The 230,731-nt window shown below is 34.4% G+C and overlaps 36 protein-coding genes, 2 long non-coding RNA genes, 1 other non-coding gene and 1 pseudogene across 44 annotated transcripts; 20 read left to right on the top strand and 20 right to left on the bottom strand.

Annotated features, from left to right (window-relative positions):
- Nucleotides 1–6,317: 6,317 nt before the first annotated feature.
- LOC111197696 (phenylalanine ammonia-lyase 2) lies at nt 6,318–9,270 on the top strand. Its single transcript, XM_022688181.2, has 2 exons — nt 6,318–7,025; nt 7,371–9,270. Exons 1-2 carry the CDS (start codon nt 6,604–6,606, stop codon nt 9,118–9,120), a joined length of 2,172 nt encoding a protein of 723 aa, XP_022543902.2. The 5' UTR covers nt 6,318–6,603; the 3' UTR covers nt 9,121–9,270.
- Nucleotides 9,136–11,667, bottom strand: LOC106380039 (auxin-induced protein 15A). Its single transcript, XM_048741101.1, has one exon. It carries the CDS (start codon nt 10,019–10,021, stop codon nt 9,629–9,631), a length of 393 nt encoding a protein of 130 aa, XP_048597058.1. The 5' UTR covers nt 10,022–11,667; the 3' UTR covers nt 9,136–9,628.
- Nucleotides 11,668–18,061: 6,394 nt separating this feature from the next.
- Nucleotides 18,062–20,078, top strand: LOC111214957. The gene is made up of 2 exons (XM_048741100.1): nt 18,062–18,077; nt 19,570–20,078. The coding sequence occupies exon 2, from the start codon at nt 19,593–19,595 to the stop codon at nt 19,842–19,844; it is 252 nt and encodes an 83-aa protein (XP_048597057.1). The 5' UTR covers nt 18,062–18,077; nt 19,570–19,592; the 3' UTR covers nt 19,845–20,078.
- A 2,010-nt stretch (nt 20,079–22,088) lies between these two features.
- Nucleotides 22,089–22,988, top strand: BNAA09G33520D (small polypeptide DEVIL 20). Its single transcript, XM_013819867.3, has one exon. It carries the CDS (start codon nt 22,561–22,563, stop codon nt 22,732–22,734), a length of 174 nt encoding a protein of 57 aa, XP_013675321.1. The 5' UTR covers nt 22,089–22,560; the 3' UTR covers nt 22,735–22,988.
- A 5,747-nt stretch (nt 22,989–28,735) lies between these two features.
- LOC125578436 lies at nt 28,736–29,737 on the bottom strand. The gene is made up of 2 exons (XR_007316539.1): nt 29,334–29,737; nt 28,736–29,236 (listed from the first exon to the last, which is right to left on the bottom strand). It is a non-coding gene; the product is annotated as an uncharacterized LOC125578436 (long non-coding RNA).
- A 1,580-nt stretch (nt 29,738–31,317) lies between these two features.
- LOC125578186 lies at nt 31,318–32,995 on the bottom strand (annotated as a pseudogene).
- A 2,033-nt stretch (nt 32,996–35,028) lies between these two features.
- On the bottom strand, nt 35,029–41,644 carry LOC111198850 (cell division control protein 48 homolog D). Its single transcript, XM_022688180.2, has 13 exons — nt 41,341–41,644; nt 41,052–41,217; nt 40,665–40,893; nt 39,644–40,410; nt 39,347–39,568; nt 39,186–39,257; nt 38,164–38,805; nt 36,680–38,071; nt 36,396–36,558; nt 36,218–36,288; nt 36,114–36,141; nt 35,838–35,996; nt 35,029–35,747 (listed from the first exon to the last, which is right to left on the bottom strand). The coding sequence occupies exons 1-8, from the start codon at nt 41,367–41,369 to the stop codon at nt 37,763–37,765; spliced, it is 2,436 nt and encodes an 811-aa protein (XP_022543901.2). The 5' UTR covers nt 41,370–41,644; the 3' UTR covers nt 35,029–35,747; nt 35,838–35,996; nt 36,114–36,141; nt 36,218–36,288; nt 36,396–36,558; nt 36,680–37,762.
- A 3,838-nt stretch (nt 41,645–45,482) lies between these two features.
- LOC106380349 (transcription factor MYB27) lies at nt 45,483–48,638 on the top strand. Its single transcript, XM_013820113.3, has 4 exons — nt 45,483–47,108; nt 47,194–47,323; nt 47,399–47,499; nt 47,577–48,638. Exons 1-4 carry the CDS (start codon nt 46,985–46,987, stop codon nt 47,957–47,959), a joined length of 738 nt encoding a protein of 245 aa, XP_013675567.1. The 5' UTR covers nt 45,483–46,984; the 3' UTR covers nt 47,960–48,638.
- A 214-nt stretch (nt 48,639–48,852) lies between these two features.
- On the bottom strand, nt 48,853–52,363 carry LOC106382584 (probable pectate lyase 12). The gene is made up of 7 exons (XM_013822617.3): nt 52,059–52,363; nt 51,619–51,873; nt 50,559–50,767; nt 50,015–50,265; nt 49,719–49,910; nt 49,366–49,574; nt 48,853–49,102 (listed from the first exon to the last, which is right to left on the bottom strand). The coding sequence occupies exons 1-7, from the start codon at nt 52,193–52,195 to the stop codon at nt 48,925–48,927; spliced, it is 1,431 nt and encodes a 476-aa protein (XP_013678071.1). The 5' UTR covers nt 52,196–52,363; the 3' UTR covers nt 48,853–48,924.
- Nucleotides 52,364–56,894: 4,531 nt separating this feature from the next.
- On the bottom strand, nt 56,895–57,467 carry LOC106378922. Its single transcript, XM_013818972.1, has one exon. The coding sequence runs from the start codon at nt 57,465–57,467 to the stop codon at nt 56,895–56,897; it is 573 nt and encodes a 190-aa protein (XP_013674426.1).
- A 3,535-nt stretch (nt 57,468–61,002) lies between these two features.
- On the bottom strand, nt 61,003–62,365 carry LOC106378924. The gene is made up of 2 exons (XM_013818973.2): nt 61,472–62,365; nt 61,003–61,371 (listed from the first exon to the last, which is right to left on the bottom strand). Exons 1-2 carry the CDS (start codon nt 62,363–62,365, stop codon nt 61,003–61,005), a joined length of 1,263 nt encoding a protein of 420 aa, XP_013674427.2.
- A 6,366-nt stretch (nt 62,366–68,731) lies between these two features.
- On the bottom strand, nt 68,732–73,463 carry LOC106382585 (protein fluG). The gene is made up of 17 exons (XM_013822618.3): nt 73,082–73,463; nt 72,538–72,851; nt 72,336–72,451; nt 72,156–72,261; nt 71,897–72,053; nt 71,716–71,811; nt 71,580–71,628; nt 71,215–71,486; nt 70,962–71,134; nt 70,751–70,871; nt 70,613–70,665; nt 70,400–70,529; nt 70,154–70,299; nt 69,879–70,067; nt 69,434–69,666; nt 69,139–69,281; nt 68,732–69,045 (listed from the first exon to the last, which is right to left on the bottom strand). Exons 1-17 carry the CDS (start codon nt 73,247–73,249, stop codon nt 68,983–68,985), a joined length of 2,529 nt encoding a protein of 842 aa, XP_013678072.1. The 5' UTR covers nt 73,250–73,463; the 3' UTR covers nt 68,732–68,982.
- A 439-nt stretch (nt 73,464–73,902) lies between these two features.
- LOC106382586 (pentatricopeptide repeat-containing protein At3g53170) lies at nt 73,903–76,089 on the top strand. The gene is made up of 4 exons (XM_013822619.3): nt 73,903–74,130; nt 74,245–74,512; nt 74,589–75,684; nt 75,764–76,089. The coding sequence occupies exons 1-4, from the start codon at nt 74,048–74,050 to the stop codon at nt 75,784–75,786; spliced, it is 1,470 nt and encodes a 489-aa protein (XP_013678073.1). The 5' UTR covers nt 73,903–74,047; the 3' UTR covers nt 75,787–76,089.
- An 857-nt stretch (nt 76,090–76,946) lies between these two features.
- On the top strand, nt 76,947–87,828 carry LOC106380042 (UDP-glycosyltransferase 73C7-like). Its single transcript, XM_048741099.1, has 3 exons — nt 76,947–79,024; nt 79,123–79,236; nt 79,526–87,828. Exon 3 carries the CDS (start codon nt 83,166–83,168, stop codon nt 84,639–84,641), a length of 1,476 nt encoding a protein of 491 aa, XP_048597056.1. The 5' UTR covers nt 76,947–79,024; nt 79,123–79,236; nt 79,526–83,165; the 3' UTR covers nt 84,642–87,828.
- Nucleotides 87,829–98,231: 10,403 nt separating this feature from the next.
- LOC106364903 (UDP-glycosyltransferase 73D1-like) lies at nt 98,232–100,083 on the top strand. Its single transcript, XM_013804388.3, has one exon. It carries the CDS (start codon nt 98,416–98,418, stop codon nt 100,003–100,005), a length of 1,590 nt encoding a protein of 529 aa, XP_013659842.1. The 5' UTR covers nt 98,232–98,415; the 3' UTR covers nt 100,006–100,083.
- Nucleotides 100,084–102,914: 2,831 nt separating this feature from the next.
- On the top strand, nt 102,915–105,454 carry LOC106367913 (UDP-glycosyltransferase 73D1-like). Its single transcript, XM_013807782.3, has one exon. It carries the CDS (start codon nt 103,721–103,723, stop codon nt 105,227–105,229), a length of 1,509 nt encoding a protein of 502 aa, XP_013663236.1. The 5' UTR covers nt 102,915–103,720; the 3' UTR covers nt 105,230–105,454.
- Nucleotides 105,455–106,469: 1,015 nt separating this feature from the next.
- On the bottom strand, nt 106,470–108,786 carry LOC106367914 (SRSF protein kinase 1-like). Its single transcript, XM_013807783.3, has 4 exons — nt 108,362–108,786; nt 107,339–108,175; nt 107,215–107,262; nt 106,470–107,134 (listed from the first exon to the last, which is right to left on the bottom strand). The coding sequence occupies exons 1-4, from the start codon at nt 108,554–108,556 to the stop codon at nt 106,715–106,717; spliced, it is 1,500 nt and encodes a 499-aa protein (XP_013663237.1). The 5' UTR covers nt 108,557–108,786; the 3' UTR covers nt 106,470–106,714.
- Nucleotides 108,787–108,928: 142 nt separating this feature from the next.
- LOC106367917 (60S ribosomal protein L24-2) lies at nt 108,929–110,247 on the top strand. Its single transcript, XM_013807784.3, has 5 exons — nt 108,929–109,033; nt 109,282–109,357; nt 109,443–109,544; nt 109,667–109,815; nt 109,903–110,247. Exons 1-5 carry the CDS (start codon nt 109,023–109,025, stop codon nt 110,051–110,053), a joined length of 489 nt encoding a protein of 162 aa, XP_013663238.1. The 5' UTR covers nt 108,929–109,022; the 3' UTR covers nt 110,054–110,247.
- Nucleotides 110,035–114,743, bottom strand: LOC106363488 (putative F-box/kelch-repeat protein At3g22730). Its single transcript, XM_048741098.1, has one exon. It carries the CDS (start codon nt 112,833–112,835, stop codon nt 111,741–111,743), a length of 1,095 nt encoding a protein of 364 aa, XP_048597055.1. The 5' UTR covers nt 112,836–114,743; the 3' UTR covers nt 110,035–111,740.
- Nucleotides 114,744–115,077: 334 nt separating this feature from the next.
- LOC106367919 (probable carbohydrate esterase At4g34215) lies at nt 115,078–117,068 on the top strand. The gene is made up of 2 exons (XM_013807787.3): nt 115,078–115,876; nt 116,738–117,068. The coding sequence occupies exons 1-2, from the start codon at nt 115,280–115,282 to the stop codon at nt 116,987–116,989; spliced, it is 849 nt and encodes a 282-aa protein (XP_013663241.1). The 5' UTR covers nt 115,078–115,279; the 3' UTR covers nt 116,990–117,068.
- LOC106367918 (F-box protein PP2-A15) lies at nt 116,613–118,680 on the bottom strand. Of its 3 annotated transcripts, none has more exons than XM_022691100.2 (4): nt 118,155–118,680; nt 117,956–118,074; nt 117,311–117,803; nt 116,613–117,081 (listed from the first exon to the last, which is right to left on the bottom strand). In XM_022691100.2, exons 1-3 carry the CDS (start codon nt 118,467–118,469, stop codon nt 117,332–117,334), a joined length of 906 nt encoding a protein of 301 aa, XP_022546821.1. In that variant the 5' UTR covers nt 118,470–118,680; the 3' UTR covers nt 116,613–117,081; nt 117,311–117,331. The 3 variants fall into 3 exon arrangements, with proteins under 3 accessions (XP_022546821.1, XP_013663240.1, XP_013663239.1); XM_013807786.3 differs by having other exon boundaries at nt 116,613–117,000; XM_013807785.3 differs by lacking the exon at nt 116,613–117,081 and having other exon boundaries at nt 117,111–117,803; nt 118,155–118,679.
- Nucleotides 118,681–128,481: 9,801 nt separating this feature from the next.
- On the bottom strand, nt 128,482–132,178 carry LOC106367920 (pyruvate kinase 1, cytosolic). Its single transcript, XM_013807788.3, has 16 exons — nt 131,945–132,178; nt 131,761–131,857; nt 131,586–131,683; nt 131,344–131,499; nt 131,180–131,257; nt 130,950–131,081; nt 130,769–130,849; nt 130,607–130,678; nt 130,437–130,526; nt 130,205–130,349; nt 130,015–130,103; nt 129,840–129,935; nt 129,660–129,727; nt 129,484–129,583; nt 129,130–129,189; nt 128,482–128,863 (listed from the first exon to the last, which is right to left on the bottom strand). Exons 1-16 carry the CDS (start codon nt 132,011–132,013, stop codon nt 128,711–128,713), a joined length of 1,584 nt encoding a protein of 527 aa, XP_013663242.1. The 5' UTR covers nt 132,014–132,178; the 3' UTR covers nt 128,482–128,710.
- Nucleotides 132,179–133,495: 1,317 nt separating this feature from the next.
- LOC106367921 (peroxiredoxin-2E, chloroplastic) lies at nt 133,496–134,587 on the bottom strand. Its single transcript, XM_013807789.3, has one exon. It carries the CDS (start codon nt 134,312–134,314, stop codon nt 133,622–133,624), a length of 693 nt encoding a protein of 230 aa, XP_013663243.2. The 5' UTR covers nt 134,315–134,587; the 3' UTR covers nt 133,496–133,621.
- A 5,092-nt stretch (nt 134,588–139,679) lies between these two features.
- On the top strand, nt 139,680–140,225 carry LOC106363489 (F-box/kelch-repeat protein At5g39560-like). The gene has a single exon (XM_013803219.2). The coding sequence runs from the start codon at nt 139,680–139,682 to the stop codon at nt 140,223–140,225; it is 546 nt and encodes a 181-aa protein (XP_013658673.2).
- A 10,885-nt stretch (nt 140,226–151,110) lies between these two features.
- LOC106364904 (CBS domain-containing protein CBSCBSPB3-like) lies at nt 151,111–154,025 on the top strand. Of its 3 annotated transcripts, none has more exons than XM_013804389.3 (2): nt 151,111–152,058; nt 152,320–154,025. In XM_013804389.3, the coding sequence occupies exon 2, from the start codon at nt 152,333–152,335 to the stop codon at nt 153,950–153,952; it is 1,620 nt and encodes a 539-aa protein (XP_013659843.2). In that variant the 5' UTR covers nt 151,111–152,058; nt 152,320–152,332; the 3' UTR covers nt 153,953–154,025. The 3 variants fall into 3 exon arrangements, with proteins under 3 accessions (XP_013659843.2, XP_013659844.2, XP_022546820.2); XM_013804390.3 differs by having other exon boundaries at nt 151,113–152,058; nt 152,314–154,025; XM_022691099.2 differs by lacking the exon at nt 151,111–152,058 and adding an exon at nt 152,084–152,239 and having other exon boundaries at nt 152,314–154,025.
- Nucleotides 154,026–154,297: 272 nt separating this feature from the next.
- On the top strand, nt 154,298–154,380 carry TRNAL-UAA. Its single transcript has one exon. It is a non-coding gene; the product is annotated as a tRNA-Leu (tRNA).
- Nucleotides 154,381–155,018: 638 nt separating this feature from the next.
- LOC106363490 (enolase 1-like) lies at nt 155,019–156,234 on the bottom strand. The gene is made up of 6 exons (XM_048740525.1): nt 156,184–156,234; nt 156,021–156,098; nt 155,723–155,917; nt 155,391–155,516; nt 155,228–155,284; nt 155,019–155,138 (listed from the first exon to the last, which is right to left on the bottom strand). The coding sequence occupies exons 1-6, from the start codon at nt 156,232–156,234 to the stop codon at nt 155,019–155,021; spliced, it is 627 nt and encodes a 208-aa protein (XP_048596482.1).
- A 1,171-nt stretch (nt 156,235–157,405) lies between these two features.
- LOC106367922 (fructose-bisphosphate aldolase 8, cytosolic) lies at nt 157,406–159,367 on the top strand. Its single transcript, XM_048741096.1, has 3 exons — nt 157,406–157,603; nt 157,943–158,170; nt 158,345–159,367. The coding sequence occupies exons 1-3, from the start codon at nt 157,576–157,578 to the stop codon at nt 159,163–159,165; spliced, it is 1,077 nt and encodes a 358-aa protein (XP_048597053.1). The 5' UTR covers nt 157,406–157,575; the 3' UTR covers nt 159,166–159,367.
- Nucleotides 159,368–159,693: 326 nt separating this feature from the next.
- LOC125578435 lies at nt 159,694–161,497 on the top strand. Its single transcript, XR_007316538.1, has 2 exons — nt 159,694–160,494; nt 161,275–161,497. It is a non-coding gene; the product is annotated as an uncharacterized LOC125578435 (long non-coding RNA).
- Nucleotides 161,498–161,707: 210 nt separating this feature from the next.
- LOC106367924 lies at nt 161,708–163,336 on the bottom strand. Of its 2 annotated transcripts, none has more exons than XM_013807792.3 (4): nt 162,832–163,336; nt 162,395–162,505; nt 162,158–162,238; nt 161,708–162,057 (listed from the first exon to the last, which is right to left on the bottom strand). In XM_013807792.3, exons 1-4 carry the CDS (start codon nt 163,054–163,056, stop codon nt 161,977–161,979), a joined length of 498 nt encoding a protein of 165 aa, XP_013663246.2. In that variant the 5' UTR covers nt 163,057–163,336; the 3' UTR covers nt 161,708–161,976. The 2 variants fall into 2 exon arrangements, with proteins under 2 accessions (XP_013663246.2, XP_013663247.2); XM_013807793.3 differs by having other exon boundaries at nt 161,708–162,048.
- A 3,688-nt stretch (nt 163,337–167,024) lies between these two features.
- LOC125578185 lies at nt 167,025–168,062 on the bottom strand. The gene is made up of 2 exons (XM_048740524.1): nt 167,741–168,062; nt 167,025–167,602 (listed from the first exon to the last, which is right to left on the bottom strand). The coding sequence occupies exons 1-2, from the start codon at nt 168,060–168,062 to the stop codon at nt 167,025–167,027; spliced, it is 900 nt and encodes a 299-aa protein (XP_048596481.1).
- Nucleotides 168,063–169,101: 1,039 nt separating this feature from the next.
- LOC125578184 lies at nt 169,102–169,410 on the bottom strand. Its single transcript, XM_048740523.1, has one exon. The coding sequence runs from the start codon at nt 169,408–169,410 to the stop codon at nt 169,102–169,104; it is 309 nt and encodes a 102-aa protein (XP_048596480.1).
- Nucleotides 169,411–189,225: 19,815 nt separating this feature from the next.
- Nucleotides 189,226–192,050, top strand: LOC106367927 (growth-regulating factor 4). The gene is made up of 4 exons (XM_013807795.3): nt 189,226–189,867; nt 189,960–190,154; nt 190,443–190,740; nt 191,371–192,050. The coding sequence occupies exons 1-4, from the start codon at nt 189,651–189,653 to the stop codon at nt 191,792–191,794; spliced, it is 1,134 nt and encodes a 377-aa protein (XP_013663249.2). The 5' UTR covers nt 189,226–189,650; the 3' UTR covers nt 191,795–192,050.
- Nucleotides 192,051–192,081: 31 nt separating this feature from the next.
- LOC106367928 lies at nt 192,082–192,985 on the bottom strand. Its single transcript, XM_013807796.3, has 4 exons — nt 192,754–192,985; nt 192,575–192,685; nt 192,412–192,492; nt 192,082–192,325 (listed from the first exon to the last, which is right to left on the bottom strand). The coding sequence occupies exons 1-4, from the start codon at nt 192,979–192,981 to the stop codon at nt 192,251–192,253; spliced, it is 495 nt and encodes a 164-aa protein (XP_013663250.1). The 5' UTR covers nt 192,982–192,985; the 3' UTR covers nt 192,082–192,250.
- A 178-nt stretch (nt 192,986–193,163) lies between these two features.
- On the bottom strand, nt 193,164–197,527 carry LOC106367926 (serine/threonine-protein kinase KIPK1-like). Its single transcript, XM_013807794.3, has 3 exons — nt 197,309–197,527; nt 194,749–196,671; nt 193,164–194,171 (listed from the first exon to the last, which is right to left on the bottom strand). Exons 2-3 carry the CDS (start codon nt 196,563–196,565, stop codon nt 193,325–193,327), a joined length of 2,664 nt encoding a protein of 887 aa, XP_013663248.2. The 5' UTR covers nt 196,566–196,671; nt 197,309–197,527; the 3' UTR covers nt 193,164–193,324.
- Nucleotides 197,528–198,035: 508 nt separating this feature from the next.
- LOC125578183 lies at nt 198,036–201,044 on the top strand. Its single transcript, XM_048740522.1, has 3 exons — nt 198,036–198,219; nt 198,305–198,741; nt 200,778–201,044. The coding sequence occupies exons 1-3, from the start codon at nt 198,036–198,038 to the stop codon at nt 201,042–201,044; spliced, it is 888 nt and encodes a 295-aa protein (XP_048596479.1).
- Nucleotides 201,045–206,629: 5,585 nt separating this feature from the next.
- Nucleotides 206,630–209,573, top strand: LOC106367930 (monodehydroascorbate reductase 1, peroxisomal). The gene is made up of 10 exons (XM_013807799.3): nt 206,630–206,887; nt 207,219–207,290; nt 207,375–207,426; nt 207,533–207,613; nt 207,779–207,897; nt 207,990–208,209; nt 208,296–208,414; nt 208,628–208,753; nt 208,823–208,963; nt 209,066–209,573. The coding sequence occupies exons 1-10, from the start codon at nt 206,837–206,839 to the stop codon at nt 209,387–209,389; spliced, it is 1,305 nt and encodes a 434-aa protein (XP_013663253.2). The 5' UTR covers nt 206,630–206,836; the 3' UTR covers nt 209,390–209,573.
- A 167-nt stretch (nt 209,574–209,740) lies between these two features.
- Nucleotides 209,741–211,192, top strand: LOC106367931 (mediator of RNA polymerase II transcription subunit 28-like). Its single transcript, XM_013807800.3, has 3 exons — nt 209,741–210,160; nt 210,677–210,792; nt 210,872–211,192. Exons 1-3 carry the CDS (start codon nt 209,941–209,943, stop codon nt 211,004–211,006), a joined length of 471 nt encoding a protein of 156 aa, XP_013663254.2. The 5' UTR covers nt 209,741–209,940; the 3' UTR covers nt 211,007–211,192.
- Nucleotides 211,047–215,044, bottom strand: LOC106367929 (vacuolar-sorting receptor 1). The gene is made up of 12 exons (XM_022691096.2): nt 214,606–215,044; nt 213,079–213,771; nt 212,907–212,995; nt 212,769–212,838; nt 212,606–212,689; nt 212,433–212,509; nt 212,246–212,327; nt 212,033–212,115; nt 211,866–211,932; nt 211,656–211,784; nt 211,456–211,568; nt 211,047–211,377 (listed from the first exon to the last, which is right to left on the bottom strand). The coding sequence occupies exons 1-12, from the start codon at nt 214,901–214,903 to the stop codon at nt 211,285–211,287; spliced, it is 1,878 nt and encodes a 625-aa protein (XP_022546817.2). The 5' UTR covers nt 214,904–215,044; the 3' UTR covers nt 211,047–211,284.
- Nucleotides 215,045–221,616: 6,572 nt separating this feature from the next.
- LOC106367932 (purple acid phosphatase 22) lies at nt 221,617–225,041 on the top strand. Its single transcript, XM_013807802.3, has 6 exons — nt 221,617–221,845; nt 222,360–222,651; nt 223,420–223,814; nt 224,172–224,345; nt 224,422–224,510; nt 224,599–225,041. The coding sequence occupies exons 1-6, from the start codon at nt 221,660–221,662 to the stop codon at nt 224,804–224,806; spliced, it is 1,344 nt and encodes a 447-aa protein (XP_013663256.2). The 5' UTR covers nt 221,617–221,659; the 3' UTR covers nt 224,807–225,041.
- The last annotated feature ends 5,690 nt before the right edge of the window (nt 225,042–230,731 follow it).

The following is a 230,731-nucleotide window of genomic DNA, read 5'->3' as shown; positions in this document are numbered from 1 at the left end:
CTTTTTACAATAGTATGTTATTTGTGTCTTGCATCACCTCCTTTTTTTCTTGTTTTAGTTGCTGCAATGTACTACTTCTAAACAAGGCTAATCATTCTGAAACTTGACCGAATATGGCGTTATATATTGTTGTAAGGGTGCTCGACGGCTTTTTTTTAAAAAAATTATAGACGATTCTACCGCCAATAATTTTACCCGCCTTCTGGAATTCACGCTTGACTGCATCACCTGAGCTGTCCTATCAGATCCACGCGTACTCTTTGCGCCTCGCCTCCTCTTCTTTCAGTCGAGTTACTTCGTACCTCTTCTTTTAGATTCCTAAAAGGCTCTGTGAACTGTAATTGTGAAAAGGTTGGAAGATCTGGCCAAAGAAGGTGATATCCCTGTAGATTAGCTATTCTTTAGTAAAAATGAGCTAAAAATATGCTACACATCTTTTGTAAGCCTTTTTCTTTTAAATTCGCATAATTTCGTATGATCTGGTGTTCAGGTTTCTGTATTTATAAAAGGATAAAGTTTGAAACTCTTTACATTGTTTTTAACTAGTTTTCTATTTGTAAGTGTTGTCCTTCGCGATTGAATTGGTGGGACATAATCTCTGATAACAAGTTTGTCCAAGGAGATAAGATGTCTCTATACGTTATGGTATTTCTCTACAACACTACAGTATCTCTTATGTCATGTTGAATTTCTGTGTTAAACTATTTTCTTTTTGTGAATAGCTTACTTGCTCTGTTTTGTATCAAAGGGATGTGACAAATTAGTATAAAAAAGTTGCAGAGGATTTACTATATTAGAGACAATACTTAGTGAATTTATTCTGCTATCTTATTTTCTTATGAATTAATTGAATTAAACTGTTTTGGATAGGTTTTAGCAAAAAGGAAAGCGAAACCGTAATGAACCGGAGAAGAAACTGAAAGTTTGTTTCCTTTTAACTTAAATCAATTTTTGTTTCTTCAGTGCTCATGTTTATGTGCATGTCAGGGACGAAACTTTCTGTGTTCAAGACGAGTTTGTGGAGGTACTTTAGTTTTTTTTTTTCCTCCATTTTTGTCACTTTAAATTTCGTTCAAATGTTTTCAGGCTTTGAACTTGTTGAGTCTTTGGTTTTTTACTTTCAGGGTGATTTGACTTCCTTTGCTGATATGAAAAGGGTGTGGCTATCCAGAAAGTTTTCTTATGTTTATGAAGCACTTCCTAGCTCCAACTTAGTGTTTTTTCATTCAGTCATTACTTTCCCATGCCATTGGTAAGTTTAGGTCTAACACAGAGATTTTTGGAACCCTTATAACTAGTTACCCTTTGCCGTTTGTATTCACATGGTGCTTGTTATTTAGCTAAGCCTTATGTCTACAGGCACATGGTTTGTGTTGATGGAGACTTGCCTTCATGAGATCCAACCTTTCAAACCCAAGTTCTGGATTTGTAACTCAATTCGTAAAGTGTTTACAATCTGGTGATTGCTTACATGACAAGGTCGATCCTTTTTAACTAGTTTTCTTTCTTCAAGCCTAGAAAGTGAAAGCTTCTGTGATGTGATTCATTGAGGGATCTTATAGTTGATGCAAACGACAAAGGTGTGGAGATAGCTACTGCTGGTGGTGAAACTAATGCTTGACAGAAAGGTGTTTATATTTGGAGCTGTGGATTTTGATGAAGCGTGTACAACCAAGAAAATTCATCTATCGATAGAGCTACGGAACGCACTTGTGCGGTGTACCTATACAAAGTATGTCATTTTGTCCCTTAAGTTACAAATCGTGATTTAATATAACCTTGTAAGTGATATGATTCTCATCTTGATTTGGACATATTAACCTCTGACACCAAGATTGAGCTGACTTAGCCAATGCAATCACCGGTCAAATGTTTTTTATGTATGCCCGCTAATGAAATAGATATGGCAATTACATTTAGGTTTTGAGTCGATTTTTCATCCTTTTCTAGTAATACTGGAAGTCAGGTTGTGTTTAACAACTACACACATCTCAAAAAAAATCAAAGAGAGCAAGATGTTGATGAGGAGAATATCCATCAAACGATAAAGGCATTCATTATAAAAAAAAAAGTTTTTTTCGGATGAATAAATTTAATATTCATTCAAAAAGTTGATTTGGAGAATATGATAGTTTTTTGTGAAATTTAGTATCTAACAATGGGGAATTAAGGATGTAAATTAGGGATGAGGTTTTTTTTACTATTTGGACATATATTATGTCATATATTCTCTTGAGTATTTGTTATATTTGCTGTATTTTCTAAGAGCTGAGTAACAGAATATAGCCATTGTCTTGTTGGAAGCTAAAACCAAAGAACTAACCATGGATTATAGATGTTGCTGACACAAAATAATTAGATTAGCAATTGATGTTGTACTTTAAGATAAAGGATATACAATAGCATTGTTCTTTTCTAGTAGATTAGATGCACCAGAATTGCTGATATTTTTAAAGTAATAGTTTTTGTTATATTTAGTTGAACACGTCATACGTATGTATGTGGTGTGTATTTTGTCAATATTATAAAAACAATTAAACTAAAAGAGGAGTTTATGTGGCTGATTTGGACAAAAGTGACTATGATGATTGTATATCTTCAGATAATATGGGACCCGGTTAAGGGGGTTGGTGAGATGAGTGGTGTTTGCTGGATCTTTGCCACTGTGGTTGTTGCCTTGGTGGTCCTTTTACCGAGGGCCCACACATTGAATCCCCAATATTTATTTTATTTCTTGTTGTTTTTATTTAATTTAATCCTAATAGTAAAAAAATTAGAACTTTAAATAAAATTAAATATAAAATACGAGAAGTAATATATTAGGATTAAAAATATTTTAGCAATAGTTGACAAAAAAAAATATTTTAGCAATAAAAATATAAAATATGAAAATGATATTCATGAATAATCATATAAATAATTATATTTTAACTGGTTCAAATTTGATATTAAATTTAGTTTATATATCTAAGTTATATTAAATCATATCATATCATTTAGAACTCTATATTAATGATTTGTCGAAAAAAAAAATATTAACGAAGATGTTCGCTGGTGATCTTGTTTTTTTGCTTAGTCAAATATGGCGAGCCTAAGAGCATGAACATCCCAAGTTTTTTAGAGAGGTTTTTGATAAAATACGGGTCTCACTGATGTGTGGGTCTCACAAAAATTTTAAAAACTAATTCCCAAAATCACCAAATAAGGATCGGTAATTGGAGAGTTTTTGCACTGTTTGCGAATCCTACCGACATGTGGCAACCTGCGATTAGTTTTTTTTTTTTTTTTTAGAAAACAAAAAAAAAATTCTTAAGGACCCTTTGCCGATAATCTTGGTCTAATAGATTTCACTCGTGGTGCAGAGTGAAGAAAATAATAGGGTTGAAGAGTAATTATATACTCCTAGTAAATAATCTTTTACGCAGCCTTTCACTATTTTAATGATGCTACAGGTATAGAGTTTGATTTGTCAACTTTGACTCCCATTTCGCAACAAGAAACCGCGTTTTCGTTAAGAGTCCTGTTTTATGAAGAGTCAATACATAATTTTAAATGTGGAAACTGATGGTTGATAATATATAACGTAATGAAGTTTGTTGTTGAGTAACTCGTCTTTGCGAGCCCATCTCTTTGTAAGCCTATCATCATGTTAAGTATTTGTTAAGCTCAAGAAAATCCAGATGCTTAATGTCTGAAATTAAGATTAAGAGACGACTTAGATACTAAAGACGCTACAGAAGAGAAAGATGTCACCGTGAAGGGGCTAGTCTCACTAATTTTGTTGGAAGAAACAATGATGCTCGTATCTTTTTTATTTTATACTCCCTCTGTTCTTTAAATATATATTTTTTAAAAACAAAATTTGTTTTAAAAAGATATATTTTTTATATTTTTAATAAATTAATTAATAAAAAATTATATTTTTACAATTGTGTTAAATAAAATCTCATTGGTTAAAATTTATTGAGAATAGTTAATTAAGAAAAATAATATATTGGAAACTACAATTTTAAATTATTTCTTAATAAATGTGAAAAAACTGGATTTTTTACGAACGGAGAGAGTATTAATCAGAATCTCCCTTTTCAGTTCTGTTTAATGCATTCTGTTCATTTCTTGCTATTCTTATCAAAAAAGTTAAATCGAAAGAAAATGTGTTCCTCGAATAGAATACTACACCAGATCATGCGTCCACATTCCTGTTGAGAGGAATTTAAAACGTTAGATGGTATATTCAACTTACATGGTGATGTTGTAAAAATGATGTGTTGATTGTTCTAAAAATTTAGCTCAATGCATGGTGTTTTCCAGTTTATTTTCTTTTTCCTTAACTATTTTCTTATTAGTTACATGTTCAGTGAAATATCTCGGGAAAAATATATGTAAATAAGTGCCAAAGTTATGATTGTAGTTTCCTATTGGAGTCATCGCCTACTACAATAATGAGAAAGAGCATGTACACATGCAACTGTGCAAGCGTTTGAATGAACCCATCTTACGAACCCATTACTTCTTTGAACCACATTACATAGCTTAGTATAAAGATCCTTTAAATTTCCGTGTTCAGTTGACTTGCATTAGCTATATTTATGTATTTAAAAAAAAATATTTATGTTTATATCTCTATAAAATGTTAGTTATTTGTTTATCGGCTACATGTTAGCAGCAATTAAACTTTTGTTGGTCATTTATTTAGGTGGAACTAATTTTGCCATCTATATCACTAAACTAGCTCAGAAAAAAGTTTCAAGAAAAAAAAAACTAGCTTAGAAAAGCACTTGTCTTTTTTACTCATAGCACTTCACAAATAATCGTAGCGGATATTATTTTTCAATGAAATCGACGTTCCTGTATAAATCTAGTGATATCATTAACTTAGCCCAAGCTTCTTAAATATTTTGTTTGAGCTCAAATGTTCGGTCTTGTTATACATTGTAACTGAAATATATTACTGGCTAGTAAGGTTTCTTATGCCAAAACAAATTCCAAGTAGAAGATATCGTAGTATCTAATTCTAATCTAACCCAGACATAAAAATATAATAATAGTATTAAAAATATATGAATAAAATAATTCATGCTGGTTTGGTTTCGAATTCGACGATTAAGTGGGTATAAGAATATTTTTTAATCTCAGAAATATTGCAACTCATGTTGATTTTGATTTAGCTTTTTTTTTTGCTAAATGATTTTGATTTAGTTCGATTAGGTTTTCGATTAACACCCCTGAGCTCGTTGGTCATCTAGCAATATAATAAAGCAGCACCATATAAAAATAACTGCAAGATGTATTTAACTTTTAGATGATATTTATAAAATGAAAGAGTATTGATATAGGATTATGACTCGTGGACGACATATCTATACTATTAAAGCAGGATCATATTGTCATAATTACCTTAGTCTGTTCTTTCCTTTACTAACATTGCATGTTTCATTAAGGACAATCAAGTAATATTAATAACACATCTATATTGGATTATTATTTTCGGATCCAGCCCACATCAAATCTCTCTTGGGCCATTTGGGCCTATTAAAAAATCGGATTCAATTCTCACTTTTTTTTTTCTTTTGGGCCATTGAGTCCAAGTTCAAATAATTTGTTCTCAACTATTCTTAATTATTTTTTTTCTTTTCTTAATATAATTTAAGCATTCATAAAAATAATTGAATTTTTTTATTAAAAAGTATATTTTTTTATTAAAAGTATATAATTTTTTTAATTAAAATATTAACCACATAATAAAATTAATTTATCAGAGTTATACCAACTTAATTCATTAAAAAAATAAAGTTTAATTTTTTAAACATAAATACTCATTTAAAATGAAATACGATAAATAAAGATAAAAATTTTAAATCTTTTATAAAATAAAGCACAAATATACAAAAATTAACCCGTGCTTTGAAAGCGCGGGTCAAAATCTAGTACATATTTTAAATTGAACTCCTATTTTAATATATATACAAATATAACATAATATTACATATTTATTCTCTTGATTATATATTAAAATTGATATTGAAATGCTGTGTTATATAACTTACATTTGGTGGGCACTTGGAAAATGTCTACTACGTTGTTACACATTTTTTTGGTAAAAAGTTAAATACGTTCTTACACATATTTTTGATAAAAAGTTAAATACGTTCTTACACATTATACCTACTCCCATATTCATTCCCAAACCATAATCACTCGTAAAGTCTCACCAACCGCAAAACGCTATTTCCCCTTCAGCCACCAGCCACGACTACCTTTTTCCAAAAGAGATCCATTTGCGGCTTAGACCAATCTCACGTTTTACATTCTCAACCGTTGGATCCTTACAAGTCATCCAACGATCATCATATCGTTAAACTCTCACCCACCCCTCATTGACAAAACTCGTTCACTTCTCTTTGTTGTGCTTACCTAACATTAAACACTACTTCATTGTCTCCTTATTTAAACCAATCTTCTCCCTTCTCTTCTTCCTCAGGAACTCAACAAACTCCAAAGCATTTCACCTACAATTCAAGAAGCTCTCTCTCTATCTCGCTTCCTTCACCTATAATTCAAAAGATCTGATCCCTATATATTAAACAGAAAGGTCAAATACCTATGGATCAGATTAACAGTTCAGTTCACCAGAACGGCAAGATCGAAGCCATGTTGTGCGGCGGAGTAGAGAAGACGAAGGTGGCTGTGGCGGCGGATCCGTTGAACTGGGGTGCAGCAGCGGAGCAGATGAAAGGGAGTCACTTGGATGAGGTGAAGAGGATGGTTGAGGAGTATCGTAGACCGGTGGTGAATCTCGGAGGAGAGACGCTAACAATCGGACAAGTCGCGGCGATCTCCACCGTAGGCGGAGGTGTTAAGGTTGAGCTAGCGGAGGCTTCGAGAGCCGGCGTGAAAGCTAGCAGTGATTGGGTTATGGAGAGTATGGGCAAAGGTACTGACAGTTACGGTGTCACCACCGGGTTTGGGGCGACCTCTCACCGGAGAACCAAAAACGGCACCGCATTGCAAACCGAACTCATCAGGTAATTAATCAAAATATTGTTAAATCATGCATATTAATTACTAATTAATTAGAACACGCATGCAAGGAATGTGATCAAACACTAATTAATTTTCTCTTTTTCGTTTTATAAAATTGGTGTTGGAATCAGAAAATTAATAATTTAGTGGATTCAGTGGATAAATGGCAGAGATTATTTGGTTCGGTATAATTGTCACTGAATATAGTCACGAGGAATAGGTTTCTCTTTGCATGGCAAACACGTTGCTCGGTTAATCGAATCGGGTCGGGTCGGGTCGGGTTTAGGTCTAACTATAGTTTATTTTATTAATTTTTAATAAAATGTTATTTGTTTGCTACGTTTCAGATTTTTGAACGCCGGAATATTCGGTAACACGAAGGAGACATGCCACACGCTACCGGAATCCGCCACGAGAGCCGCCATGCTCGTCCGAGTCAACACTCTCCTCCAAGGATACTCCGGGATCCGATTCGAAATCCTCGAAGCGATCACCAGCTTCCTCAACCACAACATCTCTCCGTCTCTCCCCCTCCGCGGAACCATAACCGCCTCCGGCGATCTCGTCCCCCTCTCCTACATCGCCGGCCTCCTCACCGGCCGTCCGAACTCCAAAGCCACAGGTCCCAACGGCGAATCCCTAACCGCCGAAGAGGCCTTCAAACAAGCCGGAATCGCTTCCGGATTCTTCGATCTACAGCCTAAAGAAGGCTTAGCGCTCGTTAACGGCACGGCGGTTGGATCCGGCATGGCGTCGATGGTTCTATTCGAAGCGAACGTTCAATCGGTGTTAGCGGAGGTCTTATCAGCGATCTTCGCGGAGGTTATGAGCGGGAAGCCTGAGTTCACCGATCATCTGACTCACAGGCTGAAACACCACCCCGGACAAATCGAAGCGGCGGCGATCATGGAGCACATCCTCGACGGAAGCTCGTACATGAAGCTAGCGCAAAAGCTTCACGAGATGGATCCGTTACAAAAACCGAAGCAAGACCGTTACGCTCTCCGTACCTCTCCTCAGTGGCTCGGCCCTCAGATCGAAGTGATCCGTCACGCCACGAAGTCGATCGAGCGTGAGATCAACTCCGTTAACGATAATCCGTTGATCGATGTTTCTAGAAACAAAGCGATTCACGGTGGTAACTTCCAGGGGACTCCGATCGGAGTCTCCATGGATAACACGCGTTTAGCGATCGCTTCGATAGGGAAGCTCATGTTCGCTCAATTCTCGGAGCTTGTTAACGATTTCTATAACAATGGCCTTCCTTCGAATCTAACGGCTTCGAACAATCCAAGCTTGGATTACGGATTCAAAGGAGCGGAGATCGCTATGGCTTCGTATTGCTCTGAGCTTCAGTACTTGGCGAATCCAGTTACAAGCCATGTTCAATCAGCTGAGCAACATAACCAAGATGTTAACTCTTTGGGACTCATCTCGTCTCGCAAAACGTCAGAAGCTGTTGACATTCTCAAGCTGATGTCGACGACGTTCCTTGTGGCTATATGCCAAGCTGTTGATTTGAGACATCTTGAGGAGAATCTGAGACAGACGGTGAAGAACACAGTTTCTCAAGTGGCGAAGAAAGTGTTAACCACTGGAGTCAACGGTGAGCTGCATCCGTCGCGGTTCTGCGAGAAGGACTTGCTTAAGGTTGTTGATCGCGAGCAAGTGTTCACGTACGTGGATGATCCTTGTCTCGCCACGTACCCGTTGATGCAGAAACTGAGACAAGTTATTGTTGATCACGCTTTGTCTAACGGTGAGACTGAGAAGAACGCAGTGACTTCGATCTTTCAAAAGATCGGAGCTTTCGAGGAAGAGCTCAAGATGGTGCTTCCTAAAGAAGTGGATGCGGCTAGAGAGGCTTACGGTAACGGAACGGCGGCGATTCCGAACAGGATTAAGGAATGTCGGTCTTATCCGTTGTATAAGTTCGTGAGGGAAGAGCTTGGAACGAAGTTGTTGACCGGAGAAAAGGTTGTGTCTCCGGGAGAGGAGTTTGATAAGGTGTTCACTGCAATGTGTGAAGGTAAGATCATTGATCCATTGATGGAGTGCCTCAAGGAATGGAACGGAGCTCCGATTCCTATATGCTAAGACAGCATTCCTCTGTTTTGCTCTGTTTTTGTTTTGTTGCTTTTACTTTTTTATTATGTTTGAATTGAGTGTTTTATCAGTGAGTAATTGTAATGTGAATGGTGTCACTTTGTATGATATATATGAAAATCACGTGTAACTATTTGTGGATTCGACAGAGTTGACAAAAGAGTTTGATCAGTACTTCTTATTTGTTGTCTAGCTTCAAAATGTACTTGGTCCTGGTCGTTTATATGATACAGAACAGAGGCAACCATGTCTGAAACGTTTTGCTTTATGTCTCGTCTTGAAATGGTGCGAGAGAAAAAAAAAACAATCTTTGTCAAAATTTAAATGTTGCAACATTTGTAGATGTTTTCTTTTTCAGTGACTCTTGCTTATGCTTAACAATATTATTAATCATACTTAGTGAGGAAGTGTACACCATTATCTAAATCAACATTAGTTCTCTCTGGAAACATAGATCCACAGATGAAAAACCAAAAACCAAATGAAAATATCTTCACTCTTACATGTACATGCCAATGCATTTCCGTTGATGCTGAGGAGCGCCACTGCAACGGACGACATCGAGGAAAGTGTTTTCATCGCATGGAATCCATAATCTTGATGAGTCAGAACTGAAATCATAAGCATCTTGAGCTTGATCAAGCAATGCCTTGAAGATTGGATGTTTAAGCAAACTCATCTTTATCACAAACCTCTTGTGATCATCACCCACATACACTACCAAATGTCCTCTTGGAACATCTTTAGGTATAGCTTCATTTTCCTTCTTGAACCCCCAAGCAACCTTCTCGCAACAACTCTCACAGAAAGATGAAGTACAAGGTATGACTATGGATTTGCTCTTCATGGTTTTCAGTTTGTTTTCACATGCTTTTATGAACTTGTTCTTCATTTTTTTTTAAGAATATAGAAGGAGATAGATCAAATGAGAAGGATGAGTAGGGAAAGAGATTGTGAGGTGATGAGAAGTACAATGCTGAAGAACATGTGTATATATAGATGATCGATTGTAGAGCTTAGATAGTAAAGAATCCATGGTCCATAGAGATATTAAATGTGATGTTTTTGTTATGAGATGGGCAAGTTTTTTATTTGATAAAATACATCACGAGGGGTTTAGATTATGATAATAGTTTGCCATTTTGTTTTCACTCGTGCGGTTCCGTTATATTTGCTCATCAAACTGAAAAATCGTTCAAACGTGCACTGCATTATTACAGTTGCGATTATGATATGTTATTTTTTCACATTGGGATCAGAGTTGTAACTGATTTCATGCATGGAGGCTTAGACCCCACAAAAGGAAGAATAGTGTGAAGATAAGAGGTATGAAGAAGAGGGATGGGTTTAAAATTTTCTTGGACGAAGTGTGATCCTAAATTTATGATTCAAGGATTGTCTTCATTAGAAAGATAGTATACAAGATCTGATCTACGCTCTAGTTTAAGTGACTTTGTTACAATACAATATATTTATATATGTTACTATGTTAGTATGAAAATTGTGTAGTTTGGGTTAAGTCATTTGTACAAATGCAATATCTAATTCATATTTGAATATAACCTCAAAGGGTGATGAGCATCTGAAAATTGATTATGATCAACATTGTTGAATTGTACTTATGATAATATTAATAAGCTATCTGTGTATGTATGTCTGGTCTTTAATATCTAGGGATTCGGGTGAAACGGTTATTTTGAGTGGAGTGCAAGTGTACATTCATAAAGAAGTGTCAATATTTGCAGGGTCCAATATGATTGGGACACAGAACAGAGCCAGAACAGAGTACTTATTCATTATGATTCAGATTCATCCCCCCGAAAATAGCTGAGTAAGAGAAGAACAATCATTCCTTCTTACACATAACTTTTGCAGATGCGCTTATGGTATGTTATTTTTAGGTGTACAAGTACATAATCTGAAGTTAAACTCGTTTGACGTTGGAATAAAAGTTAGTTTTACTTTCAGACTTATCCTCTCAAGTCTATTTACGAAACTATATATTGTTTGTTTATACTTCAGTTTTCAATGTTTTATTATTGATTCTAATTTCAAAACAGTTTGGATCGTTAGTCTTTTTTTTTTTTTTTTGTAACTGAGGATCGTTAGTCTTTGAGCCGTAAAACTAAACATATCACCACCATGCTCCTTAGAACAGAGTAACATCTTTTGTATATTAACTCCTCTGCGTGTTTTCTCATGCATTTTAAGTTTCAGTCATGAAAAAGATAAAAAAAAAGAGAGTATTTGGATCAGACCGAAGTGATATATCACTAGACCCGGGACGGGCTAAGCTGGTTTGAGATAAGAATGAGGGCCATTCTAAACTATAGCCTGGCTTCTTCTGCATGAAATTTATTGTGGGAACGTGAGGTTTTTCTGATATTATATGTCATGTCTTTTGAGGTTCATACTTCTCACAAACAACTCATTTGATGACCTCCACATTTAATTTAATGCACCAAATTCTAGCAAAAAAAAGAACTCATTTGATGACCAAGAATGATTTACCAGGGTTCAAGAATTAGGTTTTCTTTGATATAACGTCAAACATAACAAAGACACTTTATTATCAAGTTACATAGAGATGACTCTTTTTCTTCTTGTATTTGAAAAAAATCATAGTGCTGATAATAACTATATGAATAGTTGTTTTGTTATCATTATGTTGAATATGATTCTATTATACATGGTAAGAACACAACTGCGTGTGTATCTAACTACTAAGGCAGATAGTACTTATGGCATACTCTATTGCTCATTCAATATCCTTCGATTGACTAGCCACACTTTGCAACTGAATATAAGAGAAACTCTTAACCCTATTGTTCATTTTGTTTGAAGAGCATACATATTTTGACTTTTATTATTTTGGGGGAAATATAGAAAAGAAACGGCCACGGATGAGCTAGGGAGCCATACCTTGTTACACCCACAATTATTTGATTTGACTTTCCCATGTGAGTTTAGACAGTTACTAGCTGTCATTCTTTTACCCCCTGCCCCTCTATGATTACATTAATATTGAGCACACAATTTTTTTTTTGGTAATCTTGAGTGCACAATATATTTTTTGGTAATCTTGAGAAATAAAAAAGTACACAAATTTGAGTACACAAATGTTCAAGCTCATTTCTGTATTGATCGTTTTTTAAAAAACTTTCTGTATAGATCGTGAAACATTTAGATTTGAATATTATAAGGATAACCCGACACTTGGTCGTAGATAACAATGGAACTAAGAAGGGAGTAAGGGATTCGCTGATAACTGGCTTATTTGCATTGTCTTGATCCTTTATTCTTGCACATTTTCATTATTTAGGATAGCATTTAAGCATGTTTATGTTGCATTCCATTACATATGTCCATATCAGTTGATGAAAATGTTAAATGGTGACTTTGGAGCATTTGGAGATGGTTTGAAAGCAAGATTGGTGATTTTCGAGATTGATACGAGATGACCAAGTGACCCAGCGGCCTAATGACTTCACCGCGACCTAGTGACCTCATCGATAAGCTGCTGGAAGCATGCAGCAGTCAAGTTACACGCTGTGATATTCAGATGACAAAATCTAAGTGTGGGAGCGGCCTTGTGCATCGGTGTCATGACACCGCTGAAAAAGCACATGCCCCTATCCAATATCGGGATGCTGCAGCAGCCAGATGATGATGCCATGAAACCGCTGTGAGCGTCCCAGCGGCTTAGTGGAGCGGTTTCAACATGCCACTGCGAGTCCAAAATGTCAACAATTCGGGATTTGACCAGATGTTTACCCATTTGTGTTTATACATTTGTGTTTATCCATTTGTATTTGGGTAAACTCAGATTTGTTGGGTTGACCGGTTTGATTTTAGATTGCTATAAATACTTTTTATACCTACTAGGGTATTTTCCGGGCTGCGCCCGGGTTAATTTTCTATAACATTTTTATAATACTCAGATCTCATGAATCGAAAGACAATTATATGTCTATCAAATACAAAACTTGTTTAATGGTAACTTGGAAACAATTTAGTTTACGCCTTTGTATTTATTTGTCATCTAAAACATAGAGTGGTGAAAGATCTAACTAACTTCATAGCCAAAAATGAGTTTAAGATTTAGATACATGAACCTTTCACTAATTATCTACACATAATTTTCTTGGCATCACTTGTGAAGAAATAAATTGTAAAAAAAAAATATAAGAAAATATGTCTACGATAATTCTCAAATTCTATATACCTTTTGAATTTCAAACATAAGTTATATCATGTGCTCCTCCTTCAAACAGCAAACACCACCGGGTTAAAACAAAGCCCTAAACATCTTCTTTTTAGATTTATTTACGTGAAGCAGTGTTACAATTATATTTTTTGGTAACACCAAAGTATTGTCAAGTATATATGTATGAATACAGCTTCAATAAGTTAAATCAGGTCATATCTCATATTTCCTGTATATTTTTAAAAATTATTATTTTTGTATATATATTTTACGATAGAGATTGCAATAATATGATTAGGATACATGTTAAAAGGTTAAAGTTATCCCTATATGTTACTAAACATAGAAATATAGACATGTTATATTAAATTTTTAAAATTGTCAAAAGTTTTGATATGATAAGCAAAAATTAAGTTGAATATAATATATCAAATAGAGTAGTTTGTTTCTTAATCCATCTTGAGACATTTTCTGCCGTCTTAAAAAATATTGTTTTGTATTTCTGTGGACCTTTCTTTTAAAAAAAATGTTTAAATCTTTTTGTTTTAAAGTTTTTGAATAATATTTAACCAATGCAATTTTTGTTTTGATTTGGAAGATACATACACTGATATAGTTTGGTAAATTTACTATATTTTTTGGAAGTATTGCAGATACAAAGGTCACCAAAAACTTATCGCTAATCTTAATTGTTATGGAAATTAGTGTGCGACAATATAAACATAACCCAACCCTTTCGATCATCTGATCTTCTTACGGTAGTTTAAAAAAACAATTGGGAATTGATTGAAAAACATAGATACTATACAAAGTGGAGTCAGAGTGAAGCGACACCAAGATCAGCGATAGCGAGGAGATCTTTTTCCTCCGTTCAGATCTTTTGAAGACAACTTCCAAACTTGTCATTGAAGGATCTCCAAAACAATGATGTCTTCTACTTTATCTTCTTTCTTTCTTTCTCTCGTCGCCAACCTTATTCTCCTTTTTCTCTAGGACTATATGTTTCTTTGTCTCTTATTCGTTCTTTATCTCATATTTCTTCATCATTGTTTTCTGATAAAGGGTTATGAACAGAGAAGACACGAAAAGGTTTACCTCTCGTCTCCTTTAGCATCTCTTGAGAAGGGACTCTTAAAGATATTGGAAATTTTGTCATTTTGAGATGCTTAAGCTATGATTTCCTTGGTTTTATTCTTTAGCCTTGTCGTTTGATTTTTATGAGAAAGAAGCAGAGTTATAGAGAAACTGAATAAATCAAGCATCTTTCTTGTGGAAATAAAACTTTGAGTTTTCCTTGTTTCTTCTTGCTTTCCTCCATCGCTCCAACCGATAGCAAAGTCTTTCATAACTCCCTCGATGTGGTTTCTATTACCGCTAGAGACACCCATCAAAAACAGAGCTGAACGATGTTCCGCCCCTAACATATGACACTCCCAGACGGAATATCACGTAGAAAACATACATTTTCATTACTAACTCAACAATTAGGTGCTTTCTCCTTAATAAGAGAAGACTGCTTGTTTTTACCAAAAAAAGAAGAAGAGAAGGCTGCTTGTAGTGTTCATAACCAATATTACTTATTAAGACGTCAGAGAAGTGTACAATTTTAAGGGGAAAATATTATAATCATCAAGTGTACACTTTTACAACGATGACGAAGTGTTTGTATTTATTGCTATAAATCCGAAGGTTCACAAAAACCTAAAATACTAACACTTCTTTATAACGTGTGGGCTTACTTCAAAATTTCAAAAATTCACCGGTCCATTCTAGTCTCGTCTTTGTTCCCATCTTAATCCTTGTCTCATCTCACTGTCAATTTTTCCCAAAATCTGATCTCCTTCTCAGGTCCCTGTGTATCATCAAAAAAAGATGACAAACCAAAATCAGATTGTCTTCTCAAGTCTCTGTGTATCATCAAAGAAAGATTAAGACGAACCTATTCATCCGAGGTCACGTTTCAGAAAGTAACTCAAAGGCGAAAATTCTAATCAATGAAGTTTACAGAAAACAAAGCAAGATTAAGAAAGTAAACAATTTACACATTTACAGAACAGAGTTAGGAAAAATCAAATGGATTTTCGTCTCCATTATGGCAGATGCAAATAATTTGCTTGTTTTGAGCTATGAACAGATGCCTCTGCATCATCGTTTTCCACAGACAGGTAAAAAGACAGCAAAAAATCTTTGAAAACTTACTTCAGTCAGTGCCGGTCCTGAGATATTCATGGTCCAATACGAAATACAAAACTGAAGCCCCTAGATAATATATAAACATATGTCGATAAAAAACTCAAGTTTATAATAAGAAAATTACAATATCCTCAAAACTAAAAAAACTTATCAGATCTTAAATATAGATCTTCTTGCATTTTTTTCTGCAAAATCATCCATCAAACTTTCGTAATCAAGGTTCTTGATCATATCTTTTTCAATCGACAACATAGCCAAACCATTTAATCTTTCTTGTGAGATAACAAATTGTCAAATTGATATATTTATAAGTAATAACATTGAAAAAATAGACCCTAAAATTTTGACAAAAATAGTAGGCCCCATAAGTTTGTATCGAATGTTTTGGTTCAAGCGCGGACCTGACTTTAGTAGATGCAGCCCATCGGTTTCCTGAGCTGAAGTAATGGATTTATCTGTTACTGAATATACCTACCTTGACCAAAATAGTAATCGAAATAAGAGATTTCTTAAATGTTTGCGAGTACACGTTTCAAGAGTATTTTGCTTGGATCAAAATTTTGATATTCAATGATTTATATAGGAGGATAAACAAAGGGAGTTGAAACGAAAGCATGAAAAGAGTAGTAAAGAACCTGATTGATTGATGGAGAGTGGGTTGTGCTAACAGGAAATTGTTGTGATCCCAAGCGATGATGATGATGATGATGATGATGATGATGATGATGATGATGATGATGAAAAAGAAGAGTCGCCACGATAATGGCTTTCATTGGAGATTTGATATTAATGAGATGGGTTTCGTATTGGCCACTGGATATTACTAATGGCCCAGACGCCTTGCCCGGTTTTTGTATTGGTCGACTTAAAATTGTTATGACATGGCAAAATAGCTAGTAATCTCTGATTAGCTGAATATATTAACTTACGTGGACACGCTTAGAGGGCTTACTATCATGCTTTTAGTATTGTTAGATTCTTAGGATCTATCTTGTTTTCTCTAGACACGAACATATTTTGGTGAAAGATTCAATCTTTAGCCTCTTTTCATCTTTGTCTTGTGTTTATTGGATTATCTTGATCACTAATCATGATTAACCTTCAATCACTATTGGTTTTGGGTTTATCATGTCTATTAGCGAGTAGTTAGTTACCTTTTGAATCCATGGGTTAGGTAGATTTAGGATGATTAGTGAAGAGTTAAGGTGATTAATGGTTAGATCTTTGTTTCTATGCAAGTGTTTTTAATTTTTGATTTGACTTGATCACTTTTATCTTGATAATAAACTATTTTATACCCATAACGTGTATGTTAAAATCTTTGACTGAACTTGATATTGCTCTAGCCTAAATAACTAAAGGGATTTGATGTTAGAACTGCTAAATGGTTAGTAGACTTAAATATAATGCATGTCTGAATGATTTGAACCAATGAAAATTGATGTTTGACTCATGATTGCATAGAATCTTTACTTTGGGAAAGGATTGATTTTTATTTGTGTTTTAGGCCTATAGAAACTTGTGATTGCTTAAAGTTAACACATTGACTTGAAAACTAATTGCCTTGAATCAATTGCCTTAAGCCCACAAGTTTTACCTAATCATTTGATTGAAAGTTTTAGATATTGCTCTTGTTTATTTGGTTCTTGAATTGATAACTACTTAGATTGAGCATTTACTTGCATTATCTTTGCTTCGCTATCTTTTAGGATTAGATTGACACTTTTATACTACTTTCACATAGGATTAGCAATAGTCCTTATCACTCGCGAATAGTCCTTATCACTCGCGAACGAACAAAGAACTCCGGTGGCTTCCATATTTCTATGATAAAAGATTACTAAACGAGCATGGTTTAGATTTTATTTTATTTTTGATTGACATTTATCTGAACCATAGTCCAACTAATCTTTTAAGAGAGAGTATAGACGAGTAATCTGTCTTCGGGTTTTAAATGAAGTCTAAAGTATGATTACATGTCGTCTGATCCAAGCAAATGACAATTTAGATTTTAACATGATTTAGACCGACGGATTAAAGTCTTGTTCCAAATTCGTTTCTTACTATTAGTCTATTAGACTACAACCGCATGGTTTAGATTTCATTTGGGAAAGTGAATTTATTGAGGTAATGATGAATTCCAAAACCTTTTTTGTTTACTGAAAAAATAGAATTCCAAAAGGACCAAAACCTTTGAAGAAATGAAATGGTATTCCAGACGCTTACCTTGCACGACTCCGCCCTTGAGCCTTAGGAGATACAGTCTTCGCAAGTTCTGTATCCGAGAACGCGAGCAAAACACGAATTTGTATATATTTATCTACTAGTCCAAAATATATGAAAACTCACATTTTCATCGTTGATAACTTGATATTAGAATTCGATCCGGAACAAACTTCCCTGCATTCAAACAGAAAGTCTATCGTGCTTATTATGAGCTTCATACAGGCCCAATAAGACCCAGTTATGATGGTTGCTTTGTTTGATTGATTTAGCTCTACCACCAGAACCGCCTGACCCACCGGACCCTCCACCAGAGCCACTGGATGTTCCCCTCTTGAAGACTACGGCCTCTTTACAGGACATGACTTATCCTCCCTCGCCGCCAATCTCTATAGATCTGTGCGGTGCTTTCCCGAGCAGATCTCGAACGCCGCTTCTCCACCTGCCAACGACCTCTATCGCAGCTAAGTGCCTCTTCCCTGAAAGTGGAGGCCAAATGAAATGCAGGCAAGACTCCACCGGTGAAGAATCGGCCGAGCAACACCGATCCACCGACGTTCCACTCTCCAATCTTCACGGTGGTAAATATATGGGCTTTATTAAATTGTGTTCGGTACTGGACGTTGGCTCCTTTTCAAACCCATCAATTTTCATAAGTATGTTTATCTGTGATAATCAAACCACTAAGGGTATTCACTCGATGTTATATCGAGAGGCTTCATCAACTTCCTCCTCAGCCTGGGAGAGATCACTTTCATCCTCCTTCCCATTAGAGGAGAGATCACTTATGTCTTTCTTCCTTCTCAGGAAAAGACAATTTTCACATTCCTCATGTCAAAGGGAGAGATCTGTTTCATCTCATTCCTTTTCTTGGAGAGGAGTTCTCTCAGAATTATTTCTGATGAAAAATTCCAACTTCCTCACCAGTTTGTTCTCTTGCGTAGAGGTTTGTACGGGACCAGAAGAGACAATCGAATTCGCTTTGTCGTATTTCGTAGGTGGGGGTTGGTGTCTAACGTCACATTTCAAAGTGACTAAGTTTCAACCATCCGGCTATGCTGTGAACCTTCAATCGATGGAGTCGAGACTCGTCTCAGATTTACAGGCATTTGAAGATCTATCTAGTTTAATTTCTGTTGCTTTTATGTTTTATTGTAATGATCAAAGAGGATGGCTAATTCCCTCTTGTAACCCAGAAATTTAGTTAATGAAGTTTAATGTTTGACAAAAAAAAAAAGCTCTACCAAATCATTGTTGTGAGGAAATTAATTGCGATTGATCATTTAGCCATTAGCACGATGGGACTGCGATGCTAATTGCTATGTAGTGGGTCTAGATAATTCCGAAGAAGAGACAGTTGTCTCAAATTTATTGCATGCTCTTGGGAGAAAAAAAGTACAATTATTGAATGAATATCATCTTTAATTATTTGGATTTTTTTTTTTTTACTTTCGATAAGTTGTTACCATCCCATTAACTTTGAATTTACAGAAACAAAATATTAATTTAAAATATCAGGCGACTGTAAATGGTGGAAGTTTCCTATTTGGGCAACTAACCAATTCTTCTTGTTGATTCTTATGCCTTCTCCACCACTTTAACGGTGGAACTTTCCTATTTGGACTAGTGGTGATTATTATTATATCATCGTCACAAGCCACAACAATAACAAACAATCACATCACTTAAAGGCTCATCAAATCAATATTTTGTTTTGTCTTTTCCTAGTGGAACACACAGAAAACACTTGTAAGAAATTCCCATACTCCTAAACTTTACTTCTAATTTCTATAAAAGGACGTACGACATATTGCAAGAAACAAAACAAAAACAAAAAGAAATGAAAATTCAGACAAGGCCTGTCCTGGTGGTGGTGGTGGTGGTAATAATGGTGTTTATGAGCTCTTTTAATGTTGAGGGAGGCGGGAGAGGGATACACAGCCAAAATCAGAGACTTCAACATGTTCAAAAGGGTACAACCGTCATTCCATCAGCAAGAGGAGTAGACAACCATCATAACATTCCAAGACAAAACTATGATAACTGGGGTGGCAAAGGAGGAGACGGTGGTGGCGACGATGGAACCGGTTAGAAACACACAAGACAAGACATGACTGAGACAAGGAAGCGCCTAAGATATGTATGTCAGTATGTTTGTATATATATGTAAAGAGTCTGGTGTAGTTTCTGGCAATTATTGTGTGCTTTATGTGATGTCTCCTAAGTATATATGTGTTACTTTATAAGAGTGTTTATATATGTTATATGATGTATGAATGGCATTAAAACTCACATGAAATGAAACTATAAACAGGTTGTAGAAAAATCATGAACAACAGTACCATGACTTAGTGACCCAACGATGTGCTTCTAGATCAACTGATTCGGATTCTGACCGATATATATATATATATATAGTAACAAGATTCATTCAGTAACTTTCTTCACGGACCAAAATTAATTAAACCGAACACTCACCCTTTCGACTGATACAATATGCTCAACATAACAGCTGAGTAACTTTTCAAGACACGTCCTTCAAACATGATAAACTTTCTCACAATATTCAAATGATATTTTACAATTCGACACACTATCGAATATCATAACTTTAAATGTGTGTTTTTGTAAGAAAAACTAAACATTCCCTTTTCAGCCAATAATGGTAACCGGTTAATGACTTGGGCATCGTTTATACTTTATAGTATGCGGCCTAGACTGTTTGTTATTTTCCCTCTAGTCCATTGTTCACAACTCATGGGCCACAAAGAGAAGAAGTTTTCAGGAGAAACTCAACAGCCCCAAAGAACATTTGCAATATTAACTTCGAGCCTACGACACAGTTTGGTAAAGTCTTGAAGCCTATTTATGGGGAATAGACATAAAACTGCTAATTATTTGTAACCATGGAAGTAGTTAGTAGTAGGAAGTTTGGAAGTAGAGAGTTTGTAGGATCCAGTAGGCATGCACTTATGGGAGCATTCATTCATCATAAAACTGGTTAGTTGAGTCAGGCGGAAAAAGAAGATACAGAACTTTTGTAAGAATAGAACCCTCACAACAACACTTCTTTGGAAATTCAGCTAAACAGTCCAATTATAAGGCAGCTGACCAAGCGGTTTCATACCATTCTTATCTAAATGGTGGTAGATATATTCCATTTGATCCTTCTTTGACTATTGATGGTCCTGTCAAGTAATCTATTTGGACTTTCAAACTAGGAGCATATGTTTCAGCGTTTCAGCCATGACAAGTTTTCTAGAGGGTATTAAAGCATACACAAAAGCCTAATATTATGACTCATGACAAATCCAAAAGTCCATGTAATTAAGTTCTTATGAAGATATATTCATGTATCAATGTGTGTGAAGAGATGAAGAGAACTAACCTTGAGAGTTGCATCTCTTTCATCCTATTTGTATTCTTAATCAAAGCATTGCTAAAAATGGTGCATCTTCAATTTTTTTTTCCTTTTCTTCTATTTTCCTGCACTTAATGAAACTCAATGAGCTACATCATTTTCTATTTAAATAAGTTCTTTTGAGCATGAATTCTAAATGGGCTATCTTAATACTGCCTTTGACTGCTTACAATGACAACACAAAGAAAAGGTGAAACAAGAATTCTAAGTGTTGTTACTTCAATAGGGTCATGTGCGAAGGAAGAGTACAATCAATTTTGATACGTAAACTTCAAAGGAAAAGTGTGGTTTATGTCGTACGAGCCTATTGAGTATTGAGCTGCCGCGCTGACCGGAATTACCTATGTGGGGACCGGTCTACGCAGACCGACCATTCACATTTCAGATGTTCACCAAAGCTCTACCAATAAGTATGCACATTTAAATCAAATGTTTGACTAAGACTAAAGAAAATATTTAATAGAGAACATCGGGTCCTAGTCCACTCTGGATGTGGTTATATGATTACATCTCTTCAAATTGCACACATGCAAGTTCGTCCTATGAGGCGAATTGAATATGCTATCTTTCCAGCTCAAATGTTTAAATAGTTCCCTCTCTAAAGATATATAGTCATAAATGTTACCGTTCAGTTCACATTCATTATATAGATACTCAAAAATAATACTTTTAGTAATTGTGAATTTCATACGATGTTTTTAGTCGAAAACAGTTTTTGATAGGTAAAAATCGAAATTGTAAAATCATTCTTCTTCGTAAAATTAAAAGTGAAATTATGGTAACATTTCGTCAGCCAATATCTACCAACATTTGTTCGCTATTTCTTGAAATTTACTGGTCAATTCTCCATGTGTATACTCTTGATTAAACTTAATAACAAACTTTGCTGAGATACGTAAACCCTTAAACGTATTCTCAGTAATCTATTATCTTTTAGGATTCATAGTATGATATAATATATCAGTAATTACACATACTCCGGATAAAAGTAAAAACACTATTGTTTTTTTCTACCTCTTCACTCAATCTAGGGATTCCTTTTTAATACCTAAAACACTCACCGGTAGAGCCCAAACAACAGAACACGTACGACATTATTACTATTTTCTAAAATGCATAACATCACATATTAATGCTACGTATTTCTAGAAAACAAAACATGTTACTATCCATCATTTATCGTACCAAAGCCAATGACCCCTCGCTCTTATTCATTGGCTTCGTTCCCTCCATATATTGACTTACCGCTCCCTCTCTCTCCCTCACTTCACATCTCTACTACAAATTTTCAGAAGCAGAAACCCCAAAAAAAAACTCCATTTTTCGATAAAGGATACAACATCGCTTCCTAGCTAGTATAGTGTTGGCCAAGTGAAAAAAAAAAGCAATGAAAGAAGAAAACTGCACGAGCAGAGCATGCGAGCGGTGCAAGACGTTTGGAGAGAAGTGTAGCCACAAAGTGAAGAAACAGAGAGGCAAGTTTTACATCCTTGCCCGTTGTATCGCCATGCTAGTCTGCGGGCGTGAGCGTGACCACGACCGAGACCGTGTTTCGAATTAGACTTTTACCTTATGCTCTTTTTCTCTTATTGTCTTTCTTTAACTTTCTCTTCTTTTGGGGATTGCCCTTTTCACTTCTCCCTCTAGTATCAAACATTTGGACTAGGGTTGCTATTTAAGTTATATATACACATGAATATATGAAATTGATGTAATGCATTCGTAGAAATGCTTTATTGATTTGTAATTTATGTATTTCGTTTGGATTTTTGAATGGTAACTTCTAAATAAGTTTGTAGTTGTTCAAATAATTAATTATTTACTCTCTCTTGTTTTTTCCTAACGCTTTGGACCTGAAAGATCTTCACTTTACTTGGAATTGTGTATGCGAAACTTTAATTATACTCAGACCATGCGTTGAGCCTCCGAATTAATGCTCATTGTCATGATCATAAATTATATCTTATGAGATAATAGAAGAGCCAAATGCATGTGTTTTTAGCATAATTACAAACTTTATAAAAATACACTTATTTGTGCTAGTTGTATTTCTGAATAGGTCATTATAATACATATCTTCCGCACTGAATTTTATTTTGAAAACATCATAGATATTGAGGTCATAGATCAAATCTCATCCACTATGCTTTTATATAACATCTAATAATACCCAACAAAAAAACACAACGTAACTGTCTATCAACATTAGTGTTCACCTATATTTCAGATTATCAATGCACAATAGAATCGTATTCTGAGTGAAGTTCAGTGACGTTGAATATGCAATGGGAAATTATATAACACAATGTAATAATGCCAGAAAGATAAAATGGGTGAATTATGATAAAGTCTACAGCCTTAGAGTCCATGTGACTCGAGTCAAATTCACACAAATAATACAAATGAAAACTATGCTCCATTTTCTTTTCTATTTTGTCGGTTTGGGGAAGCTGAGATGTTTTAACATGCAGTACCTAGGTTAATCATCAAAGCTAATAGATTAAAAGTATGATTGTGAAAAGGATAACAGTAACATTTAGACACTCTGACTTTAGTGTTTTTCATCCGTTCATAAATTTATTAATGCTTATAGTAAAGGAAAAGCGAAGGAATATATAAGATACGAACCATCTAGGAATCAAGTGAAAGTAATAATATGAAATAAGTTGTGTCAAGTCCTTTGATGAATGGTTCATCGTAAAAACATATCTTATAATAGATGTAAAGGTGTAAAGCGAAAGATATCAGTATTTTCACTCCCAAGTCCCCAAAAAATATATCGTACTGCAGATAAAATACGTATGAATTTTTCCAAAGTACAATCACAAATTTTGACCAATGTACTGTTATACTGTTTCTTTTTGCTAAAAACAATATAGTCATTGTGACCACCACTTAAAAAGAAAATACGACCCAATAGTAGTAAACAATAGTAACAGTGGTTATTATATAAGATGTGAAAAGAATCCGAAGCCAAAAAAGCAAATAATTTAAAACGAATCCAACATCACGTGCATGCTTTTGCTCCAAGTCTTGAACATCTCCGACACGCCGCAAGGCGCAAGCGATGATAAAATACATTAATTCTTTCGCAACGTTTTGAATTATTGGTGTATCTAGTGATGAAAACTCATCTGATATACTCTAGAAAATTAACAAAAGATATGATTGTTCGCTTTTTCGCGTTATACATACTGAATCTTAATATCCATGTCCGGCTTGAATATTTGCATCGTGAGTATATGTAGTACATATGTTAAAAACCAAATGTAGGTGGAAATTTGTGAGCCGACAATGGGAATCCTTGATTGAAAGGTGTGCATATACACTCGTGCGGTCCCTCCTTGTTACTATTTTTCATAGTTTTTCCACTGTTGTATTTATATCTACAGAATCAGAACATTGTTTTATCAAGCTGTTTTCTAAGTGAAATTTTCAGTTTTCCCCAATTATTTATGATATTTGCGATAATTGAGAGCGACTTTGCTACTCTTTTCTTTTGTTACTTTTTACTAGAGCCGGTGTCCGCGCTCCGCGCGGATTACATATTTAATTAAAGTATGTTAATATTTGTGTTAATGGATTTCTACGTGTTTTCCTGGGATTAAAACAATGGTGTAGAGGTGCCGCATGTTTGTATAGAAAACGATCATCATCTAAGAATCTTCATCACAAAAATGTTTTTTTTTTGCCAAAGTATTTAATTATTCCTATATGTGTCTTCTAGGGGTGAATGACGAATCTGTTGATACAGTTGGGAGCATGATTTTTTTATTAAGAACTAATTGTGGTTTTTTATATTTTACTAATAATGTTTATATTTGTTTTATTAGATAAGTTTTGTAACTATAAAATGAACAAAAATATCTTTATTTAGTACTTATATAAAATTATATAGAGATAGATTATTAATTTATGATTCTGATGGGACTATATATTAATTTGGAACAAATATTAAGCAACTCAATTAGATTCTTGCAAACCAGGAGAAAAGAAGTGGTCGGTCATATCGTCTGTATTTTTACCTTTTCCCAAGTTTTTAAAACGTTTCGTAGCAATAAACAAAAATCAAAACGTAGCATTGTATTTATATATTTGGAATCTTATCAGATAAGATGTAACTTTTCTTTTTTTTTGTGCACTTCAAATTTAATAAGATGTAAATAGTCAAAAATATAAATATATATATATATATATATAAAACATAATTTGTATTTTATATTTGTTTTATTAAAGATTTGGATTAAAGTATTAAATTAATATATCAATACTAATAATGTTTTTGATTCAAAAATGCACTTGTAAATTCAAAATACCTCCCATAAGCGGAAGATCTTTGGCGGTTGGTTTGACCATGGTATTGAGGAACAATCAATCCTTAAACAAAGGAAAGAATATTTAAATGTTAGGCAAAGTGAAATGGTTTGATAATAAAACATAGTGAAAAAGGTCTCAATGGATAAAATCGAACCATGAGATTAATTACAAACTAAAATCTTATAAAGCCAAAAAAAAACTAAATATTTTATATGACCGATAGACGTGAACTACAATTGTAGTAGCTTAGCAGGCAGGAACTATTATATTAAATCAAATTTTTTTGGCGGAGACCAATAGCTAAAGACGGAAGATTGTCGGTCTATGTTTAATCTTAACCAACTAAAATCGTATACGTTTGTTCGCACAGATTATCAATATGAATCTATTATTAAAACAATTGAAAATAAACAGTGGAAGGTGAGCCAAACCCCACGTCCCCAACCGCATACGGACTTAACTATCCAACTCTTAAACATATCACTTATGCCAAAAAATTGACAAAATTGTGACTTTCAAATATTGACTTACACAAAATCTTGAACGGTTGGCGGTGGTGGTTTTTTCAGAGTGAGAGGGGATGAATATAATAGTCTTCAGATTAGAGTTCTTGATCCTAATGGTAGAATATATGTTATTTAATTTTCAATGAATACAGTATGCATTTTTGACATGAAATATAACGATTTCCTAAATTAAATTGTTCACCAGCTATAAGAATATTAAGTATGGGGCAAGTTAAAGTTGTAAAAATCGATTTTGATTTAGGATGGCAAAGATGTGGTAGCTAGAAGACTAATAATCAACAATCAATGCATGCATTGTTTTATTATGATGTAACTGGAGTTGAACCAGGTTAAACCGTGACTCTTCGCATATTTTAATGGTTGATTTTTTTTTTTTAAAGTTCAGTCCGGAATAACATGGCATAATGGTTGGTTCTGATTATTTTGTTCATGTGGCAAGGCTTAGGAAGCTAGGATTTAGCTCCTTTTATATAGTAGGATGATGGAAACTTGATTTGTACAAAGTCAGCATCATTGACGAAAGAGATGGGAAAACATAACGTTAGTCTCATGATTATTGCCCCGATAATACATTAGGATGTTTTCTATAACTCTGCTATTTAAAATTATATTTCTATTTATTGTCTTCCACTAACTTTGAATCAGTATCCGGTTGAGAGTTTTGTTGTTTTGCTACTTTTTATGTTTAACGTTGCTACAAAATTAGGAAGAAATTGTAAAGATACATACGTTAGAGTTTTGAGTTTTGCAATATATATCACATTACTACAAGTTAGCGAGAAAGGGAAAGATATCTACCGTTAAAGTGCATATTCAAAGTACTTTTAAAGAACCCCTAGTTACATTTCCTCACCCTCACCACACTGTATATCATCTCAGAACACACAAATTATATTATATTTTAAGTACGTATATAATACGAAGAACAGAACGACAGTATCATCTTTGAAATTATAAGTTGGAGATATGAAATGGGTTAAAAGAATTTGTTTTAATTTCGAGGCAGGAAATGCGTCGTGAAAAGAGAAAAACATGTCAAACACAACAAATATTTATAAAAACTATCAACATATAAAAGTACATAAATAGATTTAGTTCCCTCATCTATATGTCATATGTGGCATATGCAATATCTTGGATTTATGTGTCTTTGCTCTTTAGTTAGAGCATCCACAACGGAGTCTCTTGCTAATTTTTTTAGCTCCAAAACTTAGGTAAAAAATAATAAACAATTCGATGGGTCCCGCAATATATTAAAGATTGACCTCTTCAAATCCTTTTCTTAAGATCAATTATCTTGAAGTATTGTAATTGTTCACGAGCTCCGCTGTTAGGTGACGGTTTACCATTGGTCATCTTTTTTTTTCCAGATAAAAAAAAATAATAATAAAAAAATAAAAATAAAAAGTTCTAAGGATTTTTTACCTAGCATCACAGTTGAGAATGGTCTTAGTCTTTCTATATACTCTACAATAAAAGTAAAGATACAAAGTTATTTAAATTTTAAATTCTTATTTACATTTACACCAAAAAAGAAAACTTAAATCCAAGATTATTACGGATTTAAAAAGGCGATTGGACATAATAGAAAAGATGAGAAAAAGGATGAGAATTGATAAGTTTTGGGACCCGTTAGGGTTGGAAAAGAAGAGGAAACACGTGCATTTCTCTGACACACGTTGAAACCCAAACACTTTCCTCCGTTCCTCTTTCCAGTATTTATCTTATACGACCTTTTTTCCATAACCTCAATATATTATAATATCTTCACCACTTATAAATTAAATAACAATAACCTCAATATATAATTTTTAGTGTAATGAATATATATATCGTATTTGAAATGTTTTAGGTCTATCAGTTTTGTTATGTAAGAAATTAAAAGATTATAGTATCTGTTATTCATCACATCAAGATTAATTAAGGTTTCAAACTTTTTTGTTTCCAAGACGAATGAATCAGTACCATACACAATAGAAAAGAAAAATAAAAATAAAAGGTTGATGCTCTCGAGTAGTCGTGTGAGTTTCTAAACTAGACCCCCACGTGGCGTTGTCTCTTTGTAGCAGTCTTTATAGACTTCTAACGTGCGTGTGTAGATTCTCCAAGAAGGCGGGCCAACCCCATGACCGCCCTCTTTCGTCTTTACACCATTATCTAGCTATAAATTCTATGAATGAGCACAACAAATAAAGGTTTTGATTTCTTTTGTTGGTTAATCTTCTATACCAACCTAATATACTTGCTGCCATGTTTCCAAATCAAAACTGATAATACTAATGTGTAACACCAATCTTCGATAACACTCCATTTTTTCTTTTATAATTTACACTAAAATAAAATAATTCTATTATAATATACTTTGTTCTTTTATATTTTATTCTATAATAAAGTAACACTATTATAGAATAATACCATTAGAGCAAAAGTTATACTATAATAACGTTATTCTATTTTAATGTAAATTATAGAGGAAAAAATAGAATGTCATTGGAAATGCTCTAATACTAGCTAACTTGATTCGTACGAGTGTACCGCTACTTAAGAGATATACGAATTAGGATGTGGGACTACTATACGTTCATTATCGGCAACATAATTTAAATTTTATTACAGACCCAAGCTCGATTCTAATGTTGATAAATCTTTACTATACATTCATTATCGGCAACAACATTAACATCTACAATGATGTAGTCTCAATGAATATTTCAGAAAAATAGAAAATGTTAATATCTAATTACATAATTATTACAATTGTTATTATTATTAATAATTATAATTTCATTAATATCAACCATAAAAAGAGATCTGAATAGTACAAGAAATCCGATTCAACGGCGAAACAATGAAAAAACACGAAAACAAAGAGATTGTGACAAAACATGTGAAACAAATCTAAGAAGGAAATAGAGTCACATGGAGAAGTTCCACGATCTCAAAACGCAGGTTCCAAAGTTAGACCGACTCTCAAACTTTAATTCTTCAGAACACAACCATCTCGTCGTATCTCAGGTCATGGAGTCATGCACATCTCCATATTAACTCTGAATCGAAGAGGAAGAACAAAATCGGGGAATCGTCATCCTCAAGAGAGATCTCTCATCATGGAAACATCCATAACTGTCGGTACGAGCCCTTAATTCAGCCCCTAATTCTGATGACTGACTTGCAGAGTCTTCGGAAGCCTCACCACATTCCTCGAGCATCAAGCGCTATCTGTCAACTCCAATGAGACACCAGATTATGGAACCTTTCTATAGGTCCACTGTACCAGATACTTAAACGGACGATGGAGAATAGAGAGACACACTACCGTAAAACCACACGAACTTCGACGAATCCGTCATATATGCACAAAAATCAATGAAGCAAGAGACAAGGAAAACCTCGTCACGTCCGACAAGACATCAGTCCTCACAGATCAAGACTCGTTAAAGAAGAATCGAGATAAAAAAATCGTTATACGTAGTTAGCTTCTCAAAAGCTTATTTTAAAAGAAAAATTGGTATTCTGTATGATTTTTTTTAAAATCATTGTAGATTTCATCAAAAAGGAACTATTGATGATGAATAATTGTTTTTAAAGTGTATACTAACAAACTTTTAAAAAGATATTAACTAGAGCCTCATTATAAACCATTTTGAAAAGAGTAATTCTTGGGTTCACCCCCTAAGGTGAACCTCTAGGTTCACCAACCAATAGGATTTCATTATTTCAAATTTGATATCTTCTAAAAAAGGAAACAAAATATTGTCAAGTTATATTATGTTTTTAAAGTAAAAAGGTAAAAAAAATAATAGTTACAAAAAAAAGTTTTTTTTTTTAAAATATTGTTAACGTCGTCAGCAAAATACTAAACCCTAAATCCTAATCCCTAAACCCTAAATCCGAAACCCTAAATCCTAATCCCTAAACGCTAAAACATTCAAGGGTTTATGATTTTTGTGTTCAATGTTTTTGATTTAGAGTTTATGATTTATCCAAGGGTTTAGGATTTACCCAAGGGTTTAGGATTTATCCAAGGGTTTAGAGTTTCGGATTTAGGGTTTAGGGATTAGAATTTATAGTTTAGAGATTAGGATTTAGGGTTTAGTATTTTGCTGACGACGTTAACAATATTTTTTAAAAAAAAACTTTTTTTTGTAACTATTATTTTTTTTACTTTTTTATTTTAAAAACATAATATAACTTGACAATATTTTGTTTCCTTTTTTAGAAGATATCAAATTTGAAATAAAGAAAATTCTATTGGTTGGTGAACCTCTCCTTAGGGAGTGAACCCAAGAATTACTCTTTTGAAAAAATTCGCCAAAAAAATATCTAGTTGCAAACTTCTAGTTCCACAACTAACTGAAGTTCAACATCTGTTCTATATAATACAAAATTCAAAAGATTCATCATGAACACTTTAAATTCATAATTGAAATAATGAAAAGATTCCAAGACTCGTTCAATCATGGGAAGATTTGAGATGGGTTTGAGAGATGAGCGCAAATTTGTGTTATGTCGTTTGGTAAATGGACCAGGCTATGAGCCTAGAGATGACAACAAATTATCGTTGTCTGCCAAAAGGACCAGGCAGGTCCAATTATTTTTTTTCCGGTTGACAAAAGAAAGATGGACCAGCCTGACAGAGCCAGGGGAGATGGTAAAAGCCTGCTCGTTTTTCACATATTAAATTTACCCACCACAAAACAAAAGAACAAAACATTTTACTTCTACTCACTTTTCATCATGTACATAACCGATACAGGCCTCAAAATCAGTCTATAAAGACCCAACTAAAATTTACAATGTTGATTCATTATCGATACAGAATCGAAATCAAGTCCACAAAGGCCCAACTTGTTATGAGCGTGAAGTTAGAAATTACATGGTCAACCAATGGAACTATGATTTTAGAAGGCTATTAGGTTACTACCAAGGTCTCTTTCAAACTTTAGAATCCCATTTATCTGTAATTTATTTCATCATAAATCCATATGATATAATAGATTCGCACTAATTATTACTAGGGGCGGTGCCCCGCGTTAGAAATATTTGAGTTATTATAATTGAAAATGTTGATGGAGGTGGAATGGAGAAAAAGAAGAGCGAAGAAGACGTATAAGAAGAAGAAGACTGAAGAGAATTTTAAATTCTTATTAATGCGCATGTGTAATCTGAAATTCTTTTAACTGGAATGGAATTGAAGAATGCGAAAACCAAGTAGACATATATCTAAATACTGCATGTTTAGTTGTGCTATTGTGTATCATGTAAATAACATGCTTTCCATTTTGAACGACAATTGTAAATATTACGTCAACCCTTTTTAAACTATTAAAATTTAGAAATTGTTATCCTCCGATGATGTACATTGCAGAAATGGTTTTCAAAAGAAAAACTGGAAAAAATAGAAAATATGGTAAAGTCTGAAATAGAAAATGCATAGTAATATAAAAATTGTTAAAGAGACGGAGCAGGGCTGGGTTGACGGTTTGGTTGCTTTCAAACTCTCACAGATATTTCTGCAGACAGAATGGCACCGGAAAGGTGGCTTTGTCGGAATCAGGAGACAACGAAATCAACTGAGAAATAGTTATAGCTGCCATGGTGAAGACAAAGAAAACCTGTTTCGAAACAAAACATATTATATTTTTTTTAGAAGGAGTTAAGACATGAAGCGTTATAATTTGCTGAATTTATTTTTGGTGTGTTACCCAGAAAGCGTTGCTTTACCGTTAATGTTGAACCAGCGCAGAAACTATTGGTGTATGAAGCAAAGAGGATGGAACGAGTGTTTAACAGTGATCCATGGAAGCAGATCTTCTGATGGTTTTCAAGGATCCACCAAGTTCCATGGGAACCAATGGTATAAGAGAATGCAAGAGTCTGTAATCAACGGTCTATAACTCAGTTCTGGCTGCACGCACAAAACCACCACTGCTGCTGCCTACACACATATATGTATTTGCATCACAACTCGTTAGTCTAAATCTCAAAACCAACAAACTCTCTAGGATTTGTTTCAAACAAACCTGGTAAAGATGTTTCAAGACCATCGTGTCTTAATAGCGGATCTATGACGTTTGTTAACTTGGTTCTATCAGTGAGATAAAGCATTGCCTGACAAGAATAAAACAAAAAAAAACACAAATTCAAGATTCCAAGACTTAAGAGAGTTCAAAGGAAAGAACAGTATGAGTTTGTTTTATATATAAGTACCCAAGTGATGATGGTTTCACATTCACCAGGACCTAGCTTCTCAACAGTTTTTTTCCCAAAAGCAAACACTTCGCTCTTTTCTGTCAATTGGCCTATATTCATTTATATAAAACATAAACATAAAGTTATGGTAATGAGGAAGATATGCATATGCATTATCATAAGAACATCATAAAGTTAATATTTTACCGTCGAGAAGATATTGGTGCAACGTAACCAACTTTTCCAGAGAGTTTAAGGTTCTTCTTCTTTGGTCCATTCACAACAGCAAGACCAAAGTCTGAAATCCACATTTTTCATAAAGATGCAGAGCTTTAAGATCAATAACAAAAGGAAAATGATACTCTAAAAAGAAGGATTTGTTTACCTTAGCGTTGAAATTACAATCCAATAATATGTTGGAAGATTTCAAGTCTCTGTGAATGATCTGGATGACAACCTTCATGTAAATATTCTAGTCCCCTAGTTGGAAATACACACACACAATAGTTGTTTAGTAATCAAGAACTGTTGTGTAAACACACAAGAAAGCATAGCCTAGCCTGCTCTCACCTCGCTATATCAAGAGCAATCTTCATACTCATAGGCCATGTGATTGTGGTCGCTGAACCCCGAGAAGATCCTGAGCCTATGAGTACATATGAACATAAAGTCTAAACTCTTTAGCTACTGAGAATATGTTAATATGTTTTTCCTACCGTGCAAGTAAGATTTCAGAGAGACATTTGGCATCAGCTCATAGACGATGAACCTTGTGGTTGGTATCATTCGTGCTATAATAAGGAGATTATATTTGGGTGCTGAATCTTGCTCAATATCTCAACCTCACACTGCAATTTCTCCAAGCGTTAAAAACAAACTTTAAGCATAGCAAAATTAACTACTACTACGGCAAAGTTTTCAAGAAAAGAAAGATTGTAGTATTGCACCTTAAACTCTTTTGCTGCTTCATCATTGCCACAGTCTAGCTTCTTAACGGCAGCTTGAACGTTCTTCTCTAGATCTCACATGAAGGTTCATCCAACTCTCAGTCATCTCCTATTTATAGATCTCACGCGAAGGAAACGGAGAGGGCGAAAGCTTTACTGAGTTAAATGTGAATAACAATTATTGCTTGAACAACAGGGAGGCGAAGAGATGAGAGGAGAAACATTAGATTTGCAGATTAAGAAAAAACGGTGACGGCAAGTTTGATCGAAGGATAACAATGAAGGTCTAATTGAATACGCAGAGTTTCACTTCTATTTGAAAACCAAGAGTTTCATTTCTTTACTGATCTATCGAACCAGAGAATCAGACTAAACTCCGATTCATTAGACCAAACGAAAACCGAACGTAATGCGGGACCCACAGACTTTAAAATATGCATACGTGGACACTCTCAAAAGAGAGGAAAGTGTCTTATTATATATAAGACTAGATCTTTTATCCGCGCCCTGCGCGGATTGTTTGTTATAATCAAACTTATATTTAATCATTTATTTATGTTTATTTTAAATAATTTATAGAGAAAAAGACCAAAATAGCACTAAATCAAGTTTTTGTTCCCAAACTAACACTCAAGGCCAAAAGTCACAAAAATAGCATTCAAGAGGTGGGATTTAGGGTTTAGAATTTAAGGTTTAGGGTTTAGAGTTTAGGTTTTAGGGTTTAGAGTTAAAAAGTGAGGTTTTGGTGATAAGATTTCAAATTTTGAAAAATAAAAAAAATTTAAATTTTTCAAAAGATAAAATGCTATTTTGGTCATTTTAGTTTTTGAGTGCTATTTTTGTGATATAAACTTAGAAAGGTGCTATTTTGGAGATTTGCCCTAATTTATAATATTATTTATGGAGTGAGTTTTTTCATCTTCTAAACTTTCACTTTAAAATGTAGAGCGGCTAAAATATTTATTATTCTTAATGAATAATTAGATTTGTTAATATATAAGTAACCATAAAATTTTTAAAATATTAATTTGATAATTATCATTGTCCAAAACTAAATTATACTGTGTTACAAAGTCTTTATTAACTTTAATAAATAATTAAATTTGTTAATATATACTTAACCATAAATTAGAAATGAATTTTATTGATTTGATAATTATCATTATATATAGTTTGTATTGTGTTATCATTAAAATATATTTTACATCATATAATTTTTAATATTTTTTCAAAAGAGATAAATCTCTATACAGATTGTATATAATTTTATACATGGATGTTTTCAAGTTTTTACGTGATAAAAGATATTTTTTTGTGATATTAAAAAACTGGATATTTAATTCTTACTAAATATTTCAAATGCATTTCAATTTATTTTACGTGATAAAAATACTTATGTTATGATGAAAATTTTTTAGATATAAAAAATTTGTTGTTTAATTTATTATTAAATATTTAGAACGTATGAACAATAACTTATTCTAATGGGATTTGAATTGATAATGTATTTGTTTCTAAGACTTTGGGAACGTGTTTAATGAATAGACGTGTTCAATTTCAAAACGTGAATAAATGTATCAATCCGAGAAGTGTACAAACTTAATTCAAACGTCCACTATATCCACTATTTAATACAACTTCTATTACCTTCTCTCAAACTTCTAAAAATTACCAAACGCTTTCCAAATCCGACTTCATCTTCTTTTATAGAATGATGATTCGTAGTGATAAGATTGATCCTGAGAAGCTGAGTTTTACAAAGATATAAAAATACAACTGGTTCTAATCGTTTTGCTTCGTTCTATTAAAATTTGACTGAATTGGTTTAGTAATGTTTTAAACACTCCACTATGTAACAATAACAAAGAAGCATTTGGCAGGAAAATAGATTTCTGGTTTCAAAATCGAAGAATCATCAAGCCATCTGACACTACAATATGCTTATAGTCTTTTGAGAGAAAGGATTCCATTTCTTAAAACCAATCAACCGGAAAAACAAAGAAGAAACAAAACTCTAAGCTTATATTGTATGAATCTACCAATTGATGTCTCTAAACTCTAACTCATTGGTCTCCAATATTTCAAGCAGAAGAGGCGACCCATGCTGAGCAGTCCCTTGATTTTCCCAAGAGTGATTATGTCTATCGACATCTCAACCACCGCAAAGAAAAGTGTAGCCATGTGCATCGAGGAAGTGAAAGAGAGTCACAATCACACCTAATCAAGGTCAAAACGCAGCTGTATTTTGGTATTGACAATGAGCCTAGAGGTAAAAGAAAAGGTTTATAGCAGAAGATGTAATAATGTGGATGAGTCTTTGTTGTGGAAGACCAATACTTGTGTGAATCGAACATAAGAAAGCCAAAGAGAGCACTGAAGAGACTCGCACACAAGCCTTTGACGCGAAGGAACTTTGTTTCTTGATTCTAAACACAGGAGCCGGATTCATATGTGTACCTGCTTGATTTGGAATGGACAGAAGCCTTTGTCACTGAACAGAACAACTCAAACGTTAATTCAAGACTTAGACCACGTGACCCTCTCAGCTGTATGCGCGATTGTCTTTTGTATCAGCTAATTAACACCAGACTCTGTTTGTTAATCAAATGACAGTTATGACTAAACCGGTGTAGGGAGATGGCTACAGAGTTCGGTTTTGACATGCACAGGTAAAATTGTACCTTCACTGCCTTGATGTTCCGCAGTTATTGTACCTCTGATGAGATCATCATCTTCAAGCTGTTTCTTCAGATTTTCAAGGTCGTGGTCCTCCGCCCCTCCAAATCCTATACATATTGGCTTCACATACTTGTTGGTAACTGGAAGCTTCCGAGTAAGCCCTTCAGGAAATGTATCGATACACCACAAAATCGAATTAGAGTATTGTTGGAAGAAGACTTAAAACTTCGATACATTATCACATATTAAAGGTCCAGAGAGTCCCATATCTAAAATACCTGAACTTGAGGTATCTTTTGTGATAGCCTTGTCATTTTTATCGTCAACCACACTTATAAAATGTCATAAAATACACAACTAATTATAAATCATGTAATATTACTTGATGAAAATTCGATAAGTAAGGTTGTATTGTGATAACTGCTTCCCATAACGAACATGAGTTCTTATCTTCTGTACAAAACACAAAGTCATTCACCAAAACTTAATCTGGAATTTTACCAAACTATGACATTAGTCTGGCATCCACTTGCAAGAGATAGAGAGTTGTTTCAGGTTACCTTCATGAATTCTCCATGGAGATCCGTAAGAAGCTTTTGTATCTATCTACATCACAAGATTATAGATTAATCCAAAGACACAGAGAATATTTGCAAAGTGTATTCCTGTTTCCTTTTATATACTACGTTCTGTGCTTCATGAAATAGAAAGCCAAGTAACAACCTGAAAAAGAAGACATATGCAAGCGAGTTATTTTTGATCACAGTAATGAACATTAGGCAAAGATTAAAAAAGTAAAAGAAATTGACTGGAGGCTGAACAGAGGACGAATTTGGAATCTTACTTTAGTTGCTGTTGAATCTCCGGGGCTGAAACTCTAATGCTGAGCTTCGTGTTTGTGTTTGTATCGTAATCTGTGTGTATTGGCCCATAATTATGTATACTAAGAGCGTACGATTTCAAAGTCAATCCCTCCGGTTTGAACTCGAAACAAAATCTCCCAGAGTCGATCTCATCCTCCCAGCCAAGTAAATCAAAAACATCACTGCGAAACAAAAGTCCCATGTTGTATCTTGTCGCCCTTCAAGCCGGGGTTGAAGAACTCCGGCACCGGACGATACAGCCTCAACGCAGCCGATAAAGCCTCTTTAAGAAGATGAAGCGAGCCCAAAGAAGTGAGAGCTTACGATTGTGAAATCCATTTTCGGGTTTCAATTCCGAACAATAACCTCCTCTCCCCAAGTCGATCTCATCCTCTCCGCATATTAAATTGAAAACATCACCAACAGGCAACAGCATGGTTGAAGAAAACATTGAAGGCTTTATGAGAGCACATTGAAGTACCAGCACTCTCATCGGGGACGTTATGCGGGATGAGTTGGGGAGAGAAAGAGAATCAACAAAGAGATCGGGATGAGTTTGGGGGAGGAAGAGAATCGACAAAGAGATCGAGAACGGTGATTAGGGTTAGTGATTTTGATATTTCAGAGAGGACAGCGATATAACCCGAACCGTATCAAGAGATGGGTAATGGGCTGCGACCAATATGGTATGAAGAGAGGCTCGGGAGAGATGGGTCATACGGGCCACGTAGGTGACAAATTTTTTTAAAATTGCAAGCCCACAAAGATGACATGGCACTTTGGTTGGTCCTGAATATTTGTGCACATGTGGATAGCCTTATGAAGCTCAAATTTAGCTTCTTTTATATAGTGGGATTCATTAGACCAAACGAAAACCGAACGTAATGCGGGACCCACAGACTTTAAAATATGCATACGTGGACACTCTCAAAAGAGAGGAAAGTGTCTCATTATATGTAAGATTTATATAAAGAAACACTAAATAAAAACCCAACAAAAACCAGTGAAAGGTTTATCAAGAGAACAATGTACAGACACAAGAGACGGTCTGTGATCATATATATTTAACTATAGAGATCATCGTCCTCGGCTGCTGCTCCTCCCGTAGTAGCAAACGGGTCAGCTCCACCAGCCGTGGTGGCAGCGGCTCCTGCCCCTGTCACTTGAGGAAACCTGAACTCACTTCCAAACCCACGAGACTGTTGGAGAGTCTGAGCAAATGCCTGATACTTGCGAATGTCTGCATCACTCACTGATCTCCTCGCGTACTTCATTGATTCCTCAAAATGACCAGCTTTAATATCTGCAATCTCCTCCTCATCCTCTTCCATTGCTTCTGGTGCCTCTGCTCTCTTCCTCTCCTTCTCAATATCCTAAAAAGGAAACAAACACAAAAACAAAAATCATAAGTGCCGTGCAAGAAAAGAAAACTAAAAGAGTAAATGTCATTACCAGAACTACATACCTTCTCGATGTTCTCTCTGATCGCGTACTTGCAAGAACGCTGACAAATCTCTGTGATGTCCGCGCCACTAAACCCTTGAGTGTATTTAGCAAGAGCCCTCAAGTCAACATCTTTAGCCACCGGAGATTTCCTCAAGCAAGACTTAAAGATCTGGTAACGAGACTCCTCATCAGGGAGAGGAATGTAGATGAGCTGGTCGAGACGACCAGGTCGAAGAAGCGCAGGGTCGATGATATCTGGTCTGTTCGTTGCTCCGATGATAAAGACAGTCTTCTTGGCAGACATACCATCCATCTCCGTAAGAAGCTGGTTCAACACTCTGTCTGCTGCACCACCAGCGTCTCCAACGCTGCTACCTCTCTGAGTGGCGATGGAGTCGAGCTCATCAAAGAACAGGACACAAGGAGCGGACTGGCGTGCTTTGTCGAATATCTCTCTGACGTTGGCTTCACTCTCTCCAAACCACATTGTGAGAAGCTCTGGACCTTTGATGCTGATGAAGTTGGCTTGGCACTCGTTGGCGATAGCCTTGGCCAAAAGGGTCTTCCCACAACCGGGAGGACCGTAGAATAGGACTCCTTTAGATGGTGACATACCAAACTTCTCGAACTTCTCAGGATGCTCCACTGGATATTGAACAGTCTAAAAACATAACAAAGATATGAACAGATAAGTCTATACTCAAGTGAAAAACTGAATAAGGATACTGAATTGTTGAAAGTAAGCATGGACACATTTATCCAAACCAAACCGTACCGAGAAATTTGGAACCAAACCAAATTTCTTAAATATCAGAACGGATCCTAGGATACCCGAATTTTAAAACTACAGTTTATATAACCGAGATATATAAATTCTGTTTAGTTTTAAAATAACCAAATATACTATATATAAACCGTATTACCAATAAACTGAATTATCCTAATATTTGTATCCTAACCGAACCGAAATCGAACCAAATTTGCATAAGTAACCAAACGAATCATATTTTGTCCAAGGCTAGTCGAAGCTGTAAGTTTTACCTCTTGTAGTTCCCTCTTGACATTCTCAAGACCACCAATGTCCTCCCAAGAAACATTAGGCACCTCGACGACCTAGAAGAAGGAGAAAATAACAGTTTAATAAAAACGATAAATACCAAAATAGATTGAGAAATCGTGTAAGATTGAAACATAGAACTCACCGTCTCACGTAGAGCAGAAGGATTGCTGTTACCAAGGGCTGTCAGGTAATGCTCATTAGTCACAGCCATAGAATTGAGAATTTCAGCATCTATCTCTTCGTCTTCTATGTCAATCACATCCATCTTCTCTCTGATGCACTGGAGAGCAGCTTCAGTGCATAACGCTGCAAGATCCGCACCAACGTACCCGTGTGTGTCTTTGGATGCTCTTTCCAAATCAACCTGAGTAAGAGCAAATCATGTCAGTTATTACAAACAGACTAGGTAAACAAAAGTGTGTGTAGAACTGAACATTACGTCTTCAGCAAGCTTCATGTTCTTGGTATGAATCCTGAGAACCTCAAGACGACCAATCTCATCAGGAACACCAATATCAATCTCCCTGTCAAAACGTCCAAACCTTCTCAAAGCCGAGTCAATGCTGTTAGGCCTGTTGGTCGCTCCCATAACAATGACATGAGCTCTAGCTTTAAGACCATCCATAAGCGTCAAGAGCTGAGAAACAATCCGTCTCTCAACCTCTCCGTTTGTCTTGTCTCTCTTCGGAGCAATAGAATCAATCTCATCAATGAAAATAATCGAAGGCGCATTCTTCTCAGCTTCCTTAAACGCTTTCCTAAGGTTGCTCTCACTCTCACCGGCCATCTTGGACATGATCTCAGGACCATTGATACACAAGAAAAACGCACCGGTCTCGTTAGCAACAGCACGAGCAAGTAGTGTCTTCCCAGTGCCAGGAGGGCCATAGAGCAAGATTCCCTTGGGAGGTTTAACACCAATGGACTTAAAGAGCTGTGGATGCCTCAAAGGAAGCTCAACAAGCTCTCTAATCTGAGCCATTTGTTTCCTGACACCACCAACATCATCGTAACCAACTTCATCCAACCTCTCCTCATCCTCTCTCTTTATCGGTTCACCTTCACAGAATATCTCTGTATTCGGAGCCACAACACAGTACTCAGCAGGATCGGTCTCAATAACCTTGAACTCAATGCTTCTCATCCCTCCTCTAACCAAGAAAAGATCACCCTTCTTCACCGGACGGTATGCCTCCAAGAAATAAGCTGGCAAGATGCAAAAACCAATATGTTAACATATAACCAGTGATCTAAAGATCGTTTCGGACCTAAACAAAACGATTTAAAAAAAAAAAACTTTCTAAGCATTCAAAAAATCGGTCTAGTCGCCCGCCTAATCAATAATTCTCTATAAAGAGAATAATTACAGCCTATCGATTTCTTGAACATTGCATAGAATACTAAGGAACATATAAGCAGAGACAACATAGATTGACATCACAGGACGAGGAAACACTCACGTTTAAGGTATGCATCAAATATATTGCCAGTAACTCCTTCAATAGTATCATCAATGGGCAAAACGTGAACACGATTCCCATACTTGACATCAGGGAACTGGTGAAGAGATATAACATCTCCAAGCCTAACCCTAAGGTTAGACCTGACAACTTTGTTCATCCTAATCTTTGGCTCCTCACATGTATCATCAGGTAGGGCAATACACACAGTATCCTTCCTCTTCTTTCCCTGCATAAAGACGTTGTCCAAAAAGGAGAGGAAACCAAGATTTCAACACATACAACTAAATAATCATTCATGAGAGACCCTACAATGATCACCATTCTAGAAACTTAACACGGATCAAAAGGACGGTTTTTGATAAACCCTAAAAATAAAAATCATACCTTGATTAACACGGTATCTCCACGGAAGAGCTGTAGCTTCTCCATGGTCTCAGGGTGTAGATACACGATGGAGTTGTCATCGTTGATGGCCTCATCCACCACCAAACGATTTGCCGCCTTCTTCCGCTCCAGAATCGCGGTGCTAAAATCTTTCTTCGTCCCCTTCCTGAAAGATTCAAAAAAGGAAAAAAGACATAAGACATCGAAACTAGATCAAACTAAAAAAAGCTGAACCATTCACGAAACGAAATATAGAGGTCTAGCTACATTGAAATCGTCGAGTACTTACGAATCAGATGAACCAGCTTGATTCCTCATGGTTAGTTTGTGAGTAGAAACAGAGTTGCGCAAAGAGAGAAGAAAATATCTTTGAAAGAGAAGTTTGTTTTTGAGAATATGGACAGACACGTGTGTGTTTATATAGATGAAGATAAATATGTTCCTTGTAAGCAAAGTTATTTATTTTAAAGATTTCCTTTTCTTTTCTTTCTTTGGTATTTTTTTACCTTTTTTATAGCAATCACATTGGCAAATTTCTCAAAAGAAATTCTAGACAACTTGATATTGTTGGATAATTTCAAGACTTGTGTAACGTTAATATATTAATAAATGTTTAATTTGTTATGAGATAAACACACAAAAAAAATAGATATATGGCAGAAAAAAAAAAAATTTCTATTTAGATTAGATTTGTGTTTTCATATCTTAATTTTCAAAATATAAGTATTACAGAGAGTTGTTCCATAAAATTTAAGATAAACATTAAGAATTTTGCTTTTGAGAAGTTTCTAAAACAATAAAAAGAAAATTGTTTTCATAAACCAGAAAAATATGGACCGTTAGATCTTCAACGTGGCCACCAAATATTGAAAAGTCAAAATACTCAAAACCCATGTTCTTCTCTCTCTCTTCTTTTATTCCACATCTTCCTCTAGTTTAAATAGGGAGAATGTGTAGAATATACCCAATTAAGATCCAAATTAGCTGAATGCACATAATTATGGATAACAAAAAAAATAACTTTTTGATACTGTGCAGACGAAAATACCTCATGCTTTATCGAAAACAAATAACTCTAGATTTATCAGCTAAATATTTACATAGCAGGTAACAATCTACACACCAACTAACATATTAGTTAATAATTTTAGTATCATCTAACAATCTATGTATCAAACAAATGTATCAACTAACAAATCATATATCAGTTAATGAAACTATTAACAATTAATTAGTTATTTATCAAATAGCCACAAATCTATTTGTAACAGCTAACACTTCATGTAGGGCTGGGCAAATAAACCGAACCCGGAAATCCGAACCGAATCCGATCCGATAAAAATGAATCCGAACCGATCCGAACCCGACATAAATACCGAATGGATCCTGTTTTTTGGTATTTTGGGTTATGAGTATTATCCGAACCGAATCCGGACCTAAATGGATATCCGATAGAACCCGAAACATTTAAAATCACAAAAAAAACTTCTACCAAATATGATCTTAATTCTTAATATGTATCCAAATAACTTTAAGATATTATTGAATTTCTAAAATAATTATCTGTTACATGAAGGTTGATGCTGGAATGTGGCGGTTGATGCATGAAGTTTTTAGATTTTGGTTTTGTTTTTATTGAATAATGTTTCTCATTTCATGAGAACTTATTTTTGTTTTATGATTTCATTTATCTGTTTTTTTTTCTATCACTAACTATGTTTATCTTTCGCTTGATTTTGAATGATCACCGTTTGATGTTTTTTCTTATTTTTGAATCGATTTTACTTATGTTTTGGCTATTAAAATATGTACAAATCATGTATTTTAAATCCGAAGAACCGATTTCATTTATGTTTTAGTTACAAAATAGGTACAAATCAAGTATTTTTAAACCGAAGAACCGATTGGGACCCGAACCCGAAAGTACAATGGGTTATACCGGTTTTTTGAAGATTTACTAACCCCGACCCGAACCCGATAGAACCCGAACCGGTCCCGAACCGAACTTTTATATAACCCGAATGGGGTTGATTTTGATAAACCCGAAAAACCGAAACCCGAATGGATAAAACCGAAACCCGATTGGGACCCCGAATGCCCATGCCTAACTTCATGTATCGATTAAGAATCCATTAAAATCTAAATAATAGCATGTAAGTAATAAAATACCTACTAACATATATATTATCTAAAAGTTGATTGTGAATCGAAATTGAAAACATTGGAATTGGGGTGAGATAATAAGATTAGTATTATGGATGTCAAAAGAAAGAATAAAAAAAAATAAAGATTTGTATTGAATTAGAAAATGATTTGAAGAATCTATACGAGAGATAAAGAGATTATAACACATAAAAAAGAAAAGGGAAAGAGATAGAGATAAGAGTATTATAGTCATAAAAAATATTAAAAAAGAAACAAGGGTATATGGCAAATTATATGGGCTTTTGGGTGCATTCTTACCAATTTCTCGTTTAAATATCTATCGAAAACTCACTACGAAAAACTCGTTAGGCGTTCTTTATAATTGGAAGCTAGGGTATGTCTAATGCCAATTGAAAAAATTAGGGATTATACAGAAACTAATAAAATAAAGCATTTATATTTTGTGGTTTTATATAATACATTTCTAATGAAATAAAATAAATATGACTTGGTTCTGTGATTCACACTTCTTTCAAATGCTTTACAACTGTTTACCAAAAAAAAATGCTTTACAACTTGAGTTCGAGGAGAAAAGAAGGCGTTTTCTGCCTGTTTTTAAACTAGGGTCCGAATGGTAACCGCGGAATTAGTAAAATAAGCGGTGCGGAATTAAAGTGCGGGACGGTTCAACTGCGGTTCGTGTGTTTTGCGGAATAAGTGCGGTTTTGATAAAACTAATGGTGCGGAATTGTGTTTGATTGGTGAAAACATGATTTACGGAATTGAACAATTAAATAAATTTAAATAATATTAAATATATCCATCAATAAATCAATACAATTTTAAAGTTAAAACTTTCTATTTAGTATTATTGGTGTAATTTTTTTTATTATTTTAATTTTTTAAATACAATAAAATCATATGAATTACAAATTTAAAATTATATGAATAATATAAAAATTAAGTAAAATACAATAAAAGCATTATCATTATTTATGCAATTTTAAATCACCAACCATATGTGTTTGTCATAAATATAGTAATATTATAAATGTGAATAATGTTTTTGGTTTCATCTCAAGTGCGTGTATACTTTTGTTTAGAATAATTAACTAACATACATCGTTACTAACCAATTTTACTAATCATGCTAGGTTACTACAATAATTTAAAAATGATATAAACTGCAATTCATACCTGTAAAAATGTGTACGTTCCTTTCTGATGAGTAAAAAAATAGAAAGTTTTTCTTAGAAAAAGTTTAGCGATAAAGACAAAGAAAAAAGAAAAATAGTGGTATGGGCTGAGTTAATTCACGTAGTTCTAGCAATATACTGGTAAAATATATTAATTAAAATAAAAAGGTAGTTATTATGCACTGTGTGAAAGCGTTTTTCAACGGACCGCATGTTTTTACCCGAAAGGCGGAATTGAAGTGCAGTTCTCTATTTCATGTGTATTTTGGTTGTCTCGAATTACGTGTGCGGATTTCACTTTTTTTGAAAAATAGAAAAACGCCTCTCTGTCAAAAAACGCGAATGGTGAATGCAAAATAGTTTTTATAAAAACGCACTGAAATCCGCAAATTGAATGTCACCGATCACTACCTAAGTTTAATGTAAAGCATTTATGTCATTAACCAATCATCTTCTTCGTTCTTTATATTTTTTAGGTTTCCCGCGATTTTGACTCTGACAGCTTTTTATTTTTACCAAATTATACAATTTTTCTTCTTTTTTGTTATTTTCATAAAAACTTTATGAATTACATTATTCGGTTTTAGGATGAAACAAGTAAGATTTTTTTAGGAATCCCAATTCGTCACGTTTAGTACCCTAACATTTTTGGTGGCCATCCGGCCCTCGCTGCGTTTTAGAACGTATCTCTAAGACCATATTCAACAAGACAGCAAAATACCAAATTTAGTGTAATTACATTTCTAACAAGATATTAAAATTGACACTATCTTACCAAATTTGGTGTAATGTGAATAGTGTTACAATAAATTTGGTGTAACACTATTCATCACACCAAATCTATAAAATACATATTTTATTATGTTTCATTTAATTATATAGTTTATTTACTATCAAATTTGTAATTAAACGTAAGTATATTGTATTATTTGTATTTTAAATTTATTTTCACACAATTTAAAAATTAAATTTTTTTTTCAAAATAAATTATTAAATGAATATTATCACTTATCACTTACAAATAATAAAAATATAAATAATAATCTAAATGTGATAAAATAATTATTTCTCAATTATAAATAATAAAAATATAAAAAAAATTGAAAATGAAAGCATCAAATATATAATATTACTTTGGTGTAAAGTTTGGTGTCATTGTTGGAAATGATAAAATTATTTTGACACCAAAACACTAAATTTGGTGTAATTTCAACACCAAATTTGATGTCATTATTGAAGATGCTCTAAACTTTAAACGTATGACAATATTTTTTTTACTAAATGTTATTAGATTTTGGTTTGTATTAGACATGATTTATTTTTTTTACTTCATATATTCGAAAGGACAATCTATTGTTACAACATCATCCAAACCAATTCAAGAAAGAAAAGGCGTAGACAAATAACACATGGTAAATCGAATTTACCAGTGAATAAAACAAAAGGGTGATCTGCAGCTAGTCATCCGGTTTGGTGGTAATATGATTCATAGGTCATTGAACGGCCACCACCGTTCGAATTGCATGCATGAAAAAAAAAACAAAAGGGTGATCAAAAGTAAACATTCGATCATTGGACGTCTCCCACGTCAAGAAAGATACTTGGGCCGGTCTAGAATAGACCATAAGATAGCCCTGGAAAAATTAAGCTCATAAGACAGCCCAGAGCAAAATATTCAAGCTACAGTATTCAAAAAGATGCATTTGTTTCTGCTTTTACTTGCCCTTTAAGGCATTTGACCAATGCTAATTACTGGAATTTTCATATTCTAAGTTTCCTAACACATATGTTACAGTTACACTTGTGCTTTCTTTTTACTGCTTTCTGAGTACTTAAAAGTTTTTGATCTTCCAGAGAAGAAAGTTTTGATTCAACGGAGTTTTCTTTCATGACAAGGCTTCATATCTTATCTTATGGCTCTGTTTCTTCCTCAGAATGATTTTCTTAAACGGGGAAGAATCATTATTTTTGGCCTGCAGTTCACAGCTTTTCACTGCTCTTTAAATTTTCTTCAGATAGTTAGATGCCTTAAGTTTAAACCCTCTCTCTCTCTCTCTCTCTGACAACAAAATGAGTTACGGATTTAGTTAATCAAACATTCAAACTTAAGAATGCTTTGTTGGCTTACACTTTCGACATTGGTGGAGAGAAGATACAGAAAGATCTTGTTTTATCTTTTTATCTCAACCACAATTAAATACTTCATCTTCTTTTCAAAAACCCTTAAGAAATTGAATTTCAAATTGGATACTTGAATAAATAATTGAATTTCTAAGATGATGTAAGCCATAACCCCTGAAAAGAAAAGATAAATATAATTAATAACTTGGTGACTATATAAAAAAATAAGAGATACTTGGAACCTACTCCAAAACTATAATCTATATGACTTGATAAAGATGACCAAGAATGAAAGACAAGACCTAACTGATGCATGATGTTATTATCCACTAATTTATTTGTGTTCGTCATCTTTGTGAACATTTCCCAAATTGGGTAAACTCATGACTTTACTATTTAAGCAAAGACAAAAGCTCTCAAACTAAAAGCACAAATTTAGAAATAATTTAGTTAACTAACACAAAAACAAAAATGGATTACAAGAAGGAAGAAAATCTCCGTAGAGGTCCATGGCTCGAAGAAGAAGATGAACGGCTAGTGAAGTTCGTTACCCTTTTGGGAGAACGTCGTTGGGATTCTTTAGCGAGAGTTTCCGGTACACTTCTTGTGACACTTCCCAAAAATAGAAAGTTGCCATATATCTAAGCATATGTTTATTTGTTTCTTTTGTTCATACTTAGGTTTGAAGAGGAGTGGTAAGAGTTGCAGGCTAAGGTGGATGAACTATCTGAATCCGAGTCTGAAGCGTGGACCGATGAGCCTAGAAGAAGAAACTATCATCTTTCAGCTCCATGCTTTCTGGGGTAACAAGTAAGAGACAAAAAGCTTGAATCTCTTACTTCAATGATTGTACTTTCAGTTTGAACTTAACATGTATATCGATAGGTGGTCAAAGATTGCAAGGAGATTACCCGGTAGGACTGATAACGAGGTTAAGAACTATTACAGAACTCATTTTAGAAAGAAATTGGAAGGTCAAAACTATGGTAGGTATCTCTTTCGTAGTTGTGATATGTTAATTTCAGGTCATCGTTAAATTAAAAGATGATGTATTTTGCTGCAGATAAGATCATTGACTGGAGCAGAAATACAGGAGAAGACTTGTTGCGCAAGTATAAGGAAACTGAGATCACGTGGACAAGGACAACGACTCAAGAACATGGATTTGATAAAACTGTGAAGGAGTCTAAGCAGATGAACATGGAGAGTGATAAAGAAACTTGTGGTGGTATTTTCGAAAGAGAGAGCTTTGGTGTTATGAAATCACCATACGAAAACCGGATATCGGATTGGATATCAGAAATTTCTACAGACCAAAGTGACGCAAATGTTCTAGAAGAACGTACCAGCAGTAGCAGTGAAAACAATATTAATATCAACGTTGGTTCTTGGTGGTTTCAAGAGACTAGGGACATTGAAGAGTTTTCATGCTCTCTATGGTCATAGTTAATATTACAGCTTGTTTCTTGATCATATGATGAAAACGTCTTCTAAAAGTTGATGTTGATAAATAAAATCTCTTTCTTGACTTATCATATGATCGAGTTTTTTTGTTTCTCTTGCTGTTTTCGCAAAATAACAAACTTATAAAGGTTAATGCATACCCATAATAACAAAATAAATAAATGTTGCACAGTTGTGTATGTCAGGTCTTGTCATGTTATATGCAACAGCAAACACACGAGTTCATGCTACGAATAAAACACTATTTAGTTTTTTCCATCAACATAATTGGTTGATGGGCTATATCTTTAATATGAATTAAATTTGTTGTTTGGTGTACTTTTGAGCCAAATGATTTGTCAAAATGTTGATATTTAATTTATATAGGGAAAGTATGTAATCTCTAATATAGAAAATTAAAATATCCTAAAGTAATATACTTTTTTTGGTAGCCCTGAAGTAATATACTTATACAGTATGAAGAGTAGATGCATGTATGGAATGCCCTCTTGTATAAAATTATGAAAATACAAAAAGGAAGAAGATAATATATAATCTATGTTAGTTATTTAATTAAAGAGGATAGGAATACCAGAGCATCATGGTTACATATCTACACAATATGACATACACAGGCACGTGGTGTTTATGGAAAATTATAAAATTATTTATACTTTTGATTATTTTAGACAACATTCGTTGAAATAAAATTAATACTACATAATATTGTAGTATTAGGTATGGAAGGATTTGGTTCAAAACCTCTTTATATTTCAAAAATAATAATTTATCTCGCTTGGTCATATTTACGTTAGAAAATGTAAAATATTTCCCTTTGCTAAAATGATAAACTGAATTCACCATAGTTTTTCGTTTTCAAGAAAAGACATAGGCCATTGAAGAAACTACACAAAAGTGAGTTTGGAAACATTCTTTTTCTTGTTCCTTGATTAAATTGGTAATTCATGTTACAACAACATGAACGAATATGATATCAAATTGAACATGAAAGCTATAACAATAATCGAGAAAGATAACCGGTTGGTTGAACCGGTGCCAGACATTTCATCGGTGTAGTCATTATAAGAATCTAGACCGCCACTACCTTCGGATCCAGTAGTAGTCCACATCCCCAAATTGTTATTCCTGTTACAAATCAAAACCTCCTCAATCAGCTCCATTTGACTTTTTAAGGCTAATAAGCGATGATTATGAAATAGTGGGGGAAAAGAAATTAGACAAAAGAAACAAAGAAGAAGATAAAGTTAAAGGCAAAAGTAGTAGAAAACAAAATAATTCAAAAAGAGTACATAGACATAAATATAAGAAGATTCAAATAATAATATCTTTGTCTAAAAGAAAGGCTAAGAGTGACTGAATAGTATGAGTCGTAACGTAAGAATCCAAACCTGCCACCAACGCCGAGAACGCCGCAATGAAATGTGATTTGGTCGATGAACGAGGCAGATTTAGGGTCCACGCTATACGCCTTCTCGTACCTCATCTCAGCACCTTCTCCAGATGCCACGAAGAACGCTCCATTAACCAAGATGTCTCCCTCCGATCTCCAGTTCCACCCTTTCCAATCGCCATCAGGCGTTTCTACTCTTTTAGTCACCTACACAATACATAATATGCATTAACGTATAACAATATTATATTATACATTAAAGTATAAAAATCTTTTGACGTAATGGTATACTCTTATCAAATGACCTAAAATGGACTAACCAGCATTGATGAATCACGTGTTTTTTGTTACCTCTTTGGCAAAGGGGTTGGTTGGGGCGGTATAACGGTTACCCTGACTATTAATGGTCGGGTTACCGCTACCGCCAATCGCATACATTTCCCATTGAGTAAAATCGTTGTTAACCACATGGATATAACCACGTCGACATCGTGGCATCCTTTGTACCAATTTCTCTCCAAAGTGATTAAACGCAATGGTTACCTGAAAAATCACACAAACGTTCCAAAATGTTATAATAAAGTAAATTAATTAGTCACTGGAAACGGAATTTCGGACTAGTTCGTTAGTTTGTGTGTGTGTGTCACCTGCATGCCACTGTCTGGCTCGTAGTGATCGCTGTGACCAAGAAGCATGACTTCATTGTGGTGTGAGAAGAAGTTGTTCGATATTGTAATCCCTGTGGATCCCATCACAGCATCTATCAACCCATCTTTACATCTCGATAGAGAACAATGGTCAATCCATATGTCCTTTGATCCGAAGATGGAGATACCATCACCGTCCGATTCCGTTCTTAATCCGTAGTGCGTTGGACTTGACCGTATGTTAGTATTCCCTAGCAAAAGCGTAGGCAGAATGCTTTTATGAATCAACCAATGAATGCTAATACATTTCATTTCAATGGGGACGAATTTAATGTTTACTATTTATAACAATGCCTTTATCAATAATCAGTATATGAATAGTTTCTTTGTTTGCGTGTGAAAACACCAATGAATGAGAAGGAAAACATGTACACCAAAAGGGACCTACTAAAAATATTCTGGTCAGGGCAATAATTATCTTTGGGAAGAAAGGTTAAAAGGTTAAAATAACAATTATTGGCCGTAAAAAAAGAGTATAAATTACCGGATGGGTGACAATGGTGGATATGAATGTTGTGAATGATGATATTGGAGACATATTGAAGGGTGATGCAACCACCACCAACAATATGAACATTAGCTCCTCTTCCATCAAGAGTCTTGTAACTGTTGAATATTAGCTCATGCTTTAATTTTATCATCATGTTGCTTGGGAACACTATCCACAGTGGCTCTACTTGTATCACTCCATATCTGCCACCAAAAAGGAAAAGGTTTTAATTACAAATGCTTTAAAAGTAGAGACCAATAGATACGTATTTTCACATTGTAAACCCGATTCCTTTGACATTTGGTAAAGATTCCCCAAATAATTCAAAAACTTTGGAGGTCCCAATACATTTGTTTTATTGTGGTTGTTTATTGTCTAGATTTATCATATTATTATTATCTTGGTTGAAGTGTTAGACCAGATTGATTAGTAGCTTAAGTAGTACTAGTATTTTAGCACTGTTCTTGCATGCGAGGCTCCACCTACTTTGGCTATCTAACATGTGAACCGGGTGGGACATTCAAAGAACAACGCTAAAACTGTAATGTATGTAGTAATGCTAATTTATAAACATCGTCAACATTGCATTTCTATCTTTCAAAACAAATAATCAATTGGTTTAGCCAAAAAAAAAATAATAATAAAGAGACAATTAATCAAACGTTTTAGGAGTTTTACCACAAAATGGAGGGCTTATTTGTAAATTTTCTTGTCTAGAAATGTACACAAGTGGTGTTGAAAAAGTCATGTACGTGATAGATTGGTGTGGGGGCATGTGAATAAGAGATGACAAAAGAGAGAGAGAGTAAGAAAAGTTATTGCGAGTAGCTAAATAAATGGAGCTTAGCCAGAATCTTATTTCACATTGGATTTTAAAAGTGTATATGTAGGGTTTAGACACTAATGACATGTTTATCAAGTAAAGTATATAGTGTTGTTAAGAGTATTAAAGATGATATCTTTGTCTTGAACCACTAAAAAACAACACATTGTTTGTCTGATTATACAAGACTTTCTTAAATGAAATCCGGTTTAGTTGGTTAACAAAAAGTACCTGAGAGTGCCCGGTTTAGGGTCGACGACATCATCGTCGGAGGAATCAGTGACGAAGTAAAACCGGCCGCCTTTGCCTCCCAAGGCATACTGTCCGAAACCGATTCCACAATCGGCTAGCCTTTGTCGGTTATTAGGCCAGTTTGTGTCACATTTCCAACAGTCATCGATTGGGTTACCCGTGAAGCACTGATTTGAACCGGCCTGGTCCGTCGTATCCATAGCTTGACGTCTCCATATAGAGGCATTAACCCTCCTGTGAAATTATTAAACCGGATAATTACAGTCGGTACGGCAGAAAGGAGATTAAGAAGAAAAAACCAGAGACTGAGCAACCCAAGATTCAGAAGAATACACTAGAATAGCTTGTCAAGTTACATTAAAGAAACTAAAAATCTCTGACAAAATGTAGATCCAGAAGAGGAAATGTAATATGCGTACCAATGAACATCATGAGCGACTAGCTCTGGGTCGGGATGTGGTATGAGAAGGAGAGTTTTGTTGAGCATGGCGAAACCCATGTGTGGAACAAACAGAGAAAGTGAGAAAAGTACAATGCAGCTTCTTTGAAGCATCATTGTAAGAACAGATAGTATGGATTTGGAGATTTAAGGTTTTTTTTTGCTTGTTTAAAGGTCAGAGAAGAAGATAGATGAGTGAGACGACATAGCTTGTTCTTCTTCTCTGTTTACTGACCAGTGTTTTTAGTGAGTGGCTTTTTAGAGTGTGGTTTTGCTTTTGTAATAATGGCTTTCTTGGCTTTTGTATTTTTATTTTTTTTTCTTGGTTCTTTTGGAAGAGGAGAGAGAGTGTATGTTGTTTTCCACTGACTGTCTCGAGGACTGAGAATCCGCTTGTCTCGAGGAAACGGTCTTTTAAAATTTTCTTGAAAAGCTATTTTGTTTTCATAAAATGTAAATCTAGTTTATCTAAATTGAAACACGATATGAGTAATATCCATAAGGTTCAGCAGATTTAACAAACAGTAGGCAGGCTTTAATATTTGAGTCTCTTTATCAGGTTTTCACCTTTTATTATAAAAAATGATGTGACATAACGATAATATTTTCTCACGAGCTATATAAAATGAATGCTAGTTTTAAGGAAGAAGAAGTCTTGGTTGTTGTCTTGTTGACCAGAAAAATATGTTCTCCGTTTAACTGGTGTCATCACATCAAGCTTGCTAGAGATATATTACTCGTTGCATGAGATTAAAACAAACACACATATAAGTGTAGATTTGATTCGGTTAAATAAACTTTACATATCTTATAGTTAGAAATTTCACTACAAGAAAACAGGTCGTTTCCGACTACGGTATTAGTCGGTATTCAGTCGGTAAATGGTCATTTCCGACTGATTGACGACTGATAAGAGTCGTCGTAATATACCTCATCGCTAAATATTTTAGTCGTAAAACAGTCGGTATTTAGCGACTGTTTGACGACTATTATGATCAGTCGTAACTTCAGTCGGTAATTAGTAGGGCATTTGGCGACTGATTTACGACTTATTTAGTGACTATTCTACGACGGCTTAGTGACTGAATTTAACGACTGCGTTTAGCGACTGAATTTAACGACTGAGTTTAACGACTGCATTTAGCGACTGATTACACGACTGACTTAGTGACTAACTATCTCTGTAGGAAAACAGTCGGTATATTACTGCTACCGAATCACGACTGATTAGCGACTGAAATGCTTAAAATTTACGACTGATTTCGCGACTGATATGCGACTAATTACCATATTTTTTTGGCTGTTATATATATGATTTTGGTGTATTGTTTTTCTTGTCCATGATTTGTTATTTAAATCTGCTATTAGTACTACTAAAAACGATTTTGAAATCATAAAAGTTTTAAATACATGTACCATACACAAACAAAAGAACTCCATAACTTAGGAGTATTCAAGTTTCAAACAGAAAGAACTCCAAAGAGTTTACAAGTTTCACACATCCAAAAGGTAGTTTTTCACATAGGAGAAGGGAAAGACCTAAACATGATGGGGATCAGATGAAGCTGTTTCTTTGGAGATGAAGTCCAAGAATCTCTGGTCTGTGGTGGCGATGTACTTCCGAACCATTAACAACTCATCGATCGTAGCTTGCTGAGTAGCTATAACTCTGGAACGCTCTTCCTCAACCATTGCCGCAGCAGCAGCAGCTTGGGCACGATCTTCCTCAGCCTTTGCAAGAAGAGCAGCTTGTTCTTTGATTTGGCGTTGAGCTTCTTCAAGTTGCTGTTGCATTTGGATGAAAGAGGACAAGCTTCTTGGGTCATATGCCACTTCATTAAGTTGGTTCTTCAAGCTTCCAAGGCCATAAATTTGCCCCCTGTCATTGGTGAAAGTGGCCTATAACAAGCAATAACAAGCAAGACTATATCAATAACAAGTGAGAGACTATTATGAAAGCAAAAAAGAAAATGTTGAGTAAGAAACCCAACCTGAATAAACAGCTCATTCTCCTCTTCTATTGATAGTGGTGGATGCTGCCCAGTCTCAGTGTGATCATCAGTCTCAAGGGTGGCCAACTTAGCTTCTTTTTGCTTCTTGAAAGCCTCAATATTACATTTAGATCTTATTTGCATTCAACATTCCATGCTAATACGAAGTCACGATTTATATTGCTCGTTAGTCGTTACTGAAAACATATTTTCAATGCTTTCGACGTGTTTACCTCAATCTCTACATGTTATAAGTGCATATTTTACTTGATTTTTAATGATCAACAGGCGATCAAAAGGTAGACAACCCATAAAATACTTTTAGAATATGTATTTTGACGTGAAGATTTATAGAATTCAATATCTTTTTCTGTTGGCTATTCATCTACACTAAATCCAAGTGCGTCACATATGTATTACAATTCACGCTCTATAACTTCAAATACGAAGTTTTTTTTCTCCTAAAATGAATTTCAAAATTTCAAATTTGAAATTTTGAGTAGTGAAACTCTATATTTGAAGTTTCACTATTCAAAACTTCAAATTTGAAGTTTCATATTTTTGTTTGCATTTTGATCTCTACGATTACACATCACATTTATAATTCTTAAATATTTTCTTATTTATCGTATTAATGCTTAAAAAATTTATATCTCCTAAAAATTTCATTTTTAAATAAATTTAAGTTTTACACAAAAAAATTAAATAAAATTTTAAAGTAAGATTTAAAATATTTTAAAACTAGATTTAGACAACAACAATACAAAAGAAACCTAACAACAAAAAACTTTTTTAAAAGTTACATGAAGACATAACTATTACAAAAAATTAAATATTACAGCAACACTAATAGTCAGATAAAATTGATCTTGAATCTCCAAAATCTCTAAAATATTGTCCAAACAAATTTTGTGTAACCGAAGATAGTTGTTGTTGTTGTTGTTGTTGTTGTTGTTGTTGTTGTTGTTTTGATGTCTTTTTCGTACAATTCTTTCTTATTAAGATCGAATGTATTCACTGAGTATTAATATCATCTTTAGAAGTTAAATAATTTAGCAATATTTATTTCTCTTTTTTACTTTTTTTTGTTTAGATCTAATGTATTTACAAGTTTAAGATCACCTAATTTTAACAATTTTTACTTTGTAATTTACAAATTAAAAATAAAGAGATTCATTTTTAACTTCGAAATGTACTAGTTGATCATATATGCGTTACGGAAATAACGTTATGGAATAATACGATATTTTGTTTGGAGTTTAATATTAATTATGTTATTTGATTTAAAATTTATATTTTAATATAAAATTTTATTAATTAATAATGTTGTAATATTTTTATGTATGTGCTTAGTTATTTACAAAACTTTTATGAATTTAAATTAATGATGACAAATATAAGGACCATAATATAAGATACAAATAGGTTTGAAGTTAAGTTTGAAGTTTTTCTTTTGGAGAAGAACACCTTGAAACTTCAAATATAAAGTTATTGAAACTTCATAATAGAGTGTCTTTTGGGAGATGTTTAGAGCATCCGCAACAGCAATTCTTAAGGGGAGTCCTTAGGAAAAAAATAATTAAATAATCAGTGGATCCCACCAAAAACTAAGTATTCAATTCTTAAAATCTCTAAATAAAGACTCTTTCTTAGTGAATCCTTGCACTATTTGTGGGTTTCCACGACATGTGGCAGTCCGCGATTTGTTGATATTTCTTTTTTTTTATGTGAAAAATAAAAAATAATAATAATTAAAAAATCAAAAACACTTTTTCTAAGTACTCTAATGGGGTATCGCCATTGGAGATGCTCTTAGACTCTAATTTGCAAGAATTCAAAAGCTCTTCTTTCAAAACTAATTGAAAACAATGAAGCTACTCTTATCTTTTATTTACTACATTAGGCATCAAAATATTTCCATGTTTATATAAAAAATTAGGAAATTGCCCCTATAACCATAAAAAAAAATATACTATCTAACCAAAAACACTTTCTCTTTCCTCATTTCTCTTCCTATCTCTTTCTAGCCTTTTAATAAAAATCTAATTACACTTTTTTTGGTTATTTGGCAAATAAGCCTTTTTCCATGTTTTCCAAAAAAAAAACATGTTTTCATGTGATATTTCTAAATAATTTATAATACCAATGCTTTTAGCAGATCAATAAAAGTTAGTTTAGCGATCGCATATGACATAGGTAGAGACGATGGAAATTTTACTACGTTTACCAATCGGAGCCAAGATATGTGATCTAAGAACATATTTATCTATGTAAAAAAAAGAGTTTCTTAAGCAAAAAGTACAGGGTGTCCCACAAAATAACAAAAACTGTATGTCCAAGTTGCTAAATAAAAGACGTTTTCGGTGGATTTTTTAACTGTTCGCGGACTCCACTGATACGTGGCGGTCCACGATTTTTTTTTTTTTTAATCAGATAAAAACGAAAAAAAATAAGAAACTCATTAAGAATTTGTGCGATAATGATGCTCTAACATCTCAAGTAGGCAACATGCAACTTCTACGAACCGCAACTTTTCTTCCATATGAAGACACATATACACGCACGTACACAAACAATTACCATGAGTGTGTTGTTAATTTCTCATCAAAGCTCGTGTCAAACTAGGATTGTTTTTTTATTGACAAAAGACAAACAAGGATTGTTTTTTTTTTTTGTCATAAAAGTTCAAATCATTGTTTGCCAGTCAAGCGACATGGTAGAAACACGAAAGCAAAAACTATAAAAATAAACCACCAGTAGGTGGGCAAAAAGAAACCTCCATGGGAGGAAATGAAAAAGACGAAACAAGAGATAAAATTTCGGCTTCAAGAGCTGGCTTCCAGCTGAATCTGCGAAGATAACCAGACAGGACCATTGCGAGCAACATAGAACTGGTGTCTGTGATCACGAGTAACACTTCCAGCAATTAAGTTGGCTATGATAGTGCAGTTAGCTTGTACCAAGTGAAGTTTTGCTTCCGAGACAGCATGAATAGCAAATAGGGCCCGTTGACAAACATGAGGATTACCAAGGAAAGACATAGGAAAGTCCAGAGCTGTTTGTGCTTGATCAGAGGAGATTTCAAAAATCACTCTCTTTAGTTTAAAGTCTCGTATAGCTTCTGCTGCCCAAGAGATAGCTGTCAGGTCAGCCTGTACGCGAGAATCAATGCATGAGAAAACCTGTCTGCTGTGATATAAGACGACACCTTTCGAGTCTCGTACAATCCAAGAAGCTCCAGAAGAACACGAGCTAATATCCCAAGAGGCACCCACATTACATTTCAGAAACAGAGGAGGAGGTTTTTGCCAGCTGGGAGAAGAATCCTCTGATGACACCGTTTTCTCTGAAAAAGGGAGGAGGGCATGTAGATTCAACCAAACCGCTGCTTCCTCCATTGCCTTGCTCAATACTAGAGAGGGGTCTGGTACATATTTTCATAGCAAAAGGCGTTTCTAGCTTTCCAAATATGCCAAAGAATCCAAGGGAAAGCAAGACGTACTGATGCTCCGAGGTTTTTCTTTTTGCTGCAGGCCAAAAGATGGTGGAGGTTCGGGAAGACTGAATTTTGAGACCAGCCCCCTTGAGGTATTGGGAAATTAGAACGTTCCCACACTTGTTTCGCAGTCTGACAGTGAAACAAAACATGACAAATATTTTCCGAGCTCAGACCACACAACGAGCATGTCGCGTCAAGGGGGATACCCCGAGTAATCAGCTGCGCCTTCACCGCTAAAGCACCGGAGTTCATCCTCCATAAGAAGTGTTTGAGCTTTGGAGGAGCTTTAGTTTTCCAGAGGTTGCTCCATAGTTGCTTTTCCAAAGGAGGCAGAGGATTAACCGGAGGGTCGTTTAGCTCCTGTAAAATTTCGAGGAGTTTATAACCACTTTTGGAATCGTATCTCCCATTCTTAGAGAAGCCCCACAATAAACGGTCCTGACTAGCCAACTGGAACTTCGTGTTAAGGACGAGGTTCCTGTCTTCTTCTGCAATCACTTGGCTGACTAAAGCTCTATTCCATGTTCCAGTTTGAGTATCAATAAGGTCAGCTACAGACAGCGTGAGATCCACAATTCCATCTTGACTGTATCTAGGTGGACGAGGGACAGGAGCTAGTAACCAGTTATCGAGCCAAAGCTTAGTACTCTGCCCATTCCCGATCTCTTTCACCAAACCTTGCTTAAGTAAGTCACGACCATGCATAATGCTGCGCCAGGCGAATGAAGGTCGTGATCTTATACCACACTCCAAGATAGAAGAACGGGGAAAATACCGATGATGCAGCAGGCGAGATAAGAGAGAGTTTGGGGATTGCATGATACGCCAAGCTTGCTTAGCAAGCAATGATTGGTTAAACTTCTCAATATCGCGGAATCCTAACCCGCCAACTTCTTTGTCTGTACACAACTTTTTCCAAGCGACCCATGAAATCTTTTTCTTATTGTTCCCACTGCTCCACCAGAACTCCACCATGGCACTAGTTAGTTTTTCGCAGACATCTTTTGGAAGTTTAAAGATTGACATGACATAGACTGGGAGGGCTAAAGCAACTGATTTCAACAGGATTTCTTTCCCACCTTGAGACAATGATTTCGCAAACCAACCTCGCAAGCGTCCTTGTAACTTCTCTCGAATAAAACTCAAAAGTTTGATTTTCGATCCACTGCAACATTCAGGAAGACCCAAGTATGTCCCTTCACCACCTTCTTTATCAATACCCAAGATTTCCTTGATAACTCCTTTTGAGGCCTCGGGAACTCTAGAACCAAAGATCACAGATGACTTGAGATAGTTAACCATCTGACCTGATGCATCACCATAGAGCTTCAAACAGGATAGAATTTCTAAAGCTTCTTCTGGATTAGCTTTACACAGCAGAAGACTATCATCGGCGAATAAAAGATGATGAATGGAAGGGCAGGAGCTAGTCAGTTTGATGCCGTGGAGCCTTCCTGCTTCCTCAGATGTATTAAGGGAACTCACTAAGGCCTCAGCGCAGAGAATGAAGAGGAAAGGCGACAAAGGATCCCCTTGGCGAATGCCTCTTTCCGGTTTGATGAAACCATGTGAATTGCCATTTAACAGAACTGAGAAGGAGACAGAGCTGACGCAAGCCATTATCCAGCGGATCCATGTGTGAGCAAAACCCATTTTTTTGAGCAAAACTTCCAAGAAGTTCCATTCAACCCGGTCATAGGCTTTCGACATATCAGTTTTAATCGCCATCCAACCCTCTGCAACCTTATCGACAGTCCGTAGACCATGCACCATCTCATGTGCAATGATAATATTGTCTGAGATGAGACGGCCAGAGACAAAGGCTCCCTGAGTTTCTGATATAATCTCTGGTAGGATCTTTTTTAAGCGGTTGCACAGTATCTTCGAGATGATCTTATACTGTACCGAACATAAGCTAATCGGCCTCATGTCTTGCATTCTCGAGGGATTTGGGACTTTTGGCAGGAGACTAAGCTGTGTGTGGTTCCATCCATCTGGAATGACCGCTGATCTAAAGAAACTCTGAATCTCAGCTGTTAAATCTGGGCCCACAATATGCCAGAATTGCTGGTAGAAGATACCAGTTAAACCGTCTTCCCCTGGAGCACTACTCCCCTTCACACTGAAAGCAGCATTCTTTATTTCATCGGCTGAGATGGGGGATGTAAGATGGTCATTCATAGTGTCTGACACTCTGCTGCGGAAGCCTAGAAATAATGAATCCAAATCGGATGGATTGGAGCTCATGAATAACTCACGGAAATACTCTACTGCGATATTGCCTTTAGCTCCTTCAGAAAAATGTTCTTGTCCCAGCTCATCCAAGAGCATCAGCACTCTGTTCTGTAGACGTCGACCTTTCACACAGTTATGGAAGTATTTCGTATTGCGATCGCCACCTCGCAGCCATTCCTCGCGACATTTTTGTCTCCAGAACAACTCTTCCTCTCGAAGAGCTTCCTCTAGCTTGAGTTTCAAGTCTTTCATACGATCATAAGAGGGATATCGCTTGGACACTTCCAATTCCAGAGAAGCTTTAAGCCGTGAAATCTTGTCTCTCGCATTGAGGTCCGAGTGTTTCTTCCATTCTAGAATCTTGCGACGACAACGGTGAATGCGATCCATTGTGCAACTCTGATCACCCACTTCGCCTTCCCAGCTTAACCTCACCAGGTCTTCAAAACCTTCCCTAGAGAGCATTCGTTTATCAAAGAAGAAACGTCGCTTGCTTTGATTTTCATTTTGCAAGGCAAAACGAATCAGGATGGGTCTGTGGTCTGAAGCCCACAGCTCTAGGTATTCCAAGTTAGAACGAGGGAAGAGAGAGAACCACTCATCATTACCAAAACTCCTGTCTAAGCGACACTGAACCCAGTCATTTTCTCTCCAACCAGCCCATGATAGGCTGATTCCAGTGTGTCTGAGTTCACGCAGCTTGCAATTCTGAACCAGATTGCAGAAATCCCAAAAACTAGCTTCACTGCGAATTGCTCCACCACTTTTCTCATCATTAGAGAGAAGTTCGTTAAAATCACCAGCTAGTACCCAAGCCTCATCTCTGACCAAACCTATAGAGGTTAGACGGTCCCAGACTTGGCGACGATTTGCGACCACCGGGTCGCCATACACACATGACAAAAAGAAAGCAGAGGAGCCACACGTGACCTTCAAATCTATAATCCTCTTGTCACTAGATAACAACTCCACCTTATAGCTATCCTTCCACATCACAGCTAACCCTCCACTTAAGCCCTCTGGATCCACCGTGAGAACATGATCATAACCTAAACTTTTCCTCAAACCAATAACGTAATCTGACTGTTGCTTTGTTTCCATTAAAAAAATAAAATCCGGGAAGAACTTGCGACGAAGAGCCCGGAGTTGGCGAACTGTGTCGATGCTTCCTGCACCTCGACAGTTCCAAGACAGAATACTCATTGGGGAGGCAGCGGCTTCAATACGGAAGCCACCGTAGATTCTGAAAGTTTTTTGTTTTTGTTTTCTGTAGCTGGCAAGGGAGACGCCGCCTTTCGTTTGGAGCTCGATATAGGTCCAGACTCGCTTGGAATAGAGAGTGGGGCAGGCAGTTTCAGATCTTTGCCTGTGGCTCTTCGTTTCCATGCCTGAGGACGTCTCCTCTGCGACTTGTGAGCTCCTGTACTTCCAATGACTCGCCCTTCCGAAGAAGGGCCAAGCTGAAAACCCGATGGAGCAATGGGGGCAGAACAAGCAGGGAACAAGGAACCCGAGGACTCCGTACCTTCACCACTATTGTCATCATTGTGAGACCGGGGAGCTGCAATCTGAAGGGAGTTGTCGATGTTGAGATTCCAGGAGTGCCGTGTAGGAGAAGACAGGCCCTTTTCCTTTGTCCAGCTCTTTAGTAATGCGCGTTAAGTGTACTGATGAAGCTGCAGTGTTCTCAGCTATCCCTTGCTTGACTCTTTCAATCCTAGCCAGTCGCTCAGTAGGATCGGCGTGTGATATATAGAGCATTGCCATTTTACGATCTTCCCCTGAAAGCTCTGGGAACATGAGTGGAAAGCCTGGAGGACCACTCAACGGCTCGGTCAGCACCGGACCTCTATGTTCCACTCTTGGCACCTCAACAACCGACTGCACTCTGTTAAGGCCCTTTTTAAGGAAAGGACACTTAGCTTTCTCATGCGTCAAGCGTAGGCAATGGAAACATCGCTTGTGAATTCTCTCGTAGTCAAACTCAATTGTTACAGTCCCTCCTTTAATCGTGAGTTTACGCGAAGCTTTTGCAGGATTATTGGTATCGAATAACACCAAAGCCCTTATGTAATCCTTAGTATGAGATACCTTAGGATCATAGGCTACTTCAACAACTTTGCCAACTTCGGAGGCCAGCTTGTGCATGGTCTCAACCGTAAAAAAGTTGACTGGGATGTGACGCATTCTGATCCAAATCAACATAGACTGTAGGAAGCTTGCTGGTGGATTTGCTGTCCAACGCTCCAGAACCATAGTCCAATGGTTGTAAGACCATGGCCTATCTTTCAACACTGTCACAAGATCCTCTTCCCGCTGAAACACAAACTGGAATCTGTCCCGAGACAGGGCGATACCACGCACTCTCCCATAAACCCTCCAAGCTGTTGGTATGTATTCTATCATCCTCTCCATAGACTGACAATCTGGGTTTAAGAGCCTCCCCAACAAGCTTGTTTCGTTTTCATCAAAAACTCTAAACCTCGGGCTATCCGGTAGAGTCAGAGGTTCTTCCTCCTCCAACGACATCGATTGAATAGCTTTCTGGAGTAAGTCAGCCATATCTTCACGACAATGAGAGTTTCCGGCGCCGGTAGAGAGAAGGAGTAGCAAATTCTTAGGTAAGAGATCGAGCGTGATTGAAGTAAATTTGCCTTTAATAACTCAAAATTCGCTCATAACTTTTTGAGAAATCATGGAAAAAGGAAAGACTTGGGGATGAGAGAATCAAAGAGGGAAAGAAGACCGATCAAATAAGGAAAAACAATATAGGATGGGAGAGAATTAGGTGATAGAATAATGGAGAATTGAGACTTTCCAAAAAACGACCACCTTTGAGTGTGCCGGAATAAAATTCCACTCACGGAGAGGGAAAGAAATTTTTTTAAAAAAGGAAACCGAACTTCACATAGAAGCTCACCGGAAATCGCCTTAAACGAGAGAAAAAAGAGTCTCGGTTGAAAATAATATTTGACAAACAAGGATTGTTATGTGAGCGTGATTGAAAGATTATTAATGTTAGATTACTAATATACGACTAAGTGTGGCGCTTAGTTACGTGATATTAGGCGCCATCTTTGGAGGAGAAAAAAAACAGTATGTAGATATAAATTAAAGATATAGACTTGCTTGTATTAAGATCACTGTAACCAATCATAATGTCTAGTAAGGTCATTGCTTGTATTATTTTCTACGGACGATGAATTCATTAAAACGCCTACATTACGTAAAGTAATCTTCTTTATCAACTTTTGCAATAGTCTGTATCTTTTATCATCAATATGTAATTATCCATAAGACCATAACCCATAGTTTAGAATCTCCAATTACTATCAAAGTGAAAAACAGTTAGATTAGGATATTTATCTCTAGATATTTATGGCTTTGGAAACTATACATACCTCTACACTTCTTCACCTAACTAAATAGGTAAAAAAGTGTATTAAAACAATTTAAAGAAATAAGAAATTGTGTTCATGACCTTCCAGTCGAATATACACATTTAAAACAATTATTTGCTTCATATTATCGATTTCAGGAATCTATATATATAAAAAAATGTTCGCCTCTCTTCCGTGAAGCCACGTCATCAATTTGTGCGTTCTGGGAGTGATACGTGTCCCATTTTATATTTAGGGCCAAAATAAATGAATACAGTTAAGGGTAATTGAACCCAACACCTCTAGCACTGGTAATTTCTCTTAGAACCACTAGGCTAAAGTCACTTTTTATAAATATGTGACCGCGAAAATACTTATTATCGTGTCAGCTGGAAGCCCATGCTTCTTCTGCTTGTGGCCAGGGCCGACACTGAACTGACGTCAAGATGAAGATTGTGAAGTTAAAACTTTGCTCCAAACAGTTTTGTAATGTTTCCAACCTTTATAACTTGATGCATATAATATATATCAAAATACATTTGTTGTACACGCTTTTATTAGTTTTGCTTTTAAAAGAAAGTATTTACAGATATAAATGTTTTGTGCCAGTGAAGTAATGGTTGAAAAATCTTTATACATATGTCATTTTAAAATAACACCCAACTTCTATATATAGTCAATACATATGTCCATGTTATATTCTAGACTAAATATTTTCTCTTTTAAAAATATAGAAAACAATTTTTTTAGTTTACAAGCAAATGTTGTAGAGCAAGTATGCATTATACAAAATAATATATATTTAAAATCCATACACAAAAACATAAAAGTTGTTATAGGCCTCTTTCTGACACATGCACACTCCACTATGAATAAGAATTAAAAAAAACAGTATTGTCATCAAACTTTATCACAAATCCACATTTGTACATCTATAATTATGAGTTGGACAATTAGTTAATCTACTAATAATAGCAATCCCAATTAATTCCAAAGGTTGTGAGTCCACTTATGTTGAAAGGTTGTGTCTTTTGAAAAGGAAGTGTAAAAGGGTTGTGTCTTTTCTAAAAGTTCTATGTTGGAAAGTTGTGTTTTTTTCAATTAATTTCTAAGGTTGTGAACTACTTATGTTGAAAGGTTGTGTCTTTTGAAAAGTAGTGTAAATGGTTGTGTCTTTTCTAAAAGTTCTATGTTGTAAGGTTGTGTCTTTTCCAATTAATTTCTAAGGTTGTGAACTTTAATTATGTTGAAAGGTTGTGTCTTTTGAAAAATATGTGTAGAGGGTTGTGTCTTTTCTTAAAGTTATATGCTGTAAGATTGTGACTATTCACTAGTATCTTTTAAAAAGTGAGAAGTTGTGAGTATTAGAAAAATGCGACTATTCATATTGAAGGGTTGTGACTATTCAAATAGGCTTTAAAAAATCTATAAATAGTCTCTCCCATGCATTTTTCAAATCAAATTTTCACTAATCTACTAATAATAAAATGGTGAAAAAAATAATGTCAAAGTTGTAACTTTTCATCTAAACAAGGTGTCTTTTCATTTCAAAGTGGGATTGCTTTAAAAAATATTGGTTTTATTTAAGTAATGTGTTAGTTTATATAATAAGTGTTGGTATTTTATAAGAACTCTCCCAAAAATAAAAAAAAAATATTATAAATGAGACGGGTCATATTAACGTAAATCAACATATATTTATTACAATATTCAATTTTCTGAATATTCATTTTCAATAAATAAAGCAGGTAGATAAATATACAAAATAACAATTACCAACATATAAATTATAATTGTTTAAAATTATAAACTAATAATTTTAATATTATGTCTTAAATAGGAAAAAAAATTATATATCATGCAAAAAAAAAATTTGCATTTTGTTCAAAAAGTGGTTGAAGATAACTATCATGTGAAAAATGTATGAAAAAACTTAAAAAGGATGAAGACACAATTGTATGCAATATGTGTTTTGATAAAAAATTAAAGGGAACATTAAGGTTTATAAAATATATATATATATATATATTTGAATACTTTGAAATCATATTTTAATCATCAAAATTAAATTTAATTATTTATATGATTTAATTTTTTTATCATGCATATAAAATTATAAATTATAAATTATTCTTTATAAAATGAGTTCCCGTGCGATATCGCACGGGCTCTTTGCCTAGTTTGATACAATACCAAAGCAAGAATAATCGAAAAACAACTATACCACCGCATACTAATAAGTAAGACATAACAGATAACCAAATTCTTGAATCTTAAAACAAATTTCAACTCGAGCATTTAGTGAATATCAAATTAACTAATATCCCACCCGTAGGGCGGGCCGACCCTAGTCATTAATACAAACATGATCTAAGCAAATCTAAAGCTAACTATTTATAAGATAATCTTCTTCTTTTTTTGCTAAATTACGTATTACTTGCTAAAAGTAGATATGTTAAGAGTGACCGCAAAAATACCTTGTTAACAACTAGCTCCCTTGTGGCTCGATTTCCTTGCTATATTCATCTTGTCTTACTAGGCCTTTTCTTCAAATCAACTATAAGACATTAAAAATTATATAACTAAGTAAAATAAAATCTGACGACATAAAAGCTTATATATTAGTTCTGATACGGAAGATACACTATCTTTGACCGCAGCGCTGTGTTAGGTTGGCCATCTCTCGCTTCTAGGCTCTCGGTCTGGGAGGGGAAATAGTCAAAAGCTCTTACCTCACATTATTAATTATTCGAATCTTTGTATTATACAGTGGGTCCACTCAGAACTGCATTTTGTCAATAAAGTTAATGATTTTAAGGTATTTACAGTTTTTTTTGAAGAAAGTGGTTTTAGCTTTAATTTTCATCTAAAACCTTAAATATTACCAATAATGTTTTATCTTGGTTTTTAAAGCTACAACCAAAAAATTAAAGCTACAGCAAAAACACACAAAAATGGTTGTAAAAATCTTATTTTCTAAAGCCTCATTTTTTTAGTCGTAGGAAATTTTAAATCTACATCACTTAAAGCTAAATCAAAAATCCTACAGACAAAATGCTAAAGTAAATTTTCTACAGTTACAACCCAACCAATCACCCCCAAAGTAATGAAATTGTATTTACTATTTTACTTTATATGCTCTTCTCAAAAAGCATTATAACATCATTATCTACGTTTTTTTAGAGTTAGGTTCTGAGAGGAATATAAAAAACAATTTCTTAACTTTTTAATTAAAAATTAAAAAACAATTTCTTATATTACTCTCAGAATCCCACTCCAAGAAACCGTAGATAATGATGCTCTAATGAACCTATGTTATTTTCCCATAGAATTTTACGTTCTTTTTTCTTCTTTCTGTTAACTCGTTTTCTCATCGTATATTCGTATTTACTTTTAACTCGATTGCATAATACAAATTAACAAAAAGAAAATATGGTGGATCTATAATTCTCTTGGATCTTAGAGCATTGTGTTTGAACTATAGAAGATTATCTTTTCGTTGTGTCAAATTGATGCATGGAAGAATGAGAAATAATTATTGATGAATAGAGAAAATCAGAAAATAGAAAGGGAAAATAACAATTATAAGAGTGCATTAATTAACTTATTTTCTTGGTCGTTCAAGTTAAACTCACCACGTTGACTATGTTATTAGCGTTAATTATATAGTTATATTAGCTCGTCCCAAGTGACATGTACATCTTTAACAGCTATACAAACTTTAGTACCTTTCTATGTCGTGGTGGACTAAAATATCTACATTTTACTACGTATGTGCTTAGCATCACACGTTGGTTTTGGAGAACTTGAGTATGTCTAATATATACTTATAATCTTCATCTCATGATACACCTTTTTGGTGAGACTAAACAACATTTCATATATATTGTTTTATATGTCATCTTCCAGGAAATAACGAGCTACGTAGAGCCATGCAATTAAAGAGAAAATTTACAATGGTTTAGTTCATGTTTTGCATGTTTGTTTACGAATTTTTTTTGTGGATGTTTAGATTAAATTTCTGGAACATGCTATGTTTACATTAATTTATCAGCAAACCTCATTCTTCACTCATCATACACTCGCCTCGTCATTGTTTGAAGACGGTGAGTTGGGTTCGTTCTGTTTCTCGTAACGCCAAACAAACTCAATATGCAATTTCATTCTTCATTCATCATACACTCTCGTCTCTTCATTATTTGAAGACAGTGAGTTGGGTTCATTCTGCTTCTCGATCGTAACGCCAAACAAACTCAATATGCAATTTCATACTTCAGCCTGTCGTGTATTTCTTGTGTAACGTAAGGAATGCCAGATCCTTGGTGATTAAACCTTCAGTGGCTTGTTAGAGCTAGACTTGCAGGCTTGGATCATCGCTCCATCGATCAGAATCTGAATGACCGCATCACATCTAACTGATCCTGAATCACATTTCTCGACTTGGTATATTTAAACCTATAAATAACTTGGTAGCTTCACAATCTGCCTATTACTTATGCTTCACTGTGATTCAGTTCACGTATTATTTAATAAGCTTTCATCGTTAAACTCAAATTGTTAGCTAAAACGATGGCACTTATAAGAAGATCCAGATTAATAAAAGAAGGTTCATTAACGAAATACAGTTTAACATTTCTTAGTACCAAATCTACAAATTGTCAACAACAAACTCATCTGTGTATATATTATATAGATCAGGACTGATATAGATTACTAATTTCAATAGGGCAACATGTATATTTTGGATCCAATATATAAACTACATTCGATTTGCTTAAATATATTACATTTTGTAAATAAAAATCCAGTACGCTACCATAGCGTACATGCGACAACAAGAATCATTTCCAAAAACCTTGCATTGGCTTTTTGTGAACAGTTTGATTTTACACTGACTTATTTTCTTTACGATATTTGATGCTCTTTTAAAAAATTAAGTTATTTTGTATTCAATGTTTTTGCTGATCACTTTGCAAAGAGAAGCATGGAAAGCTCCGAAACTATTTTGTCCGTGTGAATAGATCATGAAGTTTGGAAGAAAAACATTTGGACTTATTACTATGTTCTCGTCCCCAGTCAGATACAACTCACATGAGGATAGATTTAGTTCGTCCACTTGTTTGAGCATTAACAAGTGAAACATACATATCTCACTTTTACATATTTATAAATTTCTAGACCTTTTACTGATATTTTTGAGGAGCTATACAAATTAAAATATTATATGATTTTATATAAGTAAATAGAGAAAAATGAGTAAAGGGTTGATAAGCAAACTCAACAGATACGGTTTGTACTGAGAAACTAGAGAAGATTTTAAAGAAAGAAAATATAAGATACGAAAAAACTATTAAACATAAACAGAGGAGCAGAACGTGAGACTTTTGAAAGCTTGGGACGAAAAAGTAAGAAAAGAGTTTAAGCACGCGTCTCGAAATATGAAATTTAGTTTTTTTTTTTCCTAACCCACATACATCTTTATGTCACGTTTGCATCTGCTCCTATCGAGAAAGATATATATTCAATATTGTAACCTCAGTTTGTAAAATTTGTAAATCCGACCCATAAAATATTATAGAATTAAGGAAACTTCCATACATTTTCAATCCGTGAAAAAGTGCTAACTGGTAACAACGATAGAAATACAGTTCCATGGGTCCATTATTGTCCTAGAAAGACAGTTCCATTGGCCCACTAATGTCCAATGATTATTCTTGACTGATCTGAAAATATAAACTCAACAAGGAATAAAAGCCACATGATCGAGTAATCACCATCTTAAATCTCAAGAGAGAAGGATTAGTATCGGTGAATGAGTTGCTTGCATGCATCAGGGTTCTTCGAATAATACTCGACCTCAGACTGTTAAAAATAGGAGACAAAAACATAGATTAATGCTTACGTACTTCGTTACCATAGCAAATCTATTGAAAAGTTGGAACTAAAACGACATACCTTACGAACTCCTGTTATGGCAACTAAAAGCTTTTGTCCGAGCAACTCGTGGAGGACTTGGTCTTTCTCCAGAGCTTCAACAGCTTCTGAGAGCGATTCAGGAAGTCTCTTCAGTGTCGCAGCCACATCAGCCGGATTTGTATCTGATGTTTCATCAAACAAAAATGGTGACATGTAAGATGCACTTCATAACATATATATATATATTGCGCAAAAATACTATCAGAAACGATTTCTTAAGACTAAAATAACCCTCAAAAAAATATGAGAATGAATGACAGAAAGTTCTTATTACCTATTGGCTCAGGAAGTTGAAGGTGACGCCGGAGACCATCAATTCCAGCAGCCATTATAATGGCCAAACTAAGGTGAGGATTTGCAGCGCCATCACAAGTTTTGATCTCAAAATTAGTAACTAAACCATCAGGAGCTCCGGGTGGAGAGGCTGTTCGTATAGCCGCCTCTCTGTTCTCCTTGCCCCAACATTGGAATGCTCCACTCCATGTGTTAGGTTGGATTCGGTCATAGCTGAAGATTATTACAAAGTGAAACTTAATATGAAACAACTGACTGAAGAAACTCGATGGTTCTGAAATGATATCACGGTGCACCAGTAAAAAAAACACATTTATTTGGGTTAATTAAATCTTTTAACTGGGCATTTGCTTTAATCCAGTTTCTTTTTCTTGAGTTTGTTCACAACAAAACAAAACCATTCGAGAAAATACGTTTTTGCTTACCTGTTTGGGAGTGGAGCTATAACTGCTAAGATTGAAGGAAGGTGAAACAAAACCCCAGCCATGAACTCTTCTCCGGTGGAAGACATTCCATGAGCAGATGATTTATCAGATGCTGGGAAGACATTTTCACCGTTTTTCGATAGACTTAAATGCACATGTGATCCAGAACCAATGTCACACAAATCATACCTGGAGAAAGCACACACACAAATGCATTCTTTTAAAAAAAATCAGTGGTTAAAGTTTATAGTTCAGTGGGGAAGAGACTGACATACTTTGGAACAAAGGTTGCTAGCAACCCATGTTTCCTTGCGACCGATCTTATAACTTCACGTGTGTATACCAAGTTGTCGGCTGCATGGGATGCGACGGTGTAACCTAGAGATACTTCAAACTGACCTTTCCCAGATTCCGCATGAAACTATGACAACAGATATACATGTCAAGAACAGATGATATATAGTTATTAGTTGCAATCTATGGCTGATCAGCATTCAATTTTAAAAAAAAATGTTTTTAACCTGTTCAACAGTGATGTTCAAGGATTCGAGCGCTGGTACAATTTCATGGAAAAGTGGAGAAGCAGCATCGTATGAGGATGTGGAACAGTAAGGACCAAAGTCAAAAGGAACATACTCTTCTTTCCCTTCCCTTTAAAAAGTGTTTGGCAAGGTTCATGAAAATGATTGGATTAAACAAAGAAACCAAGATTCAAGAAACTTATAGTCACATACCTCACAATATTCTTGAGTAGATAAAACTCATTCTCAAAACCAGCATTCATTACCTAAAAGGCCAAAGAAACTTGGTGTTCAAGCTACATAAAATAACCACAGAGGGGGTAGAGTGGGGGTATAAAAGGAGATTTTTACCAAGTCAAATTCATCTTTAAGAACTTTTGCGACTCTTCTTAAGGTCTCTCTTGGACAATACTCCCATGCTTCACCAGGCTTTAGGAGCATGTCAGCTAAAACCATGCTCTCTTGCTTTGTCCTGACGGTAATAAACATGATATGATCAAATGTAATAAAGAAGGAAGGAAAAAGATGTTAAATGCAACGAGAATGAACACGAGCAAGGTACCATGGTATTGTCCGCTTGGTTGATAGATCTGGAACCAATCTAATCTCACCCACACCAGTCAATTTAGACTCTTCTGCTGGTCCATCAGTAAATGAAGACATTCCCATTGATGCATGAGTCAGACCAATACCACTCTTCTTCACACTTTTGTTAAAACGATTCGCTTGAACGGCCTGTACAACAAACATAACTATAGTCAAGGTCATGTAGTTATAAAGAAAAAAAAAGTCGAGATGAATTAAGAAACACTCACACGGCATCTTTGTTGTCCAGATGTATCCACCCAAATAATGCGCACAAAAGAACTACTATCTTCTTCAACATCAGGCTCCTTCATCTGTGGTGCAAGCGAGATTCTTCTTTGGGGACTAGAGGAGTTAACATCTAGATTAAGCTTATAAAATGCAATTGAATTCCGTGAGAAAATGTCTTTAGCTGCATCAATAGCTTCCATGAGTGAGAGATCACCACTGGCGCATGCATCACGCAGAACTAAGTAGATGACCTCTCGTGCTTTCTTTGCACCTGTAAAAGCAAAAAACTTAGTTCAAGAATGAACCGAGGAGATTTCTAGTTTCAAAACTTATAAAAAAAAGAGGTAGCAACTCGAACTTTTACCTAAATAGTAGGTCTCAGGAGATGCATATCCATCAGTACTGAACATCACCTGCAGTATCTCTTATAGTTTAGCTTTTCATGTCACACATGAATAACAAAAAATAATGTTTATTTTGTTTTCTTGGGTGTATTTAACCTTCTTTGTTGGGGCCAAGTCAAGAAGCTCCTTAACTGAAGACACCATACCGTGGACACTAAGCTTTGGAACCGCTAACCCAAAATCAAGATAAACCTAAAGAAACAAAAAGATCCATCAAAGAGTAAGCAAAAGTTATCGCATAGTTTCACAGATAAGTGAAGTGTTCATGAAGCAAAACCTGAGAATAAACTGAAGACAAATATGATGCCTCCTTTGAGAATGGATAAGACGCATGAAGAAGAACTATACGACACTTTGCAAATCTTTTGTCCTCAAGGAGGGTTCTAAGGTGAAGAGGATTTGCCAACCGCAAGTCTAAATCCCTGTCGCCAAAACTGGTTCATGCAGAACAAAGATTCAGTTTTGTATAATGCAAAGTCAAACTTTATTAACATCAACACACAAAAACATTAAAGATCCTCAAGAAGTCTACATACCCTGTGTGAATCTGCAAAGGCAAGCCGTGACGTTCAGCTATCTCCAAACTAAGTGTAACAATGTAATCAATCAAGCTTTTGTTTCCAATTCGGACAGGCTTTCCAGCTGCACAAAGAAGATAATAAGTATTGACGATCTTTAAAGACATACTACAAGACCATAATACATATCAACCTTACCTTGCAAGACTTCAACAAGGCCATTCTCAGCAGCTTCTTTGCTCACATGAGTATTAATATCCAAACCGCTACGGTAAGCTGCAACAGTTTTCAAAGCAACAATCTCTGGAACAAGCGTGACCCATCCAAACGTCAAGGTAAAACCAACATCACAAGTGTATTAATATTTTATAAACCATGAAAAGACCAGCTAAAAGGATATGAAGTTAATCTTTCAACAAAGGCTTTAGTGAACGAATCAAGAGTCCAAGAAGAACTGATCTCCTCGTCGAGGATTTGCTCTGCAAGAGTTTCGACTCGCAACACTCGACCAACAAATGGAACATAGTCTCTGTGCCACTCGATGTCATGCTTCTTGTCAAGCTTCAATCCATCATCGATGAGCAGAGCAGAGATTCCAGCTTCTTTGAAACACTTGGAAGTGAAAGAATGCAAACCAGAGGCTTGGCGATGTTTCTCAATCGCTTCCAAAGACACTTCAGTGCCATAGAGTTGAGCAATCTCCCGCAGATTCCTCTGTAACCAAAACATTTATACACATGAGTAAGTCAGCTTATTTTTATGAATCCAAGTAACGTAGTAAGCAATTCATTAAAATGATGGACTAACAAGAAAGCCCATTAACAAAGTCATTAAGAAACTAATCACACACAAAACGATTCCGTTTAGAGAGCTAAATCAAGACTAAGAGCTAGAGGGAGTGTGATCGATCGATAAACAAACATGACATGAGACACTTGGTATACCTTGAAGGAGAGAGAGTGTGGAGCGAAGGATAAGGCGTCTCCGGTGGCCTCGGAGAAAGTTCCGATGAAGGGGAAGGAAGATTCGAGAGAGACAATGTTGTGAGCGTGAGCATCAACTAGCTCTACTTGATCTATTGCTTCCTTCAACTCCTTAAATTCCATCTCCATCTCTCTATTAGTAAAATTAAACTCAAACTCAAGAAGAAGAAGACTGTTGGAACAAGTTTGTTTCGTCTTGGTTTTATACTTGAGAACGTTACAGTCACAGAAGTAGTAGTGATTTTCTCCTCTTTTTTCGTCTTGGTTTTATACTTGAGAACGTCACAGAAGTAGTAGTGATTTTCTCCTCTTTTTAAGTCTTCGTTTTGTGATCTGACTTTTGGCCGGTGGACATTGATGTCTCTCTGACTTTTTTTCATTCACGTCGGAGTTTGGTGGAGATGAGCTATTCAGCTTGTCCACGCAAACCATCACCGTCCACGTGTCATTCTTAGGTGACAAGGATAACCTTTTTTTTCTTGCATGTCCCAATTCTCTTGTCCTTGTTCACCTTGTGATTTGTGTCATTGTCAAAGCACTGCCACTCGTATCCTACTAGTTGGTGATTCGGATAAACTTTCTAAATTTCTAAAACCGGTCTAGTCATATTCCTAAATTCCGGTTCGCATCACAGTGTCACCAAAGTGTGTCTCTAAGCTTTGGTTAACAAATAGAACCGAAAATCCATTTGGTTAGTTTGTCTTTTCACAAACCGATCAAACCGTTGATAGTAAACCGGAATCCCAAGTAAGACAAAACCACATCAAAATGATAGTTTCCGGTCCTATTACAAAACCAAGATTTTAAAACCGAAGGTTTCAACTCGAAATCAAACCGAAGATACAAAAAGATGAAGCAGAGCAACTCTGTCTTCTAGAGTTTCGTCTACGCAGGAACATTGGAGTCTTCTCGTCTCCCAATCTTTTGATGGCATTGATACAACAACCTGTTCAAGGTTCTTCTTCTCTTTCCGCCAATGAAATTATACAAACGATTCACTGCTTTTCTCGGTAACATTCTCATACCTCTTCTTGCTGTTTATGATTTTACGTTTCATTGGGTATTTCACACTTGCACTAGCTTTATTTTCAGCAACTTATATCATCATCCTCTGTTTTTTTTAGGCGTGTAGCCTCTGTTTCAGCGATGCCCACAACGTGCTCGACGAAAAGCCCCAAAGAACGTAAAGATAAAAAGACATCTGGCTTAATATCAACAAGACACCAAGTAGATCCCAAGAGAGAATTATCTCGGATTCTTAGAACAGACGCTGCTGTTAAGAGCATCGAGAGGAAAGCCAACTCCGAAAAGTACAACACTTTATGGCCAAAAGCTGTTCTCGAAGCACTTGATGATGCCATCAAAGAGAATCGATGGCAGTCTGCTCTCAAGGTACATCTCTGTGGTTACAATTGGCTGTTGAGATTCCATGAGATTCATTTTCTTGTTTCTCTGTTTTTTTTTATAGATATTCAGTCTTCTCAGAAAGCAGCATTGGTACGAACCAAGATGCAAAACCTACACAAAGCTCTTAAAACTCCTTGGAAACTGTAAACAGCCAGAGCAAGCCAGCTTACTCTTCGAACTAATGCTGTCCGAAGGACTAAAACCCACCATCGACGTCTACACGTCTCTTATCTCCGTCTACGGCAAATGCTCTCTTCTAGAAAAGGCCTTTGCAACTCTCGAATACATGAAATCAGTTAGCGACTGCACCCCGGACGTCTTCACTTTCACCGTTTTCATCAGCTGCTGCTGCAAGCTCGCTCGGTTCGATCTAGTCAACCGCGTCCTCCTCGAGATGTCGTACCTTGGAGTCAGGTGCAGCACGGTGACTTACAACACTATCCTCGACGGGTATGGTAAAGCAGGCTTGTTTGAGGAGATGGAGAACGTTTTGGCTGATATGATCGAGGATGAGGATTCACTTCCAGATGTTTTCACGTTTAATTCAATCATTGGTTCTTATGGAAACGGTGGAAACATTAGGAAGATGGAGAGCTGGTATAACCGGTTCCAGCTTATGGGAGTGGAGCCAGACATCACCACGTTCAACGTACTGATCCTGTCCTTTGGTAAAGCTGGGATGTATAAGAAGATGAGCTCGGTGATGGATTACATGGAGAAAAGATTCTTCTCGCCGACGGTTGTCACTTACAACATTGTGATCGAGACGTTTGGGAAAGCGGGGAGGATCGAGAAGATGGAGGAGGTGTTCAGGAAGATGAAGTATCGAGGAGTGAAGCCTAACTCCATCACTTACTGTTCGCTTGTTGACGCGTATAGCAAAGCTGGTCTTGTGGGTAAGATAGATTCGGTTTTGAGGCAGGTTGTGAATTCGGATGTGGTGCTGGATACGGTGTTCTTCAATTGTATAATCAATGCGTATGGTGAGGCTGGTGATCTGGCTACGATGAAGGAGTTGTATATACAGATGGAAGAGAGAAAATGTAAGCCTGATAAGATTACTTTTGCGACTATGGTGAAGACTTATGCTGCTCATGGGATATTTGATGCGGTTCGTGAACTTGAGAAACAGATGATTTCCACTTGCGAGAGTTCAGGTATCCTTTAAAAAAAAAAGCTGTGTAGTTACTGTGGTCATAGTTGTTTTCTAAGCTCTGTTTCTTCAATTTGATGCAGGCAAGAAGAGGCTCATGGGGTGATGTGGTGATTTGGAAGCTGTTCACAGTAAGAGGATCACTCACAAGCCTGTAACTTAAGTTCTGGAATCGGCATGGTTATCAAGATTACTAGACCATCATGGCCATTACTTAATCGAATATCAGCATTGTTGATAGTTCTTGGTCTTTGTTAGTAAATAAGGGACAACCTTTGTTCTGTTGTGTAAAGGGTCTGATTGAGTCACTAGTTAGATTGTGTGTTACGTCTTATTAATATTTTTAAAATGTGTGTTTGAATGTACTATCTGCTTAACCTCAAAGTTGGAATCAAGGTCTGTTCATATCCATAGGCCCAGGATTAGACAGTTAATAATACCTTTACATTGTAAAACATCCTTTTCAAAAGGGATTGGATTTTTAATACAATAAAACCAACTTTTAATACTAAACATTAGGACACCATGCATCAGGTTTATATTGGATCTGTTTTATTATGTAAACTCGTATCAATCATACATTTTGAAAAGGGTTCACGCTTCTGAGTGTATGTATATAATGAAACATGAACTGGCATGTCGAGACTATTTAAATAAATTTTACTCACATCTTTAAATTAACAAAGAGAAAAAAGATATATATTTGGTTATGAAAACATTATTAATAATCTTTCTTACTGAGAGAAACCGAGAAGCACCGGCATAAGAGAATCTTTTCGAATATCTCCAACCTCACTCTATTTTCTATTTTTAAATAGAGTTTAGAGTAAAAATATTTCAATAATATTTAAATTTCTATTCTATAATATAGCAAAGATTAGGGTCTATACCATCTCTAATGGTTCACCATATTTTTCATTCTAAAATAGAATAATTACATAATAGAATTGTGATATATTTTAATGGTATTCTATTTTATAGTGAAAAATAGAGTGATGGAACAAAAGAAAAACAACTTATTATATATATATAGAGTAAACCCATTTTTACTGTATTATAAAGTAAAAATAGAGTGTCATAGAAGCATTTTTACTTTAAACTCTATTTTAAAGTATAAAATAGAATGAAATTGGAGATGTCAATACTATATATATAGTCTTTTTTTTTGTCATCACTTTATTTTTCATTCGAAATAGAATACCACTGAAGCAACAACCAACTATATTATACTAGGGTCGGCCCGCCCTACGGACGAAAAGTTATAATAAAAAGTGATTTTATAATACGGACGAAAAGTTATAATAAAAGTGATTTTATAATAATTTATGAAGTAATTTAAAATTATGATAGATTAAAAAATATTATAAACGAAAAAATAATGAAAGACTTATGAGATCATTATAATTTTTTTTTTGTTTTGAATTATAATGACAATAAATTTCACTATTTTCTGATAAATAATATTATATTTTTAATATTTATTTTAATTCAAATGTTTTGTTTTATAATATTCTTAATTAAACTAACTTATTTAAGGTTTTTTTTTGCGAATATGATTCAAAATTTGAAGTCATTCCTAAAGTAATTCATGCTTTTTTTTGTGATGTAATTGTATATTCCCTTTATATGTATGTTTTGTAAAATTTTGTTAAGAGAAGTATATAATAATGTTTATGGGTTTTGAGAATTTTAGAGTGTCGAAGGATTATTTATGTTAAGATTAGTTATATTTGAGTTAAAATGTTTTAATGAGGGGGTTCATTGAATGATTTAATGTGATAGTCAATGAGGATACATGAATCCAACCGACTTCCATAACGGTTCCAAAATTCAACCAAGGGTAGAAGAAGTGGAATCGAACAGCCAAATACGATGCCTTCCAACTGACCTTGATCGGAATTCAGCGTGGCCGGTGCAGCAAATCTTCATTGGCTATAGGTTTTAACCAGAGTTGTTAAAACGCAGCAGATTTGTCTTTCGTTTGTCGACATTATTTTTGGAGAAGAAGCCGTCTCATGTGGGACCTTCTCATGTGTTACCTTACCGCCCAAAAACCCAATTATGTTAAGTCCAAAACACTGGTCTGAAATATTTATTAACAAAAAGAGAAAAATCCATTAATAATTGTGATTAAATGAAACAGTGAGTATCATCCAACCCGGACACGTGTCGACCTGTCAGGAACTAACTTTATGAAGTGGTAAAGCAGGAGTGATGCGAACATATTTATATATATATATATATATATATAATTACTATATTTTAAAAAAAAAATAGAGTAAATATTGGAAATAGTCTTATCTCTAGACTCAGAGCCTCTCTGCAAATCCAGAAAACATTATATATATATATATGATTTTTAGTGATTTTTTTGGTTATAATAGATGATTAAGATGCATTCAGTAAATTGTTTTCTTTTTGGTTATATCATCTATGTAGCAGATTTTTACCAAAACAATATCTATGCAGCAGATGAACTTATATGTACGTAGCTTTTACACTTTTCTGACACCTTTATCATGGCTAGAATTTACAGGAAAAAAAAAGATGATGAAACTAATGCACTCGTAAGACTAAACTAATGAGATGCTTTGAGTTATCTTAAATCTTAACTATGCTTTCGTCGGCGCTTTAGAATTGTCAAAACACAATTTTGTGATCTAAACACTGACACGTGCCTACTAGCTGCATTGTTTCTAAAGAGTGACCTTATTTTTTTTTGTAAACTGAAGAGTGACCTTATTTTCAATAGTAAATATCTTTTCTTTTGTTTTTCTGGTATTTTGTAAAAAGTAACTGTGGCTGCAATATCCTAGGCTCCTAGCTGAGTAAAGTTAGAGCAAAGCTAGTTTATTAAAAAAGGCAACTATAAAATTAGTTTTGCCAAATAAATTGAACACAACCGAAGAAATCTCTCATGTTGAATCTAAACTATACTAAAAGCCAGATATAAAGCCCTCTGAGGGGGTCCACGTCGGATTGAAAAATTCACCAGTAATAATACAGCATTCAACCACGTCAGCTCAGTCCCTCCTGCGCATCACTCACATATGTTTTTGGGCTTCGTTAAGTTGGGTTGGTCTTCAAGATGTATCCATGCCCTTTCTTATTATACGTTGATGAAGTGTTGCGTTTCAATTAGGGTTAACTGTTCTTCTTCTTCCCTTCTCCAGAACTGATATTTCTTAGGTGTTCTCGATCGCTCTTTCATCTTCTTCGTTAGATGCCAAAACGAAACCAGTAACCGGAAATAATATTAAAACCCTCCGTTAATCTCTTGCACACTATCTCTATTTAATGCAATTTCTGTTTCTGTAAGGCGGTGGAGGTTCATCTATAAAAAGGTATGATTTTTCTATTTTGAGAATCATCCTCTCATTCTTCTAAGCTAACCAGTAAACTAAATCTGTGAGATATGGCTAATTCCTTCTCCGATTTGCAGACGGGACACTCTTCCTCTTCTGTTGAAGACGGATTGCTTCGTTTCTGGGAGTCCAGGATTTTCCACCGTGGTAGAGAACTTATGGGAGTGGATATGCTCTTACTAAATTCTCAGGTCTTATTTAACTCCCCCTTTTGTCCATTATCATATTATTTAACCGGTTTAGTTCTTTAGTTTTATATTTTTTTTGCTACTGATTTTGATGGAAAGAGAAGGAAGTTGAAAGGTGGGTCTGTGAATGAAACTTGAAATCTTCATTAATTACTCCAACCCCAACAGACCATGGCACACCTGTGATAATGACAATTGAGACTTAGATGTTTTCTTAAACATTTTTCACCGTTGTAATACTGGTCATGATTTTCTTCTTTTGAGAGATTTATGTTTTTTTATGTGTGCGTAGGTTACCTGGAAGAAGCGGAAGCTCTACAGCAAAGATTTTAGGGAAAGATATGGAGACAAGGCGAAAAGGGCTTTTGAGTGGAGAAGGAACACCTGAGTCCGTGAGTGGCAGGCAGGACAGAGTCTACAGTGTTCTTAAAAGAGGAAGAAGATGATAGTCTTTTGATTTTTGGATGGTTTTTCATGAGAAAATCGATGACATATGTTTCACTTGAGGTTGAATTGCGGAAAAGCTTTCCAAAGAAGAGATTCTTAGTGTAACGTATAACAAACTCAAAAAAGCATTATTCAAAGATTCGACATCAATCTTGACAACTTGGACATCAGTAGCCAGTCACAATGCTTGCTTGGAGCCCTTAGCTATTGCAGGTCTGATTCCTTACATCAAAAGTTCTGATTTTTTTTCTTACTCCCTGTCTAATGATCAAGAAGTTTTTAATACAATTTGATTTTATATATCAATGAATTATACTTACAACATCTTTCTCATAGGTGTTTTGATGATTTAAGCATTTAGTTGGTTACTTTTTGGTTTACACTTGGTCAATATCATCTTCCTCTGTGTTCATAAGCTTAATCTATGACCTTTGTGATTTATTTTTTTCAATTGTTCATATTATAAAGGTAAATTGAATTTGGAGTTTGCCGTTTGAATGGTAAGGGTCTGCATTAAGCTTGGTTTTTAGGACCAATCAGACACTGTCACACCTCTGTGCAAGGTCTTCATCAAGATATCAGCAAGAGATGAATCACAAAGAAGGACACGAAATCTGAAGTTTGGCAGTATAATCTACAATGCTGCAAAGATTATTTTTGATATCATTATCTTTCTTCTCTTAACATGTTAGCCGTATAATTGTGTGCGTAAAGTAATGCATGATGACAAGTCAAAACTTTTACTTGGCATAATGAGTTTTTTTTCGTTGTCGCTTTATACTTTTTTGTAAAGTTATGACGTCAGTTCCACCAGGCAACAAAACATGTTAATAGGAAGGAGATGTTCAGTAGACTTCAAGCATCACCAATGAAATCGACGTGCCATTAACCAGTACTACAAAGCTCTTTGTATTATGCTCTAGAGATTAAATGTTTTTTGGTCAACGGAACGGCTTATAAATTAACCGTATTACAAAGCTCTTTGTCTTATGCTCCCGATAAAAAAACAAACGGCTTATAAGATTAGGAAAACCACCAATCAGTCTCCGCACACATAAAATTAGGCATAAGTTTATTTATCTAGAATTGAAGAACCAAACCATACGGACTAAAAATATTGAAACCAAAACCGAATCAAATGTGTTTGTTGCAGACACATCAACACATCAAGGAAAGGTCCAAATACAAAAATTACAATTATTTTTGAAATTTTTCAATCACTATTTAACTTTGAATCCAATCAAAATTTTTATCTTTTTTTTGTTAACAATTAATAATGTAGTTAAAGTACATAATTTAATCTCAAATACATAAATTTTACAAAATAAATAGAAAATTCATAAAGCAAGAATGTTAAAATAACCACCAAACTTATGTTCAGATCATAAAAAATGGTAAAAACCCACAACCAATGGTTACTCCATAATCAAATTAAAGATTCACAAAGATTAGTTTAATAACAAGACATAAAAAAAAAAAAAAAATTCTGAAAATGCATAAGATAACTTGAGCTTAGCCAAAAGTTTAGTCAATTGGTGGTTTGTAGTTTCTTACAGGCTTCCTCCTGCTCCAAGTTTCCTTTAAACACTCCCAATATATCTGAATGTCTTTTTCGTTGTTAAATAAGTTTGAAATTCCAACAAAAATTTAGCAAACAAATCATACATTTAGTAAATAATTCATAATATAATTCTAAAATAAATAATTTCAGTAATAAATAGAGTAATTGATAAGAATGAAAAGAAATCAAATAAAAATGTAAGTACACTCCTACATAAAAATAAAAAGGTTTATGTTTTTAATATTAATAGCGTATATAAGAAAAAAAAACATACAATTATGTTTTACAAATTATATATCAACTATTCGAAACTAAAATGTTAAACTAAAAACAATATATTAAAACTTCTGTCCGACTATCCTAAAAACCATTATAAAAAAAGAGAACTCTCTCATTCTAAAGCTGGCAAGTCAATAATTAGACTTCTCAGTGCGCGACCATCCCTATCCCACAAACACAAAACTCATCGTTTCATTTAATTTAAAATTCTAATTGTTGCCGGTTTTACTATGTGTTTGGGTCTTAGGATGAAGAGACCACCCGACCGGCCCGATAGAGTCGACCCCAATCTTCTCTTTACGCCGTAGGGTTCATCTCCTATTTTTGCTCGATTGCGACATCTGATCTTCATCACCGAAACACTTCCAGTTAATTAAATCAACCAGATGTAGTCTTGAATGCGAGGCGGTGTAAGTATATAAGGTTAGCCTTCCTCCTCTGAAAACCATCTTTTGAATCAATCACGCAGTAAGTTTACTTTCTGACAAATGACTAACTCATTCATCTTCCTTTCTGTTTGAAGACTCGGTGCTGCTCCTCCACTGATTGAGATGCCGAAGTTGATGACAAAGAGTGGACCTTCGATTGAGGTTTGTAGAATTTCTCAAATAATTGCAAAAAATCACTTTCAGGAATCGATCATACTATTCTGTCTCCTTCATGGTATCTTCGCATGTTCATCATAAGTTTCTTCTATGAACTTCTCATATTTCTTAAGGTCGGTTGTGGATTATTTAAGAAGATTTTATTTTCTTGGTTTCAAATTTTCTTGGCACATACAAAAAATAACAAGTGTCAAGTTCAATGCATGAGTTTAAAGAACAACTTTTAATAACAAATAAAAAGATTATCATCAAGAAAACAAAACTAAGAAGAACTTTCCATCATCTTCCAACTTATCTATATATTCATAAGTCAGTCTTGCTAATTTGCCAAACTAATAAAACAAATCTATTACAAAAATGTGAGTAGATAAAACTAATAAAATTATATACAACACTGAAATAACATAAATCAGATAATCTCCATCCTTTTATACCATATTCTATATTCTTAATAGTTTATAAACATGTTTATTCTATAAAATTTGATATTCACACAAAAATCAATAGTTAAATGTCTACAAGCAATTTTCCGCGCGTAGCGCGGACAAACGATCTAGTAAAGTTAACGATGGTTGATTGTGATAAGTGATAACACTAATTAATTTTCTTCAATAGTATAGTTTAGCAGACTTTATTTGACCCGCGACTTTTGTAATTAAACTAAGTATTGTCTTCTTGGTCCCATTTCATGATATGCTTATTCAAGAGAAGGACGAGCCATGTTATGATTCGATTTAAATAACGATACGTCTATATACTTTCCAGATGGATATGATATTTTATAAAACACTGTCACATATATACGACTGTTTGTTGATTTTTTTTCTTACAGCAGGAAGCAAAATTCAATTCGAAGTTTTATTGGAAAAGTAAATTCTAATATTTTAACGTCGGCTCTCAAGACCGGTCAAAACAAATGGTGTATATAAACTCTATCCACGTAGCTATACATTTACATATATCATTTGTTAAACAAATTACCTTATATTCAATCCCAAAACGTAAGTTTTCTTATCTTTCAAATTGTAAGATCTACCACAATGTCTTCTCATGATCTTGTTCACTTCGTTGTAATACCCTTTATGGCTCAAGGCCATATGATCCCACTGGTCGACATCTCTAAGCTCTTGTCCCAGCGTCAAGGTGTGACTGTCACCATCATCACAACTACTCAAAACGTAGCCAGGATTAAGTCCTCACTCTCTTCTTCCTCTATCTTTTCGACTATCAACATCGTTGAAATTAAATTTCCCTTTCAACTAGCTGGTCTACCTGAAGGGTGCGAGAGTGTAGACATGCTAGACTCAGCAGGCGATTTGGTTAAGTTCTTTCACGCGGCAAACACGCTCGAGGAACAAGTCGAAAAGGCTATGGAGAAGCTGGTTCAGCCACGACCGAGCTGCATCATTGGAGATATGAGCCTTCCTTTCACGTCAAGCCTTGCCAAGAAACTCAAGATTCCCAAACTTCTCTTCCATGGATTTTCTTGTTTCAGCCTTGCATGCATACACGTGGTTCGAGAAAGTGGGATATTGAAAGCTGTAGAATCTGAGGACGAGTATTTTGATTTGCATGGGTTGCCTGATAGACTTGAGTTCACTAAACCTCAGATCTCAGTCCTTCAGCCTGTTGAAGGAATTATGAAAGAGGGTACTGACAAGATTATTGAAAGTGATATTGACTCTTATGGTGTTATTGTGAACAGCTTCGAAGAGTTAGAAGTTGATTATGTAAGAGAATATAAGAAAGCAAGAGGAGGAAAAGTATGGTGTGTAGGACCTGTTGCCTTGTGCAATAACTTAGAGTTTGACAAAGTTAAGAGAGGAGACAAGGCTTCCATTGGTCAAGACCAATGCCTTCATTGGCTTGACTCGCAAGAAAAGGGTTCAGTGCTCTACGTTTGCCTTGGTAGTCTATGCAATCTCCCCTTGGCTCAGCTCAAGGAGCTAGGTCTAGGCCTTGAGGAATCTAATAAGCCTTTCATTTGGGTTATAAGAGAATGGAGAAAATATGGAGGGCTAGGGGAATGGATGGAAGATAGTGGATTTGAAGAGAGGATCAAAGATAGAGGACTTGTGATCAATGGTTGGGCACCACAAGTGTTCATCCTGTCACATGCATCAATTGGAGGATTCTTGACTCATTGTGGATGGAACTCGACCCTAGAAGGAATTAGTGCAGGAGTTCCACTACTGACATGGCCTTTGTTTGCTGAACAATTCTACAATGAGATGTTAGTTGTGAAGATACTAAAAGCAGGATTAAAGATAGGAGTAGAGATATCCATGCAATATGGGAAAGAAGAAGAGATTGGAGTGACGGTGAGTAGAGAAAGTGTGAGAAAGGCTGTGGATGAGCTGATGGGTGATAGTGAAGAAGCACAAGAAAGAAGAAGAAGAGTCAAAGAACTTAGTGGCTTGGCAAATAAGGCTTTATTGGAAGAAGGAGGATCTTCACATTCTAATATCACAATGCTCATTCAAGACATCAAAGAGAAATCACAATCTCAAATATAACTAATGGAGAGTTCAGTTATTGTTGTTAAGAATGTTGTTTCTAAATATATTTTTAAAGCTTCACGTTAAAAAAAAAAATAAGTTTTTGTCAAAAAAAGTTAATTAGGCTTAGCCTTTTGTAAAAATTATTTCAAAAAATCCAAAAAAAAAAAATCAAATTTTCATACTCTAATATTATTATGCCCCATTATTGTTGAAGAAGTCCAATTTTCTTGTTCTTTCTAACCCAAAATCAGTTGGAATAGATATAGCTGCAGGTTCAATCTACTAATAATAGCAATCCCAATTAATTCCAAAGGTTGTGTGCTTTTATAGGAAATTTGGAATCTCAATTTTTGTTAAAGGTTGTGTTTGTTCATTAAGGTGTTTTTTGATTAAAGGTTGTATCTCTTCAATAGTTTCTAATCTCAATTTTTTTTTCACATTTATTGGAATGTTTTCATTTTTTTTTATTTAAATGTATACAACTTTACTAGTAATCTTAAATAATTCCAACATATATGTCTTTTCATTATAATTTACTTATGACTGTTTATTAATAACCATTAATGGTAGGTACTTTTTCGTTTATAACTGTTTTCACTTTTTAAAATTGTATCTTTCTAATTTATGTCTTTTCAATTATATTTAAGGGTGTCTTTTCTAAAAGTTCTATTTTGTAATGTTGTGTCTTTTCCAATTAATTCCTAAGGTTGTGAACTTTAGTTATGTTGAAAGGTTGTGTCTTTTGAAAAATATGTGTAGAGAGTTGTGTCTTTTCTAAAAGTTCTATGCTGTAAGGTTGTGTCCTTCTAAAAATTGTCTAAAAGTTGTGACTATTTATAAGTATCTTTTAAAAAGTGAGAAGTTGTGAGTATTAGAAAAATGCGACTATTCAGATTGAAGGATTGTGACTATTCAAATAGGTTTTAAAAAATCTATAAATAGTCTCTTCCATGCATTTTTCAAATTAAATTTTCACTAATCTACTTGTTTTTCAAAAATAGTATTATATGTATTGTGTGTTTAACGTCTGCTATGGATTGTGTGTTTCATAACAGTAAATTATTTTTTCCGTTTAATACTACTTTTGACTTGGAAATTTTTTATATTTTCCACTTATTTATTTTCAACCTAAATGTTTTTAAAAAATTGTTTAAAAAATCATTAGAACGATTTAAATGAATTATTTGCAATCATTTAAATAAATTATTATTATAATAGTTTGGATGAATATTTGTAACTGTTTAAATGAACCAATGCAATTTTTGATTGTTAACCATTGCAATCTTTGGTGGTTAACCATTGCAATTTTTGGTCTCTATATATATAATAGTTGTGAACAATGAAAAAGATGCAACAAAATATTGAAAAAAAAAAGAAAGAGATCGATTTTTTTTAAATAAACACTATTTCAAGGCCAGAAGATAACAATCCCATAGGGAGAGACAAACAATGTCACAATAATGAAACAAAACCCAAAAAAGAAAGAAATAGACTCGGTGTTTGTGGGAATAAGAAAAAGTAACTGTTTCCTTTCAATAAAAAAAGGAATCTCCAACAGAGATTGCATATACAATTGTATTGAAAGGATGTGATATGATAACTCTTAAATTCATATTTGCAACCGAGTCTGCGTGAAATTGTGAATTCAACAACTGGTTAAAGAGAGAAAGCATTGATTTTGAAAAACGTGTTCGATGCAATAATGATACGAGGAGAAAAGGAGTGAATTGTATGATGGAATTGATCAAACACCAATCACAGTTATTGAAGTAAATTAAAATTAGTGAAAATTAAGGGGCAAGGGAGCCACGGTAAACGCCAGCAGTATCCCCAAAGTCAGAGCAAATGAGAGGTGCTCCCTGTTCTTCTTTGGATCGTCGTGAAAGAGAGAAACAGTTACAAGATTACACACGAGTTTTACTACTTACAAATGAAATTTTGTTTGTATCTTTAGAAAATGCATGTGTTTCAAAGATATTAGAAGCACATGAAAAATGGCAAGATGCAATGAAAAAGCATCACTTTAGTGATACACCGTATTAATCGAAAACTAGATTCTGACCCACCCTTAAAACAATGAGTATATTTTTTGTTTTACATTTTTTTTTAAATTTAATTTTTAAATTTATGACTTTTAGTTATATTTGTGCTTTTCTTTGTATATTTATAACATGTGTACTTTTGGAAAGCATTTGGTACAACATATATTTTATAAAATATATGATATATCTATTTTTCTAAAAATGAGTTTTCGTGCGATATCGCATGAGTTCTTTACCTAGTTACATCAAGAAAAATAAGCGAAAATGGTTGTTAGATCTCTATATTTCTGTGAATTTGAGATTAAACTGCCGTTAACAGAATGACACGACATAAATCATTCATATCTGCCTGAAGAATTCAATTAATAGCACATTGAAATCAAGCTAATTTGTATCAACCACTAAAATAACACATCTTTGGTATATAAATAACTTACACTAACAATTGTGAGATATTTGGATCGATGCCCAATTAATCTCTTAAGGAAGACAATATTGATGACTAATTCGCTTCTGAGTTCTTTAGGGAGATTTGAAACATGGTCCATCTTGGTCTCACCAAATGATATCAATTTTGTTTATATCAGCAATCGAACCTAGCTCCAACGGTTTTATGATGTGCTTCTAATTAATCCTTACCTTTCTAATTAATCCTACCTATGTTTTGGTTTTTCTTCGTTTAATATTAGTATATTTACAAATAACGAAAAATCAAATTTGACATGGTAAACTGAGTAGTAATCCCTTATGTTTCAAACGCATTTTTTTATATTTAAAAGTGCGACAGCTGTAGTTTTCGGAAATATTGCATAGAAGTTTCTTAAAATATCTGAAACTTCGTATTCATGTCTTTGATTTAATTTCAGTTTTGCATGTATCATATGGTTTAATCAGTTTTATTACTAGTTTAGTTTCGTCTATATATATATATATTTGTTTATATAATTAGTATATATTTTTAAGGTTATTTATATATTTGAATGTGTATGCAACTTTTTCAAATACAATAATTTTCATTTTTTTGCTGTAAATTAATTATTTCAAATCATCACATATATATATTGCTTTTTATTATATATTTGACATATTGATTTTGTGTTTGATTATAAAACCAAATACTTTATGCACGAAAAGAAAACATATTTAAAAATTAATTTGTAATTAATTTATTATGAACATGACCCGTAATTCAAAAAAAAAACAATTTTTATGTTTATTCATTTTAGATAATGAATTACTATATATATAAAATTTTAAGATAAGTTAATTTTTATACATGTATTATATAATTTACTGATGTTAAACTGTTTTACCAACATATTATATTTTAGCATAAAATGTTTTATATTTATTAAAATAAAATATATTAAATAATCAATTTAAAATAATTTTATCATATTTAGTTCAATATAATGGTTTTCTTTTAAAATGGTAGATTTTATTATAAATAGATAAAATAGGATATGTTTTTTTTTTCATTTTATGTACAATCTTGACAGATAAGATCTTGTTATAATCTTTTTCAAAAGATTTGTTAGAATTTTTAAATATAGATATTTATATTTAATAAAAAAGATATCAAAAGGTATTATGATTTAAGTAATTATAAATATTATATTATATTATTATTAAGGAAATACATTTAATAAAGTTTCTAAATGATAATCTAACTAAAAATATCACACGTGAAAGAAGTCATGACTTCTATTTTAATAGATAAAACTAGATTTTGACCCGCGCTTTGAAAGCGCGGGACTATATTTCTTTGAAAATTTTATTATCCCATCAGTTCATTAATATGTTTAGCTATGGGTGTTCAATTTTTGGTTTAGCTCTAGTTTTTTTTGGGTGCAAATTCAGTTGTGATTTCGGTTAGTCTATTCAAGAGATGTAGAAACTGTTTAGTTATTTATGAAATTGAGTTTGGTTTTGGTTATTATGGTTTTTGGTTCGGATAACAATATTAGAAACTTGATAAAATTTGAGTTTAATTCGGTTTTCAGTTCCCATTTTTGGATAATTTAGAATAATTCAGGTAAAAATCACATTTGGAATTTTGTTGGATATAATAACGGATAAATCTAAATTTTTGAATAATGTTTATTGGGTAATTCAGTTCTATCGAGGAATTACGACAATTAAAGATCTACGATAAAAAGTAATAGGATAATTCATTTTTGGGTTGTTCGGTTATAAATAGCAGTTTCAGAATATTTGATAATTTAAAACTGTCAATAATTAATATATTAAGGTATATAAATTGTATTTAAGATATTCAGGTACCTATTCGATTCTCGTTAAAATTCTAAATAAATAGCATATGTTTTAGTAATGATTAATGTTAATAATATTAATATTTGGTTATGATTTAAATAAAAAACATATGTTTTCAATAATGCAGTGGTATAGATCTGTAAATATTTTTTTAAAATAGAAAGGTAACTCAAAAAAAGATCTTATGTTTTCATAGTATAGATTCTTTGTATTGATCATATCCCAAAAGTTAAAATAAGAGTATAGATTCTTTGTATAATGGAGGATTAGGTATAAATAAATAATTATATTTTTAGAGTTAACTAATCTAGACTTATGGTTTAGATTTAAGTAGAGACATTTTGGAGCGGGATGGAGTTTAGGATTTTAACATATATATATATATATATATTTAAAATTCAAAATAGAAATTTGAAAATAATTTAAAAGAAATTTTCAAATTTCAGAATAAGTTTTTTCTATTTATTTTAAATAGTATAAGGTTGTAGTCCAATTTAGACACAAGTTGGATCAAATTTTGTGATTCTATCTTAATAATATTGATTTTGACACCCATTCCCGAATATGGAATATATTTTTTCAAATTTAATTAAATATTAAAATGTGTAAACTTTTGTATATTTAACTTTTTCAGTGTGTGTACATTCTTATTGACATCAATCTTCTCCTTCATCTCGATTGAGACCCTTGATTGATTCGCCTCTTCTCCTAGCCCGAGAATCAGCAGCCACCATGACACCTTAGAAGAAAAAAAGCGAGTGTGATTGTTCCTTCCGCAGGCTTCACCATCTGTACAGCTTCTAACTAAACTCATCAAACTGAAACCCAAACAAAAACTAAAATCAACAACCCACACTGCTTAGCGAATGAACACAAAAGATCTCATCAAATAAATAAAACTCACATATGGTTTTCAGGGAAGATCAGTGGAGGACTGAACAGAAAAATCATCAAACATATTGTTGCCAATCGTAGGAATGGAAGTCTCAAAACCATCTGTATCAAGCGTCATCTATATAATATTCCACAACCCACAGTTGAACGTGATAAAAAATCAAACTAAATAGATGTCGTTCAGTATTATTAGGGATTTAGGGTATATTCCCTTGCTTTTAAAGTATTACGAAAATAAAAATAATTACGTAGATGTTTACTGCTTGAATAAACAGAATTACAAAAATACTGATTTTAATTAAAAGCATATATTAAATATTTCTCAGTGGCAGGGAATAGTAATTACGTACCAATTTAAAGGGTTCCTCAAAAAAGGTCCTTTGGTTTTAATAGTATTGATATTTTTTTTTTAATTTGATCACATAAGAATAAGATATGTATAACGTTGGTATAACTGGTTAACCGGCAATATAGTCACACCAAAACCAAAAGATAAAAGGTAATTTGAATCAAACTTGTGGTCGATATTTTCACATAAAATGTTTAGACCAAACCGGTGCTATAATTTTATAATAAAATGTTTAGACCAAACCGAAGTTAGAATTTTATAATGTTAGGTTTGACTTATGTTTATTCAGTGGTTAAGTACATTTAATAAGTTACACATTACAATTCTATTTATTCGAATATAATTGATGCTGGTTATCCAAAGCAGAATTTTAGGTGTACTAGATTTTTTAACCGCGCTACGCGCGGATAAGATATTATATGTATTTCACAATTCTAAAAAATAATGTATAATATTGTATTATATTATTTAAAGAATATAAAATAAGACTACATAACATAAATATATTTTTTATTTTTTCTTTGTGAAAATCATTATGTTGTTTGATTGTTGTACTTAATTCACATATTTGCATAGATATTTGTGATAGATGAATAACTATATTTTTATTATCAGTAAATAATATATATTTATTATATAATATAAGAAAAATGAAATTATTTACTTTTTAACAAACTTGTCTCATGTTGGGGACTCGGTTATAGACATATCATATTCGAATGAAACATTTTTACACTTATCAATCTTCTTAACAATTAAGAAACAAATCTGAATATCAAAACAATATCTCATACAATCTCTTTGTGGAATAACTGCTCTGAAGAAATTGAATTTATGCATAAAAAAAGACTGGAAATGGATGTGCATATGTGTTATCTAAGTCAGCTTTAAAAAAAACTATTTATAGTTCATATATCATTTATGTCCATCCTATTTTTTTGTCCATCATTTCTTAAACATCTTGAAATAAGTAATGCTAATTAATAATAAACTTTTTGCTCACAAAATAAAAATCAAATTTGTTTAATTATCGCTTAATTTGTCTAACTGATATATGTATTTCTCAATTCTAAAAAAATAATGTATAATATTGTATTACATTATTTAAAGAATATAAAATATGACTACATAACATAAATATACTTTTTAAATTTTCTTTATGAAAATCATTATGTTGTTTGATTGTTGTACTTGATTCACATATTTGCATAGATATTTGTGATAGAAGAATAACTATATTTTTATTATCAGTAAATAATATATATTGATTATATAATATAAGAAAAATAAAATTATTTACTTTTTAAACAAACTTGTTTCATGTTGGGGACTCGGTTATAGACATATCATATTCGAATGAGACATTTTTACAGTTATCAATCTTCTTAACATTGAAAAAACAAATCTACATATCAAAACAATATCTCATATGATCTACTTGTGGAATAACTACTCTGAAGAAATTGAATTTATGCATCAAAAAGGACTGGAAATGGATATGCAGATATGTTATCTAAGTCTGCTTCACAAAGTACTATTCATAGTTCATATATCATTAATGTCCATCCTATTTTTTTGTCCACCATTTCTTAAACATCTTGAAATAACTGATGCTAATTAATAATAAACTTTTGCTGGAAAAAAAATCAAATTTGTCTTATTATCACTTAAATATTTTATTAATATGGTCTAAGAAGCTTTTAAGTGATATCATAGTTTAATTTATTAGTTTTTTTGTTACTTTTTAGAGGTTTTTGTATTTAAGATTTTTTTTCATATTAAACTTCTATTTCTTTCACAGAATTGATATATATATATATATATATATATCATAAAAATTACCATCAAATCAGTTTTACTTATTTATTATTTTGTTTGAACGAAAATACACTTTTTAAATAATTTAATTTAAAATAAAATTATATATTAATTTGCTGTATTTTAACAATTTCATTGATTTAATTAATTTGCTTTGGTGGATAACTTAAAAAGTTTTCATATGAATCTGGGAAAGCAAGCTTATGTTGTTATATTATATTTATTTTGTGTATATAGAATCTATATATAATGTTAGTTTAATAAAGAAAGAACATTATTTTTTTTGTAACTTCAAAAAGATACATTATTATAATTTTAAATGAATCAAAATTGAATAAAATGGTAATTAAATATTTGTAAATCTAATTGTTTAGTTGGATTCTCATGAAAAAAAAAATCGATTGGTTAAACAAATGTTTAAAAAAAATTTGTGGTATTTTTTTGTCTATAAATTATAAAATTTATTGAATTAATATATTTAATTATTGCATCCTTAAATAATATTTTATTAAGACATTAGAAAAATATGTTTTGAGTTGTTTTGTCAAATTGTACAAAAATCTATGCTTTTTCATATTTGTAACTTCAAAAAGATACATTATGACAATTTGAAATTAATCAAAATTGAATAAAATGGTAATTAAATATTTGTAAATCTAATTATTTTTTTTTATCTTGTTTAGTTGGATTCTCATGAAAAAAATCGATAGGTTAAACAAATGTTTCAAAATTTGTTGTGTTATTGTTTTGTCTATAAATTACAAAATTTATTGAATTAATATATTTAATTATTACACCCTTAAATAATATTTTATTAAGACATTAGAGAAGTATATTTTAATTGTTTCCTATGCTTTTTCATATTTGTCACGAAAATTTATATGTTAAACTTACTTTTACAAAATTCTTAACTTTGTCACGAAAACAAAAATCTATGCTTTTTCATATTTGTCAACGTTCTCACACTTTCTAAGAATATATTAGCTTAGTCACTTACTTATTTTTTTTTTACAAAACAAAGTATCGGAGTCTTGAAAGTTGAATTTATATTATTGTAAATGTACATAAGAGTTTGTGATTATATACTTAGTGGTTCTTGTATATGTGTCCAAGAATGTTTCAATGGCTTAGTGGTAACTGTCCTATATATATATCATACTAACCCGGGTTCGATTCTCACCTTCGCATTGTTTTTTTTATTTTTTACGAAAAGTAAATGAGATGACATGGCAATTTCGGGTTCTCTGATTGGTTGATTTTTCTATCCTATGTGGACACCCTCTCCATGGCTTATATCCCCCTTTTAGTATAGTATAGATTGTTGTCATATAGTCTCGATTAGTTAGGCATAATAATGATAAGATTATAAATTAAATGTAACATAATTTTCTAGAAATATGTCTATTAAGTCCATTTAAAAAACACATATCTATACTATTAAAAGAGAAAAAATCCTAAAAAATCTACCTATAAAATGTTACTGCACCCTTTCATTAATTAATAATATTTTTGGTCTAACATAATATTTCCCTAATTATCTCTAACTATACTGTAGTATTAAAGCTCTAACTATATGGTAGTATTTAAGCTATTATCGATTCATATGCATTTAATAGTATAACACATTAAATAATTACATTTTCTAAGTATATTGATGACCGTAGTAATCACTTATGTTTCCATGAAATTCATATACATTTAATAGTATAGATATCACATCAAATAAAACTGATCATATACATTTAATAGTATTACACATAAAATAAATACCATTTTTGTATATGATAGCAAAAACTTTTATTACCAGCCAAGCTCTATAACTTCTGGTTTTTATACTTCGACCTACATCATTAGTAAAAAAACAATAAACAACCTAGAACATAGTCTTTGAGTTACAAAAAAAAACATAGTCTTCAAATCTTAAAATTAAAAATTCAACCAACGAACACCATAGCGTCTTCTCAAAACTATTTGAATAATTTTATACCAAACTAGGACTTTGGCTACAAATAAATAAATAAATATTATTGTAAAATTAACTTCGAATCTAAATTAAAGAAAATAGATAAATTTTATAATAGATTAACACTAATAAAAATAAAATAATATTTAAGTATAACTATAAATTAGATTTTGTAAAATATTTCATGTGATACACTTCTTCTCTAAAATATTTTATCACTTAACATTATGGTTGTTATGCATTAATGTAGGTCTATATTGGGTTTGGATCTGTTCTTTTGGATCCGATTTGGTTAGAGTCTATAATTCAAATATCTATAAAATATATGTAATTTTGGTACAAAATAGGTTCGGATCAGATCGGTTATTTTGGACCAGAAAAGATTCAAAGTACTTGAAATCCTTAAAAAGCTAAAACACGAAAATCTAAACAAATACCTGAAAATATTCAAATACCCAAAAACCAAAATTATCTGAAGAACCATATATATCCAAAGTTTTATTCGAATACCCGAAATATAATTTTGAAATTTCACCGAAACCCGAAACTATGACCGAAAATCCAAATCTAAAACTTAAAAATTTCTATAATACTCAAAACAATTTGAAATATCCAAAGATACATAAGATACACAAAATATTCAAGTACTTTGGGTACCCGACTCGAACAGAGACCTGCAGATCCAAAAAAAAAGCCAATATGTAGTTTACTCGATTTCGGACCCGAACATGTACTTTCGTGTTGGTTTCGTTTCAGTTTTTCGGATCCGAGAAAAATGTCTATGCCTAAGAGACAGGTCATAAGAGTGTACATACAAAATCTCACATAAAGTACTTCATAAATTATATATTTTTTAACAAATTTCCTTATTCGATATGATACGACTTTATAACATAATAATATAAAAATCATAGAAGATTAATTAATATCAAACTTTGTTTATAACCAAACAAAACCTGTATTTTCGAAGTGCGGATCAAAATCTAGTGTTTCAATTAAGGTTGTGACTTTTGTTTTAATATATAAGATACAGACATGTATATTTCTCATGCCCAAACCAACATGTAAACATTTATAGCAATACGCTAAAATATTTGCTTAGAGACGGAGCCACGTGAAGCATTAACTATTGGCCATAAGATTAACCACCGACGCACAATTATTATAGAGAAGGTTAACCAAAAGGCAAAATGTACATCAATATTCCGTAAGGTTGTACTAGTCTACGTTGGTTTGTTCACAACCGACGCATTGAACGTTTCAAAGTGTCCTTTTTTCCTTTAAACCAAAAACAAAATGTCCTTTTCAAAGGAAACTCAGTAGAAAAAAACCTACAAATAAATACGAACAATTTTTGCCGTGATGTTTGGGGTTTATTTCTTAAAAAAAAGTTAGCTTAAATTTACGATTTGGTTGTCACTTGCCAGCAACTATATAAATTTCTTGGTATAGGCGCTGGCAAAACAAGGGTAGTTCCTTAACAAGTTTTTTTTGGGTTTAAATTCTGTAGCTAGTTCGTCGAGGTACCTTCACTTAAAGCATTTTATAGTTTTTAATGACAAAATAATTGACGGAATACATTAGAGAATGGTATTTTGCTTAGTCAAAAACAATATATATAATAGAATGTAGCATTATTGATTTTTACTACTAGGCCGTCTAGTCTGAGGATCTTACTGATTTAAACGCAGCGGCTATGATTGTGGTTACGGGAGTTTGTGGATGCGGGTGATTACAGTTTTTAGCGATCTTAAGGGTATGACTAGTTTCCCCGCTACCACCCGCAAACATAACTTTTGCGGTTGGTAGCGGTTGTTGGTGTTTTGCAATAATCACTCAAACCGCTCTAAACCGTTTCAAACCGCACTAAACCTCATAAATTCAAAAGGTTGTTTCAGGTAGTGTTTGCGGTTGCGGTTGCGGGCGGTTGCGGGATGATACATTTTTTTTCATTTTTTTTAAATAATATAAATAAAAAATAAAAATATTCAATAATTTTTAAATTGGAATTATAAAAATACTAAAATATATCTATTATATTTTAATTAATATTATAAAATTTTAAAATAAAATATTTTCTATAATTTTTAAAAATTTAAAACTATAAATTTCTAATTATTATATTATGATTTTTGATATTTTATAATTATATAAAATAAAAATATTGTTAATTTGTTATTTAACTGCTGTTACATTTGATAGTTAACCAGTCATAAGTATTCCACAAATGCACTAACTTTTAACCGCAACCAGTCATACAAATCTCTTATAACCGCTAGAAACCGCAACCACCCGCATCCGCAAACTCCTACAACCGCATCCGCAAACTCCTGCAACCGCAACCGCTGCGTTTGAACCAGTCAGGCCCTAAAAGATTTGTACGACTGGTTCTGTAGTTAGAAATTGATGGGTTTTTTAAGATACTTATGACTGGTTCAATAATAAATTAACCATATTTATATTTTATATAATTATAAAAATATAAAAAATTATGATATTATAATAAATATAAAAATTATATTTAGAAAGTTATAGTTTTAAATTTTTAAGAATTATAGAAAATATTTTTACTTTAAAATTTTATAATATTAATTAAAATATAATAGATATATTTTAGTATTTTTATAATTCTAATTTTAAATTTTTATTGAATATTTTTATTTTTGTATTTATATTGTTTTAAAAAAGAAATTTTTTTTTATCCTCCTGCAACCGCCCGCAACCGCAAATGCTAGTTGAAACCAACTTTTGAGGTTTAGAACGGTTTAAAGTAGTTTAGAGCGGTTTGAATGATTGTTGCAAAACGCCAATAACCGCTACCAACCGCAAAAATTCGTTTGCGGATGGTAGTGGGGAAACCACTAATGCCCTAAATCTCCCGTTTGAATTTTATTAGGTTGATTTGAACTTTTGGGTTTTCGATAATTACACTCATAAATTCTATTCAGGTTTTACTAAATTTTTAGATCAGATTCGGTTTGGTTCTTTTCAAGTTCATTTCATATCAATTTATTACCAATATCTTAAATCATTCACAAAAACTAAAAACAATTGACCAAAATATGCAAAATACACAAATTATTCAAAATTTTGATTAAAAATTAGTTAAACTACCTAAATTAACTAAAAAAAAAATCAATATAAAAATTAAAATAAATTACAAAAATATTTAAAATACTCTAAAATATCTAAATTACATTAACGTATATAATAAAATTAACATATTTAACTAATTTAAGATATTTTTAAATCTTAATTTGGATTTTTATTTGAGTACCTCTTTAATTTTGTTCGGATATTATTTTATAAGGGTTTGGATCAAACTTTGATTCGGATTAAGATTTGAATTTCGGTATAGGATAGAAACGTCGATGCCTTTTTATTACATGCCCTTATAATTTCTCGATAAAAAGTTCCACAAGAATGATTGAATGAAACTAGTATAAAAGGTGATGATTCTGATCATTATATAATGAATGGATTTCCCAACATGTACATTATGTTATAGGATTCACAATACTTTGACTGTCTTCCTGCCTTTTACAATGTATATTTTTTGCGATCATATGCTACTTGTCATTCATAATATCGTTACTTGTTAGTCATCCCAACAAAACATTTGTTTTATTTTATTTGTACCTAATAGGCAAAAGAACTTCTTAGACATATAGGCAAACTCAGCATTTTCCATGCAGTTTCTAAGACATATAGATAGTCTTATTACTTCTTTTTTGAATCAATGGTTTGAAATCCATGAGCATCAATTATGCGAAAATAACAATCATATAACCTAAGGTATTAGTCTAAACTTTAGTTTTGTTTTCCATAAAGTCGACGTGAACTCTCATTCATATGTTGTGTTGAATTCTATTAATTGCTAAAGTAAATTAGTTTCATCATCGTTAGCAAACTCTCATAATCTTGAACTACAGCAAAAAGAAAATCAAATTAAACGATGTGATGAACAAAGCAGTTATTATCAATTTTTAGGCAGGGACAAAACCATAAAAGGTTAACTGACCCCAACGGTCCTCACAGTGACCTTTACGTTTATGTACAACCTCTTTGATACGCTCATTGACTTCATATTTTGGCCAGATGCTTGACCTTGTCGTATTTTTTACACTGATATCATAATCAAAAATTATTTTTAAAAAATGTTTCTACGAAGTTACCTCTTCGTAAATGTTAGTGAAATTTTCAATTCTTTTATATAAATGAGATTTCAACTTCCTCATACATTTCTTGATAAAAATGAGGTAGCTCACTATTGTCATGGTATAGTGACAAGCTCACTTTCGTCATCGATCAAAATTTTAAACAACGATGCTGCGTGGTTGGTTCTCTAAACAATAGTTTTTTTATAATGACTTGTTCAAAGTCAATATATACAGCTTTTGAAGACTTACCCAATACTAAATAAACTCCATTATAAAGATTCATTCACACATGTATATAATACACATATTAGCAGATTGTGTGTGTATCCTCTATATGTTATCCTTTATCTTCAAACATTTGATACACCCAAAAATGGAAACTAAAATGGTTTCAAAATCCAGAAGACTTCACTTTATATTGATCCCTCTCATGGCTCAAGGGCATCTAATCCCCATGGTTGATATCTCCAAAATTCTTGCGGAACAAGGCAACATCATCACCATAGTTTCAACCCCTCAAAATGCTTCAAGATTTGCGAAGACAGTTGAGCGCGCAAAGTCAGAGTCAGGTTTCCAAATCAACGTGGTGACATTCCCAATTGCCTACAAAGAATTTGGTCTTCCAGAAAATTGTGAGACTCTCGACACTTTGCCCTCCAAAGACCTCTTAAGGAAGTTCTACGACGCTGTGGACAAGATTCAGGAGCCCTTGGAGAGGTTTCTTGAGGAACAAGAAACCCCTCCGAGTTGCATAATCTCCGACAAATGCCTTTTTTGGACGTCCAAAACCGCGAAAAGGTTCAAGATCCCAAGGGTTGTGTTCCACGGAATGTGTTGTTTCTCTCTTTTAAGCTCCCACAACGTCCATCTTCACAGCCCGCACCTCTCGGTTTCTTCAGACTCAGAGCCTTTCTCTATACCAGAAATGCCACATAAGGTCGAGATAGCTGGATCGCAGTTACCAGGTGCGTTCAGGAAATTAGAAAATATGGATGACGTTCGCGAGAAGATGCGTGAATCTGAATCTGAAGCCTTTGGGGTTATTGTTAATAGCTTCCACAAACTGGAACCTGGCTATGCAGAGGCCTACGCTAAAGCCATCAAGAAGAAGGTATGGTTCATTGGACCAGTTTCTTTATGCAATGATCGTAGGGTGGATTTATTTGATAGAGGAAACAACTGTAACATTGCGATTAGTGAGACTGACTGCTTGAAGTTTCTAGATTCGATGAGACCAAAGTCTGTCTTATATGTTTGTCTAGGTAGCCTCTGTCGACTAGTACCTAATCAACTGATAGAACTAGGGTTAGCGTTAGAAGAATCAGGCAAGCCCTTTATTTGGGTGATCAAGACCGAGGAAAAACACATGAATATGCTAAATGAATGGCTAAAACGTGAAAGGTTTGAAGAGAGGATTAGAGGTAGAGGGATAGTGATAAAGGGTTGGAGTCCTCAGGCTATGATACTCTCACATGGCTCTACCGGAGGGTTCTTGACTCATTGCGGTTGGAACTCGGCGAGCGAAGGGGTATCTTTTGGTGTACCAATGATCACATGGCCGATGTTCGCTGAACAGTTTCTCAATGAGAAACTGGTAGTGGAGGTGTTGAAGGTTGGGGTTAGGGTTGGTGTGGAGATTCCTGTGAGATGGGGAGACGAGGAAAGAGTTGGAGTGTTGGTGAAGAAACATAGTGTTGTGAAAGCTATAAAGCTTTTGATGGACGAAGATGGAAATGAAGATGGTGAGTTCTTGGGAAGAAGGATACGCGTTCAAGAACTTGCAGTAAAGGCGAGAGAGGCTGTGGAAATGAAAGGATCTTCGAGTACTAACGTTTCATTATTTATCCAAGATGTCTTAGAGAAATTGAGTCTCGAATAGAGAAGTCTAAGGTAGTATATGCTAATGTAAAAGACAATGTTAAACTCGTTTTAAACAAGGAAAAATTCAATTTTAGTATCACGAAAATGTTACTTTAATAGAGATCATCAAAGAGGTCTATGATAACTTTGAGGCTCTTAATATTATTAGTTGCCATACATATTGATGAACATGTATTCATTAGAGATAAGAGGTCAACGATAAGCATACGTAGTGATTAAAATTTATTCATTAGATATTTAACAAAGAGATTTACGATAATCTGGAAGCTTTTAGAAAAATGTAAGAAGATAGATGCTTAACACTACTTCTGAAAATCTAATATGGTGTGTAGAAGTATCAATATAGAAAGGTCTAAAAGAAGGGTATCAAGCAGAGAGACCAGGCGCTTTAACCTCTTCTTTGGTTCTATGCTTATCGTTGGTCCTATAAATTGTCATGACAAAGATATCTTCTTCTAACAAGGCGCGGGATGGGATACATGTTCTTGGTCCATTATGTTGGCCGCAATAAAATGAATGCAGTTGTTACATTTCATGATCCGAAAATAAAGTGATTCATAGAATCTCGGCGTCTTGACTCATGATAATGTAATTGTACGAGTGAGGATATGATCTCAGGTTAGAAACGTTAAAACAACATTGTTCTCCAACAACAGTGAAACATGATGTTAACAATAAAATCTATTGATACGAAATTGTGGTTCATTAGTAATACTATAGTACACAATATTTTAACAGGTCCTCCAACAACGATGAAACAGATGCTAACGACAAAATCAATAATCATACAGACTGATAAACAGATGTGAACTTCATCTGTAATATTCGGGCTTTACCTCTGGCTCACCTTCATATACAATCCCTGCAATGATTTTTAAAGAAAGCAGCATCAAAGAAATTGAAATCAAATTTAACTAGACAGACTCTGAACTAGCTTTTAAAGAGAACAGTTTAATTTTTAACTTTTAAAGAGAACAGTTTAATTTTTACATTGGTGGTGTGTATGGTTGTTCCAGTGGTCATGCTAATGGTCTGAACTAGCTCAACGTTTAGGCGCAGGAGAAAGACCGCCAGTGCCACAACTGCCTCCATCTAGGCCCTCCACTAAACGTTATGAATTTGATGACAAACAAAGCATCAACCACCTTTAACCTTTCCTAGCAAATATAAAACTTGATTCAATATAGTATGAAAAAGAAATACAAAGAAAATAAATCAATTATTCTTACAGTAAATTATTATGGCCCAGTATTGTTGAAGTCTTGAAGAAGTCCAATTTTCTTGTTCTTTCTAAACCCAAAATTGATGGGAACAGATAGAGCCACAAATAGTACTACACAAGGCACGACTAACATCTGGATCAATTTCCTTGTATAGACTCGTATATGATCTTGCCCGACCTCTACGGGAAAGCAGGCGTAACACATGCTTCCTATTTTCTCCAAAGTTTTCAGTAATTCCTTTTCCTTTGATTATTATGTGAAATTGACTTGACGAAGGTGGAAGTCTGGGAATTTTGAGCCTCTTATTTTTTGTTATTGTTGAAAATTATTAACTTCTAAGCCCATAAAATTATTTTTGTTTCTGACCCTAACATCGTCAGAACCGGCATTGTATGAATATGTCAAGAAAAAATAAGCGAAAATGAGTATATATATATATATATATATATTGATATATATATATAAATATATATATATATATATATTTGGCCTTTTATAAACTTAAAATTTAGGATTAAAATCTCTATATTTCTTTTCTTTTTTTTTTGAAAAAATCTCTATGTCATCTGCCTTTTTCAATGTATATTTTTGCGATCATATGCTAGTTGTCAGTTGTCACTCATATCGTTACTTGTTAGTCATCCCAACAAAATATTTGTTTTATTTATTTGTACCTACTAGGCAAAAGAACTTCTTAGACATATAGGTAAACTCAGCATTTTCCATGCAGTTTCTAAGACATAGATAGTCTTATTGCTATTCCTTTTTTTTTTTTTTTTTGTATCAATGATTTGAAATCCATGAGCATCAACAACGCGAAAATAACAATCACATAACCTAAGGGTTTAGTCTACACTTTCGTTTTGTTTTTCTTCTTCTTTTTCGATCTAAAAGTCAACGTGAACTCTGATACATATGTTATGTTGAATTGCTCAAATAAATTAGTTTCATCTTCGTTAGCAAATCTCTTTTCATCTTTGAACTACACCACCAAAAAAATCAAATTAAACGTGTCATGAACAAAGCAGTTGTCTACCTTTAGGCAGGGACAAGACTGTAATACCTGACCATTTACGGTTAATGGGTTTTCCATATCCCTTTATTCGGTTCATGACATGAATTCTGCCCCGTACGGGCACTGCATTAATTTTTGAAACTAGAAAGTTTTGTGTAATGACTTTCCAATCACTACTATATAATTTATTTTCGTGTTTTAACCTCATTCGTATGATATCGTGAATCAATTTCCAATAGTTCATTAATCTTTCTACTACTATAGTTCAAACACACTTAACTTTAGAGTTTTTTTTTCTGAAAGTGTGACCGAAAAATAAGTGCATTTTGGTGACATAAGTAACCAAATCAATTCTATTAAATTTTTCACTATATGCCATTGTTACAAGTCTCTCATTCTCAAAAAATGCAAGTCTTTTTTGAATCTCAAGATTGTCACACATGTTAGTGTGACCCATGTAAGATTCCACACTCGTTAGGATTTGGTTCTGATACCACCTGTAACGCTTTGACTGTCAGCATCTAATGGATCTTATATGTCTGCTCACTCGGCTATGAGCTCCATTTTGTACAATGGGTGGAACATTAATTTTTTGAAACTCGAAAATTTTGTTTATTAACCATGTAATCATCATATGATTTTTTCCATTGTTTTGGCTTTACTTGCATGATATCGTGAATTACGTTCTTATAGATTATCCATCATTTTATTACTTTAGCTTGAACATGTTTAGAAATTCTTTGTGGATGTGGGAGAAATTATTTGTAGATGTGTGACCAAAAAAATAAGTGTAGTTTATTGATATAGATAACAAAATCAATTTTATTAAAAAGAATATTATAATAGAACACAAATCGAAAGGTTACAAAGGTAATAAAAGGTTAACAGACCCCAACGGTGTTCCCAGTGAGTGACCTTAACGTTTACGTACAACCTTCTTAGATACGCTCATTGACTTCATACTTTGGCCAGATGCTTGACCTTGTCGTATTTTTTACACTGATATCATAATCAATAATTATAAAATTGTTTTCGTTTCGACGAAGTTACCTTTACGTAATTGTTAGCGAAATTTTCATTTCTTTTATATAAATGATAAAATAACTCACATTTTTAATTGTAATGTGTATGTTTGTTCGTACGTCGTTGAGTTAAGGATTTCAGTTTCCTCATACATTTCTTGATAAAAATGAGGTAGCTCACCATTGTCACGGTATAGTGACTAGGTCACTTTCGTCATCGATCAAAATTTGAAACAGTGGTGATGTTGGTTGGTTCTCTAAACAATAGTTTTTTTTTTTTAAATGACTTATTCAAGTCAATATATTTAGCTTTTGAAGACTTGCCCAATCCTAAATAAACTCCATTACAAGATTCATACACACGTATATATATACACATATTAGCAGGCTGTGTGTGTATCCTCTATATGCTATCTCTCCTTTATCTTTAAACATTTGATAAGCCCAAAAAAAATGGAAACTAAAATGGTTTCAAACCCTAAAAGACTTCACTTTATCTTGGTCCCTCTCATGGCTCAAGGGCATCTAATCCCCATGGTTGATATCTCCAAGATTCTTGCGCGACAAGGCAACATCGTTACCCTAGTTTTAACCCCTCAAAATGCTTCAAGAGTTGCGAAGACAATAGAACGTGCGAGATCAGACTCAGGTCTCCAAATCAACCTGGTGACATTCCCAATTGCCTACAAAGAATTTGGTCTTCCTGAAAATTGTGAGACTCTCGACACTTTGCCCTCCAAAGACCTCTTACGCAAATTCTTTGACGCTGTGGAAGAACTCCAGGAGCCCTTAGAAAGGTTTCTTGAGGAACAAGAAACCCCTCCAAGTTGCATAATCTCCGACAAATGCCTTTTTTGGACGTCCAAAACCGCGAAAAAGTTCAAGATCCCGTGGGTTTCGTTCCACGGAATGTGTTGTTTCAATCTTTTAAGCTCCCACAACCTCCATCTTCATAGCCCGCACCTATCCGTTTCTTCAGACTCAGAGCCTTTTACAATACCAGCAATGCCACATAGGGTCCAGATAGCTAGATCTCAGTTATCTGGTGCGTTCAGGAAACAAGCAAATAGGGATGACGTTCGCCGCGAGAAGATGCGTGAATCTGAAGCAGAAGCCTTTGGAGTTATTGTTAATAGCTTCCAAGAATTGGAACCTGGCTATGGAGAGGCCTACGCTGAGGCCATCAAGAAGAAGGTATGGTTCGTTGGACCCGTTTCTTTATGCAATGATCGTATGGTGGACTTATTCGATAGAGGTAACAACAGTAACATGGCGATTAGTGAGACCGCATGCTTGAAGTTTCTGGATTCCATGAAACCGAAGTCTGTCTTGTATGTTTGTCTAGGTAGCCTCTGTAGACTAATACCTAATCAATTGATAGAACTGGGGTTAGGGTTAGCAGACTCTGGAAAGCCCTTTATTTGGGTGATCAAGACCGAGGAAAAACACATGACTGCGCTAAATGAATGGCTAAAACTTGAAATGTTCGAAGAGAGAGTTAAAGGTAGAGGGATAGTGATAAAGGGTTGGAGTCCTCAGGCTATGATACTCTCACATGGCTCTACCGGAGGGTTCTTGACTCATTGCGGTTGGAACTCGGCCAGCGAAGGGGTATCTTTTGGTGTACCAATGATCACATGGCCGATGTTTGCTGAACAGTTTCTCAATGAGAAACTCGTAGTGGAGGTGTTGAAGGTTGGGGTTAGGGTTGGTGTGGAGATTCCTGTGAGATGGGGAGACGAGGAAAGAGTTGGAGTGTCGATCAAGAAACATAGTGTTGTGAAAGCTATAAAGCTTTTGATGGATGACGATGGAAATGAAGATGGTGAATTCTTGGGACGAAGGAAACGCATTCAAGAACTTTCAGTAATGGCGAGAGAGGCTGTGGAATTGAAAGGATCTTCGAGTACTAACGTTTCATTGTTTATCCAAGATGTCATGGAGAAAGTGAGTCTCGAATAGAATATTCCAAGGTACTATATAAGCTAATGTAAAAGAATATGTTGAACTTTATTAGTGATATGATTATTATGAAGCTTTTAAAGATGTAAGTTGCCATACATAATGATGAAAATGTATTCATTAGAGATAGGATGTCTATGATAATTTCAAAGCTTCTAGAAATGTAAGAAGCATATACATAGAAATGTAAGAAGCATATACAGTATATTGATGAAAATTTATTCACTAGAGATTAACAAAGAGGTATACTAACTTGGAATTTTCTATTCGAGACTAACTTTCTCCACCCATGTGAGTCACTCCTAATTAACACAAACAATATCAACAAAAAAAATACATTAAAGAAACTGAAAATAGCATAAAGCTTTCCAAAAATAACGTATATACCTTATTTTATTTTTTAATAAACTGGTGTAAATAAAAGCAAATATTATAATCGCCAGGAATCTTGGGGGCTCTGAAACTGCTCGAGGATCATACGTTGACAATCTCCTGCGCTCCCTCCCGCGTCAACAAAATGCTCCACAGATTTAATACCATCATAGCCGTCCAATATAGCTTTCATGAACGGCACCGATACGCCGGACATCGCCTTCTGCATGAGACCGTTCATCTCCTCGTATTTTCCATATATACTGCACGTATGCAACCTCGCCGTTTGCTTTAACGTACGGCTCCGTCCCCGGTTCCACCACCGCCTTGTGAACAAGAGGCCAAGCTCGCATCAATGCGTCCTGATGGTGTTGGAGGACGTAAGCTGCGGGGGAGAGACCATTGGAGTCGGTAATAAGCGTTCTTCCGACGTCGGTTAGAGAGTATTTCCTCTCTACGGATCCAGTGGCGGCGTCGTTGAGGTGTTCGGAGAAGACGCCCTAGCTTGTGAGCATACGAAGTATACGCTGGAGAGGGAGGATCTCGGAGGCGGAGAGAGTAGAGTTGGCTCCGGAGTTCCAGATAGCGTCGGCGATGCCTAGTCTGACGGCGGCGTTAAGTGACATTGGAACGCTTATCATGTTAGCAAGACGTGCTTTGTTTTCCTCTTCCATTTTTTTCTCTAGTTTTTATTTAAAGAGTTTATGTTAAGTTCATGCAGAGATAGGGAAAGTCAGCGAGGAAGAAAAAGGGAAGCTGTGATCAAAACAAAACAATCTGCGCTTCACGGGTTTCTGCTTGACTTGTGTGTGTTAATCTTGATTTGTAATAAACAGCTTTTGTCTTTAACCGGGTAAAAATGTAAGGCTGTTACTAATTTCATTGGCGTCAGAGTGTGATTTCATGAATGAAATATGATATATTCAGTCAAATACATGTTGAATGTCAATATATTTGGATTCGTAAAAGTACACATACAAGAAGATATCACAACTGCACATATGAAATTGTTGAGAGCTCACACTAGTAAACAGCTTGAAGTGGTTCTGACTTGAGCTCTCTCACTAGCACAGTGGCGAGTTTTAATTATCACATTTCCCCTTTCGCTCAAAATCAAATTGCTTGTTTATAAGAGGAGCTTTTGCTCATACCTGGTTTGGACTTTGGGGATGATATGGCAACGTTTCCCATTTTAACTACCACAGCTTCTTGCTCCTCCTTCTCTCTGTTCTTTCTCTCTGTATCCAGCTTCTCTTCCGGTTCCTGGTCTTGAGTTAAAAGAGACGGTTCTAAAGAGCGAGGGACAGGATTGATCCAAGGATGCAAAAGACACTGAGCCGCAGTTGGCCGCTTCTCGGGAACGAAATCAAGAATCGAAACAAGAAAGTCACTCAAGTCATTTGCATCTTGCTCACTGAACTCGTACTTCTCTGTAAGGACTTTGTTCATAGGCCAGAAACGCAGTCTTCTTATGTGTCGAAGATCACCATGCCTGTTGAACAAATCTCTTGAGTACCGGCCTCCTAAAGCTATCTGCAAAACACACAAACAGAGAAAGAAGTTGGAGTTTAAGACGGCCTTGAAGGGTATAGCCTGGTAATGATTCTATTTACCTTGCGTGGCATCATCCCAAGAAGCTCCATCATCAAAGCCAAGTGGTCCTGTTAGTCACACAAAAGCAAATTAGCTTCGCATACATATATATGCACGCGACTAACTAGAGATCTTAAGCATTACCTCATCTCTATCATAGTTGTCTCCACTATGGGGATCGAAAAGTACATCACCAGTGGCAAGTTCAAAACATATACACGCAAACGACCAAAGATCTGCCGAGGTAGAATACTTAGATCCAAGGATCACTTCAGGACACCTATACTGTCTCGTCTGAATATCGCTAGTGAACTGTTTATAAGTCCAACACGCGTTACCAAAGTCAACAAGCTTACACTTGAGATCAGCAGATTCCACAAGGTGCCTTCTACTCGATCGACTCCCTTTCTTACCTCCTTGCTTCCCTTCCTCGCCGCCATTCGAAGTAGAAGGACAGTCTTCTTCTGCAGCAGCACTTGGTTTTCCATCAACCGAACGCTTCACCTTTCTAACATCTTTCTTATGATTCTTGACAAAGTCTCCATTGGAGTCAACAGTCTTCTCCTTACCACTAGCAATAACAAGCGGAGCTCCAGACTTCCTAGGATCTTTAGACGGATCAATCCTCGACACTAACAACACATTCTCAGGCTTGAGGTCAGTATGTATAATCGAGAGCTCTTTATGCAAGTAGTCCAAACCAACCAACATGTGGTAACAAATCTCCTTAACCATCCGAATAGGCAAGCCACGGTAGTCAGAATACTTTATAAGCGTCAATAAGTTATCTCCCAAGTACTCGAAAACCATACATACATGCTGCCCATTGGGGCCAGAGTGTTTGAAATGATCCAAAAGCTTCACAACACACTTGGTATCATCAGCGTCACCTTCAGCAATCTGTTGCAGTATAGTTATCTCATCCATGGCAGCTTCTGTATAGTGCTGTGCGCTCTTTTGCACCTTCAACGCCACATACCTCTGTTGCATCGATAAAGAGTCAAGATAATTACATAATTAAAGTAACTAACAATGGTTTTGGTTCATCTAATTAACATCAAATCGAACCTAAACGCCTAATCAGTAATCTCATACGCCTAGAGTGATTTGGTTAAAGTGATTTGTATGAAGATTGGTGCTAGAGAGAGAGTGAGAGTGTGTGCTTACGGAGGATAGAGTGTCCCAGGAGAGCCAGACGGTGGAGAAATGGCCCCAGCCGAGTTTGCTCTGGACAACGTACCGGCCGTTCTTGAAGGAGTCGCCGATCCGAACGGCGTGGTAACCGCCGCGGCGGTAATCCTCAGTGCCTTCGTCCTCAGAGGTGTATTCGCCGCCGTCGCTGCTCCACTTCTCCGCCTCCATAATTCGCCGATCTAGCCGCAAGGGGGGGAAGAGAGAAAACTATCTTTCTCAGTCTGAGTGCTCTCCGTCGCGATAACTGAATCCGATTTGGTGGATCTCTATCTCTCTCTGGCTTTGATTTTGTATTCTTCTGGAAGGTTGTGCAGACGAGGAGGAAGAGCTTAGCTGCTTGCTTCAAACTTTCATCTACCTTTTACGATACGCCACCGTTTTAACCCTCCAGCGACCGGTTCCTTGTACCGGCGGCTAAGAAATGATTGAGGAGTTGCTGACGTCATCACTATTTATTTTAAAACTTAATGGGCCGAGAGGTATGGGCTTTCACTAATGGGCTTTAAGTAGTATGGGCTAACGAAATGAAGATAATGCTATAAATACGAAAATGCCTTCCGCCGCGAATGATTGAATTAGGGTTTACTAGTCTCAGGAGGAGGAAGAAGAGGAGGAGCAGCAGCCAGCAGCAACAATGGTTCTCAAGTAATGAAACATTCACATCTCTATCTCTCTTGATTCATCACTATCGTTCATCTATTAGTTTTTAGTCAGATCTATCGTGTGTTTCTTCTGATGTAAATGGATCTAGTTCTGATCTTTAATGTGTCATGTCGTTATGCTTTGATCCATTTGCCTATTTGTTTGGTATTGTTATGAATCATTTCTGACATATTTGTCTGAGAACCCAATGCTATGTCTCATTCTGTGTGGTTGTCTATGGTTGTTTGCAGGACCGAGCTTTGTCGTTTCAGTGGCCACAAGATTTACCCAGGAAGAGGAATCAGATTTATCCGATCTGACTCTCAGGTATATTTATTAATAATCTTTCTTGAGTATTGGTTGATTTGATGTTTAAGTCCCTCATCTCGTTTTTAAATGTCTGCTACATTAGGTGTTCTTGTTCATCAACTCGAAGTGTAAGCATTACTTTCATAATAAGCTGAAGCCTTCCAAGCTTGCATGGACTACCATGTACAGAAAGCAGCACAAGAAGGTACATAAACTCTGTTAGTTTTGTTTTGTTCTGTTTGTTTTGTTGATTGAAAAGTTCTTGTTTTTTTTTTCTTGTAATGGATTATGATAGTGAGCCTGTTTGGAAATTATGTTCTTTTGTAGGATGCAGCTCAAGAGGCTGTGAAGAAGAGGAGACGTGCGACTAAGAAGCCGTACTCGAGGTCTATTGTTGGTGCTACCTTGGAAGTGATTCAGAAGAAGAGAGCTGAGAAGCCTGAAGTTCGTGATGCTGCAAGAGAAGCTGCTCTTCGGTTAGTTTTGATTCTTTCTGTTAGAACCTACTCTTATATTTCAGAAAAAGATTGTTTGACTGAAGTGAATTGTGATGATCGTAACAGTGATATCAAGGAGAGAATCAAGAAGACAAAGGATGAGAAGAAGGCAAAGAAGGCTGAATTTGCTTCTAAGCAACAGAAGATTCAGGCTAAGATCCCCAAGGCTGCTGCCAAGGGAGGTCCTAAGTTGGGAGGTGGTGGTGGCAAACGCTGAAGAACCTAACCAAGAACCATCTCTCTCTCACTCTGTGTTTTCTGCTAGTGGGGCAACTTTGTTTTAGTTAATGTTGATTTCAGAATATTTCGCAGAACGTAAACCATTTTGTTTTTGCCTTTTGTTTCTTGCTTTCTGCAACTCTTATAATCTCAGACTTAAGAAATTTGGTTCCTTTGAACTTTATTTCACTACTCTTGTGTCTCAATGTCCTCAGCACTATAAGGTCTTGGTGAAGCGTATATCATCCATCTTAGCCTTTCATAGATCTTAGCTCTTTTGAAATTGAAATTTGATGATTGATCACAGTCGAAATCTTCACCAAGTCTTCTCCAACTCACTGAAGCAAGAAGACTTTACAAGATTAGAAGTTTGCTTGGAGTAACCAAAAGAAGGTTAAGAGGAGGTGTGGAGAATTGTTGATTACGATCAAGCATTGTTCGGCAAATAATCAAATGTTAGCCCAAACTTTACTCAAGTTCAGGAATTTGTTAAGAACAATTTCTTACCTCCTTATAACAGATATTTCATACAATTATCTACGTAACTAGACTAAAAATCTATTTATTATGGTAAAATAATATAGAATTTGTGATAAATATTAGAGATATTTTGTAATATTTTTTTTTTTGGTCTAAATGTTAAGGATATTTTGTAATATAGAAGCACTATGATAGGTTTTAGGCTTTTAGCTACCAATAACTCTCAGATCTATGTAACAAACTCTCTTTGTATTGATAATAAAGGAATAAAGCTTTTGAGTATAAAAACAACTAGATTTTCATGGCGAATCCAGCTGAGTTCATCAGTCTTATAACGACTGAGAAGTTATGACTCATGGCGTCAATAACAAACTACAACAAAGCATGAATAACGAAATACAATTTTGACTCTTCTTTATACTACTTTACTCCAGAGTAGCAAACCCTCCTTCTGACTCCAAATCTTTCAATATCTTCACTTCAAATCTTCTAACGGCATTTCTCTCTCTCCACTTGTCTCACCCTCCACTTCTTTACTCTTCAACAACTTCTTCTTCTTTCGATAGTATGCCTGATGATACTTATCACGCTATAAATTATAATACGTCTATTCACTCTCATTTATAATTAAGTTGGAGCGAAAAAAACATTAAAATAATAAAACTTTCTTCTTCAAAATTTTGTTTTTCAAAAACTTAACATTTTCTTCCTCTCTACTAAACTTTTCATTCAAACAATTAGCTTTATATATCAAACTTATTTAACTTCGTGAAACAAAAGAACTAAAACATAAAACACAAGTCAGGGTTAGACGAGCCACAGTTCCCTGTGTGGCAACTGGCAACGTTGTACTTGTACGTCTTGCAGTGCAATGATCAGTCTCAGAAAGTATATCACAACTTAAAATTAAAGACGCAAGTTTCAAGAAACTAAACCTCACTTAGTAATCATATATACTTGGTTGCAAATGGAGCAAGTTGCTTCGTTTTCGATATGTTCAATTCTTATATCTTCTATTTCTCTCTCATATCATTAGTCATTTTGTCTTTGATTCTCTACAAGACATAAAACAAAAAAAGATTTATAAATAAAGCTGGCTGTTGTTTTTGTCATCGATTCAACTTGAGTGTAATGAAAGAGAAGAAGGAAGCATAACAGATCAAAGTCATTAAACTAATCAAACGACAAATTAATGTCTACAACCATTAGTTTCTTTCTTTCCTTTTTCCGCTACTTTGCTGGATTTGAACCAAACTTGGAACGTAGCTGTAAATGAGTGGATGCCATGATAGCACTGTAGAAGAGACTACAGAAGATGATTCTGCGTTATATTTATCAATCGTGTACACCATCATGTCGACATTACAACACACCACCACTTTCTTCTCCTCGTCAATCAAAAATCTGAATGGGACCTTATCAAAATCATTGTGTAAATCCACTGTAAAGGATTTGGTCCACAAGGCAGCTTCGGTATCAATTTTACTGGTCACCCATACCTCCATCTTTGATGTATTATAGCATTTATGTAACACTGAGAGTTGTTCTTCTCTAACAACTGACAGACATATCCGACCATGACTCTGAAAGGTAGGAAGACATAGACCTCTAAACCGCTCTCTCCTAAAATCAAAACTAATCAAGAAGGCGTCTTTTTGATCCGAAGAATACCAGTAGGAATTTCCTTCCAAAGACACACACGTTGGTTCAAAGGACCAGTCTAGAGTGACATCATCAAGAACCCTCCATGAATCAGAGCTCAACTCATAAATTTCAAACACATCAATGTTGTTTCGCCTGTAAAACATCAAAATTTTGTAAGCATGACAAAGTTTGTTGTTGTCGTGACCTAAAGCAAACAGATAATAGTAAGGTTCAGTTTGGATCCATCTTGTTTCTCCAGAACATGGGTTCCAAACCACAATTCTATCGTCCATATTGGTAATGCATAACAACAAACCGTCGCAGTGAATAATCTCGTCTATTCCAACTTCTTTTGAACTAGAAGCGGGATCCATTAGGCTAAGTGCAACCTTAATCTCTATAGATGGAGACGGAGCGTCGAGACTGACGCTCACTAAGAAAGCATTAGATTCCTCCAACGCGTAGGGTTCCTCATACTTCAAAGCGAAAACCAAGGACTGCTTTGGAGCTTTATGGAAGTGCTTCTCGGTGAACACGCGGTCTTTGAATAAAGCATTCCATCGTTTGCAAGTAGATCGTAATCGTTTTAGAGAGGTGGCTGGAACCCTACAGAGTATTTCATCTACCAAATCTGGAGGAAGATCGGACATTATCATTGAGATCGTTCTGAGGGGAGGGAGGGGGTGGCTCTGTAAGATGAAACTAGGGTTTTGTTTTTGTTACACGTTTGTTATATAGACAAACAAGAAAAAAAAATTGGCTCAAAACCCCGTAGTTGATTAGTTATAGTTGGATTTAACCCTCGAATCTATAGCAAATTCCAGATTTCAATTAACCTTTAATTACTATGGGTCTACTTGGTCAAGAAAGGAAATAATACACGTTTGTTTTGATTCCTTCCAAGCTTGCATGGACTGCGTGCCACGTACAGAAAGCAGCACAAGAAACATAAACTCCATTAGTTTGGTTCTGTTTTGTGTTGTAGATTGAAAAATTTTCTTTATGTTTTTGTAAGAGCCTGCTTTAAATTACGAGAGTGACCCTGTTTGAAAATTATTAATCTTTTGTAGGATGCAGCTCAAGAGGCTGTGAAGAAGAGGAGACGTGCTACCAAGAAGCCATACTCAAGGTCTATTATTGGGGCTACCTGGAAGTGAACAGTGCCGGTGCAACATTTTCAATTTTTTTCTTGACACCCTAAACTCATTTAAAATTTTATGCCTTTGTTATTCATGTAAAATTTTTTATGCTCTATATACAACTAAAATTTTCGCTTAAAATATGACACCCTAAACGATCGCTTCCCTCGCTCGAGACTGGCCCTAGAAGTGATTCAGAAGAAGAGAGCTGAGAAGCCTGAAGTTCGTGATGCAGCAAGAGAAACTGCCCTTACAGTTAGTTTTGATTCTTTCTATTAAAACATACTCTTAGATTTCAGAAAATATTTGATTGACTCAAATGAATTGTGATGATCCTTACAGTGATATTAAGGAAAGAATAAAGAAGACAAAGGATGAGAAGAAGGCAAAGAAGGCTGAATTTGCTTCTAAGCAACAGAAGATTCAGGCTAATATCCCCAAGGCTGCTGCCAAGGAAGGTCCTAAGCTGGGAGGTGGTGGTGGCAAAACGTTGAAGAGCCCAAAAGCATTTTACTTTGTCTTTCTTTCTCTCTTTCTTTAGTTAAATGTTGATTTCAGAGTACTCCGCGAACGTAAACCTTTCGTTATTGACGTTTGTCTCTTTACTTTTTGCAATTCTTATAAACGCAGACTAGATAATTTTGTTTTACTGCTCTCTTGTCTCCTCAATGTCTTCATCGCTGTAATTGTGAGTCTAACGTATTTTCATATATTCGTCCGTTAAGATGTTTTAAGCTAAAACACACATGTTTATAGAAGTTACTTTTTATCTAAAAATTATCACTAAAACTTTAAATTAAAAAGTGTTCAACAATTAAAAAATAACTATAAGATATGACTAATTACACATTTTTGTTGAAATAAAAATTTACCTAAAAATATGATACATCATATATATTGGAACATAAAAAATTCTTTAAGCATCCACATGTTGAGATCCTTCTTTCGAAATTGTAATTCGAGGGCTGCTTCAAAGATTCATCATCCTCTGTTTCCTTTTTAAATACTAAGCTTGACTAATGCTTTCTCCATTTTCATGTGAGCTCTGTATTAACCGAGAATAAGCTCATTGCAAGCGTTATTCACTGGAATGATGTCAGTAATAATATGATATATATATATATATATTAGATTATATATTATTAAAGGTACATATAAAACAAAAATAAAAGTGAAGAACACATTATTTCTTTCCCCATGCCGCCTTGCATATTCACTCATCATCAGCTTCTCCTTGTTTTTTGTTATTGTTTTTATCAGATTAAAATAAAAACATCTATAATGTCTTGGAAATATCACAGATCTGTCAGAAACCAAAACATGTGAATCATTTGTACATGTGGCGATTAAGACAGAGTAAGGTCCATAAAGTTATAGACATAAAGCATGAATCTCTCTGTTATAATCATAGTTGCCACTCGTTTTTTGTTCGTATTGGTTAGTTTTGGGTTTGATTAGGTTTAGTTGTGGTTAAGACAGTTTGTTTTGAGGATTTTTTTTTTCATGATCATGCTAAAAAAACATTTGACTTAATACATATATTTATTTTTATAATGAAAATATCGGTTTAAGGTTTGATGACATTGGAATGATTCTTCTTGGTTTTATTGAGATCACATGTTTCGCTTATGAATAGTATATTATATGTCACGATTTTACCGTTATGCTACGCTATTAATTAATCAAAGTTTTAAGTCATCTTTATAGGTGTAGGTATCGAGTACAAAACCAGTTTCATTTTAAAAATTCAACTTGTGCATGAAAAGGTATCAAACAAATGATTCTTCTTTGTGTGGAAAAGGAAAAAAAGAGTGTAAAAGAAGAGTTTTGATTAAACAAGAAGAAAGATACAAAACAATAAGAAGAAAACAACATTATTATTCTCTCTTGCATCTTACTCCCACTCTTATTCGGATCTCGATCTCGACCTCCATTTCCTTAAAAAAAAAACAAAGAACAAGATGATCTTCTTCCTCTTCATCATGATGTTTGGTCTATCTTCATTGCAAATCCAATCTCAAACCATCCCAAGAAACATCAGCATTTTCATATTAGCCGGTCAAAGCAACATGGCGGGTCGGGGCGGCGTTTATAACGACACCGCCAAGAACATCACCGTGTGGGACGGCGTTATTCCACGGGAATGTAGATCAAACCCTTCGATCCTCCGTCTCACAGCCAAGCTCGAGTGGGAGGAAGCTAACGAGCCACTCCACGCTGATATAGACGTTAACAAGACTAATGGTGTTGGACCGGGGATGCCATTTGCTAACCGGGTGGTTAACCGTTTTGGTTATGTTGGTTTGGTTCCGTGCTCTATTGGTGGGACTAAACTAAGTCAATGGCAAAAGGGTGAGTTCTTGTACGAGGAAACGGTGAGGAGAGCTAAAGCTGCGATGTTGGCTAGTGGAGGTGGCTCGTACGAGGCCGTTTTGTGGTATCAGGGTGAGTCTGATACGGTGGATATGGTGGATGCTTCAGTATATAAAAACAGACTAGTCCAGTTTTTTAGTGATCTACGAAATGATTTACAACATCCAAATCTTCCTATTATCCAGGTACATTTCACTAAAGTGTTTTTCTTAAGTGTTATTCTATTTAAATGTAAGGTATCAACTATCAAGTCTCTGACTTTTGAGTCATACATGTTAAGAGAGCATTTTAAAGAGAAAAGAGAAAGTTTGCACTTAGTCTACATGAGCAAGTAAAGAAGCAACCTTATAGGAGAGGTTCTCAAGTTTAAGATTCTAAAAAAGTATAATATATTATTTTTATATAATTTGATTATGTAATTATATTTAATTACCAAAAATATTTTTTTCATGGTATCTAATGAAATTTTTCATTCTCAAAAATCTGTCATTTGAGGAAAAAAAATTCTCACACTTTTTCTCTCTTTTAATATTTTATTATATTATTATGTTCAAATATAATTAAAGAATTTTCATTGAAAATGCTATCATCAGAACATTGCAGAATATAAGACTTCACAAAAGTCTACAATGTTGTGGAAAGTCGAACTTAAAATCACTTTTTGTCATAACACTTTTGTTGATGAAGGATAATATTGAGAAATCATTGTGATAAGAAAAAACTTAATTAGTTGGGAAAACAAATGGTGGCTTCAATGTTTCATTTTAATCACAAAATTTGTTGAAATAGGGATTTAATTTATTGAGTGCATGCCACTATTCTATTAAACATTTCTTTTTAGCTATCTTTGGTATTTGTATAGTGATTATTCATTGTACTAAACCAGGCTGTAGCAATTGTATTGTACCAGTCCAGCTGCAATGGTTCAATTTGACTTTTTGGTATTTTCCAAATAAAACTAGAATATACATATGATTGATACTACTCTACATTCTTCTAATATCTTTTTGTGTCTCTTTGCTGGTATGGACGATAAACAACAAAAGGTGGCTCTTGCTACAGGCGCAGGACCATATCTTGACGCGGTAAGGAAAGCACAACTGGAGACGGGTCTTGAGAACGTGCATTGTGTTGACGCAAAGGGCCTACCTCTTGAACCGGACGGCTTGCATCTGACCACGTCTTCTCAGGTCCGGCTAGGACAGATGATGGTCGATGCGTTTTTGGCCATTCCCAATTCAGCCGAATTACACTCTGGCTTCTCTGTCCTTGTTCTGTTTTGTCTATTCTTTTTATAGTATTTTTGGACCTACATTGAACATTTTTTGGATACTTCTTTAGGATATTTAGGGAATACAGCTTGAAATGATTCGATCATATCCTATACCATCTGTCATTGGATATGATTAAAAAAAGAAAAGCACAAAACAGACATAATTAGAACTGGTCATACACAGAACGTATTGTAGATTAACTTTGGTTGGATACATCCAAACTTATAAACATGTGAATGCACAAAGAGAGTCCTCTCGCCTAAACTATGTAACAAAAACGAGTATGAAGTAAAAAAAACAAAACTCAAAACTCCATGAAATGCACAACAATAAAATGAAAGTTACCTTCAAAAGAATCTTCTTTCTTCAACTTATTTCACAAAAAGATTTCGTTCTGTAATCTTTCAAATCACCAATTGGGTTAATGAAGACTGAATCAACACATAGCCCGCCTTTAGAGTGAGTGCAGTCAATCTGTTTCATGGACCATTTGATCTCAGTAGATGGTTCTGATCCAGTCACTACGAACTCCCCAACCTTATAATCGATCCAGAAACCGCGCTTGTGGTGCCCGTGAGCTTCCTCTCTCTTCACATCATCCAAGTAATACTCACATGATGCCTCTTGACCATCAGAAGTCGAAAGCGAAAACCTTACAGGCTTCAAATCCCAGCCGTGCGTGTGTTCGTAGTTGCACACACGTCTCCCAGACTTTTTTCCAAATCCGCCTAGATGGATTCTGAATGACAGAGAGTAGATACCAGGTGGGAGATGGAATGTCACCGTCCCATCAACTTCAAACCACCAAATCTGCTGTAAGTAGGCTACAACATGGAACCTGAGATTCAAAAAAAAAGATTGTTACTCCCACAACCACAAACATAAAACAAACAGATACATTTTCGAGCAAAGGTGGAATCTTTATGGCGAGCTAATCAAATGACAACATCACAAACCGAACTAAAGCTATGATCTTTGACATCGTGATACCTGGACTCATTGGTCGGAATCCAATTCCAATATCTCCGATCTTCAATCCCAGTTATAGCCATTCCCCTCGCAGAAACCGCCATACAAACCCGTCCCGTAACTCTATCAATCCACAGCTCCTGTCAATTCACAATCATCACATTGAAACCCTAATCCCCAATTCCAATTTCAATTTCAAAACTCCAAAAAATGCAAATACCTTGTTATCATCGTCGAAGGGGATGGGACGAGAGAGCACAGCGAAGATATCCTTCTTGGAGAGACCAAGAACCCTCTCCGGCGGCAGCAAATCGAGCAGATCCTGGTAATTCGGCGGGAGCTTCTTCTCCCAGACGAAATCCGACGAAGCCGCGCCGCGAAACGAACGGTTAAGACCGGCGAGGTTGCAAATCTCCGGGGGAGTCAGGTTCATGAACACGGCGGCGATGCAGCTTTCCGGAATATCGCCGAGGCTAGGCCCCGTGGAGGAATCATTCGTCGCGCCGTCGTTGAGATTCGACAAGGACGAGCCCATGCCTAATAGTTGACCTAACTAACACAATCTTTCGTAAAGGTGTATCACGAGAAAACGCAATCGGCTATACGCGTATGTATACACGAGAATACTTTTTGATTTGGTGAAAGTATATATTTTCCGTTTCTCTCTCTCTCTCTGTGAATTTTCTCGGAAAATATTTGGAGCAGAGGTGGGAAACGGAGAAAGTGTGAGGGGAAGATATTAATGACTAATTAATAATAAATTAAATTAAATAAAGAGCGGAAAAAGGTGACGTGGGCAAGCTAAGATCGACGAAAGGTATTGTCGCCACGTGGCGGCGCCGAACGATTGTGAAAAGTCCGTTTGGTTTGGTGTAAAGCAAAGCAAAGCAGGAATGTAAATTATTATCATGTCACTCCAACATTAGTATTCTTCCAAAAAGCTGAATAAAATATGTTTTTTAATATGAAAAGCTGTTTTGAAAGTTTCCTACTATATTCTCTTATCAAATCTAGTGAGCATTTTGAAGGAGTTTGCAAAAGGAGAACATATTTATATACGAGAATTTTTAACCTCACATCTTTTACGGCTTCGAGCATCTCCAATGTATTACTCCAAATTTTACTCTAAAATGGTGTAACTCCAAAATGGAGTTGAGTTTTACTCTAATGTATTACTCCATTTTTTTACTCCAAAAAAGAATATTCCTTTTTTTATTTAGTTAATAATTGTTAGTAGTACCTTCAACTTATAAAAAATTAACAATTAATCCAACTATTTTATGTTTACAAAATTTTCATAATAATATATTTTATTAAAATTAAATATTTATCATTAAAATACAACTAGAGATTATCTTCCATTTTCAATTCGTGCAGTTTTTATCATATGTAATTATTCTAATTCAAAAATATTTATATGCATTAAAAAACATAAAGAAAAAACAAAATTTTGTTTTGTAATTTGAATTATGGATTGGGTCCCATTGTTTGTGCATATATCAAGTTCAACAAGTACAAATATTATCAAAAAATTTGACCCACAAGTTTCAAAAACTCATCTATTCCGTTTGAATAATACTTCACCGATTTTTGGTAGTTTCGAAAATAATTTATCGAATTATTAAATCACTTATTTATATTATATTATATTTATTTTACATTATTTATTCTTAATTTTGACTTTTATGAGTTTATGCATATTTTATGTAAACTATTAAATAATATTTTACGGAGTATTATATTTTTTCATGTTATTATATTATTTTAGGTATGAAATAAAACCATTAAAGATTAAAAGGACAATTTTATAAGAGCATCTCCAACCCCACTCCATATTTTACTCCAAAATGGAAAATATGGAGTGGGAAATGGAGTGATGAACAAAAAATAAAAGCATTACTCTATAAATGGAGTAATCCTTTTATTTTTTGTTCATTACTCCATTTCCCACTCTATTTTCTCAATTTTGGAGTAAAATATGGAGTGGGGTTGGAGATGCCCTAAATAGAAAAAGTTCAACTCCAAAATGGAGTAATGGGTAAGATTACTTCATAAATGGAGTAACCCTAGCCATTACTCCATTTTGGAGTTGAATATGGAGTGGGGCTGGAGAAGATTTTACTCCAAAATTGAGTTTGAAGTCAAAAATGGAATAGGGTTGGAGATGCCCTTCTTATGAGCTTTTTTTATGCCATTTGTAACCAGTTGAGAATGTTTTTACTCGTTCTCAAAATTATAAATGATTAATATGTAACTTTTAAATAATTAAAATAATATATTTATAATAGCTTATCCTTAGAATTGTTTTAAGTTCCACAAATCTTAGAGCCAATTTTGCAGTTGCCAGCTTCTTTAAATTGATTAGCTATTCAATTAATTGAAGTTTGAATTTATAGGTATGAACATCACTACCAACTTATAGTTACATTTCAAAACACTTCGAGCAGTGTTATTGTTTCAGAATTTACTCGCACGTAATAAAGTGGTTAGCAAGTTTGTACGGTTAGGTTCGGTGTCAATGGGTGAAAACATAACTTCTTTAAGACTTCAAACTTGTGAACTTTTTTTTTAACAAAAAAGAAAAACTTTGAACTATTGAATTAATCATATACTAGATTAAAAGTAAAGATTACTGGATTACTTCTGTCTGGCAAAGCAGATGAAGTTCCTTAAACGGCTTCTTGAGTTGAAGTCGAAAGCTTGATTTTTGAGTATGAGTTTAAGCCTTTTTCTTTGTTCAATTTTTTTCTTCAACTACTAGTATGTTTTGAGATGATTTAAAAATGAACTAAAAAAAATATCTATAGGCGAAAATCACTAAACTCTTTGTCTCTTTCTACAAGGTTCTTACCATTAATTTTAATGGTCTATCAAAAGAATGCATGGATCAAGTGGAATGCATTAGCCTTTGATACAAGACATGAGCTACACGATTTGACTTCCAGTTGTTCTAGTATGTTCCCTCTCGATTAATTGCACACTGCTACTTGTTATTCATGCTCGTCATTTGACCATTTCCCTTTTTTATGCCCACAAGTTATCTACGATTAAAATAGTTACATTTTTAAAAATGTTGATCAATAATTTAAACTAAAGAAGACATTAAATGTTTCAGATTTTATCTCTATAATATTATTTGAAAAATCAATTTCTTACGTATCGCGCTCACGTTAATTAATGAACTAATTATATATAATTGATATTATTAGAATTATTAGAATTTTCTTTTTGCTAATTAAAATTTAATTGGCTTTTCATTGTAATTTTCCTTTTCTTTTAATTAGGTTTTTTTACAAAGCCACATAAAAATAAGAAGAAAATATAAAATAATATAAATTTATATATATAACGATTTTTATTTTACTTTTTCATATTTTCATAAAGCACCATCAATAAAAAAGGAAATATCTATAAGAAATGTATATATATATATATATATTATATACATAAAATATAGTTGACAAAAAAAAGGTATTTGTTTTAAAAATAAAATAATATATTTTCATATCTAAAACTTAAAATTAAAATCAATACAACAAAAATTAATCAGTTTTAATCTAATTAGAAGAAAAATAGTTATTGTTCATTTTATATGAATAGTACAATTTTAATATACCCAAAAAATGAGTAAGTGAATCAATATGATTCACTTATACTCAAAATTAGAGGCTTATTTTTATATCAGTCTTCTATTTATTTTATGCATGTAAATTACAAATTGCTCCAAAACTTATAAACAAATAAAAATAATATATTAACAAATTATTACGATTTAGTTTGGTCATAAATATTTTTATACATGCATAAACTTTCAATAGATTAAGGATTATGTTTGATTATGCAACTCCAAACTTACAACACTTTCATATTTTGTTTCCTAAAATAATATATATATATATATATATATATCAAATTATGCATAAAATTGCAATAATATATTATGAATAAAAGCCAATTGAATTAATTAAATACAACAAATAAAGTTAATCGGATTTTAACCTATTTAAAATCATGAAACGTTTATGGTTTAGTTGAGATGAATAAAAACAAGCTTAGATGTCCAAAAAATAATTGAATTAGTAAAAAATTTATAACCAGAAAAAATAAAAATAAATTATCAAATAAATAATAATTAAATAGTTAAACTATATAACTTATAAATATTTAGTAAACAAATATTGGGGTTTTTGCCAAAACTAACCCACAACTTGATTTTAATTCCAAACCTATACCCAAACTTGAATCAAATGCAAAACTAACCTAAAAGCCTAGTGAAATTACAGCTCAGCCCCTTGTGACCAAACAAAAAAACAGAAGCCATTTTTACGAATATAGCCCCAGTAAATCGTCTGAGTCGTCTGAGATGTTGGAAGTCGTCTGGACGACTGAAGTATAAGTCGTCTGGACGACTGAAGTGTAAGTCGTCTGGACGACTGAAGTGTAAGTCGTCTGGTACCAGTTTATTTTAAAAATAATTTATAAATCTTGTAAAAAAATATTTTGATGCGTAAAAAATAAAAATCAAGTAATTATAAACAGTTTTAACTGATATAAATTAAGATATGATAAAATTGATTTGTTTTGAAGATATATGAGTGGAAGTAGTGAATCATGAAATACTTTGGTTTAGGAGTTTGGCAAACATATGTTGTAGTATTGTATGTATTGTTAGGGTTAGATTTTGGAAAACTAAAATGTTTTTTTCAAAAATTAGTTTTCACCTATGTGTTTATTTCTGTGTATAGTAAACACTTTTCAAGTTTGATTTGGTTTTATGAAGTGTTTAATTAGATAATTAAGTTTAGGGGTTATGTTTAGGGTGTGGACGACTTATATTTCAGTCGTCTGTTAAATAATTTACCCGGACGACGTATATTTCAGTCGTCCAGACGACTTACTTGTAAGTCGTCTGGAAAGTCTTCTATTTTAGTTTCCCGCTAAAAATATTTAATTTCCCGCTAAAAATATTAAACTCTTCTGGACGACTTACATGTAAGTCGTCTGTTTTAATTTCTTCACCAGACGACTGAAATGTAAGTCGTCCAGGAAGTCGTCTGAGTCAAAAATATTTAATCTAATTGGATTTTTTGTCTCCCTATATAAAGAAAAATTTACACATTCTCTCTCCTCCTCTCAAATGGCTGCAACAAAAATGTAATGTTCATCATTCTAAAACTCTCCAACCTCTCTCTAATCTCTTTGACTTGAAAACACCAAACTTTATATGAATTTTTCAGTTTTGTCTCATGTATTTCTTACTAATCTATCTCTTTTGCAGGTTTTTAATCAAATGGTACTCATCTTCCACTAATTTAGAGGTAGATCTATTAATTTTAGATATGTATTTTTGTGTGTTCTATAAATGTAGATTTATCTAATCTTCCACTCATTTTCTCTATTTTTAAGTCATTTGAACGTTTTTGAATATGCAGGTTTTTCAGATCTGAATTTGATGTGCAGGTTTTTCAGATCTGGAAGACTTCTGGGACGACTTACCTGTTAGTCGTCTGGAAGTCGTCTGGAAGTCATCTGGAAGTCTTCTGACAAAGTCGTCTGGACTTCCAGGAAGTCGTCTGGACTTCCTGGAAGTCGTCTGGACTTCCAGGAAGTCGTCTGGACTTCCAGGAAGTCGTCTGGACTTCCAGGAAGTCGTCTGGACTTCCAGGAAGTCGTCTGGACTTCCAGGAAGTCGTCTGGACTTCTAGGAAGTCGTCTGGATTTTTCTGAGCGTTTTGGTAAGTTCTTATGTCTGATTTTTCTTCATTTGGTAACTTCTTGTTGTATAAAGTTCTTACTTTTTTCCCAAACTAAAACTCTCCAAACCCACTCTAATCTCTTTGACTTGAAAACACCAAACTTTATATAAATTTTTCAATTTTGTCTCATGTCTTTGTTACTAATCTATTTTTTTTTTTGCAGGTTTTTAATTATTTGGTACTCATCTTCCACTAATTTAAAGGTAGATCTATTATTTTTAGATATGTATTTTGTGTGTTCTGTAAAGGTAGATTTATATAATCTTCCACTCATTTTTTTCTGTTTTTAAGCCATTTGAACGTTTTTGAATATGCAGGTTTTTCAGATCTGGATTTAATATGCAGGTTTTTCAGATCTGGAAAACTTCTGGGACGACTTACTTGTTAGTCGTCTGGAAGTCATCTGGAAGTCGTCTGGAAGTCGTCTGGACTTCCTAAAAGTCGTCTGGACTTCCTGTAAAGTCGTCTGGACTTCCTGTAAAGTCGTCTGGAAGTCGTCTGAACTTCCTAAAAGTCTTCTGGCAAAGTCGTCTGAACTTCCTGGAAGTCGTCTGGACTTCTTAGAAGTCGTCTGAACTTCTTAAAAGTTGTCTGGTCTTGTCTACTCAAGTGGAATCCAAGCTTGTCTTTGTAGATGAATGATCTATAATAGTTTTGTTTGTGATCTGTTTTATGAATTGCATGTATACTCTTTTAGTTGTGAATTTTTTGTAAAATCAGTAATAATGTTTTCCAAGATGTATTAAATGTGCTAACAATGTGTTTACACATTTACAAATCAATGAAATAATAGACTTCAGTAGCATTTTTCTTATCTTTGGATCTCTCATATGCAATAATAAACTCCAATGGCCTTTTTCTCATCTTAATAAACAAGAATGTTGGTAAGAGATGGAAACAAACAATAGTAACTAGTCAAAGCATATCATATTTTTTATAAGTTTGCATTGAAAAACTTAGTCAAATTTAGTAAAACTAAGGGAGAGAACATATTTTGTAAATATGAGTTTTACATATCTTGAAGTTACTTATCACTCTTAAAAATACAAGTTATTCATAAACTAACGTAGAAGACTTAAAAACTAGTGGAGAAGACGCGGACGACTTCAATCTAAGTTGTCTAGACGACTAAACTATATGTCGTCTGGTCAACGCAGAGGTTATTTTTGCAATTGACTTTGAAATCTGTAACCTGAGACGACTGAAAGTTAAGTCGTCTACTATTGTTTGGTTTCAAAAAAAATTCCAAAGAACCTAGACGACTTACATTTCAGTCGTCATAGGTTAGTTTTGTATTTGACTGGATAATTTCAGAAGTTTGACTTCCCCAGACGACTTACATTTCAGTCGTCTGGCGAAAATTAAAATAATAATATTTTTTTTAAAGTAAACGACTTACAATTAAGTAGTCATAGGTTAGTTTTGCAATTGAAAAAAAAAACTTCAAGATTTAATTATATACAGACGACTTATAATTCAGTCGTCCACGAGACGACTGAAATGTAAGTCGTCCAGGATTTACGAGGTTTGACCAGAATCTCGGAAAAAAATCCTGGACGACTTACAATTAAGTCGTCTGGTGGACGACTGAATTATAAGTCGTCTGTGTATAATTAAATCTTGAAGTTTTTTTTTTCAATTGCAAAACTAACCTATGACTACTTAATTGTAAGTCGTTTACTTTAAAAAAAATATTATTATTTTAATTTTCGCCAGACGACTGAAATGTAAGTCGTCTGGGGAAGTCAAACTTCTGAAATTATCCAGTCAAATACAAAACTAACCTATGACGACTGAAATGTAAGTCGTCTAGGTTCTTTGGAATTTTTTTTGAAACCAAACAATAGTAGACGACTTAACTTTCAGTCGTCTCAGGTTACAGATTTCAAAGTCAATTGCAAAAATAACCTCTGCGTTGACCAGACGACTTCCAGGTAAGTCGTCTACAGCCAGACGACTGAAAGGTAAGTCGTCTACAGCCAGACGACTTCCCAAGTAAGTCGTCTGACGAACAGATCTGGAAAAAAACTCGATGTCATACCTTAAATTAGTGAGATAAGTTCCTTAGCATACATAAGGCTTCTCCAAGCACACAGAATCACAAACGGAAGTCACCCACCCATAATCGTTAGCTTCTATGACTCTATGAACCATAAAAATTTTAGAATCAAAATCTTGAGTTTTTTTAGCTCATTGTGGAGAGAAAGTGAGAGATATGTTGTGTTTAGGTCACAAGAATGGAAAAAGAAGAAGGGTAAATCGATTTTAGGAGCATTAAGAGCTTCAAATTGGTTGTTCATGGTGGTTGTGGTATTGATGACAATGGCAATCTTGTAATTACTTGAAGATGATGAGGGTGAGAGAGTAAAAATGTCATTTTCGAAAAAAAAAATTAAAAAAAAATGGATGGCATTTTCGTAAATTATATGAACTTGTGGGGTGAATAGGGCAAAACCAATTTTCAAAAAAAAAGGAGGTTAGTTTTGTGTTTGACTTTAAGTTATAGGTCAATTTTGCAAAAATCCCACAAATATTTGACATGCTAGCTAGGATATAACTAGTATCCATGTTATCATTCAACGTCCAATCTTCTATGTTGGGAGTAGTATTTGTAGGATATTTTCACTTAACTTCTAATGTTTGTGATAGTATTCTCTTAGTTGTTTACATGTACACATGAATGTAGTTTCAATTAATTAATGTCTTCAGGTAGGGTCCTTTTTCAGGTTTGTGAATCAATTTACTCCACGTGGTTAATATTGAGATCGAGATCATCATAAATGTAAAGACTGAGACCGTTTGATTTGATAAGAATTTACAACTAGTTGTTGTAAAGTTTGGAAGCATCGTTATCGCTCCGACACGATCATCTGATTGGAGAGTTCGAGAAACAGAATCAAAGACAAGTCAATGAAAAAGCATGAATCAGAACTCATGATGGAGCGTGAATGACTATCTTTTTCTAGACAAGAAAGAAAAAATCCTGACTAAATGTCCAGCCTACCACAAAAATGTTGGTCCCCCGATGTTTTAGCATGCAAAGCCAATTAATATCAACCGAAAGCGACCATATAGATTAATTAAGAAGAGCTAGAAATAATTGATGCAAGACAATAGTATGATGTTTGGGTGATGTAAGACGACGACTAATAATGTATAAATATACTTGTTTGGAAGTTTATATGCATGGCAGTGGCATGCTACCATACGTGTTGAATGGTCTTGTTTCCGTTGAAATACGAAGGGTTTTGAAAAACAGTAATAACGTATAGGATCAAAGATAAATTACGACTCTTGATTCTCTCGGTGGCTGGTCCATAGATCCGGTCACCGCGGGTCTCTTGATTCTCTCGTTTTTGATATCGCCTCTCTCCTTTGTTGTCTCCACCTCGTTTCTCCTCCTTGTTCGGTTGCTCTGGGTTCGATGGGGCTTCTCCGTCGGAACGAACTGAGAGCAAGGCGTCCTTGCTTCTCTCCGGAACACTGGCGAGGTGTGATGAGTTGAAGTTCACTCTGGAGCCTTTGGATCTGCTTGTAGTCACCGTCTGCGCTCGGATCTGGGTCAGATCTGAGATCTGAGACTCGCCGGAAACTGTGACGCGTCGCGACCGTCGCTTTTCCTGCCTTGTGTCTCCCTCCAGTCGTGTCTCTCTATTATGCTGATTCAAAGGTTTTGTAGAGCTCCTCCTCTCAGATCTGAGTGAAGGGTGGTTGTGAGGTGCACCACCGAGGACCTCTGTCCCTTAGGTCGAATGACGACAACCATGGCGTGACTCCAGAACCTGTATTTGTCCTCCTTTCTGCTCTCGATGCTGTTTCCTAGGGTTTTGAGGACAACCCTTGCGAAAATGTCTCCTGCATTGAGGTGGTATTCTCACTGGTTTTGGATTCGTCTGTTTCAAGGAGCTTTCACACTCCTTCTGCACTTCAATTCCCTACCTCCTAAGCTCCAGTTGCTAGCTTTTGTGTGGCTTGATATTTCTGCTGTATCCTTTGTGTCGCGTGGCCGGATGAGGAGCCAAAACGACCGTCTGCGCTTGACCGTAACTCAGGCTTCATCTTTAAACGGTGTCGATGTCAGGTTACACGTTAGCAAGTACTGAGGAAGCTTGAGTTTGTTCGTCGGCGTCCTCCTCCAAACGGAGCTCCGGGGCGGGAGCCAGCCGTTGCCGTCGATGCCTGCTTGGAGCCACTTCGGTGAGACCTGATTGAACTTATCTTGTGGCTTTACTCTTGTTGTCTCTGGTTGCTCCAGTAATATGAGAAGTGCTTGGGATTGGGAGATTAATTGTTTGTCTTTGTCCTAGATTATGTTATTAACTTCAAGCTTACCATTGTTGGTAAAGATTGAGCTTAATCTCTTTGTGGTTTAGGGGTTTTTTTAAACTTTTTTGCACCCTCTAAGCTTTCAGAATGGCTGAAAAGCAGATTGTGGTTGCATCAATATGTAACCGAAACTTCATTCATTGCAATGACATTTACTCTTTAGCAAAAAAAAAAAAAGATAAATTACGACTTAATGGAAAGAACAACTTCACCAGTGTTAGTGGCTTAGTTGGGTGTGCAAGATTATGAAGCAAAGATCTTATATTTCCATGGTAATAAAAAAACCTTGGGATTATTATTGGTTTTTGGTTAATCACCGAAATTTAATTTCTAAAATCTGTGAAAAGATTTAATTTCTACCGCAATTACTCTAATTATGGTTAAAAACCAATAATTCAAATCTTTTGGCCCACCCAAAACGACCCCGACGAGAGTTAGGTCTTCAATACTTTAACGTGAATTTAATGAGTCGTAATATTTTTGTAACATAGAAAAACATAGTGGGATGTTACAAGATTATTGAATAATTGCTAGACATTGTATACTTTTTTTACCGTAGTTTAAATCTGAGGCCAGCCAAATGTAATAGCCAAGAAAAATGGGAAACATCAGAGACATCAAATCTCCTGAATACTCACTGCAGAGCACTGGATCGAAGTAAAAAGATTGTAGCAATTGTTTTCCTCCCATATTATCAATCCTCAAGCTCGATGATCTTGACCACAGATGCATCACCAACTTTCTGACACACCACTACTCTGTCGTGCGACTTGATCACTCCTGCTTGCTTCCCGTGGTCTAACGCAACCTTCAGGACTGACTCGTTCGTCGCACTTGTTGATTCCGCCTTCAACATCAACATTTTTACATAATATGTTAAAATCTGAACCAAAAAAGTTCGAACTAAAACTCTCCTAAAAGACTTGTTTGAGCCTCTGATATGGCTACTTGGTTCACAATTAGAACATCAAACTCTCAAAATTTATGCACAATTCATAGCGACGACCTTGGTCTTAAAGAGTAATATAAGTGAACCACATTTGAGATTGTATGTTTATCCAATAGAAAGGAAGAGATGATATGCAAAAGAAAAGAAGATAAAACAAGACTTACAGGGTGACGAGGGTCAGCAAGCATGGGGAAGAGGCCCCTGACAATAAGTGACTGCCTAGCCTGATAAAGAGTCACACGGGTTACTAAACTTAAACTATCACTTGCATAGCATTTGTATGAAAGAAACCTCCCTAGCATTCTAATATTACAATGTAAAACAATCACTGTCAACCATTGATACAACACGTTACACATTAGGGGAGTCGCTTTTCTTGTACAGTGTCCAAGATTGATGACGAGATGTAAGTAAGATAAAACTCACAAGTAATAGTTATGTATCGAAAAAACAGCAATATTTTAAGAGAATGGCATAGCTGTGGTTGTTAAACTTGAAAGATCAAGAGGGAAACATACCTCAAAGGCTCCACTGAAGCTCCATTTTAGCTGATTTGTCTTAACCCGTGGAATGACTACAGAAATAACCGGCATTGTTGGCCTGTATTTAGCAATCAACCTGCACGGAAATAAAAGAAATAACAATTCATTAGACAACTATAAATATAACAAACAGAAAAAAGAATGATATGAACCTGGCTGCTCTTCCAGAAGAGGTAAAGCATATAATGACGGATGCCTTAACCTTGATTGCTGCCCTTACCTGATCAAGTGTTAATTAAGCTAAAATTAGGAACTGTGATGGTCTCAAAACCTGAAATCTAGTATTTACTTATGTCTCTGCAACACATCCTCAACACAGAAGACAAACTTACAGCTGAAGAAGCAATGGATTCGAGGTGAGACATCGGCTCTCCAACATACTTGACAGTCTTCTTGAAGTACAAATCTTGATTGAAAACCTTCTCTGCCTATGAAATGTTCAAACAAAAAAACTATGTAAGAGCAAAACGGATGAAGACACAAGCAACGAAATGTCATAAAGCTTACCTCAGCACAGATCCTTCCGACAGTTGATATAGTCTCCACAGGGTACAGACCGCGAAGAGTCTCAGCACCGAGAAGAATTGCATCACTTCCTGCAGGACGAGTAAATTGGAAATTAAAAAAAAAACTATTAACTTCTGCTATAAAACGTTAGAAGCACCAAAAAAGAAGCATATTCAGAAGGTAAACAGACCATCTAAAACAGCATTAGCAACATCTGTTGCCTCTGCACGAGTTGGTCGCAAGTTGTCAGTCATACTATCAACAACACGAGTAAGAACGGCTGGCTTTCCTGCCATGTTGCACTTGTAAAGAGCCGCCTTTTGAAACAAAAACACCTGCACCAAGAACCCACCCACCAAGGTAAATTACAAAAGAGTGTAAATAGAAAAAAAAAAGCAATTTGAATGAGCAAACCAAGATACCTTCTCCGGGGGTAGATCAATACCCAAGTTCCCACGAGAAAGAATAATTCCATCAGCTTCTTGTAGAATCTCATCAAAGTGGTTTAGTCCCTACATTAAGTAAAACATCATCAGCAGGAAAAGTTGCAGTTACAGAAACATAGTATAAAGCAAAAAAAGTCAATACTTACCTCAACGTTCTCAATCTTGGCAAATATTTGTGTTTGAGAGAGGTCACCCAACTTTTTAAGCATCTCACGGGTCTGTGTTATGAAACAACAATTGGTTCTTATTGTTCAAAGAAAAGAAACTCATACTTAATAGTAACTGAAGGGTAAAGTAAAAGTACAGACCTGGCGAACATCCTCTGCATGGCGACAATAGGACAACGAGAGAAAGTCGATTTTGTTTTGAACTCCCCATGTGCTTATAACCTAGATGACAACCAAATCAAAACAAAATGTCAGACACTTGAACTAAAAGCCAACAATGTGTGACAAAAAAGCAATCACTAGATTAGAAACAACTAAGGACCTCTTTATCTTTCTCAGTAAGAGTTGGCATATCGATGTGAACTTGAGAGGCGTGCAAGGTGAACATAGAACCAGCGAGAGTAGCAGCATTCCTTGAAAGGCAAATGACATCATCTCCTTTAACTTCATCAACCTGCAGGTTCCGTTTGGTACGTTAGTCTAAAAGCAAACTTCAACATATATAAACCACCAAATCTCACATTTCTAAGCTTCATAATTTTATTATTATACCTCGAGCCAAACTGAAGTTGTTTCACTACCAGTGAATAGGTACTGCCCAACAAAGATAGTGTCTCCTTTCTTCACCGCCTGAAAACCAACAAAACAAGTAAAAACTCATCACAGGGCTACTACACAAGCAAACACTAAACCCTTGATTAGATTATATAACGAACCTTGGCAAGGCCATCAAAGTTAATGGGAAGGACTTCAGAAGAGGCTTCTCGGTCTTGATTAGGAGTCAAAGTAACAAGTCCATCAGCTTTAAGAGTAATAGCTTTCTCAGACTTGTTGATCACTTGAAGCTCAGGTCCCACTGTATCAAGCATAACCTAATCAACCAAACAAACAACTCTTAACTAAAAGCTTATGCAAAGATCAAAATCAAATGATTCACCAGAAGAGAGAGAGAACATACAGCACAAAGCTTCTTGGTGCTCTTAACAGCAATCTTCAGATTATCAAGCGTCTCTTGGTGATACTCAGCGTCTCCCCAAGAGAAATCGAATCTAGCCACTGCAGATTGCAAAGTGTTAAAGTGAGAAAAAAAAAAACACGAATCATGTTGGCAAAAACTGTGTCGGTATTATTACCAGACATGCCGGATTTGAGACAGCCGGAGAGTGTCTCAACGGATCTGGATTTGGGACCGAGAGTCCCGACGATCTTAGTTAACGCCGGAAAGAAGCTCTGAGGAGTATTATTACATCAAAATAGAGAGATTAGAAACACTCTTACGAACAAAATGAAACCTAAGAAAATCAGTGGATCGCTTACGGATTTGGATGGCTCGAGGATAGAAGCCATCCTGATCGGCTCCTCGAGAAGGAGATGGCTCGAATGCATCTTTGGTGAGGGGAGAGAGATCTCAGATGATCGACGGCGAGCGGAGAGATGGAAGGTGTGTGTCTGTGTGTGTGTGAGGTTTGGTTTGATTTAACTTTATGCGATTGAGATCGTCTGTCGAATCTTTCGTTGTTATTAAAAGAAAAGTAACAAAAGTCGTAGTTCGCTCCCTTCTTTTTTTTCTTTTAGATCCAGATATTTCAAATTTACTGCAAATGTACCCCTACTTTTATTTAGCGACTGTTAACCCCTACCATGCGATTTTACGTGAATCGCGATAACACGTACACAGGGCTTTAAACTGATTTTGTAGTGAAACTTTAGTTGCAAAGTCCAACACAAACTCGATTGTGTTTGTTTACTTTTTTTTTCTCTGTATCCTCTCAAATTACTAAATGGGAGAATGTGTGTTGTTGATACGTTATGATTTTTTTAAGAGTTTTGTATGATCTCTATTGATTACTAGTTTGATTATAATGAGAATTGAGCATTTCGATTCAGAATATAATGTATCTGATTAAAGGAAATGAATATGAGATATGCATAGCTGATTTCTAAGGAAGCAATTATACCAAGTATATGTATCAGCTACCAACAACCTAACGTCATTTCCCTCCCAAAGTCAATGACTTTTGGGTCTCTCTAATGTAGGGGGCATTTTAACCTGGATCTGAAAACTCTAACCGGAACCGACAAAAATATCTGATTCAGAACCGAACCGAAAATTTACAAGTACTTTTTGGGTCTAAATTTCTTTTACCCGAAAGAACCGGAACCGAAAGGAACCAACTCGAATAGACCCGACCCGATAAGAACCGATTTGTACCGACTTAAAAACATGTATCTAAAACTATAATTCTTTGTGTTCTATTTTATATATATTATTTTATGATTTAGTTGAAGTATCTTTAGTTAACAACATTTATTATTTTTTTATAACATTTTTTAAGTAATATGAAGCTTTAAAATATAAAATATAGAATTTAAAAATATTTTATTTTAACTATTAATAGTTTCATTTAAGTTATTTTGTAAAATTTAAGATATATACGATAAATATCGACTAAATTTGATAGAATTGAGTATGTCATGTCCTTTTAGAAACTTAAATACCCGAACCCGACCCAGATTCGATATGGACCCGAAAAATTATGGGTATTTTATGGGTATTTTAATTATAGATCAGAATCGACTCGAACCCAAAAATTATAAGTATCTACTGGTCTAAATATTTAGTACCCCAAAAGAACCGAACGCCCAGGGCTACTCTAATGTGCACAGGCCCTAGGTGTTTGCATAAAACAAGCTGAACTGTACATGTTCAGAGAAAGTCACGCAAAGTTTTGGTGTATACAAAAGACGTAGTGGGAATATTGGTATCTGACTGATATGGCACTTATCAATCAATTAACAAAATGTCAAAACACACATAAAAAAAGTAACCCAAAGTAGTCAACAATTCGAAACAAACATATTCCGACAAACAAAAACAACTCCGATGTTTTATTCCATTACAGATTCGATATATAATCTGAAAGCTTCACGAAAATTCAAAACACAGAAGAAAATTCAACACAAAGAGAACAAAAGTCTTAAGACAAAACGGAATCAAAGAGCTTTAAGCATATCCTCAGCACTAGAGTTAGTGAAAGCACCTCCTTCCTCAAGATTCAGCACCTTCACCACACCATCCTCCGCCAGAATCGCGTACCTCCTCGACCTAACTCCGAGCCCCACAGGCTTATCCCTCAAATCCAACTCCACGCCGAGCTTCCCCGTGAACTCTCCGTTCCCATCCGACAACAGCATCACCTCGTCGCTGATCCCGAGGTCCTTCCTCCACGCCTCCATCACGAACGCGTCGTTCACGGAGACGCACGCGATGACGTCCACGCCTTTGGATCTGAGCTCCCCGGCCTTGGAGACGAATCCCGGGACGTGTTTCTGCGAGCAGGTGGGAGTGAAGGCGCCCGGGACGGCGAAGAGGATGGTTTTCTTCCCGGCGGTTAGGGAGGAGACGGTGACTGTTTTGACGTCGTTGGTGGCGGGATCGAGGTAGGAGAGGGTGGAGTCTGGGAGTTTGTCTCCGACGGAGATGGAGGCGGAGACGGTTGTTGCTGAGAAGGATCTGGCGGCGGAGATGGAGGTGCGGCGGGTGTGGGATTTGAGGGAGAGGTTGGGAGCGAGGGAGCGGGAGAAGGAGATTGGGGCGGTGAAGGCGGAGGTTGGGGAGAGTAGCGGTTTGGCGACGGAGATGGCGGAGGAAGAGAGGAGTCTGGAGACGGAGAGAGAAGTCGCCATGGTTTAATAGATAAGTGTGTTTTAGTGGTTCAAATGTAATGTTGTGTGTGTTTGGTCTGTGAGTGACGCAGGATTGTGACTTTTCGGGATGATGAGTAGACAAGGATGTGGAACCTAGAAGGCTCCGTCGTTATTGGGCCTAATGTTGTTAAATGGGCCTGTATCCTTATTAGCTTTTGATTTTTTCTTTTCCATAAAATTAAAATCGAAGATTTTTTGTTGAGCAGTTGGTGCCAAAAATTGATGACCAGATGTTGCTGCAGCTAAGTGCAGTAGAGTTTAAGTTAGAGCATCTCCAAAAACCTTTTTTTTTTTTTTAAAGGTTTGGCAAAATCTTAAATAAAAGGTATGATGGTGTTTTTCTCTAAAATCAACACTTTATTTTAAGCCTAAATTTTTTTATATTTTACATAATAGTCCGTCATATTTAATAAAACTCAACTAAAAGCATAAATCTTTTATAATAACTATAAAATATACAACAAAAGTATTATAAACAAAACTTAATTAATAAAATATTATATTATAGTAAAATATTGTATGTAAATAAAAACATACAAAATAATTCATTAAATTTAACTAAATTATATAATATTTCATTATAATTTACCCCTACAATAATCCTACTTATGATCAATTAAGATATTTTCAAGTGTAAATGAGTTTTCTTCGACTACGAGTTAAAAAGTTTTGTATACGAGCATTTTTATTTATTTCCATTTCAACTCGATCTTGCATTTCTAATGTTCATTTCCAATAATCATGCTATACATAATAATGCACCTTGTTATTATATCTTGTAGTAACATTATGTAATCTTTGTATGATATTTGTTGTAGTATTAATTAAATATTTTTGTATCAAAAAAATTAAACAAGAAAGTTATTAACATTATTTGAAAGTTACACAAGTAAAAGAACTAGAAAAGTAAGAAACCTTAAATATAAAGTTTTGTATCGTGAAACCTTCTATTATCAAATTTAAAGTTTTGAAGTTGTTTCTGGAGTGGTGAAACCCTTATAAATCAAGTTAAGTTAAAAGAAAATAACTTAATAAAATATTCTTTAAACCAATATATAACTGTTATAGTTATTTTCAATTTTACGATCAAAAAGAAAAAAAATCTATAGTGTTTTTGTCAATATCATCTATGCTAGTCATGATAATATTTATACATCAACAGTAATGCTGGAAACACATATCAAACTCGTCCTATTTCACTCAATTCTTCGTGAATTAAACTATTTTTTACAAATAATTAATGTATATAAAATTTATAAAAAAAAGTAAAAAAATTGGATAGTTTATTTTTTATTCACATTAAATTTAAATTTAATTTTCTAAATATATTGATGTTATTTTGCTATTTTAAATCTAAGACTTAATTTACTTTTACGGTATATATATTCTATACATCAAATAGTCGAACAAGAATAACATAAAATTCATATATGTAAAACTTAGTTTCTTATAATGTAATTTAAAATATATAAATCCAAAAAAGGAAACTTTTCTAATTTATTATTAAAATCTATTCTATTAAAAGGGTAGCAGTCTTGAAAAATTTACTTACACAAGGTTGTTTCGACTATTTCCTAAGAGTTGATAATTTCATGGTCCTACTTAAATTTCTCCTAACAATATATTTTCATAAATTTGTCTGATTTTCTTTAGATATTATAAGTGTGTCACTCCTATATTTATGGTAACTATTATATTACCTTCTATAAATCTCACTCCTTGATTATAAATTTATCTATTTAGTTATTGATATCTCATATACAATTTACTAACCAATATTTTTTTGATACAATAATATATAAACTCGTGGGTCCACAGACTAATCTATGATGTATGTGACCATAAATATATTATATAATATTTATTTTAATCCTTAAATTCATATCTATATAAAACGAATGGTATGGTGCATGTCACCATTAAATAATGCATGCTATTTGAATTAAAATAGTCTGGTAAGTAATACATGTATTCTTAAAGATGAGTTAATGAAGTATGATAAATAATTATCACAAAATCATGTTTTACTATAGAACCGATCAAACTTAGTAGTATATTATATTATTTTCAGTTCATAAAAAATGATATTAACATATAAGTACTGAACAAATTTGAAAAAATGCCTATGAAGTTACTTAAAAATTATCCTCGGACCAACTTATTTAATTGAGTTTTTATTATAATTCAGATACAACCACTTAAACTATATTATGGAAAATTAAAAATATAAATAATTTAGAAAATATTGCTCCATATTTTCTCTTTTTTTTATAAAAAAATAAGTTGACTTGTTTTTTACTTATAAAGCACAATTACTAAAATCCAAAATAATGATTACTATTTTTTTGGGCAACATATAATGTTTAGTATAAAAGATGCTCAAATACAAGTCCACTTTTGTAATTCAATTTAAATAAAAAAATAAATTTACAAATATAATTAGGTCCAAAATTAATATTTATATTATTTGAGTTTCAAACTTGCAGATTTCCGCGGGTTATTCAATCATATATTATATACTAAACACATTGAGATTAGTATAAACTCTTCACTAGGTTTGGAAAATCTAAGTTAAACAAGATTTTTCTCTTTTGAAAAAGTATTAACCCCGTGCTTCAAAACTTGATTCAAAAGTTTGAATTGTTGAAAAAATATCATCCAATTTATATGGGATTTTATCGGGTCAACCAATGAGTATGAATGTGATGCAGTATAAATGCAGAAGAAACACATGAGAAATAGAATGCAGTTTAATCTCCATTTTTTGTCCATTCATCTTTAATATGCAGAATAAATAAACTGCAATTTTATCTGCATGCAGAATATTTTACAGGTAAAAAAAATTGTCCTGCAAACACATCAAAAAAGAGGCTGATCAAAAACAAAAGCCTAATGGGTGATTTTCTTTTTTCTTTTATTTTTTCTTTCTTCTTTTGTCCTTTTTCCTATAAATACTATACATAACTTCATTTCTTTATTTATAAACTAAAAAGTTCTATAATATTTTAAAAAACACCTATACATGTTTACTTGACATATTCATAATTTAACAAAATTTTCTGAATAAAGTATTTTACACATTATTTTAGTATGCTATAAAATATATAAATATACTAATTAATCTAATTAGAACATAACAAAAAATATGAAACTCAAACTACACCAAAATTTACAAAAACTGAACGGGTACTCTTTTTAAAATTTGAAAAGTAAAAATTGTTCAACCCCTCTGAATTACTTGAATATTTGTCGGGCATATACGGTTTTAAATCGAACTTTCATGGGTTTTTTGTTTTTGTTGTTTTTTTGTGCTTTAAACTCGAAGTAAATTAGAACTATTTTTAATTCAGCTATGTTTTGGGTTTAATAAAAAAAAACTGACATGAGTCCGACATTAATTATTTGAAACTACAAGTACTACACATAACTTCACTTTTTCATTCATAAACCACAAAATTATTTTAAATATTAAGTTTTTGGTTTTATTTGTTCGTTTTAATATATATTAACTTTAAGATATTTTTTTATAAAAATATGTAAAGTGATATAAGTTTTAGATAAATATAAAAACATATACTAGTTGATTTATTGTAAATATATTATGTACAACTAAAAATACTATATATTTAAAAAATTTCATTGTATGTTGTAATTAACTTAATTTTATATAATGTTCAAATTTTCATTGTATTTAATTTAATAATAATATTTATTTTTATATATAAGAATTTGTATATTTTTGTTTAGATATTTATTTACATATATTAAATCATTCGTTCAATGTTTTAAAAACCGTACCAGACCGGCCGGTTTGACGGTCAGACCGTGACTCGCTCTTCTAACCGGTTTTGAGTTTTGCTAATAACCGGATTTGAGTTAAACCAGTAAATCAATCCAAACCGGTCAAACTTATTAAAATTGGTGATCCGGTTTGATGTTAAAGGCCGCTTTTTGAATTCAAATTACATAAAATTCCCAAATTTAAAAAAAAATAAAAAAAAATCATGTTTTTTAAATATCTATCTAAAAAAAATTAGCTTTCGTTGTATTTTTATATTATTTTAAAAAATTATTTTATTTTCATATCATTTTTAGATTCAAACAATGATATAAAGATTATAAAAATAATTTTATAGTTATGCATATATATATATTTATTTAATTTAAAATTAACTTAAAATATAAAATTCGGTTGAACCGGTTGGACTGTATGACCATTGATCCAATTGCAATACTAAGTAAATGTCTAATCTGGATTTCAAAACATTTCATTCAATAAAATATGATGATTCGGTAAATTAGTTTAACGAGTTTGATCTGCATTTGTTCTGCGTGATCTGCATGATCTGTATTTGTTCTGCTTGATCTGCATTATATGTTGATCTGCATATTTTGATCTGCATTACCCATTCGAAGCCAATATTGGATAGCGGGTTAATGATAGTTTTTACGTTTTTACCGACTTTTATCAGATTTTTATATATAAGGTTTTAACAAAATTCAGACCAGATTTATATGAATCACCTGATTTACTTCTGAGACTGTAGGTTTGGTTCGGGTATGAAAGCACTGCTAAAACTATTAAAAACTCTACAATATATATATTATTAGATTAGCCCAAAATTTGTCAAGTAAATTTTTTGTCTCATCAACTCAACAAATATAACTCTTACAAAATACACACAAAATGCAACGATGACGTTGTAACATAAGAATACACATATAAAATGTAAAATAAACTATTTGATAAATTATATAATTTTAAACTAAAATTCTTTTACTTTTTTCGATATAATAACACTTTATAACTTAATAATACACTTCAAAACATCAAAACCAAAATAATAATTCATATCAAACAATATTCTTAATCGGAAAAAAAAAAATCCGCGCTTTTGAAGCGCGGATCAAAATCTAGTTATTAATTTATAGAGTTTTCCTACTTTGGATACCAAACACTATTTTTTTTTTGTCTGGTTAATTATGCTATTAAAAATTATGAAAAACATTACATAGACGATATTACAGCCGATAATTCTACCTGCCTGACTGCATCACCCTGAGTAGCCCTATGAGATCCATTCCTGACAGTACTCCTTGCGCCATGCCGAAGATCTCTTGTCATAATTCGTCTTCTCCATGAATTGAAATCCAGACCTCTTTCTGTAGAAATTGCGTCGTCTGAGATTTGAACCGTGTAAAAACCTTTAAACTTTGATCATTATGTCACGGTGTTTCCACACCAAACACTATTTATGCGTTAGATTTTCTACAGACCTAATCGTGATTTAATAAACCCTAAAATTTATCATATTTTTTTTCTCCACAGCAATTGACCATGATCATGACCTTCGAAGAAGTTGAACCAAAGAAGGAAAAGATTTGTCAGCCACTGTCATCGTTTTCTTCACTTCCAGATGAAATCACAGAAAACATTCTTGCCCGTGTTTCGAGGTGGAACTATCCTCCGCTTTCTCTCGTCTCAAAGAGCTTCCGCTCTCTCTTATCTTCCTTGGAAATCTATAAGACGCGATCTCAAATCGGAACCGAAGAAACATGCGTATATGTCTGCCTACAGTTACACAATCAACCACATCCGAGCTGGTTTAGTGTTTGGGCTAAACCTAATAATCAAACCCTAACCAAACAGAGAGGAAAGATTAGGTTTAAGAAGGATCCAACTGGAAACTCGGTTGTTCCGACACGTATACATTCTCCTCGCATAACAAGTCGGTCCACCGTAACGGTTGATCCTGAAATCTACTTAATCGGTGGACCCCGCGAGGAGCCTTCTTCCTCTGTTTGGATCCTTGATTGTCGGAGTCATACTTGGCGTAACGGCCCTAACATGACCGTGGCACGGCCGGGAGGATCCATGCGTATTTACTGACCATGGTAAAATATATGTGATGGGAGGTTGTAAGATTGACGAGAACTCTGCTAGATGGTTTGAGGTGTTTGATACGAAGACTCAGTCTTGGACAGTCTTGCCGGGGCCTGGTGCTGAGTTATGCATTCTGTAAACTAGAGAGAATGTATGTTTGGGAAACTGTGTTTATTCCATATGACTTCATCGTCAATATATACATGTTACAATATATTCTGATAAGATCTGAAGATATCTATAACTATACATCCTTATCACTATCGTACGAGACTTATCTAATCTCCGTAACATCCGCGATCCTTATCGCATATACTCTTAACACTCCCCCTCAAGTTGGAGCGTGTAGATTTCGAACTCCCAACTTGTTAAGTAAATAGTGAAATGCTGGACTTCCCAACGCTTTGGTCATAATATCAGCCAGCTGTTCTGTCGTTCGAACATAACGTGTTCTGATCAGCTTGTCCTGTATGGCATCACGTACACTGTGGCAATCAGACTCAATGTGTTTCGTTCTCTCGTGAAACACTGGATTAGTCGCAATATACAAAGCAGCCTTACTGTCGCAAAACAAGTCCATAGGGTCCTTATGAACCACACCCATGTCAGCTAGCAAACGTTTTAACCACTTTAATTCACGCAATGCCGCTGTCATTGCTCTGTACTCCGCTTCGGCTGAGGAGTGAGACACTGTATTTTGTTTCTTGGTCTTCCACGATATCGGTGAATCTCCCAACAACACAATAAAGGCAGACAAAGACCTTCTAGTTAACGGACACGAGGCCCAGTCCGAGTCGCAGAAGGCTCGTATGCGAAGATCGCTCACAGCTTTTAACATGACTCCTTGTCCTGGACATCCCTTCAGATACTTCAGGACTCTCACCACCGCGTCCCAATGAACTTGCCGTGGCTTGTGCATCACCTGAGACAGAACATGTACCGCGTAGCTCAGCTCCGGTCTTGTAATCACCAAATAAACCAAACGACCCACGATTCTTCGAAACCGAACTGGATTGTTGTAAAGAGGTCCTTTATCCGACAAGAGCTTGTGATTCTGCTCCATAGGCGTAGACACTGGTTTAAAACCCAGCAACCCTGCTTCACCAACTATGTCAAGCGCATATTTCCTCTGTGTAAGAAACATACCCAACGGTCCTCTGGCGATTTCGATGCCAAGGAAATACTTTGCTTTCCCAAGGTCCTTCATCTTGAAACACTTACTCAGATATGCTTTGAATTTGCTCATCATCTTCAGATCATTCCCAGCGATGACTAAGTCATCAACATATATAAGAACTCGCACACTGCTCCCTCCTTTAATAAATGTGAAGAGAGAATAGTCGGAATACGACTGCTTAAACCCAAACTTCTTAAGAGCTGAAGTCAACTTAGAGAACCAACACCGTGGTGCCTGCTTCAGACCGTACAAGGACTTCCTCAGTTTGCACACCTTGTCCGGTTTGTCTGCGTAGAATCCTGGAGGCATGTTCATGTATACTTCTTCCTCCAGATCACCATGCAGGAAGGCATTGTGAACATCCATCTGGTGTACTTCCCAATTCTTAGCTGCTGCCACCTCCAACAGTGTTCTAACCGTAGTCATCTTGGCCACAGGAGCAAAGGTCTCTCCGTAATCTTCTCCTTCTACTTGCCTGTTTCCGCAGACTACCAATCTTGCTTTAGGTCTTTCAACTGTCCCGTCCGCATTAAACTTGTACTTAAACACCCACTGACATGCCAAAGCTTTCTTCCCTTTCGGCAAGTTTGTTATATCCCAAGTCCTTTGATCTTCCAATGCCACTACTTCGGTAGACATCACACCATTCCATATCTTGTCCTTCATCGCCTCTCTCCAGTTCCGTGGCTCCACCATCGAGGTGATAGCTGCAAGAAATGCTTGATGTCTCTCAGAGAACACCGCATCAGTAACGTAAGCTGATATTGGATAAGAGGAAGCGATGTTACCTGGACTCGTTTCTGAAGACTCTGATGGAGCAGCGGGATGAACTGGAAGGGTGCAGTGTTTATCAGGAAGACAGTGAGCATTGTATGTCACGTAATCGTGCAATCTGACGGAAGGCTTCGACACTCGGTGGCCTCTGCCTAGATTCTGTTCCGGAGGCTGCTCTATTGCAACGACCTGAGGCTCTGGAACTTGTTCTGTTTGTGATTCTGGTGCAGCCGCTTCAAGGACTGGTGCAACAGGTGTAATAGCTTCACCCACTGGTTCGACTTGACCGTCACTGACATCCGCTGGTATTACTGGAGTGTCCGTTCCAGCTCCACCATCTGCTGAGGTGCTTGTGCTCGTGCTCCCCCTGGATTCCAGCGCCTGATCGAGCTCTTCAAGATCACACACAACTGGTGGTGCGACAATATCTGCAACACGATCCTCTACGTACGGGAAAGTGCTTTCATTAAACACCACATCGCGAGATACAAAGAACTCCTTGCTTTCCAAATCATAGAGTTTCCACCCTTTCTTGCCGAAGGGGTAACCTACAAATATACATCTCCGACTCCTGGCCTTGAATTTATCTTTGTCTCGCGATGCTTTATGAGCAAAACAAAGACATCCAAAGGTTCTTAGTCCTTCGTACGAAGGGCGTTTTCCATACAGAAGTTCGTACGGAGATTTACCCTGAAGCAAGCTTGATGGAGTTTGATTAATGACGTGAGCTGCAGCCAATACACTTTCACCCCAAAATTTGATAGGAAGGTTTGCCTGAAACATGATCGATCTCGCCACATTGAGAATATGCCTATGCTTCCTCTCCACTCTGCCATTTTGCTGAGGAGTTGCGACACAAGAAGTGTGGTGAACTATCCCATTCTCTGCAAAATACTTAGATAAGCACACAAATTCAGTGCCATTATCGCTTCAAACTGTTTGAACATGATGTCCAAATTGTCGGTGAGCCAGTGAACAGAAATTTGGCAACACGGTTCTGACCTCAGACTTCTCCAGTAGCAAGTATCCACACTGCACGAGAGTAGTCATCGACGATTGTAAGAAAATATACAGCTCCGCACGAGGATGGTTCGCGGTAAGGTCCCCACAAATCAACATGAATTAATGCAAAAGGAACTGAAGCTTTATTAAGACTCTCGGTAAACACCCCTCGAGTCTGTTTTGATTTGAAACAAATATCACATCCTCCAAACTTATCGGAGTTATTCGAAACACCAGAAAGAAAAGGTAAAAAACTCAAAACACCAAAAGAAGGATGTCCCAGTCTGCGATGCCACAAGTCTTTGTCCTCTGCGGCCTTAACACTGAGCCCTCGCCTAACCGTAACATCCCGATAAACATAGACACCATTCCGTTCTTCACCGGCTCCAATCAGGGTCCTCGTAAAACGGTCCTGCAAAATGCAAAGTGTATCAGAAAACATAGCCAAACAACCAGTTTGCTTGAGCAGCTTCGCAACAGACAATAGTGTACAGTTCAAGTCAGGAACAAGTAAAACATGCGACAATATCAACTTGTCTGACAATCGCAGTACGCCACACCGGGTAGCTTGAACCTGACTACCATCAGCGAAAGTTACTGGACGTCCCACCACATCTCGCAGATCACTAAGCAAACGAGAATCGCCAGTCATGTGATGTGATGCGCCAGTGTCGAGAATAACCTCACCCGTTTGTTTCTTACCATTCAACTTGTCCGGTATTGGGGTTGGCTTCTGTTGCTCCAAGAGTGCGGTCAATGAGGCCCATTGTTCTGGTGTTAAAGACGAGCTGTTTGTCCCACCAGAAGACGGTCCCTATACTGCATTGGATCGGGGATGGCCACGTCTGCGGCCTCTCCCTCTTCCTCGATTGTTCTTGTCACCTCCTTGGTTTCTCTCGGTCCACCAATCAGGAAACCCTATTATCTGCCAGCACTCTTTCTTCTCATGCCCCGTTCGTCCACAGTTAGAGCATACTACACTTCCACGACTCCTCGACGCTGCATTCTCCACCTGAGATGTCTCTGTTCGTGCCACGAAGCCAACGGCATCTTGTCTCACCTCTACTCGAGAAGACATAAGTCGCCTTTCTTCACGCACTACTCTCTGATACACTGAATTTAGATCTGGCAATGGATCCATCCCAATTATGTTGGTGCAGACGTTGCCAAATCTAGCATCATCGAGTCCCATCAGGAACATGTGAACCCTCTCCTCTTCGTAGTCTTGACTTATTTTAGCCGAGGCACCACAGGTACAGGCCGGAAGAGGTTTGTAGTTGAGCAATTCTTCCCACTTAGATGTGAGTCGACCAAAATATTCCAACACACTCGATCCTTCTTGTTTACAAGCCGCCAGCTCAGACTTGAGCTGATGCACACGTACGGCATTGCCGATCGAGAATCGTCTCTTCAAGTCATTCCACATTTTGCACGCATCAGGTGTAAAGGTCACTGTCGATCGAACAGTCGATGACATCGAAGCCCTTATCCACCCAACAATCATGGAGTTGACTGTTTTCCATAACTCTGCTTCTGCAGGTTTCTCCTGTTCATCTGGCATCGACAAGGCACCATTGATGAAACCAATCTTCCGCTTAGCTCGAAGCGCATTCTCCAATTCCGAAGCCCATTCGGCATAGTTCTCACCTGTCAACGTGACAGACGTGATCGATACGCCTGGATTGTCGGAATGTGAAAGAAAGTATGGCGACGTGACATTGATCACACCGACGTTACTTGCTGTTGAAGCTTCTTGTTTTGACATATCTCACGATTTCTCTCTTTTGATTTTAATGGATCTTTTCACAAAGGCTCTGATACCATGTAAACTAGAGAGAATGTATGTTTGGGAAACTGTGTTTATTCCATATGACTTCATCGTCAATATATACATGTTACAATATATATTCTGATAAGATCTGAAAATATCTATAACTATACATCCTTATCACTATCGTACGAGACTTATCTAATCTCCGTAACATCCGCGATCCTTATCGCATATACTCTTAACGCATTCTTTTAACAGAAAATAATTATGATTTAGTTAATGTGATAGACGAAAAGTTTTTCGTAGTGATGAATGAAAGGGAGTACACGTACGAGCCGAAATATAGTACATGGAAATTTTTAAGAGAGCAATCAAATTACATAAGCTACTGCGTAGTGGCTTCGTGTTGGATAAAGAATGTAATATACGGTTGCACTTGGTATGGAGCCTTTCTCTGGTGTGACTCTGAGGATCATGAGGGTAGAGAATGGAGAGAAATCAAGGGTTTACGAAGATTGCGAGATGACTGTAGGATGGGTTTAAGAAGTGCAAGTGAGTTTGCAGTGGATGACTATGGTGGGAAGCTTATGGTTATGTGGGGATATTCTGATATCAAACGGAAAAACATGATTTGGTATGCTAAGATTTCTTTGGAAAGAAGTAGCAATGGACGCGAGATCTGGGGTAAGATTGAGTGTGTCGATGAGCTTACATTTCCATGCGAATCTTACGAATCCTTCTGCTGTTTAAGTGCTTATGCTTAATGATACTCTTGGCAAAAAAAAAAAAAAAATGATACTCTTGGCTGGAATGGCATGCGTCGTTTGCTTTTGCTTTGAACACGCTGTTTTCTTCTTTGACACAAGCTATATATTCAGTTTCTTTTTTCTTTTCATTTGAAGAACATTGTTTATACATATATATATATTCATAGGTTGTGCTTTCTTATATCAAATCCAGAATATAAATGTTTTGCGAGCCATGGAACTCTCGAAAGAAAACATCACATCGAGCTCATAGGAAGAAAACGAAATTCCCCCAAACGGTCTCAAAGGTCGCAACATCTCGAACAAAACCTCAGAATTTGTTCATTTCCATGTGAGCCATGTTCTTTTTACGGTCGCTGTCGATCAAAAATTAAACATGAAACGACGCCGGTATGGTTGGATGGTACGACCGGTTTGAAAAGGTGATAAACGTTTCCGGGTTTGAGACCTACCTTTAGATTTTTCATATTTCATATGAATGGTCAGACGGAGTATGCATCTAATTTCCAATTAGAGCAACCAGGCTCGTATGTCGCCGGTGAACCGGACCCCTGGAGACTAGTGTGGGCCTTGTTGAATGTGTCTTGGAACTGCCTCCTGATATTAACAGGATCCACACCATAATAAATGGGGATCACTTTTTGACCAATCTCTTTGCTGCACCTAATGATCTCTACCAACTCATCCAAGCACCATGTCGAAGACGCCTAATTTTCTGAAAGCACGACTATAGCAATTCTTGATTTTCTTATCCCATGTACAAGCATAGTGGACAGGCTCTGGCCTCGATTCATTTCATCGTCTATATATATATATATATATATATTGATTCCTTTGCTTCTGAATTTCTTGATCATGTGGCTCAGAAAACCTTTGCGAACATCTTCTCCACGAAAGCTTAAGAAGACATCGTACAGCCAATTGCCCGAGGGAGAAAAATCTGGTAAGTCAGTGTGAAGGTTGTTTATTGTCGGTGCCACTGCACTTGGAGAGTCATACCAACTTGCTTCAACTACATCACTGTTTGAATAATTTTTTATTAAATAATTTATTGTACTTGTAGGCTTTTACAATTTGTTTTTGTTTAACATTTTTTTCTTAAAAGTCAATATTCATCTTTTATAATTCTCTATTTTGGTATCTTTTAAAACAAACATTATAATAAATAATAATAATAATAATAAGACTATTAAATTTTATTTATAATTAATTTTAAAGAAAATATTGTTTTTATTATTTTAGTATATATATTTTTGATTATGAAATAGTTTAACACATCACATTTTCAAATATGTAACTGATATTTTCATAATCATGTTAATTAGTAACTTTGAAGAACCAAGCTTTTTATAAATAATAATAATAATAAGACTATTAAATAATATTTATACTTAAATTTTAAGAAAAATTGTTTTTATTAATTTAGTATATATATTTTTGATTATGAGATAGTTAACACATATCCCATTTTTGAATATATAACTGACATGTGTCAAAATCATGTTAATTAGCAATTTTGAAGAACCAATCTCAATATAATCTTTTATAATTATATTTTTATTAAAATTTTAGAAAAGCAAAATTATATTAAATAAATGGTTTTTAAATCTTTTTTTAGGATTTTGAAAAAAAAAATTCTAAAAAAAATTACTACTAAATATTTTTAAAAATTGTTTTTACTATTAAATAATTATTAAAAGTAGTTTTTTCAGAATTCATTTTTATTATCTTATTATATATATTTTTAATCATCATATATTTAAAAACATGTCACAATATTAGAAGAAAAATTATTATCAAATAATCTTTTGCAATTATTTTTTTATTAGGATTTAAAAAAGGAAAGTTACTATTAAATAATATTTTTAATTATTTTAAAAAAAAAAAATTGTTAATATTTTAGTATATATTTTTTTAATTATGAGATATGTTAACATATGTCACAATCCTAAAATATATACTTGTTATGTGTCGCAATCATGTTAATTAACAATTTTGAAGAATCAAACTTTATATAATAAGATTTTACAGTTTAAAAATATTTTTGTCTTATTCTATTAACACATATTTATATTTTAGGATACTTATATTGGATATACAATAATATTTTTGACTATATAAATTTAGTCAATATATCATAAATTGATAATTTATTTTAGATAAAATAAAATATATAAATTTTATGATATATTAAAATTAATTGATAGAGGTTTTTACCATGATTCTGTCAAGTGACATGGGGTCAAACACCTAGAAAGCTTCCAGTAACATGCTTGCACACGTAGTACAATACTTGTCAATTACTCCCTCCGTTTTTTAATATAAGTCGTTTTACAGCTATGCACGTAGATTAAGAAAACCATTAATTTCTTATATTTTCTAAACAAAAACATCATTAATTATTTACCTAACCACAATTCAACCAATAGAAAAATATAAGATATATTACCATTGGTTATATAACATTAATTATTAATAAATTTTACATAGAAAACCGAAAACGACATATAATTTGGAACAAAAAAGTTTCTCTAAAACGACTTATAATAAAAAACGGAAGGAGTATGTTTTTGTATTAGCATTTTACCATTAATTCCGACTAATCCATGCCACATGCAAAAAATTAATTTCACAGAATTTGTTTTTCTTTTACGGGAAATACATCATTCTTGATTTCTTTAATTATCAAATTTAATATAGTTTGACTAAATTAAATAAGAAGGAGAAGAAGACCACCTCCTTACATACGCCCAGGAACATGATAAAAATGGCTAAAGACAATTGCTGAAAGCCGTGGAACAACAAACCAGCGAGACGACAAATTATCCAAGAAAGGTAAACCCTAACCCTAATCCCCATTCTTGGGTCTCAAGTCTTGTCCTTCTTTCATCATCATCATTTTACATAAATCCTCTTTCGACCTGATTTCATTGCTCATGGTTGTGTAATGTATGCATGTTATTGTCATCGGATTTATCATCTATAACGCATTCTTTTAACAGAAAATAATTATGATTTAGTTAATGTGATAGACGAAAAGTTTTTCGTAGTGATGAATGAAAGGGAGTACACGTACGAGCCGAAATATAGTACATGGAAATTTTTAAGAGAGCAATCAAATTACATAAGCTACTGCGTAGTGGCTTCGTGTTGGATAAAGAATGTAATATACGGTTGCACTTGGTATGGAGCCTTTCTCTGGTGTGACTCTGAGGATCATGAGGGTAGAGAATGGAGAGAAATCAAGGGTTTACGAAGATTGCGAGATGACTGTAGGATGGGTTTAAGAAGTGCAAGTGAGTTTGCAGTGGATGACTATGGTGGGAAGCTTATGGTTATGTGGGGATATTCTGATATCAAACGGAAAAACATGATTTGGTATGCTAAGATTTCTTTGGAAAGAAGTAGCAATGGACGCGAGATCTGGGGTAAGATTGAGTGTGTCGATGAGCTTACATTTCCATGCGAATCTTACGAATCCTTCTGCTGTTTAAGTGCTTATGCTTAATGATACTCTTGGCAAAAAAAAAAAAAAAATGATACTCTTGGCTGGAATGGCATGCGTCGTTTGCTTTTGCTTTGAACACGCTGTTTTCTTCTTTGACACAAGCTATATATTCAGTTTCTTTTTTCTTTTCATTTGAAGAACATTGTTTATACATATATATATATTCATAGGTTGTGCTTTCTTATATCAAATCCAGAATATAAATGTTTTGCGAGCCATGGAACTCTCGAAAGAAAACATCACATCGAGCTCATAGGAAGAAAACGAAATTCCCCCAAACGGTCTCAAAGGTCGCAACATCTCGAACAAAACCTCAGAATTTGTTCATTTCCATGTGAGCCATGTTCTTTTTACGGTCGCTGTCGATCAAAAATTAAACATGAAACGACGCCGGTATGGTTGGATGGTACGACCGGTTTGAAAAGGTGATAAACGTTTCCGGGTTTGAGACCTACCTTTAGATTTTTCATATTTCATATGAATGGTCAGACGGAGTATGCATCTAATTTCCAATTAGAGCAACCAGGCTCGTATGTCGCCGGTGAACCGGACCCCTGGAGACTAGTGTGGGCCTTGTTGAATGTGTCTTGGAACTGCCTCCTGATATTAACAGGATCCACACCATAATAAATGGGGATCACTTTTTGACCAATCTCTTTGCTGCACCTAATGATCTCTACCAACTCATCCAAGCACCATGTCGAAGACGCCTAATTTTCTGAAAGCACGACTATAGCAATTCTTGATTTTCTTATCCCATGTACAAGCATAGTGGACAGGCTCTGGCCTCGATTCATTTCATCGTCTATATATATATATATATATATATTGATTCCTTTGCTTCTGAATTTCTTGATCATGTGGCTCAGAAAACCTTTGCGAACATCTTCTCCACGAAAGCTTAAGAAGACATCGTACAGCCAATTGCCCGAGGGAGAAAAATCTGGTAAGTCAGTGTGAAGGTTGTTTATTGTCGGTGCCACTGCACTTGGAGAGTCATACCAACTTGCTTCAACTACATCACTGTTTGAATAATTTTTTATTAAATAATTTATTGTACTTGTAGGCTTTTACAATTTGTTTTTGTTTAACATTTTTTTCTTAAAAGTCAATATTCATCTTTTATAATTCTCTATTTTGGTATCTTTTAAAACAAACATTATAATAAATAATAATAATAATAATAAGACTATTAAATTTTATTTATAATTAATTTTAAAGAAAATATTGTTTTTATTATTTTAGTATATATATTTTTGATTATGAAATAGTTTAACACATCACATTTTCAAATATGTAACTGATATTTTCATAATCATGTTAATTAGTAACTTTGAAGAACCAAGCTTTTTATAAATAATAATAATAATAAGACTATTAAATAATATTTATACTTAAATTTTAAGAAAAATTGTTTTTATTAATTTAGTATATATATTTTTGATTATGAGATAGTTAACACATATCCCATTTTTGAATATATAACTGACATGTGTCAAAATCATGTTAATTAGCAATTTTGAAGAACCAATCTCAATATAATCTTTTATAATTATATTTTTATTAAAATTTTAGAAAAGCAAAATTATATTAAATAAATGGTTTTTAAATCTTTTTTTAGGATTTTGAAAAAAAAAATTCTAAAAAAAATTACTACTAAATATTTTTAAAAAATTGTTTTTACTATTAAATAATTATTAAAAGTAGTTTTTTCAGAATTCATTTTTATTATCTTATTATATATATTTTTAATCATCATATATTTAAAAACATGTCACAATATTAGAAGAAAAATTATTATCAAATAATCTTTTGCAATTATTTTTTTATTAGGATTTAAAAAAGGAAAGTTACTATTAAATAATATTTTTAATTATTTTTAAAAAAAAAAATTTGTTAATATTTTAGTATATATTTTTTTAATTATGAGATATGTTAACATATGTCACAATCCTAAAATATATACTTGTTATGTGTCGCAATCATGTTAATTAACAATTTTGAAGAATCAAACTTTATATAATAAGATTTTACAGTTTAAAAATATTTTTGTCTTATTCTATTAACACATATTTATATTTTAGGATACTTATATTGGATATACAATAATATTTTTGACTATATAAATTTAGTCAATATATCATAAATTGATAATTTATTTTAGATAAAATAAAATATATAAATTTTATGATATATTAAAATTAATTGATAGAGGTTTTTACCATGATTCTGTCAAGTGACATGGGGTCAAACACCTAGAAAGCTTCCAGTAACATGCTTGCACACGTAGTACAATACTTGTCAATTACTCCCTCCGTTTTTTAATATAAGTCGTTTTACAGCTATGCACGTAGATTAAGAAAACCATTAATTTCTTATATTTTCTAAACAAAAACATCATTAATTATTTACCTAACCACAATTCAACCAATAGAAAAATATAAGATATATTACCATTGGTTATATAACATTAATTATTAATAAATTTTACATAGAAAACCGAAAACGACATATAATTTGGAACAAAAAAGTTTCTCTAAAACGACTTATAATAAAAAACGGAAGGAGTATGTTTTTGTATTAGCATTTTACCATTAATTCCGACTAATCCATGCCACATGCAAAAAATTAATTTCACAGAATTTGTTTTTCTTTTACGGGAAATACATCATTCTTGATTTCTTTAATTATCAAATTTAATATAGTTTGACTAAATTAAATAAGAAGGAGAAGAAGACCACCTCCTTACATACGCCCAGGAACATGATAAAAATGGCTAAAGACAATTGCTGAAAGCCGTGGAACAACAAACCAGCGAGACGACAAATTATCCAAGAAAGGTAAACCCTAACCCTAATCCCCATTCTTGGGTCTCAAGTCTTGTCCTTCTTTCATCATCATCATTTTACATAAATCCTCTTTCGACCTGATTTCATTGCTCATGGTTGTGTAATGTATGCATGTTATTGTCATCGGATTTATCATCTTCATTGCATCGGATTTATTCAGATTTTTCTTTGGGTAAAATGTTAAAAGTTGGATTTATATTCAGATTTGTGCATATTGGTTTGATTTTTTTGTTATTCTTCTTCAAGCCTTAGATCGATCGATATCATGAGTACTCAAGCGACGGGGACTTCGTCAACATCAGGGAGGAGGAGAGGACCACCACCACCTTCCAAGAAACCAGACCAATCAGAGCACCACGGAAGCTTCGTCAACGTACCAAACTCACCTCAACCTCCCTCTAACGTTGAGAGAACAGTTAAAAATCTTCGGTTAGACAAAGCCATCACCATCCCCGAAGGCACCACCGTCTTCGAAGCTTGTCGGAGAATGGCTGCCCGTCGCGTCGGCGCCATTCTCTTAACCAACTCAAGCTCCCTCCTCTCCGGTATCTGCACCGACAAAGACATAGCTACAAGAGTCATCGCCGAAGGGTTAAAACCGGACCAGACTCCTGTCTCCAAAGTCATGACGAGAAACCCTGTCTTCGTCACCTCTGACTCCTTAGCCTTGGAAGCTCTTCAAAAAATGGTTCAAGGGAGGTTCAGACACTTGCCCGTCGTGGAGAACGGCGAAGTCATTGCTATGTTAGACATCACGAAGTGTTTATACGATGCTATCTCGAGGATGGAGAAAGCAGCCGAGCAAGGAAGCGCTTTAGCTGCTGCTGTGGAAGGTGTCAGAGGAGCTGGTTTCATCGAGACGTTGAGGGAAGGGATGTTTAAACCCGCCTTGTCGACGATTATCACCGATAGCTCCAAAGTTGTGCTTGTATCACCATCAGATTCTGTCTACGTCGCTGCGAAAAGGATGCGTGATCTGCGCGTAAACTCTGTGATCATCTCAATGGGGAGCAAAGTCCAGGGGATACTGACTTCTAAGGACATTCTTATGCGCCTTGTAGTCCAAAATTTATCTCCTGAAACGATTCTTGTTGAGAAAGTGATGACGCCGAGTCCTGAATGCGTCTCCTTAGAGACGACGATTCTTGACGCGTTGCATACGATGCACGATGGGAAGTTCTTGCATCTTCCGGTGTTGGACAAAGACGGTTCGGTTGCAGCTTGTGTTGACGTGTTGCAGATCACCCACGCGGCTATCTCGATGGTTGAGAACAGCTCTGGTGCTGTGAACGACGTGGCGAACACCATGATGCAGAAGTTTTGGGACTCGGCTCTTGCGTTGGACCCGGTTGATCATGATTCGGACGGTCATAGTGAAATGTCGGGGATGATGATGATGCATCGTCATTCAGATATTGGGAAGCTCACTTCTTGCGCTTCTCTAGAGCTAGAGAACTCGTTTTCATTCAAAGTCAAAGACCTTAAGGGCCGTGTGCATCGGTTTAGTTCCGGTGGTGAAAGTCTTGAAGAGCTGATGGGTGTTGTGATGCAAAGAATCGGTATTGATGTGGAGGAACAAAGGCCTCAGATTATGTATGAGGATGATGAAGGTGATAAGGTGTTGATTACGTCGGATAGTGATTTGGTTGGTGCTGTTGCTCTTGCTAGGTCTACTGGACAGAAGGTGTTGAGGCTGTATCTGGACTTCACCGAGACAGAAACAAGGAGCTTGGGTTTGGAAACGGGTCAACTCAAGAAAGTGAGTACTCTGGATGGAAAGGGATGTGGCGGGTGGGTTACATGGCGTGGTGGTGTGGTGGTTACAGGAGCTGTTGTGATAACGGGCGTAGCTGTAGTTGTTTACTTGAAACGCTCAAAGACATGATTCTAATGTTGCAAAATAACCCTCTTTCTTTTTATTATTGTAAGCTTCATATATACAATGTTGTCAGTTTGGGTTTACATGTTGTAAAACCTATTCAGAAGAGAACATAAGGTTTGACAGAGTTCATGTAAAACATCTTAAACCGAGAAAATAAAACCAGGGAATGTTGTTGTACTGCAATTGCTGTGTTGTAATGTTGTTACTTACATAGACAGGAATTGTGGTGAACCAACAAAGAAACCACAATGCAGAGAAGGTTCAAGGTTTGTTACCTGTTGTTATGATTTTGAATTACAACTGACGGATAAGGTTTTATATGCTAGATTTGAATTAGTTTACAGAAGCGCAGGTTTGCCCGAGAGGTTAAGGGGGAAGACTTAAGTTCTTCTGCACATAAGTGCGCGTGGGTTCGAACCCCACAGCCTGCATTTTTATCGTGTATCTCATGTAAGAAGGAGTGAGAGACACGGACTTAGCATCTGTAGATTTTTACTAGGGCAAATCGAGATACCATTTTTACCTGCTAATCTGTAGTTACCATAAACACACAATAAAACTACAACTCAACATTAATTTCATGTTCTTTTTTTTTTAACATTTGATTGGTGTTGGAAGTGGGCTTACCACTATAACCCTTCTTGAGTCAACAGTAACTAACATGGGATTCAGCTTTGTAGTGTAGGTTTAACTGTTGACACAGTCTCCACAAATATGTTATTGAATAAGATAACAAAATGCCAAAATACCATTGATTTACCTTTTTAATGCAAAGCTAAGAAACTTAGGCCTTGATTGTTTATACAGGTTTTGGTTTTTAGTTGTTGTCGTTGTGTAAGTTGATTTCATATTCAAGTCTCAAGAAAACCAAGAAAGAAAGGACAATCTACACAAAGAGTTTTATTATAATAAGAGAACCAAACATAATGCCAAAATATACCACTGATATACTTTTTAAGGCTGATTGCAAATAAAAAGTGCAGGTTTGCCGAGTGGTTAAGTGGGTGTAGCCGCTGGTACATCACATGAAAACAACTCTCTTTATTTTCAAAAACAAAAACTCAAATCTTCACATCATCAAACTCTCAGCTCCATTTGATTCTCTCATTAGTATTGGCTTCACAGGCTTGCGGAAATTGACTCCTGCATACACTGCCTCTGCTCCAAGCTCCTCCTCAATTCTCAATAGCTTTAACAAACATTACATGAGGATCAGTTTGATGAATACTCTGTGATCATTGTCAGATCAATCAAGGAAACATCATTTGTACACTAAACCTGATTGTATTTGGCAAGACGCTCTGATCTGCATGGAGCTCCGGTCTTGATTTGCCCCTGTGATGATATAACAACAATACACACTAGACTTCAATATTTTTATTTCAAAACAGACTTCAACATTTTATTGTAATGTTGGGTGACTTATGGTTGACAAACCAACAGATAAGTCAGCAAGGAAGGTGTCCTCGGTCTCTCCACTACGGTGGCTGGCCATCACTCCCCAACCAGCTCTCTTTGCCATCTTAACCGCCTCAATACTCTCCGTTACAGATCCTATTTGGTTAACCTGTTTAGTTCATTCACCAAAGGAGTTTATTAAGACAGTTTCAAAAGCCTGCAGTTAAGAATAAGGTGAGGGTGTTACCTTTAAAAGAAGAGCATTGCATGACTTTTCTTTGATTGCCTTCTCAACTCTCCGCACAAGAAAGAGTGTTAGAGATATATAACCACTTTGGATGAAGAGTAAGTTCTACTTGATTAGTTGTGGCAGACCTTGGGGTTGGTGACCAACAGATCATCACCTACAACCTGATACTTCTCGCCCACCTCGCGGGTTATCTTGGCATAGTGCTCCCAGTCGTCTTCGTCAAATGGGTCTTCAATGGATACAATTGGGTACTCTGCAAGGAATGACTTGTACAGGTCCTTGAGAGCATCTCCAGAAATCTTTTGCGAGCCATCATTGTTCTGAAAATACACAAAATAGGCCAGGAGATAGACAATGAGAGCAATGTTCTTGATTGCGTCTCAAGAAAGTTTAGGGTTTCTAAGGTAAACAAGACTACTTTACCTCTTCTTTGAAATTCAAGCCGTAGGTCTTGTCTGATGTGTAGAACTCAGATGCAGCCACATCCATTCCAATGACAACCTATCAAGTTTTATATGACCAAAACCATTTAGTTTCACTGCTTAATTAAGCTTTGTGTAAAGTATAATGGGTACATCCTTGTAACCGAGGCCTCTAGTTCTGATGATAAATAGTTCATAGTTGTGAGTTTCGTCATCTTGGTTCTGAATCCGGTCATTCCCAAGTGTTTTAAATGGCAAAAAAATCCGAATTTCTGGAGGTTTTGTAGTGATTAGTCTTTAGATTTAGAAAGTCTTTGAAATCACACCACGGTTATCAAAAAAAAAAAATCTACATCCTTACCATTACCGCTCTCAAAAAACTGGTAACTAGCTTAAGGTGGTTTTGCATTTTTCAAGGCTCGTACACATCTAGATGGGTTTGTATAGATAGACATTTTTGTGATTATGAACATTGATGATTTGAACTTTGAACATACCCAAACATGATCAAATCCAAATAGAACCATGGTCAAATGAATTTATCCACATCATTCAAATAATAAATTAGATGTGTCGAAATGAATTGGTTTGTTCATGTCTAAACTCTAAATAGATTGTATATATCCAAATAATCATGTCTAATGAACATTTCTTAAACATTAGTGATTTGACCTCATTTCGATTTTGACTTATTTTTATAAAAGAATTTGAACGCCCACTGATCAGCGAATCCAGCCTACTTTTTACTCCCTATAAAATTGAACTTAGCATATTTAGTCTGATTTGCATAGATCTTTTTCTTTGGTAGATTTTGTTTCTTTTAGTTTCCTAATTTCGTCTTAAAATCTGCATTTCATATTCTAACATCCGTTTCTTAGTTACACCATTAAATAGCTTAACATTTCTTTAAATTTTTCATCATGTTTCAGTTTTATTAAATCGTAGAAATTTTATTACTGTACGTCTTGTCGGTAGAAAGCAAAATACCGAGACAGTTTAATGATTCGTGGGTTTGAAGAGTCGCAGTACACACCAGATCACATTTTTCTATGTTGGGAGATATCAAAGTCGCATTTTTCTGTGAACCTATTAAAAAAAGTAGTTTAAAATTAGAATATTCTATGGAATTTCGTAGTCAATACTTTCTAAATGCAAAAATTATGTGTTTAAAAACTAAATTATATAATTAGCTTGAAGGTTGAGCCTGAGGAGGCTTGAGCCGCTGTGCGGCCGAAGTCGTGCTTCACCGTAATCAACACGACAAGATACCAAAACTACCCTTCATCTTGCGAGTCCTCTATGATTCAATTAATAAGGGGTAAAACCGAGATTAGCCAGAAACTGCCAAATAAAACCACGTGAGATCCAACGGCTGAGAAGCAATTTCTTGGAGAACATGTCAGTACGTCACAGATCTAACCCTTCAAATTTACTTTTTCACCAACCAATACACTCTCCTCTGCATCTATAAATACCAAACCGTCTGGTCCACTTGCTCCCATCTCTCTCGTCTGCCTACTTCCTCAAAAACTTTCTCGATCTTTCCGTCAAAAACCATGTCTGCCTTCACCAGCAAATTCGCCGGTAACTCTCCCTCACACTCTATCATCACTCGAATCTGCTTATCCCGTCGTAGCTAAGCCTATTCGATTCACTAGCGTAGTTTTCGTATAAGCCTTAGATCTGTTGTTTTGGATTGTGATCGAGTGTTTTAACTCTCTAGATCTGGATTAGTTGCTTCGTTGTATGAGTTGAATTGAATCTGTTGATAGCTTAGAGATCCGATTCACTGTTCGTTAGTTGTATACTTGATCGATCTGTCTTCACTCTAAATCATCCGATCTAATCAACTTTATTCGCGATCTGAAGTTTTATATCGTTCGTAATCGTTTATGCGTTTTTACTGTTTTGAAACATCTGCAGATGAGTTGATCGCTAACGCTGCATACATCGGCACACCTGGAAAAGGTATTCTCGCCGCCGATGAGTCCACCGGTACCATCGGAAAGCGTCTCGCCAGCATCAACGTCGAGAACGTTGAGACTAACAGACGTGCTCTCCGTGAGCTTCTCTTCACCGCCCCCGGTGCTCTCCCTTGCCTCAGCGGTGTCATCCTCTTCGAAGAGACTCTTTACCAAAAGAGCTCCGATGGTACGAATCCAATTCATTAGTGTAAGAAAGATATAGTTAGAGGACTTAATTGTAAATTCTAAACATTTACTAATTACAATTAAGTCCTCTAATTATATCTCTTTTACAATTAGTCTCTGTTTATGTGTGTGTGTGTTTGTAGAGGTTTCTTATTTTTTAATTTTTTGTACACAGGCAAGCTTTTCGTTGATATCTTGAAGGAAGGAGGAGTCCTCCCAGGTATCAAAGTCGACAAGGGTACCGTTGAGCTAGCCGGAACCAACGGCGAGACCACCACCCAAGGTCTCGACGGTCTCGGTGAGCGTTGCAAGAAGTACTACGAAGCTGGTGCACGTTTCGCCAAATGGCGTGCGGTTCTCAAGATCGGCGAGAACGAGCCATCAGAGCATTCTATCCACGAGAACGCTTACGGGTTGGCTAGATACGCTGTCATCTGCCAGGAGAACGGTCTTGTACCGATCGTTGAGCCTGAGATCCTTGTCGACGGATCCCACGACATCCACAAGTGTGCTGCCGTCACCGAGCGTGTCCTTGCGGCTTGCTACAAGGCTCTTAGCGACCACCACGTTTTGCTAGAGGGAACTTTGTTGAAGCCTAACATGGTGACGCCTGGATCCGACAGTGCCAAGGTTGCACCTGAGGTTATCGCTGAGCACACCGTCCGTGCTCTTCAGAGAACGGTACCAGCAGCTGTTCCAGCTATTGTTTTCTTGTCCGGTGGACAGAGCGAGGAGGAGGCGACTAAGAACTTGAACGCGATGAACCAGTTGAAGACCAAGAAGCCATGGTCGTTGTCTTTCTCGTTCGGACGTGCGTTGCAACAGAGCACTTTGAAGACATGGGCGGGGAAAGAGGAGAATGTTAAGGCTGCTCAAGAGGCGTTGTATGTGAGGTGCAAGGCTAACTCTGAAGCCACACTTGGAACGTACAAAGGTGATGCTAAGCTTGGTGATGGAGCTGCAGAGAGCCTTCACGTGAAGGACTACAAGTACTGAGAATCGTCTGTCAATGGTTTCTGTTGTCACGTCCTCATCAACACCCTCGATATTTTTCTATGGGTTTATTCTACTCTTTGCTTGACATTATCGGCTTTTCGATTTTTGTTTTTCAATTTCTTTTCGGTTTGTGTTTTGATTTAAGAATCATGAGTGTTTAAAAACGCCCAAATAAAATGCCAGCTGAGGTTTTTTCTGTTAATTAACTTTTATCTTTTTTGGGGATTTGAATTTGAAGAACAAAAGCACATGAAATCAATTAATGGATCCATGAAGCTAGTGATTCTCTACCTATATAATCAAATCAACAAATTGAAGTTTTCACTTCACTCACAAGTTGATCTCCCTCTGAAAGCGTTGAAAGCTCAATTATTATATGGTGGTAGTACCTGTAATGAGAAGAACAACATATAACTTGGCCCGACTCTATAGATGGTGTTCTCTACCGAATATCATAAAAGCATTTGCTTTCCAGATCATTCAACCAAATAATTTGGTAGTCTACATATATTAGCACATTGCTTTGTTTGTAGGAACCGAATATTTCTATCGTTCCACTTCGATTAAATGGTCCTATCTACTATTTAATTCAAAGAAAAAGAGATGTTGATTAGCTGTGTAAGGGTTTATTCTAAAGAGATCAAGTAGTGATGTTATTTTAATATGTTGAACATTTGAGTTTGTGGGAAATGTTCAAACCCCACATACTAATTAATATTATTATTGCGTCTATTGTGAGTCAAGCAAGACCACCATGACTTTGACAGGAAGTCAGTTTGTTTCAGTTTCAAAAGCACACGCTCGTCGGCGAGAGGCTCATTTCCAAAGAAGTGAAAAAGCTAAGAAAATAGTTAGGGGGGGAAATAAATTAAAATAAGAGAAATTAGGACGTATATGCACAGATTTCACAGATATTAAGAAAATACCACGTAACTATTCCAATTTATTTTAATACCATTTCACCCCTACAACCAAACACGCTTACTCTATATCTACTCTACATATAATATCAGAAGATATCACCAGACCCACCTATTCTTCGTTTGAGCCCTTTCTAAACAGTAATATCCCCCAAATCCTTTTTTTCATTTAATCAAAAATTATAATTTTTCTACAGAGACCAAAACTAGAGAATTTACCGTCGGCCATTCCACAGATTGTCACCACACCGGAGCCTGTTGTGGTCACTGATTTTGACATCAAATCAGAGTCTGGGTGAAACGAATCTCAAGAAGAAGGAGAGGAGATCGATGGACCACCCTCCCGCCGAAAATAGTTCGATATTGTGTAAGTCCCACACACGCTAGAGAGCTGGATGAAAAATGCAAGGTAAGTGGTAGCTGTTACCAAAAGAGTTGTTGATATCTGGAGACCAATTTAGTTCTGATGTTATCCAAGCGTATTAGGTGTTACTCATGCGTAGTAATTGTTACCACAAGAGTTAGTTGCTTTTGTTGCTCTTGTGGTTGTACGTATAGGCAGTTGTTTAGCTATAGTCACCTTTGCAAATTTTCTGTTACTCCGAGTTAGTAGTGAACTAGTGCATTGTTAGTCGTTACAATGCATGTTAGTTGTTACCAAAAGAGTTATTGATATTAGAGACCCTTTTGGTTCTGAAGTTACCCAAGCATAGTAGGTGTTACTCCTGCGTGTTAACTGTTACCACAAGAGTTAGTTGCTTTTGTTTCTCTTATGGTTGTACGTATAGGCAGCTGTTGAGCTAGCCACCTTTGCAAAGTTTTTGTTACTCCGAGTTAGCAGCCAACTAGTGGGTTATTAGTCGTTCCAATGCATATTAGTTGTTACCAAAAGAGTTGTTGATACTGGAGACCCTTTTGGTTTTGACGTTATCCAAGCGTAACAGGTGTTACCCCAGCGTATTAACTGGTACCATAAGAGTTAGTTGCGTTGTTGTCCTTGTGGTTGTACATATAGGCAGCTGTTTAGATACAATCACCTTTGCAGAGTTTCTGTTACCCCAAGTTAGTAGCGAACTAGTGGGTTATTGGTCGTTACAATGCGTGTTAATTGTTACCATCTTTCTTTATATCTAACTAACCAGGAGAAAGCCATATGTATATTATCTAATGTTTTGTGACTATACCACAGGTTGAAGTGATTTCGATGGTAGTTGATGCAACACATTCTCAGAAGAGCTGACGTGAGAAGACAAGGTTGATGAGGAACATGTTGGCAACCTTGTACGACTAATCGAGCAAGGTCATGTGTTCAACAAGTCTATGTACGCTATATTTAGATTTGCTCTGGATTTTTTTTTTTTTGATTTTCCAGTGTACCTTAAACAATAACCTAACAAAACGGCTATTGAAGATCTCCCGAATCAAAAAGTGTTCACTTTTCTCCTTAGGTTTCTAGACTGTAGGGGTAAAAGGGGAATGTGGGACGCAATTAGCTACAGTTCCGATGGGTTCTTTTTGCCTTTGGGTACTTTCTTAATTTTGCACAGATTTAGGTATATTGATCCAATTGTCTCTTAAAATAAAGCCAAAAACTGAAAAAAAAAAATAATAATATTTGAAAATGAACAGGAAAAAAGATTATCCAAACCTACAATTACAAATCATTTAGCATTCAGCATTATCTCTCATTTGCCTTCATAATATGGTTAATCAAAAACAACATAAACACCCATCATAGTTATACAAATCAACCCACAAACCATTTAGTAAAACTAAAACACTTAGACGAAAGACAAATAGATAAATAAATACATTAAAGAGAACCATAACATAACCCTAATAAGCCAAATTAGTTCTTCACTGGTTGGTCTTATGTCTGTGAGATAGAGAATCAGTCGGTTTGTATGCCCATGCTAAGCTCCTCAAGTTTCTTCAACCTCAGCTTCTCGCTTTCTCCAACCAACTGTCCCATCTCCCCAGGGAGAAATTTAGAAGAACAAACAAAAAACAAACCAACACCGGTTAGTGCATGTCTGATTCAGAGAAATTAGAACCTAGAATTCGAAACTAACCTCCATTAGCTTGGTAAGCAGCTGAACTTTCTCACGATTCTTCTCGTTGAATGTATCCAATGCTTCTTTATATTCCCTTTCCTGTTTCATGTCATCCACACACATCATAACAACCCAAACCTATTGACTTTGACATTTTATAATTGCAATTTTGAGTTTGGGTTAGGTGAAGACCAACACTTTGTAGTAATGAGACAGGTTTTACCAGCAACTACTCTTGAAAAATATATATTGTACCTTCTTTTGAACTGTTGCGCCTAATGGTTTGAGTTCTTTGTTGACGCTATCGATCTTCTTACGCACCCAAGAAACTTCCTTCCTCATTGGATCTGCCATAGACTCAAGCTCCTGAAATAATCATCATTTCCACAAAGACAAAATCAAAATCTTGACTTGTGAAAACCCCAACAAGAAGGAGAAAAAGCTAATGTTCAGATCATAGAGCTGCTTTGTAAGTTTAAACTTACAAATTTATCAACGAAACTTGTTATTTATTCAACAAATTGAGTACATGCAAAACCCATTAGCTTACAAATATAAGATCTTGAATTTAATTAGCCAATGATAAGTCAGTTACGAGTTAGTTAACTCAATAAAACAGAGTATGTACTAGAGACAGAGTTAGAAACAGAGGTTCATTGCTCTGTTTTGAAAAAAACAAGAATCAGACAAACCTCGCGGATGTTGGCGAGACGTCGGTTTTCTTCCTCGACCCGACCAAGCTGAATCTTGACCCGTTCACGAACCTCCATTTTCCTCTTCTCGATCTCATCCTCTTTAGCCCTAAACGCAGAGAGGGCAGAACGAGCCATCTCCTCGTCTTCTCTAGACATCTGACTGCTGAAGCTGAAGCTCACCATCTGCTGGCTCTGCGGCTGAGCAGGATCCGTCGTCTGCATCTTCGGTTTCTCTTCTTCTTCTTCTTCTTCCTTGTGATGGTTACTTCTATTGTTCTTCTTCTTCTTCCTCAAGCCGCAGCAGGAACGCGAGTGATGCAGTTCCTCTGTGGAACTCCGGTGGGGTTCTTCGATTGACCCTATTTTTACTGTTTGGGATTGAATCGAAGCAAAAGCTTTTGTAATGGCGGACGTGTGTGGTGGATTAAGTGCGGTGATGGTCTCTTGTCTCTGTCCTCTTCTTCTCACTCTTTTATATCTTGTTTGCTTTCTCTTTTGTTTTAACGTATCCGTTAAGTTCGTAGTTCTCAAAACTATACTTTAATTACGTGTCCGTTTGATGATTATTGTTCTATTTTTTCAAATTTATTTTGTTTCTAATTAAACGTTTTTAATGTCAAAGTGGTGGGATCTTAGCCGTAATACTTCATTATTAGATGATAAATAGCCTTGATCAGTTGATCTAATCCTTAAGTATCTGGTCGTTTAGAGACTGCTAGATATTTGCGATTATAGTTATACAGAGATACTGATACGGATTTTTTTCTAAATTTGAAAAATACTAATACGGAATATAGTACATTATTTTTTCATTTATTATAGTTTAAGAAATATACTTTTCACGCTATCAAATAGTAGAAAACGAAAAGTAGTTCTTCATTTGTTTTTTTAAGAAAAACGTTATATATTCAGTATAAATAACATTATATTTACATATTATCATTATTATAAAATAATAATAAACTAATTTTAACATACATTTACAAACTGATTTTAACATAGATTTACAAATTTTATTAAATATATGGTTTTGGCTTCTTAAAAATTTATTGACAACTCTTTTAATTTCATCTTATTTGATGATCAAATTATGTTTGTTAATTAGTGTATTCAACATGTGATGAGCTTAACAAACTCCAAACACGACCCAAATTATTGAAAATTAAGATACGATTGGTGAAACCGAATCATACCATCGTTAATAGTAATAAAAATTTATATATATCTATATATTTTTATATTTTTATCATTATTAAAATTGTATTGCAGTTGTTTTACACGTTACTCATCCGGACCTTGAAATTTGTTTTTTCTATATCATAAAATATTTAATCGTTTTTTCTTGCTAAATGATTGGAATAGAAAATTTTATATTCTTATATCTTTATCGTCCATTTCTCTTTATCATACAAAGATTCTAACTATTAATTTTGTCTTCTGGTTGTTGACATTAATATGTTACCGGTCAATTTCAGGAATCATTTATTGTGTTTATCTTCAACTGTATATTACTATTGAATGTTAGTAAATGCAAAATTTGTTTTTATCTGTTTAATATGGGAATACGTTGTCACTTGCCACTTGGCGTTATCTAGTTTTAAATGAAAACTATCTTAGAAAATAATATGACGGCTGTAAAGCAAAAGCCGAAGTGGGAGGATATTACCAAGACAATAAGCTTTCATAAGTGATTATGTTGTTGACATAAAGACAGGAAGAGGAGGCAGCTCACCATATCATTCGGCCAGTAGTATCAACTTCTTTCCAACTCTTACCTGACAAAAAAAAAGAAATTACCACCTTCCTTCTTAAACTTACCTTTAATTGTTTCAGTTCTATGTTTTGCCGTTAAATATGTAGCCTATCACCGCCAAAAGTTTTTGATGAGATCTTAATTAGTGAGTTGTATCTTCCTTATCTGGTAATTGGTATACTGGTATGTTCCAAGTTTGGCTTGAGAATGTGATGGCCCTCCAAACAAACAAGTGAAGACAAGAAACCGATTCTGCCTTCAAGACTGGTGTATTGTCTTGGTTAAAATATACTCCTTCCGTTTCATATTAAGTGTCGTTGTAGAGAAATTTTTTCGTTATAAAATAAGTGTCGTTTTTTATTTTTAATACAAAATTTATTAATTTTATGCAGTAATTTATTTTTCTGTTAATTGAAATATGGTTAGATGTATATATAATTGTATTTTTATATAGAAAATGTACAAAATTAATTATTTCTTTAATCTGTGTGCACAAAGTCAAAATGACACTTAATATGAAACAGAGAGAGTATGAAGTATATTTTTTTGTCAATACAAAGAATCTAAAACGACTCAAACAATTAGAAACTGTTTTAAGAATCTATATGAGCAACATATCACAGTTGTAGAAAAAAAAGTATATTGTTTTCGAGTATTCTATGTTGGCTTATAGTACATAACTGTATTGTTTAGTTGTAGAAAAAAAAATTGTTTTCGAGTATTCTATGTTGGCTTATACATAAGTACATAACTGTATTGTTTGTAAAGGCATTTTGGAAATGTAAGGCATTTTGGAAATGTAAGGCATTTTGGAAATGTAAGGCATTTTAATATATTTATATATCCTCATTTATTCCACGGTTTTAATGATTCATATACCATCTTCAACAGTTTTGAACCGTCTATTGCAAAACTACTTGTATAAAAGTTACACATATAAGTTACTTGCAAAAGTTACTTTCATAGAGTTCACGAGTATGTTGCATACACTTTAGACCATTTCCAATGTATTTTGCTATTTTTACCTCTAAAATAGAGGAACTCTATAATAGAGGTAAGATATGCTCCAATGTATTTCTCTATAATAGCAATCTCCAATTATAGAGTAAAAAATAAAGGAATGCAATTTCTTCCTCTATAAATAGAGGAAAATATAAAAATCTCTATTACAGAGGAAGAAATAGAGATGGATTGGAGCAATTTCACCTCTAAATGCTATTATAAAGGTGAAAATAGCAATAGGTTGGAGATGCTCTTAGACTGACTTTTGGAATGTGTGAAGATGGCAAATGCACATGATTCACCACATATTTGCAAAAAGTTGTCGAATTTTGAGCTTTTTTAAAAATAAAAAATATAAATTTGGGTATGTTTTATAATATTACAGATTCCTACAAAACTGACTTGTTTTATAATATTGCAGATGAAGCAATTCATATTAACGATTGGGGCTGATAAAATAGTGGGGGAAAAGGAACACAAACAGAATATAGAGTTGATAAAACAAATGATATTGTTGGGTATGAAGCTAGGTTATTCACTTATTTGGTTATGTGTTATTTTGCCTTTGGAAACAGAAAATCTTTCGAACTTGAAAGGAAATCAAGGAAGACATGCATGCATATCTCATACTACAACCGATATCGAGTTCTCTAAAAAGAAAAAGTTACTAGAGAAAACATTTGTGGTTGATACTATACAAAGTCAAGTATACTGAAGCTAATCAGCAAGTATGTGGAGGTTGAAAGGCATAACTTAGAATAGGATTAGGTCTTCTTGTCAACTGTTATTTTGTACCGTTGGTAAGGACTTGCAAAGAAAACTCGTATGCAGTGTTTTCTTTAAGTTTTGGAACATCTATATAAGATATCAGTTTTACCAAAAAATAAAATATTGCTTGCAACTAAAAATGAGTACATTTCAATTTGTAACAGATAATATGTATTCTCATGGATTTACCGATTTAATGTGAGTGGTCTATAAAATCACTTTATTGGAATGTTTCATACTTTGTAGTAAAATAAAACTAGTCCCAATATCCATCATAAAAGTTTTCACAAAAATGATTTCCTAAAACAAAAGGCACGATGATTGATCCTAATAATAAGTGCTACAACGAAGAAACCGGTGGCGGTACGGGACCAAACGTGAACTGTAATTGTAACAGTGGGCCTACAGGCAAATCCACGAGGCATAAGTCCATCTTTAACGGGAGCGCTTAGAGCATCTCCAATGGTGGATTCACCATTGGAGTCCTTAGGAGTAGTATATTAATTTTTTTTTTTTTTTTGTAATAGTTAAGAACTTTTTTTAGAAAATGGTAGTCCAATGATGATACTCATTTACGAATCTTTACAAATAAAATAATATTAAAATTTAAAACATGTAAAATTGAAAATTTTATTTATTACATGAAATACAATAAACATAACATAATTTAATATTCATCACCAAATTTAGTCCAAACATTTTCAATTAAATCGATTTTCAATTGATCATGTATACGCCTATCGCGGAGATGATTCCGAATCCCAAGCATGTTCCCGAGATTTGAAGGCATCTCGGTACTATAGGACATATCCACTTGTGAACTTCTTGATGTCTCTCCTTCTTCAAATTCAGTTGTATAGTACTGAGTGTAACCATCCCGTTCATCTTCGACAATCATATTGTGTAGTATGATACATGCTCGCATAATCTGCCCTATCTTCGCCTTGTCCCATAAAAGAGCCGGGTTTTTAACAATAGCGAACCGAGCCTGCAAAACTCCGAAAGCCCGCTCCACATCTTTTCGTGTTGATTCTTGAACTTTATCAAATAACTCTGCTTTAGCACCTTGGGGGAGTGAGATAGATTGGATAAATGTTGACCATTTTGGATATATACCATCGGTGAGGTAGTACGCCAAATCATACTGGTGTCCGTTGACGACGTACCGGACCCTTGGAGCTCGACCTTCCAAAATGTCATCAAAAACGGGGGACCGATCGAGGACATTAAGATCGTTTAACGTACCTGGAGGACCAAAGAAAGCATGCCAAATCCAAAGATCTTGCGAAGCTACTGCCTCTAAGACAATTGTCGGTTTTCTCGATCCACGTGTGTATTGTCCTTTCCATTCGGTTGGGCAATTTTTTCACTCCCAATGCATACAGTCAATGCTTCCAACCATCCCAGGAAATCCGCGTTTCTCTCCAATATCGAGTAGTCGTTGAAGATCCTCCGGCGTGGGTCTTCGTAGATACTCGTCTCCAAATAACCGAATAATTCCGTCGGTGAAATTATCTAGACAGGAAAGTGCGGTGCTTTCACCAAGTCGAAGATATTCGTCTACCGAGTCAGCAGCTGAACCATAAGCAAGGAGACGAATTGCAGCCGTACATTTTTGCAGTGGAGAGAGGCCATCCCTCCCGGTTGCATCTTTTCTCTGTTGAAAGAATTGAAACTCCTCTGATAGACGATAGACTATACGCATGAATAAGTCTTTGTTCATGCGGAAACGACGCCTGAATAAATGTCTTGGAAATGTCGGTTCTTCGCTAAAGTAGTCATTCCATAAACGGATGTGTCCTTCTTCACGGTTGCGTTCTATGTAAGTACGTTGCCCTTTCTTCTTTCTTCTGCCGGCGACTATGTCGTCGTGTATATTTTGAAATATACCGTCGAAAGCTTCTTCTAATCTTTCTTCGAGTTCATCTGATGATGATGATGACATTTTCGGAAACCAACCTTCAATATAATGTGTGAAAATAAAGAAGAAAGGAAGATGAATGTTTAAAAAGATTCTGATAATTGAGGAGATCAAATATGTAAAAAGATTCTGATAATTGAGGAGATCAAATATGACATTTTCGGAAACCAACCTCCAACCAAGCTTCTTCCAATCTTTCTTCGAGTTCCAATAACCAATATGAAACCAACACAAAAACAAAAAATAACGAGAGCACGTAATATATGTTTTCATATTTACAAAACCAATGATATATGCATGTAATAGTTCCAAAGATGAATGTTTAAAAAGATTCTGATAATTGAGGAGATCAAATATGTAACAGAGCCACAAACCTTGATTTTGTGGCAAGTAGATTGATATCGTTTACATGTACTAGTAGAGAGTACAATCTTACAAGGAAGATGAAAGAAAGCTAAGGAGATAGGTTAAAGTCTTATACAATCCGATCTTATATAAATGTGAAAGTGAAAAAAACTAGAACCCGTGACTAGAGTCACATCTGCTAGACAAGAAAACACCTTCACAACTCCAAAGCACCCGTGATAGATAAAACAACCGCAAGAAAACAAAGGCCTTGTACTGCACCTGCAATAACAGACAAGACAATACGTAAGCACATGTGAACTAACCAACTTATTAAGTCCAGAACGTATTCACAAGTTGTAGCTCATGTGAAGTAACAGACAAGACAACCGTAAGTCTAAGAAATACCTTCTAAGTTAAGAACCTAATCACAAGTCTAAGCAACATTTGATATACCTTAACCGCAATATATAACAGATCATAACATCTCTGACATAAGCTTGTTTTTGAGAGATGTTTCCATCTCAGACAGTGGCTCCTTTTTGGCTAGTAAGCGCTCGAGGACTTTACGGTTTGCAATTTTTTCTTTTATTTCGAACATGGACTGTAACACAGACAAGTCCTCTTCTTTCCCGGTTTTCTTCTTCTTGCTAGCTGCTTTAGCAGCCTTCACCCCAACTGGTCGATCCTCTGGTTCTCCCCCATCAGCTTCACCATCGACTGAGTACACTTGCTTGCGTTTCTCCTTTCCCGTGTCCTTAGCCTGATAGGTGGAGCACCATTTCATGTCATGTCTCAGCTCTCTCCAGGCATGCTCGAGACCGAACTTGATTCCGTGGTCATTGTAGTAGATGTCTAGTGCAGCTTTCATCACATCGTCGTCATTTTGACCGCTCTTCTGTGCTCGCGATCTCATATAATGTAACAGAGGAAGATATTCACAAAGCCACAATCACATTTTCACAGAGCCACATTCACATACAAGAAGATAATCACGCGGTCCTAATCGCAGATTATGTAAGAGAAGAAGATAATCAAAGCCTCCTAATCGATTGAAACCCATATCGATTGAACCCAATTCGATTTGAAACCCTAATCCCTTTTACCCCAAATCGTTTACCCCCAAATCGTTTAGGACCGTATCCATTCAACCCAATTCGATTTCAAAAAAAGAGAAGAATATATACCGAAATAGATCGACAAGAACCCAAAAATCCCCAATTCCAGTGAAACCGAAACCCTAATTACAAATGAAAAAAATTCCCAAATCGTTTCAAATCCCACAGCCAATCACTACACAAGAACATAAAGAAGAAGAAACCTAATAAATATCACAAATCGTTGTAGAAAGACATCGATTTACCTTGATGGCTCGAGGAGATCGAATCGCATAAACCGTCGCCTTTCCTTTTTTTTTTCTCTTCTTCGCGAATGATTTCATTTTTGTTTCTGAATGCACGTTTACCCTTCGACCGGTCCAATACGAAGCTGCCACGTCCCTACAGATTCGATCCGTTAACCCCTTCTCTACGGACTGCTCCTTCTCAGTATCACACTCTTTTATTAATTTTTTATTCACATGCTGCAGTTAAGGATTCGCATAAACCCTGCGTTGTGGATGCTCTAAGAGCATGATTATCCTATGATCCTTAAGTGGGTTTCTTAACGATTATTTAAATTTTTTAAATGTACTTAAGTGGGGTTAAGAACTCTAGTTAAGAAATTCTCATTTTAAGCGGTCCAATGAGAATTTCTTAATTAGGAGTTCTTAAAAAAAAAAAAATCTTTTTACAAAATTTTTTTATTTATTAAATAAAACATATTAAAAAATAACATTTATAACATTGATTAAAAAAACATAAAAACAAAAATTAGTACAATAATCGAGAATAATTTGGAAAAAAAATCCGAGCTTGAATAGAAAAATTCTCAAAGGTAATGAATGGAACTGTCCGTTGTGACTCTCTTAGCTCTGTGTCTGGAACTGTCCATTGTGATTGTCTCTGATGCAACTCATCAAATTGCATATTGAACATCTTGAACCTGTTCCATTTTTTCAATATTCTTTAATCATTCATATATAAACATTTTTTAGGTAATTAATATATAAACATTTTACAATAACTGTGTTTTTGGTTGGATGAAGGCTTACCTCTCTTTTGAGGAAAGCAGACTCGAGAATTTGTACACAGGTTTTAGAAGTAATCATAACAAAGTTTCGTGATGCACCTTCATCCTTTGCCATATCAAGGAAGGCCTGGAGCTCCAAAGCCTTTCGGTAATACATCATGCCTCCCACGCTAAAAAACTACCACATACCAGTTTTGGTCAGTGTTTGGCCTCTGTAAGATGCCAGCAGACAAAGCTCTTCTTCCAAGTCTTCTCACGTGACAGTTTTCACCATTTTCACCATCAGCCCTGGAAAGCACATGCCCCTTCTCAAAAGCCGACTAGTCCACACCACAAATCGCAGCGATTGCAGACACGGTCTTCGTCGGAGCGTCAGACACGATCTTGGTCTGGCGGAGAATCGGATTGGTCTGGCTGAGAATCGGAGAAGACGGAGAAAAACAAGAAAAGAGAAAAAAAGAAAAATAAATGCCTTTCCTCTGGTTTGCTGATACGTAGAGTAAAAAACCCCCTTAGTAATCAGTTATCAAAATGCTTTCTTAAGGATCGGTAACAGCTTTTTAATTTTGTTTTGATTTAAATCCCTCAATAACTTAAAAACCCATATTAAGAAACCCCTATAATCATGGTCTAATAGTTTTGCCGTGAGGGATGGTTGTTAACTGTGCATTGCAATATGTTTTCATTAACTATAAAACATGACTAATTTAATTGGTCATTTCGGTTAGATAATAATAAGACCGTCTTTCAACAAGAATCTAATCAATCATGTTCACAAATTTACAGAAAAGAAGATTTTAGTATTACCTTACTTAGCAGTTAGCCTGGCCCGGCCCTTGTAGCTAGGACTATAAGGTTTTTTGAGTTTTTTTCTTCTTTTCGAAAAATAATTGTCATTATCATTTCTATTGTTTTAATACATGTGAATTTTCATAAAAAATAGTTTCAAATTTTTGCTTTAAAATATAAAGTGAGCTTAACTTTTTTTCTTTATCAATATTTTTTTTTTTACTTTTTTGTACACTTTTTTTGTACATATTTTAAACAAACCAAATTTAAAAAGATTTAAATAATTAAATACAAATTAAACTAAATATATAAGAGAATAAAATTTATGATAAACATGGTTAAACGTTTATACTTTGTATTTTGAAAAAGAAAAACATGTTGTGCATAAAATAAGAATGTATATTTGCAAAATTTCAAATGTGACATTTATAATAATCAAACAATAAAGTGCATTAACAATTTTTATATTTGTTTTATTAGAGTTTTTTTTTTAACACTGTTTAATTCAAACATCAGAGGAACAAAGTTCCGAGAGTACAAACTCAAAACAGGAGTAACAGACACTCACCAGTAGGTGATATAAGTAAAGCTCAACCAATCAAAAAATAACAATCCATATTAGAAAAAGATCCAACCAACATACTGGTTTTTGTGGACCAATTCCATGGCATCTCGTCTCAAATCCAGCTTGCTCAAAGCTGTAACCAAAGGAGACATTACTTGTTATCTCCATAGCAGAGTACACTACCAGATTACTGAGACAATTTCAAAGGTCTCTGAGAATATTTCATGGAGTAAAGAGTTGCTATCCAGTCAGCACAAACTGATGGGAGAAAAGGTAAATATGAATCTCTTGCTTAACCCTCATCCCAAGATAATCATAGATCTCGGTGAAGCCACAAGTGCAATTCATTTAACCTACAACAACAAACAGTTGACGTATAACATCGAACAAGCTTGAACCAATAAGAGACTGGACCTAGCACGGAGCAGAACGAGAGCACCCCCAGCCTGTCGAACAAGCTTGAACCAAGAAGAACCACCAAACAATCTTTCAAACGAAAGTAGAGGGAATACCCGAGATGAAACGAACATGAGCACAACCCGGATAGAACACATCAACGAAGACTAGCATCATTTTAGTGAACCCGTCAGAAGACTCGATTAAACACATGCAAAACCATAAATATAAAGCCCTAACCAAAGAGACGACGAATCACCACAGCCATGACCAGGTTCACCATGGTACGCAACAATGACGAACACCAGCAGCGAACAAACCCGCTATTGCAAAAAGAAAATCAAAGCTGGAAAGACTAGAACACAAACTACGAGATATGAGGAAGCAAGGATAGAGATCTGAAGAGACTCAACCCGGTTGCACCCGCCGAGCTTCACCAGTCCCCACAAGGAAGATACAAACTTCGAGACTCCATCCCGTTCAGATGAGTCTGAAACCAAGAGAGTGGGGACGACGTCGGCAAGACAAAATGATTGCACCAATCTACAACAAATCAGCTCCAAACTCGCAACCTCTATCTCTACATCTCAAAAACACATAACCGAGATTGTAGATCAAAAGGGAGGGAGAGAGCGACACTCCCGGCGGTGGCGAGGAGCGCCAACCGCCGGAAAAACGAAAAGATTAAGCGGCGGTGGTCTTTAGTCGAGAGAGAATATAATTTTAGGGCGAACTCCTATTAGAGTTTAGATAAAAATATTAAAATAACATGTCAATACTAATAATGGTTTTGATTGCAAAAATGATATATTTAAATTAAAATATAAAATATTGGGTTTTCGAATCGGTCCTATCCCAAACGGGCTTAGGTCCAAAATACCCAAATCCCAAATGGATTTAGCCCAAAAGACCCAAATTTTTTTGAGCTTATAAAACTAAGTTCAAACTCAATATTTTTTATGGTTGGATGGACTCGGACCGCGGACTTTAGTCCTAGTTTTAGTCTTAGCTGACATGTCTATCAATATGTGATGGCTTTCCGATTTTTCAAAAAAAGTTTAATTAAATTTGCCATAGAAAATACGTCAGCCGCCATGGACTCAAAGAAGCGGAAAAAGATTTAAAGACCGAAAGCAGTATGATGTTATCCAAGGTATTCATAATTTATATTTTGTAGTATATTTGGTATCAAAATATTTCGCTGCAACATTGGAGAAGAATGCAGCACATAGAAGGTGTATTCTCTTTGTTATATGGCTATATCCATATAATTGTTGACAATTGGTTTTGTCAATTTTTATTTCTTATGGTTAAATCAATAAATTAAATTCTGAACCGAAGAATATATAAATCTAAATTAGAACAAGACCAATGTCATACAACAAAAGAGAGAAATTGTGTTCGTAGTGCGACAAAGAATCAATGATCGCAAGAACTGGAATTGGATGTTGTTCTCATCCTTTTATTTATGTAATTCCTTTTTTCTATTATCAATACCATTAAAAGATGATCATTCACTTAATGAAAATTACAGTTTCTCAAAAATACCCTTATTTTTACAAATGATGAATAAAATTCATTAATGGCATTTAAGTCTTTTGGTTTTGGGCCTACATGTACATTTAAATAGATATATAAATAATGGGCCTATATATATTTAAAAGATATACTAACTTTAAATATAATATATGTATAAATATATTACGAACTATAAATAAATTAGCAAACATGAAAATATCATTTTCTTAAATATACATATCAATATTCAAAACAGATCATTTGAATATTATACATTTTTTCAATACAAACCAAAATCCTATATCCTACACATATATCATATACATATTTGAATATCATTTTTCTATTTATAATGTCATTTTATACATAATATTGATATGACAATTACGAATGTTCAAGAAAATTTTAAAAACTATATTAAAATTAATTTTTAAATCTAAAATAAAAACACAAACTTATAATAGGTTATTAATGACGAAAATAAACTAATATTGTCATATCAATAAGTTTTTTGTATTATCATTTTTTATTTGGATAACATAATAAAATTTTATCAAATTCTAAGGAATCACTAATTTATGTAATATTAATAAATATATGAGTAATTTAATCAATTTTAAAAAAAAATTACTATTAGATATTTTGTAATCGGATCAATGGTATCAGATTGCAGGTTAATAGTGAGTTTTTGGATTTTTACCTGGTTATATCAGATTTTTAATTAACGAATTTTTCATTAAATCCGAACCGGATTATATACAATGTATCGGGTCTATAGGTCCAACCATGAATCTAGGTCAGATATGAAAACAAATCTTAAAACTCAAACATTATTATAGAACAACTACCATATTTCGAAAAAATACCATATTTTGAAGAGAAAAAAATGATAAAACCCTAAAAACTCAATTGTTATGGTTCGAAACAAAAATAATTGTAATTTGCAAATCAGTTTTCGATTAATAAATGAAAAACAAACAAATCCGCGCTTTCTAAGCGCGGGTCAAAATCTAGTTACGTATGTATTTGTGAATCTGTTTATTATCCGATTATTTAATTTAAGTTGTTAAAAAAAAGTCCACTAAATAGTTGAATGTTTCCTCTTGAGTGGCTCATAATTTTATGATGGGCTTTATAATTCTTTTTGAGAAACTACAGAAGAGTGAAAAGCCTACAAATTATAATTATTTGATATATCGGACGATAAGTCCACTAAACAATTTAAATGGACGACAAAAAAAGACCACTAAATAATTAAAGGTTTCTATTTCATATAGTCAATCTATACTTTCCTCCAAAGTCCAGAGTACCAAAATGAAAATGGTAAACTATTCTCCAGACAAAAAATGTTAAAGCCCCGGTGCCCTACGCGTAGAAATCTAGTGTAGTGCAAATTCGAATTCAAATTTTTTAGAAATCCACGGAATGTTTTGACCACTCTACATGCGTAGTTAAGTAACAAAATGAATGGAATCAGCACAACTAAAAATACGACTAATGGAATACTAAATACTAGATGCAGGATATGTAGAAGTAGAATGATTTTTTTTTTGTCAACGATCTTTCAGTCAATTACACAAAACTTATTATTTCTTTTAAATATAAAAGAATGACCATTTCAAAAAAATTCAACAAAAGTAACTTGGATCAGTAATCTTCCATTACTTATATATATATATATATATATATATATATATATTTTTTTTTTTTTTAACATCATAAACCAAATTGGCAACTCTGCATCTATGTGAACGACAAATGACATTTGTTTCCTACCACTGCTGCTAAGCTATCCGCCAGTTTATAAAACATGAACGATGTCTGAGTTTAGAAAACTTCTTTTTAAGAACTTAATATTTTGTAAGTAGTTTTTAAATACTGGTCATTCCTCTGGTTCCGAAACCATCTTCACCAGCTGCGAATAATCCGTTGTAAATGTTACTTGAAACTGTCTAAAGTTCTTCATATATTCCATTGTCCAAATTAATGCTTATATATATATATATTATCTTATTCTATTCGTCTTTGTTCCATTTGTTCCTTCTGATGTTTACTATTAACAACCCAAATATAATTATTCTCTTCTTTTTTTCACATAAAATATAATTATTCAGTTCTCAGAGAATCAACCTCATTTTTTTCACATACAAATTAATGCATCATCTATTATGCTAACGATACCAGAACCAAACGAAAAGTGTATAGCATATGGACGCTAACAAAATAGTTCAGGCTAGACTGTATTTATAACAATGATAACATCATCTGATTTTTTGGCTAAACTATAATTATCGTCACCTGAAATATTTTTTTTGGGTTACAACAAAGTTAGACCCTTCATTGGCAAAAAAGTATTACCTAATACTGTATATTGTAATCATTTTGACCAAAATAAAAATATAGTAATCGTATTTAACTCTTTTCTGTTCCTTTTGGAATGAGAATCGATAATCATATAGTACATACTTAAAACTGCGTAATGACCGCATCCCTGGTCGTACCAGAAGAAAAGATTGAACTAGCCATTTTGTCCGAACCGAATAGAAAATTTTTGTTCTTGGCTTGGTTACGGTTTTGAGTTCGGTTTAATTTGATAAGATTTGAAAAAGAATTCGGTTTTTGGTCTGGTTTGACTTTCGGTTTTTATTTTTCTTCAAAAAAATTAAATTAACCAAAAATAACAGAAATTATCGTACTAGTAAAAAATTACACTCAATTCTAGCTGAAACAAAAAAATGATTATTCAGAAATAAAACTAAAAATCGAACCGAACTAAACTTATTTTATTGGTTCATTTTAGCCGAACAGAATAAACCGAAACCAAAAATATTGATCCGAAAAAACTGAAGTGTCCAAAACCAAAAGGCTGGAATGAACCACTCAACAGAATATCTATTACAATAAAGCTGACAAGTCTCACTTCTCATGAAGCCACCTCAACGAAGAGGGTTCCTCCTTTGGACACATGTCTTATGTTCTCCATTCTATCATAAATTGAAGTTTGACAAATTACGTTCAATCATGGCTTCTTATGGTGGCATGTTTCTTTTAATTGAATGTGTGACATAATTTTCAGCCCAATAAGATACTGCCTCTTCGTGCTCCGTCTTCGTCCCTTCTTAATTACGAACCTGAGAAATAAAAATATCCACCTAAACCGTGAATGTGTAAAGTTATAGAATTTAATGTTGAATTCAATTGTCTGTGTAACTTCTTCCTCCAATCAAAGCTACTCATAACTTCATCTCCCCTGTGACACCTAAACGCTTCACCTCCAACCAAGCTCAACATATATACTCCCATAATCAAAAGCCTCCTCTACTTCCCAATCAGGGGCGGAGGCAGAGAATTTATTTGTTGGGGGCATAAGTAAAATTGGTCAATGGATTAGAAACATATTTGCTAAAAACAATGGGGGCATATTAAATTTAATCAATGATTAACATGACATTTTAGAAAGTTGTTGGGGGCAAATGCCCCCTCTCACACAACGTGGCGGAGCCACTGTTCCCAATCATCTCACTAATAACCCACAACATACAGTGTTTACAGGGTACAAAATATAGCTTCTAAGCTTCATCGCTCCGGTGAACTCAATCTCCACAATCCCCGTGAAATTCAAAACCGCTTCCATGGATACTATTCCCAAAAACCCGACCAGCAAAGTCCCAGAAAGTCCACCACCAAAGTTCCGGTAAAGTCCAACACTGGTTCCTTGGATAAGAAAAAAAGGATTTGCTGCTCGAGTGCTCAGCCAAATAGCCGCAACATCCGCCATTGTATACATATTCTACCGTCCTCGCCAGTGGACTCCAACATCTCTTCCCTCAAAGTTTGGTCACTTCGCCGGTATATTAGATATATGATGGTCACAAAGGTGTTCGGGTATGCTGCAGTTTGTAAATCGTTTAATTGATATGAGCAATAAGGATTTAAAAGGCCAACTTTTCAAAACGAAGCAGAAGGTGGTACTTCGTAGTTTTCTGGTGGTCTTTCAAAACATGTCCATCAAGAAAATGATCAAACAAGGGCCCAATGATTGACCTGAAACCACTTGATGTTCTCGAGAGTCTCTCTAATACTGTTTATCTTGACTGTTTATTTGATACTATTGTTTGAAATCTTATAATGGTTTTTGCAGTTGGATGCTCATTTTGTGGTATGTAGGCAGCACAGAGATTATGGCAATGAACGGTATTATAAACTCAAACAACATCAAAGAAACCAAGTATAACAAAGGCAGTCAAGTCATCATCATTGCCTTACCAGCTTATTCCCTTCTTAACGAGCTTCTACGCTATATCAAATCCAGTTCCACCGGTTTGTTACACATACTGAAATACTGAAATTCTTTCTGATCGAAGTTTATGTTACATAAATTCGCTATTCTCTAGAGAAATGAAGACAACAAAACTTTCAAACCTCTTTGACCATCATCATATATTAGTACATGAGGCAACTATGCATTAAAGCAATATTATTATATTTTTTGATTTTTTCTCAAAAATTTTGTGTTAACCTCTACGAAAATATTGAGTTTTACGTTAAACGCTCTATATACTGAAGCCTAAACTTTTTAGTGTTGTTTTAAAATTTCTAACCATATTATAAATTTTTATTAATGTATTTTAAACTCTCTTTCATGACATATGAAAATTTATATTTTTTATTAATTAATTTAGTAAAACTTCATAATACTCCCAAAATCGGTGGAATAAACACTATAAAATGCCTATTTTCTTGAAAAACGGAGACAACAAAATCTCTAATCCTCTTTCAACATCATCAAATGCTAGTACAGGATGCAACTATGCATTAAAACAATATTGTCATATTTTTAAAAATTTTCTTAAAATCCATGGGTTAACTCCTACAAAAATAATGAATTTTGGTAAATGATTTATATACTAAACCCTATAATCTTTAGTGTTGTTTTAAAATTTATAACCACATTCTTCATTCGTATTATGTATGCTACACTGTCTTTCATGGTACACGAACATCGTTCAATTTGTTTTAACATTAATTTAGTAAAAATTCACATTCTCCCTAAATTAATGGACTAGCTATTATAAAATCGCTATTTTTTAGAGAAATGGAGATAACAAAGGTTCCAACCTCTTTAACCATAACCATATATTATTACAACAATCAACTATTCATTAAAGCAATAATGTTATATTTTTTGAATTTTTCTCAAAATTTATGTGTTATGTTAAACACTCTATATACTGAAGCCTAAATATTTTAGTGTTGTTTTAAAATTTCTAATCACGTTCAAAATTTGTATTAATGTATGTTAAACTCTCGTTCATGGTATATGAAAATCGTTATAATTTTTAATCAATTAATTTAGTAAAACTTCATAATACTCCCTAAATAGGTGGAATAACCACTACAAAATCGCAATTTTCTTGAAAAACGAAGACAACAAGGGCTCTAAACCTCTTTCAACATCATCATATATTAATGTAGGATGGAACTATGTATTTAACCCAATATTGTCATATTTTTTGAATTTTTTTTCAAAATCTATGTGTTAACCTCTACAAAAATATTGAATTTTGGTAAATGCTTTATATACTGAAGCCTATATAATCTTTAGTGTTGTTTTAAAATTTCTAACCACATTTGATATTTGTATTAATGTATGATAAACTCTCTTTTATGGTGTATGAGCATCGTTAAATATTTTTTATAGGTTAATTTAGGAAAACTTCATATACTCCCTAAATTAGTAGACTAACCATTATAAAATCGCCATTCTCTAGAGAAATAGAGACAAAGACAACAAAGGTTCCAAACATCTTTGACATCATCATATATTAGTATATGAGACAGCTATGCATTAAAGCAATATTGTTATATTTTTTTGTAAAATATTGAGTTTTACGTTAAACGCTCTATATACTGAAGCCTAAACTTTTTAGTGTTGTTTTAAAATTTCTAACCACATTCTACATTTGTATTAATATATTTTAAACTCTCTTTTAAGGTATAAGGGAATCATTATAATTTTTATCACTTAATTAGTAATACTACATAATATTATCTTAATCAGTAGAATAATCACTACAAAATTACTATTTTCTTGAAAAAAGGACACAACAGAAGCCCTAAACCTCTTTCAACATCATCATATATTAGTTTAGGATGCAACTATGCATTAAAACAATATTGTCATATTTTTTGAAATTTTTTCAAAATCTATGTGTTAACCTCTAAAAAATATTAAATTTTGGTAAATGCTTTATATATTGATTTCTATAATCTTTAGTGTCGTTTTAAAATTTCTAACCACATTCTACATTTGTATTAATTTATGCTAAACACTCTTTCATGATATATGAGCATCGTTCAATATTCTTCATAAGTTGATTTAGTAAAACTTCATATTTTTTTTTTGGTCACAATAGTAAAACTTCATATACTCCCTAAATTAGTGGACTAAACATTATAAAATCGCTACACTCTAGAGAAATAGAGACAACAAAAGTTCCAAACCTCTTGACATCATCAAATATTAGTACAGGAGACAACTATGTATTAAAGAAATATTGTTATATTTTTTGAATTTTTCTCAAAATCTTTGTGTTAATAACCCTACGAAAATATTGAATTTTACGTTAAACACTCTATATAATGAAGCCTAAACTTTTTAGTGTTGTTTTAAAATTTCTAAGCACATTCTACATTTGTATTAATCTATGCTAAACTCTGTTTCATGGTGCATGAGCATCGTTCAATATTTTTTATAAGTTAATTTAGTAAAACTTCATATACTCCATAAATTAGTGCACTAACCATTATAAAATGACTATTCTCTAGAGAAATGGAGACAACAAAGGTTTCAACCCCTTTGATCGTCATCATATATTAGTACAGGAGGCAAATATGCATTAAAGCAATATTGTTATATTTTTTGAGTTTTTCTCAAAATCTATGTGTTAACCGCTACGAAAATATTGAGTTTTAAGTTACATGCTTTATATACTGAAGCCTAAACTTTTTAGTGTTGTTGTAAATTTTTATCCACATTCTACATTTGTATTAATGTATGATAAACTCTCTTTTCTGCTATATGAGAAGCATTCTAATTTTTTATAAATTAATTCATAAAACTTCATAATGTTATCTTAATCAGTGGAATAATCAGTACAAAATCACTATTTTTCTGAAAAACGGACACAACAAAAGCTCTAAACCTCTTTCAACATCATCATATATTAGTGTATAATGTAACTTTGCATTAAAACAATATTTTCATATTTTTAGAAATTTTCTCAAAATTTATGTATTAACAGCTCTACAAAAATATTGAATTATGGAAAATGCTTTATATACGAAACCTTATAATCTTTAGTGTTGTTTTAAAATTTCTAAACAAATTCTACATTTGTATTAATGTATGCTAAACTTTCTTTTATAGTATATGAGCATCGTTCAATTTTTTATAAATTATTTTAGTAAAATTTAATATACTCTCCTAATTGGTGGTCTAACCATTAAAAAATCACTATTCTCTAGAGAAATGAAGACTTTGACCATCACCATATATTAGAACAGGAGGCAACTATGAATTAAAACAATATTGTTATATTTTTTGAATCTTTCTCAAAATCTATGTGTTAACCCCAACGAAAATATTGAGTTATACGTTAAATGTTCTATATACCGAAGCCTAAACTTTTTAATGTTGTTTCAAAGTTTCTACCCACATTTTAAATTTGTATTAATGTATGTTAAACTCTCTTTCATGGTAAATGAGAATCGTTAAAAAATGTTTATCAATTAATTTAGTAAAACTTCATAATATTCCCTAAATCGGTGGAATAACCACTATAAAATCATTATTTTCCTGAAAAATAGAGACAACAAAGTCTCCAAATCTCTTTCAACATCAACATATGTTAGTGCATGATGAAACTATATATTAAAACAATATTGTCATATTTTTAAAATTTTCTCAAAATTTATATATTAACCCCTACACAAATATTGAATTTCGGTAAATACTTTATATACTGAACCATAAAGTCTTTAGTATTGCTTTAAAATTTATAAGCATATTCTACGTTTATATTAATGTATGCTAAACTTTCTTTCATGGTACATGAGCATCGTTAATTTTTTATAAATTAATTTAGTAAAATTTCATATACTCCCTAAATTAGTCGACTAACCATTATAAAATCGCTATTCTCTAGAGAAATACAGACAAAAAGGTTCCAAACATATTTGACCATCACCATATATTTGTACATGAGGCAACTATACATTAAGAAAATATTGTTATATATTTTTTAATTTTTTTCTAAAACTCTATGTATTAACCCTTACGAAAATATTGAGTTTTATGTTAAGTGATCTATATACTGAAAATTATACTTTTTATTGTTGTTCTAAATTTTCTAACAACATGTTAAATTTGTATTAATATATGTTAAACTCTCTTTTAAGGTATATGGGAATCATTCTAATTTTTTTTTATCAATTAATTAGTAAATCTTCATAATACTATCTAAATGAGTGGAATAACCAGTACAAAATTGCTATTTTCTTGAAAAACATAGACAAAAAAGGCTCTAAACCTCTTTCAACATCATCATATATTAGTGTATAATGCAACTATGCATTAAAGCAATATTTTTATATTTTTTGAATTTTTTTTTAAATCTATGTGTTAACAACACTACAAAAATATTGAATTTTGATAAACGCTTTAAATACTGAACCCTATAATCTTTAATTTGTTTTAAACAACATTCTCCATTCGTATTAATGTATGTTAAACTATCTTCCATGGTACACGAACATCGTTCAATTTAAAAAAAAAATTAATTTAGTAAAATTTCACATTCTCCCGAAACTAATGGACTAGAGAAATGGAGACAACAAAGGTTACAAACCTCTTTGACCATCACCATATATTTGTACAGAAGTCAACTACGCATTAAGAAATGAAGTGTTAACCCCATACGAAAATATTGAGTTTTACGTTAAACGCTCTATATACTGAAGCTTAAACATTTAAGTGTTGTTTTAAAACTTCTAGCCACATTCTAAATTTGTATTAATGTATGTTAAATTATCTTTCATGGTATATGGGAATCGCTATAATTTCTAATCAATTAATTTAGTAAAATTTCATAATACTCTCTAAATCGGTTGAATAACCACTACAAAATCGCTATTTTCTTGAAAAACGGAAACAACAGAAGCTCTAAACCTCTTTCAACATCATAATATATTAATGTAGGATGGAACTATGCATTAAAATAATATTCTCATATTTTTGGAATTTTTTTCAAAATCTATGTGTTAACCTCTATAAAAAATTGAATTTTGGTAAATTCTTTATATACTGAAGCCTACAATCTTTAGTGTTGTTTTAAAATTTCTAACCACATTTTATATTGGTATTAATGTATGATAAACTCTCTTCAATGGTAAATGAAAATCGTTCAATTTTTTTTATAAATTAATTTAGTAAAATTTCATATATTCCTTAAATTAGTGGACTAACCATTATAAAATCGCTATTTTCTTGAGAAATAAAGACAACAAAGGTTCCAAACCTCTTTGACCATCACCTTATACTAGTACAGGAGGAAATTTTGCATTAAAGCAATATTGTTATATTTTTTTTAATTTTTTCTCAAAATCTATGTGTTAACCCCTACGAAAATATCGAGTTTTCTGTTAAACACTCTATATACTGAAACTTATACTTTTTATTGTTGTTCAAAATTTTCTAACGACATTCTAAATTGATATTAATGTATGTTAAACTCTCTTTTATGGTATAAGATAATCATTATAATTTTTTATCAATTAATTAGTAAAACTTCATAACACTATCGAAATTAGTAGAATAATCACTACAAAATCACTATTTTCTTAAAAAACGGAGACAACAAAGGCTCTAAACTTCTTTCAACATCATCATATATTAGTGTAGGATGAAACTATACATTAAAACAATATTGTAATTTCGCAAAATCTATATGTTAACAACCTCTACAAAAAATATGAAGAAACAACACACAAACACGTGCAAAAAAAAAATTCAACAAAACAAACCTCCCCCAAGCAATAAAAAAAAAAAAAAAAAACCTCCCCCGAGCCCCAACATCCTTATACTATAGATAATATTAAAAATTGGCAAATATCATAGCCAAATACTGTTTCACTATTGGGAAATATCAGAGTTTTTGCTTAGTAGTTTCCATAATTTCATAGTAACATTCCCCCTTCTTTCATCAGTCCCTCTCTATGACCTCAAAGACAACCCTAAGCCAAAACATTTACTATGTTACACCCATCATATTTACGATACACACATTACATAAAACTTTACACTAGCATGCCAAATACATAAAATACAACTATATTAAAAGCTCTATATCTATTGACAATGAAAATTATCCAAAAAAATCATACTCCCTCCGTGCTCGAAAGTAAGATGTTTTAGATTTTTTTCTTGTTCCACAAAAATAGATTTTCTATATTGTTAAAGTATTTTTTATACTTTTGAGGAACATTAATTGAGAATATTTGAATTGATTAAATTTCATTGATGAAAAGTTATTGAAAGGTGTATAACAAAGTAAAAAATAAATTAAATTATAAGCATTTATTAAATTTTTAATAAGCGCGCATATTCTAAAAAAAATTACTTTCAGGACAAGAGAGCAGACAAACCAGTAGTATCTCTATAATATTATTTGAGAAGTCAGTTTCCTATGTGTCGCTCTCATATTAACTCTCACGATGGTTGATTACATTGATAACCTTAATGAATTAAAAATATTAAATACTATTATTTATTTTTAATTAGTTTCCTTTTAAAAATTTTCCAAAAACATATACCTATAATAAAAAACGAAATTTTTTATAAAGTAAAAAAAATAAATTGAAACGAAAATAAATGTATATATAATATGATTTAAAAAAAAAAGGAAAGTTCACAAAATAGTAATATTACATCTAAAAATATTTTTAAATAACATAAAATATACCTTTGAAGTAATAAATACTTTATTTATATCTATCTTTTCTTAGATGAAAAACATAAATTTGTATATGATGTGATTTCATTAAGAAAAATTTACACTGATAATCTTGATATTAGAAAAATAAATAACATTTCTTTTAAAACATAATTTTAAACAGTACAAAAAAAAATCAAACTAATAGAAGTATTTTTTATATATCTATCCATTTTCTTAGAAGATTACATAAATTAATTGAGAAACATAAACTGATATATGTTTAATTGACTAAAAATAGTTTATAATTAGTATTATTGAAGTGTTTTTTTATTTTTCATATATTTTGTTAACTATAATATCTTCCAATTGCATCAAAAAAAAGATCGATAAATTATATTTTACTTATAATATTATTTTCAAATAAAATCACAATTTTGTTTACTGCTTATTTTTAAGAGATATTAAAAACAACGTTTGATCAAATAGTTGCAAAATACATATATTATATTTTATCATTATTCAAGTTATTTTTTTTCTTAAAATTAAATTTTCTTTTAATTTTTTTGTTTGTGGAACTTAATATAACCATAATCAAAATACCAAAGCAAATCTGAATTCTCATTTTTAATATTATTTAAAATAAATTTTAGTTTTCATTCAATAAATCAAAGGCATAAAGTTATTTAGAATTTATAAAATATTTTAGTTATTGTAAATATTAATATGTGTTCATGAGCTTCCAAAAATGTATCATCTACTTATGTATGTAACTTCTTATTGAGCATCACATTATTTTTTTCATATAGTTTAAAAAACATCAATATATAATTTGATAAATAGTATGAAAATACATGCATGTTTAAACGATAATTAAAATTGATTTGATTTGACTTGGTTATAATAAAAAGTAATTATATTTCATTTGAATTTGAAAGATAACAGTAACTCAATATACTCACAACATGAGTGATTCGACTAATCTAACTTATATTTAAAATCATAAATTTGACTATGATAATAATATATAATTTTATAAGAATAGTAATTTATTTTATAAATATAAATCATAGAACAACTAAAAACATAGTAAAATGAAAATAAAATATTAAACAACTGTTACAATTTAGTTATTTTCTAAAATTTATATATATACATGAGACTTGAGAATATTATCGTTATATTAATTTATGTAATTTGGAATCAGACATTTTAGTTTATTTTATTATTTTTTATTCTAAACACAGTATATCTGAAGCTATACATAATCTTCATAAAATATATTTACATATTTAAGACAACAACCACCTAAATGCAAATAAGAAATTAATCAAAATTTTAATATATTTAGAATAAAAAATATTATAGTTGAATTCAGAGATGCAATAAAAATTACGCAAATGATAACTAAATTGATTGTAAAAACAACAAAACCGATTAAATATAACATATATAAAATCATATGTATTATTAAAATAATATAATATTATAAATATAAATGATGCATCCAAATTATAAATTAATTTAAAATTAAAAGTAAATAGTAATCAATTATTATAGTTTATTTATTTTAAAAATATTTATATCTGTGTATGAGCACGGAAAAATCACCTCGTAAATATATAATTAGGCATGCATGTGGTATCACGTGAAGCCTCGCGTGCTGGCTTTAATTGCCTTTTAGGCCCACGTTGACTCAGCTTGGCTCTTCTGCTGTAATATATACGTTTCATTCCTGGTAAAAGAAGTATTGAATCAAAGTTTTTGACACAGTGTCCTAGAAAACGTATTTGTCTTCTCATGGACATGTGACCTCAAAACTTCTTACTGTCGATAGATAAAACCAAATAGACCCAATAGTCAAAATCTTTGTGTGGATTCAAATAAAAACAATCAATGAACATAATAAATCTAATCCACAATTGTTTTCTTCTGAAAATTTTGTTAGTAATAGTCTATTAATAACCAAAACTGAACAATTCTGATAGACAATGGTGAAAAGCTGATTGGAAACAACAGCCGATTCTCTTGTGGATTCTTTCGTCGTGAGTCGTGACTCGTAAAGAGACGACATTATAGAAAAGAATCTACCAGCAGGATCTCAAAAACAACACATGGCCCGGCCCATCGTAAAAAAACGTAAATAGTAGGCAAATTGCGTAAATAGAGGGTAGCTTTCGTGGGTAAAAAAGTAAATTACAAAAAGCAACACATAATTGGTGGTGATTTGGTCTCGCATTATACAATGGGACCCAACGTCTGCGCCCTCGTCGGAAACTAGGGCTCCTCCTAAAGCTGATTTCGTTTTCAAGCTCGGATTGATTTTCAAATCAAGTGGGTGGAGTAGTTTTGGGCCGGGCCCTCTTTTCATCTCATCTGGTCTTAGTTTTAGCACGTGACCCAACCTTCGTCCACTCAAATTTTCTCAAATCTCTAGGTATTTCTGGAACTGTCATTATTCGTCTATGTTCCTTCCTTCTTTCAGTTTTGGTCCTCTAAAGAAAGAACAACAAATCTGAATCCATTCAGACATATATTTACTTGAAATAAGAATGTAGTCTAGTAGTTTGCATTAATGGGTCATCATAATATAAAACTATTCTATGATTTGTTTGTTTTCATCAAGCTTTCACACTTTTGTTTCAAATTTGATATCCAATGTGCTTTTTGGTTTGTTGTTCCTTATAGTGAAGACAGAACAAGTGCCAAGAGGTGTTAGTAGTGCACGTGACTCCAAATTTTATCAAAGATATATGATGACTCCACATATACACACAAAGAAAGTATACAACATGTAATATCTAACGTAATCCATGGGCCATGATATAACGCAAACATCACATATACACACAAAGAAAATATATACATGTAATATCTAACGTAATCCATGGGCCATGATATAACGCAACTAGTTTAGGTTATTTAGGAATAGTGCAAATAAATGCCGCCGAAACTGGTGGGAGTGAATGAATAGAAGAAACTCTTACGAAGGATCTCTCGCATTTTTTGTCAACAAAAAAAAAAGGTTCTCTCGCAAGGCTGGCTCACTCCTAGATGAAATATCGTTATCGTCCTTTGCTCATATTTATTACTTTATTTCCTCAAAACTATAAAATAATACTATCATGGCACCACCAAATAAAGATACTTTGAAATTAATGAATGTTTTTTTGTATTTATTCAGCGGAGTGAGTATATAAATGCATGTTTCTTACTTCATTTAAATATTTTTTTCTCAGTTTACTTGGCCTTTTCTGGTAGTATATTATTCCACCACTTATCGATATAAGGTATTCTAGCGAGCAATTTTTTTTTCCTTTCTATAATATCTGAAATATCTGCATCTACGTTATAATATTTCCAAATCCATAAACAATCACTGATAATTTCATTTTTTTAACTCGTAAATGGTCTTCTAAACGAAATTTGTAACCTGTAAAACAAGTCCAACTTCTTTTGGAAAGACCAAACCAGTCGCTACCAATCCCCCACACCTTCAAAAAGAAACCACACAATACTAATATTCAGTTTCACTTTTACCATATAAACCAAAGTTGATGAAAAAACTTCCAAATGCATAGACGTTACAGATGATTTTTAATGAATAATAATAAAGTAACGACGGTTACAAATTAGAGTAAAGTAAATAGTTTATTAGCCAAAACTACACAGCTACTATTAGTGTGTTGTTTACTGGTATGTGTCACTAAACTCAAATTCAAATCTACATACTGCATGAAAGAAAAAAGAAAGATAAACATTATTAGACAAGTAAAAATGCTAAAATAGTGATATACTTACTAATCTAATTATATATTTAGTAGTTTGTTGTAAATAGAAAATGGTTAGTCAACTCACTTCTAATATTATAGAATCCAGAGATCAAAATATATTGCAGCTTTCTCCATATGCAGTCTACAGTGTCATACACTGCACATCAGTTGACCGGGGAGTTAGTCAAATCCAGTGATTATGTTCAGAATCTAATACATTTGTAACACAATCTCTGAAACAAATGACATCTGCATAAAAAAAATTGAAGGTTACGTTACATCACATTGAATGGATCTTTAATTACAATATCTTAAATAATAGGCTTCTCTTTTCTCTTTAAGCTACTACTTAATATGGAATATTAAAATGAGATATAAAAGGAAGTGATATTTCCAAGGCAGTGAGAAACATAAACACTGCAGGTACTACTATCTCTCCATCTGCAAGCATCTTGCAGTGCTTTCTTTTTGTGTTTTCTGATTTACTAAATTTTATAGTAAATAAAGAAACCGTTTTTAATTCAAAACACACATTCAGATATTATAGAAAATCACACTCTTTACTCTAAATTTTATTTCCCCTCTCAACTGTCTTGTCTCATAGTCTTTTTCTCTCTATCAAGTTCCTTAATAAAAAAAACTCTTTTCATCTTTCTCTTAGCTTGCTCTAGCAAACTACCTGCAAAGAACAAAGTGAAAAAAAAAACTCTTTACTTTTTGTTGGGGTCACAAGCCAAACACATAAGCCTTTTGTTGTGGTTGTCTTTGCTTATTAAGCCACTCTCTCTAAGACACAAAGAAGTGGGGAAAAAAACTATCCCAAAAGCAACCAACACATTTCTCTGTCTCTCTCTCTCTCTCTTCCATGGACTTACAACTGAAGCAATGGAGAAGTCAGCAGCAGAATGAGTCAGAAGAACAAGGTTCTGCAACTAAGATGTCTAGCTTTTTCTTTGATCAGATTCAGTCTCAAACTGAAACTTCTGCTGCTGCTCTACCTCTCTTTGTCCCTGAACCCACCTCTTCTTCCTCATTCTCATGTTTCACTCCTGATTCTTCCTCTTCCTCTACAAGGCACCTCAGTAAGTGTTTCCTGTTTTTTTTTGTAAAGGGCAAAGACTTCTTCACTTAAATCTTGAAGTTGTGACTGATTTGTTGTATGTTAAATTTGTAGAGATGGGAAACTTCTTTAGCTTGGCACAGCGGCAAGAACTTGAGCTACAAGCACTGATCTACAGATACATGCTGGCTGGTGCTTCTGTTCCTCAAGAGCTCCTCTTGCCCATCAAGAAAAGTCTCTTCCATCAGTCTCCTTTGAACTTCCTTCAGCATCCTCTGCAACATAACTTCCCTCATCACCAAGCTTCTTGTGAGCCTCTCTCAATCTATGTCTTGCTTATACTTTTAATTTTAGAAAGAAAAATCTTTCAAGATCTATAAAACTTCCAATTCCTAGACTCACTAAATAATAAAGTAAATACATTTTATCTTTAAAAGGCTACTTTGCAATCCTGGACTTTAAACCTTTCTAGAAGATCTATGAGCAACGTAGAAGAACAAAACAAGTTGGGGTTTATGAAACATTATTAATCACTGTCTTGAGTGAGATTTTTTTGTTGGTTGTTAGTAACAACATGTTTTACTAATGAACACACAGGGTATTGGGGGAGAGGAGCAATGGATCCTGAGCCAGGGAGGTGCAAGAGAACGGACGGGAAGAAATGGAGATGTTCGAGAGATGTTGTAGGCGGTCACAAGTATTGCGACCGCCACATCCACCGTGGTCGAAACCGTTCAAGAAAGCCTGTGGAAACAACCGCCAAAACCGCCACCACAAACGCAGCATCTTCCTTTGTCTTAGGCGAGGAGCTTGGTCATGGACCAAACAATCTCTTCTTCTCCTCTGGCTCTTCACATCATTCATCTCCACATCTCCACCTTAATAGTCATCAAAGGTACACACAAAAAACACTCAGTTTAACTGAAGTCATTATTCTTTTTGGTCAAGAGTCTTGAGAGTTAAGACAAGTGTTTTGCATAATAACAGAATACTAATGACAAAGGTTTCAATACAATGATAAATGTGTAGAAATTATGAAAAAATTTGTTGTTTGGGATATGGGCATAGTTATTCCACTGTGAATTGATGGTGTGAGGAAAGGGGTAATGTTGGCAATTGGGTGACAGAGAGACTTATCATCATTTTTGTGAAAATAAAAAAAAAACAAATTCTTCTTTTGTTGAGAGATAATGATAAAAGTTGGATGTGTGATAGAGAATCTAACTTTTCAATCAGAGAAATAGAAAGAGAGAGTATACTTATGTATTTGAAAATAATGTGATGGTAGGGTCTCAGTGAAAGCTGACATAACCTGCATAGAAGAAAAACAAAAGCTCTTAGATTCTGCAACCACTTCCCCTAAAAACTCATTTCAGGAAAACAACAACAACTTCAATTATTGATTTATTTATTAGTATGACTTGCTTATTGAGTTAAATCAGTCTTTAATCTCTAGCTAAATGGATTAAAAAGTTTAAAACCTTTTTTGTTTGGATCCTCTTTTGACAATGTTCATGTCTAACAGTTGTCCTTCGGACATGAATCAAGAAAGCAACAACAGCAAGAGGCCATATGAAACTCACAGTGGGTTCAGCAATGGAAGATCAGATGATGGTCACATCCTGAGACCTTTCTTTGACGATTGGCCAAGATCATCTGACTCTACCTCAAGTCCATTGACCTCATCGACTTGTCATCTTTCCATCTCCATGCCCGGTAACCCTCCCTCAGACGTTTCCTTAAAGCTTTCCACAGGAAATGAAGAAGAAGAAGCAAACATGAGAAACAACAACAATAATGAGAGGGAGCAGCAACAAAACATGAACTGGTGGAGCAGTGGAGGGAACCACAACAATATGGGTGGGCCATTGGCTGAAGCCTTGAGGTCAGCCTCCTCAACGTCAAGTGTTCTTCAACAAATGGGAATCTCAACTCAAGTCTTTCACTGATGAAAGTGTTGCCTTTGAATCTGCACTTTCTGCAGATGGTTTTTCTATGAATTGTTTTTGCTCTGGTGATGTTGTTAGGCCTAATTTGCCTGCTTTGGAACTGTTTTCTTTCTTCCCTCTGCAGTAATTTATGTCTAAACTTTGAGTATGTTGGTGATAACTGATAACTATGTCACAAGTCAGTACCTGAGCAGTTTCTTGGGTTAGATGTTGGTGATAAGTATGTTTTAATTAGCTATTTCAGATCCTTATAATATGATTGCATCTCCATTGAGGTACACATGATATAAAAGGAAGTGATCATATTCTTATCATTCTTATATTTGATGCAACATGTTACATGGTAGCTCAGTTTTTAATAGAGATGACTTGAATATAGTCTTCATACAAAAAAAAAAACTCATACAAATTTTAAGACTCTTTTAAAAGGTAACATCCAATTCTTTTGTTTCATTCTCATTGCAAGGCTCCAACAGTCTTGTTGATCTCCTCCAGTTTCTTCATCCTTACTCTTTCGCTTTCAGCAAGTAGCTGCCAAAAGAAAAAAGTCATCAACATACAATAGATCTTGCTGTGTATGAAGCTACAGAGCTTTAATTCTTTGAATATAATTATACCTCCATTAACATGGAAACAAGGTGAGTTTTCTCTTTGTTCTTTTCATTGAAAGCTTCTAATGTCTCTTTGTATTCCTTCTCCTGTCCATATCATTCTCTTCTGTTAAACATAAGTTTTAGAGCATAACTCTTTTCTTTTTGTAAGATGAAAATGTGAAAGAACCTTCTTCTGACAGCTTTGAGCTAAAGATTTGATATCTCGATTCGCCATGTCGATTTTCTTCCTCACCATTCCAACTTCTTTTCTCATAGGATCTCCCATGATCTCCAGCTCCTGTTTTTAGTTACAAACATTATCAACTTCTTCTAGTCTGAACAGAAAAAGGCTTTTTATGTACTTACTTCCAATGTTTGAGTCAAGCATCTTGTAGCTTCCTCTGCAAAGCCAAGCCTCTGTTGAACTTTCTCCTTAACAGTCATCTTCTTCCTCTCGATCTCTTCTTCTCTGGCTTGAAACCTTGACACCGCCACTTTCCATATCTCTTCGTCTTCGTTCTCCTCCATTGGAAGCTTCCCGTTGGTGTTGACTGCAGAAGCAGGAGCAGCAGCTCCTGAGTTCTTGATACTCATTTCTTTCTTGTTTATTACAACATGTCTCTCCCAACATCTATATATGCACTTTAAGTGTCTTTGTCTTTTGCTTTTGCTTCAATTTAAGCTTCTGAAACGAAGTTGCTTTGCTTTTACACCATTCCAAAATCAAAACAAGCAATCCCGCCAAAAGTAAAAGTTAAAAAGTGGAGCCAAGCTGATGATCAAAGATGTCTTTTTGACCTTCTTCTTTACTCTTTAGTGATTGCAAGATGAGATTATATCTCAGAAGAGGCTACACTTTACATATAAGACATGATATAGATTACAACAACGTTTACTCTGAATACTTTTACCAGTCTTAGCTTAAGAACCTTTTAACTTAAAACAACTCGAACTCAAGATGGTCCCCTATGGCTTTACATTCAAGATACCTATCATCATTGCCTCCAGGTGAACCCTGTCCAAAGTCGTAGCAATCCGGCAGCTCAGGAGGTGTTGCGCACCGGATAAGAGCCCAGTTCAACCCTTCAAAGAAAGGATGTCTTTTGATCTCTGCAGATCCTTTCTCTGTCCCGAACCGGTTCTCTGGTTCTTTCACCAGAAGCCCTCTGATCAAATCCTTCGCCTGGAAGCTCACAAGCGGGCTATCAGGAAACTTGAGGTTCTCCAAGACAACATTAGCCAAAGTCTGGTCGTTGTTGTAGCCTTTGAAAGGCGTTTTCCCGTACAGAAGCTCGTAGAGAAGAACCCCGAAAGTCCACCAGTCAACCGCGGCGCCGTGTCCTTCTCCTTTGATGATCTCAGGAGCTAAGTACTCGTGTGTTCCCACGAAGGAGTTGGATCTTGCTTCTGTTGGTTCAGCCACGAGCTGAGGCAACGATGATCTCTTCAAGAGTTGATCAGCCCGTTTCGGTTTTCGACCTTCTTGTTGTTGGTTTGAGGAGAGTCTTGGACTGAAACAGGAGACCTGGCAAGACTGTTCGTTGACGCAGAACGGTTGTATGCAGTTTGATGTGTTGTATGGACCTGACATTCTTGCGGGATCTGGAGGAGAAGTTGATGTGAGAAGAGTTGGGTTCACTGCACATCGAAGTGAGAGGTCGAAATCTGTGAGCATGATGTGTCCATCTTCACGGACTAGAATGTTCTCCGGCTTCAGGTCTCGGTATATGATACCAAGCATGTGTAAGTACTCCAATGCAAGAAGGATTTCTGCAACATAGAACCTGAAAACAAATATAATATCATCAATTAACCAAACTAGCCCTGGAAATTTGAACCTAACCGAACCAAAATTTTAGTTAGTTTGGTTAGAAACTCAGTAGTTTTTTTTTGAAAAATCGGTTTTTGGTTTGGCAATCGGTTTCTTCTTAAAAAAAATTTATATCCAAACCGTATCCAAAACCAAAGCGAACTAACCGAACTAACTAACAAAATCGGTTAGAGGTTCAGTATGATTTGGTAGGTTTTCTAAAAAAATTGGTTTTCAGGGTTGAACAATCGGTTTTCTTCTTGAAAAAAGAGAAAATTATACCCAAAACCTGAACCGAATTAACCAAATTTCTAACAGAACTAACCGAATTTATCCAAAATTTTAACAAAATTAAACAAAATCTCTAAAATCAAAAACTTTGGTAGGATTTTTTAAAAATCGAACTAACCAAATACCGAACTGAAAATTCGGTAAAATTTATGTTGAACTGAACTAATCGAAAACCAAACTACCCAAACCGAATAACCCGAACTAACTGAACCCACAGGCCTAAACCAAACTAATGACAATTTAATAAATGCAATCTTTACCTTGCTGCTGGTTCAGGGAAACATCGACCTAGCTGCTTCTGTCTAAGCACGTGAACATCTCCTCCAGGACAATACTCCATGACCAGACAAGACAAGTTATCCGAAGTAAACTGAGCGTACAACGTAGGAAGAAAAGGATGGTCCAACATTTTAAGTATTTCACGCTCCGCTTGTGCCCTTGGACTCTTCTTCCTTCTCGCCAAGAACTCGTTGTCCATAACCTTTATAGCAAACAAACAGTTCGTACCAATCAGCTCAGCGAGATAGACCGTTCCTATATCTCCGCAACCGAGTTTCTTCAAAAGGTTGAAGTGTCTTAACCCCAAAGAGCCGCCGCATTGCAACTTGACGTGCTTAATCGCTTCCCATCTCACATCCATCGACATGTGAGGCTTGTTCCCACAGCTGAACCTGCTGCTAAGATTGCTCTCTTCGCTCATGCTTGTGCTCCTGCTGTAGTCGCCAAGACTGTCTTTTGAACTCAATGAGAACTCGAACTTGTTACCACTGTCATTATTGCTAGAGGAAACGTTTTGTTTAATGACAATAATCTCAGCTTCAGAGCTTTGACTAACATTACAAGAACCAGATGAGTTCTCATCGGCTACTTGATGAGCTTCTTTACCAACGTTATTTGAGATAGAGCTCAAACTGTCTGAGCAAATCTCAGGAGTCTGACTAGTAGTATACGAGGGTGGTGGTTGGTTATTGATGATGCTGGTGCTCTTCAAGGAACAGTGACATCTTTGGCAGAGGAGTTTATTTGCACTAGAATCTGTTTCTTCATCCTTTTTAGTTGAAACAATCCCAATTTTCAACTTCTTCTTAACCAAAATCTTCTTCTTCGGCTGCTGCTTGGGACGTGGAATCATTCTTGTTACCGTTTTGCTCTTCTTTGTTCCTGCACCATCCAACTTCACTGTCTGCTCTAAATCCAGAGTGGTTGAGAGAATCTTCTTTTCAAGCTCTTCTGCATTGTCTTTCTTGCTAGAATCAGAAGGCAGTGAGGTAACATGTTTGTCTACTTCTTGCACATCATCCTCAAACGATTGAGCAGAAGTAGAGGTGATGTTTTCATCTAACGCTATCTCACAATCTACACTGCCAGAACTTAGACAAGACCCAGATCTGTTGGCTTTATGCAACACCTTAATCTCCAGCATTTGATTTCCCACTCCAAAACTGGTTCCACCTTGAGATGGCTCATAAACAGGGCTAGAAGTCTCTTCAGACCGTTGAGACACGCTCCTCGAAGTGCTTGGTATATCTTTGTTTACCGATGTCTCATCAACCAAGGTGCCTTTACCCTTATCCACAGGAACAACTCTGGTGGATTGATTATACAAACTCTTAATCCTATCTGCTTCAGAGACCCTCGGAGAAGCAGCTGCTGATTTAGACAACCGTTTCTGAGCAGCCATCTCCGAGGCCTTGGAAATGCAGCGGTCCCTCAGAGCCTGCTTCAAAGAAAGCGAGTCAGCAACTCTAGGAGACTGAGGCGTCATTGGCTTCTTCATGGCGCTTCTCTTTGAAGGGCTAGTGGTCCTGCTTGGACCAGCACTCGCGCTTGTCTCAAAGTTGTTATGGAAAGAAGAACTCAGTAGCCTCCTCGTCGGTGGTTTCACGGGTATAGATTGAAAAAGCTTGTCAATGTCGTACTCGAGAGAACCGTGATACTCTCGCTGCTTACGCTCTGAGTCTTTGCTTGATGATCCTCCCAAAGAAGGTTTACCATGTCTCCCTGAGTGTACTTTTGCTAATCTTACTTCTTCATCTTTCTCTTCCACAATTTCACAGGAGCCAGCAAAAGACCCCATTGCAGCTTCTTTTTCTTCCACAGTATACAAAAACCTCTAAGGAAAAAAAAATCAAATATCCATCTTCTATGATCTGTTTCTAAGCTTCAGCAACAAGCATAGTAACCTGAAACAGAAGAATAAGCAAAAAAAAAAAAAAAAACTAGTAGGTCAGGTCATTATAGTTTATGAAATGAAAAGGAACAAAATCCAACAGATCTAAAGTAGGTTTAGTTAATTATAATTTGCACACTATATATATAGAGAGAGAGAGATTAGTTTTAAACTTAAAACAGAGAAAAAAGAAGACATTTTTTTTAAGGCAAAACTCTAATAGAAAATTTATGAGTTCGTTGAAAGTAAAGTTAGCTGAGTAATGTGAAGACAGAACAGACCAATCATTTACAGCAAAATCAAACCGCGTCAAGAAGAAAGCTTTGAGCCATGAAAGATGAATAACTCTCAGATCTCATTAAACTTGATTACATATTAATTATGATTTACAGGATTCGATTTAATCCAATTAAATTTAATAAAAAAGACCATAAAATCATAAGAGTGATTTCGAATGCACAAAAGGACAGTGAGAACACAGAGAAAATGAAATCTCAGAAAGAAAAAAGGAAACAAATTTAGAGAAACATTACTAAATAAGGTGCACAAATCTCATGTAAACATAAAGCAATCAAAGAGAGTTGCAGAAGAAGAAAAGGTGCAAATGAAGGCGTACGGGTAAAGATAGCTAAAAGAAGAAGAAGGCTTACGCAGATGGAAAGAGCTAAGCTTTTGATGTGGAACTCAAGAAATCGAGTGGATTTGGAGCTCGGATAAACCCTAAATGTACTTAAGCTTAAAGAGAATCCGAAGAGAGATTGAGGTGAGGAGAAGAAGGAGAAAGTAAAAGTGTCTTTTCTCTTCTTCTTAATTTCTGGAGGGTTTGGTGTATTTTTTTTATTTTCTTTGGGTGAATATAAGAGATGTGATCAAGTTGAAAAACATGGTGGGCTCCATACCATATGTTTGCGAGTCTTTCATATTATTTGCGTCACGATAATATTCTCTTCTTTCTTTTTTTTTACCTTTCATTCCATTATTTCATGAGATATTTATCATTATTCCATATCGAAATCTGCATTCAAAATATTTATTTTAATTGAATTTCAGAACAAGAATACATCATATTACATTTACGTTGTTTTTCTTTATAAACCCTATTGATTGATTTGGCCGGCTCCGGAAGGAACGTATTTAGTGCTACAGAAGGACTAACCCAAAAGCGTACTATACTACATAATCTGAGTTTGAAATATCTTCTGACTAATACCAGAGAATTGACTAATCATCTGTTACGGCTCACCATATAAATCATTTGGGGTGAAACTCAAGTTCAGATTAGCCAAATATTGATAATTTAGTTCTTTAAAGAAATCGAATCCAGAACTAATGTAAAGACGCGTGATTCCTGTTAGTGCGAATTTAGCCACCCGGAGCATGCCTCCCTTCGCTTGCAAGAGATGTGGAGGAACAGAGGATGATGTACATGTCTTCATTACATGTCCTTATGCGGCCACTGTCTGGGACTTAGCCCCGATCCGGTGGAGGCTTGATAGCTCTACTTCTTCCCTCGTAGAGTTACTAACGCAGGCAGAAAGAATGTTCTCTCTCCTCCGTGAAAGTGATTGTCCCTCTCTGGCCTTGGTTACTATGGCATCTATAAAAATCTAGGAATAAACTCTGCTTTGACGATCAATCTTTTACAGGGATGGAAGTGGTGCAAAAGGCAATTAAGGATGCTAAAGAATGGCAAGAAGCTCAATTGTCTCAAGCCAAACCACTCGCTATTCCCCACCCTCCTTTACGCCACAATAGCGCTGATTACAGGTGTGAAGTCTCGGGCCCAACATGCCATGTGGATGCAGCTTGGAGTCCAGTATCGGATTCATGCGGCATTGGTGGCATCTTCAGCGGACCTATTCACCCTTCTCTTCCCATCATCCGGTACAACCGGCGTTTTATCTCAACAACTCTTATGGCGGAATGCCTAGCTATTCGTTATGCGGTCATGACGGCTGCCTCGTCAAACATACGTTCCCTCACTGTGTTCTCAGATTCTCAAGTCATTATCAAGCTCCTGAAGACAAAGGAATCTCGACCATTACTCTTTGGGATTTTGGATGACATCTATCATTTTAGTAAGGTTTTTGAGACTATTTCTTTTGTTTTTATATCCGCTTGCAAAATTTGGATGATGATTTGGCTGTGAAAGTTGTCCTTGTAAGAGAGGAAACTCTATCCTCTCGTAACGTCTGAAACTCTTTTAAATTATGAATGAATAATAGTTTGATAAAAAAAAAAAACTAATGTAAATACACACTAACCCCCAAAAAATTACCACTGCACTACCGTCACTTTACATATACGTTGTTTCTCTATAGAAGAATTGTATTCGTTTAAACACCTAAATAAAAAGTGAATTATGGCATTTACTACTTGTCTAGCCATTTATATTGTATATCAATGTCATCTAGTCATGTCAAAGAAGAATTCACCCGCGATTTTTTTGGGTGATCAATTATTTACTTACACTATTATCATGACAAATTTGACCATAGTCAAAATTGCATAACATTTTGCCCATCATTTCTTGAATCAGTGACTAGCTGAATCTACCCAGTCTATACTACACTCGTTTCTAAAACTTGTGTGTCAGGCTGATTTTCAATTTTGTTTTGCTCAAAACTGGTCTCCATTTGAATTTTTTTTTTTTTTTGAAAAACTCCATTTGAATTTTATTAAGATCACTAGAGTTCTTTGTCATCCACCCAGCTCGATTTTCAGTATCTCTTTCACATTCACAATCCTACAAAATTAGTAATAAAATAACAATAACACACAAAATTATCCAAGGCTTAGCACCCATCTTGGAATTTTAATGTGATTTGTAGAATACTTAATTAGTAGTGTGATTTATATTGTTAGGTACTTATATCGACGTGATATTTAAATATTTTGAAATTTCATTTAAATAATTAAGAAAACATTGTGCCGATGAAAAGTAACTACTCTCTTCCCTGTATGTCTCAATTTACTGGGAACAATTGGTTGGTAAGATTGGTCAGAAATTATAAATAGCACTTAAAAAGTAATATTTGTGACCTTGGAACAATACTGTTAGACCATCTCCAATGTATTTCTCTATTTTTACCTCTAAAATAGAGGAACTCTATAATAGAGTTGGGTTTTACTCCAATGTATTTCTTTAAAATAGAGATCTCTACATATAGAGCAAAATATAGAGGAATGCTATTTCTTCCTCTATAAATAGAGGAGAAAATAGCAATCTCTATTTTAGAGGCAAAAATAGAGATGGGTTGGAGTGATTTTGCCTCTAAATGCTATTATAGAGGTAGAAATAGAGGTGGGTTGGAGATGCTCTCAGAACAAGAGAGGTACCCAGTGCGCATTTTATTTCAAAACTTCTTTGCGACAATTTTTTTTTTTTTTTTTTTTTTGGCTCAACTTCAACTTATCATTCACCAATTCGTGGTAACGAGATTACAACCTTACAAGATTTTCACCCCACATACAATATCGGGATCTAGTATCACACAGGAACACTTAGAAGGATCCTGCGCTACCCGAAACAATCCGATATTGCATTTTTCACCACTACGAGAATAAGATCATCCCACTACCGGGATGAACCTTCTCTTAACCCCTAAATTAGACCACACGATAGAAAGCAGTGAAAACAACAAACGGACAATGAAACTTAAGCAGGATTATAGTATAGAGCAAGCAGTTGATTTCCAATAATCTGAGTTCAGTTCGAGTATCAATCACCACAACACCTAAAAGGTGTATTCCAGCCTCGGTTCATACCCGTCGTCTTCCACTACCTCCATCCTTAGCCAAAAACCGGACAGCTACATCCGGATTGAAAAAGACGGACCTTGACAAACGGTTGGCATGACCAATACCTCAAATCACAGCTTCAAGAGGTGCAAAACTCGTACCACCGGGATGACCGCGGGCCGAACACCGGCGCAGGGAAGTAGAGCTTCGCCACGCTTCCCGACCAAAACCAAACCTCCGGTTGACTACTCCATCGGCTTGAATCTTGGAGCGTGATGTCCCTGAGAACCAGAGAACAATCCTCCATCCACCGCACTGTGAAAACTCTTCTCCACCTGACTTACCTCCACGCTAGGATGTTGATCTGTGATAGAGAAGGTGTCAGACCGGTTCACGCGCCGTCGTCATGAAGCACTCGTCGAAGATCTGAAAAGTAGAAAACTAGATCTGACCGGTACTTCGATCCTAAACGCCGACTCATCTCTTCTCGGGTCGCACGGAAAGCCTCACCGTCTCTCCAACGAACGTCGGGGACCGTCACCGTCGAGCGAACCGCGTCTTCACGAGGGCTCGAGCTGGCTCAGAGAGACAAGCATATCGACTAGGGTTGACCGAAGAGGAGAAGAGCAAAGAGAAAAGAAGTAAAGGGGAAGAGATTCGCCTCCGGCACCACCGCAACGGCAGGCCGGAGCTAGGGTTTCAGATTAAGAGAGGCGGCTTCTGTGTTACGATGGAGAGAGAGCGAGGTCTTTGCGACAACTTAGTTCAAAGAAAAAAAACGTTTTCTCTATTTTCTATTTTGAATATATTTTATTTCTAGAAAACCCCAGTTTTATTTGTCTTTCAAATTCACAATATGACTTCAAAGTTCAAACAGTAGATAAAAGTACCGAACATACAATTAAAAATTACGTCTGTTACTAACAAAGGAAACATTAATGATTAACGAAAGATATGCTAAGCAGACAAAAATATGTAAAGAAACAAGAATTACGTTTTTTTGCTCAAAAAACCAGATATGACTCGCGTGTAAATAGAAGAATAATATGACTGCATGCTCAGTCGGATTTTTTATGGTAATGGTACATAAAATGGCAAGTAAAAATAGCATATTGGACAATTTGAGGGTTAACTAAAATTTTCCTTTTCTTGTTGCGTGTGTTTTCCAGTTTATGATTTGACTACTTAAAAAAATGGTTAGAACTATAAAAAATTAAGTACCATTTTTCAAAAATACCATCAATTAAAAAATATACTAATATTTGGGTTTATAGTTCAGTGATTATTGTGTAGTGTTTAGTATTAAAAAATTAGAGTAGGGATTGAGTTTATATATGTTCTATAAATATTTTTTAAAATTAGCTTAGTGTTATTTTATTATAAATTTAGAGTATTTGTAAAAATAATTATTTATTAATAGTAAATTTGAAAAATGGTATTAAATTTGTGGTAAAATTAAAATTTCCTCAACTATTTATCCCTAAACCTTTTATTTATATATGTTAAATTCAGATTTTAAGTTAAGTACTTATTTCTTATACAATGCACACATTTATAAATTATCTATATAGTTATATATTAATGAAATACAAAAGGCAAGATATTTAGAACTGTTATGTATATACGTACTATGCAGGGTGAATTATAATGTAAAGGGTTGTAACTTATAAAATTGCAATATACGTAAATTTGTATGTACTATAAATAAAGATGTATCAAGAAAGTATCGTACGTGGTAATAATTTGGCTCATTATTTTAGATGTAGCATATTTACGGGGGTTGACTGTGTAGAAATGTAGAATGGTGAGTAGAAATGTAGAATGGTGAGTCAACGGGTCATAATATTTCTTCGGATCTCGTTAAGTGGAAGATGGAAAAGGTACGAGAAGAATCAGATAAACTTCTAACTTTAAGAGCACTCCCATTGAGAATTTATAAGAGGAGTTCACACAGAAATCAAGAAAAATAAAATAAAATAATTTAATCACATGAACCTCTCTCTTCTAAAGCTCTCTCGGCTGAAACCCTCTCTCCTAAAGTTCATCACTGTAGCACGGGCCTCACGTGTCGTAGCGACCCGCGATTAATTTAGTTTTTTTTTTTTTAAATAAAATCAAAAAGAAAAAGAAAAAAAATTAATAATAAAAAATTAAAAAAAATGAACCCCAACAGGAGGTTCATTGATACAGATGCTCTAAGACCCTATGATTAAATATTTTGAAAATAATACTACTCATTAAAACTTTAACACCATTTTTTGCCAACAAATAAGTTAATTTTCTGTGAAAGTATCTTGATACAGTAGTTTAACTAAGGTTTATTGATGATTTTACACCAAAAAATCTGGATTTAGAATTCCCAAAAACACAAAATTATGTGAATAAATGGAAAAAAAACTTACAAAAAATTTATAATATTTATTATAGCTTCTAATACCATAATCTATGATAGTGATAAATATAACACTGTATTTTTGAATATAGCAAAAAGCCTAAATCATAGTTGGAACATGGAGTAATCATATACTAATAGACTTCATAGGCCCTTGACAACCCTTGAACCTAGGATTCCTCTTTCTGCGCCTTTAATCTCTTCCCTCTTGCTTTCTTATTCCCAAAATTATACTTATTTTATACTTTTTTTTTATCAACTTATTTTGTACATTAACTAACACAAACTAGAGCATCACATGCACTGCGCCCGCTTCTAATTTCTTACTTAACCAAGTAATCTAACCATTACATCAAATTATCAAAACATTATTATTATGGAAGCAAAACACATGCACGCGCCTAAAGAAATAGTTATGAGCCTGCTTCTTTTAAATGGTTTTTTTTTAGTGTTTGCATCTTTTCAAGAAAAGGATTGATGGAACGGAACTTAGATTGTGTATATGGAAAAGAAACAAGTTTCACATCTACCATCCTTAATCTTGCATAGCTATATCACCTAATGTTTTGGGATCAATCCAACATGAAAGATATATCTAATAGACTAATACTATAAATTATATAATTATATATATGATAAACTAATTAACTTATATTGTCCAAAAAAACTAATTAACTTATAAATGGAAGCGTGGTAAAGAGTTAGTAAAAGCTAAACAAAATCATGTTAACTTGCAGGGAAAGTGGAGATAACAAGATAGACAAATGTTATGTGAGATTTTACAAATAAGGGTGACCGCATTTAGAAGAAAATTAAGTGTGATATACTGATATGAAATAACTTGGAACTCTATCTACTGATAAGATATATCGTATGGATGTTTGAGTATATAAATAGCCAAAAAGGTGTATGCATCTAAGAGCATGTGCAATGCTGATCCTTAACCAAAAATCCTTAAAATTAAATTATTATAATAATTTATGGGACTCAAACAATTTAAGAATTTGTGTCAACTTTATCTTTAATCCCTAGCTAAGAATCGTTTTACTCACAAATAGTTACTGTACGCGGACTCCATCGCCACGTGGAAACCCATAATTGGCTACTATTTATTATTCTTATTTTTTTTAGAAAAACCTGAAAAAATTAATAAAATAATTAAAAAAATTTGCCTTAGTTATCAATCCATCAGTATCAGCGTTGCTGATGCTCTAAGATTAGACTATCTCCAATGGCTTACTTTATTTTTTACTCTAAAATAGAATTTGAATTTGTTCCAATGATATTTTATTTTAGAGTAGAAAATAGAAAGATGAACAAAAAAAGAATAAATTACTCTATATTTGAAATAAACCTATTTTTTATTCTATTATAAAATGAGAAATAGAATATCATTGGAGCATTTTTTATTCTAAATTATATTTTAGAGTAAAAATAAAGTGGAGTTGGAGATGTTCTAACGTAACTACTTTATGTGGTCTAACCAGCTAAAAGTCTCTAGCTGTGACTTGAAATTTTCAAAGAGCAATAAGTGCGATATCTAAATTAGGGGTGAGCGTTCGGGTACCCGTTCGGGTTCGGGTCGGGTATTTCGGATTTTCGGGTATTTCGGTATAGAGGTGTAGAACCCGTTCGGGTATTTCTGTACTTCGGGTCGGGTTCGAGTATTTTAAGTTCGGTTTCGGTTATTTCGGATCGGGTTCGGATATTTAGATTTTGAAGAAAAAAAAATGAAAATTTTCATTTCTCAAATTTCTTGTATTTAAATATATAACTTTTCACTTAACTATTTTTTATTTTTAATAGATTACATGGTTAATAGATTTGGACATAACATTTTCAAACTAAAAAGACATTAATTTGGTTATTGTTTTTAAATTTTGGATGTAACTTTTTGTTAATTGCTGAAATAAATAGTTTGACATGCATTTTAAGCGAATAGCAAATCATCTTCTACGTAATTGTATGTATATCATATGAATTTAAAGTATGTGTAGTATCAATATAAATATTTTATATAAAATGAAAGATGTAAACTATAAATATAAGGTTAATTATCATATGTTTGGTTATTTTCGGATATCCATTTGGGTTCGGATATTACCCGTTCGGGTTCGGATATCCAATCTCTCCTAATTCAATACCCGTTCGGATATTTTGCTACTTCGGTTCGGATTTCGGTTCGGGTTTTTCGGATCGGGTTCGGGTGCCACTTTGGATTTCGGATAAAATGTCCACCCCTAATCTAAATAATGCTTTAGAAGGATTCATCCTGTTCTCACAACTGGATTCACTCACTAGTAAATAATTAAAGATGTATAAGCTCACATACATATATATCTTATGAAAAACTCACATAAACATGCCTAAATATGCCTAATATAGTTAATGAAAAACAAGCATCTAGAATTCTAGATCAAATTAACCATGAGAAACCGCACATATTCTTAATGATATCTAGAGAAAAGTTGATCAGGATCTTTAAATATAATATTTTTCGAAGCTTTACTCCATTTTGACAGCTCTAATCGTGTTATATGTTCCTTGTTTCACTGCAAATTAAACATCTCACTATATAGTTTCTTTATCACTTATGGTAAAATGGTCTAATGAGTTCATGATGTGATTAGTGGACGACTATGATTAAAATCCTCTTCCTGCTATTGTAGACGTTTAAACGGACTAATTTACATGTTCCGAAGATTAGCATGGACTTTAGCTTCGAATCACGACTACTAAAATAAAAGAATAGTGTAATTTACGTATGGATGTTGATAATTATTGCGTGGACGGCTAGCGAAAACAACGGTGTGGAAGAACAAATGATTCGAGTTTTATTTATATTTTGGATGACTATTAAACTAAACAATATCAATGGGAGCTATAAGATCTCAGAGATGAGGATCCTAGGAAGATGATATGTATAAAATAATAGAGGAAAAATCAAATTAGTTTTGGTAAAATAAAAAGAATTTTTAGAAGGGAACAAGTTAGAGAATAAGGCAGCCAGTATTGGTTTCACGTGTTTGTGTCGACAGGCCACACCCCCCATAAAAGGCTTGCTTGGCGTTTTTGTCTTCGTATGCATCTATAAGACTATAATCCACTCACCAAATTTTGCGTCCGTTTATTTATTAGATTTCTCAATTATATATTTTGAATTCAGAAAAACTAAAAGAATAATACTACAAAGAAAAAAAATAAAATCGAATATGGGTTATTGTACCTACTGTTTTTGAATGGGACTGTGAAAGATATATAATTAGATTCTTCGGAAAATTGCATTATTTATGAACCGTGTAATAAAAAACCTATATACAAATAATTGGTTACAATTTATTTATATATAACTAGATAATCCTCTTATAGTTCCAATCATTTATATTCTTCACAAGTCCTATTGTTTATTTCACCTATAGTATTAGGGGGCCAATTTTAGTTCATCAAAAAGCAAGAACTCGATGGTGATTGATCGCAATACTAACAAACATTCTAAAACATGTAAAAAACTCTGTTTTTACGTTTACATGTTATACACTACTTTTGTAAACTTTATATAAGAAATATGAACCCTGGTATAAATCATGCTATTTTAGGCATGTACTTGTGTGTAAATGTGAGGCTTGTTAGATAATTATCATGAGTCATCATCACAATTGCACTATTATGGGTCTTAATGGTTTAAAAAAGCAGCCCAATAAGCCTCAAACCCATCATACTTAGCTCACGACTTATCCAGCAACGTGGCACATTTGTGACTTTTCCAATCCCACCAACTATTTTTGACTTAAATAAATAAAAAGAAACTAATCCATAATAATCCCCTAATTATTTTATTTCCTTTCCAGATTCACGACGATGAATAATCCAAGGGCGATTATCTTGCCACGTTTACGGGTTTGGTCCTCATCCTCCAATCAACGGCCGAGTTTTAGTTAAGTTAGTAGCCAATTAGACTCACCTCAAATATTAGCCCAGCATTTTCACACAAACCAACTTCAGCCACAAGATAACAACAACTTTCTGAAGATCGATCGGATAAAAAATGGCGGAGAAGAGCTTCAAGTACATCATCCTCGGCGGCGGCGTCTCAGCCGTGAGTTTTCTTCTCTCCCTCGTAAAAATATCACGTAGTTTCGTTTTCTTATCCAGTAGTTTAGAATTCCGAAGAGCTTGTTCCGATCTGTTTCGCAAAATACCACAATTCACTCGTAGCTGTTTTGAATCGTGAGTTGGAATCTGGCAATCACTGACTGATTCGATTCGATTCGATTCGATCGTTGAGATAATATTACGATCGCAACTTGATTTTGAAATCGAAAAATCGCATGAAATTTGGTTCGAGCTCAGATTAATCGTACTAGTACATGATCGTCTACTGTTAATACAAGAAGCAATTTCATCTCTGAGCTTGAGTGTTTTTGCAGGGATACGCGGCTAAGGAGTTTGCTAGTCAAGGGGTTAAGCCAGGAGAATTGGCAGTTATCTCCAAAGAGGCGGTAAAGCTTTGGAAACCTTATTATTATGATGCGGTGTGTCTTGTAAACTATGATCCTTATCTACTGACTGTGTATTGTTGTTAGGTGGCTCCTTATGAACGTCCTGCTCTTAGCAAGGGCTATTTGTTTCCTGAAGGTAAGACAATCAATATTCTCATGTTTACTTTGCTAACTAATGTTATTAATTTTGAAACTTCAAGTTTGTGTTTCCAGAGCGGCTTATAATCTTCTTTCTGTTGCAGGGGCGGCTAGACTCCCAGGTTTCCATTGCTGTGTTGGTAGTGGTGGAGAAAAACTGCTTCCTGAATCATACAAACAGAAAGGTAATCAACTCTTTCTCTCTGACTGCATCTCACCAGTATCAATGTCCTGCCTCATCCACCTAGTCCCACTGGTTGTGATCCCATCGATGTTACACTTCTCTGCCAAAGTGATTGTGATAGTGGAGCTAAATCGTGCTACATTTCCATTGTTCTTTGTGTTTGCAGGGATTGAGTTGATACTAAGCACAGAGATAGTGAAAGCAGATCTCGCTGCCAAGAGTCTTGTCAGTGCAGCTGGGGATGTCTTCAAATATGAGACTCTCATAATTGCAACTGGCTCTACTGTAAACACCGTCATCCTTTCATTTCTCGCGTCGGCAAGCTTCTTTTATATATCTGATGAGTAGAAAGTAACCCTCTTTTCATTTACTTGCAGGTTCTGAGATTGACTGATTTTGGTGTAAAAGGTGCTGACTCTAAGAATATCCTCTATCTGAGGGAGATTGATGATGCAGACAAAGTGGTTGAAGCTATTCAAGCAAAGAAAGGTGGAAAGGCTGTGGTTGTTGGTGGAGGCTACATTGGTCTTGAGCTTAGTGCAGCTTTGAGGATCAACAATTTTGATGTCACTATGGTTTTCCCTGAACCTTGGTGCAGTAAGTTGATTCACATCTTTCCGCAATTTAGTTATTCATACATATGTATTGCTTAGTTGCACATGACTGAAAAAACGTTCATTCAGTGCCTAGGCTTTTCACCGCCGACATTGCTGCGTTCTATGAGACTTACTATACAAACAAGGGAGTGAAGATCATTAAAGGAACAGTGGCATCTGGGTTCACCGCTCATCCAAATGGAGAGGTAAACCAAATAATCATTAGCTATAAGAGTTGGCGATTAAGTTAAACATTTCAGTTTCAATTCTCTTGGTTTTGTACTGATTGAAATCGACTATGGTTCCAGATATTGTGGTTTTAAAAAGTAAAACTTTTATAAACTCATTTTGGTTCACTTAATTAATTAGCTTTTCCAAACTGTCTCGGTACAAATGTCTCACTTGTTCTTCGCCTCCAGGTGAATGAAGTACAACTCAAGGATGGAAGGTCGCTAGAAGCCGACATTGTGATTGTTGGAGTTGGTGCAAAACCATTAACAGCCTTATTCAAGGGACAGGTCGAAGAAGACAAAGGTGGAATCAAGGTATTTATCTGCTTTGCGGGCGTCTCTTCTTTTTCTCCCGTACCATTCTGATTTGAATCTTTTTCACAGACCGATGCATTCTTCAAAACAAGCGTTCCTGATGTTTACGCTGTTGGTGACGTTGCCACTTTCCCCTTGAAAATGTATGGAGACATGAGAAGGGTCGAGCATGTTGACCATTCTCGCAAATCCGCAGAGCAAGCTGTTAAGGTAAAATGATGAATACAATAAGCCTGATACTGTTTCAAACGCTACATTGATATCTGAAGAGCTCGTTTATACCATCCTCATATATGTGATACATTGTTGCAGGCGATCAAAGCGGCTGAGGGAGGCGGAGCGGTGGAGGAATACGACTACCTCCCATTCTTCTACTCCCGCTCGTTTGATCTCTCATGGCAGTTCTATGGAGACAACGTAGGAGACTCTGTCTTGTTTGGAGACAGCAATCCATCAAACCCGAAACCAAGATTTGGAGCGTATTGGGTTCAAGATGGTAAAGTGGTTGGAGCATTCATGGAAGGAGGTAGTGGTGACGAGAACAAAGCCTTGGCTAAAGTGGCCAAAGCTAGACCTGCTGCAGAGAGCCTCGATGATCTTACCAAACAAGGTATCTCCTTTGCTGCTAAGATCTGAGGAGAAGAAAGATGGGAGAGTTTAAACTTTTTTTCTATTCTATTACAATAAAAGATTATGTTAAGCAATGTGCTTGCACGTACGTATGCTGAAATAAGTTGGGTGTTTGAATGAAACCTGACCGGATACTTGTAAACGCTATTCATCAAACTAGATAATGTGATTTTATATTGACTGTGGTTCACATGGGATGAGCCAAACCGTCTATCAATTACAGCATGTAATGAGAGGTGTGATGCATAAGCTTGTTTGTGCAAAAACTCTATTTAAGTATGGAGACACAAACTGCAACACAAATCATGTATGTACAGCTTTATAAGCATCCCATTCACAAGAATGAAGTCACGAAACGGAAAGTGTGTGCATTGAGGATCTGGGACAAACTCAAGTGGTTGAGCTTTTGTCGAAGCGAGATTGTTGAACAACTGAACTTTTGTCCGAACAATTGAGAATGTGAGAACTCGGCCTAATAAAAGCCCACTTTAGAAACACACTTTCCAGGATTCACTTCACTAAAACCAACAAGGGCAACTGACCAGAGAGAGAGAGCAATGGATTATCAGCCACAACCGCCGCCGTCTTCTGAACCTTCCCCGTCGCCGTCTGACCGTCCTCCGGGAATCACATCACCGGAGACGCCAACGAACAACCAGAACCACGAGATTGAGGACATAATGGCTTGCGTCACGGCTTTGGAAGCAGCACTGCTCCCATGCTTGCCAGCTAGAGAGCTTCAAGCTATCGACCGCTCTCCTCATCCTTCTCATCAAAGTCAGTCCCTTTTCTTGTCTCTCGATCTTGTTTCTAAACCATCTCCCTTCACGATTCTTAAAGTCACAGCCTTTGAGAAGTAATTCAAGTTGTAGGATAAGAATTGACTTGATTAAGCAAATCAATCCCACTTTATCTTCTAGGGTTTGGTTAGTGATGTTTGGCTGTTAGTTTGATGTCTTCTTGTAAGTTAAAAGGCAAGTGCATCTTGTCTGGTGATTGATAGTTTGGAAGTTGTCTGTTTCTTTCTTCTTGGTTTGGTCTGTACTATTGAATACTATTATTGTAACTATTGTTAGTTCAGAGTTTTCTCGAGTGTAAGAAAGGCAAGGGCTTCTTGTCTGGTGAAAGTTGTCTATTTTTTTCGGCTAGAGAATATCATTTTAGTTCACTTGCTTGACTGATGATCTCTACTTAACAGATCATAACCTGAAGCATTTTCAATATTCTAGCTTGCGTGTTGATTAATCATGATATGTTTTATTAGCTAATGTCTTTTATTTCCCCTCATTGCAGTTGATGTTGAACGTCACGCCAGAGATTTCATGGAAGCTGCTAAAAAGCTTCAGCTTTATTTCATGGGACTGAAGCGAGAAAATCACGCCCCCACAAGAGCTGAAAGTCTTAGGAAGGTTAGTTTCCAAGACTTCACCAATGTGTGAGAATCTCCAAACACATTTGTCTCATCAGTTTCTGTTACTTGCTTAACAGGAGATTGCAGTCATGGAGGAAGAGCTCAAGACAAAAGAGGAGCTTATAAAGAAACACTCAAGGCTTATCCAAGAATCACAGAAGCTAGTGAAAGAACAGATTGAGAAACACAGAGTGGAGCTGGAGAAAGTATAATTAACACATCAAAGCAATGTTAATTTGTTTCAGTAGTATATAGATGCAACTCTCCTACTCATTTATTCATCCATTTATGTCTTATTTTACATTGCAAGAGTAATGCAGACAATGAGTGATTCCATCTGTAATCCACATCCCTTACAAAAAGTGCAGATACACTTAAATTATTATTTTTTGTTGCTTCTCTCAAGTCTATTAGATTCATTTACATGGAAACACAGAAGAAGCTTCCCGTGGAAAGAGAGTCTCTCTTGGTTTGTGTTGACAACTTCACCTCATATATCCATATGAGGACCACTTGGGGTGGGTTGGCTCTCCAAAGGCATGTACTGTGCCATGATGCCTCTTATCTCCGCATCCATGTAACTCTGCACAAGGAGTTTCTATTGTTAATCTAGATGGCAAGATCTTCATGTGTGTACATTAAGATAACGAGAGACACATACCCTGATCCTGTATTTGTAGACGGCATATCCGGCAAGACCTGCAACACCCACTCCGATTATAAGAACCCACAAGAAGCTCCAGCTGAGCTTTGTAGTTCCAACTTTGCTTGAACCTACACATTCAAAAGCATCAAAGCTTGATTAATGACTCTTCATTAAGTATGGGTTTAAGACAGAAGGAAGATCTCTCTTTTGTTAACCTATGCAAGTGTCGTGTTCACGCATGTAGAGCAAACCATTCTTGCAGCTGCATTCATAACTTCCCCATGTGTTTTTACATTTACAGTCTGGGCACTGGCAACCCGTTTTCTCTTTGCACTCGTTCACATCTACCACATTCAATCAAAAGAATACGGTTTAGTTCTGTATGCAAGCAGACCGCATGAATATAGATGCTAGTAAACAAGTACCTTCGCAGCTCTTTACTCCATCGCCCTTGAACCCAAGTGGGCATTTGCAATCACTTGAATGATCATCCTGAAAATTCCATTTCAAAAAAACCAAAGAAATTTTACTATAGGTTAAGAAGATGATTGTTTCAAGAATTAGTCATTGATAAAGAAGACGAAATACTTACTACGCAAGCAGAGTAAGTGTAGCTGCCTCTGGTTTCTCTCCAGCATCCTCCATTGTTGATACCACAATGCAAAGCTCCAGACGCTGCCAAGAAAGAAAAAAAACGTTAAGAACTGAGAGCAGGCAATACACAGGAAATAGAATAGCCATGCCAGGGTTTGTGTCCTGTTCCACAAAAAAATATGTCAAGCTACAGGGAGATAAACTGATATACCTTTGCAGTGAGTGTAACCGTCACCAGCAAATTTAACACCTTGAACAGTAGGGCATTCACACAATCTTCCCCTATACGTATCCTGAAATGCCAAATTCAGATGAAACAAAGAGTAATCAGTCTTAAGTAGCAACAACAAAACCAAATACTGGAAAAGAGATAAAAATAGCAAAGCTAAACGGTATACCCTGCATGCAGTTATGTTGGAAGCTTTGTCTTGCCAGCACCCACCATTGTTTTCCAAACATTCATTAGTATTTAAATCTGCAAAAAAAACAAACAAACAGAAACTGATCTCAAGACGATGTCATCACTCAATGTCACCAAAACGTTAAAAGAAATGAGATATGGAGATGGAACCTTCAGTTAGACATATAGCTGGTTCTGTTGACTCTTGAAAGCCTGAACACATAGCTTTCAGCACTGCCCCTTTCTCCAATTTACCTAAATGCCCATGAAATATATTTGAGTTAGTAACAAAAAGTGTAGAAAGGGAACTGATAAGTTAGCTGTTCTTCAGTACCTCTGTATTGTCTGTTGTTCACTACAAGAGTTGGAAGTATTGTCACATCTCCCCGGGAACCTTTGCCAACCTGAAACAAACTCATTACAAGAGATCTAGTAGAGAAGAGTAGAGCCAACTGGTTACAAGAAGACAAACCTGGGACTCCTGTTCTGCTTTAAGAATAGGGTTCTCCACATCTGCGTCAGGGTCTCCGATACACTTGTCCACCTTCTTGAGATCAATGTCTGAATGCACGATAACAGAAAGAGAATCCAGAATTAATATCACAGGAGCAAGGACCATAATCTCATGAAGCAATATAACTAACCAAGGGACTTGATAATCTCGTCTGCACACTCCTTAGTGTACTTCTTATCCTTCATCGGACACCTGATGGCGAAGTCAGTCACATAGTCCCACCAAACCCAAGGCTTACCAGTCTCATTCAACACTCTATAAACACAAGCCTGGCGCAGATTCTGAACCACAACATCCTTCCCATCATACCCTTTAGTAAAATCCTGCTCAGGATCAGGCGCACAGTACCTCCCATGGTTGATACACTGAGACTTGCACTGTTTACTCAGCGTAAAAGCCTCAGGGCAGTACCACGTGATGTAGTGCGGCGTGAACTGAGTATGCCCTCCTTTCTCAAGAATCTGAGCAGCTCCTTTGAAGTTCTTGAGAAACTCAATCTGAGTATCACACTTTTTTCCACACTGGTCGTTGCTGTTGGTCCAGAGCTCGTATTCGACACGCTCGTCAGGGTGTGGAACAGACTCGGTCCAGTCTAGCTTCATGTTCACCATGTCGCCCTTGGAGAGAGCAGACTTTAAACTGTCTCCCAGAGACTTGGTGATGAGAGCAGAAGGGATGGTGATGTTTTGGAGATAGTCTGCATCGGATTTGTCTTCTTCGGGTGTGTCCATTGTAATCAATGGCTCAGCTTTGTTGTCGGCTACAAGAATCGCTGCTGCTCCAGCTTGTTGAGCTATCCATGCTTTCAAAGTGAAGAAACAGTCTGTGTTCACAGTAAGAAACACACATTCAGTTCCAAAAATTGGATCTTTTCCCAAAATACTAAAACAAAAAAACTGAATCCGTTCCAAATACTATAATGAAAAAATGAATCTTTTTCATGTACTATAAGCAAAAACTGAATCTTTTCCAAATACTATAACCAAAAATATAATCTTTTTCAAATGCTTATAAGAAAAAGAATATTATAAGCAAAAAGGGAATATTTTCATACTACAAGCAAAAACTGAATCTTTTCCAGATACTACAAGCAAAAACTGAATCTTTTTTCAAATACTATAAGCAAAAATCGAATATTTTCCACATATTATAAGCAAAAACTGATTTTTTTTCCAAATATTATAAGCAAAAATTGAATATTTTCCAAATACTATAACCAAAAATAGATTTTTTTTTTTGGTTATAGTATTTGGAAAATATTCAATTTAAAAAAAAATAGATTTTTTCCATATGTTATAATAAAAAACTGAATCTTATCCATATACTATAAGCAAAAACTGAATCTTTTCCAATTACTAAAGGCAAAAATGTGAAGCTTTTCCTAGTATATAACCAAAAATATAATATTTTTCACACGCTATAAGCAAAAATTGCATCTTTTCCAATAAATATAAGCAAAAAAGTGAAGCTTTTTCTAATATATAACCAAAAATAGAATACTTTTCACACACTATAAGCAAAAATTGAGTATTTTTCACATACTATAAGCAAAAATTGAATCTTTTCCTATCCCTAATACTATAAACCAAGAATTGAATCCTCTCCATATACTACAAACCTAATTGAGCAATCCAATTAAGGTAAGAAGAAACCGAACCTCCACGATCGATGAGAACAAAAGTAGGTAAGCGACCAGCCTTAGACTTGAATGTTATATCGAAATCGCTGTAGCTTTTACAAGCTTTCTGATTCGACTTGGGATACACGACGGTTCCCACCAATGTACCACCGTACTGAGGAACTCCAAAGTTCCCAATGGCACATTCGTAAATACCCTTGATCGAATCAGGTGACGTGACTTTGAGGTTGTTCTTCTCCACCACGAATCTACCCATCGCTAGACCCAAGATCAGAAGAAACGAGACACTGAAAAACCCTAGCTTCTCCTGATTCATGATTATAACTAAGATCCTAGATTATACAGAGAAGATCTCGTAAAAAGCACGATGCTTTTCTGATTGTGGTTGAAGGAGGAGAGAGAGAGGCTTATGAGTTAAGGAAGAAGAAGAGGGTTTATTTAATAATTTTAAAATTAAGGATTAGATTTACATGAAATGTTTAATTAATAAAAGGAAGTGATGGGGTTAATGGAATGGTTCTTCTTTTGTCGGTTTCCGCAAATGAAGATAACAAAAAAGAGTTTTAAGAATTGGTTATGAATAGTAAAACGGGAAACACGTGTGTATTGTTGTTATCTTGTAATTAAGATGTATAGTATCCAAGCTGTACTGAAAAAGATTAAGTCTTTGGCACACACTCAGAGGTACATACACCCATATCTACATTTTTATTTAACTCCATTTCTTACCCATTACTTAGCTCATTCACTTTCCTAATGAGTAATAACTTTTTTTTTTCCATCTATTATTATTTTATTAATGGGTCAAGCCCAAACAACCCAAAAAACATTAAACATAAAACTAAAAGCCCAGAACAAAAGGCAAACTTAACATGGGCCTTAAGCCCAAACCACAGACCATGCGGTGCCTCACAATCCCACGCGTCCAGAAATTCGCGAGGCCACCCACGTGTCGAAACTCACCCATGAACGAGACACGCGTCATCCAAACACCACATCGTAACCCAATCTACGAGGCTCACATCGGAGGAGACAAAAAATGGACACGTGTTTCACCGGATAACACCGGAACCAGAACCACCGCGCCCACCTTCATCGCCTACACTCTTTGTAATGGAGAGATCGATCGAGACTGTCCCGAGATCTCATCCAGAGCCAGTTAAACCACCACCGACGGCTTTAAAGCCACAACCATGTCTTCCTTCTTCACCGTTCTTTTCCAAAAATATAAACGCCGGATGAAACCGGCACGGAGCCAGCCGTCGACACCAAAGGATAAGAGACGACGCCGGAGTCAGAAGACGGCAAACGACACTGAAGGAGCCATCGTTTCCGGAAGGAAAAACCGATCACAGAACCAAACTCATCTCATCTCTAATCTTTGGATTTATGATTTGAAAGGAGATTGAGATCGAGAGAGTTTTCTCTCTCTAACAGAAGAGAGAGAGTTTTCCTTTCCTTTTCCTAATGAGTAATAACTTTCAGTCTGAAGCAAATTATAATATTGTGGTTTATATTTATTTGATCATAATCTTTCACGATCTGAAGGAAAACACATAGTCCCTTTGTTTTCGAAGTAAAATTTTCTAGAGTTTTCACGTTTATTAAAAATACAATAAATGTTTATAATTTAATTTAAAATTTATTTTTCAATATACTTTCCAGTAATTATCCACCAATAAAATTTAATCAATTCAAATATTCACAATTAATGTTTCTCAAAAGTATACAAAAGTACCTTAAAAATATAGAAAATTTATTTTTATGGAACAAAAATAAATTTTAAAAAATCTAACTTTCAAGAACGGAAGGAGTAGTTAACAATACAGTAAAAGAAATACATACTTGGTGAAAATAAAGACGTTTGAAATGAACCAGAAAAAATAATTAAGATAAAGAGAATGAAACAAATATATTATTGCAGAGGTTGTTATCTCAACTGTAAAAGATTTTGGTCATTGTGTTAAAAGTCCACAGTTCAAATTATCGTTGGAACGAAACTAATATTAAATTGTAGTTTCGAGTATGGAGGATTATGGTGTTTGATCCTGAACCTATGTATATTCAAAAGAAAAGAAAATATATTTTTAGGGCAGAACTTTAAGTTTATGCCCTTTTTCTATAAGTTATACTAATGTCATTTTTAGGTAAAATACTAATGTCATATTTGTTTGTTTATCCTATTAGAGTTCAAGAGATTGAGAAGATGATATACATGTAATAAATTAAAATGGTGTTCATAGGCAGGGTAGCTAGCATTGTCTTATTTGTGTTTTTCCTGTGAACCAGGATACAACATTGTTCCAAAATACCAATAGTTGCCACTGTAAATAAACTCTACATATGTGTAACCACTGCACATAACCATCTTAACTTCACAGAATAAGCACACCACTCCATCACTTTTAAGAAAAAAAGAGAAAAAAAAAATTAGTTTCAGAAAAAATAAGCACACCACTGGTAAAACAAATTCCAAAAATACCCGGCCGATTTAAGAAGAGCTTGATTTGTTTATTCTTTTAACAAGAGAGATCCCACTTGGATCACCACTCCATTCCTCAAACACAATTAGGTTTCGAATGTTATGAACCGCCCCGCACCGCAGTTAACAGTAACAAAAATCTCTACATATACCATATATCTATACGTTTTTATAACTGTTAAAACCGCACCGCAGTTAAACCGCTTGTTCCGCACCGCTCAAACCACAGTTACCATTCAGAGCCTTAGAAGGTTCTCATATATGTCTTTAGTCATGAACGGGGCACATGGTACCTGGTCATAAAAGAGAACCCGCTAATATATGAACAAAACTTAGGTTCACCCCCTAGGGTGAACTTTTAAATTCATCTCACTCTTAAAAATCAATTAAAGTGTCACATAGATTATTCATTAAAAAATATTAAATTAAATAACGAATAGCTAAAAAAATAAAAAAGCTACACCGTAAGCGAAACCCTAAACCCTAAATCTTAAATTCTAAATTCTATACCCTAAATTCTAAATCCAAACCCCTAAATCCAAACTCTATACCCTAAACCTAATCCTAGATCCTAAACCCAAAGTATATACCTTAAACTCAAAAAATAGACTATAAACCTAAACCCTATATCCTAAACCCAAGTCTTAGACCCTAAACCCAAACCGTAAACCTTAACGCAAACCATATAATATCTAAGTTTGGAGTTTGGGTTTAGGGTTTACCGTTTGGGTTTTGGGTCTAGGATTTGGGTTTAGGGTATAGGTTTTGAATTTAAGATTTACGGTTTGGGTTTAGGATTTACGTTTGGATTTATGGTTAAGGTTTTAGATTTAGGGTATATAATTTGGGTTTAAGGTTTACGGTTTAGGTTTAGGGTCTAGGACTTGGGTTTAGGATATAAAGTTTAGGTTTATAGTCTAGTTTTTGGGTTTAGGGTATATAATTTGGGTTTAGATTATAAAATTAAGGTTTAGGGTATAGGGTTTGGGTTTAAAGGTTTGTATTTGGGTTTAGAATTTCGGGTATGGGGTTTAGAATTTAATAGCGTCGTTAAAATTAGCGTTGATATTTTTTGTAGTAATTTTTTATTTAATTTAATGTTTTTTAATTAATAATTTATGTGTCACTTTAATTGGTTTAAAAAGATGAGGTGAATTTAAAAGTTTACCGTAAGAAGTGAACCTAAGTCTATTCTTAACATATCAATTACGTGACTAATATTTAGAGCAAGTAAAAAGAGGAATAAGAACATGATAGACAAGTTTTTGTTTTTCTCACTATCTTTGAGAAGATTGGCCACAGTTACTAAGACATTTCTTCTTTTAAGTTCCAGCATAGTTACAGAAGCCGCAGTCTCCATCTAGGCAGGCCAGTGACGTTTATGTTCATTACCAAAACTTTACCTTTCCGCCATTGTGTTCATGTGCAAAGCCAATGGTTCCCTACCCGTTTATCAAAAGAAGACTGCAAATAAAGAGTGCAAAAAATTATAATATTAACCTATCTTATTCTATGCTCTTAATTAAGCTCAGTAAAACTCAGATATACATAGTCCACACCATTAAAGCTTTATAAAAATGCTTTGACATTCATTAATTTTATAACTAAAACGGGTGTAGGCTTAGAATTTTCAATTTTCACATAAGAAAGTATTGGGCTTGTAACGTCTCATTTCGGGTTGATATCTAATAGTTTGGGTTATAAATAATTTAATGGGCCTGTAAATTCTCAGATTGCCAAGATGAACCATTGCATCATAGGAAATATGGCATTCTACATCGCAATAGTCAGCCAATAGACATTATAGACTAGTAGTTGTAGGAAGAAGTTTTAAATTTGCCAAAGCTTTTAACATTTTAGTAGTTCCGTAGTAAGAACAAAATGAATATTGTATGTCAGTATGTTTAGAAATATGAAAATAGTGTAATTGAATAGATTAAGTCAAAGAGTTGTAGAAACGGATGTGGAGTGAAACAATGGCATATGCTATTTTTGATTCCAACGTCCGTACACGGCTTATCTAGAATACGTAACACATGGATCAATTTATTCATATTTTTGATTTGGACTTGGGAAAGATCCATAAAGCATATCCGTTTGTACCATATTATCTAAGCAACGTGGCCACATGACATAATTCGCGTTCTACATCTTCTCACGTTCCATCAGATCAGATTACTTGTTTTACTCTTTCTCCTCTTGTTCATTGTTTGACACGTGCTCGTCCCTTCGTATAAATATTCTCGCCGTTAGCTACGAAAAATATTGGATGAAAATTTGATGTGCCGTGTTCATACACGATTATCCAGCAAATTAAGGTTTAATGTCGGCCAGATACAAAAACATTATAGTAAAGTCTAATAGTACAACGATTTATGTTGAATGGAACCATATCATTCGCATATGTGTGTGGTCTTGAGGCTTCTTGCTCTATCACTCACCTGTCGACGTTAGGAACTCAAACATGGTCCCCTTTCTTCATCTTTCTCTCTTTTGTACTATTATTCTATTAGTACTTATATCACTACATAACTAGTGATCTTTAAACTCAATCACTTTAAATTCAATCATACATCTTAATTGATACCTTTTTCTCTTCAATGGTGTATAATTAAACACAAATTAAACATATGTTAATTGTTCACAATAAACACTTCGGCTAATTAATTACGGCCAGCGATATGTTACAGAATAATTTGCTACTGTCGATACGTTTTTCATGAGTGCGTTACATCATCAGACACATTGTTCTCTTTTTTGACAAGATAAAGCACTTCCCACTTGAGGGACACATTGTCCTCTTCTACCCCTTGTGGTTTTACAGCAGTACTCCCTCACGCTTGGTTAAGAGAAACTAGAGGATAGTTACATTTTTTTATTTTATTTATTTTTTCTCTAACTTTTTCTTTGTTCTTTTTGCAAAGTTCTTGTGTTTTTATTTTTTTTTTCTCAGAGTTTAAGACATTTGAAGAAAGTATAATTATTACAATAAATTATAATTTGTTTTTTCTATATTTTAACATCCATTTTCATATATATATTTTATATATTTCAACAATTATATAAAAAAATGTATGGACATAAAAAGTGTGGATGCAAAATTGTGAACATGTAAGAAAAATACGTGAACATAAAAAGATGTGGACATGGATTGATAAAAAATATAGAAAATATCTTTAAAATTTTCGTGGATGAGGTTTCATGAACTAAGTTTCATGGATGTGTTTTCTTGGACAAGTTCTTATATTCCTAATCATATTACATAATTTCTTAGTATCTGTGGACAAGTACTTTATGCATACCGTGTAGTTTTTATGTACATGTATTTTGTGTAAGCCACTTTGGTGAACAAATGTGTGTGGACATGGATATTCAATCCTAAAAATACACCTTGAACATGTTTGTTTTATCCACCGCCACCTCTACCATGGCCTCCACTTTTGTATCCCTCACCCTCACGTCTCCCATCTTTACAGTATCCACCACCATTGTTATCGGAACTAGTCTCGTAGGAACTCACATCTCCTAAGCGACTCTACCACAATCCCAGATCGGGAGACGGAGGTCCGATTGAAGTGTACCTTTTTTTTTTTGTCAAACAATTGAAGTGTACCTATATTTAGAAAAAGGTACGGTGATTACATCGAAAATATTTTTTAGATCTAAGAACCATAATTCAAAAAAAAAAATTAATAAAATGAAGACAAAACCTCCGATATCGTTTTCCGGTGGAGTTGGTTGCTCGGATATCTTCCCTTTCTTCTTTGATTTTGTCATGGTTAGATACATTTCTGAAAGTGGGCGGCAAAGAATGGAGGTGAAAGATGATGAGATAAGAAAAGGTGGAAACGAGATTACACAATCAAACTCGCGGCGAGGTCTCTGGATTCTTGGTGTTCTATGGAGAAATTAAAGATGAAAAAGAAGAGGGTTCACTCAATTAGGGTTGATAAACGAAGAAGGAACTGTCAAATTTGGGAAAGTAGATCTGAATTTCAAAATGTAAAGTTGGAGAGAGAAATATGTTGGTTTTCGAGAACTCATAAATCAACAGAACAATCAATTGTTGATAAACATTATAAAAATAAAATCATGGTTAGGTGTTTCTGGTTAGCTTTACCATGGTGTGGTCAATATTGAGGGCATGAAAGACAATAACCACACATAAAGTGCCTTACCAGCAGGAAGTGCTTCTTTATGTAATTCATAAGACACAAAGTGTCTTAGGAAGTAAAAATTTCGTTTTTCATACAGATATATACGAATATATGGAGTTCTGGACAATGCTGTATTTAAAGGGAATATTTAAATTGTCATGTTAAACGTCTCATTCTTTATTACTTCCTTTAGGTCTAGTTCTTTAAGGTTACGGAAACCTCATAATTAAACAATTCAAGCATTGACTTTTATAACTATTTTTCGTTAATTGATGGAAAGATAAAGGAAGCTGCAAGCAAAACTAACAAAACGTATATATGATTTTTAAAAAGACTTTATAAAAGGAAATGAAGTAACTTGACGCGATGGCTAAAGAGATGTATAAAGTAGTAACACACCTGAATTCATCCACCGATCTCTTCAATAACAATTATGTCTTCTTCACCAAACTTTAACTCTTTAGACAACAAGATGAAAAATTTTAGTCTCTTTCTTAGTTTTACTTTTTTGTTTCTTTGTCCGTTCTTGTCTCAAGCCGATGTCCCGGAACTCAGCCGGGAGCCCCCTCGTCCCATTGTCTTTGTCCCTCATGACCGCTCCAAATCCGATCCACAACAGGTTCTTTGATTAAACTCGTTTTCTAAACATGCTTCATATAATGCATGCATGTTTAGTTCAAAGCATTTTCTGTGTTAGCAATTCCTAAGATTTTCATTCTTGGTTTTATGTGGAATGTGAGATATATAGTTAATTAACATCAATGTATTTGAGTTTTGGTAGATTGATTCCCTTACTCAAATCTATGTTATGTTCTTCAAGCATCACAGATATATATATTAGTAATTATGAAGGTACAAAACCCATTATGTTGTTGAATATTTCATTGCATATTTTTATAACTCTACATTATCTCATTTTCTTGGATTAAATCTCAACTTTGTGCAACACAAGATGGTACTTATTTTCGATTTGTTGTCTCTTTTGTCGTCTTGATTAATTAATCTCATGTTCTTACAGAAAAAAAGTCAAATGTTTTCTTTATTTCTTGCTTTTATTGATGACATAAATTTCCCTTTTAAATCTTGTTTCTAAAGGCTTGTGTTGGTGTTGTTAAATGTTTGTTAAATAAAAGGTGCATGTATCACTTGCGGGTAAGGACCACATGAGAGTAACATACATAACGGAAGACAAGAAGGTGGAATCAGTGGTGGAATATGGTAAGCAACCGGGAAAGTACGATAGAAAAAACACCGGAGAATCCATTTCTTACAAATACTTCTTCTACCGTTCGGGCAAGATCCACCACGTCAAGATCGGACCTCTAGAACCCAATACAACTTACTATTACATGTGCGGCTGCAACGGTCCTGAGTTTTCTTTCAAGACTCCTCCCTCATCTTTTCCGGTAGAATTTGCCATAGTTGGTACGTTCCCTAAACTCATTTTACGAGTTTTATGTTGGTTATTTTGGAACTGGGGACATTAATTGCACAACGATAGCACAACCGGTAAATATGATGTATATAAATAGTATAGCCAAACATTTGAAACTCAAAGAGTTTTGAGTTTTGACTAAGTTTTAAAAAAATTCAAATTTATGAGCCTCACGTTATAACACAAAACCGTGCAAGAATATATATGTTTGGCATTCCCTCAGCTTTTTCGGTGTGACTGCTTTTAAAAGTCACACGTCTGTATGGCTATGTATGTTTTAGGGGTGTTAAAAGCTTATATGTGTATGGGTTGGCTTTAATTCCAAAATATGGTTTAATGGTATATCCACTAATTAAACCAGTTTGTTTTCCTAATCAATATATATATATATATATATAAGTTTGTAATCTATAATTAATAGATTAGTTTTTATCAACATATATTAATATTTATAATTTAATATTTGACCGAATGACCTATATATATATATATATATATAAGCATATAACTTTTTGTAGATACACATATTCAGGTCCATGTAGAAAAACAAGAAAATTCATGGATACAAATAGTTATTTGAATTGAATCTAAAGCTTAGAAAACACTCAGTCCACGACGAGTTGTGTTTGGATTATCGTTGATCTACGTACTTCCACCCGCTATTTGTCTATTATATACGTTGTGTTTCTGTTCATACCGGTTAAGGACCAAATGTTCATATGTACTTATGAATTACCGGTTTTTATGTCAAATTAAAGGCGATCTAGGCCAAACCGAATGGACAGCAGCAACACTAGCTCAGATAAAGAGCCAAGACTACGACGTTTTTCTACTTCCTGGCGATCTCTCCTACGCTGACACTAATCAACCACTTTGGGACTCCTTTGGTCGCCTGGTGGAGCCACTCGCGAGCAAGCGTCCTTGGATGGTTACTCAGGGAAACCACGAGATTGAATTCTTCCCAATCATTGAACACACAACCTTCAAGTCATACAATTCCCGGTGGCTCATGCCTTACACTGAGAGCCTCTCTGAGTCCAACCTTTACTACTCTTTTGATGTCGCTGGTGTCCACACGGTTATGCTTGGTTCTTACACCGACTTTGATTGTGATTCCGATCAGTATCAGTGGCTCCAAGCCGATTTAGCAAAGGTTAGTTGCGGGATTATGCAATGTTTAGTATACAATCATTTCATCACTTTCACAAAAAAAATCTTTTCAAAAGTTATATCTGGATCAAAAAATAGTTTATCGTCTTTCAGGTAAATTTTTTATTTAACCAACGTAATGAATCATTCAAATCATAGTAATTATTTAAGATTATATCCAATTGAAATTGATAAATATATATTATTTTACTTTTAAAATGTTTGTAAAATAACAAAACATCATATTTTATAAACTAGTGAAAAGAATACATTGCCTAAATTCACATTATTTCAAACTTTTCTATCAATTCTTAAGAATTAGATTTTTTGTTAATTATTTTTTTTAATATCATTTCAAAAGGTTGACCGGAAAACGACACCGTGGGTGATAGTGTTGCTGCACGCGCCTTGGTACAACACGAACGAAGCGCATGAAGGTGAAGGAGAGAGCATGAGGGAAGCTATGGAGTCTTTGCTATTTAATGCTCGTGTGGACGTCGTTTTTGCCGGCCATGTTCATGCCTACGAACGTTTCGTAAGTACCCATCTTCATTTTTCAAACAAAGATAATTATTGTTACTTATATTGATGGCGAATTCTGATTGATGCAGAAGCGGGTATATAACAACAAGGCTGATCAATGTGGACCAATACACATAACCATTGGTGACGGAGGCAACCGAGAAGGCCTTGCTACTTCGTATGTCACCTTTTATCATTTAATCTAAACTCAAGACTCTTGTTCTTTTTATGGTTCTTAATTTCCACATTTTTCACTCGAATTACAGGTTTAAGAAACCTCCTTCGCCATTATCGGTATTCCGCGAATCGAGTTTTGGACATGGGAGATTGAAGGTTATAGACGGAAAACGAGCACATTGGTCGTGGCATAGAAACAATGACTCCAACACACTTCTTGCTGATGAAGTCTGGCTCGAGAGTCTTAGCTCATCATCATCATGTTGGTCTTCAAGTCAATCCCATGATGAGCTCTAAATCATCATACGATCAGACATTTTACTCTGTTTTTCATTCGATTGTTCGTAAAAGAAAGAAAAAAATATTCATTTTGTTAAAAAATCACATTCTTATTAGGCATTTTTTTATTTTGTATTTGGGAAATTTATGAGTATATGCTCAAGTATTGCTTGCTTATGTTTTAGGTTATAACATTGTTAGTTTGTAAGATAGATGAATGTATGATATAAACTGGACTTATCTTACTCGTTAATTCTTTGCTGTCTTTGAATTTATTAATTACTAGGTGACCGGTCCGCACCCTGTGCGGGCATAAGAACATGATCGGTCCGCATCATGTGTTCTTTCTCGGCCCGTACCTCACGAGAAGGAACACAGTAACGCCAGTATGAAGAGGCAGATATTGTGTGTATGTATAATTGCAACGTCACAAAATATTTTGTGTGTTTACGAAGATACTTTCATTCAAAAAATGGAATAAATAGTGTATAGTTTTAGAAGTAACAGATTTTATATTATCATTAATTAGAATTGTATTGTATATGTTTCGTAATTCTTTATTTTAGGTGAATAATATTATTTTTCCATAAATAATAAAAAAAACATTTATGTAGACATATTAAAAGAAAATATAACAAAAATTAAAATATTATCCATAAATAATATAAATTATGAAGTACATTTCTCGATAAAGAAAGCAAATTCAATAAGAAACTTGCAAAAAAATTAAATAAATTTTGTAAGAAATTTGACGGGTTAACATTATTTGATAGATTTATAAATTTCTAAATTTTATTGAACATGAAATAATATTAAATTGACTTACCGTCATCGGTCTCCTAACTCATCACAACCCATCTAGCAAATACAAAAAATAAATAATTGCAACAGTTTATTCATTTTAAAATTTGTATTTAAAAAAAATAAGTAGATTAAAATTACGTACCGTGACTACGAAATATTCTGAAAAACTTGTTTGTAGACAACATTCAATATTTTTGTCTGCGGCTTCCCTTCTTTACCAGTTATTAGAATTTTTAATCTAGATCTCGACTTAACTCTTGAAAGTGAAACTTTGCCTTGCATTTTATAAGCATTTTATAAATTATTTTAAAATTATGATAAATTTATTCTTTAAACAACGATAAATAATTTAAAAATAATATTAATAAACATTTTTGGATTTTGTAATATTTAAAATAGTTATTATACAATTATATTCGAACATAATTCATCAAGTAGAGTATAAAACTATTATAATTATCTTATATAAAATTTCGTTCATTATATTTTATAGTTTATAAATATTAAAAGTAATAAATAAAATATTATTAATCTTTCTATAATACTTCCAAGGTAAAGTGGGTGGCAGAGTCGATGAAAGTGGGTGGCAGAGTCGATTCATCAAGTAGCATATAATACTTCCAAGGCAAAGTGGGTGGCAGAGTCAATGAAAGATGAGGAGCCTTTGCGTCTAAACACATTTTTCTTAGCACACAAGCAGCATCGTCATAATACCTTAATAGTATGAGAGGAGAGATTTGTGAATAATACTTTAAAGAATGAAAAGAGAATGTTTGTATTTTAAGACCTTGGGTGTCTCATATATATATACAGTCGATTTATTTTTCATATTAATGATGCACAATATTTTGCACAATAAATAATGAAATCGTTTAAAGAAAGATATTAAATGTGTATTGTCAAAAAATGATTTGCATATGATATGATTTTAACTTGCGCAAGTAATCCATATTAGAAAGGTAAGTTATTAAAAACAAACAACATAATTAGAAACATTAAAATATTTTGTAAGCAATGTAATAAATATGATATCAACATGCGGAAGTTACCGTTTGAATAATAAGGAAAGTTTTTAATGATTTCAACTTGCGTAAGTAATCCATATTGTGAATAAGTGATTTGCATATTTAATGATTTCAACTTGCGCAAGTAATCCATATTAGAAAGGTAAGTTATAAAAAATAAATTTTGTCAATAGGTTATTTGCATATTTAATGATTTCAACTTGTGCAAGTAATCTATATTAGAAAGGTAAGTTATTAAAAACAAACAACCTAATTAGTAGGGGTTGGCACTTTACCCGATATCCGAAGTGGCATCCGAACCCGATCCGAAAATGCATGTCAAGTTTTTTATTTAAAAAATTAACAAAAAATTACATCCAATTTTTTTAAAAAAATAACTAAATTAATACCTTTTTAGTTTTAAATTTTTATGTCTAAATCTATTAACCATTCAATCTATTAAAAATAAAAATTAGTTAACTGAAAGTTATATTTTTAAATATAAGAAACTTGAGAAATGAAAATTTTAATTTTTTTTTTCAAAATCTAAATATCTGAATCCGATCTGAAATAACCAAATCCGAACTAAAAATACTTGAACCCGACCCGAAGTACAGATATACCCGAACGGGTTCTACACTTCTATACCGAAATACTCGAAAATCCAAAATACCTGACCCGAACCCGAACGCCCACCCCTACTACTTAGAAACATTATAATATTTTCTAAGCAAATGTAATTAATATGATATCAACATGCGCAAGTTTACTGTTTGAATAATAAGAAAAGTTTTTAATATTTGTCTTAGTTCTAAATTTTGCCCAATGTTAAACTAAATCGATAATTATTATCCCCTAGCTATATATGGCTTAACGAAATCGACAATAGTTTTGGGCTTGTCTACATAAGCGATTGATTAAAATAAATGAAAAATAAAATTCAAAAAAATCGACCAATAGAATTATAACAATTTTTCTGAGAAGCTCTATATTAGTGCCATGTCAGCAGAAGTCACTAAAGTGACTTCTCTTTTAATGTATAGAATGATTGTATATGTGTCGTAATTCTTTATTTAGGTGAATAATATTATTTTTTCATAAATAATAAACAAACATTTATGTAGACATATTAAAAGAAAATATAAAAAAAATCAAAATATTATTCATAAATAATATAAATTATGAAGTACATTTCTCGATAAAGAAAGCAAATTCAATTAGAAACGTGCAAAAAATTAAATAAATTTTGTAAGCAATTTGACGGATTAACATTATTTGATAGATTTATAAATTTCTAAATTTTATTGAACATGAAATAATATTAAATTGACATACCGTCATCGGTCTCCTAACTCATCACAACCCATCTGGCAAATACAAAAAATAAATAATTGTAACAGTTTATATATTTTAAAATTTGTATTTGAAAAAAAGTAGATTAAAATTACGTACCGTGACTACGGAATATTCTGAAAAATTTGTTTGTAGACAACATTCAATGTTTTTGTCTTCGGCTTCCCTTCTTTACCAGTTATTAGGATTTTTAATCCAGATCTCGATTTAACTCTTGAAAGTGCAACTTTGCCTTGCATTTTGTAAGCATTTTATAAATTTTTTTAAAATTATGATAAATTTATTCTTTAAACAACGATAAATAATTAAAAAAATAATATTAATAAACATTTTTGGATTTTGTAATATTTAAAATAGTTATTATATAATTATATTCGAACAAAGTTCATCAAGTAGAGGATAAAATTATTATAATTATCTTATATAAAATTTCGTTCATTTTATTTTATAGGTTATAAATATTAAAAGTAATAAATAAAATATTATTAGTCTTTCAATAATTTCGAGAATAATTTCCATAGATTGTTATTTGTAATATTCGTTAGATTATATGGCAAGTGATGTTAAACGTCAATAAGTTAAACAATTTTTCCATATTTGGAAAACATATATATATATATATATATATATATATATATATATATATATATAACAATGACAAATTAAATGGTAGAGTATGTAAACACCTGTTTTCTACCAGCGTGAGTTATAACACCGCCGTATTTAAGAATCATAAGGGCCTCTACAGGTCTTTATTCTTCGCCTTCACCATCCCACTTCAGCCGCTTTAGTTGAACCTTCCTGTATATCCCTGAGAAATTTCCTCCCTGCACCATTCCAAAAAGTTTTCTGCTGTGAGAAAATGACCTCATGAATTAAATAAAAAATGCATAATGGTAGCTTACTTATAAGATAGTATATTCAACAAAAAAAAAATGATATAAGATAGTATTACTAAATGATACTATGTAATACTTTCCTGGACAATATTCAACAAAGAGAGAGAAAGTACTAAAGAACCTCTTCAAGAACTGCTTTAATTTGGCGAAGCTTCTCAGTATGTTCAATCAAGGTTTTCTGGATCACTATCACTCTCACGACCTGGTCTACATATAAAAAAAGTAAGACCATATTGTCGTTACCAGTATTCAACACATGGGAAAGATAGACCAGACATGCTTTTTGGAGACAAGACACAAAGAGTTGAGTTCAGGGTTCTAAAGATGAGGAGCATTTGCGTCTAAACACATTTTTCTTAGCACACAAGCATCATTGTCGTAATACCTTAATAGTATGAGAGGAGAGATTTGTGAATAATACTTTAAAGAATGAAAAGATAATGTTTGTATTTTAAGACCTTAGGTGTCTCCTATATATATACAGTCGATTTATTTCTCATATTAATTATTTTACTATTTTGCACAATAAATAATAAAATCGTTTAAAGAAATATATTAAATGTGTATTGTCAAAAAATGATTTGCATATGATATGATTTTAACTTGCTCAAGTAATCCATATTAGAAAGGTAAGTTATTAAAAACAAACAACCTAATTAGAAACATTAAAATATTTTGTAAGCAATATAATAAATATGATATCAACATGCGCAAGTTTACCGTTTGAATGATAAGGAAAGTTTTTAATATTTGCCTTAATTCTAAATCTTGCCCAAGGGTAAACTAAATCGATAAAATTTAATGTATTCAACTTGCGCAAGTAATCCATATTGTGAATAAGTGATTTGCATATTTAATGATTTCAACTTGCGCAAGTAATCTATATTAGAAAGGTAAGTTATTAAAAACAAATTTTGTCAATAAGTTATTTGCATATTTAATGATTTCAACTTGCGCAAGTAATCCATATTAGAAAGGTAAGTTATTAAAAACAAACAACCTAATTAGTAGGGGTGGACACTTTACCCGATATCCGAAGTGGCACCCGAATTCGATCCGAAAAACCCTAACTGAAATCCGAACCGAAGTAGCAAAATACCCGAACGGGTATTGAATAAGGAGAGATTGGATACCCGAACCCGAACGGATAATACCCGAACCCGAATGGATATCCGAAGATAACCGAACATATGTATAATTAACCTTATATTTTTAGTTTACATCTCTCATTTTATATAAAATATTTATATTGATACTACACATACTTTAAGTTCATATGATATACATACAATTACGAAAAAAATGATTTGCTACTCACTTAAAATGCATGTCAAGTTTTTTATTTAAAAAATTAACAAAAAGTTACATCCGAAATTTTTAAAAAATAACTAAATTAATGTCTTTTTAGTTTTAAAATGTTATGTCCAAATCTATTAACTATTCAATTTATTAAAAATAAAAAATTAGTTAACTGAAAGTTATATTTTTAAATATAAGAAACTTGAGAAATGAAAATTTTAATTTTTTTTTTCAAAATCTAAATATCCGAACCAGATCCGAAATAACCGAATCCGAACTTAAAATACCCGGACTCGACCCGAAGTACAGAAATACCCGAACGGGTTCTACACCTCTATACCGAAATACCCGAAAATCTGAAATATCCGACCCGAACCCGAACGGGTACCCAAGGCTAAACTAAATCGATAATTATTATCCCCTAGTTATATATGGGGTTAACGAAATCGACAATAGTTTTGGGCTTGTCTACATAAGAGATTGATTAAAATAAATGAAAAAGAAAAATTCAAAAAATCCAACCAATAGAATTATAACGTTTTTTCTGAGAAGCTCTATATGAGTGTCACCTCAGCAGAAATCAC

The sequence above is a fragment of the Brassica napus genome, chromosome A9 (genome assembly GCF_020379485.1).
Source record: "Brassica napus cultivar Da-Ae chromosome A9, Da-Ae, whole genome shotgun sequence".
NCBI lineage: Eukaryota > Viridiplantae > Streptophyta > Magnoliopsida > Brassicales > Brassicaceae > Brassica > Brassica napus.
This window is presented reverse-complemented; position numbering and strand designations above follow the sequence as displayed.

What these genes read in the sequence shown, in the direction of transcription:
- LOC111197696 (XM_022688181.2), top strand. Translation starts at nt 6,604, where the DNA reads ATGGATCAGATTAACAGTTCAGTTCACCAGAACGGCAAGATCGAAGCC. An exon ending in TTGCAAACCGAACTCATCAG is followed by an intron (nt 7,026 to 7,370) that starts GTAATTAATCAA and finishes GCTACGTTTCAG; the next exon opens with ATTTTTGAACGCCGGAATAT.
- LOC106380039 (XM_048741101.1), bottom strand. Translation starts at nt 10,021, where the DNA reads ATGAAGAACAAGTTCATAAAAGCATGTGAAAACAAACTGAAAACCATG.
- LOC111214957 (XM_048741100.1), top strand. Translation starts at nt 19,593, where the DNA reads ATGAAAATTCAGACAAGGCCTGTCCTGGTGGTGGTGGTGGTGGTAATA.
- BNAA09G33520D (XM_013819867.3), top strand. Translation starts at nt 22,561, where the DNA reads ATGAAAGAAGAAAACTGCACGAGCAGAGCATGCGAGCGGTGCAAGACG.
- LOC111198850 (XM_022688180.2), bottom strand. Translation starts at nt 41,369, where the DNA reads ATGAGGAATCAAGCTGGTTCATCTGATTC. An exon ending in ATTTGATGCATACCTTAAAC is followed by an intron (nt 40,411 to 40,664) that starts GTGAGTGTTTCC and finishes GCATCTTGCCAG; the next exon opens with CTTATTTCTTGGAGGCATAC. An exon ending in CTTCTGCTCTACGTGAGACG is followed by an intron (nt 39,258 to 39,346) that starts GTGAGTTCTATG and finishes TCCTTCTTCTAG; the next exon opens with GTCGTCGAGGTGCCTAATGT.
- LOC106380349 (XM_013820113.3), top strand. Translation starts at nt 46,985, where the DNA reads ATGGATTACAAGAAGGAAGAAAATCTCCGTAGAGGTCCATGGCTCGAA. An exon ending in CATGCTTTCTGGGGTAACAA is followed by an intron (nt 47,324 to 47,398) that starts GTAAGAGACAAA and finishes GTATATCGATAG; the next exon opens with GTGGTCAAAGATTGCAAGGA. An exon ending in ATTGGAAGGTCAAAACTATG is followed by an intron (nt 47,500 to 47,576) that starts GTAGGTATCTCT and finishes ATTTTGCTGCAG; the next exon opens with ATAAGATCATTGACTGGAGC.
- LOC106382584 (XM_013822617.3), bottom strand. Translation starts at nt 52,195, where the DNA reads ATGATGCTTCAAAGAAGCTGCATTGTACTTTTCTCACTTTCTCTGTTT. An exon ending in GTCGCTCATGATGTTCATTG is followed by an intron (nt 51,874 to 52,058) that starts GTACGCATATTA and finishes ATAATTTCACAG; the next exon opens with GAGGGTTAATGCCTCTATAT. An exon ending in CCACCATTGTCACCCATCCG is followed by an intron (nt 50,266 to 50,558) that starts GTAATTTATACT and finishes CGCTTTTGCTAG; the next exon opens with GGAATACTAACATACGGTCA.
- LOC106378922 (XM_013818972.1), bottom strand. Translation starts at nt 57,467, where the DNA reads ATGGAGGAAGCAGCGGTTTGGTTGAATCTACATGCCCTCCTCCCTTTT.
- LOC106378924 (XM_013818973.2), bottom strand. Translation starts at nt 62,365, where the DNA reads ATGGCTGACTTACTCCAGAAAGCTATTCAATCGATGTCGTTGGAGGAG. An exon ending in AGAACACTGCAGCTTCATCA is followed by an intron (nt 61,372 to 61,471) that starts GTACACTTAACG and finishes AACTCCCTTCAG; the next exon opens with ATTGCAGCTCCCCGGTCTCA.
- LOC106382585 (XM_013822618.3), bottom strand. Translation starts at nt 73,249, where the DNA reads ATGGAGATGGAATTTAAGGAGTTGAAGGAAGCAATAGATCAAGTAGAG. An exon ending in TTAAAGATGAATTTGACTTG is followed by an intron (nt 70,666 to 70,750) that starts GTAAAAATCTCC and finishes TTGGCCTTTTAG; the next exon opens with GTAATGAATGCTGGTTTTGA. An exon ending in TGAACATCACTGTTGAACAG is followed by an intron (nt 70,300 to 70,399) that starts GTTAAAAACATT and finishes CTGTTGTCATAG; the next exon opens with TTTCATGCGGAATCTGGGAA.
- LOC106382586 (XM_013822619.3), top strand. Translation starts at nt 74,048, where the DNA reads ATGGCATTGATACAACAACCTGTTCAAGGTTCTTCTTCTCTTTCCGCC. An exon ending in ACGATTCACTGCTTTTCTCG is followed by an intron (nt 74,131 to 74,244) that starts GTAACATTCTCA and finishes TGTTTTTTTTAG; the next exon opens with GCGTGTAGCCTCTGTTTCAG. An exon ending in TTCCACTTGCGAGAGTTCAG is followed by an intron (nt 75,685 to 75,763) that starts GTATCCTTTAAA and finishes AATTTGATGCAG; the next exon opens with GCAAGAAGAGGCTCATGGGG.
- LOC106380042 (XM_048741099.1), top strand. Translation starts at nt 83,166, where the DNA reads ATGTCTTCTCATGATCTTGTTCACTTCGTTGTAATACCCTTTATGGCT.
- LOC106364903 (XM_013804388.3), top strand. Translation starts at nt 98,416, where the DNA reads ATGTATATAATACACATATTAGCAGATTGTGTGTGTATCCTCTATATG.
- LOC106367913 (XM_013807782.3), top strand. Translation starts at nt 103,721, where the DNA reads ATGGAAACTAAAATGGTTTCAAACCCTAAAAGACTTCACTTTATCTTG.
- LOC106367914 (XM_013807783.3), bottom strand. Translation starts at nt 108,556, where the DNA reads ATGGAGGCGGAGAAGTGGAGCAGCGACGGCGGCGAATACACCTCTGAG. An exon ending in CCTGGGACACTCTATCCTCC is followed by an intron (nt 108,176 to 108,361) that starts GTAAGCACACAC and finishes TCGATGCAACAG; the next exon opens with AGGTATGTGGCGTTGAAGGT. An exon ending in TTGGGATGATGCCACGCAAG is followed by an intron (nt 107,135 to 107,214) that starts GTAAATAGAATC and finishes TGTGTTTTGCAG; the next exon opens with ATAGCTTTAGGAGGCCGGTA.
- LOC106367917 (XM_013807784.3), top strand. An exon ending in ACAGAAAGCAGCACAAGAAG is followed by an intron (nt 109,545 to 109,666) that starts GTACATAAACTC and finishes GTTCTTTTGTAG; the next exon opens with GATGCAGCTCAAGAGGCTGT. An exon ending in GCAAGAGAAGCTGCTCTTCG is followed by an intron (nt 109,816 to 109,902) that starts GTTAGTTTTGAT and finishes TGATCGTAACAG; the next exon opens with TGATATCAAGGAGAGAATCA.
- LOC106363488 (XM_048741098.1), bottom strand. Translation starts at nt 112,835, where the DNA reads ATGATAATGTCCGATCTTCCTCCAGATTTGGTAGATGAAATACTCTGT.
- LOC106367919 (XM_013807787.3), top strand. Translation starts at nt 115,280, where the DNA reads ATGATCTTCTTCCTCTTCATCATGATGTTTGGTCTATCTTCATTGCAA. An exon ending in CAAATCTTCCTATTATCCAG is followed by an intron (nt 115,877 to 116,737) that starts GTACATTTCACT and finishes AAACAACAAAAG; the next exon opens with GTGGCTCTTGCTACAGGCGC.
- LOC106367918 (XM_022691100.2), bottom strand. Translation starts at nt 118,469, where the DNA reads ATGGGCTCGTCCTTGTCGAATCTCAACGACGGCGCGACGAATGATTCC. An exon ending in CCTTCGACGATGATAACAAG is followed by an intron (nt 118,075 to 118,154) that starts GTATTTGCATTT and finishes GTGAATTGACAG; the next exon opens with GAGCTGTGGATTGATAGAGT. An exon ending in ATTCCGACCAATGAGTCCAG is followed by an intron (nt 117,804 to 117,955) that starts GTATCACGATGT and finishes TTTGAATCTCAG; the next exon opens with GTTCCATGTTGTAGCCTACT.
- LOC106367920 (XM_013807788.3), bottom strand. Translation starts at nt 132,013, where the DNA reads ATGCATTCGAGCCATCTCCTTCTCGAGGAGCCGATCAGGATGGCTTCT. An exon ending in TCTCAAATCCGGCATGTCTG is followed by an intron (nt 131,684 to 131,760) that starts GTAATAATACCG and finishes TGCAATCTGCAG; the next exon opens with TGGCTAGATTCGATTTCTCT. An exon ending in TCTTCTGGAAGAGCAGCCAG is followed by an intron (nt 129,584 to 129,659) that starts GTTCATATCATT and finishes ATTTCCGTGCAG; the next exon opens with GTTGATTGCTAAATACAGGC.
- LOC106367921 (XM_013807789.3), bottom strand. Translation starts at nt 134,314, where the DNA reads ATGGCGACTTCTCTCTCCGTCTCCAGACTCCTCTCTTCCTCCGCCATC.
- LOC106363489 (XM_013803219.2), top strand. Translation starts at nt 139,680, where the DNA reads ATGACCTTCGAAGAAGTTGAACCAAAGAAGGAAAAGATTTGTCAGCCA.
- LOC106364904 (XM_022691099.2), top strand. Translation starts at nt 152,175, where the DNA reads ATGCATGTTATTGTCATCGGATTTATCATCTTCATTGCATCGGATTTA. An exon ending in TTATTCAGATTTTTCTTTGG is followed by an intron (nt 152,240 to 152,313) that starts GTAAAATGTTAA and finishes TTCTTCTTCAAG; the next exon opens with CCTTAGATCGATCGATATCA.
- LOC106363490 (XM_048740525.1), bottom strand. Translation starts at nt 156,234, where the DNA reads ATGACGAAACTCACAACTATGAACTATTTATCATCAGAACTAGAGGCC. An exon ending in CATCAGAACTAGAGGCCTCG is followed by an intron (nt 156,099 to 156,183) that starts GTTACAAGGATG and finishes AAAACTTGATAG; the next exon opens with GTTGTCATTGGAATGGATGT. An exon ending in GCTTGAATTTCAAAGAAGAG is followed by an intron (nt 155,918 to 156,020) that starts GTAAAGTAGTCT and finishes GTGTATTTTCAG; the next exon opens with AACAATGATGGCTCGCAAAA.
- LOC106367922 (XM_048741096.1), top strand. Translation starts at nt 157,576, where the DNA reads ATGTCTGCCTTCACCAGCAAATTCGCCG. An exon ending in CTTCACCAGCAAATTCGCCG is followed by an intron (nt 157,604 to 157,942) that starts GTAACTCTCCCT and finishes AAACATCTGCAG; the next exon opens with ATGAGTTGATCGCTAACGCT. An exon ending in TTACCAAAAGAGCTCCGATG is followed by an intron (nt 158,171 to 158,344) that starts GTACGAATCCAA and finishes TTTTGTACACAG; the next exon opens with GCAAGCTTTTCGTTGATATC.
- LOC106367924 (XM_013807792.3), bottom strand. Translation starts at nt 163,056, where the DNA reads ATGCAGACGACGGATCCTGCTCAGCCGCAGAGCCAGCAGATGGTGAGC. An exon ending in GCGCAACAGTTCAAAAGAAG is followed by an intron (nt 162,239 to 162,394) that starts GTACAATATATA and finishes GACATGAAACAG; the next exon opens with GAAAGGGAATATAAAGAAGC. An exon ending in TGCTTACCAAGCTAATGGAG is followed by an intron (nt 162,058 to 162,157) that starts GTTAGTTTCGAA and finishes CTCCCTGGGGAG; the next exon opens with ATGGGACAGTTGGTTGGAGA.
- LOC125578185 (XM_048740524.1), bottom strand. Translation starts at nt 168,062, where the DNA reads ATGCGTATAGTCTATCGTCTATCAGAGGAGTTTCAATTCTTTCAACAG. An exon ending in GATGGTTGGAAGCATTGACT is followed by an intron (nt 167,603 to 167,740) that starts GTATGCATTGGG and finishes TTGGTCCTCCAG; the next exon opens with GTACGTTAAACGATCTTAAT.
- LOC125578184 (XM_048740523.1), bottom strand. Translation starts at nt 169,410, where the DNA reads ATGAAATGGTGCTCCACCTATCAGGCTAAGGACACGGGAAAGGAGAAA.
- LOC106367927 (XM_013807795.3), top strand. Translation starts at nt 189,651, where the DNA reads ATGGACTTACAACTGAAGCAATGGAGAAGTCAGCAGCAGAATGAGTCA. An exon ending in CCCTCATCACCAAGCTTCTT is followed by an intron (nt 190,155 to 190,442) that starts GTGAGCCTCTCT and finishes ATGAACACACAG; the next exon opens with GGTATTGGGGGAGAGGAGCA. An exon ending in CACCTTAATAGTCATCAAAG is followed by an intron (nt 190,741 to 191,370) that starts GTACACACAAAA and finishes CATGTCTAACAG; the next exon opens with TTGTCCTTCGGACATGAATC.
- LOC106367928 (XM_013807796.3), bottom strand. Translation starts at nt 192,981, where the DNA reads ATGAGTATCAAGAACTCAGGAGCTGCTGCTCCTGCTTCTGCAGTCAAC. An exon ending in GCTTGACTCAAACATTGGAA is followed by an intron (nt 192,686 to 192,753) that starts GTAAGTACATAA and finishes AACTAAAAACAG; the next exon opens with GAGCTGGAGATCATGGGAGA. An exon ending in TTGTTTCCATGTTAATGGAG is followed by an intron (nt 192,326 to 192,411) that starts GTATAATTATAT and finishes TTCTTTTGGCAG; the next exon opens with CTACTTGCTGAAAGCGAAAG.
- LOC106367926 (XM_013807794.3), bottom strand. Translation starts at nt 196,565, where the DNA reads ATGGGGTCTTTTGCTGGCTCCTGTGAAATTGTGGAAGAGAAAGATGAA. An exon ending in TTCCCTGAACCAGCAGCAAG is followed by an intron (nt 194,172 to 194,748) that starts GTAAAGATTGCA and finishes ATTTGTTTTCAG; the next exon opens with GTTCTATGTTGCAGAAATCC.
- LOC125578183 (XM_048740522.1), top strand. Translation starts at nt 198,036, where the DNA reads ATGCCTCCCTTCGCTTGCAAGAGATGTGGAGGAACAGAGGATGATGTA. An exon ending in GTTCTCTCTCCTCCGTGAAA is followed by an intron (nt 198,220 to 198,304) that starts GTGATTGTCCCT and finishes AATCTTTTACAG; the next exon opens with GGATGGAAGTGGTGCAAAAG. An exon ending in ACATCTATCATTTTAGTAAG is followed by an intron (nt 198,742 to 200,777) that starts GTTTTTGAGACT and finishes GTGATAGAGAAG; the next exon opens with GTGTCAGACCGGTTCACGCG.
- LOC106367930 (XM_013807799.3), top strand. Translation starts at nt 206,837, where the DNA reads ATGGCGGAGAAGAGCTTCAAGTACATCATCCTCGGCGGCGGCGTCTCA. An exon ending in TCGGCGGCGGCGTCTCAGCC is followed by an intron (nt 206,888 to 207,218) that starts GTGAGTTTTCTT and finishes GTGTTTTTGCAG; the next exon opens with GGATACGCGGCTAAGGAGTT. An exon ending in CCGCAGAGCAAGCTGTTAAG is followed by an intron (nt 208,964 to 209,065) that starts GTAAAATGATGA and finishes ACATTGTTGCAG; the next exon opens with GCGATCAAAGCGGCTGAGGG.
- LOC106367931 (XM_013807800.3), top strand. Translation starts at nt 209,941, where the DNA reads ATGGATTATCAGCCACAACCGCCGCCGTCTTCTGAACCTTCCCCGTCG. An exon ending in TCCTCATCCTTCTCATCAAA is followed by an intron (nt 210,161 to 210,676) that starts GTCAGTCCCTTT and finishes CCCTCATTGCAG; the next exon opens with TTGATGTTGAACGTCACGCC. An exon ending in GAGCTGAAAGTCTTAGGAAG is followed by an intron (nt 210,793 to 210,871) that starts GTTAGTTTCCAA and finishes CTTGCTTAACAG; the next exon opens with GAGATTGCAGTCATGGAGGA.
- LOC106367929 (XM_022691096.2), bottom strand. Translation starts at nt 214,903, where the DNA reads ATGAATCAGGAGAAGCTAGGGTTTTTCAGTGTCTCGTTTCTTCTGATC. An exon ending in TGGAGTAAAGAGCTGCGAAG is followed by an intron (nt 211,785 to 211,865) that starts GTACTTGTTTAC and finishes TGAATGTGGTAG; the next exon opens with ATGTGAACGAGTGCAAAGAG. An exon ending in TGAACACGACACTTGCATAG is followed by an intron (nt 211,569 to 211,655) that starts GTTAACAAAAGA and finishes TTGAATGTGTAG; the next exon opens with GTTCAAGCAAAGTTGGAACT.
- LOC106367932 (XM_013807802.3), top strand. Translation starts at nt 221,660, where the DNA reads ATGTCTTCTTCACCAAACTTTAACTCTTTAGACAACAAGATGAAAAAT. An exon ending in CCAAATCCGATCCACAACAG is followed by an intron (nt 221,846 to 222,359) that starts GTTCTTTGATTA and finishes GTTAAATAAAAG; the next exon opens with GTGCATGTATCACTTGCGGG. An exon ending in TCCAAGCCGATTTAGCAAAG is followed by an intron (nt 223,815 to 224,171) that starts GTTAGTTGCGGG and finishes TCATTTCAAAAG; the next exon opens with GTTGACCGGAAAACGACACC.